Genomic DNA, 209,837 nt, shown 5'->3' on the forward strand with positions numbered 1-209,837 from the left:
TGAGATTATTAAATAAGCTAAATTTGATATTATATAGAATAAGAAAAGCAAAATACGGACTCAGATCGGGGAAAAAACAAGGTTTTGATTAATCAACCCGTTTCGCAATTTTTGCATTCGAGGTAAGTTCGTATGTAATAAGCTTTGTTATAATATTGTTTTTAATGCTTTGATATTGCATAAATTGTAAATACGACCTTATGGACCTATTCGACGAAGATTCAGCATTGGAAATCCCGGTTGAACCTTAGGAATAGATTATGATACAAATGATATGTCATTAGGGTTTATTATTTGTTTTGGGTGCTGGTCAGTACGTCCTACCGGTGGCTGAATTATCTAACATGTGTTGCGGATTCTTGTCAGCTTGTGTGAGCAGCACCATGTAGCTACGTCATGACTGTCAGCTTGTGTGAGCAGACCCGTTGATAGCTCGAGAGTGAGCATTATTGAGATATGATATTGAGATAGCTTCGGCTATATATATATTGACACTTAGGGTGTGAGATTCCCGAGTATCCTGTATTATTCCAAATGGTTCAAACAGGTATATCGAAGATACGATATAGTGAGAAATTGATAAGTAATAGTATAGGTATGTACTGAAACTATGTGAGCATCGAATTTATGGAAGTTATAAATTCATGGATATATTTGTGATTGAATACAAGTTAACTATTTGTTTTGAATGTTTTGTAGGATATTATGTTTATATTATTTGATTGTAAATAAATGGTAAGTTTGCTTATTAATTCATATGAGCTTACTAAGTTTTACAACTTACTTTGTTTATTTTTTTGTGTTTTATAGTTTTCAAAGCTAGCTCGAATACGAGAATCGTCGGAGACTTCATCACACTATCCTACTGTTACTTTGGTACTTTTGAACTTAAGTATTTTGAGTATATGGCATGGATAGGAGTTTGGTCATTTTGGTATATGTGGTGTTAATGAATTTAGCCATTTGAAATGGCTTGTAAATATTGAGAGTTTGGTTTTGTATATAGCCATGAAAGTTGGCTTAACTTGGTTGGTTTAGTTGTGTATATATTTGTGTATACGACTCTTGTTATGTGCTTGAATATGGATATGTGATGTTAGTTGATATTTGGTAATTAGGGGTACTAAATGGTTGAGAAATGAACTTGGTATGTTATGAGATTAGGCTAAATGACGCAAAGTTGGAAGTGTTCATATTGATGATGTAATACCCCTACCCGTATTCATTGCTTAATAATAGAGTACGAGGCATTACTGGAGTTTACTGAATTATTTTTTTTATATTCAATATAGCCCTTTATAAATATCTAACCTTCCTGCAATATTAAATCGAGACCAATCCACATCAACCAAATCAATTCAACATATTTTCAAGATAAATTCATGCATATTTATAAGATAACGTCATCACATATCTAAAACCAGGTTTGTTAACCATACTAATGGCTAACTTTACATTCATTTCACGTTAACATTTACTTTGTTAGCTTATACATGCCATTGATTTCCAAAATAAAGTTTCTTTATATACCGAAATCCTGAGGTTGACAGTGTGATGTGTCTCCGACCAAATCCGACCTCCGAGTTCTTAACACTACAAAACGGGGAAAAAGGAAACGGGGTAAACACTTCGTGCTTAGTAAGCTCATGTAACAAGAATTATACTTACCTAATATTTTCAATACAATACAATAAACATCCATATATCCATTCAATGCATTATTACCCTAATATGCACAAACTCAACATTCAAGTTAGTACAATAATTTCCATGTACCAATAATATATACCATGATTGATGAGCTCGTCAATATCATAATTTCCATTTCCTTGTTATTTTTTTATACTTATCCCGTTGAATTTATCGGAATTTCGATGGATTTTCAGAGGTACACTTTTAGTATACAATTCCGGGTCCGTCAATTCATATTCATGTGCGTACATTTCCATTTCGAGAGCACACTCCGAACCTCAACCTTGCAAATGGATTACCAGTCGAGCTAAATCCTGCAATATAAACTCATAGAGTATTGTCGGGATTACCACCCAAAGCTAAATCCTGCAATGACAATTACTCTAATGAGCTTGGATCTGAATTACCAGTCCAAGCTAAATTCAGACCCTAATTCGGATTAACCGTCCGGCTAAATCCATTTTACACATATTCTTCGGAGGGCTATATCAGATAGGATCACCCGTCCTGCTAGATCCTTTTACCGTCAATTCCTTTTCGAGATCCATCGAATTTTCCTTTCATTCAACCGGATTTCTTCCCATTTTATCAAATATATCAATGTTTCATAAATTTTCATACAATGAACATTCAAATCATATTCACATCAATAACATACAATCTCAAGCATTTAAGAATATAATTCAAGTTACACGAACTTACCTTGATACTTGTTTGTAAACAATAAAAATCTACTAATCCCGAACTTTTTCCATTCCTCGATCTAGCTTCATATTTGAATCTTCCGAATCTAAATAAATAAATTTAATTATCAATTTAATACATTTCATGTTCATATGCAACATTCTCTATAATTCAACTATTATTTATAATCCATTCAAAGCTATCTACTTGAGTCATAGTCACTAAATTATTTATAACATGAGCTACGGAGCTCCAAATTAAGATCCATTAATTTTTATTGAAACTAGACTCATATATATTTTTACCATAAAATTTTCATAATTTTTGGTTTATCCAATAAGTACAGTTTATTCTTTAAAGTCACCCCTGTTCTGCTGTCGAAAGTTCTGACCCTTCTTCACTAAAAATTAATTATCTCTTCATAAAGAATTCAAATAATGTTCTAGTTTGTTTCTATTAAAAATAGACTCATTAAGAATTCTAGACATATAAATTTAAGCCCATAATTGTTTTTCTTAAATTTTTTATGATTTTTCAAAGTCAGAACAGGGGAACCCAAATTCATTCTGACCTTGTCTCACAAAATTCATTATATCTCAAAATTTACAAATCCATTGCTTATACTATTTCTCTATGAGAAACTAGACTCAATAATATTTAATTCCATATTTTTTTAATCTTCTAATTCTATTTCTACAATTTATGATGATTTTTTAAATTTAGTCTACTACTGCTGTCCAAACTGTTTTTGTTCAAGCTGTTTATTACCATTTTTCCCCTAAGCTTTTAGTAAATGATAATTTCGTCCCTACTCAATTAGCCTCTCAATTGAGCTGATTTTTCTCAATTAACATTTTATTCTATCACCTTAAACTATTTTACAACCTTTAGGAATCAGAATTTCAGCAATAGACTTTAATTCCAAGCATTTTCACAATTAGGTCCTAAAAATCAATTTCTATTGAAATTACCTAATAAAATCATCTCATAAACAAATTAAAGCTTTAATTTAATTCTATTTCATCATAAACTTACAGAACTCAACCATGGTGACTTTCAATTTCATCCATGAAATCAAAAACTAATGAATTTAATAGTAGGACCTAGTTGTAAAAGTCTTAGAAACACAAAAATTACAAGAAAAAGGCAAGGATTAACTCATTTGGTGCAAAAATTATGAAATACCAGCTTATATAACCCTCCTATGGCGTTTTTAGCTGCTGGAATTGAAGAGAAATGAAGAGAAATCTAGATATTTCCTATTTAGTCCTAGTTTTATTTAGTTAATTTTGCAATATTCCAATTTTACCCTTAATTTATCATTTTTTCTGCTGATTTCATACCCTTGCCGTCCAGCCCAAATAAATTTTGGGTCTAATTGCCTTTTAAATCCTTTCTCATTAGACTTTTAAGCTATTTAATCATTCTAGCAACTTTTACACCTATTACAATTTAGTCCTTTTCATTTAATTGACTACCCAAACATTAAAATTTCCTAACAAAATTTTCATACCACATTAATAACATTTCATAAATATTTATAAAATTATTTTTGACTCGGTTTTACGAGATAGAGGTCTCGATACCTTGTTTTTACCCAATTTCTTCAATAATTTCTTTTTCTATCTAATCACTAAATTGGTAAAATTTTTCTATCAATATTTTCATACGATTTTCCTATCATATCAATTTTCAAGCAAAAATATTGAAATAAATTTCTCTTTAAATCAGATCTATGGTTACGAAACCATTGTTCTGATAACCTTGAATTTAGGCCATTACAACTCTCCCCCCTTTAAGGATTTTCGTCCTCGAAAATCTTACCAGTAAAGAGATTTGGGTATTGTTTCCTCATTGCCTCCTCCGGTTCCCATGCCGCTTCCTCAATCCTGTGCTTTTGCCACAATACTTTCACCAAATTTATCTTTTTATTTCTAAGCTCTTTTGTCTCTCGTGCCAATATCTTGACCGGTTCTTCACTGTAAGTCATATCCGGTTGAATCTCTACTTCTGTCAGAGAAATAACATGTGAAGGATCTGATCGATATCATCGTAACATAGATACATGAAAAACATTATGGATTCTATCAAGTTCGCGGTAATGCCAATCGATGGCGATAGGTCCAATTCTTTCTATGATTTCATAAGGCGATAAATCTTGGACTCAGTTTACCCTTTCGACCAAATCGGAGGACTTTCTTCCAAGGAGACACTTTCAAGAATACCTTGTCACCGACTTGAAATTCAATCTCTTTTCGTTTAAGGTCGGCATATGATTTTTGACGATCGGAAGCTGCTTTTAGACTATCTCGAATAACCTTTACTTTTTCTTCTGTTTCCCGGATCAAATCAATCCCATGTATCTTCCTTTCACTAAGCTCTGTCTAATATAACGGTGTTCTACATTTTCTACCATACAAAGCTTCATAATGAGCCATTTTAATACTGGACTGATAACTGTTATTGTAAGCAAATTCAATCAAAGGTAGATACCTCTCACAATTACCTTCAAACTCTAGTATACAACATCGGAGCATATCTTCCAATACTTGAATTACACGCCAGATTGACCATCATCGAGGATGAAATGCAGTGCTGAAATACAACTGAGTACCCAAGGCTTCTTGCAATTTGTCCCAGAAACGAGATGTAAATCGGGGATCTCTATCTGATATAATGGAGACAGGCACTCTATATAGCCTGACAATCTCAGATATGTACAGTTCAGCTAGTTTATCTAAAGAATAATCCATACGTACCAGAATAAAGTGAGCTGACTTTGTTAATCAGTCAACAATCACCCAAATAGCATCTTTTTTCCTCGGAGATAAAGGTAGCCCCGATACAAAATCCATAGTGATTATTTCCCATTTCCATTCCGGTATAGTAATTGGCTGAAGTAACCCCGAAGGTACCTGATGTTCAGCTTTAACTTGCTGACATATTAAACACCTTGATACAAACTCAGAGATATCACGTTTCATTCCCGACCACAAGTACATCTTTTTCAGATCATTATACAATTTATTACTCCCTGGATGTACAGACATAAATCTTCTTTGTGAGCCTCGCGTAGAATTTTACAGATGAGCTCAATTCGAGGTGCGCATACCCTACCTCTGAATAATAAACAACCATCAGAACCAATCTAAAATTCAGAATCATTACCTAACTCACACTGTGCCCGTTTAACTTGTAACTTCTCATCATTCTTCTGAGCTTCACATATTTACTGTAAAAATGTCAGTTTAGCTCTTAATTCTGCTAGGATTGAACCATCATCAGTCAATGATAACTGGGTATTCATAGCTCCTAAAACAAACAGAGATTTTCGGCTCAAAGCATCAGCTACAACATTTGCCTTACCCCGATGGTAATCAATAATCAAATCATAGTCCTTTATCGCCAAGCCACTGCTACTGTCTCAAATTCAAATCTTTCTGTGTCATCAAATATTTCAAGCTTTTATGATCAGTATAAATATGACATTTCTCACCGTACAAGTAATGCCGCCATATCTTCAGCACAAATACAATAGCAACTAATTCAAGATCATGTACTGGGTAATTTCTTTCATGTGGTTTAAGTTGTCTTGAAGCATAAGCTATTACTTTACATTATTGCATCAAAACACAACCTAAACCATTTAATGAGGCATCACTGTAAATAACAAATTCCTTACCCGGATCAGGCTGCAATAATACAGGTGCTTTCGTTAATAGGTCTTTCAATCGGTTGAAACTTTGTTGACATTCATCAGTCCACTCGAACTTTACATCTTTCTGCAATAATCGAGTCATTGGAGAAGCTATCATAGAGAATCCCTGTACAAATCTCCGATAATAACCAGCTAAACCCAAGAAACTTCTAACTTCAGATGTATTCTTCGGTGGATTCCAATTGACAATAGGCGATATTTTACTTGGATTTACCACGATACCTTGGCAGATACAATGTGTCCAAGAAAACCCACTTTTCAAGCCAAAATTCACATTCTTGAATTTAGCATATAATCGCTTCTCTCGTAGAATTTGCAACACAATTCTCAAATGTTCTGCATGTTCTTCTTCATCCCGAGAATAAACCAAAATATCATCAATGAATACTACTACAAATCTGTCTAAGTACGATCTGAATATCCGGTTCATCAAATCCATGAATACTACAGGTGCATTAGTTAGCCCAAACGGCATAACTAGAAACTCATAATGCCCGTACCTGGTTCTAAAGGCTGTTTTTGGCACATCTGACTCCTTTACCCGTAACTGAAAATAACCTGATCGAAGATCAATCTTTGAAAACACAGTAGCACCTTTCAGCTGATCAAATAAATCATCAATTCGGGGTAATGGGTGTTTATTCTTTATGGTTACTTTATTAAGCTGCTGGTAGTCGATACACAATCTCAAAGACCCATCTTTCTTTTTCACAAACAGAACCGGAGCACCCCAAGGTGAATGACTCGGTCGGACAAAACCCCTGTGAACAAGTTCTTACAACTGTGTCTTTAACTCTTTTAATTCTGTAGGAGCCATATGATATGGAGCTATGGAGATCGGAGTAGTTCTCGGAATCAAATCTATAGAAAATTTCACTTCTTTTTCTGGTGGCAATCCTGGTAATTCCTCTGGAAACACATCAGAAAATTCACATACCACTGGAACTACCTGTATTTTTTACTCAGATACTTTGGTGTCAAGTACATAAGCCAAGTAAGCATCATACCTTTTTTTGACATACCTTTGTGCTGCCATTACTGAAATCACATCAGATGTGACAACCCTAATTAGACCCTAGTCTGAATGTGGTTTCGGGACCACAAAATCGAGTCACAGAAATTTATTTTAATTTTAATTGCATATATTTATGTGTAATAGTGTATGTATGAAAAATTAAATGTTTTAAATTAGTCTTAGGAATGTAAATTTTTCTTGAAAGGACTTAGTTGAGAAATTGAGAAAAGATGATAGGTAATTTGTAAGGATCCAATAACAATAAGGTGAGAAAGCTTAGGTTTGCATGTCAATTTACCCTTAATGCATGTAGTGGCCGGCCATGAAATGATGTTACTCCACTAATTCTAATTAAATACATTTTAATATGGTAAATGATAAAATAAAATTAATTAAAAAAAAAGAAAGGTAAGAGAGTGTTCATCTTCTCCTTGCAAAAGCTGAAACTAAAGTGAGGGAGGAAAGAAAATTTTTGAAGGCATTCGGCTAACTTAGGGGTTGATTAAGGTAAGATTTCATGCTATTTTCATTAAATTTTATGAGAATTTAGTTCATAGTTAAGTTCATATTCCAACCCATATGTTGATTTTCTTTATTTAGTGACAAAATATACATACGGTTACTATGGTTAGATGTTAAGAGATAGTGTTGAGGCTTAGGATGGATATATTAGAAGGTGGAGAATGAACCAGCTAATGGACATATGTGTTTTTGAATAATAGCATGAATAGATGAGGAGTTTTGTTAGTTAGAAATATTTGGTCAATTTGATATGTGGTAAAAAAATTAAGTGTTAAATGAAATGAAAATGATATTATATTGGAGTATGTATATTCGGCCATATGAGTAAATACATAGATGATGTTAAATTTGATTATGTATAATTGGCCATATAGGGTACACATTTGTGATATTATCTTTAATTATCTATAATTGATCAAATGGGTGATATTGGCTTATACGGTTGAATTTGATTCATGAATATGTACATTGAAGTGAAATATATCATAGGCTATGTTATTTTGGAAGTAAAAATGCAATCGGCCTTGAGACACTTTATAAGTATTAGTTAAGGTTTTAATGTTTTGAACAATAATGGTTGTAAGATGAAGTAAAAATCAGTAAAATATATATGTGAGTAATTAGCAAGGGTGGTTGTCGTGTATATATTATATATATATGTGTGTTTATATATGAGTGTAATTAAAGTATTGATTGGATTATTGTTAATAAAGTGATATTAGGTGGTTGGTAGCCGAATAGCATAAAAGCATAAGGTGGAATGATAAAAATTTTACCGTGAGTTTCTTGTGTTATGTAATCATTAATATTATTGGAGATAAATAACTAGCAAGGTAATTAAACTAGTTAATGTATTTTGATTAAGCTCAAGAACTTAAAGGAGGAGAATCAAGCAAGGGCAAGTCGAAGGACATCGAGCAGTTGATTAGGGTCGTTTTATTCGAAACAAGGTAAGTCTATAAGAAATTAAGGTTGTTTATTTTATACATAATTGGTATATGCATATCATGAAAGAATTACCCTCATAAAAAAAAAATTCTTTGATTGAAAAGGGTAATGGCCGATTCTATTTAGTTAATTAGATCAATCATTTTGTAATAACGAAATGAGTTGGCACTAAGTGTGCAGAAATTATATGGCACTAAGTGTGTGAAAATCATATGGCACTAAGTGTGCGGAAATTGTATGGCACTAAGTGTGCGAAAGTTGTATGGCACTAAGTGTGCGGAAATTCTATGGCACTATGTGTGCGAATATATATGGCATTGGTCTGTAGAGTTAAACTGTCGTTTCGCATGTGAATTTCTAAAGAACCATGTGTGAGAGTTAATATGGCATGATGGGTATAAGAATTTCTTATTCGAGCACTTCTTGTGTGAAGTTGATTATATAATACTTAGATTTAATGGTGATAGTTGACTAGTAGTGAATTGATAATTTAGGCATTATGTGAACCTTTTGATTTCTATTTTTTTTTAGTTAGTTAACTATTACATTTCATTGCTTACGACTTACTGAGTTGAATACTCATATTGTGTGTTTGCTTGTCTCCTATTTAGATGCTCTGACCCATTTTGCGTGCTTTGGACCATCGTCGAAGTCATCACACCAACTTGTAACATTTTGGTACCCTCTTCTTAGTATCTAAGTGAACATTGTGGCATGTATAGGCTAAAATGTATTTTGTATGAATTTTGATATGTATACTTCCAGCCATGCGAATATGGCTTAAATATTAAGTTTGAATTTGGTTATGTTTAATCATGGTATTATTCATATTGGTTATAATGTTTAATACTAAAAATGCATGATATAAAAATATATATATATAAGCTTGAGCGTTGAGAATGTTAGAAATATCAAATTTATGTTTGGAGTGGTTCGATTATGATACATTTATATAAGTGAACAATTGTAATTTGACTATTGTATTTGATCTTAGTATTTTAATTTGAGATAGCGTAATGAGTCATCCGGTTATGTTGGAACATAACATCAAATCTTTTAATACTGATTGTTATATGTCGTAAACTTATGTGATGGTTTAAAGTACCTAATGAAATGACTATGATAGAAGTAGATGCATGAAAATTTATGAAAAGTATTTGGTTCGGTAACATCTCGTAACTCATTCCAGCGATGGAAACAGGTTAGGGGTGTTACATTTTATTGGTATCAGAGCTACGGTTTAGTCGGTTCTAGGACTACCTAGTGCGCATGAGTCTAGATATACATGCCATAATGCTATTAAATGATAGTGTGATAACTTCTGACGGTTGAAATTATGGTTTTGATTAGTAAATGGAATCTCCTCCGGAAAGAGCATTAGCGGATGATGTGGAGAGTGTAGCTCCTACTCCCACGCAAGGGACAACACCTCTTGAACCTCAACCTTCTGCGAGTAATCAAAATGATGGGGCTAAGCAAGCCTTCTTTACCATGATGAATGAGTGGGTTTCACAATATGCTCGAATAAACCCGGTTGCTCAACCATTTCCAAATTTAAATAATCCTCCTCCGGTACCTATAATACCAGCAGCTACTGATCCTTTGAGGTTGAGTAAACCTCTTGTTGATTTGATAAGGAAGCGCGGGGCCGAGGAATTTCGAGCCACAGCTACTGATGACGCTGAAAGGGCTGAGTTTTGGCTTGATAATACTATCCGTGTTTTCGATGAGCTGTCTTGCACACCTAATGAGTGTCTAAAATGTGTAATATCCTTATTACGAGATTCAGCCTACTATTGGTGGAGAACCCTGATTTCGATTGTTCCAAAGGAACGAGTTACTTGGGACTTCTTTCAGACAGAGTTTCGTAAGAAGTATATTAGTCAACGATTCATCGATCAAAAACGCAAAGAATTTCTGGAGCTTAAACAAGGCCGTTTGACGGTATCCGAATATGAACGTGAGTTTGTAAGACTCAGTTGTTATGCCCGGGAGTGTGTAGCTGATGAAATTACCATGTGTAAAAGATTTGAAGAGGGGTTGAATGAAGATTAAAAACTGCTGGTGGGTATTCTAGAAATAAAGGAATTCGTAACACTGGTCGAACGAGCTTGCAAGGCTGAAGAGCTTGGAAAGGAGAAAAAGAAAGCTGAATATGAAGCTAGGGACTTTCGTAAAAGATCGACAAGTAAAAATTCTTTTTCGGCTGTAAAGAAGTTTAGAGATGATACTAACAGATCAAGGACGACAGCAGGAATTTTTATTAAGGAACGACCATCAACGGACTCTCGAGCTACTTCGGTTGCTAGTGTGGGCAACAATCGGCAAGAAAAACCCGAATGTCCACAGTGTGGAAGACGACATGTAGGTGAATGTTGGGGTAAGTCTATTAACAGAGCCTGCTATAGATGCGGTTCGCGCGATCATATCGTTCGGGATTACACGGAACCTGATGAGAAAAATAAAGTACAAGGTGCGAGATCGAGTGGTACAATGATTAGAGGTAGACCACCGAGAAATACTGGAGGTAGGGGTGGTAGTCAGAGAGGGACCTTCGATACGGCTGTTCAATCAGAGACTCGTGCTCCTGCCAGAGCTTATGCCATTCGTGCACGGGAGGAGGTATCTTCCCCTAATGTTATCACTGGTACATTCACTCTCTATGATACTAGTGTACTTACTTTAATTGATCCTGGTTCAACTCATTCTTACGTATGTGAAACATTAGCGTTCAGCAAGACTCTACCTATTGAGTCTACTGAATTTGTGATAATAGTGTCAAACCCTTTGGGTCGGTATGTGTTAGTTGATAAAGTATGTAAGAGATGCTCATTGACAATTAAAGATTTCTGTTTCCCGGTGGATTTGATGCTATTACCCTTCAACGAATTCGATAGTATTCTCGGAATGGACTGGTTAACCGAACATGATGCTCTGGTAAATTGTAAGCGAAAGACCATAGACTTGCGATGTTCGAGTGGTGAAATAATTCGAATTGAGTCTAGTGATCTGAAGGGGTTACCAGCAGTGATATCTTCTGTGTTAGCTCAGAAATATGTGAGAAAGGGTTATGAAGCTTATCTTGCATATGTACTAAATAGCAAAGTATCGGAACGAAAGTTTGAGACTGTGCCTGTAGTTTGTGACTATCCAGAAGTGTTTTCTAAAGAATTATCGGGATTACCACCTGTTAGAGAAGTAGAGTTCGGCATAGAATTGGTTCCAGGTACGACACCTATTTCGATCGCTCCTTATCGTATGGCACCAACCGAGTTAAAGGAATTGAAAGCTCAATTACAAGAATTGACTGACAGAGGTTTTGCGCGACCTAGCTTTTCACCCTGGGGTGCTCCAGTACTGTTCGTGAAAAAGAAAGACGGAACTATGCGAATGTGTATTGATTATCGTCAGCTCAACAAAATAATGATAAAGAATAAATATCCGTTGGCACGGATAGATGACTTATTTGACCAGTTGAAAGGAGCTTCGGTGTTTTCAAAGATTGATTTAAGATCTGTTTATTATCAGTTACGAGTTAGAGATTCTGACGTTCCTAAGACCGCTTTTAGAACGAGATACGGACACTATGAGTTTTTAGTGATGCCTGGGCTCACTAATACCCCGGCGGTTTTCATGGATTTGATGAATCGGATATTTAGACAGTATTTAGATCGATTTCTAGTGGTGTTCATAGATGATATTCTGATTTATTCTCACAATGAGTCCGAGCACGCCGAACACTTGAGGTTAGTACTTCAGATTTTGCGAGATAATCAGTTGTATGCAAAATTCAGTAAATGTGAATTCTGGTTAAAGGAAGTCAGCTTTCTAGGGCATGTTGTATCCGCTTCGGGCATTAGAGTTGATCCGAACAAAATTTCAGCCATTCTTGATTGGAAACCTCCGAGGAATGTTTCTGAAGTTAGGAGCTTTTTGGGACTTGCCGGTTACTACAGACGGTTTGTAAAGGGTTTCTTGATGATAGCCACACCGATGACGAAACTACTTCAAAAAGATGTTAAGTTTGAATGGTCAGAAAAATGTCAGAAAAGTTTCGACCGATTGAAAACCTGTTTAACTGAAGCTCCAGTACTAGTACAGCCAGAATCCGGTAAAGAGTTTATTATTTATAGTGATGCATCCTTACTTGGGCTGGGTTGTGTGTTAATGCAAGAAGGTCGAGTTGTGGCTTACGCGTCGAGGCAATTAAAGCCGCATGAGAAAAACTATCCGACCCATGATCTTGAATTAGCGGCCATTGTATTCGCTCTGAAAATATGGCGGCACTACTTGTTTGGAGAGAGGTGTCATGTTTATTCGGACCACAAAAGCCTCAAATATTTGATGACTCAAAGAGATTTGAATCTGCGACAAAGACGTTGGCTTGAGTCGTTGAAAGATTATGAGCTTGTCATTGATTATCACCCGGGAAAGGCTAACGTGGTTACCGACGCTTTAAGTTGTAAATCGCTGTTTGCTTTGAGAGTGATGAATGTTCACTTGTCCGTTTCATCCGATAATGTGTTGGTAGCAGAATTAAAGGCCAAACCATTATTGATTCATCAAATACTTGAATCCCAGAAAGTCGACGATGAATTGGTTGCTAAACGAGCTGAATGTGTTTCAAATGTGGAATCAAAGTTTCAGATTGACGACAATGATTGCTTGACGTTCAAGAGTCGATTATGTGTTCCAAGAAATTCGGAACTTATTTTGACGATATTGAGCGAGGCTCATACTAGTCGAATGTCAGTCCACCCGGGTAGTACAAAAATGTACAACGATCTGAAATGTCAATTTTAGTGGCCTGGTATGAAACGAGACATTTCTGACTTTGTTTCAAAGTGTCTGATATGTCAACAAGTGAAAGCGGAACATCAAGTGCCTTCGGGATTACTTCAGCCTATCATGATACCCAAATGGAAATGGGATCGAGTCACGATGGATTTTGTATCTGGTTTACCATTGACGCAGAGTAAGAAAGACTCAATCTGGGTTATTGTTGATAGATTGACGAAATCTGCTCATTTTATCCCTGTCTGTACGGATTTCTCGCTCGATAAATTGGCAGAATTATGTCTCCCAAATTGTTCGATTACATGGAGTACCTATTTCTACTGTGTCGGATAGAGACCCGATATTCACATCGCGATTTTGGAAGAAATTGCAAGAAGCATTAGGTACCAAGTTGCATTTTAGCACCACTTTTCATCCCCAGACCGATGGTCAATCTGAGCGGATAATTCAGATACTTGAGGATATGTTGAGATGTTGTATTCTAGAGTTTTGTGGTTCATGGGAAAGATATTTGCCTTTGATTGAATTCGCTTACAACAATAGTTTTCAATCAAGCATTAAGATGGCACCTTACGAGGCTTTGTACGCTCGTAAATGCCGTACACCGTTGTTTTGGACCGAACTTAGTGAAAGTAAAATCTTCGGGGTTGATTTGATTAAAGATGCTGAACAGAAAGTAAAAGTGATCCGTGAAAGTCTGAAAGCAGCTTCAGATCGTCAGAAGTCGTATGCGGATTTAAAAAGAAAAGACATCGAATATCAGGTTGGAGACAAAGTGTTTCTTAAAGTATCACCTTGGAAAAAAATACTCAGATTTGGCCGTAAGGGCAAATTGAGTCCGAGATTCATCGGGCCGTATGAAATATCTGAACGAATTGGGTCGGTCGCATATAGTTTGATTTTACCCCCTGAACTTGAAAAGATTCACAACGTTTTTCATGTGTCAATGCTTCGACGTTATAGATCCGACCCATCACACGTAATTAATCCATCAGAGGTCGAAATTCAATCTGATTTGAGTTACGAAGAAGAACCAGTTCTTATTTTGGCCGTGAAGCAAAAGAACTACGAAATAAGAAAATCTCATTAGTGAAGGTACTGTGGCTTAAACATGGGGTCGAAGAAGCTACTTGGGAACTCGAAGATACTATGAAGGATCGATATCCTAACTTATTCGCTAGTAAGATTTTCGGGGACGAAAATTCCTTATGTGCGGGAGAGTTGTGACAACCCTAATTATACCCTAGTCGGAATGTGGTTTCGGGACCACAAAACCGAGTCACAGAAATTTATTTTAATTTTAATTGCATATATTTATGTGTGATAGTGTATGTATGAAAAATTAAATGTTTTAAATTAGTCTTAGGAATGTAAATTTTTCTTGAAAGGACTTAGTTGAGAAATTGAGAAAAGATGATAGGTAATTTGTAAGGATCCAATAACAATAAGGTGAGAAAGCTTGGGTTTGCATGTCAATTTACCCTTAATGCATGTAGCGGCCGACCATGAAATGATGTTACTCCACTAAGTCTAATTAAATACATTTTAATATGGTAAATGATAAAATAAAATTAATTAAAAAAAAAAAAGGTAAGAGAGTGTTCATCTTCTCCTTGCAAAAGCCGAAACTAAAGTGAGGGAGGAAAGAAAATTTTTGAAGGCATTCGGCCAACTTAGGGGTTGATTAAGGTAAGATTTCATGCTATTTTCATTAAATTTTATGAGAATTTAGTTCATAGTTAAGTTTCGTTTTATTCGAAACAAGGTAAGTCTATAAGCAATTAAGTTTGTTTATTTTATACATAATTAGTATATGCATATCATGAAAGAATTACCCTCATATAAAAAAAAATTCTTTGATTGAAAAGGGTAATGGCCGATTCTATTTAGTTAATTAAATCAATCATTTTGTAATAACGAAATGAGTTGGCACTAAGTGTGCGGAAATTATATGGCACTAAGTGTGCGGAAATTATATGGCACTAAGTGTACGGAAATTGTATGGCACTAAGTGTGCGGAAATTCTATGGCACTATGTGTGCGAATATATATGGCATTGGTGTGTAGAGTTAAACTGTCGTTTCGCATGTGGATTTCTAAAGAACCATGTGTGAGAGTTAATATGGCATGATGGGTATAAGAATTTCTTATTCGAGCACTTCTTGTGTGAAGTTGATTATATAATACTTAGATTTAATGGTGATAGTTGACTAGTAGTGAATTGATAATTTAGACATTATGTGAACCTTTTGATTTCTATTTTTTTTTAGTTAGTTAACTATTACATTTCATTGCTTACGACTTACTGAGTTGAATACTCATATTGTGTGTTTGCTTGTCTCCTATTTAGATGCTCTGACCCATTTTGCATGCTTTGGACCATCGTCGAAGTCATCACACCAACTTGCAACATTTTGGTACCCTCTTCTTAGTTGTCTAAGTGAACATTATGGCATGTATAGGCTAAAATGTATTTTGTTTGAATTTTGATATGTATACTTCCAGCCATGCGAATATGGCTTAAATATTAAGTTTGAATTTGGTTATGTTTAATCATGGTATTATTCATTTTGGTTATAATGTTTAATACTAAAAATACATGATATAAATATATATATATAAGCTTGAGAGCTGAGAATGTTAGAAATATCGAATTTATGTTTGGAGTGGTTCGATTATGATACATTTATATAAGTGAACAATTGTAATTTGACTATTGTACTTGATCTTAGTATTTTAATTTGAGATAGCGTAATGAGTCATCTGGTTATGTTGGAACGTAACATCAAACCTTTTAATACGATTGTTATATGTCGTAAACTTATGTGATGGTTTAAAGTACCTAATGAAATGACTATGATAGAAGTACATACATGAAAATTTATGAAAAAGTATTTGGTTTGGTAACATCTCGTAACTCATTCCAGCGATGGAAATAGGTTAGGGGTGTTACATCAGATAACCCCTCTGTCTGATCAGATTTAACCCGGAGCAACTCACCATTCTGACATTTTAGCACAATATATTTTTGTCTACAATTTACTACCGCATCATCTTTGGGTTAACCAATCCATGCCCAATATCACGTCAAATTATCAAATGGCAAGAACATCAAATCACCGAGAAACAATAACCTCTTACCATTATTGGACAATTTTACAAATTTTATCCACCAACACAGATCGCCCGGGGGTTCGAGACTTTAACCAAAAATTCATGAGGTTCAACAGATAAATTTTAATAATTGCAAGTTTAACACATATATATGAATGCGTAGAACCAGGATCAATCAATGCGAGAATATCAAGTATCAAGTAAAGAAAATGTACCAAGAATAACATCGGGTCTTGAGGCATCTTCTCCGCACGAATGGCATATGTCCTAGCAGTGCTCGTGCCTCGTGCCTACCCGCAGATCTTTTGTAGCTTTTGATCGCCATCGACATTACCGGATGGTCGAGGTGGTCTACCTCTCGAAACTGGATTACTCAGCTTCGATATCTGTTCAGCTTCTTTTTCACCCCTTTCTGGACAATCTCTGAGGAAATGGTCAAAAGAACCACATCGGTAACAAGCCCCGCTCTTTAATCGACATTCACCAAAATGAGCTTTATTACAGTACTGGCATCTCGGTTTAGGAGTGCCAACACTGCCAACATTGGTCAGTGATGGAGTAGAAGGCCTTGGATTAGTGCGTTGAGAACCTCGCTCTTTGCCCGAATACCCAATGGCTGAAGTAGAACGATCCTGATACTTCTTCAATTTCTTTGAAGCAGAAAACTGAGATTTTCCCATCGATCTTTTACTAAAAATTCGAGCTTCCTTCTCAACCTGTTTCTTTTCTTTGCTCAATTCTTCTACTTTATAAGCTCTCTCTGCCAATGTAGCAAACTCTCGAATTTCAAGAATTCCGATCAGTAGTTTAATGTCTTCATTTAACCCTTCTTCGAATCGTTTGCACATTTCAGCTTCTGACTGTACCCATTCTCGAGCATATTTACTCAATCGAACAAATTCTCTTTCGTATTCAGATACGGATCTGTTACCCTGTTTCAACTCAAGAAATTCTTTTCTTTTCTGATCGAGAAAACTCTGGCTGATATATTTTTTTCTGAACTCGGTCTAAAAGAATTCCCATGTAATTTCTTCTTTCGGAATAACTGAAGCTTTAGTATTCCACCAATGGTACGCTGTGTCTTTTAGCAGTGAGACGGCACATTTCAGACATTCTTCTGGTGTACAAGATAATTCCTCTAGAACCCGAGTAGTGTTTTCTAACCAGAATTCAGCCTGTTCGGAATCATCATCAACTGCTGCTCGAAATTCTTCGACCCTATATTTTCGAATTTTATCTACTGGAGCTTTCCCTTTTCTGACAGATTCAGTACCTGCACCCTGTGGGATCTCGGGAACCGGTGAAGGAGTAGGAGGGGGAGCTTGAACTTGCTGCACTACAGGGTCAGTTCTTAAATATTGATTAAACCATTCATTCATCATTTGAAAGAAGGCTGTTTTTGCCTCCTCCCCTCGACCCTCTGTCGCGAGTCTTCTACTGCTAGTTTCTTCTCTTTGTATTGAAGCCGGAGCATGACTCCCAGCTTCCTCAGATTGAGCTCGGTTGGATGACGTTACTATAAGAAAAACACATTTTAAATGGTCAGGAGATATCACACTATCAATAATAATTTAAATGGCATGTATAGCTAATCCCGTATTTGCTACATCGGTCCTAGAACCGGCTAAACCGTAGCTCTGATACCAATAAATGTAATACCCCTACCCGTATTCAGGGTACGAGGCATTACCGGAGTTTACGAATTAATTTTTTTTTTATATTCAATATAGCCCCTTTATAAATATCTAACATTCCCTGGAATATTAAATCGAGACCAATCCACATCAACCAAATCAATTCAACATATTTTCAAGATAAATTCATACATATTTATAAGATAACGTCATCACATATCTAAAACCAGGTTTGCTAACCATACTAATGGCTAACTTTACATTCATTTCACGTTAACATTTACTTTGTTAGCTTATACATGCCATTGATTTCCAAAATAAAGTTTCTTTATATACCGAAATCTTGAGGTTGACAGTGTGATGTGTCTCCGACCAAATCCGACCTCCGAGCTCTTAACACTACAAAACAGGGAAAAACGAAACGGGGTAAGCACTTCGTGCTTAGTAAGCTCATGTAACAAGAATTATACTTACCTAATATTTTCAATACAATACAATAAACATCCATATATCCATTCAATGCATTATTACCCTGATATGCACAAACTCAACATTCAAGTTAGTACAATAATTTCCATGTACCAATAATATATACCATGATTGATGAGCTCGTCAATATCATAATTTCCATTTCCTTGTTATTTTTTATACTTATCCCGTTGAATTTATCGAATTTCGATGGATTTTCAGAGGTACACTTTTAGTATACAATTCGGTCCGTCAATTCATATTCATGTGCGACATTTCCATTTCAGAGAGCACACTCATGAACCTCAACCTTGCAAATGGATTACCACCCAAAGCTAAATCCTCGCAATATAAACTCATAGAGTATTGTCGGGATTACCACCAGCTAAATCCCTACAACGACAATTACTCTAATGAGCTTGGATCTGAATTACTGTCAAAGCTAAATTCAGACCCTAATTCAGATTACCGTCCGGCTAAATCCATTTTACACATATTTTTCGGAGGGCTATATCAGATAGGATCACCCGTCCGGCTAGATCCTTTTACCGTCAATTCCTTTTCGAGATCCATCGAATTTTCCTTTCATTCAACCGGATTTCTTCCCATTTTATCAAATATATCAATGTTTCATAAATTTTCATACAATGAACATTCAAATCATATTCACATCAATAACATACAATCTCAAGCATTTAAGAATATAATTCAAGTTACACGAACTTACCTTGATACTTGTTTGTAAACAATAAAAATCTACTAATCCCGAACTTTTTCCTTTCCTCCATCTAGCTTCGTATTTGAATCTTCCGGATCTAAATAAATAAATTTAATTATCAATTTAATACGTTTCATGTTCATATGCAACATTCTCTATAATTCAACTATTATTTATAGTTCAATCAAAGCTGTCTACTTGAGTCATAGTCACTAAATTATTTATAACTTGAGCTACGGAACTCAAAATTAAGATCCGTTAATTTTCCCTGAAACTAGACTCATATATCTTTTTACCATAAAATTTTAAGAATTTTTTGTTTATCCAATAAGTACAGTTTATTCTTTAAATTCACCCCTATTCTGCTGTTGACAGTTCTGACCCTTCTTCACTAAAAATTGATTATCTCTTCATACAGAATTCAAATAATGTTATCGTTTGTTTATATTAAAAATAGACTCATTAAGGATTCTATACATATAAATTTGATCCCATAATTGTTTTTATTAAATTTTTTATGATTTTTAAAAGTCAGAACAGGGGAACCCAAATTCATTCTGACCTTGTCTCACAAAATTCATTATATCTCAAAATTTACAAATTCATTGCTTATACTATTTCTTCTATAAGAAATTAGACTAAATAAGCTTTAATTCCATATTTTTTTCATCTTCTAATTCGATTTATACAATTTATGATGATTTTTCAAAGTTAGTCTACTGCTGCTGTCCAAACTGTTTTTGTGCAAGCTGTTTATTACCATTTTTCCCCTAAGCTTTTAATAAATGATAATTTCGTCCCTACTCAATTAGCCTCTAAATTGAGATGATTTTTCAGAATTAAAATTTTACTCTATCACCTTAAACTAGTTTAAAACCTTTAGGAATCATAATTTCAGCAATAGACTTTAATTCCAAGCATTTTCACAATTAGGTCCTAAAAATCAATTTCTATTGAAATTACCTAATAAAATCATCTCATAAACAAATTAAAGCTTTAATTTAATTCTATTTCATCATAAAATTATAGCACTCAACCATGGTAACTTTCAATTTCATCCATGAAATCAAAAACTAATGAATTTAATAGTAAGACCTAGTTGTAAAAGTCTTAGAAACACAAAAATTACAAGAAAAAGGCAAGGATTAACTGACTTGGTGAATAAATTATGAAATACCAGCTTAGAGAACCCTCCTATGGCGTTTTTAGCTGCTGGAATTGAAGAGAAATGAAGAGAAATCTAGATATTTCCTATTTAGTCCTAGTTTTATTTAGTTAATTTTGTAATATTCCAATTTTACCCTTAATTTATCAATTTTTCTCCTGATTTCATACCCTTTCCGTCCAGCCCAAATAACTTTTGGGTCTAATTTCCTTTTAAATCCTTTCTCATTAGACTTTTAAGCTATTTAATCATTCTAGCAACTTTTACACCTATTACAATTTAGTCCTTTTCATTTAATTGACTACCCAAACATTAAAATTTCCTAACAAAATTTTAATACCACATTAATAACATTTCATAAATATTTATAAAATTATTTTTGACTTGGTTTTACGAGATAGAGGTCTCGATACCTTGTTTTTACCCAATTTCTTCAATAATTTCTTTTTCTATCTAATCACTAAATTGGTAAAAATTTTCTATCAATATTTTCATACGATTTTCCTATCATATCAATTTTCAAGCAAAAATGTTGAAATAAATTTCTCTTTAAATCGGATCTATGGTTACGAAACCATTGTTCCGATAACCTTGAATTTAGGCCATTACAGATGATTTGAGATTAGAAATTTTGGTATGAAATTGAATGATATATTGTTGTATTGGTGTGTTTTGAATTGATTGGTATTGAAATGGTTTGAATTATGTTTGATTGAGGTTATTAAAATGCCTATTTTTATGCTATGAATTGTGCCATTTGGTTTGATATAGTACATGCAAATTGGGTGGCAAAATGGCTTGGTAAATAGCCTATTTTTGTCCACATAGGCAGAGACACGGGCATGTGTCCCCTAGTGTTGAGATTAAAATCAAGTCAGTATGCTCCACACGGCCCATCACATAGGAGTGTGTCATGGCCTTGTGGCATAAGTCAGTATACCCTACAGGTTTGGCATGGTCTAGCACACGGCCTGGTACACGGCTGTGTGTGGCCATTTCTAAGGCACACGGGTTAGCCACACGGACATGTGTTTAGGCCGTGTGACCTAAGTCAGAAAGTTACACGAGGTCAGGCACGGGCCGGGACACGGCCATGTGCTTCCATTTCGAATGTCCACATAGCCTGTAACACAGGCGTGTCTTTGGCAATGTGAGACACACGGCCGGGCCACACGGGCTTGTGTCTGTAATGCCTCTAACCCAATCCATCACCGGAATAGAGTTACGGAGCATTACCAGAGTTACCGATTTATTTATCAGATATTTTATTTCATCTAACGTTTATATTTGGAACCAATTAAAATCAAACATATTGTCCCTTAAACGTACTTATTTTTCTCAACATGTTTTACTTGAATTTATTACTCGTCTCGATATACTTAATTTCCTTGTATCAACGTATCAAAGATAATCACATATTTACATGTCATGATAAATATCATTCTCTTGTCATTTCTTCATAAACATAAATCAGATAATTCATTATATTGATATTTCATGCATTTAAAAATACTATTCAAGTTACACTAACTTAATTCGTTGCTTGTTCATGTTTATAATTGCATTAATCCGATATCTTTTTCTTTTCCACGTTCAAGTCTCGTATTCGAGTCATCTGGATTTTTATAAATAAATTTGATCGTCGTTTTCATTTATTTCATGTTCTAATACATTCAATTAATGCACTAAATAAAATTATCATTTTACCCCTAAACTTTTAATTAATAACGATTTCATCCTTAGGCTCAAAAAAATAAAATTCTTGCAATTTAATCGTTATTTCTAGCCGTTATTCTCATACAAATTGATAATGAACCATGAATTCTAAAAACTATCAGAATTTTCCATAATTTCAACACTTTTCAATTTAATCCTTAAAATATGTTTTTCCCCGATCTTGAACTAAGTTAATAATTTCATTCAATTTTGCAATTTTAAATAATAAAATAATCTATTTCATGCAAATTGGTCATTTCTAACATTTTTACAAAATTTTCAATAAAGTTTTACTTTTATTCAATTTAGTCCCTGAGCCTAAAATATGCAAATTAGCCATGCTAGTTGAATATTCATACATATTTTCCTCCTCCTCCTCTCCATTCCACATCCTATATTTATATAACATGCTATAGGTAACATTATCAATAATTTCACTATTTACTTATATGTATATTCAAAACTGTCCATTTGCGTTATAGTCACTAAATTATTTATATCTTGAGCTGCAGAACTTGAAATTAAGATCCACTAATTTTATATGAAACTAGACTTACGTATCTTCTTACCATAAAATTTTCAGAATTTTTGGTTTAGCCAATAATACAGTTTATTCTTTAAAGTCACCATTATCCTGCTGTCTAACAGTTCCGACCCTTCTTTACTAAAATTAATTATCTCATTGTACAGGATTCAGATGATGTTATCATTTGAAAATAGACTCATTCATGATTTTAAACATATAACTTTAAGAACCTAATTATTTTTCTCAGTTTTTTTATGATTTTCCAAAGTCAGAATAGGGGAACCCGAAATTATTCTGACCTTGTCTCACTAAATTTATTATATCTCACAATTCACAATTCCATTGCTTACACTGTTTCTTCTATAAGAAGCTAGACTCAATAAGATTTAATTCCATATTTTTTTAATCTTCTAATTTGATTTCCAAAATTTATGGTGATTTTTCAAAGTTAGCCTACTGCTATTGTTCAAAACTGTTTTTGTGCAAGATGTTTATTTACCATGTTTATAACACCCTTATTTTCTTTCTCTACACTATTTCTCATTACTTTCTCTTATTTTTTCTTCATTAACATATCAAGAACATAAGACCATATATAAGAAAACTCTACATTAACATCAATTCCATGCTTTTTCAATAATATTAATCTTAAAAATGTATTGAAATCTTGATGTTCTTACATTGTTCCATTGATTTCAATCTTTAACTTTATTTTCTCTCTCCTTCAGCTTCCTTTTCTTGAATCCAACTTGATATTCTAACTTCCTATAGTCTTCTTAACATTTTTATCTCTTGGTAGCTATGAAAATTCTTTTGATTTTTGGGTGAAAATGGTGAATTTTTGGTAGAAGGACCAAATTATAAAGAAAGTAAAACTTTATTTCTTTCTCTCTTCCTCTCACATTAGTGCATGGGAAAGATGATGGATGGTGTGTGTGTGTGTTTTTTTTTCCATACACACACACACACACACACACATATATATATACTAAATAAAATAATAAAATAATAAAATATCTTATTAAAATATTAAATAAATAATAATTATCTAACTAAATAATTATAAAATATCACCAACATCATCATTACTTTTTAGATTTCTCTCTCTTCCAATTGACCATTTTGCCCTTCGTGATCTTTTAAAATTCCATTCTTGAGTCATCACTTAATTTGGTAAAATTACAGTTTAGTCCCTCATAATTCTTCACCTATTCAATTTGGTCCTAATTCATCAATTTTCCTTGGCTTCTAGATCATTCCACCCTTAAAATATTTGCACTTTTAGTCCCACAAATTTTTTATATTTACACTTTAATCCCTTAAATTTTGAGTATTTACTCTTAGTCTATAAAACTTTTCTCACTTTTACAATTTAGTCCTTTCTTGAATCAATATGTCATAATATACTTCCCAGTGACATAACTCAATTATCCTCTTCATATCACTTTATTTCCTTATTTTACTATATTAAGGATAATATCTTACTGTAGAAATTTTCAGGGTGTTACAGTGTCCCTTGTATTTTGGAAAATTTTCTAAGTGTTTCAAAAATTTCTTGAACTATCGGTTTAGTCCTGAACCACTTCTAAAGCATGTTTAGGGCCTCGAAGGCTCGTATTAGGGACAAGGTGATTGAGTTTGAATGATGATTGCATGAAATTTGAAAATGTATGTAAAATGAATGTTTAATTGTTTTATAAGTCCAGTAATGCTCCGTAACCCTATTCCGGAATTGAATACGGGTGAGGGGTGTTGCATGAGGTGTCACATGTCTTCTCTCTTTTCAGTTTAGAGATATATTTTGTGGGTAATTTTGTTGTTTTCAAACATTATGATGGATAGATGACAATGTTTGTCATCATTCAAACTTCACGAGTCACCAACAATTTCTCTTGGAAAGTGGGTTGTTCTTCGTCGGTTTCTTAATCTATTTCTATTTTGAGAGTATTTTATATTAAGAAATGATTTTACGAGTCAATTTGAAGGCATATTGTCTTAATTTTTATATGTTTTTTATTTGTTTTCATTATTTTAATAAGTCTTCATTTTTAGAGTTTTTGCCTACTCTTGTGTCACGAGCCGCAGATCAAAGCCTGTGATCATTGAGCACAAAATGTCCCATAAAGGTCAACTTATGTAATGGAGCTCATTTGACCTACATGAACTGGCCCGATTCGTGAAACCCATGGAAAAACTCATCTACTTGGATCCTGGTTAATTTTAAACGCTCCACTAAATTATATTTATCAAGATAATTATTGTAAAATCCTAAAGGATAAACATGTATAGAATTTGAATCCCTTAGGACTCTATTAATGTAGATGTGAACTAATCTCAACCATTAATGTAAGTACCGTTGGATTTGGAGAGCTCAACTATAAATAGAAATCTCCCCTTTCAACCATTAATATATTGAGAGCATTTTAGAGAATTTTTATGAGAATTCTTAGTTTGTGAGAATTAGGTTGATTTGGGCACTTTTGAAGCAAAGGAATTGCCTAAGGCCACGCGATTTGCTAGAGGAAACGATTAGCCCCGTGACATTTGCAGCATGTTTTTTAGTCTTGCTTTTGCAAGTGATTTTAGGGATGGTTTTGTCGTCGTCCTCTCCAATTTGGTGGATGCTCGGTTCTTTTTTCAAAATTTGCCTGCCGCTTTGGACTATCTTAGGTTGATTTCCTTATTGTATTAAATGCTTGCAATCAATATAAATATGTCGTACTTAAGTTGTGACGGAACCAATTATTAACGCATCATAATGTTTATTTGATGTTGAGACTGAAACATTTATTATGTTAATGGATTTTATCTTTCACCGCCTACTATGAGTGTTTATTTTTTTCCTTGAATTATATAATCCTCTTCATAATATGAATTAATGAATTTCTTAATAAAAAATTGAAGTACTTTTTTATTTATTTTTCCGGTGTAGACTTGGCATAATTATACTAATATTGGCATAAATTTTAATTATGAATATCAATATAAATTGTTTTTAATATTATTTTAAATAGTAATATTCATTTTCAAAACAATCCATTAATTCATCATAATCTTGAGTTGGTGCTTTGGAAATGCTATCGCCCATGCTTCCATCATAAAGTTGGAAGGAAACAGACACTTGATATTTGTTGTGCACTATAATTCCTAATTATAATATTGGACGATTTAAATATATTTTTATTTTATTTCAATGTTTACATATTTTATAACAAAACATAAATTATTAAATATAATTGGACCAGCTCGAGTACAGAAATGTTAAGGCAAACCCTAATGATGTAGAGTTGACTTGAAATTATAATATGACCTTTGAATTAGTGTGGGCATGAAAACGTGATTATTATCCAACATGGACATAATAAATAGATAATTTTATTTTTATAAAACAGAGTTTAATTTATATTTTATATAAATTAAATATGTATCCTTCTCTTTCTATTATAATTTATTTGTTGAGAAAAAGTATTGTTAGCCAATATTTAATTTAACAGAAGTATCTAATTTTCGTAGAATTTAGTCTGCTGATGATTATTAATTTTCAGAAGAAAATTGTAAAAAAAGTCATTCCATGTTATTTCCATCATACATGTATAAATATATTGTCTTAAAATATATTGGACATATATCTCATCATATTATATGTATAAAACATGTAACACAAGTAAAATGCTTGATGAGGCGTCAATGCTTCTTAATTATGTGCAAAGGCTCTTGTAAAATAATATACATATATATATATAATTTAAAGAGAGAAAATATTTTTTTTTAATTTTAGAAAAATGTGATGGTCATTGTCATGAAAATGCAATCCACCACTAATCTTTTTATTTCATATAATTGAACTCAATGTTTGATATATTATGTCTTGGTGGAAAGTCCACCTACAATATGATAAAATTGGTCCAATTACAATCCTAACTAGCAGTAGCACGTCAGAATATTTTTATATGCTAATTTAAGAAATTGGAATAACAAGATAACCATATGCTTTGTTCCATCTCCTTTCTTTTTTTCTTTTTCTTTTTTTTTCTCTTTAAATTCTTGTATCATATGTCATAATTATATTATAAGCATTATATATTTATTTAAATTTCAATAGACTGATAGTTGATATCATATAATTTTAACTAAACATGCTTCGTACTATAATAATAACATCAACCTTAATGACATTACCTACGCCGGGAAGGATAGATAGAACCAGAAACCGTCCTAGTGAAAGCATTTCAGCAGTGGTAGGAATAATGATTGTTATGTTATTTGACATTTAATCCTGTAATAAGGAAGTGTATATATATATATATATATATATTGGTGAAATAACGAAGTATTTTTGCACCATCGTCGATGGCGAAATGAATAAACAAAGGTATTAGTATCAATGTAAAGTTTTTATTTATATATACACCAAATACAATCAATGATGGGTGTTAGTCATTACTGAGAGTGGAAGAAGAAATTCCCAGAGAAGAGGCGAAGGTGACAGTGGAATCCCCACTAAGGTATCTCTTAAGGCGATCGAGATCGTCAGCGGCATCAAGCATGGTAGGCCTATTAGATGGAGTTTCCTGGGTGCATAAAATACCCAACTCTATAAGTTCTTCAATGGCCACTTCCCACATTCGTTTCACTTCAGCTGACTGATCCCTTGAATCACTCACCAAACATGAATCAACCACTTTTTCTAGCCTTCCATGGTAGTGATTTTTCACCCATTTTTGCAGGTTTAAACCCCCAACGAACATGTCGTCGGTGGGTCGTTTTCGTGTCACCATCTCAAGAACTACAACTCCAAAGCTGTACACATCTCCCCTGAAGGATGTATTTGATCCAAATCCGTACTCTGCATTCACACACAATTATTTTTAATCATAGGAGCATTGGAGCAAGCAATATTGATGACCCTATTAAGAATCCTTAAATACTAACCTGGTGCAATGTAACCTACGGATCCGGTTAAAATATTTGCAGTGGAAGTTCCCATGTTGTCTATAGCCCCACCACCACTATTTCCAGCTGTGGTAACTAGCCTTGCAATCCCAAAGTCGGAAACCAGTGCAGTCATATCATCATTTAGGAGAACGTTGCTGGGCTTTAGATCACAGTGTATGACTCTGACAGGGGAATGGTGATGCAGATAGGCCATCCCTTCAGCAATGTCACTGCAAATGCTAACTCTTTGAGTTAGAGTCAAATCCGAAAAGCCTGACTCAGAATGCGGATAGAGACGGCTGTCTAAGCTTCCATTTGCCATGTAAGGAAGAACCAAAGCCTTAAAATCTGGTAAACTGCAGGCTGTTATGATTCGAATGAGATTTCGGTGCCGAATCCTCTTCAGAACTTGGCATTCTCTGTTGAAGCTTTTTATGGAATTTCCAGACTGCAAATGTAACACTTTCACGGCAATGCTTGTGTCATCCGGAAGAACTCCTTTGTAAACACGCCCATAGCTACCTGTACCAATTAGTTTATGTTCATCAAATCCCCCAGTGGCATCTGATAACTCTTTGTATGTCAGCCTGGGGAAATTTTGTGTTATTTTCGGTGCTGCAGATTTTCTTCTTGATCCTTCAATTTTCCTGGAGGAAACCATCAGTTTAATGTGCCGGATTCCAATCATACAGCATACTGTGGATAACAGCACTGAAACAACTATGACTATGACAAAGATAACCAGGAACATCCGCGATCGAAACCAGTGTTTCTTATGAGGGCAAATTGGCCTACTCGAAGCAACTCCGCACAAACTCGGATTGCCCAAGAATGACATATTTGTGAATGAACTAAAGATCCCACCAGAGGGAATCATTCCATTGAAGTCATTAAAAGAAAGATTGAGAAATGTGAGGTTGATTTTGCTCAGGCTCATTGGTATCTTTCCAGATATATTGTTTCTTGAAACATCAAATACCTGGAGGCTCCTCAGATCACCTAGTGAATCCGGAAGCTGCCCTTGAAGATTGTTATGTGAGAAATTTATCATAGTCAGCGCGATACAGCTTAATATTTGAGGGAAGATGTTCCCACTGAGGTTGTTTGATGAAAGATCCATTTCTAAAACATTTTCTAGCTTGCTGAGTTCGATCGGTAACAGTCCTTGGAGATGATTGTGTGACAAATTTATGGATATTCGGATTTCACGTAGCTCAGCTATCTCTGGAGGGATTCTTCCTGTCAATTGATTATAGGATAGATCAAGCATGTTGAGATTTCTGCAGTTTAGTAGTTTTGGTGGTATTGACCCTGAAAGGAGGTTGTTATTGAGAAACAAAGAACGAAGTTGTCCCAAATCTCCCAAGCTGGGTGGAATCTCACCGGAGAATTTGTTGCTTGATAGATCAATCAGACCGAGATGATTGAGCTTGCTTAATGTTGCAGGAATTCTGCTACTGAAAAAGTTGTGGGACAAAAAAAGCTGTTCCAGCATTGACAATAGACTAATCTCCTCCGGGATTGTTCCATTTAGAAGATTGGACGTCAAGCTCAGCATTGTAATATTTGTGAGGTTCCCGATTTCTCGAGGAATGGGTCCAGAGATGTGGTTGTCTTGCAAGTCTAGCAAGCGTAGAGTAGGATGAGCAATGGAGGTTGGTAATCTTCCTCCAAGTTGCATGCCAACCAATCCAACCTCACTCAAATTGCTGCAGTTTCTCAATGCAGCAAAGAATGGATAGAGGTTGGTGTTGTTGTCGTGACTGGTCATGTTGTTATATGATAAATATAGATTTCCAAGATAAGGCCACTTCCGTACCAACTCTGAAGGCAGTTCACCTGAAAGAAGATTGTATCCCACATCGAGACTATACAGTGAAGTATTGGCTAGGGAGGCAGGAAGTTCGCCTGTAAATTGATTGTTGTATAAATTGAGGGACCATAAATCTGGACAATCTCCAATTTGGTCAGGAATTTGACCTGTGAAGTTGTTGACAGAGGCATCTATGACCATTAATTTAGTGCAGTTGGAGAAAAAGGAAGGCGGCAGGCTACCTGTCAAGTAGTTTTCCATAACAATAAACATGGTTAGGCGACGGAGGGAGGAGAGTTCTGGGGGGATGGTGCCATAGAAATGGTTTTCATTAAGCTTTAGGTGTCGAAGGCCGGTGAGGTTTGAAAGGAAAGGTGAAATTTTCCCCCCAAGTCCGTAGCCAGACAGGTTGATTTCCTGCACACGGTGATGTTGCTTGTTACATGTGATGCCACTGAAGTTGCAGACAGAAACAACATCTATCCAGTTGGTAAGTGCGGATTTAGGATCAAATATCGATTTCTTGAATGCCAGAAGTGCAGCCTTGTCCTGAAGCAAAGAATGATGATGATTAGATGAAACCAAATGCTGGAGGAGAAGAAAAAAAATTAATCTAATGTATGCCATTAGGGAGGGATATATTGGCAAGTTGATAAAAAAACTCGCCTTCTCCGACTACTACTACCTACATAATTAACAATCATTAAATTCAACTGAGGCAGTGAGTGAGAGTGACAAGTGGTATAAGTAAATTGTTTCCTTAATCCATTTAGCTACATAAGTGAAAGTGGAAATGGATTTTTTTGTCAGGGGGAGAATGATGTATAAAGCGACTAATATGCAGTGTTTTTCGTCAATCCCATTATAACCATTAAAGATTGTTTGCTGCTATTCTATCCAAGGGGATGGATAGCCATTCAAAGAGCAGGCTTTGTGAATTTAGACTAGTACAGTAGGGCATCAACCGGATTTAAATCTAAGCTAATGGAGCACCTCGTCATATAAGCACAAACCAATCCACCCGTTCATCCATATTTATTTATTATTTTCTTTACTAATGTCACAGTCAATGTTTTTGTGTGGTTTTGAGATGATATTTTAAGTTAATAAGATTTTTCTAATATATATTTATATTCCATATTTACGTACTAAATATGAAATTATAACATTTTCATCCTACTTTGAATTCAAGTAATAGGTTTTGTGGTAGAAGGAAAAAGAGTTTGACATTTTTTATTAGTGGTTAAAAGTGCATATTACTATTGTTAAATCCTTTCTTTGAGAAGACAAAAAAGCTTTATTCAGGATCAAAATCATTGGATTATGCAACCAATTTTCTGCTCCCTTAACAATGAAATAACTACCGTCCTTTTTATACTGATGCGAGTTGTTTATATGTATAGTAATTTAAGTTTTTTTCAAGCATCCTATCCATTTGATCTAAAACTGTGAAAAATATACATAAATTATAATTAGTGATAGAAGTCAAGTCAGATGGATCCGTACTTGTAAAATGGGGTCTAAACTCTAAAGTCCAACCTATACGTGTTAAGGCAGACAGAAGCCGTATGATGGCTTGAATTAGACCTCTTTATTGTAACATCTATGACACCACCGTGTCTCTATCTCAAGATTGGCACATTTATGCTTAGGAACATTGCTTGGATTAGAAATATTTTTATCAGTAGTGTTCGACACATATTTACCATCAGTAGGTTCTGGTATCAAGACTTGTTTAAATAACTTCACAAAACATTCTTCTTACTTGCTCTGGATTTAATATCGGAATCTTCCAGGGTGTTGAATAAAAACTTCGGCATCGAAGCTATCCTGGGAAGATTGAGAAGAAGATCCCCTATTGAGTCCTTCCTTGACATGGGGTGCGAGAGCTTGGACCCAGCAACATCATCCATCGGCACTAAGCTGCTGCCATATTCTGTGGCTGAATCCTTCTGCAGAAGACAGTAAAGAGAATTGACTCTAGACATTAGGGACTTTTCATCTGATGCTGTTGTATGCTGTGAATCATTGAGCAAGTATTGCGTGATCTCCTCCAAGATATTTTGGCTCTCAACTGAAGCTGTCATCTGTTCAGTTATGCAGTTCCCAATATGATCCACTAGATCGGTCATCGACATGGATGCATCAAGTTCCGGAAAATTAATCCTATCCCATTCCTTCGCCCTGCTACCTCTAATTTCTTCAATAACATTGGCCCCCCTTACTGTAAACAAATACAAGGGTACGTGCTTTGTTAAATAGCGGCAGGCAATAACACCATTATAAAAGCATGCAAACAAAGTACTGGAAATTCTTCCGAATTTTACAATTACTACCAACAGATTCAAGCACCAAATGTCAATACCAGGGGAGTTAGATTTCACCTATCATATGAACAATTAATATATGAATTGGCAGTTGCAGAGCAGAAACGAACGCACTCCATTTGTAATAATCAGTTCATAATGCTCGCTTGACCACAGGAGAAGCAAAACAAAATTAATTACCGCTTACAGAAAAAAAAAAATGCTCCGAATAAGCGGATACCAAAACAATGATTATGTTACTCCGACTCTTCATTTTCCTAAAAGTACTTGTGTCTATACATATCCAAATGTAGATATACAGGGGCACGACTGTTTAAATACATTGAACAGCTTGAAAAAAATACAACTACTGCCAAAAATGGATTAACATAGATGATAACCATTGTTCCCTATCAAACACTCTATTATTTACAGCCAAAAACAATATAGATATTCTTTCAAATTTATACTAGAACGATGTTAATTTTACCTGAGCTAGGTGATGGGGTTCCCTGGCAAAAATTGTCAGATGCTCTAATACCGAAATCTTGCTCGTTAAAACAGGAAGGAGATTGAACAGTTGATGGCGATGATTGATCCTGCAATCTGAAGATAGTAGGCACCTCCTCGCTTTTTAACTCAATGCTATGGCCAGCATCATCCAAACCATCAAAACCAGATATCCTGGACTCAAAATGTGGTGACTCTAACAAAATTTCTGGCTGTTTACTTAGGAAGTTGAGACGCGGATCACAGTGAATAAGTTTCTCAAAATGCTTCCCTAAAAGACCCGGTGGACATTGTAGGAAATGTTGCCTGCAACATATAACGAATGCACCACCCTTACATGACATTCAATGTGCATACAAAACAACATTTAACAATTGGGTCAATGCTCATATGATCAAGGTCAACTAAGACAGTGGCACTCAATTCAGTTAAGTCACCAAGACAACATTAAAAGTGAATTCACTTCAATGACCTGCTACAATTATAAACTAAAAGCTGACATTTAAAAAAAAAAAAAAAAAGCTGGCTAGTTGAACCAGGATTCGGTTCGACTTTTGATGTCTGTCCAGTCCAATATATATATCATTAAACTAGGGAGTTTAAAGAACCGGCAAAAAACCGCTTTCAAAGTTTCTTATTGATGTATTTATTGTATGTGATGAAATTTGATCATTTAATGACTCGAATTTATACCCATTTAGTCAAAAATATATATATTAAATATTTACAATATTTAATACTTATTTAAATTCTTTCTTTAACTGATTGTTAAAAGGTCAACAGCAGTACCTGTGTACGCTTGCTTGCCCACCGGTAAAGTCTGAGGTTGCTTGCCACAGAGTATGCTTCCTAGGTTGTGGATTTGTCTCCTTAAAGAAAAGTGGCTGTCTTGCCAACTGTAGCAAACAAAATTTGCATCTAAAATAAATATTACATCAAAATATTCACAGTGATCAGAAGACAAGATTTAAGTAGAGCTGACAATGCAGCACACCATGGCATGATAAATCATTAACGCATCAGAAGTTATATGAGCACGAATTGCCAGGAAGTATAATTTGAAGCAGCTTATTCCTATATTACCAAGTATGTAGAGAGAAGAGCTTATGGCATAAGTTTGATTATTACCACTACATCTAAGGTCCCTGGAACATCGTCAGGATAATTTGCCTTGATAGCTACAATATCTGACCATTGAATTTCAATTTTGTTCTTGAGACCACCATCAAGCACTTCCCATACAAGCTTGTGCTTAGCAAAGTAACATTTTGCCACCAAATCCCCTTCGTATCTCGACTTATACTGCAATCCGAAAATGCCTCAATCAATTCAAACTCTCGACAGGGAAAAAAAAAAAACTATCATCCAAGTGATGAAACTTACCTCCCAAGAACCGATTCGCAAAATGGCAGCAGGGAAGTTTGAGGCTTTGAGCTTATCCCGTACCCCAGAAACTGAAACTCCTTTACTATCTTTCTTGTTATGAGCTGTTAACTTATCGCCATTTTGCTGTGAAAGTTTCATTTGAATCAGGTCCAGAAAAGATGGACTCTTTTTCAGACGCAAGCCAAGTGGACTTGGCTCATCCAGTGGATTATACAATGATGGTGAGATTGGAAATTTCCCACTTTCAACGTTACCTTCCTGCTCAGATTAAAAAATCCAAAAACATATATTTAGCAAACAAATTGAACAAAATCAGATTCAAGCGACAAATTTCCAAAAACTAAAGAACCTTTAGTATTTTTAGCCGAAACCCAGAATAGAAACAAACCCATAAATGAAATACCAACAAAGGAACCATAAAAAAAAAAATATATTTTTTAAATTATACCTGTAAACAAGGGTCGAGTTTTGATCTTTTTTTGTGAAGAGAGGCCAACTCTTCTTCTAGAGATTCTTCAACTTCCAATTTCACGGATACCCTTTTCCCCGAACTCATCAATTGCACCATCTGATCAGTTTTTTTTTTTTTTTTTTGTGCTTTGCTCTTTCAATAGTCTGAAACTCTCTGAAGAGTCTGAAGCACAAGAAAAACGAAAGGATCTTTTCTTTTAACAGCAGTGGCTGGCAGGTTGATCATGGCGGCCTTTGTTTTTACTTACTGCACGTGCCAAGTAGAATCGCCGACGTGTCGTTTTGATTACAGCGCTGGACGGTGGACTTCCTAATGACGGATATGTCCTTGTTATATATTATTATATCCGTATCAGTTTGTGATCGCATTAAATTTCAATTATTAGTATCTAAATTTAATTTAAAAATTATTTAAATTTAGCAAGCCAAAATAAAAAACTAAAAGTAAGGTAAAGCTAGCAAGCAATTTTGGTATCTGAGCTAATTAACTACGATAATATAATTTAGTCAAATTAGATATTTGATTATGTGAATCTGCGGGTTTTAATATTATTCTCATATGTAAACTATCAGGGATAACCATAAATATTTGACTCTGCAGTTTCCATTACTATGATGCATGAGGGTTGGTTTTGTCATTTTGAAATTATACGGTGACGTCAGCTGTTTTGGAATTATTCGGCTGAGTCACGTGTCGGCACGAGCAGTTGTTTTAGATTTGGATAGTGTGGGGCCCAGAGTTTCGGGAACGTTCCTGAGTGGGACTTATTTGTTTTGTCGCCTTCTGAATCAAAGAGCGACACGTGGAAATCTGGAGGCGTGTGGAGACACGTCGGACAGTGAGATGGGATTCCCCGTAAGCTTTTTTGTGGATAACGTTTGCAATTTGGATTTTTCTTTTCCTGTTTTTTTTCTTTCTTTCAAGTAAAGATAAAGATGGATTTGTCATCTTTGACTTGACTCAATATCTTTCCACTGTATAAATAAGAATAATATATAAAACATATATCGATTTTGCCAACTAATATTTCAAATTTACTTTTGTTGAATAAAATATAATTTTAAGGCAATTTTCAAGATAAAGCTTTTTTTTATATTTATAGAAATGAGTTAACTTTTGATTATTTATTGAAATAGGCTAAATTTTTTCAAGGCACGCCCATCGCCAGCACTATGTCGGTGACATGTAAACAAAACGCGTCCTTAAGAATTTAATTAACCTAAAGTTAGGGATTTTAGTTTGAATGTACTGATTATATTTCCTTAGACTTATTCTTTTAGTATAAATAGCTATGTAAATTTTTTGTTTTATAATTTAAGAAAAATAATTTCTATTCTCAACATAGAATCTAAATCTATCATACATTATTTATTTAAACTTTTATTTTCTAATGAATATTTTGACATAATAGATTCTAATATTTAACCAACAAATAATGTTATTTAGTACAATCTTCGAATTCATATGTTATAAAAAAAAATGAGAACATCCGACCCGCTCACTCAATCACATAACGTGAATGCAGCAACTTCATCAAACTTACAGCAACACAAGCAAAACAGATGATAAGAAACTATGCTTGCATGGAAGGGATGATTCACCCAATGCTAAGACTTCGATTGCATGTAGTATCAAAGTTGCTATTGCTAAAAAGCATTATTTTGTGTTTGTAAATTTAATCATAAGCAGCATGGCTATTTGTCCAAACCATATAATAGCAACCTTCATTCCAACAAACTTTTGGCTACTGGAAATATGGGAGCTATATCAACGGGAACCTGAGAAATAGATGGAAGCAAACAGAATATGAACAAAAATGCTCAAAATAGGCACTTTGATCCAATCTTTCTACCATAATTGTTTATCAGAGGATACATTGGCAAGTTACTTATATTTCTACCGAAAAACAAATCATATCATGACATCATCGACCTTCAAAGTTTCTTACTTGTTCGGCAAATGAGTTATTTTACTTTATTTTATTTCAATTGCCTATATGAACCTACAGATATACTGGCACCTAAGGCAAATTTTGATATATGAGACATTATAAGCCTAAAGCTATTTTGCTCGGACTCGGAGGTGTCTAGCACATACCTCTATATATCCATGTCCTAAATATGTATCAGAGAAAATAAAGAGTTGAATGCATAGCTATGCCAATTACATATTTTGGTTTACATTTCAAAAGCTAAGCCCTCTTCAGGGTATGATGTGGGCATGTAGATTCTCTAGTCATGCTGCTTCCTATTTATAAATCTAGTGTGACAATTGGGGAAGCAAGCAGGTCATTGTAAGTATTACTGTTTTATACATAAATATTCTTTATTTTTAACACCGGTTGCTGCCAGATTGGTATATCTCGAGGTTTCTCCTTCATGTTCTTTTCATTTTCCATCTCTTATACACTTGGGTTTATGACTTTATACCACTAGGATGTAAGCTCAGTAGCAATTTCAGTCAAGCACATGTGCATCTTAGAGCAAATCTATCCTACGTCTTGAAGTATTCGACACTCGTGTCTGAGCACATCCAAACATAGGTACGAGAATATGATCACACTAGTGTCTTGAACAAAATTGATCATACCCGTGTTGGGCACATCTAACATTGACATTCAAATCCGAGAATCTATCCGTTTTTATCCCAAAAATACGATATATATTAAATTTTGAAATAAATTAGTAGGCAAACCAAGTGCAAGTATTTTATCAATAAAAGTATACTTGAATGTGGCAGGAGGACTTACATGAATGGATTCCAACTTTTGCAATGCAACTTTCAATGGCTTTGTCATGGTGCAGTATTTCTGCAGAAGCAAACTAGCACCTTCTTTGTCACCCTTAGCTTGTATGGTAAGTATAGTCCTACTCAAACTTTCAACTGCTTCCTCAACCTTCCAAAAGAAAGCACTATTTTAGGCGGAAATGTTTTAACTAAAAATATTTATGTATGAGAAAATCTGAAGGCGCTGTACCTTGTCAAAGTTGACAGAAAATGTCTCATTGGGATGGAAAACAAAGGCTTCCTTTTCCAATAACCAGTTAAATTGTAATGCTTGACCTTTTCTGAAATTATTCAGTAAATCAAGAATGGTCAGTAACAATAATTAAAAATATTATGCCAGTGAACAGTTAATGGTTCGCTTACCCATGAGCTTCCTCTAAGCCAAACCGAACTGAGCGAAAGCATCCTGCAAGGAATGAAACATACATGGACTTTTCCAGACTAGTCGGAAGTAAATGCTGCTCAAAGATGTCAAAACAAACAGAAAGAGCCTTAGTTTTTCATAGTTCTTTTTAATATCATTTGTCATAAATGCAAAAAGTGTTGACATAAACAGGCAACTAATGCACAACTTTTTAACTAATTCAACATGCAATATAGATTACTTAAACCGTTATCTCTTCCAGGTTCCTTTATGATAGTACAAGGTTCAAGGTAGAAGTTGATTCCAAATGTCCCTTACTGGGCATTTGAGACTAAAGCTTGATTGAGAACAAACGTTCCAAATAGATAATGAATAGCACTATATTACTAAAAATTGGATGCAAAAGATTAGTCAGTGGTGGGACTAGCAAGGTATTACATTTGAAAACCAGCGATCTGCACAAACTCCTTTCTATCCAAACTCTTGCCCTCTTCAAGATTTTCTCATTAGAGGTATTACTTGAAAGCCATTCATTTCAAGGAAATAATATTAAAGAGTTTCAGAGAAAGGAAACTATACTCAACAGCCATCAGACAGAATATACTCACCAAAAAGATCACATCTAATCGAATTTATGATAATTTTTTTAAAGTTCTGTTCTTACACAAACTAGACACATGCTGATGGGATGTTGAAGTTCAAAAATGTCGCAGTGGCTGAAAAATTAAAAAAGAATAGCCAGCCAACTACTTTATCGTCAGTTGGTAGAGTGATGAACACTTAGTCTCTTAATCCTAGTGAACCGGGTTCAATCCAGGCAATCTTAAGTACCAATAAACAAAATAATGAAAAAAAATCCATAAGTAACCCTCAGAGCGATGTATAAACATTCTTTCAACTTTGCATGTCAATTTTTGGAAGGGGCAGGAAAGCAGTTATCCAATTGGATACTTAGATTTGATACATTGCAGCAATTAAATCATTATGCAGGTGTAAAGAAATTGAACCAAAAACCTTACTTTCGAAAAGTATTTTTGGGCTGACATGGGATACAAATTTTCATATTCCAATGAATGGTCACACTCAAAAAAAAATGTCAAGCCAGTCTTACTCAAAGCAACTATTTCAATACGAAAGAACTTTTTGGCTGACTTCCAAGAAACCTCAAAACACTCCTTAAATGACTGCACAAATTTCTAAACTCCACAATCTATGGCCTCTACTCTCAAGCTTAGCATCTCACCTTGAGTTGACTTAAAACACTCTTTCTAGAATGGGGTTAGAATCTAGGTAGAATATTTTTCTTGATGTCATTTTTGGTTGTGGTTGTGGTTGTGGTTGGAAGTTGTAAGCAGTCTATTCTTAAAAGTAGCAGCAGAACTTTGAGAAGTTGAAAATACTAGTAAAATGCAGAAAAGGAACTAATGTTGCTATCCCAAAGATAAAGCATTTGAAAAAAATAAATAAATAATTGCGAACTGCATCAGCTAACATGTATGGGTCTTCTAATCTTGATAGTCACAAGTAATTATATCATATAAAGGAAAATAATAAAACTTGGCTTTTTTACCAACCTTTTTTATTAGAAAGTTCAGTGCCCAAAGACCCACTATGTCTGCTTTTGCTTCTTCCAAAGCCGAGTGTAAATCTTGAAGCTCCTGTAAGAAACAGTAAAAGAAAAACCATGGGATACCATAAATAATTAGAATAAATCACTTCTTTTAAGGAAAATAGTAACTTCAGGAAACACCATCCAACTTCAAAGAACAATGTCAATATACAGATTAATGCAGATAGGAGGTGCTCTTCCATCGTAAATATTCAATGCCTGTATGTTGTGATTATATTACTTCCTTTATCTTTCTTTTACCCCTTTGTCTGAAATCACACAAACCTCTACCTTCTGTTCTATTTAAGCAACTGTTTCTCGCTCAAAAATATCACATGAAGATGCCCAAGGTAAGTAGACATTATTCATGTTTGGAAAAACAAAACTTCAGTCATAAACAAAGCTTATTTCTTTTCTAACCATTTTCATCACAATGGCATGTAGAATAAATGGATAAACCAGCATGAGTGAGCTGGACAGTTGATATTTAATTATAATTGGACAGATATGATTAAATACTAGATTTTTTTTCTTCTCCTCTAGACAAACACATTCTAAAAACAGCTAAATAAAACAGAAATAAAAAGGAAACATTATAACTGACCAATCTAACAGTAGACTTTCGGCCATCAGGAAGGGTTATGGTATGAGGCCCAATCCCATGGCAGCACTCATGGCAGATTGTGTGAGTGAAGAAAGACTCAAAATCTACAAGTTCGTGTTGTTCCTTTGCAATACATGCATCAGCTATGGGATTAAGAATCTGTTTGAACCTTATTAGGATGGAAATATCAAACAATGATTTAGAGTTATGGTAAATATAAGCCACAACGTATTGGTAAATTGGACCAACTTCAACAATGATTGAAGAAAGTTTCGCACTTTGCTTCAGAAACATTCTTAAGTATAACCATTGCTGTTCCTCGATCTTTAACTATACGCTCATCATTTGGTAGATTGAAAGCAATAGTCTGAGGGCCCTTCACATCCTGATATAAATACAAATATGTTAAAACGCATATCTATAAATTATTACATACATAAGAATGGAAACTCTAGAAAAATTTGAAACTAATTAAGAACAAAAATTACAAACATGTGGTTTTCCATACTGTACATTCCAATCTATGGAATGAAAAAATAATTTAAATACAATAGCAACTCTGCAGCCATAATTACTTGATAACACTAGCAGGCAACAGCCACAATTCCTTTTCTACTTTGTCCAAAAAAGTGAATTCAAGGAGCAAGAGTAGCTTGTTGAGTTTCATTCTTTCCATCCCCATTCCTAGAATCCACTATTGATAAAAGTGGTTAGACATACACACACAAGTATGTCTAACCACATTTGATATTTCATTCAATCTCTTATTGTATTTGCGTCTAAGCATTTATCATGTACATTGAGTAAATATACAAAAGGAAAATTCAAGATTAAAGGGGATGGGGAAGGATTAGCATCTAAACCATGAACACACTGAAGAAAATATTCATACATTTTGCAGCCCTCAAAACTTCAGTTACAAAATGCAAGCATACAAACATTTGCATGCATCTGTGTAAACATATGCATCACTGCCGACAAACCAATCTGATTATCATGAAAGACTTTTCTCAATGAACCCAAAACTTACCCCTGCATTAAAAAGAAGCTGGACAACACGAATTGGAGCAGCAGTGATATCTTTTGATTTATATGTATCGTCCATAGGAAGGTTTTGTTCCAAAACCTAAAATATTAAATATTTTGTTAGAAACAAGCAAGCGACCAGAAGAAATGTCTGAGAAAATTGGATATGAATGAATTACCTGCAAGTTATCACCAAACAATTTAAGTTGAGCAGTTGCTTTTTCATCCCGAACTCCAATAAATGCTTCGAACGTAGCCTATGCAAATCCGTGCATCTAATTAGCTATACTAGCATCCAAAGAGATTCATATATTGCAACAATAAAATTACAACAGGTTACAAACTGATTTCATCCTTTATTACGTGAACATGGACATAAGCATGGATGCATGCAAGAGTACGTGAAAGCAATCAGACACTAAATCAATCATTAGTTGATAGAGTGAGTCAAATAAATAAATCTAAATAAAGGACAGAAAAAGGAAGGACAATTGAAGGGAATAAAATTAAAAACGCAAAAGAAAAAGCAACAAAGCATATAATAAAATAAGTCAAACAAAAAGCAGCACAAGTGCATAGTAGACATTTGCATAGAAGTGGAATGGTACAAGTTTGTGGAGCACAAGCACAGGACTACAAGAAAGTTGTCCTTGGGTTTTCAATCAGGGGAAAGCATCAACATAAAGACCTCTTAGTGCAGACGGGTTCCAAGGTCCTTTGTGGATTATGCATCATGATTGACAGAATCTCTCATTTTTATTTTCTTTGACAGTCATTATTCAAGAGCAGTTTGGAAGATTACACTGACTAATGCAGTATTCAGGTAGTATTGTTAGTTGGAACGAAGAGAAAAGTTTAAAAATAGCAAGATATATATGGGAGGTTCCTGGAAGATCCATGATTAAAGTTTCTCTGCTGTTACACTTATCAGGTTTTTGGCGGAAATAATTAGCAGAATCTATAAAAATAGCAGTCATCCAACCTCAGGGTGCAGTGTTAAAATGGACAACCCAAGAAATGCTACTTTCTTTAAGAAGTGATACATTAGTGTTTGTAATTGTTGTTCGATTCTGTTTTTTCTCTTGTTTTTCAAGTAGGAACCAAGCAAAAAGTCCCTCTGCAATAGGTTGTACAATTTTTAGTTCAAATAAAATAGTTCTATAAAGTAGCAATTTGATACAAACACCAAGAAACTACCCATTTGTCATATCGAAATAAAATAGATTAATCTAAAATTTAAAGTTTAAACACTCTAAGCTTTAGTCATAAAGGGGGTGAATTGGGCCGTGTGTAGAAGTGGGCATCTTTGGTTCTAGTTCCCAGTAGGCGACCCTCTATTAAAGGAGTAGAGGCTCTTCCCTGGCCATTTGTATTATTTTACCGTCTTATAATTCAATGAAGAAAAGGTGAAACTCCATACTTTAAGCTTTTACATTTTCCACTGGTTTTCAATCAGATTTCCCACTCTTCATTTTACTACCAAACTACAGTAGATAGTTTTTGACCTTTGGTAAAACTTTCAAAGCAAACAGATATGCTAGCAAAACTACTAACAAAAATGCTAATAGATAAATAACATCATGAATTCAGGCTACAATAGGAAACATTGACCTCTTCAATCATGCTTTACTCATCATATTAAGCAATGTTAAAAGCTGCTCACTGTCAACAAGAATTTGTTTTTCTATACAAATTTTAAGGAATCGAAACCCATAATTCTTAATGGAAATGCAGATCATGCTGCGTAGTATTTAATTTGTAATGGTCAATTTATTTATTTTGAGTTTCTTTTAAGAACAAATGGTAGGCTTGGACTATGGAGTTGGTCTCTATAAAATAAATAATGGCCTTTACATTAGGAAGGATTACACTATGCTATGGAGACAAAATTATCTACAAGTCAGATTTACTTCACTTTCTTGTTTCTTTTCTTTTTTCTTTTTTTTTTTCTTTTTTTGTTCTCTAAATCAACTGCAAGCCAGTTTTCCATTAAATTTTTTGGAAGGAAAAGTAACTTTTGCTAGCAAGTGAGAACATATTTAAGAAAACAAAAGGGCTAGCTAAATTGACTTGCAGAAATCTCAATTGAATCCCAGTACTCAGAATTTAGTTTAATTTAAAGAGAAAAAGATAAAAAGAAAGGAGTAACCTTTTCAAAACACAACATAGTACATTCTTCAGTAAGGTATTAAAAGGTGTCTCAATAAGTAAAAACTCAATAAGAAACAAAGCTAGCACATAGAAACTAAAGAGATATGAGTACCTAATCAGACCTCATACATTATGTTGGCATAAATGCATCATAGTATTGTATCAATCATCTGTATCATTTAGAAAGAAAACATACTGAAATAGGTTTCTTCTGATCCAAACTTAAGCAAATAGCAATCGAGTAATTTGCAAGAATGGAAGGTATTACTAAAATTTTACATTTTTAGCACAATTCATTTGCTTTTACACAAATTTGAACCTTTCAAGCACCACTATGTTACCAATGCTATAATATTTGTTACCCAAAGTCTAAATTAGACATTTCAAGTTTGAGAAAAGCATGTTTTCATGCTACCTCTATAAAAGAAAGTGATACATTGTAAATATTTCTAAATATTCACGAGACATTCTTACTTAAGTGATACATTGTAAATATTTCTAAATATTCACGAGGCATTCTTACTTAGATCAAGTTCATTACCGTCTAAATCTAATGCTGAATAAAAAGGACTGAAGTAAAGGAAATAAACATGCATTTGATATGTGAATATATTACCTTGTACCCAAACAATGAATCTTCATAAGTTTCATATGGACCAATGGTGACATCCAACTTAGAATCCTAAAGCGGGAAATTCAAACAGGGAGAGAGTGAAGGCCCAGTGAGTTCATTAGAATAGGAATTGAATTGAATACCAAATTAAGCACATTGACATCAAAACAAGATGTTACTAATATTTTTAAAATCAAAACAGAAAAAGAAATGGTTGAAAAGCAGAGGAAAAAAAAAAGTTGCAGATCTATTATCATGAATATCCTTTTAAATTATACCATAATAAATGTGATCTTACAATTTATTCATAAATAAAAATGAGAAAGTGCATGATAAGGGGAAAGAAAAAGAATCAAAATTTAGCAACAACTAACCAATTCCATCCAGGCTATATCAGAGTCGTAGTAGTCGTTTGAAAGGAAGGCATCAGCCTTGCTATGGAGCAACCTCTTCAAACTATAAAGTTGAACGACTCAAGAGATATTAGTTGATGGTATAAGATTTCAGAGTAGGAATAATAAACAAGACATCAGAAGAAAAAACTGTCATACTCATACCTAGGAGAGCTGACAAGGTCCCCAGCTTTATGCAACAGATCCGAAACTCTTGCCAGGAAAGAATGATACTCTTGGGAGTACAGAATGCTATAAAGATCATAAGTAGACCCTTCTGAAAGATGTGTGCTATCAAAGATATGATTGTCCCAACTTACTTGACTGTGCCTTTTAATGACAGTGAAAAAACTCATTGCATCCTTTTGCTGGTCCAAGCTTAGACCTGTAGTCCATAATTTAAATTCCTAGAACAAAAATGAAACTCGTCAGTCTCTATCCCGTTTTCAAAATAATGCTAAAAGATGGCTAAACTGGAAATTTTATAGTATAGCCACATGTATAATGAAAAACCATTCTTTGCAGCACATGAAGAAATTCCTGTGTTACCATTTTGTCCATGTCAGGAGGGTAGAAGTTTGCACCAGAAGGTTTTAGCATTGGAAATGCTGCTCTGTATTGTACACCTTTCCACCCAGTAATAGGCTTTGTGGCTTCAGGAAGAAGCTTTACTGCTGAATCTGCAGTTGTTAAAAATGCCTCGTTTTCATCAAGGCAGGACCTGTTGATAAAGAATGAATTATTAATGATAAAAAGACATTCCTGCCAAAGAACAAAGCAGAAGGAATTACCATGGACTCTTATTAATCACATAATACATCCATTTCAGGTTGTCCAATTGAGACACATTGGCATGCTCTTTTAACCATTCTCTTAAAACTGGGTTGCTGTGCCAAACCTGATTATTTAAGGTGAAAAAGAACAAAGGAAAATATGAGAATCTGAAGCCATGTCATCACAATTAAGCATTTACATTAAGATTGCAATTAAAATTAAGAATGCGTTTACAACTAAGATTGCAAAATTTTGCACCATATCAATACTTTTCCTTCCAAGCAACAAACGTTTTAGGTGCCTTAAAACAATAAAAATTATGTAAAACTAGAAAAAGCAATTCACAAAACCATAATTTTTGCATATCTAGACTGGGAAACAATATTTCAGAGTGTTAAGATATGTAAATAAAATAACACTGCTGATTATTAGGGATTATAGCAAGATATTAGAAATTTGATTTTATATACTTTCTTATAGAGTAGACTCATACTTGTATATGTGTATTGTATGATGATGAATGATATATATAATTTCATTCTCTCTTTCTCCTTGTGTCTCCTTAATTATTCTTTCAGTATTTCGTTCATGATATTAGATCCTCTTGGCTCAATTTAGGGAGTTCGTGTTTCGTTGTTTTGAACACAAACCATTTGAGTATTTCGTGAGTTAGCTTTTCAAGTTTTTTTGGGTACACTGTCGGCACAGGGAGGAGCACCACCATCTCGACAGTTGCAACCGGAGGATAAGCACGTGAGGCTCCCGCACCGCCTAAAGATTTGCGACCCTACTTTACGCGTCGGTGCACGGTCATCTCACCAACGGCTTCCACCCTTGATGTTGACTCCTTTGTCCAACCCTAGCCCAGTGGTCAGTTGCTTGATCCAGGAGGATTTGTAGGTCAATTTTTTTTATGTTCTTTTTAGGTTTCGCATTGTTTCAATCACTGTTAGTTTTTTGGTTCTGTTTTAAAGCTGTTTTCTTGCAGCTATTTGGCTCGATTTGGGTTCTTTTCTGGCCAATTTTTTTCTCACCACCCCCTTCAACAGAGTTGTAGTCCAATCCCCGGGGAAACTTAAAAATCCAGTGACCAAACTCCCTGCGTGTGGCCTTCACGCGCCACCCATACCGTCCGCATCCTTGCCCATGCGCCGGCACATTCAACTCACCTACGTCAAATTTGATTCTCCGACGACCACCGTTGGTTTTGTTGTTGTTATCTCGCATGGTCACGATCGTGCTTAATGTTTATCAAAGCTAGAGGACTGCAGAGGTATATTACTGGTGATTCGAAAAAACCCGTTGTAAATGATTCCACTTATGATCAGTGGGACTCTGATAACTCTCTTGTTATGTCTTGGCTTATCAACTCTATGCAACCCCGGATTTCCAGAACATACCTGCTACTTGACTCTACAGAAAAAATATGGATGCTTAGATTTTTGAAATTCCCAATAAAGTCACAACACTAAGCTAGGTGAGATCACTGAGATGTCATTTTCTCAGTATTTTTCTAAACTGAGTGGTTTATGGCAAGAGCCCAAGCCCTTCTTTTACAAATGTGTGTACCTAAATGATTTTGAGATGATGCCATTTTAACAGCCACATTTCTTATTAATTGTATGACATCTATTCTTAACAATAACATTCCTTACCATACCCTCTTTCCTTCAAAACTTTTGTTCCTTATTGAGCCCAAAATATTTGGTAGCACTTGCTTTGTTCATGATGTTCATCCATAAGTCATAAAATTGGACCCAAAGTCGCTCAAATGTGTTTCTTAGTTATTGTCAACTTAAAATGGGTTATAAATGGTACTCTTTGGATCTTAAGAGACATCTCGTGTCTATTGATGTTACCTTTTTTGAGCATACACCGTTTTTTCCTATGTCGTCCATTTCTAAATACTTCCTCCGAAGATGATGATTTGTCATTGTATACTATGAATCGTCTAGTCAACTACTCTCAAATAGGTATGCTAGAACACATAACAACTCGACCACCAATCATTCATGTTTAATCAAGTCGGTAAAATCCTCCGGACACATGTCCGCCTCTAGTCTATTAGTCGAAAAATTTGACCCCTAGTCAATCTGATTCTAGTATCGACCTTCCCATTGTCCTATGTAAAGGTAAACGACAGTGTACTTATCCTATCTCCTTTTTTGTCTCTTATGATCAATTATCCCCTATGACTAGCTTTTTCATTCCTTCATTACACTATTTCTATTCCTAAAACTGTAAGGGAGGCCTTAGCTCATCCGGGCTGGTGAGATGCAATGATAGAGATGATTGCTTTAAATGGTAATGGTACTTGGGAATTGGTTAATTTGCCAACTGAAAAGAAGGCTATTGAATGTAAATGTGTTTACAGTCCAAGTTAATCTTAATGGTTTCGTTGCCCAATTAAAAGTCTGTCTTGTTGGTAAAGGATATCCTCAAACCTATAGAGTTGGTTACTCGGATACTTTCTCTCCAGTGGCTAAGATGGCTTATGTTCGTTTGTTCATTTCTATAGCGGCAACATATGGGTGATCCCTGCATCAACTTGATATAAAAAATGCCATTCCGCATAGTGTTCTACAGGAGGATGTCTATATGGAGCACCCATCTGGTTTTGTTGTTCAGGGGGAGAGTGCGAAGTTGTGTCATCTTCAGAAATCTCTATATGATTTGCAACAGAGCCTATGAGCATGGTTTGGACGATTCTGTAAGGTGATCCACTTGGAGGTAGGCATGATTCTCTTAGTAGTTTATGTTGATGATATTGTTATTACTGAAAGTGATGATACAAATATTCTTGCTTTGAAATCATACCTTCATACTCAGTTTCAAATGAAGGATTTGGGACAATTGAAATATTTTCTTGGCATTGAAGTTACTAGGAGTAAGAAGGGTATTTTCTTGTCTCAGAGGAAATATACCCTTGACTTACTTGAAGAAACTAGAAAGTCGGGATGTAAACCATGTAGCACACTCGATGGATTCCAATTTGCAACTTATGAAGGAAGATAGTGATTCGCTTGAGGATCATGAGAGGTATAAGAGACTAGTTGGGAAACTGAATTATCTCTCAATGGCTCATTCTGATATCGCATATTTTGTGAGTGTTGTAAGGCAATTCATATCTTCACCAACAGTTAGACATTGGGTGACACTGGAACAAATCTTATTTTACCTAAAGGGAGCTCTAGGCTGTGGGCTTCTATATTAGAATTGTGGTCACATAGGCATTGAATACTTCACTAATGCAAATTGGGGAGGATCAAGTATCTAATTCCTATGAAAAGCAAGAGTTATGGCACAATCTGTGTGAGAAATTATGTGGTTACAACTTACAACAGTTACTGGATGAACTAGGATTTAAAAAGTCGGCACCAGCAAAATTGTGGTGTGAAAATCAAGCTGCTCTTCATATATCCTCCAATCCAGTATTTCATGAGCGAACCAAGCATATTGAAGTCAACAGTCACTTCATTCGTGAGAAGATCCAACAAAAGCTCATATCAACAGATTATGTCAGAATAAGAGATCAATTAGGAGATATCTTTTCGAAATCTCTTAGTGGACCTCGAATTGATTATATTTGTAACAAGCTAGGCATGATTAACATCTCTGCTCTAGCTTGAGGGGAAATGTTAAGATATGTACATAGAATAATATAGTTGATTATTGTGGATTATGGCATGATATTAGAGATTTGATTTTATTTACTTTCCTTACAGAGTAAACTCATACTTGTATATTTATGAATTGTTACATGATGAATGATATATAGAGTACCACTCTCTCTTTCTCCTTGTGCCTCGTTAATTATTCTTTCACTATTTGGTTCACCTAGAAACAAGGTTACATTAGTAAATTGTGTTAGTTCAGAAAAATTAAGTATTGAATTTTTATTGTAAAAGTTGCTTGCTTTTTTGCTGCAAATTAAATATTGATTAGATTTTTTTTTGGATATGTTATTGAGTATTTTACATAAAGAAAACTAAAAAGTAAAAGTAAAAAGCTAAAAAGGACAGAATGGTTCATATAATTAAATGATAAAATTTTCCTTTATGAGAATGGTTTAATTCATTCAGTAAATTTCTTCATATTTTCAACACTTCTCTCCACTGGAATTCCATTTAAATGGTTTCTGAAATAAGTTATCAAACACATTGAAAACATCAGATCATTGAAACTTTTCACTATCAATGGTTTATTTTGCACACCCTTAGTTTGCATTTTGCAACCAGCTCAAAATCCTATAGTGATAATGAACACATATATTTTGAATTGCATCCTAAATACGTGTATCAAAATATTTCTGCAAGTAACTAGATGATGCCTTTTTATCTAAAATTTATTCAAGGTAGTACCATTAGTGAAAGAAAGATTCTACTATACCAATCTGGAAATATAAGTTGTTATCCTTTGCAATTACTTTCTGGGGTATGATAGACTTATGCCTTCATGTTCCTTATATCATACCAATGTCTCTACTACTTTCCTGTAATATTACCTGACATATTGAATGCTCCTATACCATCACTTGACTCATTGAACTGAAAACAACTTTTCCCAGGAGAAGCAAGAAGTGAATTATATATTTCAAAGACTACTGCATAAGTGTTATGAGTGAACTAATCAAAACCACCTATATTATAATGCAACACTAGCAAAGCTTTGTTATTATGAACCCATCTGTTTGCTAACTAGGACAACAGTCAAAAAATTGACTAATCTTTAACAGCTTTCAACATATATATATATATATAATAAGCAGAAGTTCTATTGCATTTGGAGTGTTGTTCGTGAATATTTTGCACTAGATCATCTACTCAGTGGCACAAAATTTTCCTTTGGTTCATGCAAAAAGAAACCAACTGTTCTATTCTTACTACTGACTTATATAGACATGCTACAATACCAGAGCAGATGTTTGAGCAAATCTGTGTACTTGTGTGTGAGATTTTTTGTCTACTTATATGCATAAATACAACCTGCAGATAAAAGATTTCATCCATAATCATTGCAGCCCTAACCAGTAATATCAGAGCCTCCTTGTCAGCATCACCAAGCCCTGTTAACTGCAATGAGGGAATAGATTTAGTAAATAATTCAACACGTACATCAAGAAGGTCTGACTGTTATATTTAGGAGAGGGAAAAATTACAAACACAATATTTGAATGAAACAATGGAAATTGGCCACAAGGGTGGCTGTAGCATGCAGATAACTTACTCCTTTATAATTATAAGCTTCAATATGTATTCAGCTTTTCACAGGATTACTTTTAAAGCAGAAAAGAAAGCAATGGACCTTTTATAAACTTAAAAGTGATAGAAAGACCATCCACCTGTAAACTAACAAATTAATGAACGTGAAACCAAAAGTGTCCATAGGATACAACACAACGCATTCTGCTCATATCACACAATGTCTACATGCAAATTGACTACATAAAGCTTGAGGATAAAAATATTGAGATGGATTGGAAATATAACAACCAATAAAAGCAGGGTAGCTGGTATTAAAATTGCAGAAAGTTGACAACCTCTGCAGTGAGAGAAACAGGAGCATATCGACGAAGTTGCTTTTGTAGTACTAGACTGCGTGCTTCATTGTTCTCTTTGTACCTTTAGCAAGTATTTGAATTGTTAACCACAACATGAAATGTCAACATGAATATAACATTTAGATGAATTTGACAATTATTTTGTTCAACAACATGGTCGTAGTTACTCAGCTTACCTTTTTGTAATTATATCAAAGAGAAGACCATATTGTTTATTTACATCATAAGGAACATATTTAGGATCTGCTTCAGCTAGGTGACTTCTATATTCCCCAAAAGAAATGTATTTTACATCAGAGACTTCGGTATCCTATCATTAAAAAAAAAAAAAGCTAATAAAAAACATTCACATTTTCAGGTAGTTTTATAGCAGGACAAATCACTTATCAGTATTCATTGTTTACCATTCACCATTCACATTTTCAAAGCATGACTTTCATATATAATTGTAAAGAAAATGTATAATGAATTATTCATTAAGCACCAGGCACCATCAACAGCCTTAAATTCTGAGATTAAAACCAACTTAAAAGGAGGACAATCATGGTAAAGATCGAAGTTTAGAAGGATGAATCTCATCCATAGAATGAAGACCAGAGAGCTATATTGATATACTTCAGAATAGGGATTCTGCAGCAAATCCATGCAAGCCTATTAGGTTCTAAAACAAACCATAAAAATGGATTTTCTAACAAATAAATGCAATCAAACATTATAGACTTTTAGGCTTCTCATTTGTCTTTGTGCAAGATGTTTCTCTTTCAAAAAAAAAAAATAACCCTTAAAAGAGGCACCAAAAGTTAAATTGCACTTACGCTTTGGCAGTCCAATATGTTTTGGAAAGTTTTAGAGAGAGAGTTGTTCAACTTGTTTCCATAAATTCATAACTGACAATGGCATTTTTCTTTCAGTGCTCGCTTTAGTTCAGAAAGGGAACTTCCAATCAAATAAGAGTAAAAAAATTACAACATGAAAACAGACTGAAATACAACCAAGAGTGGAAGGGCTTAAGATCTAGAGTTGAATTCCACTTGTTCATTCAGTACAAGCAATGTTTAAACTTGAGATGATAAAGCATACCTACAACAGATGTTTCACTGTAGTCAACTTTGTCACTACTGTAGAAAGGTTTGGAATATCAAGAAAATTAATCCATACTCCACCAGAAAACCATTAGAAAACAAAATCCATGAAATTTTGAATGATAATTCCGACTGTTATTAACTATTGTTCATCTCAACAATTTTCGGACAATGAAAGTACTTTGATATGGAAAACAAATACAGAATTTTGCATATTATATATAATCAAATAACATTGAATGGGTTGAAATTTTCAACTGAGAATAATTATTAACTTCATTACCTGAAGCGTAAAGGCTTCTCGAGGAATTGGCTCTAGAGTTGTTACTAGGTATACATCGCTGTATTCATTATTGATGAATTTTCCATTGTTTGTGACACTGCAATCAAATGTAAACAGCATATGTTAAGTCAAAATGGAACTAAAAGCATCACAAAACCACTTAAGCATCTCAACAATATTGGGATTCACCAATTAAACAAAAATTCCAAGAAACTAAACATGGAATAATAATAGTAATAATGATAAATTGAAAGTGATGCAGGACCTAGGTGAAATCTTAATGTCTAGATGGTCTTATCATTGCATAAGATTGATGCAGCTTACCTCAGAAAAACAATAAATCAAAGCACTCTTCTCTAAGAAAAAGGAAGACAATACAACTATGAACTTACAATGAAAAATATAACACCATTTTTCAGAGTAAATTTATGCCAAATGCTAATTGTATATTGAAAATATTGAACCCTGGTGAACACAAAACAGACTTGAATTTAGTAAGACAGCATTAACATCAGAAATTAATGCACCAATGGTTCTAGCAAAGCAACAAAACCAGAGAAAATGTTGCCAAAATCACCAAAAAAGCATCATAGTCATCTGATCAGCTGCACCAATTACATTCCAAGAAGAGAGTAAATTACACCAAAACAAAAAGATGATTTTATCAACTAACCACTCTTCAAGAAAAACAAATATCAACTCAAATGCATCCTTTGGGAGGATCACCCCTAGTTCTTCTTGAAGCTCCCTCCTGAACAAGTAAGATATTTAGCAAGCATTGTGTTTTAGCACTAGATCAACCAAAAAGGGATAAATTTCTAACAATAATATGTTCACCAAGTAATAGACGATGGAAAAAATGAGCCAACAAGGTAAAAAGAAAATCAATGCATGCTGATCTCCAAAGAATTTCTTGTGTTGAAAGTTACTACAAAGGAATGGACAATAAGATATTTAAATAAAGAAAGAAAAGAGAAAAAAAAAAAAAGACTCAGATGTCTTCACTCCTCCCTAACAAAAAGGTTTCTTGGCCATCTAGAAACCACTAGGTTTACCATCAGTTAGGAAACTATCAATTAGATATTTAAAAGAAATGTATTAACCAAATCTAGCAAGTATATAAAACAACAGAAAGTAGCAATGATAAACAAGAACATGGGGAGAATATCTGTGCACGGCACACATAGAAAGATTAAAGACCGAGCAGTTTTTCAAACGCCCTATGAAAGAAGCAGCACTGAAGACTTGTGAAATTGGATTCACTTACTGTGCTGTTATTAGTGATGAATCACCAGCAGATATATGGCCAGCGCTGGAGATATCCCACAACCCCGGCCAAGAGTCCTTGCAGTCTGCACGTTTTTGGAGAAGTAATTCTTGTGTACTCTCAGCAAAAATCCAAGCATGGACTGCTTTATGGTAATCCCCATCTCGATGGACATCTCCCCTGCAAAGAGATCACAATAAGTTACATATCAAGAAACTACCATTATAGAGAAATGCCAGTACAGAAATCATAAGCAACCTCTAACACACAATAATACTCAAAATGAAATATTTTATATCAAATGTATGCCTCCCTAGCTCTAGCTTGCAAGTTTTCAATTCCCAGTTCCAATTTCAAGGACCATAAGCAACCTCCCCCCACCAACCACACACACACTTGAAAACTTTCAGTTCTATAATCCAGATTGAGTACCAAAAAAATTAGGGGTTCATTGAAAGGAATTACAAACCAAATCAACAAATTAAGCTATTACTACCATTTTCAAGGAACCAGCTTAACTAATCTCAAAGGTTCTAACAAACCCAATTTACAGAAGCTGCAAATAATAAGTATAGCGTAAATTAAGTTGTCCTATTATTTTCCAATTTGATAACTGCAAAAACATGATTTCTGCTAAGAGTAAGCAACAGAGTATAGAAAATAAATAAAAGACCCGGTTGTAAACTAATCCATTATGTTCAAAGATCAAAAACAGATAATCCAGAAATGGACAAGAATGAAGGGACGTGCCTGGGCTTGGAAACGCCGGTTTTTTTACCGGTTTTAGTGAGAACGTCGAGATACTCTACTTCTTCAATGTAAGGCTCTGCCATTGTTTCTTTCCGATGAATCAGACTTTGTCTTCGTTGACGAATTTGGTAAATTGCGTGCTTCTTTATTTAGTCTAATGGCAGTAGATTCCGTCTTTCTTCTCTTCTTTAACAACAAAAGTAGGGCTTTTTTATCACCAAAAAAAATTATTATTTATGAAAATCATCAAGTCAAAATTTATTTTTCCCTTATCATTAGCCGATGATTGGCTGTTTAAAAAAAAATAATTATTGTTGAGCGCTATCTATATGTATTTTTTCAAATAACGCATAAATATATGTATTTTTTTCAACTCAGGCGACACCGGAGTTGACAGAGCAAGTTCGGGCTAATGACGGCCCGACATATCCAGCCCAGACATCAATTGGATCATCGGTCTGGTTTCATATTCTAAGTCCGATTTGATTAATTTTTGTGTTTTGGTCTCGATTTTGGACTCTCGAACTTAATTTATGATTTCAGTTCTAATTTTTAAATTCAATTACCAATTTGGCTAATTATCTTACTTAAAAATTAATTTTAAAAAGATCATATTAATTTTAATTAATTTAATTTTACTTTATTAAAATTAATTTTTCAAAAATCACTTAGATTTTCTAAATTAATTTTTCAATAAAATTTTTTAATCAAATTCTCTAGTTAAACAATTCTTACAACCGCCCAATTTAATTCTACATCGAATAAATCGACTCAATTAAATTATTATCTTTTGATTTAAATGTAGTCAGATTAAGTTTTTATTGAGTTAGCGAATGGGTCAATCAAACATATACAATTAGGCTCTAGTAATTATAATTATGTCTAGAAGCATTGTTATGATAATTCGCAATTACTTAATCATGAATTTAATCCACAAGTACCATAATTGAAAACTCGTTATTGTATACTTTTTTACGAAAGCAATTCATTCAACTCCTTTTTCCAATTACCTCGTTATGTGTGAATTACCCTCATATGAAATTCTTAATTCCTTTGAATTAAACCCGTTCACTCAATACAATCATATTTTATCTCATTGTCACAATTGTGTATTCTTAATGATTAATATTATCACTGTCAACAAATCACTGTTATAAATTACTTGTTCAAAAATTAGCAACCCGTGGTCATATTTCATATTTATCATTCACACAATTTCAATGAGAAGATAGCGTTAACTCTTTAATTGAGCTATAAATTCTACTGCTGTTAGTAAAGCCATTCCATATATACACAAGTCATTTACCCAACATATCAGCTATTGGCTCAATTATCGTTAAAGCATAAGCCTCCACTTATATCAAAACACATGAGTTTTAGTGACTAATTCAGTATTTAGATAAATCACACCATAAATGTCACAAGTAAATTAATTCACAGACAGATTCAGAATTAATTTATCTTAGGTGCAGTTCATTGTATTATTCTGCCAATAAATACATCTATGTCCTACCTGTGGAGTCAACTGCTCTGATAGCTAAAACTAGCAATCTCCTCAATTGAAATTGTAAACAACATAATAATCCATCTCAGTATTCAAATCAAATGCTCACTTTAATTCTTTATGGGATTACAGACTTGTTTAGATTATCTGCTGAAGTAAGTTGCCTTTCTTGTAATGTAAACATTCTTACAATGTCACTTACCATTAGTTTGAACTTAGAAAATTAATGAGATAATATTTGCTTGTTACAATTTCGCTATACATGCAAAATATAAAAGACAGAAATACAAAAAACATAACAATGAAATATGAAATTTATTTATTAATCATTCAAACACATAGAAAACAATTAAATTTTTACTATAATATGGGTATATTTCCCAACAATCTCTCTTGGGTACGACCCTCGAAATACTTTTATGTTCTGTTGCAACAAATTTAAGTGCAATTTCTACAAGCAAACAAGTCAGGTTGAATTATAGTTTGTTTACAACAAAACACTTAGTAAATATTTCGACAATCATAATTCACCAAAGGATTGCTATTTGGAGAAATTTATTATTAATTTAAACACTTAGTAAATATTTCGAAACCATTTTTTTGCAAACGGGATCGACTTGATTTTGAAAACGAAAATTAAAACGGGAGTCGCCACCGATCCTTATTAGGTGTGATCAGATCACCTTTGTTTTAATAAAACATTTTAGTTTACTAAAACAGTGTTTTGGTCTACGAATTTTAAGAGAACAAGTTCGGGAGTCGGTTACGTGCGAGGAAGGATTAGCTCCCCCAACACGCCCAAGAATTGCTACCGAATTGTAACGCCCCAATTTTCAAGAATTCTGTGAATGTTGGCATAAGTTTAATTATGTTAGTGGGCCTCTAGAAGGCCCAAGCTTAAGATAGAACCCGGCAATTTTAGTTAATTTTTGTTCCATAAGAAAAATGGGGTGAAATTATGAAATAGAACCTATGTGAAAATGTTTGAAAATGCTATAGGCTAAATTGAAGTGGCCAAATAAATAGGAGTGCAAAATAGGAGGATTTGCATGACAAACCTCCCATTTTACATAAAGTGGCCAGCCATCATGTTGTTGTAGACAATATGAGCACTTGATATCCATAATTCATAGTACAATTTGATAATGGGTTAGGTAAATGTTCCATGATAATGGATTAGATAAATATTCCATGATAATGGGTTAGGTAAATGTTCCATGATAATGGTTTAGGTAAATGTTCCATGATGGACATTTCATGTCTTTTGTATTAAAGAATTAAATGGATGAAATATGAAATTTTATTAAAAGAAAAAGGGGTGAAAAGAACAAAGTTTTGTCCATCTTTGTTCATCATAGCCGAAAGTTAGAGAAGAGAAAGGAGAGGAGAAAGCTCTTGAATGTTCGGTCACTTGGGGAAGAAAATTGAAGGTAAGTTCATGGTAGTTTGCTTCTATCTTGATGTTCATGAGTTCTTCTTGATTCTACCTTAACTCTTGAAGCATATTTTGGTTTTTAGTTGTGTTGTGAGCATTTAGTCATGAATTAAAATGAAGGAAATGGTTGTTGTTTCATGTTCTTTTGATGAAAAATGGAAGATAGGTGAAGTTGAGCTAAGCAAATGAGCATGCATGTGCCTTAGATGCTAAAGGGAAAAATCGGTTAACATGTTGTGCTTTAAAATGATGAAATGGAGATTATACTTAAGTAAAATCATATATATGTGATGATTGATTGGTGATATACATGTTTAAATAACATGCATGCAAGGTATGTGTGAAAGAGTGATTTGGTAATAAATCTGCTTGGGACAACAACAGTAATGTGACTTTGGAAAATCACCATAAATTGTGGGAGATGAGTTAGAAGCTGCATAAATTATGTAATTAAAGTTTAATGAGTCTAGTTTCAAATGAAATGAACGAGAACATATTTTGAATTCTGTATAATGAGAAATTTGATTCGTAATGAAGAGTGGTCAGACTAGTCAAATAGTGAAACATGGGAAACTTTAAGAAAAATCTGGTATTGATTGGCTAAACCAAAAATTCTTAAAATTTTATGGATAGAAGATATATGAGTCTATTTTCAGGTAAAATTAATGGCACTTGATTTGGAGTTTCGTAGCTCCAGTTATAAATGATTTAGTGACTGTTGCTCAGGAAGACAACTTGCAGTGAAATTATGATTATGTGGTAAACATCGACAAAATTTGTTAATGAGTTGCTTATTGATTTCTTATAAGCTTACTCGATCCGTAGGTGTGGTTGGCGAATATTGTAAGGGGTTAATCGTAGTTCGTATTTGAATAGTTAGATTAATGTGTTAGTAATCCAATTGTAGGCGTTCGTGTGTGGATCTCACAAGATATCATCGCAAATAGGTGTGTAACTAACACCTCTTTCTTAGTCCGGATCGGAAAAGTCAAAAGCCGAAATGCCGAAAACCGGTATTTTGTAGATTTGCGAGTGTCGATTGCTCGTAAGGTAAATCGATTAATGTTTTTGGTAAGCTGCAAAATTTGGACCGCAAAGTGCATGATTTACGTGCCCTCGATATTTTTGGGCTTAATGGGCTAAAATTTGAATGATGGGCCAACGGGCCCAATTCAGTAAGAACCCTCGGTACGTGATTCTGTTAGTACGTGAAAAGTAGGAATATGCATGAAAAACCCTAAAATAGATAAATTACTGAAATACCTTTAAAAGTGGAAAATTTACAGTTTTACCCCTAGTAGATAAATTACCGAAATACCCTAGGTTAAATTGACCTAAATGCATGTTTGACTATTGTTATTTATCGCATGCCATGTTGTTATTATCTGATGCATGGGATTGGGATATTGACGAGGAAGTAATCTGAAAGTGGCTTGTCCACGTCTTGGAGGCTTTGCCTCAATTTATCGTTAATCGAGCAGTTAAAGGTCAAGAATGTGGAGTGTTGGGTTTGGGTAGGTTGAGCTATTCCCCACATGGAGTGTAGGGCTGGTACGGGTGGAGTGTAGTGGTTGGTGGGTTGAGTAGTCTCCCAAAATGGGCTTGCATATGTTATTGATGTTGCATGTATTTTGAAATGGGCCTATGGGCCATACTATTATCTGAATAAGGGGCTAAGGCCCAGTTTATTGTAATCTGAAAAGGGCTCTTGTCCAGTACCACTGTTACCTGAATGGGCTTAGGCCCAATAGGCTTGAGCTAACTTGGGCTTTGAATGGGTTTTCCTTACACACTGAGTTTCCCCAAACTCACTCCTTTTATTTTCATCTACGCAGGAAATCCCCAACCGTAGTGGGCTTGGAGCTGTGAGGGAATTCGGAGTGGCCACCCGTTCTGAAAGTTTGGTTTTCTTCTAGTGAACTGGACATCCTATTATTTACGTTTGAAGTTTTGGGTTTTTAAATGTAATAAGGCCGCTTAATTATTTTTTATGGTTTTAATATGTATTACTAAGATAGGTATTACTTATTTTAACTGTTGAAATTGGATAGCTTTAGGGCGCGTTTTCAAAAATAACAATTGATTTCAAAATAACACGACAACAAGCAAAGCTTCCGCAATGAAAGTATTTTCCAAAATTAATCACTTTTCCTAAAAATGACATAATCAAATCGGTTTCCTAGAAATATCCATGACGTTAAGGTGTGGCAATGGCGTATGCATGTCAGGATTGGATCCGAAGGAGCTTGGTATTAGCGGTCAGATGGACTCACCACCTCTTTTCCGGTTTCCTACCTGGTGCACATCTTCCATTCACTTTAACCTATAATGAAATTATCTTTTAAAACACTAAGTAGGTTTTTTTGGATCAACAATATAAAATGTTTTGAACGCTTCGATGTGGCATGTCGGATCCGGCCATAACGTCTGGGCCGGGTTTAGGGTGTTACACGAATTGATTAGTTACTGTCTTAATGTCGAAAATCGAAAATCGGGAATGAATTTGAAATACGATCTTTTCTATAAATATCGATTTTAAAATTTTTGAATTAGCTCAAAACAATTTGTTTAAAGATTTCCTTATCTCGAGATATCGGAGTATCACATCCCGTAAGTTAGAACACAATACCATAAATTCCCGAACACAATGTCGTCTTTTAATTTAAATGAGAGTTTCGTGTGTTTTAAAACTCGAAAATGATATTTAGCTATTTAGAAATAACGAGAAAATCGAAACCCAGTAAGTTAGGGCACAATTCCTCGATATCTCAAAATGCATAACATTGCCTTATTTGGAAAATTTTGTTTTTGAATAGTAGCGAATGTAATATTTAAAACAACAAGTGTTATTTATTTAGGTTAAAATAAGGTGATTTATTGGATAAATACATTGGGGTTTAATTCGCGAGGCAAAGATATGAGATACGATGATAAATGAGTATAAACAATAATACATGGATGACGTCACGTAAAAATACAACAATAAGGTGAAAATGCAAGTGAACAATTTATGATACATGCGATGACAATAATGGCTCACATACATTATTCACATACTAACATTAACGATTAATGAACAAAAACATATTTTGCAATCTAAAAATATAAATAGTATAAAGCAAGTCAAATTGAATAAAGTATAAAAACTATATATATTAAAAAAACTAATAGACCAGTTTAAAATAAATAAAATAAAAGATGAAATTCTTTTAAAATCAATAATGTATAAAGCGATTTAAGAAAAGATAATACATATAATTTTTAGAACCAATAATATATGTACATAAAAGCATACTACGGGTAATATAAGAAAGTCCTATAATAAATAATAATTAGAATGTTTTAGAATAAACAAATGGAAATTTGAAAGGTATATGAAAACAATTTAAACTAATGAAATAAATTTTAAATAAATAATGCAAAAGATGATTTTTTTTTAAAAAAAGGTACTCTTAAAGTATAAATATGGTGGTTTATAAATTACTATGAATAATGTTTTCAGCATAAGATAAAATAATATAAAATATACAATAAAAATACAATTTAACACATCATGTGAAATATTTAAAACAAACATGCAAACTAAAAAGGCAAACAGTTTACAAAAGGGAACATAAAATAAATAATATATATATATATACATTCAACATTATTGACATATAACACTTGGAATAAACAAACAAATAAAATAAATTTAAGATAAATAAATAAATGAACAATGTGACAAATCTTATAAGTAACACATGAAATTTTAAACTAAATAAATATAACATCCGAATGGTCAGCAAATAAAATGTATAATAACATGATAAAACAATTTGAAATAAAAGGGTGAGGGCTAAATTAAAATAAAAATGAAATAAAAAACGGGTATAAATTATAAAATAGAAAACTGCCAGGGACTATATTGATATACGCGCGAAGAAACAGGGGTCAATTGGGCAATTACCCCAACCCTTAATGCGCTGCCATTCAATGTTGAGTCCAGGGATCAAATTAGAGATGGAATAAAAATAATCGGGCTAAATTTAAAAGAAAAAAGAACAAATCGGGACTAAATCAAATATCAGAAAAAGGGGGAGGGACCAAGGCGGGAAATTTCCCATTTAAAGAAAAAGGGCGGATCCCCCCGGATACGGGTCGAGTCGCGAACGAGCACACCTAAAACGATGCCGTTTGGGCACTTAGGTCACCCTTCAAAACGCTGCCGTTTCATGCAGCAGATTTAAGCCCGGATTTTTTTAAAAAATTTCATTTTTACAGTCCATTTTGCAGAAAATTCCAAAATCTCTTCTTTTTTTTAGGGTTTTAAAACCCCCCCATTTTCGCCTCTTCCATGGCCAAACATGGATTCCCCGGCGATCCTCCATGCCCATGCCACTAATCGGTGACCGGTACTACACGAGGTGGGCTCCTTTTGGTCCTCCTCCGAACGGAGGTCGAAGACGGAGCCTTCGCGGCCCACCACGACGGAAGAGACGAGGAAAGGCCCCGGGAGGTTCGTCGGAGCACCTCAAACAGTGAATCGGAGGTACCTTTTTTATTATTCGTATTTTTTATTACTGTTTTGTGTGTAAAAAAATAAAAAAGAAATAAAGAATAAAGCAAATCTCAGTGGAAAAGAATGAAAATCGAAACTCAACAATAATCACCTTTTGAAATCGTCTATTCTTTTGATTAATTTTGTTTGGTAAATGTCTGTAACCGTTTACAAAGCATAGATTTCGGCTTTTAAAGCCAATCTATCAACCGTTCACTTCCTTTTTTTTTGTTCTTTTGTTCATTATTTTCTTTTGCATGCTCTCTGTTGTTGCATCTGATTTGATTGCAGGTGTCAAAGGCTGACGGTTGGTTGGTGAGAAGGCGAGGCAGCGCGTGTGGAGGAGGCCGAACGGCGCCTAGGGTTTCCCTCTTCTCCTTTGGCTGAAAAATGTTTAGGATAGTTGGGCTAGTTGGGCTTCAGGGTTTTCTTTTAATTGGGTATTGGGTAATTTGTTATTTGGGCTAGGTGTAATGGACTCTTGGACTTTTATTTTGTTTATTGTATTTTGGGTCTTATTTTGGTTTGTTGGCATGGGCCAAAATTGGCTATAACAACTTTTATGTTTTGTTGCAACAAATTTAAGTGCAATTTCTACAAGCAAACAAGTCAGGTTGAATTATAGTTTGTTTACAACAAAACACTTAGTAAATATTTGGACAATCATAATTAACTAAAGGATTGCTATTTGGAGAAATTTATTATTAATTTAATTATCGAAAATAATTACTAATCTCCTAAAGTCATAAATAGTAATGTAAATTCCAAAGCAAGATCAACAATGATAAACTAATTAAATTAAACTAAAACTAAATCTAGCCTTAGGTTAAGTTATCGACTTCTGCTATTCCTACTTTTGACTATGCGAACTACTTTAGCCTAGATCTATTTGTATTACCTAATAATTAATTAACTTCTAGTTTAGGGTTTCAAATAATTAATTAGTAGTTAACTTAGTTATTACCTCCCGTCATCTAACTAAATAAACTAGTCAGAATAATCTACTTATATTTTGACCTCACAAATTATACCGAGCTAGATTAAAAGGTTCTTGAAAGACTTATCTCCTGGCCTTATCTTACCTATGTTACTTTCTAGAGTCATCAATCTTAAGGTTTTTGTACTCTTAATCTAATTAAACCAATGCAAATTAAACCCTATACTTCAGTTAATTAATTAGGTTGGAACAGTTGAAACATATGAGATATTTATAAAGCATAAACTTATTCTAATATTTACACAAACATTTAATTAATAGAATTAAGAAAAAAGATATAAATAATATAATAGAAAGAGGGATGGAGAATGCCCATAGGTTTATTGATACAATTAAAGGAGTGATTTCGGAACAATCTTTCCTCTCAATAGTCTAACTTTGGAACAGGAACTTCTGATTAAGCGAAAATAAAATAAAATTAAGTAAAAACTCAAAACTGAACAAAATGCCTAAGAAATAATCGGTGTCTAAATTTGGTTATAATTGCCCTTAATATATGCTAAATCCAGAATATTAGTGTGTCTATATAAGGCTGTAAAAACGCGACTGCTTTAATCCAAGTAAACGTCGCATCGTCACAACGTCATCATCATCCACATCACGACGTCGCCCTTGTTTCATCCTTGATTGCTTTTGTCTTTGGTGTCGCAAAATTGGTGTCCTGATGTTGCAACATTGGCAGTAGTTTCGGCTTGAATGAACATTTTAACTCCAGATTTGACCTACATGATCAAGCAAATTTATTTTAGTATCAAAAGTGTAATAAAAACAACTAGAAATCATAAGTTACTACTTTGAGTATAAAAACATAAATACATATTAAAATAACTTGATTTAACTATTAGACAGGCTAAAATTAGTAAAAAAGGAACGTAAATAGCTTAGATTGTGGTAGATCACTAATATGTATACTTGCAGACATCATTTTATTTTTTTTATCTTTTTGTTGCAGTATTTTCAGTACTGACGTTCGCACGACGAGATGTCGATTCAGTTATTAATGTCATTGCCAGGGAGGCTTCGGCATTAGACGTAGTTTTAATTGCTACAGACTAATAGGCTAAGTATGAAATTTTAAAGTTATAGATACAATCTTTTATTTCTGTTATTTTATTTTTATCTTTGTACGCTTACTTAAACCAACTTGCCACGTCAGCAGAGACTATAAAAAATTATTTTTTTGGTGGAGCCATGTAGAATGACGCCACTTGTATAAATACTAGGAAAATACTGAAATTTTTAAAAATATGAGAAGACTTCAAAAAAATCAACCATTTTTTTGGTGGAGCCAATTAATATGGCGCCACCAGTCCCCTGCCATGTCAGTTTCTTTCTCTTTTTTTTTTTACTTTTTTACTTTTTTGACTTTTGTTTTTTTTATGTTTTGTCTTTTTTCTTTATTTTATTCTATTTATTATTATTAACTTTAAAAATTTGAACTATATATTTAAAATATTTTATTAATATATATTTTTAAAATTATAAATATATATTTTGAAATTACTTTTTAAACATTAAATATTAAATATTTTTAATATTATAAAATATTTAAATATTTTAAACTTTCAAATTTGTTATTAGTTTTATAATAATTTAAATATTATTTAATTTGTTTTATAATATTTTAAATTATGATTTTAAAATTATTTTTAAAGATATTCAAACTATTTTTAAATACTATTTAGAAGTTAAAAATAATATTTTATTTTAAAAGTGAAATTTGAATTAATAAAAAATAAAAATATTTTTAAAAATTTATTTTTAAAAAAATGAATTTAATTAAAATATATATATTAAAAATAAAAATAAAATTTAAATTTAAAATTAAAATTAAAATATATATTATAACTCGTCACATCATATTTTTAACAAATAAATATCTTTTAACAAATATTTTTTTATTTTTTATTAATTCAAATTTCACTTTTTTTTACTTTTTATTAACTTTTATCTTTTCTTTAAATTTTTTCTTTTTTAAGTTTTATATTTTTCTTATTTTATTTTGTTTATTTATTTTATTTATTTTTGTTATTAATTTAAAAATTTAAAACGTATATTTGAAATGTTTTATAATATATATTTTTAAAATTTTAAATATTATTTTAAATTATTTTTAAAATTTTGAGTATTATATTTTTAAATTATGTCTTATAAATTTTAAAAATATATTTTTAAACTTATTTTCTGAATTTTAAATTTTAAATATATTTTTAAAATATATTTTAAACAAAATAAAATAATTTCAAAATATATATTTAAATTTAAATATATATATTTGAAATTATTTCTTATAAATTTTAAAATAAATTTTTTGCAAAATTAATTTTTCAAAATATGTATTTAAAATTTTAAAAATATATATTAATAAAATATTTCAAATATATATTAAAAATAATATTTAAAATTTTAAAAGTAATTTCAAAATATATATTTAAAATTTTAAAAATATATATTAATAAAATATTTTAAATATATATTTCAAATTTTTAAAGTTAATAATAATAAATAAATAAAATAAAATAAAAAAGACAAAACATAAAAAAACAAAAGTAAAAAAAGTAAAAAAGTAAGGGAATCTGGTGGCGCCGTATTATTTTGCTCCACCAGAAAAATGGTTAATTTTTTTAATGTCCTCCCATATTTTTAAATATTTCAGTATTTCCCTGGTATTTATACAGATGGCGCCATTCTACATGGCTCCACTAAAAAATTAATTTTTTATGATCCCTACTGACGTGACAAATTAGTGGCGCCATATAATTTGGCTCCACCAACTTTTACTGTAGATTTCAGATTATTTTGGTGTTTAATTAAAATGGTAGGTATTTTGGTACTTAATTAAATTTGATGGATTGTTTTAATAAAAAGGCCATGACTCGAAGCAAGAGCACACTTATCGAGCCACACTCAGAACCAAAGAGAGTAATTAGACGTAGACAACAGTGGATGCAAAATCACCCACCAACTATAGTTGACTCACCACGTGAGAATCCACTCTTTGAAGATCCATTAGAACCGCAACCACCGCCACCAGTACAAATAGTGCCACACATGGCTCGACAGGAAAGTACACTGCGTGATTATGCACTACCCACTCTAGATGTGCGAGGCAGCATCAATAGGCCGACAATCAACGCTAATAATTTTGGAATTAAGTCGGCTATTATCCAAATAATACAGAACAATCTGCAATTTCGAGGAACGATGATAGAAGACCCGAATCAACATTTAAAGCAATTTATTCACATTCCAACTATTTCAAAACCAAAGCATGCAGTTATTTATTTGCATGAATAATGTTGAATTCTAATGCATGTATTCACACATTTATCTACACACTTATTAATAAATCTCCAACAATGAAATCAATATCATCTTCTACTCCATAGACCTTTGCATTGTTAAGGGCCATATTAACTTTCTGAGGATCAATATCAATAGCCAGAACAAAAGGACACCTTCAAAAGTAAAACCATTATTTCGAACGCTCTTGATAGAATAGAAAAGTAGACGCAGGATAACAAATACATAAACTGAATTCAAGGATAAACTTAAAATTGTTCATGAATAATGTACAAGGATTCAAAAGGTAAATTGCAAAGGAAGGTGCCAAAATTATCCTAATGAAAATGCTCTAAAATCTTCAGTAAGTGCTTTAAAAAGTCCCCAATTTGGAGGGTGCCAAAATTTACTTCTAGTGCATCACCATGCTTTCTATCTGCACACTGTATGCCTAGGAAGAACGAATGAAATACATAACAACGTTAATTCATTAGCAATTCCAGTAAGGTTCCTCATAAAATAGACTATAATGAAATTTAGATCGAACTCTCAAATTTACAAACCATCTCCACTATTTCAAAGCAAGTAAAACGTTTATGTCATTTGGTCAAGCTATTCAAAAAATTGTACCCAAACTCACGAAAAAGACAGGTTCAAAAACAAGCACTTTACAAACTATCATCATATGTGTTATACATAGAACAGATCAGGGCTCTGTTTGATTCTTATATGTACCTTTTACTCCTTAATAATCGGTATAAAGCAAAAGAAAATCATAATTGATTGGAAACAAAAAGCGACTAAAATAAAATTCCCAATTCTTAGAATTCAGAAGGAAAAAGAAAATGTATTGTTTGTGAAGACTTGCAGTTTAGCAAATTGGATGGCATTGCCACCGACACCTGAAAAGCAATCAATGACAAGTTCATCGCCACCGCACTTCTCCGCATGCCTCATGGCTATCTCTACGGGAGTAACAGAAAACCAGCCTTCCTCATCCATTTTAATTCCTTCATCGTATTTTGAAAAAAGATGGTATCTTTGAAACCAATAGTTCTCAATTAAAGGAGCAATAACTCCATTTTCTTTCCCTCTCTTCTTCCAATTTTTCTTAACTGGAATTAGAAATAAAATAAAATTAGAAAAGAAATGATGAAAGCTGTTAAAGAATTGAGTTGACCTCGGCACCTCGCCGCATCCGCTTCGCAATAGAATGATCTTCGGCTGGCCCATGAATTTGGATTTTGTGGCTTCTGCTTCATCGGAATTGGAATAATTTGGTTGGGCGGGAAACCAACCTGACATTAGGAATTTCGGAGGAAATTTTGGGTGGGCTTTCTATTGGGTACCAAAGTAGCCCAAATGATGGCATTTGCTTTTATGTTTGTTAAACATCCCAAGGCCCAAGGGGTTAGACTTCTGATTTCTGTTTTCTCATCCATTATCTATTCTAACCACTTTAAATATTTATTTTGTGGTTTTTGATCATGTTTGTTCGAAGAGTTTGTACTTTTTTTCTTTCTTTAAAGTTGGAATACTGCATCCAACAATTAATTATATTTATATATTGATTTTTCATACGTTATTTATGTTCTATATCCATATTCAAACATATGAACTTTCAAATGTTACAACTTTTTTTATATATTTATGTCATACAGCCTTAATATAAAGATAAGGTTGGCCTGCCCAAGCAACAGTGTGGAGCAAAGGAAGCATCACTGCAGTTAATGGATTGTCATTTTCAAAAGAAAAAATTGTGGTGAAAATCTATTTCCAACACTTTGTGGATTTCCAGCTAAGACCATAAATAATTTATGTATGTATGTTGTTTCATAATTTCAACTTTAGGAGTTATTTATTTTCCATGTAAATTATCATGCTTTATATTAAACATGTCCTTTTAGATTTGCTGCCTGCTTGCAACTACATGAGAATGAATTTCCACCCAATACCCACAAATAATCTTAAAAGAAGGATTTGATTTGAAATAACAAAGCGATCCACAATCTAATTTGCACCCCAGATTTTACGGCCAATCAATTTAAATCTACAATTTATTCGTAATAGTATAGCAAATGTATATATTGTTATCCATGAAAATAAAATAAATTTGAGGATTGATATCTCCATTTGCTCCATAAATAATAATTTAAATATCTATTCATTTTGTATATCAAACAATTTGATTGGAGGGCAGTGGACCATGTTGGAAGCCAATTACTTTCGCAAAAAATAGCCCACCTCTTGATCTGTCATAATTTATTATGGCAAATTAGGTACTTTTCACTACTTAATAAGCTTATATTCAAGCATTCTTATGTTATTTGCTTTGATTTTAAAATTTATTTAGGATGTAACTTATATTAAATAATGAGTTTATGATGATGTTTCATGACCAATTAAATCAAAGCCAAAAAACTAGTGGATTGGATAGAATGCCGCAACATTCAGACATGAAAGTTGCGACATTGAAGCTGCTCCAACAATTAAACGAATTTTCAACCAACATCTACAAGGCAAGCATATTGGTCCTAAAGTCGCGACATCCACTCTTCAAAGTCACAACATTCAATACAGTAGCCTAAAGATGAAAGTTGAAGTGCAACAATGTCACAGCATTCACCCCAATCCCAAAAGTTCAAGCAAACTACCTGCAAAGTCGTGATGTCAGACCTAAAATATCGCGACATTGAAGCTTGACAAACCAAAAAACAACAAGGGTGTTTCCGTTTGTACAATCTAAATCAGCTTGTAATCAAGGGTTTGATCAACCTAATTAGGTCAAAATATATTCAAACTATAAATATAACATTAAAACATCATATTAGGGAGCTCTCTTAAATTTTACTTTTATTGTTTTTAGTAGATTTTAGAGACTTAGACTTTATTCATTGTTGCTTCTTAGTTTTCCAGCTAATAGAATTTTAGTTTTGGTTCTTTCTTTTCTGTTATTTATTTTTTGCATATCAATTGTTCCAAATTACCAATCAAAGATGTTTCACTTACAGCCCGGAACCACCCACGGCCAAAGTTGTCCATGAGGAGAAAAAGTATCAATAGATATTGGATAAGGTTAATCTGTTGGAAATTACAGCCACTAGACCAATGATAAATGAATCGACTCGCAGTTATGGTCAATATCCTAAGAATCAATTCGAGGAAGTGAATTCTGTGGGAAATAGTGGTGGAACCCTTATTCTAACACTTTTAATCCTGGATGGAGAAATACCTGAATATATGATGGGATGGAAATCAAGGAGGGGATAACTCTAATCAGATTCGACAAAATCCTTGTATGCAAAGAACTCAAGAGATGGTCGTAGGGGATGACTATATTGTATGTGGTCAGAGATTAGATCGAATTAAAGGGGAGATGCAGTCGATGAAATCTGACATAAGATAGGTGTAGTCTGAATGCACCCAAACACATACCACATTGACTGAGTTAAAGGACCAAATGAGCCAGATGATAAGCATGATGAGTGATATCCAAAGGCAAATTAGTCTCAGTATCACTAGTAACATAGAAAACAACCCTTGTAAGGAAGAGAATGAGCAAGTGAAAACAATTGCACTCCGTTCAGGTAAGGTTTTGAAAAACCTAAATGAACCCAATCCACAAGAGCTGGGTAATGTATATGATACTTTGATGATACGCCTTAATTCAACTAATGGAGAAAGTACTTAACTATGCCAAATACTTGAAGGAAATCATCGCAAGGCATAAAAAAATTAAAAAAGGAGAACAAATTAAAATAGATGCTTCATGTTGTGCGACCATCACTAAAAAAAACCCCCAAAATTGAAATATTCGATCAACTTCATTACGTATTGATTGCATAATCCTCGATTTTGAGGAATATAAGGAAATTCCAATTTTACTGGGTAAGCCATTTTTAACAACCTTTAGGTCTATCACCTTGAAAAGAATGAATTAATTATGAAAATAAATGGTGAGACAAAGGTGTTTAAATGTGATAGTAATCTATAGAATGAGGAATTAGGGAAATATGTAGGGGATAATTGTTGTTTAATAATTTTTATTACCCCTAACAACCTTGAACGAAAGGTGTGTTCTTTAGTATGCGCAAATTGTATGAATCAGTCCAAAGAACGTGACAAGTGGAAGTATTTCGAATGGCATGGTGAAGTATGAACGAATAAAGATAAACAAATATCTACATTTGCTCATAATTCTTCACCAACTCTTAAATAGGATGATAAATAGTCTTCATAAACAAAAACAAAACTTTGTTGCTCGGAAGCTTCCATTTTTTGCCAATATATTATTGTAAACAAAAATCAAGACAAGCATTTACCTCCCCTAATTATACTAAACTATTGCATAATTGACCTAGTGATAGCAATGGCAAGTGTGAATTGGAATTTTTTTACTAATATATTCAAACATTAACGTAGTTATGCTAATTCACATTCAAGATATTACAGTTTTTTAAAAAATCCAAATATTGGGTTCGCTGCCATCTTTAAATAAAGGATTAACAAGAAAACTATGAAGATGAGTGGGTAACAAGAGAATCCATTTCCACAATTTATGTTTAAACACCAACACCCACCACTATTTCCTCATCAATTCAATTCAACCCCTAATCCATACTCTCCCACTTTTCCTGAAAAATGTGATTACCATTTCTCAATATATATATATATATATAAAACCTTAGGCATTTTATGTATAATTTATTTATATTTTCTTTACTAAATTTTAAAATTTTGTTAAATAATCACTAATATCGATTAATTATATTATAATCATTGAATGATTAATTTTATCTATAAAATTTTAATTTCAAATTTCAATTAAATTTTTATTTTATTTTTCTTTTAACTGATATAAATAGATTGAGCCAATTTTAAATATTTCTTTTTAATTTTTATGAATTTTTAAATAATTTATTTGATTTGAACTAGAAATCAATGATTTGATTAGTTTGGACACCAATCAAATTCAAAAACAATGATTTAAACCACAAATAAATAATTAAACTTGTACTTTACTAAAATATATATTAAGGTTCTATTTGGAGAACCAAAATAATTGAATAAAAGTTTATTTACTATAAAAAATTAATATGACAAAAATAATTTCTAAACAAGTAACAAAAATTAAAATTAAATTGTCATTTGTGTTATGTTAGTATAAAAAGAAATTAATAATACGGTTACTAATAAAAATAATAAGAAGAATAAACATTATATGCAATTTTATCTAATTATTCTAGTGCATTTTGTTGGATTATTTCCTTTTGATATTTAACATATACTCCTTATCATCATTTGAATTTGAATTTGCACCATTAAGATTATCAAGAATTCATTATTTTATGTAATTTTCAAAGTATGAATCATATCAATTCCACCTATGATTGAAGTAACGAAATATACAACATGCTAATATAATCCAACATTTTTTTTATGTTATACTAAGGTGATATTACTAACATGTGAAATATCTTTTTAGAACGACAAATGTCTTCTTAACTATATTTTGAAGTCTTGAATGTTTCATATTAAAAAGTTTGCAACATATTTGTAGTGCTTGTGTTTAGCACAATTTTCTCAAATATGGTGCAAGAAAATTTTTTCTATTTGATAACTAACATCGACCTTATAATATTTCGATTCACACTCCAAATAACATATAACCTTTAATTATAAAAACTTATATAAGCTCAATTTAGAGAAAATCTTACATTATATCCCTTTTATAACACATAAATTAAGTAAAAAATATTATAATATATTATAATATATAACTTTATAATTTTTTATTATAAATTATCCAAAACTCTCATAACACTTCTTATAAATAATATAATTTTTATCATAATTTTAAAAAGTAATTTTTTTATAAATAAGCTATGATAAAGAAAAAACTATAACAATTTTTAATAAATCAGTATTTTTTTATAATTTATAGCACGAATACATAAATAAATAATGCCTATATTTATTAGTCACAACTTTTATAAATAAACATATTAAAACACTTTTATATCAAACTTTTTAATCAAAACTTTAGAAATTTTTAGGATTTAAATAATATAATTTTTATTAAATTATTTTTATAATATATTTTTTAGGATTTATAATATAAGAAATTTTTGTCATAACTACTACAGCACTCTTACGTGTTTATACTTATAATATAATTTTTATAACTTGTATAAAAATAATTTCTAAAATGAAATTTGAGTGTAATTACTAATGTAATTACTCTAATTCTTACACTCCTTAAAATTGAAAATTGTAATTGGAATGCTCTAATTACATCCTAATTCGATAGGACCTACTAATTATAATAATTACTCAAATATAGTACCCTTATATAATTACAAACAATTACATCCAAACAATACCTAAATAAACCCTAGCAAATAGCAAAGGCCAACACTACAGGCCCCTTTAACTATTCAAAATAACACTCCATTAATATTTTTATTATATTAAGATACTTGATTATTTAGACAAAATCAAATCTATAAAACCGACCCCGAATAAATCAATTGAAATCTTTCACCAAAACTTGCAGCATTGAAAGAATTACTAACTGACGGCTTAAGGGCAATTCAGTTGTATCAAAGATTGCAATTAACAATGACTGAAACCCCGCCTTTAATTGGTGCTTCACTCCACCAAAATGTAAACAAATAAATAAAACATTGCCAAAGATTTATCTGTTAGTCTAAAAAAACGATATCCCACCAATGCATCACACCTAGATACCCTGTCTGCCACCTTGTATTAAAATAAACCAAGTGACTTATACGCACCCATGTTCATATTATTATAAATATGATAATATATACTATTCGAATTCTAAGTACGAATATTAGATATATATTAAATATCAATATGATAAAAATTTTTCATGTATTTAAAAAATCATTGAAGATTATATCTCTATATTTAAAGATTAGATAAAAATGCATTAAACATTAATACTTCAAAAGTAAAATAAAATATTAAGGCAACATAATATATATACTATATGTCGTGCTTCGATTATACATATATGCAATGATATAATATTAAAAAATATCAAGATAATTAAAATAAACCAACGTATAAAAAAATTATTAAGATATTAGAAAACAAATGAATGGTCAAACTTAACAAGGAGAGAGCGGGGGAGGGAGATGGCGTATTTTAATAGCAAGTGGGCAAACTCAGCTGCAAATAAGTTTAAGAACCGGTTGGTAAAGCTGGTATGGGAGGCCTCATCTTTTATATTTTAACTCTAGATTTTAGACTTGTTGACGCCTTAAATATTTTATTATATTTAAAAAATAAAAGAAACTAGGTTTCAATTTTTTAAAATTTATATAATATGATATTTTTAAACAATTAAAGATGGATAACTACGTTGAAGACAAGGTTTTAAAAGTCAATACAATCAATGAATTGATCTTGTTAGATCTCCTTTGTTCATTTGATTCAATTAATGGAATCAATCGATTTAATTAAAATAATTGAGTATTAAAATATATAATTTTTACTTGTTTTATTTAAATTTTATATGTTATATTATATTTTATTAATTAAATAAAATTTTTATTTTAAAAATAAATATTTAATTTTTATTAAATTAATTTATGAATCATGCATGAATTCTAATTTCGTGGACCTTAGGTGCAATACATCTACATTAAGTATATACAAGGTCCACATGAGAACTTAAAATCATTGGTTACCAACTGTTCTAATGATTTTGGACTCTTACGTGGAACGACTCTAGAACATCTACTTGGATCTTATATATACTTAGTGAAGATATATAACACTAAAAATCCGTCAAATCAAAATTTATAAATTAATAAATTCAACATATATAATTTATCGAGATATAACTCTACTAAAAAATACGTGTTAAATCTCTAATAAACTTGGAATAAATTTTGCCATCTGAATATAAGTTTAGAATAAAAAAAAGAGAGTGACAATAATAAAAATTAAAAGGGGTTTTGATGATTCTTGCTGGTTTTTTTTTTTAACAAATTGACATGATGGGATTTGAATAAACTACAATAAAACGAAGGGTGCCTGTTGAAAGACAGCAATTTTAGCAATTAAAATTTAAAGAGAAGACATGAGCAACTTAGCTATCATGACAAAGCAAGGCCAACACCACTCTCTCAAAAAAGTCTCCTAAAAGTTTATTTATGGGTCGCGTATTTTTAACCAACCTGCTAAATTTAATTTATACAAGTCGAATTTTGAATAAAGCTTTTTCATAAATTTATGCTGATGGGAATTTGTGTTTAATAAGAAAAATATATTTTATTTAAATGTAATAATCTTTAATTTAAATATTAATAAAAAATTAAACTTTTTATTTTTAATATTATTTCAAAATGAAATAAGATTTTGAAATAGACCAAAACTTGATCTTACCTTAGACCCAAAAATAATGGACACAAAGCCACTTCTAATATTTATCAATCCCTAGCATATAGAAATGCCACAGCACAAAAAGCACTAGGATAAAAGAAACAAAATTTTCACCAAATTTACAAACTTGTAAGGTAAAAAAGATAAGAGGAGAACCTGTTTTTGCTTTAGAAAGGAGCTTTTAGGTATATCATATGTAACTCTAATCTTTGCACACATCTGCAATTTTAGATTCGAAAAGATCATACAATACAAAAAAATTAACAAATACTAATATATGTTTGGTCATCAATCAATCTTTTTTTTAAAGAAAAAACATGAATAGAATATAAATATGTGAATACATTAAAATTTATACAGTATGAATTATTAATATATAAACTTATAATTATACGATATAAACAGATGATACAAATATACAGATGTAAAGACTTACCCACACGCTTTGAGCCATTGGTCATCAATCAATCATTATCTTGGAAAAAGTCCACCACCACCACCACCACCAAAATGGCACAATCCAGTGCTAGCCGCCCCAAAAGTAAACGCTTCACTGGGAATTCTTATTTTTCATCATAAACAATAATAACACCCCAACAAAGCCCCTTTGCCTTCTTTTTGTCTTTGTTGTTTCTCTTTTTTCTTGTTAAGACTGACCATTATAACAATATAATATAATTATAATAAACAACTAAAACGTCACTCAGGAAATGCACTCTTTCTCTTTCTGTAGTTGAGGTCAATGCGATGTTTACTGCAAACTTCCATCTTGTACAAGCTTAAGCAAAACCAAATAATGATGTACTTGGGCTACTTTTTCTCTTCCTCACGTCTTCTTCTTGTTCTTCTTCTTACTTGTTTCCTATGATGATTGATGACAAAGAGACCTCTCGTAGTGCTTCAGCTTCAAGACCAACAGCTTTTTCCATGCTTCATTTGCTCCTGAATCTTCTTTTATTACTTTTACAGTCTTTCTTCTTTGCCTCTCCTTCTCAAGCAGCCTGTGATCAAAACGATAGGGTTTTTCTCTTGGCCTTTCATTCCAACATAACAGCACCATCTTCATCTCCCTTGAATTGGACTACCACTACAGACTGTTGCTTTTGGGAAGGAGTAGGTTGTGATGGTCCAGATTCTGGTCGAGTCAGTCGGCTGTGGCTACCCTCTAGAGGCCTTACTGGTCATCTGTCAACATCTCTTTTAAACCTCACACTTTTAACCCATCTTAATTTTTCCCATAATCGGTTCACTGGATTTCTCCCCTCCGGGTTTTTTTCTTCCCTCAATCACCTTCAAGTTCTTGATCTCAGCTACAACAGTCTCTATGGGGAACTGCCTCTGGATTTCATTTCAGATTATAACAACAGCCTCAGCCCTATCCAGACTCTGGATTTATCCAGCAACCACTTCTCAGGGACCATCCGATCCAATTCTGTTCTTCAAGCAGTGAATTTGACTATTTTCAATGTGAGCAACAATACCTTAACAGGCCAGGTTCCGTCCTGGATCTGCATCAATACTTCCCTCACAATCTTGGATTTGTCTTACAACAAACTTGATGGCAAAATTCCCACTGGACTTGACAAGTGTTCCAAGCTGCAGATCTTTCGTGCAGGTTTTAATAATCTGTCCGGGACACTTCCTGCTGATATTTACAGTGTTAGCTCACTCGAGCAACTATCCTTACCGCTCAATCACTTTTCTGGGGGGATCCGAGATGCCATTGTCCAACTCGACAAGCTCACCATCCTTGAGCTTTTTTCCAATGAATTTGAAGGCCCCATCCCGAAAGACATAGGCCAGCTTTCCAAGTTGGAACAGCTGCTGCTTCACATCAACAACTTCACTGGTTATCTGCCACCATCTCTCATGAGCTGCACCAATCTTGTCACTTTGAACTTGCGGGTTAACCATCTAGAAGGAGACCTCTCAGCCTTCAATTTCTCCACCCTGCAACGCCTTAACACTCTTGATCTTGGCAACAATAACTTTACAGGTACCTTGCCTTTAAGTCTTTATTCTTGCAAGTCATTAACTGCTGTAAGATTGGCTAGTAACCAGCTAGAGGGACAGATATCACCGGCCATACTTGCTCTGCGATCTTTATCATTCCTTTCAATTTCTACTAATAAACTAACCAATATTACCGGGGCAATAAGGATTTTGAAGGAAGTCAAGAACCTTACTACACTCATCCTCACTAAGAACTTCATGAATGAAGCAATACCCAATGATGAAAATATAATAGGAGAAGGCTTTCAAAATCTTCAGATTTTGGCCCTAGGAGGTTGCAACTTCACTGGTCAAGTCCCCAAATGGCTAGCTAAGCTGAAGAATCTAGAGGTGCTAGACCTGTCCCAAAATAGAATCAGTGGTTTAATTCCTAGTTGGTTGGGCAGCCTATCAAACCTTTTTTACATAGACTTGTCTGCTAACTTAATATCAGGAGAGTTTCCCAAGGAACTGACAAGCCTGTGGGCACTGGCAACGCAAGAGTCCAATAATCAAGTAGATAGAAGTTACCTGGAGCTCCCAGTGTTTGTTATGCCTAATAATGCCACCAGTCAGCAGCTGTATAACCAACTCTCCAGCCTTCCACCGGCTATTTATCTGAGAAACAACAACCTCAGTGGCAACATCCCTGAGGCGATTGGCCAATTGAGATTTCTTCATGTGTTAGATCTCAGCCAGAATGACTTTTCTGGCAGTATTCCAGAAGAATTATCAAATCTCACAAACTTGGAAAAGTTGGATCTGTCTGGCAATCGGCTTTCTGGCCAAATTCCTGAATCATTAAGAGGTCTGTACTTTTTGTCGTCATTCAGTGTGGCATATAACAATCTTCAGGGACCAATACCATCTGGAGGTCAGTTTGATACTTTTACCAGCTCCAGTTTTGAAGGGAACCCAGGTCTGTGTGGTTCAATTGTGCAGCGCATTTGCCCCAATGCACGGGGGGCTGCTCATTCTCCCACTCTGCCAAACCGCTTAAACACAAAACTTATCATTGGGCTTGTACTTGGAATCTGTTCTGGTACTGGTTTGGTTATTACTGTTCTAGCATTGTGGATACTGTCCAAGAGAAGGATTATTCCAGGAGGAGACACCGACAAGATTGAGCTAGATACACTTTCCTGCAACTCTTATTCTGGAGTTCATCCGCAGACTGACAAGGATGCTAGCCTTGTTATGCTGTTCCCGAACAAAACCAACGAAGTCAAGGATCTCACCATATTTGAACTCTTGAAAGCAACTGACAATTTCAACCAAGAAAACATCATTGGCTGCGGGGGTTTTGGTTTGGTTTACAAAGCAATATTAGCAGATGGGACCAAACTTGCAGTTAAGAAGCTCTCGGGAGATTTCGGCCTGATGGAGAGGGAATTCAAAGCTGAGGTAGAAGTACTATCAACAGCTCAACATGAAAACCTGGTGTCCCTGCAAGGTTATTGTGTACACGAAGGGTTTCGGCTATTAATATATTCCTATATGGAGAATGGAAGTTTAGACTACTGGTTACATGAGAAAGAGAATGGTCCATCCCAGTTAGATTGGCAAACTCGACTGAAGATTGCTAGGGGAGCAAGTAATGGATTGGCTTACATGCATCAGATATGCGAGCCACACATTGTTCACCGAGACATCAAGTCGAGCAATATCCTTCTTGATGAGAAGTTTGAGGCACATGTTGCAGATTTTGGATTGTCACGGCTGATTCTTCCTTATCACACTCATGTTACAACTGAGCTTGTTGGTACTTTGGGTTATATTCCTCCAGAATATGGGCAAGCATGGGTAGCCACTTTGAGAGGGGATGTATACAGTTTTGGGGTTGTCATGCTTGAGCTGCTCACTGGCAAAAGGCCTGTTGATATGTCTAGGCCAAAAACATCAAGAGAGTTGGTGTCCTGGGTGCAGAGATTGAGGAGCGAGGGCAAGCAAGATGAAGTCTTCGATCCACTCCTGAAAGGAAAAGGTTCTGATGAAGAGATGCTGCAGGTGTTGGATGTGGCCTGCCTGTGCATCAACCAGAATCCTTTCAAGAGGCCAACTATCCAGGAAGTTGTTGAGTGGCTCACGGGTGTTGGAACAATCAATAGAAACCAAAATAAAGATTCGTGAAAAGTGCTGTTCATTGCTTTTTACGAAACAGATACGTATACCTGCACAAAATGTCTGAATCAGTTTATGCATACTTTTGCTTTTTTTATTTTTAATTGTGTAAATAAAATTTACCCAATCATAATACTTCAGCTGTACAAAAAGAAGAAATCGCAATTAAGTAGAGACTATAGTTCTAGGGTCGCAACTGTAACCTTTTGTCAGATAGGTAATTAGTCATCTGTATGTTAAAAGAAAGATAGTTTCTTAGCTGCGGCATCTACAAAGCAAACACCATCTGGTTTTTGGCTAGTGAACATAAGCTTTTAAAAGTTTTCATTAAAGTGAATTCATTGTTGTAGTATCACTCAGATATCTACCACACAAATGCAAGCCAGTATTAGACCATCACAGATTTTTTTATGAGAAGTAAAAAAACATCTAGCTAATGGCAGCAGGTTACACTGTATATATTATTTTCACAATAACAAATAAATTAAACTACAAAGACAGCACAAATGTTTCTGTTCTAAGCATAATCCTTGCCACAATACCAAATATCAGAGGATAATTTGTTCATTTGAAATCTTAGTCCTAACTTCAACAGTGAAACAAGTAGTATAAGCAAAATTAGTATGTGCATAGTGATCATCTCTCATAAAATGAAACATAAATCACACTTACAAATGTCTGCTATGTTCTGAGTTCTGACATCTTTTGGAATGATTTGTCCAATGTTTTGAACTCTGTTTCGTAGCTGAAAGAACGTATGAGGAGCCGCTTTTTTTGCATATTTTCTATCTTCCAATCTCAAGCATTTCATCACAATCAATACTCAAAAACAAATTCCGTAAACAGGGTCCTTACTCCTTAGCTATAAGTAATAAGGCTAATATTGAAAACATATATATTTAAGGAAATAAATCATAAACAGCAAATTCAACTGCAGATATGTCAGGCAGTCCATTTAAACCAAACTTAATAATTTGAATAAATTAACAGAATTCGGATGAAAAATGTCACGAGTAGAAAGCAAAAGAACTTCTAGAGTTCCAATTTTAAATTTCCTCTTTAGATGAGTTTTTTTTTTTTTTCTTTTGATATTGATCAGAAAAGATAAACTTAACCTAACAGCATAATCCTACCATGCATTGCTAAAATATCATGTAATTTAACAAGATACATCATTAAATATAACGCAAGAATCACCAGCATTAATAAAGTTGCACCTCTAGAATTTTAATATATATTAAGTGTATGAATACACAAATGAATATTCACATGCATACATTATAATGTCTCAGATCTCTGATTTCATTGAAATTCCACTGTTTCCACCAATCTTACATTGACTTAAGATTAGGTTTTAGACACGGTTATAAGTCATGTAAGAACCGGGCAAAAGTTGAATTGGTCAAAAACCTGTCCAACAGGTAAAAGACCCCGTTTATATATATACTTTTGAAAAACATAAGACCTTTAGCATAATACTAAATACTCTAACGGGATTTTTCATCACATAAACTATCAAAGTTATGTTACTTAACTTCCAGAGAAACAAAGAAATGGGTAATTTTCTTTTTGACAGAAAGCCCATTTCAGTAATAGAAAAATGGAGTTGAAAAATAAGTTTTAAAAACTTCAATGGTATAGGAAATGATCTTTTTCTTTTGTTAATTTATCAAACATGTGGCATGCAAATTGGAAAGTAAAGAAAAAATATTACAAAAAGAAAATGGAACTCCAAAAACACTTCGGAAATTATATAGCGAAACCACCAACACCAAACAATTAGAACTTAGAAACTTCTTCAAACACCATGCAAACCACACCTAAATCGGACAAAACATGTTCAAAGTTCCTTCAAGATTTATGTTGACTTTATTTTTCATAAGAGACCCATGTTTTCTCTTCCTCGATGGATTAATCATTGCTTCAGTAATTCAAATAAATAATCAAAAGTCATCTCCAATTTCAATCAAAACATAACCAAATTTCACACGAAACCAACAAGATAAAAGAGACAATACACAGATATACAAAAACAATTTATATCCATCCAAAAAAAAAAAAACACCAGCAAGATTACCATAACGAAGTTTTTACGAGAAGTATGGAGCAGCTTTCTTGTTTCTTTCTTAAACTTGTCAAATTTCGAACAAGCGAGCAACAGGTTTGTGATGTAAATCACTAAATTGTCACCTGCAATAGAAAAACAAAATGAATGAATGAGCGAACGAACGAACGAACGAATGGGAAAAAAGAATCAGCTTCGGCGTTTTAAGCTACCCTGCTTAGTACGAATCGAAACTCCCATCCCATCTTAAGCGCCAAAATTTTCCATTCGTAGAAAAACAAAATATAAAACCGCGAGTCTGGCTTTGGTGTCCATGGGCCGCTAGCCCCAATATTATTAGTCCTAATAGAAAATTAATTAAAATACGGCCCAAAAAAATACAAGGGTAAACTACAGCACTGGTCATCTAACTATTTGTAAATTTTCTTTTTGGTTCCCAACTATGAAAAGTTACAAAATGATCACCCAAATATTTAATTTTATCTTTTTGGTCACTGGAACAGCTTTCAAAATTTTCATAATAGTAACTTTAACCCTAAAAATTTATAAATTAAGTCAATTTAGTTTCTATTCTAAAAATTTTGACCTTCAACATTTATATATTGTGTAATTTGGTCCTTTTTACAATTTTACTTTTCTTTCTGACATTGAGAGCTAATTTTAAAAGACTGAGAAATGATGAAAATTATTATCTTTGATTTTTGGGTGTTTCCATTTTTTGAATATTTTCAATCAAATTTAACTCACAAATTTTTTTTTTAACTTTTTAAGTGAAAGGGTCACAAAGAAAAATAAAACTGCAAAAAAGACCAAATTATCTAATGTATAAATGTTGAGGGTTAGATTTTTAGAATCAATACTAATTTGAAACTATGTCTAAATGTTGAAAGTTAAAGTGTTATGTCGATTTTTATAGTTGCCACCATTAGTTAGCCAGTAACCAAAAAAGACAAAATTGAATAATTAGGTGACCTATTTGTAAATTTTCATAGCTGGATAACCAATAATAAATTTTATTAATAATTGAGTATCCATTTTGTAACTTTCCATAATTAGATAACCCAAGAAATAATAATAATTGAGTAGCTACTAGTATAATTTGCCCTTGTGTTTTTGGATGTGCATGTCATAATCAAATATCAAATAGAATTGTGGAATACAAAAAATAATATAAGAGAGTGAATGTACATTAATTACTAGGGTAAATTACATCAAAAGTCACTAATTATTAGTATGTTTACGTTTTGGACATTCAACTTAAAATAGTTATAAAATGATTATTGAATTATTTGAAAATTTTTATTAAGTTATTAGATTGCTAAAGTCGTTGTTGTATGACATTCTCCATTCGCACTGACTGCACCAATCAAAAGCTCTCATTTCCTTTCTTTTTTACTGTTTAAATTTTTTCATAAAACAACTTTGAACATCAAATTTATGAACCAAAATTCAAAAAATTTTATTCTTCGATTTCCAACATTGACCGTCAGATCAACTTGGATCTAAGATATGTTTTTCTACTCGTCGATGTATATTGCTCCACTGTACCGATTATCAAATCGTCACTTGAAGCTCACCAGTCAAACTAAAAAAAAATTAATAAAAACTTTTGAATAGTTCAATGATTATTTTATAATTTTTTTAAATTAAATAATTAAAATACAAATTTACTAATAGTTTAGTGACTTTATGTATAATGTATATAGATAAAATAACATAAATTTGGATAGGCATTAATTAAAACAATAAATGGATAATAAAATAAAAACTTAAATCGGAAGGCTAAATTGAGCATGGGCTATTATCAGTCCCAAAAAATTAAATGGCCCAAACAACAACCATCTACAAGCAATTCGAACCATCTCCTTCTTTCCCTTTCAAGTCTTCCAACTTCCAACCCATCAATTTAAAAAAAATATTTATTTATTTCTATTTCTCATTTCTGCTAAAAAACTCAATATATGAAACCCTAGCCAGTGCCATTTTTACGTTAACAAATTCCAATCAAAACAAATCCCTAATCCCCAAATTTTTGTTCTCAAGTCGAATTCGTTTCCCTTTGCTTTTATTGTATGGTTTGGGTTACTACAAACAATCTAAGAGATTTCAGCATCCCTGCCCCAGCAGCAGCAGCAGCAACGAAACCCTAGAAATCTCCCGTTTCATCTCTCCCTTGTCAATGTAAGCCTCTCCATTTTGCAATCTCCTGTTTCTCAATTCCGTTGTTGCCGATGATTGCTCTGCCCACAGTTTCGTTTGCTTTCAGTGTGAACCAGTGCATGAAAATGCAAGTGCTAAATTTCCCCCTTTTCTTATTTTGAATTTGAATTGTTAAGTGGATTTTCGCTTTGTTATCTTTTTAATTAGTGTGTTGGTTTCGATGTGGAATAACTGAACCGATTGAGAGTGCGCTGTGAGGTGAAAGAAAAAGGAAGAACAAAAAATGAGTAGGCTATCGTTTAGGCCACGCCCATTGGACATACACAAAAAGCTACCGATTGTTAAGTCAGTCAAAGACTTTGAAGACGATGACACTCCAACTTCCGCTACTCGCAATTCTCAAATGCTCCGTCTTGCTGCTGTCGAAGTTGAAACCGAGGTACCCTTTTCACTCCCTTGCTTTTCATAGCTCAAAAACTTCACTGTGACTTGGCATTATCCTTTAAGGCTATTTTTGTTGAATCATTTGATTTCATACTTCAAATTCACTTGCAATTTGTAATCTTAAAGTGAAGCAAAATCAGGGGGTTTTAAATTATTACTTATGCGAATGGAATTTGGTTTTAAATTATGACATTTGCATTTGCATATAAACATAGTTTGCTAATAGAAATTAGGGCTTTGCAACAGTTGAGGATATTTTGTTCTAGAACTTCAGTATGACTTTGCACCTTACTTGAAGGCTCTGGCTTTTTTTGGTTGATGCTTTTGCTACTTGATATTTACTTCTTAAAAAGTTGCTAGAAGGCAAAATCAGAAGGTAAAGAACAATTCATGATCAATCTTGAAATGGACAAGAAAGTAATATGTTACTGTAATTGTGAAATAATCGGTTTATATAGTAGAACTATACATTTTTCTATCTAGAAAGTAATAAATATAATCCTTCAAAAGTATTGTTTGCATTTCTTCCAAACATGCAATTTTATTGTTTTGCTTCCGAAAGCAAAAAGCAAGCAGAAAAAGTACCTACCGACCAAATCTCAAGGAATTTAATAAGTTTATAGGTAGATGTACAGTCTCAAGGAATGTGTGCAAAGACGATGAAATTAGATTAATTGGAAGTATAAATTGTATTGCTAAAGAAGGCGTCTATCCCAGAGAATTGGGTACACAACTTGTTTTACTGACTGATTTATTATTTCAACCAACCAAAAGTGTTGGCATAGATGTATGACTTTGGGCAATTTTTAATAACAGCATGCTAATGAGCAGACTTCTTAAGGATGACTTGTGCTATTTGTAATTTCACATGTATCTATGCTTCTAGGTTATTAGTTCTCCTAGAGGCCCTTTGTGATAGTAAAATATTTGTTTATTGAAGTAGATGTAATTTTTTTTAGGTGCCACCACTTGCTACCAAGAAACTGGCTCCTGAAATACCTACACCTCAGTTTGTTGTTGTGGATACTTATGAAAGAGATTATTCTCGCACGTTCTTTCAACCCACATCCTATTTGCGAGCAAGGGGAGGTTTGTGGAACCGGATAGATTCCTTTATTGAGACTTAAAAGCTAATTTGGATGGTTATTTTCTAGTGATAATTCAGTTGGTATTAGCATTCTGAAACTCTGTTCTATTATTTGCAGCCCGGGCTGAGATTGGAGAGTTTGTTGAGTATGATCTAGATAATGAGGATGAAGATTGGCTTCAAGACTACAACAAAGATAAGAAGATTCTTGCACCTGAAAAGTAATTGCTTAAACCTTGATTATACTATTGCATTTTTTCTGTTCAAGTAGACGTGTTTGAGTAATACATTGTTCCTTCAGAAATTCCTTTCTTTTTCTTTTTTCAGTTATTCACCTGATATTTCTATTAAGATTATTTAATTTGTTCTCTTTTCTTTTGCCTTCTTTTCTTTACCCTTGAGTTTGAAGATAGTGGGCAGCATTCTAGACTGTTACAACTGTCTGAATGTGAGCATAAAGAAGCTTATGTAGCTTTTCTTATTTCAATCTATGAACCTCTAAAAAAGTTCTCAGAATTTGTTTTATGCGATTTAAAATTCGTAAGGGATCTTATTTCTGTGGGCTTCTGTGAATTTTTATACTCGGTGTTGTTTTAATTGCATGAATCTAGCTTTTTTAACAGAGATTGCATATTCACTTGCTTGAACCATTTTATGAACAATAAATATCTATCAGCTCCTTAGCATGAATGTGCATTTTGACAGTGTTTGTTTTTTTTGTCACTTTAATCATATATGCCTATACCTGCTTGAAGCAAGCATAATTTCTTTGTAGCCAACAAGAGCCTATTTACTACCTTGTTATATTTTCAAAAATGATATTGCTATTAGATGGAACCCAGACAGAGGACAAGCGTTCTCATGGTCTTTGGCAGATCCACCCTAAATGTTGTCATATTTTATACAAGCTCAAATTAGTTCAAGTGTGTTACTTGCATAACTGCTTAATCACTTCTGCAGTTCTGCTTTATAATGCAGGTTGGAGAGTCTTCTTTTTAAGTTGGAGGTGTTGGATCATAAAGCTCGTGAAAGAGCTGGAGTTATAACACCTACTCTTGTTTCACCAATTCCTGTGTTGTTGACGATGGATGCTGCCATTGAGGTGAATATTGGTTTTGATTATGCGGATGCTCTCCAAGTTGATGTTTTTCTTCTTTCGTTTTTTTAATTTTTTTTTCTTTTTTACATTTCATATCCTTAGGAGTTTCCTTCAACTTAAAATGTTCGTCTAATTATAGGTTCAATGACCTTTATAAATATTACTATTCAATTAGTGTAAAAATAACTAATGTTTCTCTTAATAGAGTTATCTGTCCTCTGATGTAATGATGGTTGATGCCCTAGAGTCTACCGTTATATGTTTATATATTATTTCCAAAACCAGCTGGTTTGAAGCCCTAGAATCTTTTTTTTTTCTTTTAGTTTCTTTTTGTAATTCTGACTTCCCTACTTTCGTTTGTCTTAAAAACTTTGATGCAAGATAAAGAGATATTATTGCACTTAAGATGTTAAACTTTTACTCTATTTCTTACCTCCAAAAACTAAATATTATTTAGTAACATGTTCATTTTTCTTGCCTCTGGATTTGTTATTTTAATCGATAATCTAATTTGTTGAATCATTTGGAGTGAAATGTAACCTTATGCTTAATCTAATTTCCTGGTTTGCTTTAATTGTTAGGCCTTGCAATCTCAATCCATCAAATATGGAGTCTTTCAGGCGGTTTATAATTATTGGAAAGAAAAGGTAAGGAACAAATGTCATATCTAGATGTTTTAAGGACTTGTACGAGATTCAGAATCTTTGTGAATGAAGAAGCCTATTTGGGTTTTCATGGTGTTCAGAAATATCTAAATAACTAATTAAAATTTGGCTTGTGAAGCTAGATTGCTTACTCTGATATCAGTGCAGTGTGACTGTTACATAATTTGAATTGTTATCCTAATATGATAGCTTGCCTTGTACTCCTGGAGTGCTTGTGATGACTTCTTGAATTATTGTTTATGTAATAACAAGAATATTTTTGTGTTTCTGTCTTTTTCTTTTCTTTTTTCAGCGTGAACGGTGGCAGAAGCCTATTTTACGCCGCTTGCAGGTTGGCTTTATCACTTATACCATATGGTGATTGTTCCATGAATACATGCAACATATATTCATTTTTGATGTATATATGAACTTTAGTTTGGTGCAGTTATACACGGGAAACTCTGATTATGGTTCAAATGTATACTTGAAACTTTAATTTTGATTTAATCATACACATTTAAAGAAATAAATACATCAATCTATTTTTATATTGGATAAATATAATTATTTACATACACAATATATAAACATAAAAGGATGTTATATCAATAATTATATTAATAATTTACGAGAACTGAATCAAATCAAAATTTCATGTATGAAATTGCACAAAATCAAAGTCCATGTATACAATTGCATATTAGTCCAAAGTTCATGTATAGTTTTGGGATTTATCCCTAATTTTTATTAACAATAACTTTTTGGGGCAATCTGACCATTTAGAAGTATCCGCAATCATTCCTTGTGCTTTTTAGCATGCCATAGTCTTTGTTTCATTTTAAATTTTATCTGAATTAAGATGTTTCAACCATACAATACAGATTGGTTAATGAAAGTAGCATTTATATTCTTTTCCCTTGTTGTGCAGCCTCCTCCGCCAGTTAATGATAACAACCCCTACAATGTCTTTAGGCCAAGGGAAAAAGCTCACAGACTTCACACAAGAAGGGTTTGTTTTCCACTTTGGTTGTAAACCTTAGATATGGTTTTATTTAAAGTTTTGTACTTTAAATACCTGAAGTTTGTGCCATCTTTTGTTTAGATGCAAAGGAGGGAAAACAATGTGCAGTCGTTTGAAAAGCTTCGCCAGGTGAGAACAATTACTGTCCATTTCTTTTAATTTTTGAACATAATTACTGTCCATTTCAGTGTACATTCATGAGAACACTATGTGAAACAATACTTTCATGGTCAGCAAAGTTATTGTCTTACTTAGCATAGAGCCGGGGGCAAATCCACAGGGCCTGGTGGGACCCCAGCCCTCCCCCCAACAAAGATATTTGCAAATTTTTTGTTCTAATAGTATTGTTATAGAAACTAATGGTAAAATTATGCACTGGCCCCTCCAAATTTTTAATTTTTATAAATATTGTAATTTGATATAGTGAATTCAGTCACACATTTAATTTAAACCTATTCTTGTTATTAGCTTAATTATCCCTGTTACCTTTTCGTTAGTTACTGCTTTAATGGTTTTCATTATATGTTCATAAAAGAGAAAAAGAGAGTTAAATCATTACAATATCTAATATAAACTTTGTATTTTACTTTCTTTTATTGTATGCAATCTTTTTTTTCTTTTGTAATATGAAATAATTCTATATTTATTTTTATTGTTTTAGTTACAAAAGTAATTTTTTAACATTAAAAGTTTAATCCTATTAGAACTTTACATATGCTACAACATTAATTACGATGGTCAAAAGTTGATATTTTATTTGATTATAAGAAATTTAGATATAGTTCACAATATCAATGTCATCTATGATGTTTAAATTTAATATTTTCATACTAATTTATTTTTGAATCAAGACAAGCTTGAATAGCCAAAAAAAAAAAAAAAAAAAAAAGGCTTGTTCAAAACTCTATCCAGCTCAAGACCTTTGAAACTTTTTCTATATTAAAATTTTATATTTATATTTTTAAATATATTTATGAAAGTTAAATGAGAATATTTAATAAGTTTTTGCTAATAGTTAATTTACTTTTGAATCTTTATTTCCATAATATATATGCACCCTTCAAGCCCTTCCACCTCCCGTGTTAACTATACTCCTAGCTTTGCGACTGCTTAGATCTTGCATCATGCAAAAACACAGTTTTATGTATTGCATTTCTTTAAAGGCCATTAGAAAGGATGGAATTTTTTTTAATTTTTGGTTATCCACAAGTTTTTCTACATCAGTAGAAAGTGTTAAACACCTGCAAGTGTTGAACTAAAATCTGTTTTTACTTTTAATTTCTATTCTTGAACATGATGACAAAAGTAAGAGTAATTACGGAAATATGCTCGAGTCAATTCAAGACCGCAATGTGTTGGTTTTTATTTTGACATTGTTTTGGACTGTAAATATGCTACTCTTAACGTTGTTTTGGATTGTAAATATTCTACTGTCTTTTTTATTGTATTCATGCATTTTTTATCATGAATCGTTTTTCAAATTAATTTTTCCTTTTGTACCTGACTTCTCTCAGGTCAGGCGCAACCTAGATCAAGCCAAGACCTTACTTGAGGCTTTGATTAAGGTGCTCATCCTCAGTCAATTTCAGGCATATTGATTGCTAATAAAGTCTTATGAATGCATCTGAAGCAATAATGCCTTGGGTTGTTATTGAATGCAGAGAGAGGAGAAGAAGAGAAATGTTCTGGAATGTGAAGTTAGTCTTCAGAGGATCCAAATGAAGTACAAGGTATACTTACGATTTATTTTATTATTTGCTTCTCTTTTCTCTTATAGTTTCGAGGAATGCGTTTTAATCAACTTTAATCTTTTGTAAGCATTTAAGCAATAACCGATGATAGTTATTATTTATTATTCATGCCTTGATTTTAATTGTCTTTAATCTATTTGAAAGAATTAAAACCAATGGATAGTGAATGGAATATTTAAATTGTTGGGTCTGTTCTGGTAAACATGAAGATTGTCGTCCGAAGCCTCTAATTTGACCTAAATAGAGGGAAAATAAAATTAAAATAGGATGAAATTTGTAATAAATCTGCCTGATGATGTTGAGCCTCTATGAGAATATCCTTAATTATAGGATAGCACAGGTAGTCTCCCCTGTTTTAGGCTCTGTTGGTACTTTTTGAAAGAGAGCGGTTTTTCGAAGAGATTTCCATTGCCATATGCCATTTTTTCTCAATAAAGAGTTCTCCCAGTGGCTAGTCTCTTAACTTGTGATGCCTCCATTGTTTAAAAAAGGATAGGTGGCGTCTTACTGCAATGCATCTGTTCATTGTGTAGGTTTTGATCCTTTTTTAAATAAAATTTAATGTGCTCTAGAAAATGCAATTTAATATAATTGAAAATTGATTTTGGATGGCATTGGATTCTTAATGAATTTTCAGCACGAAACTGAACTCCTCGAAGATATTACGCTTCCTGGATTTCCACCAATATCTAGCAAGTTTGCTTCTAGTGAAGATGAGTTTATGGACTCGGATGACCTTGCAAACAGCCGTCCACGTACACGACCTGCTGCAGTTCAGAATCCACCTCTAACAGATTCTAATGTAGGCATGGCTCCTACTGCAAGCGTTAAGCAAGAGTTCCGGCGGCGACATTTGTTGCATGGATGGCTACATAAACTGGTATGTCTCATCAAATCGACATGCTCTGTTTTTCCTACTCCATCATGCAATTCCCAAACAAAATTTCTCTATTTTGCGTTGTCATATCATAACCATTTAAGTAGACATTCTAGAACAGATGTTTGTAGACTTGGTTTTCTGATTTTCGTGCTGGGCTTGACTATATTTTAGATATGCATTTCGTATAAGCCTTTATTTAACTCGATCATGAGTTACAGTCTCATGTTTCCAAGTGTGGGTTGTCTCTTGGGTTTTCTTTTCGGTATGGTTAATGCAGGATCCTCTTGAGCCAGTTTTGTTGTTCACAAAACCACTAGTTCCGGATAAGCTGGCAGCTGCAAACATTGTACCCCCATCTGATTCTTCAACAAAAAATGGTGCCTCTACACCACCCTATAAATTCCATGGAAGAATGGGGCGTGGGGGCCGAATTGTGTTTGACAGATGGAATCCTCTCATGCATACACCAATCGATTACAGTAACTCATTTTACATTCCGCGGAAGCCGCGGCCTTCAACATATAACTAATTTGGTTAGTTTTTTTTTTTTGCTTGGTTCTTGGCTGCCTTAGCCGGCAGATTCCACTGTAAAGAAAATTCAATAGATATTTTATTTGTTGTATTGATATACAGTGGGACTGAGCAAAGCTGGTTAGGTTGTTGAATGTTCTTTGAGCCCTGCCTTTCGGTGTTTTTCTGCCGGCAGTGGCGATACATCTATGTATCCATTTCTTTTCTTTTTTGCCTCAAGCCCTTATTTTGCATAAATATATGCCAATGTCGTCGTATGTTTTACTGGATCTTCATATATTTGCACATCTTCTATGTCATATTACCCGGACTATTCATTTTTCAATAATACATGTTTGGCACATACATTTGGAGCTATGTATTGCGGGATAACATCTCTTTTCCTTTAAAAGTTCATATATGACACTTGTTTGCCTTATCTCCTATATCACGAGTTGCCTGGTCTCTTCAAGTATCCATATTTGGCTTCATGCCTATATATGTATTTATAAAGTTAAACTAATTTTATTGGCATCTCAATAATATCAAAATAATATTTACTACTAAACTAATTTTATTGGCATCTTAATAATATCAAAATAATATTTACTACTATGAAAGTTTTTTTAAAATGCTAGGTATCATTTTTTTTATCAAAGATACTTTAGGTACCTAAGTCGAAAAAGTATACTTTAGGATTAATTTTGTAGTTAAGTCAAATTGGCAATAATAAAAGATACAAGAAACAGAACTTAAATTTTATTTGTTTTTATTATTTTAAATTAAAAACTCCGTGATAAATTTTAATTATTTTCTGCATTTTGTAAGTGAAGAAAAGAATTGTTAAGTCCATTATGAGATTTGCAACGTTATTAAGGGAATATTTACTACTAGAAAACTTAAAGATCGAAAAAGAGAAGTCCCAAGGCCGAAACAAAATTAAAAAGAAAATCATCGTTTATCGAAGAAATATTTACTTAATATTTATATTTTTCCCAGAGCGTAAAAATTAAAAATTAACAAAAAAAAAAAAAACAGACCCACAAAATCCCCAAATTGAAGCCCTCTATTTGCAAACCCCAATCCCTGGAAATTTAATTCGATTCGCCCCCTTTTCTTCGTCGTCTTCTTCTAGTCTCCGTCTCATACTGTCTCTTGGCAACGTACGCTCGTGTCAATCCCCCTTCGCACGTGTGATTCTTGCAGTGTTTCGCCGACTCCTTTCTCTTGCCTTTTCTATTTCCCGATCGCCGTCGTCGCCCGGTCTTACTATAGGAAGTCTCGAAGCTCCGATCGAAGCTACTTTTGTTTCTGCTTTCATTTTTTCATTTTTTTCTTCAGGTTTGTTTTTAGGGTTTTCATTATCTCCTTCAATTATTTAGGAAAGTAATGTTCTTTTCATTTATTATCTTAGGGTTATTGATTTTCTTAGTGTTAAATTCACTAATTAGGATCCTGTTTTATCTTTGAATTTCAAATTGGGTTTTGTCTTGCTTCATTGATCGTAATTCCCATAATTCCATCCAATTCAGTGAATTCTGGTTTCGATTTGTTAAACAATTAATTTTTTTGCATTTGAGCTTCAATCATTGGATTATGAGTTAATTTATTCAATTTTACTGAAAGATATAAGCAGGGCGCATAATATATAGAGAATGCCGTGACACTGATGTATTTGAAGTGATAATTTAACAAGGGAAACAAAGAAGGAAGCATGAGTGGTGGTGGATGGTTGTATTGTACGGCAAGAGTGTGGAATAAGTTATGCTGTTGTTCCTAGTTGTGATTCTTACTAAAACAAGGCAAAAACGAAGAAGGAATAAGCATAGAAATGAATGTGCAGGCACATATGTCAGGACAGATATCAGGACAGGTACCTAATCAAGGGGGATTGCCCCAGCAAAATGGGAACCCTCTCCAGCCTTCCCAGATGCAGAATTTAGGTGTTGCTGGAGGTGTGGGTGTTTCTGGTGTTGTTGGCACTGGAGGTCCTCATAATACGTTGAATATGGACACGGACCTCATGAGAATACGTGAATTTATGCGAGGAAAGATGTAAGATTTTCTATAAGTAGTATTGTTTACCTTGTTTTATGAAATGTCTGCATCTGCTGATTGATTTAATTTAAACTTTATAGAGTAATTTGGAATAGAAGGTGCATTAGATGCTGACTTAATACTGTCTGAATGCTATTTAGCATGAACTGAAGCTTTTTTGCTTATTTCATTCCATCATTTTCTTTTCTGTATGCATGTGTGTTTGCATGTACAATTGTGCATGTTTGTGATGCTTGTGTGTAGCTAGCTGCTGAGTCTTAGATAATCATCTTCGCTGTCATTGATTCTTATATAATCATTATCGCTAGGTAGTTTCTTCTGTGATCAATCTATATATAGAGATTAGGCAATTCCGTCTTAGAATTGTCTTGTTATTGTATGTATGTATAGAGATCACTATTGATACCTAATGCTACTACTATCAATCTCATGTCTGTCAGCACTGAGATTCTAAAATTGCGGAACCAGCATCCTATTACTGAGGCATCAATGATGAAGTTTCGGGATTTTGCGAGACGGTTGGAAGAAGGTCTATTTAAGATCGCTCGTACAAAGGTTAATTAGTTTAGCTGTATTCTTCCTTTATTTTTCCTCATTTATATTTCTCATTTCTTTATTTTCTTCCATGCTATAGAAGCACATTACTTTGCATTCTTTTGATGAATTTTATGCTACAACCTTCTTTCCTCTTTATTTCTAATGCTTGAAATTGTTTTTCTAGGAGGACTATGCAAATTTGAATACTTTAGAGCAACGTTTACAGATTCTAATAAAGGGTAGCAGAAATGTACACAACCAACGACATCCACAGCTTGTTAATTCGGCATCAGCAGCAGTTGGTACCATGATACCGACCCCGGGTATGTCGCACAGTGGCAATCCTAGCATGGTTGCATCTTCTATAGATACTCCTATGATTGCTGTCAATGCAAGCATAGCTCCTACGACTGTGAATACAGGAAATCTGTTGCCAACTGGTGGCATGAGTAGTGGCTCTTTCAGTAGATCTGAAGGTGAATCTGAACCTTATCTTTTAAAGTTAAATAGTATTTCCTGCTGATGCTAATAGAATGGTACTTTTTGTAGGAAATATATCTAATGGGTATCAACAGTCGCCTGCAAATTTTCCCATTGCTTCCGGTGGGATGTCATCGATTGGTGTCCCGAGAATGACTAGCCAAATGATTCCCACTCCAGGATTCAATAGTAATAACAATAACAGTAGCATTAATAATCAGTCTTACATGAATAATCAACCTCCTAATAATGTTGGTGGGCTTTCAACTGTTGATTCAACTATGGTCTCTCAGCCACAGCAGCAGAAGCAACACATTGGTGGTCAAAACAGTCGTATTTTGCAGACCATTGGTAGCCAAATGGGCAGTGGCATCAGGTCTGGCTTGCAGCAGAAAAATTTTGGGTTTCCTAATGGGTCACTAAGTGGTGCATTAGGGATGATGGGAAATAATATGCAAATTGTTAATGAACTGGGGGCTTCTGGGGGATCTCAGACTGCAACACCTTATACTAATTCATCTAAACCTTTGCAACAACACTTTGATCAACATCAGCGACCCTTAGTGCAAGGTAGCATATTGACTTTGTCTCTCTGCCTCTATATTTCCTAGTAATAATGAATGTGAATATGTAGTTATTATTGGATATGCAAGTTGCCTCATAGAAAACAATTCTTTTTCTCAGGTCATGGATATGGTATGAACAATGCTGATTCTTTTGGTTCTGGAAATGTGTATGGTACTGTAACATCTGTTGGATCAATGGCCAACTCTCAGAATTTCAACCCAGTTAATTTGCAGTCTATGTCCAGAGCAAATTCTTCTTTGAAAAGCAACCAGTCGAAGTTACATGGTGTGCAATCGGCTGCCCATCCGAACCCTCAGTCACTGGATCAGCTTGAAACGATGAATTTCCAAATTCCCATTTCTTCAATAGATAATATCTGTCAGTCTAATCAACAATTTCAGCAGCAGCCCCATCAGTTCCAACAACAGAAGATTTCACAACATCAGCAGAAGCAGCAAAACCTGCAGCATCAGAATTTGCTGAGCAATAGTGATTATAGTCCGTCTCAGCTGATATCTGATATAGGGAGTCAAGTTAAGCATGAATCTGGAGTGGAACACTGTGATGAGATTTTACATCAACAACCTTCTGAAAAATTTCAGCCTGAGTTGCAGAAGAACCATAGTGAAGAGCTCTCTAGTCAGCAGGATATGCATTTGTCTCTGCCACAGAATTCTCAACAAATGACACAGATACTGCATCAACACCAACTGAATTCAGAGTCTCATAATGATTATAAACTTTCAGCTGGATCCCAGCTGGAATCAGCTGTGCGGTGTCAGTGGCACCCTCATTCTCAAGTTCAGGTTCAAATGCCTGGGGATATGTCACATGATCAGAATGTCCAAGAGGATTTCCACCAGAGAATATCTGTGCAGGATGAAGCTCAGCGTAACAATTTATCTGCATATGCATCTACTATTAGTCCAATGGTTGTTCCTAGAAGCTCATTGGATCAATCAAATTCAAGGGTTGCCATCTCTAGATCTGGAAATGGGAGCCATGATCGGCAGTTCAGAAATCAAGTGAGGTGGCTTTTGTTTTTGCGTCATGCTCGTAGGTGTAAAGCCTCCGAGGGCAAGTGTGATGGTAATTGTTTTACTGTCCGAAAGTTGTTGAGTCATATGGATTTGTGTCAATCATCTCAATGCTCATATCCTCGTTGCCATCACTCCAAGATATTGATTCGTCATCACAAGACTTGTACAAATACAGCTTGCCCTGTTTGTGTTTCTGTTAACAATTATGTGCAGTCTCAAAAGGCCCGTGCTTGTCTAAACTCCACTTCTGGTTTGCCACCTTTGAGTAGTAGGTCTACTAGAACATATGATTCTGGAGATATTTCAGCTAAAACGACTTCTACAACTACAGCAATTGATACTTCTGTAGACATACAACCTTCACTAAAACGAATGAAGATAGAGCATTTTTCTCAGTCTGCCATAGCTGAAAGTGAAGGTCCTGCAGTATCAGGTTCTGCTGTTACTGAACCTCATATATCTAAAGATATCAAACACCAAGACTACGAACATGGTGACAGGTGTATGCAAGTTAAACCTGAGCCTATGGAAGTAAAGGCAGAAGTCACATTGAGTTCTGCTAAAGGTAGTCCTGCTGTTATTGAGATGAAGGATGATGGAGATGACATTTGCAAACCAAAGGCTGATGGAAAACCTATTACATGTGATGACTTTTCTGGCCTGCCTAAGCAAGAAAATGTTAAGATTGAGAAGGAGCCTGACTCTGCTGATCAAGAAAATACAACACAGTCTTCTGAAAATGCATCTGGAACTAAGTCTGGGAAACCAAAAATAAAGGGGGTATCACTGACTGAATTGTTCACCCCTGAGCAAGTTAGGGAGCATATTAAAGGTCTCAGACAATGGGTTGGCCAGGTACACTTCATTTGTGGTGTAATGATTTGTTTGAAGCTTTTTTTTTTTTTTTTTGGTTGTAGATCATTGATAAATCATAGGAGGTAATATGTGCTAGCTTTCGAAACCAGAAGCTGGACTTGGTGACGAAAAATGTATTGAGGGTAGTTCTTTTCTTTTTTCAGAGTAAATCAAAGGCTGAAAAGAACCAAGCAATGGAGCACTCAATGAGTGAGAACTCCTGTCAATTATGTGCAGTTGAGAAACTTACTTTTGAACCACCACCTATCTATTGTAGCACTTGTGGTGCTCGCATTAAGCGGAATGCAATGTACTACACAATGGGAGCTGGTGATACACGACATTACTTTTGTATTCCATGTCATAATGAGGCTCGTGGAGATACCATTATTGTTGATGGAACTGCCATTCCAAAAGGAAGGCTTGAGAAGAAGAAGAATGATGAAGAGACTGAAGAATGGGTGTGTAGAATGCTTACATTTTGTGCAATTATCTTCAAATGATCATCCCTAGAAGTTGCATTTTCATTTTTCTGTCTTCATAAAATTGTGCAGTGGGTTCAATGTGACAAATGTGAGGCTTGGCAGCATCAAATTTGTGCTTTATTTAATGGTCGAAGGAATGACGGTGGGCAAGCTGAATATACTTGCCCCAATTGCTATATAACTGAGGTCGAAAGAGGAGAGCGAAAGCCCTTACCTCAGAGTGCTGTCCTTGGGGCCAAAGATTTGCCAAGAACAATCCTTAGTGACCACATAGAGCAGCGATTATTTAGGAGACTGAAACAGGAAAGACAAGAGAGGGCAAGGGTTCAAGGAAAAAGTTATGATGAGGTGATTAATGGATCACGATCTCTTGCTGACGCTTGATTCTATGTTACACATGTTTGTCCTTTTTGACTTTTTTGTTGCTGAAAGATGTTTGATATGTTACAAATTTGTGCACACATACACAAGAAAAACAAAAGTGAGAATGAAAAGTAATATTCAAGTAAGTTTCCTTGTTTCTGGAAATTTATTGAAGTAACAAAAACTGTAGGGATAGCTAAGTTAAAGCCCTTTTGCTTGTGATTTAGCATGTTGCTTGGAGTGAGTTTGTTTATGCTGAGGAGAACATTGAAGAATAGAGTAGTTGTATCTGTCCTAATTTATGTTTGAAGACCGGTAGCTTTGGTTGGTGTTTAATATTTGCTACCCAATTTATCTAGTTATAGGTCATTTAGCTCCAAAGCTCCAAAGCTCCAAAGCTCCAAAGCTTATCATTCATATGACTTAGCATAAACTTCCCATTCCTTTGGCTTTGGCCAATAAACCATTTTCTGTATATGGAATTTCTTCTTGGTATTCTTGGTTTCTTTTTTGTTCTTTTCTCATTGATATTTCCAAAGCTTATCAATCATAGGATGGGGTTTAAATTTCAGATTCCTTTGGCTTATATTATGGAGTTTCTTCTTGGCATTCCTGTTGATTTCTTTTTCATTCTTTTGAAGTCACATGCTAGTCCTCTAGATGGAGTTCTGCTGCTGTAGCTAATAAACTCATTTGTTGCTTCATCGATATTTCCAGGTTCCTGGGGCTGAGGCACTTGTAATTAGAGTTGTTTCATCAGTTGACAAAAAGCTGGAAGTGAAGCCACGGTTTCTTGAAATTTTTCAAGAAGAGAACTACCCACCAGAATTTCCATATAAATCAAAGGTGTGAAGGGTATAGATTAAGCTTAAACACATGTTTTTTTGTCTGTGTGCTTTCTTTTTTTGGGATTGATAAAGTGTAATCCATGCTTGTTTGTTTGGATTGGGACTTAAATTCTAATTATGAAATGCTAATAATTTATGATTTTCTCCTTCAGGTAGTTTTGTTGTTTCAGAAGATAGAAGGGGTAGAAGTATGCTTGTTTGGCATGTATGTTCAAGAATTTGGATCAGAATGTGCATTCCCAAATCAACGCCGTGTTTATCTGTCATACCTAGATTCAGTCAAGTATTTCCGGCCTGAGGTTAAAGCAGTTACTGGAGAGGCCCTCCGTACATTTGTTTACCATGAAATTCTTGTAAGTCTAAGCTTCTCCTGAATTCTATTTAATTGAGATCATTGTCTGTGGTATCGGATTCTAATCCTTTATTTTCCAGATTGGATACCTTGAATACTGCAAGAAGCGTGGTTTTACAAGTTGCTATATATGGGCTTGCCCTCCACTAAAGGGTGAAGATTATATCTTGTATTGTCATCCAGAAATTCAAAAGACACCTAAATCAGATAAATTGCGAGAATGGTAATGCAAATAGTATTCAAGAAATTTCTCTTCTTAATTCCTTAATCTGCATCTGAAGTTATAATTTTATAATGACACGGTCGAATAATCTCCCTAATATGTGTGATGCTGTTTCAGGTATTTATCGATGTTAAGGAAAGCTGCCAAGGAAAAAATTGTAGTTGATCTTACTAATTTATATGATCATTTCTTTGTATACGCCGGTGAATGTAAGGCCAAGGTGACAGCTGCTAGGCTGCCATATTTTGATGGTGATTACTGGCCTGGGGCTGCTGAAGATCTAATCAATCAGCTTCGTCAAGAAGAAGATGGCAGAAAGCTGAACAGAAAAGGAACAACGAAAAAGACCATAACAAAAAGGGCTTTAAAAGCCTCTGGTCAGTCTGATCTCTCTGCTAACGCCTCCAAAGATCTGCTACTGATGCATAAAGTAATTTCGTTTCTTCCTAATCTTTTAGCTCTTGTTTTGCTCCTGTTCAAAGCTACTAGATGTGATAAATTAACATTCTTGCTATCTTGGATTTTTCTTGTAATGATCCAAGGATTTAATTGGTTATTTTATGCTTTTCCTTTTCTCTTTTCTTGATTCACTTCAGCTTGGTGAGACCATTTCCCCGATGAAGGAGGATTTTATCATGGTTCACTTGCAGCATTGTTGCAGTCATTGTTGTATTCTAATGGTATCTGGATCCCGCTGGGTCTGCAACCAGTGCAAAAACTTTCAAATTTGTGATAAGTAAGATTGCTACCCTATTCGCGTTGTTGTATTCCTTTTCCCCTGGTTAGAAGCCTGATTGATGCAATTCCTGTCTTTGATCTTCTCTCCCATTACTATCTTCATCTATTCTTGTTTCATCTGATAGGACTGTGTTCTAACGTCGTCTTCTTTGTACTTTCACAGGTGCTATGAAGTAGAGCAGAAACGTGAAGAAAGAGAGAGACATCCCATTAATCAGAGGGAAAAACATGTATTCTATCCTGTAAGTTTCTCAGAGTACTAGCCATAATTTTACTTCCAGAATTTTGTTTGTTGCTATGCAAACCTGTCTTATCTTTTTCCAACTCGGTTTTTTATTTTGGAAAATTGCAGGTTGAAATTACTGATGTACCTACTGATACAAAGGATAAAGATGAAATTCTTGAGAGTGAATTTTTTGATACTAGGCAGGCATTTTTGAGTCTTTGTCAAGGGAACCATTATCAGTATGATACCCTAAGACGGGCTAAACATTCCTCGATGATGGTCCTGTATCATCTTCACAATCCAACTGCTCCTGCATTTGTGACAACCTGTAACGTATGTCATCTGGACATTGAAACTGGTCAAGGCTGGCGCTGTGAAGTTTGCCCTGATTTCGATGTGTGCAATGCATGTTTCCAAAGGGATGGGGGTATTGATCATCCTCATAAGTTAACAAATCATCCATCCATGGCTGAACGTGATGCACAGAATAAAGAGGCTAGGCAACTACGGGTTCTGCAGGTATTTTTTACTTAAAATTTTTGAACACTGTATTTGTTTTTTGTCTTCGCAATGATTCGTTGGGTGTGGTTAATTGGCTAAATGCCATTTAAACATACAAGCATGCATGTGGTATTTATGGCATACTATATTATATAGTTAAGAGAACAGCAATGGTTTATATCTGACGATAGCTTGTATCAAGACCCCTTTTTATTCTTTCTTGGGGCTTATTGAACCTAAAAGACCTGGTAATGTTTGACTAAACAACTCTCTAATTGGATATTATGAGATTCTATTGGCCCTCTGCACTTGAATATCCAATATGTTAAATGCTAACTCGCATTGAAGTATTTATGTTACCTAAATATATATATATATTATTTTTCCTTCCGATTTGGCAAATAGATTGTTGGAAAAATAAGTGACTGTCTGCGTCCAAATATGGCTGATTCCAGATATGTTATTCTAATATGATTGTTTCTTGGCATTTGCAGCTTAGGAAAATGCTTGACCTTTTGGTGCATGCATCACAATGTCGTTCCGCGCACTGCCAATACCCAAATTGTCGTAAAGTGAAGGGGCTTTTCCGCCATGGTATCCAATGCAAAACACGTGCTTCTGGTGGCTGTGTACTTTGTAAGAAAATGTGGTATCTGCTGCAACTTCATGCACGAGCATGCAAAGAATCCGAATGCCATGTACCTCGTTGCAGGTACACGCACAAGTCTCTAACCTTCTTGAAGAGTCATATGCTATGCTTCTTTCTCTGTTTGTGCTCATGGGTTTAAAGTGAAATCTGATAACATTAAATTTGTTAATTAATACAGAGATCTTAAGGACCATTTGAAGAGGCTTCAGCAACAGTCTGATTCACGGCGAAGGGCTGCTGTGATGGAGATGATGAGACAGAGAGCTGCAGAGGTTGCTGGTAGTTCCGGGTAAAACCAAACTGTAAATATGTTTTGATAAAAGAAAATGCTACTCCCCTGGTTCACTTATTCGAACTAGGTGGCGATGGGGGAAAAACAGGCACATCTAGAAGCTCGGAAGGGGATAGGCATACAATTAAGGATAAAACAGATTGATTAAGGGAGCAATAATTGTTTGAATGACTGAATTCCCTTAAAAGAGAAGCTGGCAGCAAAAGGGAAGTTGTTGGAGAGATGTGGTGTGCCTGCAACAGCTGGTAACAATGGTCCTCCCCTCTCGTGTCGGAGTTGAAGTAGTGATGTGTGTTGGTGATTCTTTAATTTTGTATCTTAGTATATCTGTGGACTGGTACCGGTGGAGGTGGGGTGGCTAGTGTACTATAATTGTTCTAATTTGGTATTTTAATGACTTTTTTATTTTCTTCTAATTACATGGGGATGTGAGGGAGGGAGGGAGTTTTAAAAGTCTTTTCCTTTTTCTATGTTGTTTTCCCCCTTTGTACATTGTTGGTCTTAGAATTGCTTCTTAAATAAGTACCATTTGGTGAACTCCAGCAGCAATTCATATGTCATATATTGATTTTATTTTATTTATGTAATTCTAATGTAAACATTTTTCTTTTACCATTTACTTGTCCTCTGTAGTATCTTTTAAATTTCAAAGTGATGTTTGTTTTGGAAAACGCTGCTGCTGCTGCTGCTGCTGCTGCTTTATGTATGTATGTATAAAGTCCATAACAGATTAACAGAAGATTTTATATTATACAACAGATAGACACAACAATACAAAAAAAGCGTAAGCATGACATAGAATACACAAATTAACATATATGAGCACCATCTGGATCTTGTAATGAAAATATCGAAAGTGAAGCTTAGCTGATCCATTAGGAATAATGGAAATAAAAAATCAATAGCTTGACCCAGACCAGAAACAATTTGCTCCTGTCCAAATTTCCCAGGTGCCATAGATACGTCCTAAATTCAATCACTACCTTTCTACTGTGGATGGATCTACAAAACCAAATCAAAATTCCCACTTGTTACTGCTCGGGATTTTCTACCTCGGCCTCGGCTTCGTCCATACGAAGCCTTTTCGGACTTGATTTCAGTTTACATTCCTCCACATTGGGAGCTTTATACTTTGATGGTAGAGATGTTGGTGACTCGGTTTTGGACTCACAAGGCTCGGTTTCTGATGCAATCCTTGATGGCAGTTCGGAGTTTGGGTTCGGAACTAAGGCATTGCCAGCTTTCTGCTGTTCCTCCAACATCTTCTGCAAATATCTTGCATGTTCTTCTATGCGTAACTGAAGCGACCTTTGTAGCTGTGCATTATTCAAATACATACAGAAATAGAATATCAACTGAATTCAAACCAATCAAATAACAAAGCTACTTAAATCGGACTCAATTGTGTCGTATTGATTGGTACATTCAGCTACGAACATGATAAATACCTCCAGCTGTTCATGCAATTGTTTCTGTACTTCCATCTGCATGCGCAAAGCTTCCGTAATATGCATTCCCCTGCTCACAAATGACGAAAAACCATTAGTTTACGTGTAGATTCTATTTTTTTTTTCTAGATTCAAATAATATTAAAATTAATATCTACTACAAATTTGGAACCGATATTGATTTTAACCGTTGGATATTTACTATCCAAATTTACTTTGTTTTGCAGATAATGAATTTGGATATCTATATATTCTATCCAATGGATAATGTTATCTAAGTCGAATTCAATTTTAGATAATAATATTCAAATTATTGCAGATATAAACATATTTGGATCTCAAAGCAGCTAATGCGGATTTGGATATCTGAAAAAATGCAGATGTTTGACCCGTTATCATGAGTAATCTTATTCAAGAAAAAGAAAAAGAAAAAAATGCAAGAGATACCCTCTTTTCTTTCCATCGCTTTCATTGCTGCTTGAAGCTGGTTTCTTTTCTTCAGAGCTAGAAGAAGTCTTCCTCTCTGAAAAGTTCAAAAAGCCAAAAAACGTGTAAAAGCTTGCGCATTACATTAGAAGAATATGAAAAGCATAAATTCGGATATTCATTAGCCGAATTTGCTTTACTTCTGCAGATAATGAATCAATTACCTTCTTTTTTCTCTGGCATATATTTGGCAAGTCGATATTTCTGTAGAGTTAAAAGATTATATCAATATTACTGCTCAGAACATAGCTTAATTATTCATGTGAGTGTTGCATATGGAGTATCTAAAATGAATAAGTTAAAAAATTTCATAAGGTTTTTTTATTTTTATTTTTATTTTGTATTTGAAGGATTTTTGGGAGGGTATAATCAAGCTAAGCTTAATCTATTGAAAGGTCAAGCTCTATCGAGTTTTATTTTCAAAGCTCAAGCATGATTTGAGATGATGATCTCACGATTGACTTCAAGCTCGATAATTTGTTCTTAAGTTGGAGTTGAAATTTTCACCATTAATTAAAACTAAAAATATATATATTTTAGGAAAGAAAAAAAAAAACTCCATTAAGGCCGCGAGTTAAGTATTAGGACATTCGACTCACTCGATAGCTCGATATTCTCCAGTTCAACTCTACAATAACTGAGCAAAATTTAAATATTGTCTAAGCCAAACCCAAGTATTAGGATACTTGAATTGGCTCCCTCAATAGCTCGCGAGGAAAGAGTTCAATAGATAATGACCAAGTAAAATTCAAATTTTTTCTAAACCGAGGCTGAGAACTTGCGAGCAGTAATGTATAATTTACATCCCTAATCCTTAAAAAACATAAATCTATACTCATACAAATATGTATTTAATAAGAGTTTCGGACACAAATATATGAAAAATCATCTTATAGAATTGCTTAAGTACCTGTAAGTGGCTTTTCACATGGTAGATAGTCAAACCTTCAACATTCATAAGCTTTAATACACCCTTTGGGGTTGCCTCTGCATCATGCATTCATATAATGAGCTTTTTGAATATGGAACATTTATTTTTATATCCTAAAATTTTTAAAATCTTTTAAAAATTAAATGGAAAATATAGATGAATTTGGTTGCAGTTTTTTTTAACTTCTGAACTAAAAACCAACTTGAATTTATATAACTATTACTCTAAATAAAAACCGAAAATCAAACCCAACACTACGTTTGAAATCAGTTTTTGGTTTTCTCGGTTTTTCTGCTTAGCCCTACTATATCCATATCTGAAAAATGAAAAAGTGGGAAAAAGAGCTACTTACTTTCAGGGCCATGAAGCTTGTTGACAGCCTCAACAAAACGCTCATGCAGCTCAGGAGTCCATCTCATTCTTGGCTTTAGAACGGCCGCAGCTGCTCCATACATTGCAGGACCATCAATTGTTGGTGAAACAGAATTAGTGTTTTGGTTGCATTTCAACTCTACAGTTGGCTTTGCTGATGAAGGTGGACATGTTCCATATATTTCCTAAATTGCCAGGCAATCAAGAGAGGATGAAAACATATATATCACTTGGACTCAATTATGTCCCATCAACATACAACATAGGTATTATCAACCTACGTTGCTCCAGGTTTTTTTGGCTCATACATGAATAACGGAATATGACCATATCCAAGTTTAAAACGTACTCATATCCAACACTCACACCTAAGCTCAAGTATCATAGTTATCAACAATTAGATATAACAAAGAACATACTTACATCAAGTCTGGGATTTTCTCCATGGTCAGTGATAGCAATGTCAAGTTCATCAGACAAAAACTGTAACTCTAACTGCTCAGTTGTGATGCCAAAATCATCACTTTCACAATGCATACCATAAAAGCAACCATCAGAGGAAGCATCTGCAGGCAGATTAAGGAAGTCCTTCATGATAATTTCAGAGTGACCCTCATTATATGGATTGTTCAAATCCTCACTAAACACGGCCGGAGATTTTGATGAATCGACGGAGGAAATGAACTGGTGGCATGTGGGAGGGTGTGGAAGAAATGGCAAATTACCGAGCTGCCGTTGTGTTTCGGATGTTGACGATGATGACAAATATAAACTGGTACAGAACACAGAAGAACTTGAAGATGCATTCTTAGCATCAGACCTTGGAGAATTGAAGGGAAAAGAAAGTCGGGATGAACATTCACCGGCCATCGGTGATTGACCTTCGGATTGTATGCTCAGAATCTTATGAGCTGGAAATGCTGCTATAGGATATGGCTCTCCAATTCCCTTGCTAGGCTCACTTTGTGTCATAAGCCCGATGCAAGGACTGCACGCTGTTGTCACCAAAGGTTACATGCTTCAAAATATTTAGAACTTCAAATCTGATTCAGTTCTGTTGATCTGAACTCAACAAAAAACGTAATCCTTCCTTCCCAGAGAAGGACCTGGAAAACACAACAGAAACTAAGCACTCAGCTTAACAGCATTGAATAAACCAAGAAAACAAATATATTTCATCATTAAAATCCGATTAACCAAATGATTGAGACGATAAAAGGAAACTCAGAACTGAACTTTATATGCATACAATGCCTCCCACCAAGATCATATAAGGATCAAATGTCTTGGTCAATTGCTATAGGCTTAACATACAAAAATGAACCTTCTCTTCAATATCATCATCATGATATATGCTTTATCATTCTGTGCAACTATATATCAGAGCAAATTTGTGGATCAGTTGCATCAGAAACAATGAAACAAATATCATATTCTTCAAACTATCAGAATTGGAACAACATGAACTATAAGCAGACAAATATTACATGGATACCATGATTTCTGAACTAAAAACCAAATTATATGGTTCCCTACAGATAAGCAGTGTTGGACTGCCCGGCATTAAGGTAATGCTATTAAATGATGAAACCTCCGTTACATGATACTAGACATATACATTTAGCAGTACTCCATAATTAGAGTTGTGGAAAAGAGAACAGATGCTGAACAAAAGAGATAAACATCAATCATGCATGCGAGCAACTCCGAACCATAAAAGGTTTTTTCAGTAGATAAGCTCAATCATATAAATTCTTCAAGTAGATAAAACAAAACACGAAGAGAACAGTCCGGAAGAGTGTTGGACATTGGAGAATAGGAATCTCATGTCTCCAAGGGATCAACAGGCAAAAGTTTACAGTTAACAACTTGGCATACGAATGATAGCTTTTTGACAACTTCAACATTTGCAATCTATATCAATATATTCACCATAATAACCACAAACCTATAAGCATAATTATTCTAACAAAAAGAGGTATCCTGTGAGTTTCACCTATGTAACTGGAGCTCGGGCACAGGTATGTGTACTTCAAGGATACTTGGAGGTCATATCCCATAACTACGTGTCCATATACTTGGACCGAAAAAGAAGAGTGAGCATCATAAAATTCTATAGCCGTTCTTCAAAAAAACTTTGCTAAGATAGTTGTTTGTATGCTTAAACCCAATCAGGACCATCCACATACAAATAAAAAGCAGTTTGTATCACCATAATTGCAAAAGCAAATTGAAATGCATAATTGACCCTCCACCCAAATACATCTCTCTAAACTTTTGTACTAGTGTGAGAGTGTTGGGTGTAGCATATAAACTCTGAAAACAAAGGAAGCCATTGAAATCCCAATTACCTAAAAAAAAGCCCGCCGAGAATTAAAATCTGACAAAACAAAAGCCAGATTTGTTATTAAGACCCCTATATAATACACATCCATTCTTATCCAGATTTGTATATATGCATATACATATATAAACATACAGCTAAGAAGACCGAAAGCAAGAGATATAAATTAGTTGAATCTTTGCAGACAAATGAATCTGATATTGTCTGGTTCAATTTATGACTAAACAACACAGATCTTAGAAACAAAAAAATAAGAACACATGTAAATAAAAATGTGTATACACAATTACACATACCTAGTTTTTGGCTTCTGCCATGAAAATTCTGATCTGAATGCAAATAGAAAAGACGTAATGAGATGAAAGAGCTACTCTTCTTCTTCTAGATTTGGCTGCGCTCAATCAGCGTTTGTTTTTATAAAGAAAATGAATGATTGATAAACTACATCAGCATCATCATTTTACGCGCCTTTATTAAATACTGATATGCACGTACCAATGAGGTGCAATGTTTTGCTACTTGGTATTCTACTGTGTGCTGGTGCTAACGTCAACATTTCTTTTTTTTTTTTTGCTTTTTTTTCCTTGTTAAGTTTTTTTTTTACCAGTTAAAGGTTAAAAAATATATTATACGGTATTTTTAATTTAATATATTACATGATACTATAATTTCGATTTAATGTAATATTATATATAAAAATTGATATGATAGTGACATGATAATAGTCGGTCCGAAAGTGATTAAACGTTTATTCAATTGATATCATCATTATTATTAATATAAAAAGGTATGAGTTAAATCACTCTCAAACATTTCTATAAAAATAATATTATGAAAAAGGACATTACGGCAGCCAATAAATTTGTTAGTGATGTACATGACAATTAGGAAAAGGAAGTGTGTTAGCCAAAAGTTAGTATTGTATGGATGACCGTGAATTCCCTCTTTCCAAATACCTTTAATTTCAATTCCAATGTTGTTTGATAGTGGATTTTTGGTTAAATACTCATAATTTTATTTTATGTGAGTGACATTGACAAGCAAACACATTAGTGCAAGTTGAAATTTGTATCACCATTTGAATATTAAATGAAGGGGTCCATTAAATCATTAAGGTGAAGAAGCTCGGAGATGATGATGCAATTTGTGTGCAAAAATTTGTTATTATAAAACATGTTTGAAAAACAGGCTCCATATTTGGCCCCTTTTTATCATTTACAGCCTTGTCCCCACGCCATGTTTGATAAAGGTGAAATGGGAAGAGGAAAATGGATACATAGCTCGTCAAGGAGTGGAACGGTTGCCAATGTGTCACAATCTTGGATCTTTTTTGTGGTGTAAGCTTAGTGGGGTCTTCTCTTAATCAGCATCTTTTTGGGTATAACAATTCCTCTTGTTTCCCCTTTTATATTCTTTTTATCTTACTATAATTATGAAGGTGGTCATATAAATTAGGTTTGTCTATTATTAATATAGATACCCAATTAATCCTTTTAGTGTTAAAATGTTTATAAGTATCATATTATAATCATAATCAAGGCTTATTTCAACATTTCCTAAAACTACATCAATTATATCATTTACACTTTTTTTTATTCGGATACTCCCAATTGCTTAATTTTCTATTTATGCTTGTATTTTCATATATTTATATTTTAAAAAAATTATTTTTATCTAATTTTAATTGTTAATATCATTAAAATTATTTTATTACATTTTATTTTATTTTATAATCATGAATATTTTTTGTTTTAAAATATAATATCAACAAATTTAACATAATAATTCTAATGATGTTGAAACCTAAAAATCCTTTGTTTCTTATGTTTTAGGTTTTTTTATTTAATTTCATGCAAAGGATAAACAAAGAAACGTTTAGGATTCAATCTGATTTATTTATGTATTCCTCTTAATAAATTTGATGAAATTCTGCACTTGTAAGATTCCTTTCTGGTATAAAGGCAGCCATTACCTAAAAAGAGAATCTGAAAATTGTATTTCAGCATGAAAAAAAATGGTTAGAAAGTTTCAATATTAGAATAATAATCATACCCTCTAATTTACTGGTATATGTATTTACATATTAATTTTATATGTGATATTTGATGATACAAATAGTAATTATATAATAAAAAATTAAAAGACTAATATAACTTCATTTTTACCTATTATATAATTTGGAACACGTAATTGAGACACTAAATTTAATAGACTCACCAATTATAATAGTTATTCAACCATCACACATGTATAAATACAAATAGTTACATCCCAAATTTGAATTTATAAACAATTGCACTCCAGTCTAATATATTTATCAAGGTAATTGTACCATGAAACATCTTGTACTAGGAATTAGATTACATTTTGTTCCCTCTATTCAAAAAATAGTAAATTAATCACTATATATTAAATCAAAGAATAAACTAGTCATTTCTATTAAAATTTCATCTATTTATATTGTTAAAAACTGATATGCCTAACAAAATAACCAAAACACGTGACGTGCTATATATATATCATGCTGACGTATAATGACCAATTTTTAACAGCATAAATAGATGAAATATTTAACAAAAGAATCAACTTGCTATTTAATATAAAGTAAAAAGACTTAATTGCCCATTTTTTAGTAAAAAAATTAAAATATAACCTAATTCCTAATATAAACACCTCCACAATATTATAAATGTTATATTTAATTACAAGCTTTTTATTGATACTACGACCCCGTACTAGCTAATAACAATAATAAATGGGCTATTTATCGTTTTGGGTATGAATCTTCTACTTTTTGAAGTAGGAAAAGTGTTAAAATAAAAAAGAGGGCGTATAAAAGCCCAAAGACATGATTTGGTTGGATTCTACATAATTATTTAAAACAAAATATAAAAGCAAGAAAGCCTTCGTCTAATACATAATTTCTTCATTGTGGGACTGCTGCTTCTTGTCATCGGCGTCGTCTGTTATGAAAACCTGAGCTTTGCTGTCGCCTTGTTCTACAAAGTAGTCTTTTCGGACATCATCGGCAAGCATGAGACATATCAACCAGAAGAGCGAAGCATTAAGGGACATGAAAGCGGCGCCGCCGAACAAACCGGTCTTGGCAGTGGGACATGTGGTCTTCATGTCTTTATGAATGTTGTTAGTTAAATGAAGGAGCTCTGTGATGGTTACCCATGTTAACATCCCTTCTCCCAACATCGACAGTCCCCTGCAGATTTCCAATTTTTTACATTCATTCTACCCAAACACAAACTGCTCCATTATTTTTAAAGTCGACATAATCTAATCAAGTTTTACTTTTATTTTAAGCTATAAATATCTAGTTTAAAATTTAATTTATTTTTTACTAGAGCTTAGCTATTCAAGCTTAAACTAAAACCTGAATAAATGAGTTTTATCTCGAATTAAGTTGAAATAGGTTGAACAACAAATCAATAATTAGAAACTATCACAATTTCAAAAAAATTATGGTAAATATCAATCTACGAAATCAATGTTAAAGAGTATATAGAGACTCACATGGTGATGAGGAAAAAGACGAAGAAAGGGATGGATCGTAAGAAGACATAATAAGGAACAGATGTGGAATTGTAAGGATAAAACACAGAGTAATATCCGAGCACAACTGAAGTAGTGAGTGATGCAATGGATAAGAAACCAAGAACAACAGTGGGATCCGATGGATAGTTGCAAATTACTCGAAGGGGTGATGTCTGAATTTCTGGATTTCCAAATGCCGGCTGTAACATAGAAATAAATTTAATGGGACCCAACAAGAATATTGAAGAGAAAATGGAAAGGAAGAAGAAGATGAAGGAACCTTTTTGTTCTCAGCAATTACTCCAAATAAGAGAGATAAGACCCCAAAAACTGCAACGGTAGTGGCCATTGTTTTTATGTCTATCGCCATTGTGACCTAGGTGATGAACTCAAAACATAAAACACCATAATCAATATATATAGAAATAGGATGATTAAATGTTATTGTATCAATTCATAGAAATCATCAGTCAGACATCATGGATATCTTCGCCCCCTCCTTGCTTTTTTTTGTTTTTGTTTTTTTTTTTTGTTTTTTGTGGTAACCAAAGCTTGAAATTTCACTACACTTTTGTCCCATACATCACATAAATATACAACTAACGCACCGGAAATTTTGATTTTTAAAAACAATAACCATTGGAAATGACCTATACCCTTGTATTAAATTAAATTAATTCCTATACTATTAAAACTATTTAAATAAGTTTAAATTATTAAACACTATATAAAGAAAATACTGGAACAAGCTATTGGAAATGGATTAATTCGATATATAATCAGAGGCGAAGTCAAAACAAAATTTTAAGGGGTCGAATAAAATTTTAATTTTTTATAGTCTATATCTTTATTATTTTTAAAGGATTAAATCAAATTTTTATAATTTTAGGAGGCCAAAGTATAATTTTACCTTTACTAATTTGAAAATTTTAAAAATTTAAATGCTAAATAAAAATTTTACCCCCGGCCCCTCTAAATCCGCCCGTGTATATAATATAGAGTAAAATTCACAAACTATTAGGAAATTTACATTTTAGTCACTCGACTTTAAAAAAATAAAAAAGGTTACCAAATAATTTGAAAGTTTTTATTTAAGTCATTAGACATTCTAAAATCTTTATTTAAATCAATGACTTTTTTTTTAAAATGTCTGGCTAGCAAGTTCCAAACGATGATTGGTACGATGGATCAGTATCCATCGACAAGTAAAAGAACATACATTAGATCTAAGTCAGCTTGATTGTCAATGTCAGAGGTTAAAAAAGAAAGCTATTTGGATTTGGGTACGTATTTTTTTAATGTTAAAAACTATTTCATAAGAGAAATTGAATTATGAAAGAAAAAGATAAATGTAAACTTTCGATTAGTGCAGACGAACAGAAAAGAAAATATAATAATTTTAACAACTTAATAAATTAAATGAAAATTTTCTCTAAATAAACCTTTTTTAAAATATTCAATTTCAAAACAAACAATTTTATCATTTTAATTAAATCCTATTTTTTTAATTCACCATTGTGCGTTAACCCATTTGTAACTAATGTTTTAAAAACCAAAGAGGGATAGTCGATTTTTGGTCTACCGTCAATCCAACCTCATCAAAAATTATAAATTGATTTTTATCTCAAATTTTGAATTTAATAGTTGTTAAGTGGTTAACTCAAATTCAATTTGTTTTTGTCAGACTTAATATATCTGTTAATTTTTTGCTCGATTGACTGATTTAATCCTGATTCAATAATAATTAAAATATAATTTTAATAAAATGATAAAATTTAAAATTATTATTTAAATCCATTGTTTAAATAAATAATTGCTAGTATTTATTGTTTTACATTTTAAAACTAAATCCACTTTTAAAGTAATTAATTAATTAAAATAAGTAAAACGAAAGAGGATGGGAGATGCTTATATACGAAAACAGAAATAGAAAGATACAGCCTGCATCTGTAGATTAGCTTTAGATTCTTGAAGGCAATCTTTCTTTTTTCTTTTATTTTATTTTGTTTGTTTTACAGAAGATTCATGGCGGCAACGTCAGATCGTACCCCTGGTATTCTATTTCTTTCTCTCTCTCTCTCTCTCTTTGATCTTTTGTTATTTCTGGCTTATTTTTTCTCTGGGTCTTTTGATTCATGGGGTTTCAGTCTCGTTCTTATGTCATGTCAATTGGAATTCGATAGGTCAATTTGTTTTATTTTATCCTATTTATTTACTGTTGCTGAATTTTGGGGATCTTCGATTGATTTACTGTGTTGGTTTGATTTGGTCTAGGTAAAGGAGATGGAATTTGGTCTTATTATTAAGATCTGGGATCTGGGTCTTGTTAATTGAAAGGAATTATTGCAAAATTCTGCTCTTCTTTGTTATATTCATTTTCCCCCTTCGATTTGTAGGCTGTTTCCGAAAATTGGATTAATTTTTGTGATGTATTTGACCTTTTGATACTTTAAGATTCAAAATGGTATTTACTCAAACCAAGAATAGCAGAAACAAGTATTTCTACTGCAGGAATCTGCAGAAAACAAGGGAATAGTGTAGGAGAAGAAAAAGAGTTCTTCAAAAATAAAAGAAGAAAAAAGAAATTTGAGAGAATGAGTTTTTTGTTATTTAATGAATGCTCCTTAATGCTAGCCACTTCCAGCTTTGTGCCGTCTTCTTAGGATCTCTGTGCATGGTTTTCAAAATATCGGTAGGTCTTTAGCCAATCAACTTTACCAGAAATGAACTAACTAATTGACTTATATCAAATACCCCAATGTTGGATTACCAGTCCTTGTCCTCAGGGATTAAACCAAGGTATTCATAAAGGATCTCCATGTTGGATTACCACAACTACTATTTCCCCTTTTCACCATCCTTCTATCAAGTATATCTGTCGTTATAGGTAAATGTGCCTGAGTGGGTTGGCTGCCCCGTTGCCTTCTGAGTTATGTACAGGACACGTGGGATGGACTAATTTAGAGAATAGAGGTAATTGCAGCCTGTATTTCCACTTTACCAACCTTCTCCAACACTTGAAAGGTCTGCAATATCTAGCTGCTTTTACATCAGGCAGCTTCTGTTTAGCTTAAGGTAAATCCGGTCACCAACCTCAAAATCCCTTTCACTTATTTCCTTGTATGCCGTCAATTTCTTTCTAGCTTGAACTCAATGTGGATACTAGATAGAATTTGAGGATCTTGATGGCAGCTTCTGTGGCATACGAACTTTTGTCTAGTGGTGTGCTGAAGGTGTGCTGAAGGTGGTAGGCTATACACTGCCTTTCAAAGGCTAGTGTGGATAGCTGGATGATCCAGTTAGGAGTGGTGGGTGTACTGGTTGGCCTAGTAAAGTTTTGAGGATAAGGCTTTGAGTTACTGAGGGTCAATGATTTAGAATTGGAAGAGTTTTCCGGAGTTGGCAGGCAAGGTGGTATTTGGTTTTAAAGGTGAGTTGTTAGGTCCATTAGAGTACACTACCGAGTTTATATCTGTCTTTTTTTATCTTGTTTCTGTTTTAGGCCTGGAGAAAATGAGATGATATGTACATCATTGTCTTCATAAAAGAGGCTTCATCCAATTTATCTTGTATTTGGTGGCTCGCTAGTTCTTTAGTAGTATTTATGGGCTTTTGGCTTTGTGCTGTATCATTTTGATGTTGTCTTCCTGCAAGAAAATAAATGCTAATCCAAGCATTTTGATTGTAAAGCAACTACTTGTGCTTTAAAATGTATTCATGTTTTCTATTTATAATGTGTGCATAGGTGTGCACGTGTGGATTTGTGCGCACATTTTCATAGCTTCAAGTTTACCTATCCTCGAATTTAGCTTTGGTTGGTCAATAGTTTGTACTGCCTGTGTTTCTAAGACTACTTAGTCACTGAGCATACTGATCATGGATGCAGAAGAGCAACGTGCTGATCCTGAAAGTGTGAAGGAGCAGGTAACTGTGAGTTAACAATATTACTCCTTCCGTTCTATTTGTTTCTGTTTGACCATGTCAAGAACATTATTCTTACTAATGACCTTCACATATTATTCTCTTACGCAGCCACTTTCAACAAAAAATGAGATGTCTGTTTCTCCTAACTCCTCCCATGATACTGCCCCAATAGGTCATCCGAGGGATAGCACTAGTCAATCTGGTTCAACTGGAGATCGTAATGTCTACTCACCTACAATATATGCCCCTCAGGCACAGTCTTTCTACTACAGAGGTTAATATTCTGTCTTCTCGACCTATTCTAAAGCTGGACCAGTCTGGCTGAATCTTTTATGTACTAGTTTCAGTCGAAGATCCCTTTTTTTTTTTTTTGTGCATTCGAGATCCATAAAAGAGCATTCATTTTCTCTTTCAATGCTAAGTTGCTATTATTACAGTAACTCCTGGATATATCAGACTCTGATCCATGTGTTCTAGTTTTTTTTGGGCCAATTTTAGGAAGAAGGGAAATGGTTGTCCAGGATTTGAACCCTGGACCTGATGCCAACTGTAGATTGATATCAATGCAAGTCATTTGCTCCTGGACCAATATATAAAAAAAGAAGTCTTAAGTTTCCATATCAATAAGAACCAAATAACTTTTGTCTAGTTTAATTTCTAATTGGGTTTACTATGTGAAATAGGAAACAAATATTTCAGTTTGTCTTCATCTTCGGCATTTATGTTAGAAAGGTATAGATTTTTTAATTTGAATGCTGAAACTCATTGTAGTTGTAAATGTAGCATTTTAAGATGCTTAACTCTTTTATTAGTTCTTGTTTAAATCCTGTTTATATTAGTAAGAGTTGCATAGTTGATGGTGCATGTTACTTTCAGTAATTTCTGTATTTTGAAAATTGTGGAAAAGAGCAATTTTTTTGATCAAAGAGTAGGAGAAACCTTTGATTTTCAAATGCAATGTGGTTCTCAGTTTGTCATTACTAGATGTTCGAAGTAGAAGTTAACCTGAGACACTTTTTTTCAAATTGAAAAGCAGGGTATGACAATGCCGCTGGTGAATGGGATGAGTATCCACCATATGTAAATGCTGACGGACTAGAACTTGGATCTATGGTCAGGATCTCTCCTTTCATCATGTTAATTTTCTTTCAATGATTAAGCTTTCCGTCTTTTGTTGTGACATCTTTATCTTAATTAGGGTGTCTACAATGACAATCCATCGCTAGTCTTCCACCCTGGATATGGCTACAATCCGCAAATGCCATATGGACCATATTCCCCAGTCACTACACCTTTGCCTTCTGTAGGTGGTGATGCACAGTTGTACTCTCCTCAGCAATTCCCATTCTCAGGGCCACCATATTATCAGCAGTTAGTTCCTCCAAGTATGCCTTATATTAGTTCACCTACTACAGTTTCACAACCAGAGCTAACCACCTTAGTTAGCATTGACCAACAAGGTGATAACATGCTTTTTGGACCAAGGCCCAGTTATAACACTCCATTGGGTTCTTTCGGTAGAGGCAGTTTCCCCGGAAATCCTGGTAACCTAGGATTTAATGATTCACAGCAAGGTTTTGATGGATTAAGGTCTGGAGGACTTTGGTCAGATTGGTCTAAGCCTTCTGACAGACAGAGATCTTTGACTCCCATATCTCCAGCAGTATCTCCCCAGCCATTTGGGCCAATTGGGCAGAATGTTCCAATGGTATCTATATTTTTTAATTGACTTTTGGGGATCTAATTATATATTATTTTTATATATTAACCTACATGCTTGGAAATTGGAAGATGTCTAAATTTATATTTCTTTTAACTTTCTTAGCTTCCATAATAGATGTTTATGATTATCTAATCCCATTTATTATCTTTCATTAGCTGTTAAATTTATTCAAAGAAATAAGATTTGTGGAATGATGCTTGTCATTGTAGTTAGTTAGTGAAGCTAGTATTGGAATTTGATACATTCCACACCCCCCCCCCCCAAAAAAAAAGAAAAAAAGTTACCGTCTTAATTTTGATTCTTTTCCCCAGGCATCTCAGCAGCAAAGGTTATTTTATCAGTTAGGATCCGGTGTGACCTCCTATAACAGAGGCTTCATGCAAAGTGACCTCAACCAAGATCCCCGTTTTGGAAGTGCATCAATTCCTAGTTTGGGTGCAAACAGTAGGGGCTGGCTATCACTTGATAGTAACAGACGGCGTGGAAGGGGCAGTGGTGCCCCCCTATGTGGGTGTAACGGTGCTCTTGATATCCTTAGTGAGCAAAACCGAGGACCAAGGGCCTCAAAACCCAAGAATCAAATCACAGCTGAACATAGTTCTTCCATTGATGATAGTAAAAACAACAAATCTTTATCCAAGATCCATGATGAGTCATACAACAGGCCAGATTTCTCAACTGATTACAAGAATGCTAAGTTCTTTATAATCAAGTCATACAGTGAAGATAATGTTCACAAAAGTATCAAATATGGTGTGTGGGCTAGCACACCTAATGGGAACAAAAAGTTGGATGCTGCATATCGTGAGGCCAAGGAGAACCAAGATCCTTGCCCGGTCTTTCTCTTCTTTTCGGTAAATATATATTAGAATTTAGACATTCTTCTATTTACTTGATTTATGCCAGTTTAATCCATGATTCTCTTGGGTCCTTTGGAGATGCCATGAACAAGATACTAAAGCTTGTTCATATTGAAAGACAATTGTAATTCTTTAGTTTCATTGTTAATTCTTCTAGTACTCCGTGCATGTTCCTTTCCACCCTGTTCATCTCCATTGATTTGTATTGTAAAATTATTGCAGGTAAATGCTAGCGCTCAGTTCTGTGGGGTTGCTGAAATGGTTGGACCTGTTGATTTTGACAAGAGTGTTGATTACTGGCAGCAAGATAAATGGAGCGGGCAGTTCCCTGTTAAATGGCATTTTATCAAAGATGTTCCAAACAGTCAGTTCCGTCACATCATACTGGAAAATAATGATAATAAGCCAGTAACTAACAGTAGAGACACTCAGGAGGTATATTTTTAGATGACCATTTGTTATAAATGACACGGTTCAGTAATTTAAATGTGTTCTGGTTTTCAAATTGTTGAACTGCTTTTTAGTTAGACAGCTAAAATACATAAAGGTTAAGGGCTTGACTGTAATAAAAGTATAGGGGCGTAGCTAGGAGAAAACGATAAAATTAAGGACTTTTTGTTATTCCAGTCTTCTTTTTGAGGAATTAGATGATTTTACCAATTAAAGAGTTCTTACTTATATGACACACTTGTTTTGCTTTTGTTTTGAACATAAATTATGCAGGTGAGACTGGAGCAAGGAATTGAGATGTTGAACATCTTTAAAAGTTTTGAAACTGATACATCAATCCTGGATGATTTTGACTTCTACGAGGACAGGCAGAAAGCAATGCAGGAGCGTAAGGCTAGACAACAAGCTAGTCTCATGTCTGTAGGGGTTGTAGGAGAAACTGAGCATAGAAATGCCGTCTCTTTATCCAACGACTTCATGAAGCAGATGTCAAAGAGCTTTGCTCAAGTTGTGTGCTTGGATGATGGCAATAAAGATGGCACCGCCATTGAGAGAACAAGTTCTGCTTCTGATGGTTCGAAAGTTGCAAGGGTTAAACTTGAAGATGCTATGACGGCAGCCGTCTCTTCTGGTCAGGCAAGTTAAGAAATAAGCATTCTGGGTATTTCAGGCAGCCTTGCTTTACTGTATGTGACACAAACTTCTTTTTTTCCTTTTTATTTTATTTTGTGAGATGTTGGTGAAATTCCTTTGGAGAGCATTGGAAGTCGAACAAGGTCTATTATGGGGCTGATGTGCTTCATATGTAATATTTGCCTGTAGTCATTAGTTTTTGTTTTTTGCTTTTCTTTGTTTCTTTAACAGTAGTCATTAGTTTCTTCATTCCTTGCATTCTACCATTGCTTTCAGGTGAGTATAATAGTGAAGATAATGGGCTGATTTCATGCTTTGTAAAGTTCCCCCATCTTTGCAGGTAGTTTAATAAAAAAGAATACAACAATTGATGTTGTGGAACCTTTGACCCCCTTCATTTTATCTGTGTCCGGGAATATTCTTGTTCCCAACAATGCTGTCTTTAATGTATGTATTTCATCATCATCATCATAACTGTTTTTCCATGAATCCAAAGTATTAATTTTGCTTCTACTCTTCATCCCAATCCAAATGTCTGTTAGAAATATCTTTATTTAAACATGATATGTAATATCTATCTAACAAATGGCAACCTTTTTTTCTAAATTTCCCTTGTGGCAAATATTATATTGACTTAATCCAAGTGATTCTGATGGCCAAAAAGAAGTTCCAATACTTTTTAAAATTTGACAGTTAACAAATCTTAAGGTTTTTATATTCAATATTGGGTGGGGTCGGGTGTGTGATAGAGTTTTAAGAGCTGAAATCATCGTTTTTTTTTTTTCCCGATACATGAGAGTAAGACATTTGATGTTGTTTTTGTCTCTAATAAGATCGTTAATTATCTAGATTTCGTAACACTATAATACCTTCAAAGAATTTACCTGTTAATTTGTCTTCAGACCAAGTAAGTGCGCCCATCACGGTTTTTTCTTTTCTTATAAAAACGAAAGCTATGATATTTCATTTAAGTTTTTGTTTTGGGATGATACCACGTATGCGAATAGAAATGATAAATGTATTGATAATGAAAGTTTTATTGTACCAACATGAATTATATATAAGCTTGGTATCTAAGCATGTGAATCAAAAATAAAGAAAATCAATTTAAAATTAATTATGTCGGATATTATATTCGGATTATCTTAATAAAAAGTAAGATATATTTCTTATTTTTCTTTATCTATAATTTTTTCAATTATTTAAATTTGAATAATATCAAACACCAGTACATACTTTATTTTCTTTAATATTTTTAAAAGGTTTTTGAAGAGAGATTTTTATATCTGTATTCAATTATGTGTTGAATAAGAAGAGTTAGACGATAACAATATGTCATAACTTTCATCAAATAATATTTTTATTTAAAGAGAAAAAATAACAAATAACAAGTCCAAAAAATTGCAGTTTAATTACATTTTTAATTTGCAAATTTCCCAAGAAAAAAACCCTAAGCAGAAAATTAGTTGGATGACTAAAAAAGGAACATATCCCCTTCAGCTAGTTATTTTTTGTGTCTGAAATTCAATCCTAAACCGCCATTGTCAGTCCGTTTCACTCTGTAAACAAAAAAGAATCTCAATGATACAAATGAAAACACAAAATATTAAGCGGTGGATGAAAAATTAAATAAAAAAGGAGACGAAAATCGAAATTCACCTGTGAAATAGAATGCTGGCTATATTTAGGAGAAGCTCCAGGACTACCAGCAAAGCGCAAATTAGCCATTTTCTCATCTGCCATATCTCTGAGTTTAGCAAGCAATGGTAAAATTTCTTTGCTAAGATCTGGTCTGTCTTTACGCCTAAGTTCAGCACACCTAAGTGCCAGCTTTGCTAGTTCCATTGTTTCTTCGGCTGGCCAATCCGGCACCGCAGGGTCCAACATCTCCGTAAAAAGTGTTCCTTGCTCTATCGCTTGCTCCACGTAATGCGCCAGTCCCATCGGTTGCTTCGCAGTTATAAGTTGAAGTAGCAAGATTCCTAGTGAATATATGTCCGATTTCACACCCAGCACTCCTGTTTGTTGATATTCCGGATCGATATAGCAAAATGTACCAGCTGCCGAAGTTACGCGTACTTGTGTCATGTTCTCAGCAACAGCAGGGACTAGTCTAGCTAACCCGACATCACCGATTTTGCTAACGAAGTTATGATCTAGCAAGATGTTGGCAGGCTTGAGGTCGCGATGCACGATGGGCTCGGGCTTTGTCTGATGGAGGAAAAGCAGGCCTATGGCAATATCTGCAGCTATTCGGAATCGGATTGGCCAAGACAACGCCGGCATTTTCCCTTTACGAAATAGGCAATCTTCTAAGCTTCCATTGCTCATGTATTCATAGACTAAAATGCCAAACTCGGGACAGGCACCGAGAAGAAGCACCATGTTCGGATGGCGAATGCAGCTCAATACTTCGATCTGCGCAACGATACTCGAATGTTACAGATTGTATGGGACACAATGTAGGTTGTTCCGGTTCATGTATAACTCAATGCAATCCGAAAACCTACCATACAATCATCAAATAATACATGTCGTTTAAAGTAGTACATACCTCTTGCATAAATTGTAACCTCCCTTGAGCAGCATCTGGACGTAAAACCTTTACCGCAACCGGTGTATGATCAAGGTAACACTTATAAACAGGCCCGTAACCTCCTTCTCCGATCTTCCGAGATGGAGAAAAGTTGTCGGTAGCTTCCTCGATTTCCTCAATCGTATATTTCCGGTATTGGATTTTGCTATCGGATAAAGCTTCCAACATTTTCTTGATTTCCATTGTTTCTCTTAGAGTTTCACCATCTAAAGTGGATGATTTTCGGGTTTCAACATGTTTCTGTGCTGCTTCAGCTGCTTGAATAGCGGCCTTACACTTTGCTCTCTCTGCTTCTACAGCTGACATTGCTGCTTCCTCAGCTTGTCTTGCCTCTACCAATTTTTGTTCTTCTTCGTTCTTGTATTTGTGCAGCTCCATTGCCTAAATTTCAATCTCTCATTAAGTTTTAGGAAAAGAATCATGTAGATCACTTAACTAAAATTGTTAAAATTTAGATTGTATTTTGTTTTCTTTATTTAAAAATTAAGTAAATTAATTCTTGAATATTAAATGAATATTAAAATTTCTATCTATTTCTACTATTAAAATTCAGCGTCAATATTAGATACACTTATGTCATGTGTTATTATTGGGTTATTTTATTAATAACATTAGTTTTAAACTGTACAATTGAATGAAATTTTATTAAATAAATATTAATTTACTTTTTAAACTAAATTATAAGAATTAATTAATTTATTTTAAATAGAAAAGATAAAATATTATTTGAATCATAATTTAAAAGTCTACATGATATTTTTATCCTGATTTCTAAACTATGCTGCTCGTGTTCAGATGTATCGTATGATCGGTGCAAGCTATTCCTATATCCATGTTTCCAACATGGGTGTCGGAGCGGTTGTAAATAATGAGTGACATTCATCATTTACCTGTTGTTTTGCTGTCAAGGCTTCTCTACAAGCAGTACTGTATAATTCCATTGTTTGCTTCAGTTCTTGTCTCAATCTCCTCATTTCAGCTTCAACTTCATCCTGCTTTTTTTTTTTTTTAAAGATAACCGAGAAATAATCATCTTCATCAAATACACAATTAAGTAGGATTGTTTTTTGGAGGGGTTGAATTTAAATTATAAATTTTTGAATTTATTTCTGTATTAATATAAAATTTTACAATTTTCAAATGATTAAACTATAAATATTTGTTTTTTCGAGAGAGCATAACTAAATTTTGTGTTTTAAATTTTAAGAGGGACTGAATTAATTTAAAATTTTATAAATACTTGGCAATTATTGATTTTTGGGCTAGCATCGCCCTGGACGAACGTGTGAGGAAGGTAGTGGTTACGAATCATTTGAAAAATGTATAGAGAATAAATTTTAAAGCAAATGGGGAGTGATTTGAAAGTACCAGATTCTGAGATGAACAAGATGATCTTCCACTTTCAAATGACACAGAGGAGAAATTTTGTGGAGGTATATTACTTTCGGACCACCTGGCTCCTGAACGCAACGATCCCATGCTATAATCTGTACTGATTGACAAGCGTGAATTTTTGGTGGAATCGATGAAGGAATCGAACATCAAGGAAGAGTTCCGATCGGTGCTGGGTCTATCGGAGCTAACGAAGGAGATATCGGTATCCGATTCCGGATAATCAGCAAAGGCTTTCAACAAGCTCGGCCTTGTTGTACTTGGCAACGGTGGTGACCTGCATTTGTGAATCATGGTTACTTGATGAACCCATATTTATCATAATGAATGCCCAAGGCTTATTACCTGGAACCGCTTTCAAATGAGGAACGAGGCTTGAGCATAGCCTTATTATCAGCAGCTGCATATTCAAAGATTCTAATATTTAGTGACTCCCCAATGATTTAAAAGTAGTTTTGGAGGAAACCAACCTGCTTTTACAGCAGCATTAATTAGGTTAGGATCAGAAAAATTATTATTTAGTTTCCTGATTTGATCAATAAGTGGAGAAGAAAATGGAGCTGATCGAGAGGCGTTTCGTAATGATGAGACCTTCCCTTTGGATATTGTATAGACAGTGCAGAAATCGGGTGCGGCTTTGGTTACACAGCTGGGAATATCGGCTCTGAATTTCCTGTGAATCGAAAATCCAACTTGCTTAAAACCATCCATAGCCATAGGTACATACTAAGTCCATGCAAGTGTGGGAATACCTCATAAATCCACTTCTAGAAGCGGCACCAAGAACTAATTTCTCGATAGCAGCATGGGATACATATTCTGTCAATGCTTTTACAACATCTGTATCTTCGAGTATGATATCAAGGCACTGTATCTGCAGTTGTCAACCCAAAACAATCCAATTCAGAAACACCATTTCATATAATAAAAAACAACTTAAAACTTACATCCTTTCGAGTACAAAAGCAATGGAAACTCAGGAACAATTCCTTGGTTTGCCTATCCATCGTATATTTAGTTGGAGCAAGTGAGCTTGTTTCATCTGCACCAATCAAATATTTTCTCATCATGCAATAATAACATCCCATCTCCAGACCAGATCAACATTTTTAATACCTCAAAACATAAATTGTCCAACACAAAGAAAACACGACATACATGTTGGTTTAGTAACATGAATAAGAACAACAGCTTGGCCTCTGTAAAGAAGGTGTTCCACAGCCCATCTAAGAGCATTTTGGCTGCCTTTGTCCTTATCAATGGCCACAGCAACCAATCCATTCCCTGCTCCTCTCTTTTGTCCTCCCTTTGGATTCCACATTTTCTATCTTCTTCTTTATTTATTTATTTATTTTTTGTCTACTTTTAAAGAATTAATTAACAAAGAAAAAAAAAAACTAGCCAGATCATGAAAGAGAAAAAAATTATATCAAATATTGAAATTATTGTTATTTAGAACTAATTTTCAAAGCTCCAAAACCTCCTCAAATTCCTATTTTAATTGCTTTTTTCTTATTTTAATTAGTTTTTTTTTCTATTTTGGTTGTTAAATTAAAGCCTCAAAAATTATATGTGTTTTGACCGAAAATTGTGTGCTTACGAAACATGTTTTAAATTAACAAAGCTGCCACAAAATTGTCTCCCTTTTTCTCTCTATATCAATGGGACAAAATTTTGTTGTATATAATATAGCAAAAAACAAAACCAAAAAAAAATGCCTTAATTTTTTAAGAAAAGAAATTCCATCATTTGTAGTAAATGGAGTCAAGGATTAAACATGATATATTCACTGGTAATTTTGGACATGGTACACAAATACGAAATCAACCTTATGTATTGCATGAAAATAGTGCATTAAGAATTTGAAAACCATAAAACACCACGTGTTTAATCTACATATTATATTCATGTTCAAATTTTAACACCTTTATAATTTTATTTTGATTTCAATTTTGCGCATAGTTGTATTTTAATTTGATTTTTTTTACTTTTTAAATATTGAAATTTTAGTTGTCAACATAATATAATTGTTAAATTTATTAAGTTATGTTATTTTTCAAATCTTATATGGTAAATATATTATCACATATGTGATATAATATCTATTTGTTATTTTCACATTTTACTATCATAGAAAAAAAGTAGTAAATGAAGTTAACAGGTTTATTGGTGTCAAGATTGAAATTTCAAATTTTAAAAAATATAAATACTAAGAATGATCAAATAGGAGGACATGGACTGAATTTATAATTTTGTGCATAATACAAGACTAATAACATAATTTAAACGAATAGATTTAACTACTACTGTTAGATTTCAAAAAGCATAAATATTAAAATTAGCAAAATTCTAACTTGCATGTAATTTATGGACTATTAACAAAATTTTATGTATATATTTATACACGACATCAACAGAGATGGAGAAAGAGGAGAGGGGTAGTTTGGAAAAAGGTGGGTTCACCCATTCCAAGGCCAAGAGCTAGAATAGAAAAGGGACTTGAGCAGAGGTGATTGAGAGCTTAGTGTATTGGGATTTTTTAAAGTGGAGAGGAGTCCGTTTACCATGTTAATCATTGAAGTATTATAGGTATATCCAATTATGTCACTTATTGAGCCTTGGGAGGTCTAATGGGAGGTTCAGTTGAGTCTAAATTATGGTAGAGATATAAGAATATACTAATTTCAAATTTTAGTATTTACTTGGAAAGAATTAAATGTATTGATATAATAGTATTTAGAGTAAATTGGGTTGGGTCATCCAACTATGGTCAATATTTTTTATCACTCAACTACAAAAAAAAGTTTTAAATTGGTTACAACTTATTGGGTTTCTTTTATTTTTGTCCTTTTCCATTATGTGCTTTTAAGTATGTGATAAATTGATGATGTGATAATTTTAAAATTAATATAATAATATATTTAGCTCTCAACAATTGTACATTTTATCAAATTGGTCATAATTATAAAGAAATTAACCCTTAACATTTACAAATTATCTCAATTTGGACCTAATTCTAATAAAATTGTAAAAATATTTTTTAAATCATACAAAATAAATAAAAATATAAAAATATATAACAAAAATTGCAAAAAACCCCAGTAATTTTACAAAATTTACATGGGTGAATTTGGTGGTGAGAGTTTTAGCCTTCAAAGATTCAAAAGCAAGGAAATTTCATTAAGGTGTGATACATTTAGGTTAACTTGTTGTAAGTGTTTGAAGATAGTGAATATTTATCATTGAGTTAGGCTTCATAGTCTTAGGAAAATCGAACTACGTAAACAACCTTTATGTCCATTATTTTTTGTTCTGTGCTTCGCAGTGCTTGAAGAAGTATCCAACTTCCCTAGTCACTTTTGTCACTACTTAATTTATTAATTAGCAACTGATTTAGGTTAACATATAGTATTATTATATTTCATATTTGCTCAAGTTTAACTTAACCTAAATATAAATATTAATTTTTCTTAAATTTACCTATATTTATTAATAACTAATCCAAAACTGTTTTAGACTCACCAATATTCTTTTATATACAAAAAAAGTTTTTATTTATAGTTTAATTTTTATTAAAATTTTAACATGCACAACTTAACATATTTTCTTTAAATATTTAGAATTGTAAATTATTTTAAAATTAATTTTATGTGGTATATATATTAAATAAATCCACTCAAATTTATATTATAATATATTTTTTAATTTTCACATTATAATATTTTTAAATTAATTATTATATAATATTTATATTCAAATCCGCTAAAATTTTAAAAATTTGAAATAAGTTCAAAATTACTTTGAAATGTAGAATGCATAAACCACATTGTTTATTAGCCCTACTAAGCTTCTCATGAATTTACAAGAATTTACAAGAATTTGATGCACATAACTAGCTAGCACATGTTTCCAGTTTTGCATTTACATTATATCATTTCCCATCCTACACAACAATTACAACACAAAAAAATCCTTAAAATATTCATATATTCAATTTAGTCCATAAAAACTAACCATTCATCTTTCACATTTTTCGCTGCATATACTTGCATTCACTTCACATATAGTAGAACAGAACTCATCATCATCATCATCATCTTCATCTTCATCTTCATCTTCATCTTCATCATCACCCAATTGTTCAATCTCTTGCACCACTTGTTTCAACTCAGGTCTTTTATTCAAATCCTCTTCACAACACTTTAACCCAATCTTTAAAAAACTCATCATTTCATCCCTTTTATCACCCTTTATTCCCAATAACCCATCATCAAACACTGATTCACTGCTCATTTTCTCTTTCACCCAACTGCCTAAATTTGTTTTACTATCATACTTTGGCTGCACATAGTTCTCTGGGAACTTACCCGTTAACAGCTCTAAAATCAATATCCCTAAACACCACACGTCGGTTTTCTTGCTAACACGACCTTTTAGAGCATATTCTGGTGATTTGTAAGCAGCCATGAACATATGAACTTGTTCTTGGTTGATCAATGGTGTTAACCCATAATCACACATCAATGGCTTAAATGTGTGGTCTAAAAGTACGTTGGATGATTTTAAATTGCCATGGGGTAGTATTAAGGTGGGTAACTCCTTGTATAGATGACTTAAACCCCTAGCTATACCTTTTATGATCTTCAATCGAGTTTGCCAACTAAGACCTGGTTTATCTTCACAAGGGTTGCCTGGAAGAAATCAATGAATATCAGTTAGCAAGTACGTGAAAAAATTAGGTTAAATTTTGGTTTTGGTCCCTTTACTTTCCAGGTCCTTCTATTATAACGATTGGATCAAACTATTCTATGTACTATAAAATTTGACCTTATTTGATTTTTTTTAACAATCAGGGGCTAAACTGATGCATCTAATAATAGAGGGACCTTACAGTTACTTTGCCAATAATTGACATAATTTAGTAACATTTTAAGCAGATATAGTTAACTATACATTATAAAATAAACAGATGTCAAATTAAAATATAGGATCAAAATCCCAAAGCTAAAACAAGAAATTGAGCAACATTATATCTTTTAATAAAAGAGGTATAGGAAAAGAAAGATTACCATGAAGGTGAGTAGCCAAGCTACCATTATCGGTGTATTCAGAAACCAACAATTTCTCCTCTTTCATATAATGATAAGCCATAAGAGGCAACAAGTTTTTATGATTCAACTTCCCCAACCTCGTCATATGTTCATAAAACTCGTCTTTCCCTTCATTATTCATTTGTTTATACCTTTTCACCACTGCAACAACAATCCCGTCATCTTTCTCCATTTCAACCTTATACGATGCCCCCAAATTCCCACTCCCAAGTACCTCAGCCGATGCCTTTAACAAGTCTTGTAGATCGAACCTTTGGGTACCTTCTCTTAAGAACATCAATGTCGATCCATGGTCGAAACCTGCTGCTTTCACCATGCTCCCACTTTTAGATACCCTTTTTGCCTCATTCACCACGTTTGCTTTTTGAGACTCTGTATGGGTCCTCCAAGTCAGGGATAGAATGAGTGTTGCTATGATGAGTAATAGTAATGCTGTGGATAACACAATCAATGCTATTTTCGCTGAAGATAGTGTTTTTTCTTTTGACGAAAGAGGAGGTCTAGGTGGAGAGGAAGCGCATGCTTGTAATGGTTTCCCACATAAATTCTTGTTGCCTGCAAAATGAAAGGGACTAAATTTTAGAAGTTTGAAAGAATATAAGGATTGAGAATATATTTGATGTTCAAGAACTTCACATTTTTCTAAAAGCAATTATTGCAAACTTTGTGAAAGCAAAATTGGGTTTTGAAATTTGTCTGTTCTCTTCCGAGAAAATATATATATTTATAATGTGTAAAATTAATAATTACCTGAGAACATGGTTGCACTCATTCGGCTTAAGCTTTTAGGGATAGGACCTTCCAATTTATTATTAGCCAAGCACACCACCTTCAATTCTTGCTTAAAATCCGGTATATGACCCTCAAATTGATTCCCTTCTAGTCTCAATATCACAAGGTTAGGTAACACTGTTAAGGAGGATGGAATTTTACCCGAAAAAGCATTATTAGCCAAAAACACTTTTTTTAACGATCTCATCCCTTCGAATGCATCATCAGGAATCTCACCATGAAAACGATTATTCGATAAATACAATGCCTTCAATGCTTCCAGTTTCCGTATATTAACCATTATGCCTTCGAAATTATTGTTCATGAGGCTTATAATACGTAAAGTAGGCAACTTGTCAAGAATTTGAATATTCACCGATCCTCGTAAATTCATATTTTCCAGTTGTAAACCCCATATTTTATTCTTAACGCAAATCACACCAATCCAATTAGCCATGCTTCCTTTACATGGACTAGTGGAAGCATTCCAATTCCTAAGAGATGAAGGATTTGCTAATGAGTCCTTGAATTTCAAAAGATTTTCAGTATCACCCATATCACCTAATGAGACAATGACCAATGACCATAAAGAGAGAATTGTAATGCGAGTCCCCAGTATTGTCATCTTCATCATCTCAAAGGTGAAAGGACTAAGTAAAAATTATTACTCTATATAATAAATCAACAATATTGAATTTTTAGATTAATGCATGAACTCTTTATCTTAGGGTTGGTTATGTAAGTTGGAGTGAAAAATGACAATAATAGAAGTTAGTGAGGAACTATTTCTATTTGTTAAAGTTGAACTAAAACTATATGCATATGGGTTAGGAGAAATATAAGGACAACCTTTGATTGTTCACTCTACGTTAGGGAGGTTTAACCTATTAAAGAATAAAAAGCTAAAGCAAAATCCTTATACTTAATATACATGAATTTACGATTTATGAAAAAAAAGGTTGGGAGTTAATAACTATCCATCCCAATGATTTTTATATGTCATATAAGTTGTGTATCTAGGCCCGCCCCTAAAATATAAATTTCTCTATTTAGGTCCTTTTAAAATTTTAAATTAGTAAAAGTAAAATTATACTTTAAAACTTTTAAAAATAATAAAATTTTGATTTAATTCTTTAAAATTATAAAGATATATAAATTTTAAAATTTAAAATTTAATTTTGACCCTAAAAATTTTTCTAGATTTACACGTAACATATCATTATACTAATCTTATGGTGTGTCTATTTATTCTCCCCTTCTTAATTTTTATAATTTTCATTGCGAATAATTCTTAAGAAAAGACAATTACTTTTTAAAATTTACTTTCTTATTTTTATTTTACAATATAATATTATTTTGAAAATAAAATACATTTTCACTAGTAAATGCGATAAATTCTAGATCATTAATTAAAAATATTAAGTCAATATATTTAACCTTTTTCTAAACTTTTATTAGCTTAATCAAATGAAAAAATAATAGCAAAGAAAATAAAATATAATACATGAGTGAGATTTCAAAAAGAAAATACAACATTATATTATATTGGAAGATTAAAATAAGTGTAATATTTTCCTAGCATCCAAGCAAATCAGCTGCCTCATTTCTATGTGCTTTTTAAAAAGAAAAAATAAATTTGTAATTGAAAGAGTGGGTGTTTTGTCCTTGTAAATTGTAATCACACTTGAATATTTTTAAATCCAGTATATTATTTTTGACATGTTTTGTGTGGAAAATGGGAACTCCCCAACCAGAACGACAATGGACCCACCCGCACCGGAACCAACTCCTTGATACACCATTGTTCAAGAGTCTGAATCTCTAATACCCCACACTCAAAGCAGGAAAACGACGTTACTTGCACCTCAGAGGCACCACATACTTAAATACTGACATGTGGCTAGTAAATTCAACAAAAGTTAAGAGGTGATTTGATAAAAAAATATAAATTTAAGGACTACAAATGATAAAAAAATTAAATAAAGGAATAAAATAAAAAATTTCGTAAAATTGGAGGGTAAAAATACCATTATTCCAGAAAAACTACTAATTGCCAAATAGTATTCAAAAACGGCTTATGTGTACGAAATTTATTGGCAGTGCTGACACCACATTATAAAACAAATTGCTTAAGGGGAAAAAAAACTTTAAACCCAAATTACACACCAAAACAATAAAAAAGAAATATTCCCTCGTGAAAAGTCTACAATTGTCTCTCTTTCTACAAAATTTCTGCAAAATTCCGTGGTTACAGAGAGATGGAGAGCTTCAAAGCTTTAACGCATTCTTGTTTGTAAATGGCGGTTACTTGGTTTCGCGGCGGCAATTGAAATCGGTATGTGTATTTTTTTTTTGGTTAATTTCTTATAGATCTAATTGGTGTATTTGAGGATCAATTCATGCAATGATCTGAATCTGAGGTTTTGGCTTTGGATCTTATGTTCTTATGGTTATTAGGAGCTTACTTCATTTTCATCGTTTTGTTGATGGAGTTGTCGGGAACAAGAACTGTTTGGAACCTGAGAAATTTGAAAATTTAGTGGTTGCTTTGTTCGGACTATCGTTTTTTCCCATTGATTACATTTTTTCTAGTGTAATTGTAGTCCGGAGGTCCACAATGGGATGAAAACAGAAAATACCATTATTCATGTGCGCTTCCTTTTGTATTTATTAATTAGCTTTCACTATATCAAAGCACTTGGTTATTCTTTAATTGAAATAAGAACTCTGTTTCCATTTAGCTGCCAGAAAGTGGCTTATTCACTAAGGAGATATTATTTTACTTCATCTAAGTTCTGGGAGTTTGTGCTTGGTTCGAATTTAACTAACTCTCTATGTTGATAATTTATGTCTGTTTTCATATTTTATTAATTTTAAGTTTAAATGATAAATGTTTCGTTTGACCTTTAGCAGGAAAATCAGCTGGTATCCGAACTTCCTTTACCTAAAATAATTTTACAGAAACTAGAATTCCGGAGGTAAAGCAAGAGTAGAATCTATTGAACCTAAAAGTGCAGCAGTTTTTTAATAGGTTTATTATACTGTAACATCTCAGGTGAAATTGTAGTCTTTGGCTGGAGAAATTAGAGCATTCGAATTCATCAACCAAGTTCAGGGGGAGTTTGCCCCAAACCTGGAAATACAACTCTTTACCTGTTGCCTTGAGTGTGAACTTGCCAGCACCATGATGATTGTAGATGACGTTGAGAATGGCAGTTTGGGGCCTTACCAGGATAGACCAAGGACTTTCCCCAACATGCGTAGCAAGCCTTATACTCCTTTGGTAAGAATCTTGTTGTCTTAGTGTGTAATTTGTTTGTTGTAAATGAGTATGAACTTTGAGTTTTTAGCTGTGTCTTCTTTTTTCTTTCTCATTTTCCTTTCTGTCATTTTAGTAATTCCTTTGATCCATTATATGATGTGACCTATGCCTAGTTTAACTATTTTAGAAAAGAGGAATTAGCTTAGCATGAATTGATGATCTTAATTGTTTGGAATAATTGAATATTGCCATATATTAAGAGTATTTTAGCTATATGCCTTGTCATTACCTAGCTGTGGTGTTCTGGAATTTTACATGATAGACAAGCCTCCATTCTTAAAGTTTTTGGGGCTTAGACTAAAATTAGAAAAGAAGTTTAGCATGGGCTACACAGACACTGCTAAACTGATGTGAATGGCTGTTTGACTGGTACTGGCAGAGTCAAGCAAATAGGTTAATGAAATGTGCATCTTAATATTTTAGTCAGAAAAATAAACTTTGATGCAGACCCTGTAGGCAGGATTGATGGAGAATTCTGTTCACTGCTTCTGTTTTTTTTTTTTTTTTTTAAAATCTGGATGGGCATATTTTAATCTGTCTCTTCCCCATTCTGGGACACACTTTGTACTACTGTAATTGACTAGTTCCTTTGTGCAGATTTTTCGAATTCTCATGGGAATAAATGTTCGTATTCTTGTTATACTTCTCCTTTTGGGCTTTGGATATGTCTTTTACATTGGAGCAAGTACTTCTCCAATCATTGTTTTTGTCTTCTCAGTTTGCATCATCAGCTTCCTTTTGTCTATATATCTTACAAAGTGGGTCCTTTCCAAGGATGAAGGGCCTCCAGAGATGGCTCAGGTAAAGCTCTCTCAAGATTAAAAAAAAAAAGAAAAGAATTCACTCATAATTTATCAAATCCTTCTCTAGCTTTTTTTAAATAATTTGTTCACAATATTTTCTCTTTCGTCAATGGTTCTTCAAAAGAGTGTAGTTTTCTTTCATCAGTCATAATCTTCTTGTTAACCCTTGAAATGCAACTGAGAAATTATTAATTTTTAGCAACCTCCTCACACCATTGTACTGAGCGTATCATTTTTACTTTCTAGATATCAGAGGCTATACGTGATGGAGCAGAAGGTTTCTTCAGGACACAGTATGGTACTATCTCCAAGATGGCATTTTTGCTAGCTCTGGTGATTCTTGGCATATATTTGTTTCGCAGTACAACTCCTCAACAAGAATCCTCAGGCATAGGAAGGTGATTATATGTATGAAGATTATGTAAAAACACATTCTATTTCTTTCTTTATCCTTGTGACAAATTTATTTATTCTTTTACTTGCTGATGCAGGGTAACATCTGCATATATCACTGTTGCTGCATTTCTTCTGGGGGCTCTATGTTCAGGTGTTGCTGGCTATGTTGGGATGTGGGTATCAGTTCGTGCAAATGTCCGTGTCTCCAGTGCAGCAAGACGGTCTGCAAGGGAGGCCTTGCAGGTTGTATCATCTTAAATTTCACTTATTTTGATTACTTACAGACTTGAATACTAACTGCAAACATCACATGCAGGTAGCTGTCCGTGCTGGTGGTTTTTCTGCCTTGGTGGTGGTTGGTATGGCTGTGATTGGTATAGCTATCCTTTATGCAACATTTTATGTTTGGTTGGGAGTGGATTCACCTGGTTCGATGAAGGTTACAGATTGTATGTAATTAATTTCCTCGTTCGCTAACTTATGTATAATTGCATTTTATGCAAATGGATCTCCCTATTACGTGGTTCCTACCTTTTCCATCAATCAATGGATACTGAAATCATGTTGAATGTTTGACTTCTCTTGGCCAAATGTTGATAAATTGTATGAGCATGAATCTGTTGGTTTTTTCTTTTTAAGTGGATAGTAATTATTTCTTTTGGCTATCTAAGGTACGTTACTGCTTTGTAAGTTCATTAAGAGTGGGCATAGGATTAGGTAACTAAGCATTGGGTTTTAGACTTAAGTTATTATTCTTGTGCATCTCAGGCTAGCAGGATCATTATTTCAGAACAACTCTACCGGTGATTCCTTGATTGATTTTGTTTATTTTCTTTCAGTGCCTCTCCTTCTTGTGGGATACGGTTTTGGAGCTTCATTTGTTGCCCTGTTTGCTCAGTTGGGTGGTGGGATATATACAAAAGCAGCTGATGTTGGGGCAGATCTTGTTGGAAAAGTAGAACAGGGAATACCTGAAGATGATCCTAGAAATCCGGCAGTAATTGCAGATTTGGTACTTAAAATTTTCACACTTAATGTTTAAGATATAGCTAACCATTGGAGTCTGAAGTAACATCGTTTTATTCTCTCATATTATATATTGTTATAGTCTGAGCTTGAAAATGAGCATGTGAAGCTAGTTTATGTTTCATGTAATTTCCTTTTTTTATTGCTGAAATGTTTTGTTCATTTATGCTCTGGACTGAAGGTTTATGGTTGTTATAGGAGTTGACCATAGTGGTATTCATTGAATGGAAGACTTTAAAGCAGCTCTTTTAAAAGGAACTTTGAGTTTGTTCAATATTTAATTGTGATAGCAAAAATGCATGTTATAGCGGAATATATTTATACTGGACCTTGCATGTGATTTTAAAGCATTTCTGATATTCAAATGCACGAATTTGAGAGAAAAAGCTGAAAACTTTTCTTTCATGTTTGTTTCAAAGTCTATATTGCCTTACCATAAAAGTACAATAGTTTCAGAGAAAAATAATCCATATGTAAAATATGTTATTATTCATCAAATGAAGTTCAAAGTTGGAAGTGGACTGAACATTTGTAGTACATAAGAGTATTGGAAAAATTAGAAATTTACTGCAACAATGCTTATGCTTTATCTTTATTTTTACGTTTAGTTGTCAAACATTCTATCAGCGATTCTGTTTGAAACTTGAATCTTCCTTTTTGCACTGAAGGTTGGAGACAATGTTGGCGATTGCGCTGCTCGAGGTGCAGATCTTTTTGAAAGCATTGCAGCAGAGATAATTAGTGCAATGATTCTTGGTGGAACAATGGCTCAGCGTTGTAAAATTGAAGGCAAGTACAAGCCCCCACTAATTTTGATGTAGTTGTAACATATTTATACTGTTGCTTGTTGTGAAATTTCCTATTTTATAACTATGACAGCTGCAGAGAATAGAATTTTAATCTTTTTATTCTTTTTAATAGTTTATAATGAATTGAGATGAGAGTTTAAGCCAATTGGAATCTGCACTTTGATGAGATAGTGAAGTTTTCTTGTGTCCTGTTGTATCTTTTTAGCTAACATGGTGAAGAGAAATAAACTAAAATATGCCTCTAACTGATCAGGTGTTACATTTCTTCATTTCAACATTTTCCAATAGCTTTTGTTTTCAAACCAACCTTTTCAAAAAGCAGGTATACAGAAGTATGCATCCTTATGGTGTTAGAACTAAGTTTGTTGCTTTTAATAGCATGCTCTTGGTTGTAGTTACACCAAGGGTTCACCTGCATAAATCTATAACTAAGACAGCATGAAACAGTCTCCTTCTCTGTTGGAAGTTCAATTCTTTTTTATTTATTTTTTTCATTACATACCGCTTTGGCTTTGGTGTATTCTTTATGTTGAGTGGGCTCTCTATTTCTTTTGCTGTGGTCTCATCTTTGATACTTATGCAGACCCATCTGGCTTCATTCTGTTTCCTCTTGTTGTGCACTCATTTGACCTGGTGATATCATCAATTGGAATACTTTCAATTAGGAGTACTCGTGACTCCAGTGTGAAAGCTCCAATAGAGGATCCAATGGCAATCCTTCAGAAAGGATACTCTGTTACAATAGTTTTGGCTGTACTGACATTTGGTGGGGTAATATATCATCTACTCCTGCAACTCAATGCTGAAATTATTGAAATCTAGTCATTTTTATAACTTTGTTTTGATTGAAATCTCATTCAAGACTTGTTCTTTTTTCGAAATTATTGCAGTCTACTCGGTGGTTGCTTTATACTGAACAAGCACCTTCTGCATGGTTGAACTTTGCCTTGTGTGGGCTGGTTGGAATTATTACAGCTTATGTTTTTGTCTGGATAACCAAATATTACACTGACTACAAGCATGAGCCTGTACGCACATTAGCTCTTTCTAGCTCCACGGGGCATGGGACTAACATTATTGCTGGAGTCAGTCTGGGCCTGGAGTCGACAGCTCTTCCTGTTCTTGTGATAAGTGTATCTATTATTTCTGCTTTTTGGCTGGGTCACACCTCAGGACTGGTGGATGAAACAGGAAGTCCAAATGGTGGGTTGTTTGGCACAGCTGTAGCAACAATGGGAATGCTCAGCACTGCTGCTTATATCTTAACGATGGATATGTTTGGCCCAATAGCTGATAATGCTGGTGGAATTGTAGAGATGAGCCAGCAGGTTCGATATATTGGTTCTCCATATTTTCCTGTTACAAATCTATATATTGCTATTTCTTCTTTTCAGATGATTTAAGTTGGCTGTTGAATGTTGATGTCTTGTACAGCCAGAGAGTGTGCGAGAGATTACAGATGTTCTTGATGCTGTTGGGAACACGACAAAAGCTACCACCAAAGGTTTTGCCATTGGATCTGCAGCACTTGCTTCTTTTCTTCTGTTTAGTGCATATATGGATGAGGTTGCATCTTTTGCTAATGAATCTTTTAAACAGGTCTGTGTTGCTATATTTCTCCTTTATGAAGATTCTCTTTGGTTTATCACTTTTGCCACTTCTATTTTACTTCTGAAAAAGGAGGAAGCAATCTTTCTGAAAAAAAGGAAAATGCATGGTTTTACTTATGGGCATAATAATTGTGTTTAAATTGGATTTTCTGAGAAACCAAAAGAATAACAGTGAAAAGATGTAGCAAAAGTGGCATCCACGGAGTTGGATGTTTGTTATTCTGCAAAGTCTTTCATTCTTTTCCTAATATTTGCAGTTTTTGATCAACTTGTAGGTGGATATTGCAATTCCTGAGGTTTTTGTTGGTGGATTGTTGGGATCCATGCTTATATTCTTGTTTAGTGCATGGGCCTGTTCTGCAGTTGGTCGAACGGCTCAGGAGGTTGTTAAGGAAGTAAGAAGACAATTTATTGAGAGGCCTGGGATCATGGTGGGTTAAGTTTCTGATTTTTTTTTCTTTGGTCTACTTTAACCTTTAGCTTTCTCAAATTATATGTTAAATGCAATGGAGAAAAATTATAAAGTATTTCTTGTTGTATGGAAGAATCACGAGAAAAATGAACGGAGAGCAAATATGCAATTGAGGTCTTCCTTCCAGAACTCAATTTTTGAAGGTTTTCACCTCGTCAAAAATTTCAAAATTAGGAGGGATGTGAAGAGAGATGAAAATTTGTGTTATCGTTTTTCTTGTCATTAAGCTCCAACACAAACAAATTAAAGAGATATCGGAACTTTGCTATAAATTAATGCTTTGCATACTGTTATTTCTCTCATTTTTTTCTTTTTATGTGAAATTATTTACTTTTATTCTGACATTCTGGCTGCAGGACTACAAGGAGAAACCAGATTATGGTCGCTGTGTTGCTATTGTAGCATCGGCATCTTTGAGGGAGATGATAAAGCCTGGTGCATTGGCTATCATATCACCAATAGTAGTTGGTTCGTAACTGCTCTTTGCTGATTAGTATTTACTTTTGCAAATCATGGGTTGGTTTGCTTATTTCTCGTTTTAAACGATCATTTTTTTTTTTCTCATAGGTTTTCTACTTCCTTTCCTAGTGTTCCTTCTTTGTACTTTTGCTTCAATATTTAGATGTAGACCTGTCCAAGGACAGAGCTATCCACTTAGCTCAGTCAGACTGATCTATCTGATTAGGGCATTGAACAAGGTTTTTCAAAGGCTTAAGTCACAATTTAGCCTCTAAATTATACCCATTTTCCCACTTTGGTACTTAAACAATCATTTTTATCCTAGTTTACCTCCCAAAAAGATTTGCCAATAAGAATGTGACATGTGGCACATTCTTTTAGGAACTGTTATAGTTTCAGAAAAATGAAAAAAAAAAAAATAAGGGCCGCACATCTGGCAATGAATAGGTCTACTTATCAGTGTGAAGTAGTAGTGATAGTGGTAGCAGCATTCCATCTCAATCCTAGTCCTTTGATTGTTTATGGTATGGTTGTAACTGAATCTAATTTTTTATAAAAAGTTCCATGAATCGCTGAAATATTTCTTTTTACTACCATGCATTCCAGTTCTGGATTTCTTGTCTGAATCGCACATTCTGTTAGCACTGTTGTCACTAGAACCACGTCAAGAATGTAGAAGTTTACCCAAAAAAGAATTAAGGAGATTAGATGATCAAACTTTATTCTTGGATTTTCTTTTGACTTTAGTTTACTTTGGTGATCGAAGCATTCATTTTGGTGCTCCTTTATTGATTAATTTTGTTCTTAATAAAAAATCCTTTCAACTTGCGTAATTTGTATGTAACCATTTGCAGGTTTTTTGTTCCGTGTTTTGGGACACTATACTGGACATCCTCTACTTGGAGCAAAAGTTGTAGCTGCTATGTTGATGTTTGCAACAGTTTCTGGCATTTTAATGGCTCTCTTTCTTAACACTGCCGGAGGTGCATGGGATAATGCGAAGAAGTTTATTGAGACAGGAGCTCTTGGTGGAAAAGGCAGTGATTCTCATAAAGCAGCTATTACCGGAGATACGTAAGTTCTCTTTTCCTTTATATTTTCTTCGTTTTCATAATGGTTGGGGGTGCTAGGAGATAGGAGCAATAAGTTTATAGGGGATCCATTGAGAAACTTGACCATTGCCAGGGCCTTGTCCGGGGATGGTCGAGATTGTGTGAGTCTTAGGTTTGATGTTAACCTAACTGCGCTAAGGAGATCCCGGGATCTCTGTGCAACCTAACTGTCACCTAAAACTGTCGTTCTGCATGAACTTGCTCTATTTGTGTTCAAGTGGCTTTAATCTGGAAAAAGTAAAGCCTTCTGATGTAGTGCCTTGCCTGCTGTGTATATGTAATGATATATGATATATGAGATATATGAACATGGATTGCAGCGTTGGAGATCCATTCAAAGACACGGCTGGACCATCACTTCACGTGCTAATTAAAATGCTAGCTACAATAACGCTTGTTATGGCACCAGTGTTTCTATGAAAAGGGTATGTCTATTATCCTATGTTGTGTTGTGTTGAGTAGAATCAGACGGCACCCATTAATCCATTATTTACCTTTTGAGTTCTTAGGTATTTTGCGCACACACATAGGAAGAGAGAAAAAGAGATTAGGTATTTTGATGTAATATCAATGGCATGGGTGTTGAATCTGATTAATAGCCTCAGTAAATGTTGTTCTTTTTAATTTGCTTAATCTGAAATAAGAGAGGTTAACAGAGTGCAAACCATTTTGGTTTTTCTAGTTTAGTGTACTTTTCACCCAACTTTTTTATTGTAATAAATCGATAATATGGTAGTTTTGCCTTTTTTTTTTTAATTTGTTGGTGTGACATTTTAAAAATGAAATAATTTTAAATATGTTGTAATGAATTTGAACTTAACAAAATAATTTTTAACAGTGTTAATAATGTTAAACAGTTAGATTTGAATTATGAAATCTGAACAATGAAGGATTAAATTTAAATTTGTGAGAATTACAGACACTTATGGTATATTTTAACCTAGTTTGTTTTTACTTCAAGTAATCGCAATAAATATATAATGTAAAACGGCTCTGAGAGAGTGCATTGTTTTGAGCTAAGTTCCAAAGCAACACAGGGTCGACACACCCTCCTGCTCTCTGGTTGGAACCAAGTCATCAACATAAGCAGCAATTAGGCATATTGTTTAGACCATTTCATCACAGCCAACTATCTAATAATCTATTCATAACTTACAAAGATGGAGCTCAGCTACCATTTCCTGCAATTTTATTATTATCTTTCCAATGTAATTTGATATAATTATATGAATTGCTGTTATCAATTATCATCATATTCTACTTTAACTGACATTTTACCAATAACCTTCCATTTCACGTGAAGCCGAACTCCAAAATCTGTAATCATGTATTCTAGAATTCAGTCCTTAATAAGTATGTTAGAAATCATGAGTAATATTTCATTTTGTCTTTTTATTTAAAATAGATAAATTATTTTTAAGTATTATATTAAAATTGATCTTATTTGTTAAAAATTTTGTCTATTTGTACTGCTAAAATTAATGTGATTGATGGAATAATCGACAATGATACGTGGCATATCACTTGTATCTTATGTTGACCTATAAGAATTGATTTTTAACAATAAAATGAGTAAAACTTCTAATAGGATCTGTTTGCTTTTTAATATAATATAAAAGGGTTAATTTGTTAATTTTAAGTAAATAGGTAAAATGTAATTCAACCCGTAATACAAGGACTTACATACAAATTTTACCTTAGATTTTCCTATTTATAGCTCATTTAGTGATTTCTTTTCCCTTAATTCAATTTAAAATGTATTAAATATATTGAAAACAAACATTCTTATTTCAAAAATTAAATCATCTTTAATGTGTGCACCAACCAAACAATCTCCTGCTTTTATCAAATTTACACACAAAAAAATTCAGTTTTCTAAGTTATTATTTTTGTCAAAAATAGTAATATAATAAAATAGTAATTTATTATCATTTCATATGTTTTTAATATTTTTTGTATTATTTTGTTATAGTGATAATAAATTAAATTCTTTTATAAATGTATTTAAAATCGATACAAATATGGTAGAAACCTCTATATTAAGAGTCATATTACATTTTGATTCCTTTGCTTAAAAATAAATAAATTAATTCTTGTATATTAAGTTGAAAAATAAATTGATCGTTTCTATAAAATTTATATCTATTTCTAATTTTATAACTAATATTGATGAAATAATCAGATAATTATAGGCCACGTTTCTATAAATGAAAAATAAAATGAAATTATAATGTATAGTAAATAATTTAGGAAGTAAAATGCAATACAACTGCTGGACAGTACTAGTAACTTATAAATCCCAAAAAGAAAAAAGCTAATTGGGCTGTAATTGGGGTGAGAATCCAAATTTTCGAACTCTTATGTAACTGAAATGCATGTATGCCCCTCTTCCCCACTACCACCCAAAAATAAAATAAATACAAAAAGAGAGTGAGACAGTATGCAACTCGATTTCGCCCTAAAATTTCCCCCCAAAATTCTCCCAATCTTTCTTGTTTTCTTGGCAATAATTCTCAGCCCCAGTGATGAAAACAGGATTTCACATCAACTTTAACTGTAAGTCTTCGTTTGATTCACTCTGTTTCTTTTCTATTCTTGCTTCTTTTTTTCCCTTTTTTTAGTCTACTTTTTAATGGCTTTTCCTCAATTTGTTCCTACTCAATTGTCAAAAGAAGCATTTTTGTCTATGCGGATTTAATTTTGATTTGCATGTGGTCTTATATCGACTTTGATTGTCAATTGGTTTTACCCACTTTTGTTTTGTTGTTCTTGCATAAGCATTTTGTCCATTAAATGTTCGGTTTCTCGTAACTTAGTGTTGAATTTGGGTTTCTCTATCTTTTTTCAGTTTGTTTTTGCACAAGTTTTAATTTTTATTGTATTTTGCATATTAATTCTGCCTATTGCCTTTTTTAAAATTTGATGTAGCTTGTTATCCAAGCCGATTAAAGTGGAATTGAATTTCGGTTTCTCTCTCTATTATCAATTCATTTTAACGCAAGTTTCTCCTTTTGTATAATAATTTTGCCTGTTATCACATTTGATCTTGTCATGTAATAGTTTTCTCTTTTGTATTCAATACTGGCCTGCTTGTGGTTTTGTATTGAATTTGAAATTCGAGTTTCTCTATCTATCATCAATTGATTTTAGCACAAATTTAGTTTTGCTGTTTTTGGATCTTTATTTTACTTATTATCATTTCTGAATTTGTCACTCCATAGGTTTTTCTCTGTAACCATCTGTTACTCCCATAGACTAAATCTTGAGTTATTTGTAGTCTTATTTTTAACCATCTATTTTGACTGTTAAAAACTGGACCCTGTACATCACCGTGGGCCACATGTGACACATCACAAGTAACTATCTAGTTATTTTGTCAACCACATCAATTTTAATAGTAACTATGGATGAAATTTTTAACAAAAAGGACTGGTTTACTTTTTAATCTAATGTACAGGGACTAATTTGCTCTTTTTTTAGTAAAGGGAGCAAAATGCTATCTAACTCCTACTATAGCGGCCTCCATGTTTCTTTTACCCGCGATTGGGTAATTTTTTTCTTTTAGTTTTTGTATGAATAGTAAGTTAGATTAAATTGTTAGCAAAAACATCCCAATCCAGTTTTGAAATTTCCTTGTTAAAGACAAAATTAAGAACAGGAAATTTCTTTGGAAAGCTCAAAGGCAGGAACTAGGAAGCTGCCTCAAGTCTGAGTCATGACCCTTTGACTATTCTCCATAACATTGAAGATAAGCTTATCACTACACGGATAATTTAAGCAAAATAGAGTCGGAGCAACATAGCACATTAATATATTTGTGTGTGTGAAATTTTCCTCAAACTTCCCATGAAATTACTATTAGAACTTAAACATTAGGAAACATTCAGATTGACAAAACTTTCCTATATAATTTCTCAATAGTGTTTCCTTTGGATGAAATAAGAGCTGCATCAAATATTATATATTGGTTGCTTTCAGAATCAATATTCTGTCAAAAACAAGTAATTTTGTGTTTTTGATATCTAAGTGATCATGATCTTGTTAATATTTGTTCATTTTTAAGCTATTTTTATCAGATTTTGGGTATCATATTTTATGATTTTTTCCCTTCTTATTACAGAAGGAATTCGATTTTAGTTTCAGCCATGTGTTATAGCAAAGCCCCAAAAATGAACAACAGTGATGTAATGAGTGATATTTTACTGAGGCTACCATTGAAGGATTTGGTAGGATGCAAATGTGTCTGCAAATGGTGGAATACTCTCATCTCGGACCCCATTTTCAAGTTGAATTATTCACTGCGAAACCCTCAGTACAATATCTCAGGGTTCTTCCTACAGAAATTCTTGTACCTTGAGCTGCATTCGAAATTGTTGTTCTTTCCTTGTGAAGGACGAGTAGATGCTGCTCCTAAACCATCTCTCTCTTTCATAGAAGACGATAAAGGTGTTCGTATACAACATTCTTGCAATGGGCTTCTCATATGCAGCAGTTTCCGATGTGGAGAAGAAGATCGCAAATACTACATCTGTAAACCTACTACCAAACAGTATTTTCCCCTGCCGGATCTTGAATGCAGAACTGTATTTGGCATTAGCATTGCATATGATCCTAACAGATCACCTCATTACAAGATTGTTTCCATTTGTGATGCGTATTTATCGAAAAATCATCGCCACATAAAGATTTACAGTCCTGTCACAGGCTCATGGAAACCCTCAGGTAAACCATTCACTGTTCCGGACGAAGATATGTTGTTCAACCGAGGAGTCTTCTGGAACGGTTCATTACATTGGATTGGAATGGGAAATTTGGCACTTCGATTCGACCCCGAAACAGAACTTATGTTAACAATGCCAATGCCTCCAACACAACGAAAGCCGGGATATTTTGGAGAATCAGGAGGTCATTTACTTCTAGTTGAAGCCTACGGTCCTCTCACTGCTGGATTCGACATAATGGAGATGAAAGCCGACTATTCTGGTTGGTTTGTCAAGTACCATCTAAATCTTGATCAAGTAGCAAGGCGATGTCAGGCCGTAGAAAGAGCTAACCGGTTATCGATCTTACATATTGTTTATAATCATGTAGAAGATGTAGATGAGTCATTCATAGTGATTCATGTTCCAGGTGAGTTTGTCTCATTTAAACTTAGAGATTACAGTTTCATGGATCTTCAGACAAATAATCATGTGGATTCAGGGCTAGGATTATGGTATTCCTGGGAGGGAGTTTATCCTTATACAAACACTTTCTTTTATCTTTGAACTTTTTGCTTCTAACTTTTTTTTTAATATAATTTACATTTTAATAAATTAGCCATTGCATTTACGTTGTAAAGTTTCAAATCAATCCTACATTCATATCAAGTGAGAAATATTGTTGTGTTTTTTTATATATATGGAAAAATTGTATTTTAGGTCCTTAAAATTATAAAATAATACATGGTAAAATCATAATTTAGTTTCAAAAGGACTTTTAAAGACGATGAAAATGATAATTTAATATAATGATGCAATCACATTTTAATTTTTATTAAAATGACTTCTGAACAAAAGATGTTTTTAATTTGGCATCCATGATTTACAACAAATATTATAATGGTTGGTATTTACTAAATGAATGGTTTTTATGTTGATATATTGAAGGAGAGTGATAGAGTTGTATATCATGGATAATTATTAGAAGAAAATCAAGTTTCTTATTCAAATGTAATTTCCCTCTACAAAATCAAAGGTAAAAGAAGAGATTTTGTTAATTCTTTTAGTACAAAAAAGCCATTGTTTTACATTTCTTTGGTAATTGCATGGAGTTCATCTACACGTCTGAGGTTGATGAGAAGAAGGTGTTAACTCGGCATCTGGTGAACAACAAGAAGCAATCATATCAGCATCCACATTGAATCCAAATTCATGCAAAAACATCGCATCCTTTTTCAGTTCCACCATTTCCAATATCTTCTCAAACACTGACACTTCACAAGGGATCCTTAACACACCTTCTTGTTGAAACCCAAACTCTTCTTCAGCTTTTCTAAGTAAAACCCTAAACGCTTGATGACCCAAATACTCCGTCGGGATCACGAACCGTTTCCGTTCTTCACCCACACTCACGGCTAAGAACCCTTTCGGCGGCGATGACGTCGTCAGCGATGAAACGTCTGTGAATGATAGTGTCCTCTTTAGGAACTTCATGCTCCGGCTTCCACTTCCGGTGCTGCTACTAGTGGTGGTGCAACTACTGTTGGTGGTGATGGCATTGTTATTTGCTAATTTTTTCCATTTCTTGAGGAGTTGTTGAAGCCTAACGATCTCTCGGATCTTGTTGGACTTTTTTGAATCCATTAAAACACCGATGCCAAAAAGAATATACAACTGTTCAACGTAGTTCCAATGAAAGGTGTGAGTTGATATATATACACAAGCAAGCTCCATTAAAGAGAGGAGTTTACCAATAAATTTTATTTCTAAATTAATGCATATAGTAATTAGGTCGGTTAATGCTAGTTACGAGGTTATTACTATATTATATAAAAGAAGAAATAATGTAAATGTACTGTGTAATTATAAATATGAAAATTAAATTTTAGTTGATATCTATGCATAAAACTTTAGTTTTAAATAAATAATTTTTTATTAAATTATATAATATATTAACGTAAAATATATATTAATTCAATAATATTATTAAATTATAATTTTATATTTATCATTTATATAAAAAGCAATTAAGGGATTTTTATTAATAAAACATTTAATATTTAATTATGGTTATTAAAAATTCCAAAGGCATGAAAGTTTTTCATTAGAAAAGAACAGAGAAAAAGTTGATAATTTAGAGTCAAAGGTGCCCAAGTCAACCCATCTCTTCGTTTTGGTCGGTTCAATATTTTATATGTAACTTTTGAGTCTTTCCACGTAATTTATTTTTATTTTATTATTTCTCTTGAGAGAAAATAATCAGAGTAAATGGTTGGTTAATGAGTACCTCTACAACATTCTTTTAAATTAATTTATAGTAATAACATTATGTTAAATTTATTTATTATTTAATATCAAAAGAATTTAAATGAAAAAAAAAAACTAAGCAGTGCAGGTCATTTATTATTACACTGAATAATTGATTTTTATTTATTTTCAATATAACCTCCACATTATTCTGGATAGATCTGTGATTAAATTTTTTTAACTTAGATTTAAATACAGTTGAGTGTAACATTAAAAATATTTTTTATATACTTCATAATTATATAAATTATTAATTTGACTATAAATTATTGATTTGACTAATCTGAATTTATGATCCGTTATTGATAGTAAAATATTAAGATATTAAATTGTATTTTAGTTATTAGATTAAAGAGTAAATCTGTTATTTTAGTTAAAAATTAACATGTTTATTTTTAATAAAAACAAAATAGATTATTAATAAAATGATTAAATATTGCAAGTATTATATATCCTGTATCAGATTCACATGCAAAAGGGTGTTAATTTAATACAAGTGGAATCTGGTGTCAACAGTCCCCAGAAAATAAATCCATTTAATTTGTCTTGGTATGTGTAATAATTAAGCTTATTTATTAGAAGATCTATGGGCAAACTCAAGAAATTCCATGTGTAAATCCCACTCCATTAATTAACCAACTTGACAAACACCCTATTTTTAATTATTTATGTACATCAAATGTACTTTTTTTCTAATTAAAGAAACTTTCTTCAGTTAATCATGATGCTACTTTTTTTAGTTCATCTAGAAAGTACATAATTGAATTACTACCATTAATTTAATCTTTATATTATAAAAATAATTCAGATTATAATATATTTTAAAATGCAAATGAAATATTTTATCTGTAATTCAACTGCGAATGAAAAATAATATAATTATGAATTAGACATTTTATTATTTTTTCCAAAACTCGTAACATAAAAAACAACCATCAATTTATTAAAACATAAGGTATGGGACATTTCAATGATTAAAATTGTATGGAAATTTTTCAAAATTAGAAGAAAGGGTATTTTGTTGATGTAGGTGCAATCCAATTATAAATTATTTTTTTCTTTTCAATTATTGTGGAATCAAATCATTGCAGCTTATGATTTATATTCATAAACTTGAACATTACCTAATCATAAAATATGTAAATTATTATTTTTAGTGGTAAAATTAAAATATTTTATTTTTATTTTTATCATAGAGTAAAGGTGTAGACTTTGGAAGATGTTCCATGGAAAATAGCCAATCTCGGCCTTCCAGAACGGATAAATAAAATAAAATAAGTTCACATGGCAGACAATATTTACGACAAATACAATCACCTAATAATGTACGACATGTGAATTGGGGAGGTCACATGATTATACATCTCAACTTCTATTTCATTTGCTTAAATCATTTCTAGATATTATAAATTATTTTATCATAAATATTATTGTAATCACACCTCCATTTCTTTAACACTCACAACAACAAAAAATGCACGCTTTTTATCATTATACAAGTAGAAATTTAATTTTAATTTATGTGAAAATATTATTTTTTAGTTCCATAATGTTAACCAAAATAGTCTCACATATGTGAAAATTTAATTATAATTATAGAATTACATTAAATCAAAATTTATATATAATATTACACATTAAATCAAAATTAATACATAATTTTAAGATTTATCCCTATTATATAATATATCAAAATATTTTTTTCCAATTTAAGATATCACAGTTTTTTTTCAAATTCATTAAATTTTTATATCAATTATTTTAAATATTTTTAAAATAAATAAATTTTAAAACAATTGCATTTAATATAGTTTTAAAAATTTTAGTCAGTAATAAAAATCCAAATCGAAAATTTTTGCTCACCAAACTTTATTCGGATATCCGAATCTTGCTGTATATAGAACTACATAGGCTCCAAAATTATTAAAAAAAAAATCAGAACGTATTGGAAATAAATTTTAAATATTGGTATGGAAATGATACAATACATAGAGTTGCATGGCGTGGCGATAGGAAGAGTGATTGAGTGGGACATCTGATGATCTGATAGTTTGGTTGATTGATCCGCCAACCCTATGATTGCTGCTTTATAGTAAATTTTGGGGATTCGATACTTTATTTCTATTGTAAAAACAAAACAAATTCTATTATTATTTATGTACGTAATATGTAGAATTTATGATTTAATTTAATTTAATTTATTTTATTTTATTTTTAAATTAAAAAGTTTGACCAGGATCTCAAAGTAATAATTATTTCATTTTTTACTCATTTAATTTGAATGATTTAGGGTGTTGAAAATTTTAAAAACTAAATATAATTTTCGTTTTATTTTAAGTCATATACTTGAGAAAGTAGATAGGCATATAATGAGATTCTCTCTTAAAAGTGTACGCCTCAATAATTTAGATAGATATATAATAAACTCTCATCTTAAAAAGTTCAGCTAAGCAAGTGAAATAAATAAATGAGTGAACTACAAGTTCGGCTAAGCAAGTGAAATAAATAAATGAGTAAACTACATAAGAATAGATATATAATGAACTCTCCAATAAAAGTGTATCTGAATAAGTGAATTTTGCAAGAGTAGATATTAATGAACTCTTTAATTAAAGAATTTGTCTAGTGAATTCTTCTACTAGTGAAATCCAAAAGAGTAGAAATGAAATGAAATGTTGTCTCCAATACCTTCAGTCCATTTCTACTTCTTTTTTTCTGCTTTTGCTTACGTGGCCTTGCTCTTCCCGCATAGATGAACTCATGTCAATTTCATGATTTGCTTTAAAATACTCTATCTTACTTGGCGTATTGTAATGTTATCCATTAAAGCCTTAAAAGGCCACGCACGATAAGGCACTAAGAGCTTGATAGACCCACGCAGGAATAGGATATAACTTTGGGGCCTTAAGAGGCTTCATCGAGAACAATATTAGGCCCTCAAAAGTCCTACACCCGTTGGGGCATTGTAGCCTTTGCTTCATTGAAAATGACACCAGGGCCTTCTGAAGGCTGTTGATGAAGAGATGATCACTTCTAACGCACAGAGACAGGAGCTTTTACCACTACCAATATCATTTGATAGAATGGGTGTAGCCTAGCAGTAAGTGCATTATTTTATGGGTACATATTACATTATGTATTATTTCAATTTTGATGCCACAATAATTATAGTTTAATCTATCATCTTCCTTGGAAAACTAGTTAAAGATAAACCCCTTCAACAGTGCATTTCTTTTAGAATCAACCATTAACTTCCATTAAAACCCTCACAAACAACCCTTTGTAACCCGACCCTTAAACCAGTTTACTCGTAAACAGCAACACTGACCCTCAAATCCAAATAACGTAAGTCCATATCATATCTACTTCCAAATCCAAATAACATAAAAGTCGAACGAGTTGCATCCAAGGGAAAATCAGTAGCAAACTGTGCATCAAAACAAGGGAAAAAGTAACATAGCTTTACACAACACCTAACCTTTAATCAAAACAGGGAAAAGTATGGGTGAAGGATCTCTCTCCAATTTCCCATCACAAAAATGAAGCTTTTTCATCTTCTCTTCACACCAAAACAACTGCTCTTTACTTATCCTTCCCATCCGAAGAACCCTTGATATTATTTTAATGTCAATAAGCCCAAACAACAACGGAACATCCTCGTGCGATATCGGCCACATATTCTTTTTCCATCCTTTCCGTTTCTTACGCAGCTCCTTCAGCTTTGCGCCTTTCTGCAGATAGAAATGGCAAAAAAAAAAAGGGTTGTTGAACATCAATGGTCCCAAGTTAAGGTCGATAAGGACATGCTTTTCCGAATAAGATTGCTTATCTTTTAAGACAAACATGTCCAACTAGTGCCAAGTGTGATGCAAGTAGCAAACAAGAATGCAATAGTAATATAGTAGATGAATGTTACTGCTACATTGCTCAAATTCAAGTGTGACCAGTATCTGAGACGAGTATGCTCAATTTGTTATTAGTACTTCCGCCTTTTGGACGTCTTTGGAGGGTCATATCCCATATCTATGTCCAAACGCACATTGGTACATACCGAGACGTACCCATACTCATATCTGATACCTCCATATCGAGTAACATAGGTAACATAAAAAGTTGAGATAGAAATGTACCTTCTCTAACAATGATTGAACTTGAAGAGGGGTAGCCATTGGGTTCTGGTTTCCGAACAAGTTACGAAAACTACCATGTTTTTTATTGTCCATTTTTAAAAAAAGTCGGAATACCAAGATTGTGGACTCAATAATCTGGATGATATCCGGGGCAAGGACCGAATAATCTGATTCTTCTTCCACCTTTTCCTTCCGATCTGAACCTGAAAAACAAATGGAAACAATCCATCTAAGTACTTCCGGGTTTCGTAAAACTGAAAAACAGATACTAGGCCACAAAAGATTCTTCATTCAAGGACCGATCATTGAAGATTTACCTTGAATGTTTGGAATTTGAAGAAGCTTAGGTAAAATATTTCGAGCTCGGGCATAGATTTCTGACCTGGGACCATCCTGAAAAGGTTCATCTTCGATAAACCTTTGTAATAAGACCTGGAATTGTTGAAGTTGCTGAGCACTGTGGTTGTAACAGATGGGATTCTCAGGTTGGCACAAAACTATCTGACTGAGTTGCGAGTACTGGCAATGAAGTGCCTCCCATGTTAAGCAAAATTGAGCAACATATGCTGTTTCGAGATCCTGAAACGGGTTATTAATAGACTGTTGTAGTTGCTCGGCTTCTTCATCAGGTTCTTCGATCTTCTTCAAGGAAAGGCAACTCAAGGGGGACCGAAGTTTCTTATTTGCAGATTTCGGGGATGGAGTTGAAGGATTTGAGGAGCCTAGAAGACAATAGAAAACCCAAAGACTCAAAAAACAGTGGGAATTTTTGAAAAAAAGAAACACCTCTACAACTGTTAACAACGATGAGAAAAAACAGTTTAAGCACCAGTAATCCAAATATGTAGTACTTGAGCAACTAAGAAAAGAAACAAAACCTCATAAACTAAGAGGCACCAACACAAGAACCATCACTGTCAGCCAAACATTTTCATCATTAATTGCATCTAAAACAGCTATATGATTATTCGGACAGTACAACATCCCATTTTACTAACATCAATAAACCAAGCAGCAATAACATGAACCATTAAAAAGCAAATATGCTTGGTCCTAGGGAAACAGATCGATCTAGCCATGAGCAGGTTGAAGAGAGCTCTAACAGGCTTCAAAGGACTGAACCGGCGTATATGGCAACATAGAGGGATGACATACAGCTAGGGGTGTCTAATTCGGTTCACTAGTTTGAACAATATTTTTCTCTCTAGTAACTTGACTGAGACTCATACCACAAACAAATGACCAATGACATATATGAACCCGGAATCACGGCCCTACTTCCTGCTCAATAGTCAATAATCTGATACTCTTATCTAGTTTGCATCCTTCACAAGCTCATTCGGTTCACTAATTTTAACTCTTTATCGGGAACTTACATCACAAACAGATGATTGATAACATTTACGAAACCCAAATCACGGCCCTACTTTCTACTAAGACCTTATACAATTCAACCTCCTAAAATTGTTCATCATGCTAGTATGCAACACAATGTAAACAAGTAATGCAGCACTAAAAGCATTAAAAGCTCGTATGATTCGCAAATTCGATGTAAAATTCAACAACGCAAGTAACACTTTACCAGCTTCCTTGAGCTGTTGTGCAATAATCTTATCGTAGAACAACATACGCTCGCAATACTTCTCGTAAACAGCATCGAATCCACCCCACCATTGTCGACCTTCGGCTTCGACATCCCTCCATTCACTGGAGCACGTCTCGCCACCAGCCTCCTCTCCGTCATCCTCGGTGTACAACTCTTCTTCTTCCTCCTCAGGAATCAGTACCATAAAACTGTTTTTTCTAAGTTCTTTTAATCTCCTTTTCACTTCATTGGTTATAAAATCATCATCATCATCATCCTCAACTTCAACACCATTGTCAACTTTGGATGATTTCTTCACATCATTGTCACGACCACCATCAGAACCGCCGCCGCCGCCGCCGCCGCCACAACCACCACCACCATCATTGATATTCTCCAAATCCTTTTCAGGGTCAGGCTTATGAGCTTTCCTAAACTTCTTAACTTTCAAGAAATCCATCTCCTAAATAATCTTTTTTTTTCTTTGGATCCAAATTGAGACACAAAATTGTTCTTTAATAGCTAAAAAAATTCAGACCCTTTGAAATATTTCAAGCAAGCATTTGATACACTGAAAATCATGAAGATCTCACCTTGAACACGAAAGATGAACTGAAACAACAGCTTTCAATGTGGTTTATACATAATCAAAAGCTTTAAAACAGTAAAAAAAGCAGTCATTTCCCCTACAAAAAAAAAAAAACAGTCACTTCAGCAGAAAGTGAAACAAAAAAGAAATGCCCTTGAAAGTGCATTTCTTTTAGAATCAAACATTAAACCCCATTAGAAAAAAACCCAATGATCTTTCAAAAATGGGGTTCTTTTTTAACTAAAACCCCAGAAAGAGCATTTACAATAATGATTCACAAGTTTTTTGCTCTTCTATTTTAGCATTTACTCAAAAGAAAGAGAGATTTTCCTTGTGTAACCGACATTGCAGATATAGAAAAAAAAAAAAAAGAGAGAGAGAGAAAAATCCCACAAAGTCACACCCAACACAAAAGATCCTTAAAAAAGAAACCAAAAATCAACTAGAGTTAAGGGTTTTCTTTTTGAAAAAGCTCATTTTCCGTTAATTTTTTTTAAAAATAAAAACAGTAAAAACACTCCACAAGAAGTGCGCAAAGCAGTGGGATTTACTTGATAAAACCAATTTGAATTTGCAAAAAATATTAAAATCCATATAATATGAATTAATAATCTACGATTATAAAAATTGTCAGTTCTTCCGAGGAAAGACAAAAGACTGTACTTAGACCACTGCTGACTGATGAGTCGATAACAGTGATATGTTGGGAACTATGAAAAACTCTATTTAAATAATGGTTAAAGGAAAATACTATAGTAATGAGTGCTTAGAAATAGTAATTAAATATAAACATAAACATTTTTTATAAGGAATAGAGACATTATTTGAAATTTTAAAATATTAAATATTTTAAACTTGATAAAAATTTGTTACATCCATAACGTTTTATATTTTAAAAATTACATTTTGAAGATGAAAAGAGTTTTTTTAAACAGTACTATTTTTCAACAACCTAATCTCGATACACCTTTTTTCTTATTTTATTTATAAATATATAAAAAATGACTATTAAAAAACAGTGAGATTGTGTAAGAAGTATGAATTTAAAAATTAATTTTCCACCTATTAAATAATAAAAACTTTGAATTTGAATTTTGAATTCCCAAAATTTTCATACTTTAAAATCTCACATAAAAAGTCATAGAAATAAAAAAAGTAATTTAGAAAACGTGAAAAAATAAAGAAGAGAGCACGAAACCCAAAGGAAAACACAGTAAGCATGGACAGAGAATATTGTCAGAAATAAGAAAGAAAAGCACTCATCCTCTCTGCATTAAACCAATGTCCCGCCAAATCTACCCTCTCTTTTATTAGTTTTATTATTATTTCTCCTTTTTTATAATCTATTTTTATTATATATATTTTTCGTCCTTTTCCCCTCCATCCGATCCCTCGCATTTAGATCTCTCGGATTTAGATCTGACCATAGCCCCCACAGCTTAAATTTACCCTTTATTCAAAGAAAATACTAAAAGCATAATAATAATTTTTATAATTAAAATTTAAATAAAAACATCTTTTTATTACTAAATTAAAATTCTTGAATCGAAATGCATTTTTTTTGAAGTATAGTAAAATAATTTATATTAAAAGTTATATTATATTCTCTTTTACTTAAAAATAGATAAATTAATTTTATAAATTAAATCTAAGAACAAATTGACCTTTCCTATTAAAAATTTTATCTATTTATATTTCATATTTATTACAAAACTAAATTTTTATCAGAAAATGACTAATTTTTTAACAAAAATTAGTCTATTCTTTAATCTAACATACATAAATTAATTTAACTATTTTAATAAGTAAAACCTTTTACTTAATCACATTTTTCTTCCAATTTAAAATTTTAAAAAATTATAAATAAAAATAGGCATTTTATAAAAATAAAATAAAATTCAACCTCGAAAATCAATGGCCTATATAAGTATGCTAAGAATGTACCCGCATTATGCAATTCAAAATTAAAATAATATATATAACTTGATTTAATTTAATGAGGAAAAATATGATAATGGTTTGATTTTATTAAATATAAAACATTAATTAATAAAACGTAATCAAAATGAACATGACATATATCTTGGCATTAACACCTTATTCGAAACCCAAAACCCTCGATAATATTATATTACGTTGTTCAAGAAAATTTTAAATATGACATGAGAAAAAATTAATTACAAAATAATCACAATACCAACTTGTTAATTCCTACACATGAAAATACACTTTCAAGATATGAATTACGAAGCTTAATTTAACAACGTAAAATAAATAAATAGCTTGAAAAGATGACAAACATTAATTTAAATTATAAAAAATAAAGTTAAACGTTTAAATTGTAATTACATCTTGTTTTCTTGCTAGAGAAAATTTAAGAAAAGCGAACAATTCCACGAGGAAAATCTTCCAATGCAGTTTAAAACAAAATCTTGAATGGATAATTTATCATATCCACTGCTAGTAAAGTTTTTCTCGCTTTACAAACGGAATTAAAAAACTGTCATGTATCTCTTTTGTTAATTTTTTTTCAAATATAATATAAGAACATGTTGAATTTTCAAACTCCGTTTACAAAGTTAAAAAAAAAAAAAACTATACTGACAGTAGATACTAATCCATACATACACAAATATATATATGATGGGTATCACTCACCTAAGCATCGCTGCTGCGACTCGCTTGAGTGATTCACATGCCATAAGCAGGTCGGACTCTGAATGGGCGGCTGAAACAAACAGTCTAATCCCGACAGGAAGGGGGCATTTATCGAGAGCGAGAGTTGATCTTTTTGAAACCACTACAAAAATGGATTCTTGTTTCAAGGCCTGTAAAATGTAAATGTTTCCAATCAGGTATCCATTTCCACTTTTCTATGTTAGCATGACTCGAGAGTGTCAGTCACATTTCGGTATATGTCTGAATTATATGTTGTCTCAAACTTTTTTATTTTTCTTGAAATATCTATAACTGAGACATTTGAATAGGAAAATGGAAATATGACCCTCCATAGATCTTCCAAATGTATGAAAAAAGTTGAACATATTGACGTTGGAAACATACACATATCCGCACTCACAATCGAGTCAGAGTAGCATAGACTTGTATTACTTGGATTCAGATGTGTTAGATACAAGTATGTTCCTGATACAGGTATATTGAATTTTTCCGATGTGCTTAGGTCTTTGGAATGTCATCTACATATCTAGAAATATGTCGGACACGGGTATTTCAAGAAAATGAAGAGTTAAAGCAACAATGATTTTTAAGTTGTATATATATTTAGAAAATCATATCTGCATACTCATGTACGAATATCAAATGTTCAAGAAAAATAAAGATTTCAGAATAATATAACTCGCCACAACTAGTAAGAAGGAAACATGAGAATGGTGTACTTACACGATCAGCAATGTCTTCAAGGAGCTGGAGGTCACTTTTCACCGAACCAGTTGATTTTTCAAGCACAAGGAAAACAATCGGTGATTCTGGATTGCTTGCTATTGAAAGCCCCCGGATATCGGAGAGTCCTGTGTTTTCACAACAAGTTCAGAACCGGAAGTGATTAGATCAATTACACAATAACCACCGAACAAAGGATCGCACTACAGAATACAACAACGTGATTTGTGATCCGATGTTAGCATATTGCAGAGATTAATCAGAAAAAATATCAATTCCTATCACAAGTTCAGAACCGGAAATGGTTTGGTCAATTATACAATAATCATAAAAAAATTGTCTGCATTTTTATCTACTACGAAACAAAGGCTTGCACTAAAAGATACACCAATGTGCTTTGTGACAAGATGTTAGCATGTTACAGAGGTTAATGGCATATCAACTTCTATTTAGAACCAGAAAAGGTTTTGTCAATCATAAACATTGTCTGTACTTTTATCGACTATGGACTACTGACCAATGTAACAGACAAGTTGAAACCAACAAAGGAAATCCTTAAAACCATACAAGAAAGAAAGTGTTAAGCTCAAAACCAACCTTTCCATAAAATGGCAATGTTTTCCTTCAGCTTTGATGTCAGATCAGGATTTTGCTCTAGGATGTCAATAGCAGTAATTGCAGCACTAGCCAAATATGGGGGTAAAGATGCAGAGAAGACGTAGCCAGAACTGCTCAACCGCTGCCACCAATCATAGAATTACCATTAGCATTTTACAAATGTATGAGGAGTCTATCCAGGGTGGTTGGTACCATACAAACATATACAAATAAATATATATATATGAAGAACATTTGAAAAATACTGATATAAAAGATGGTATGCCTAAACACACCAATCTACAAGTACCAATACCAGAACAAAAAAGGTAATCCACTGGTAGTCTTGACTATTTTGAGTCTATCTATTAAAAATAATGTTTATGATGAGTAAAAATAGGTGGAGCTTCCAAGATTCAACAATACTAAAAGGTCATAGACTACATACTTGATGATCAATGACTCGAGCACTTCCAGTGCAGAATCCTCCTTCTGTTGCCAATGCATGTCCCATGGCAGCAGTGACAATGTCTATCTTCTCTATCTGCAGTACATTCAACTGTTAGTGACCAACAAAACCAAAGCAACTATAAAATAGTAAATTAAAAAAATTATAAACACACCGGAACCCCGCAGTATTCAGTCAGACCCCTTCCAGTACGGCCAAGTACACCAAATGAGTTGGTCTCATCCAATAAGACACGGAAGCGATACTTCTCTTTCAACCTGATGATCTTGTCCAAAGGAGCTATTTGACCTGAATTCTACATATTAAACCAATAAAATGTTAGCTATGGTGAGACTACAATTAGAAAAATCAGTAAGAACCAACCCATACAAGGTATCATCAACTTTGAACCATTGGACCTCACAGTTTTTTACTCAAAAGGACTCTCCTACATTTTTTCCAAGTCTCCTCATATGTACCACTATTTTACAAACACGCAGCAGGGTAAAACAAATAGTAAACAATTAACAAATTTCCGTTAAGAATGATTCCCTAAGAAGCCAAAGAATGATATTTGCTTTTTGGCAAGTCAGTAATTCTAAGCAATTTCGTTAAGAAAAAATATATATTCTCTCCACATCACTACTGATTTTTTATAGCAATCACTCATCCTATTCTGTTCTGATTTTGATGTATTAACAAAAGATGAGCATGTTTAGATGAGAATGTCATAACAGATCGTAATTATGCAAGGAAGAATAGTTCGAAATGAATGTACAAAGTCCACTGCATTGACATGCAATGCCACAAGCATGTCGATTTTACAAACTTGCACCAAACAAGTTCTTGTCAGACAAATTTATAAATAGTCTATTGCTCCGCATTCTTTTCGACAACTTTCTTAGTCAACCTAACAAGAAACCTAGTAATGCTTATGGCTTAACTGCCACTCACCACCTTCATACATAGCTTTTTGAAGGCGGCTGCAAAGGCTCTACTTGACAAATCGTGGAGAATTTGCTCCATTTTTGCAATGTCAAAGACAGTGAACAAGAAACTTATGACTCATGAGAAGTAATTCAAGGCAACAACTGTATTTATTAGCCGAATCCTACAAACACGGGTATTTATGTACAACATGGGCGCACTAAGGATACAATTGTTTAAGCTTGCGAGAACTTGACATAACATACCTGATACACAGATTCAACCACAATGTAGCGCCGTAATTTCTTAGCCCGCTTGTTCTGTGCTGTAATTTTCTCAAGAGTTTTTTCTAGAGATTCCATATCATTGTGCTTGAAATAAACAATGGTGCTTCTGGAAAGGTAGAGGCCATTTTGTATTCCCCAATGGACTCCCTCATCCCTGGATAACCAAAAAAAAAATGTAACTAATAAATAAGATACAAATCTACGCCTTAAATTTTCTAAAATTGTAATATTAAAAGAAGAGGTACAGATTTATGCTAAGGAAGGTGCAATAAAACAAGACAACTCAAAAAGAAATTTGGGCCCCTAAATACCCTTTAAAATTCAGCTGCTCTATTCTGACAAAATGCACAGGACAATAAACCCAATCTTCATATGGTTTCCTCCAAGCATACAAGAATGCATTCTCTACGGTAAATAATTTTATGAATTTGCTTAACAATTCTAAACCATACATCACATTAATTAGTTTAGTTTTTAATGAAGGTGGGGCCTCATGTATCAGGAGGCCCATTGCAGAATATATTACAATCTGGCCTGTGAAAAACATCTACTAGTAAGATGATCTAACTATTAATTAGGTAAAAGAAAAAGCCCCAGAGGATACAAAAAGCAGGGGGTATCTAATTTCCATTCTTGGGAATTCGAAGTGCATCATGCAATCAATTAACATGCAAACTTTGAGAGAGAGCATAAAAAAAGTAAGGAGAACAAAAAACTGAAAGAGTGAAAACCAAAAATTTCACAAGTTATCCATACCAGAGCTTACAATGTCAAATCCAGGAAAATAGCCATATATGTATCCATTTAAGGCAATGACATTTTTCACTTACACAACAATTATGTCACCCTTTTTACAAAAACATGGGATTGCACTGAACAAGGTGGAAAGCCCATAAGAATAGAGGATAGAATCATGTGTTCCCAAAAACTTTGCTATTCTGGCCTCACAATCAAGATGGACATCTGAATAAGAAAAGGTTGTCACAATCTGAATCTTGTTCTTACAGAAGATTTAGAAAGAGAGTCCAAGAACCACCATTCAAAACTGTATAGGTATCGATGCTTACCAATGGTGCCATAGAATCCACGAGGACCACAAGAACCAACACCATATTTCTCCAATGCAGAAGTACATGATTCCTGGTAAACACATTTTATTTCATGGCCAAAAAAAAAAAAAAATCTTGAGAACTAGTCATTATAACTTTCCCAAATTTTTGAAAACATATGCTTCTCCTTTGCGAAACTATCTTTTAATATTACTTAACAGCCTACATAAACACCTTTTTGATAAGGTAAATGGAAGAAAAGTGTATGTTTCAAGGAAAACTTAGAAAGGATTATAATCATGCTATCTTGGTATATGGTTTATTTATTTATTTATTCTCTCTTCCTGTCGACCAAATGGTAGAATAAATTAATAATAGCAATGAAATTCTTACAAGTAATTTATCATGCCCTACAAATCCAAGATAATTAGCAGAAGCAAAGTTCACAACTTCTTTCCCATCGATTATAGTATGGGGCCCTGCAGCACTGCATAGAGATGAACTAATAAGCTATGCCACTTCAGAAAAGAATCTGCCTTAAGTATTTAAACTACTATAACAAATCATGAGTATTTACTAAAATTTTATAAAATCTATTGTAAAAGCATACATTGGTAAATATAACCTAAAGAATAACTAATAATTATGATTCCAAATGAAAAGGAAATTGGAGAAGAGAGTATAAAAGGCTGAAAAAAAAGGAAATGTCACACATTTGTTTGGAAGAAAAAATAAAATAAATATATTTGGTTGAAATGTGTATCTCCCAAATCTTCAAAGCAGAGCTAAGCATATTAAGTCGAACCATATATTTTTTTCAAGAGTCCAATAAAATTCATGTAAAACTGACAGTTATACTCACCTTTCCAACACTGGGGGTTCACCCAGCATCTCTTGCGTGATAGGAGGAATAAGGGATTCTGGGACCCATTCATCACAGAGCTCATCTATTTCCTACAAACAATGGGGAGACCATTCAGAATGTTAGGCTGATTCAACATCATCTACATAAAATGAATAATAAGTAAAAAGTAAAACACTACAAGGATGAAGAAAGCATATCAATAGTAGAACAGCACAAAGTTAACATCTGACACAAATGCACCATATCTAACTTTAACATAAAAGTAAAATACATATCAATTGTTAAAACTTAAAACACAAAAAGGACTTGATCCAACATAAGTCATCAAATACTTAAGAAGAAAGTTTTAAGCTCAAAGTGTATATGGCTACCCTTGTGACAATCCCTTGATGATGTGTGTATTCAAACTTGAAACTATTTATTTAAAAATATATAATTCGTGGAAGACTAAAAAGACAATTTGAACAAGTAAAAAGAATTAAACATTGCAATGTATATATATACATGTTAAAGTAGGGGTTTTATCGAGCCAAGCACAACTCGAAATTCAAGGAGGGGAGTTTGGTTTAAAATTGATTTAGTTTTACTTCTAAAGCTCAAGCTTGTTTCAAGATAAAAATCAAACTGCTCAAACTCACTTAAGTAGGCTTGATTAAGCTTGTTTATCTAGTAAAAAAAATAAGTGTGATTCCCATGCTTCAAACTCAATTATATATGCTCAAGCTTGAGATAAAATAGAGGTTTGTCAATGCCAATTAAAATAGAAAATTTTTATTAGGCTCATCAGTTATTTGAGTCAAGCATTAGGATACTCGAATTCAATTAGCTCGATAACACAAGCTTGAGCTTTTCTCAAAAATGTCCAAGTCAAATTTGAGTAGTTTACAAACCATACCGAGCAGCTTGCAAGTACAAGTGTCTCATTTAGATCCCTATGTTAAAGTAGTAAAGAATAGTTTGTTACTGTTGAACCTTCGAGATATAGCCCTTAATCAAATGTGGTCGAGAAAGGATTTTGGTTAGAAAAGGTGCCTAACAGTTCTCACAGGCATATTGGCCCAAATCCTAGGTCCAAAATACTTAATAGAAATATAGCAGTCATAAATTCCGAGAATTATGACCAGAGCCTACATAAACTTGAAGCAATATCTATCCAAGGAAACATTAATTAGAAGTAGAATTGCAGCAAAACCTTCTTTGTCAATGGCCGCTTAGGAGGCTTGTAACTTTTCTGGGAAAGCAGAAAGAGAATGACCACCAAAAGAAGAACTTCCACAAATAAATGCCCTGTAATATAAAAAAACAAATAAATAAAAGATAATGTATACATGTCAAGTACGAATGAGAGAAAAGATCTATGTTGCTCCGACTTTTTTTTTTTTTTTTTGACGCAACCATGTCCGACATGTATCTAGACATGGGTATTGGGAAATGATTCTCAAGGATCCTCCAAATGCATAGAACTCTAGGAACAATTAACATTCTGGTGTCAGACATTCATCTGTTCTAATACCCACACCGGAATCCGACATAGAAAAGTATAGCATGATGTAAACAGGAGTTAAAAGAGTGTACCGCCTATGTGAACTCCAAACACCACAGCTCGTGCAGAAGGGGCATCCAAAGCAAAAGTGATCCAATTTAAAGTGGCATTAACTAAGTTTAATGCAGCTAATTCCATTGTTGTTGATAAGTCCACTACAGAAATAGAAAGGATTAGATGATGAACTTTATTTTCTTCTAAAGCAAAGAGAAATCCAACATTCATTCATTTATTTGAAACGAATAAATGACTAAAATACAACAATTACTTACAACATAATTTGAAAGAAGTACCTAAGCTAACCAGAATGAACGAAAAAAAAAGACCAAATAGTTTACTAATATAAATCAACAACATTAATCACACAGAAACAGAAAATGATGCAAAATATTGAAGGATTAATCAACAATACAGCAAACTTATATATTAAATGTTGAGATACAGAAGAAAAGACAGAAGAATTTTAAAGTTTCAAAGGATTGATCTGCTAATCAGCTTAAAAGTCGAAAAATAAAAATAAAAGAACCTTAGGAGATCACTAAGATTTGATTGAGCAGTTCAATAGTAGAGAATTGGGCATAATTTTGATGTGGAAATTCAACTCAAAATCATTTAAAAAAAAAAAAGAATCCGAAAGAAGTGAGAAGCAAAGTACCTGATGCGAGCTCCGGCAGTCCTCTTGATTCAGTTTATAATATTTTATTTCTAATTTATTGGTATTTATATTGGTTTGAGAATTTGGCTGGCTTTGAAACGACGACGAAGAAGAAGCCGACGATTACGACCACGAGGAGGAGATTTAGAATTTTATGAGGCACATGACAATACGAACGATATTGCAAGAAAGAAAGGTAGGACACGGCAATGCCAATCCACGGTCCCATGACTTTTCTCTTTATAATTGAAACCGGACCGGCCAGTTGGACCTAAATATATAAAATTTAATAAAAATTATGTAGCTCAAGAAGTCGGAATCCTAACTTTGGCGTAAGGTCAATGTCAGATCAATTTGTTTACTTTGTATCATTTCCATCTCGAAAACCTAATGCAGGCCAAAATCCAGTCACGCTTGTTGCCGGTCCGTTGCTGGTGCCTTTGTCGACTGTTTTACAACTTCCGAGTTGGATGGCTACTAGAATTTTGGACGCTTTCGGTGAGATTAGAGCACCTTTGGAAATAAATAACAACACTCCAGGTAAACTTCTACTTAACAATGATTCAAGCAAAAAGAAATAGAGCTGTCTAGTGCATGAAATAAAAGGCCTAGAAGTGGAAAATTAAAAGAGGGAAGGCCTACAGGCTACAAGTTTATTTTACTATTGTTTTTTATTTTCATTTTAATGATTTCCGTTATTCAAAAAAATTTTATTTTTATGTATTTATGATTTTTATTTTTTATCCATTTTATGTATTTATGTGTATAAATTTTTTATGTGTTTTCATATATTTTAAAATTTTAAATTTATAATTTTATATACATTTCAGAATTTTCTAGTTTATTTAAAAGATTTTTAAACTTTTTATCATTTTTATATAGAATTACGGTCAATTTTATAAAAAGTATAAAAGTTAAAAGATTAAATTTCTTATTACACCATTTAAAATTATAAGGTCACCGCCGTTAGGCGTTAAGTCAATTAACAGCCGAGTGCACAAATAAATATGTATTAGTGATTATCGATTAGTTTACCTTAAAAGTATTTACCAAATTGTTTTAAATATTTAATTCATTATAACATTTGGGCTTTTTATATTTTTTAAGCGTAGGATGTGTTTTGGGCTATACCCAACAAAATTAAATGGATGAGCCGTTAATATTTATTTCTTATAAATTTCATAAAAAATATTAATGTGAACAGTGAAACGATCTAATCTTCGATTTAATTAGTTTGATTAATTCAATCATCGGTATTTTTATTAATGGGTAAATTGCACCAAAAGTCATTAAATTATTAATAAATTTATGTTTTAGTCACTTAATTTTAAAAATTAATAAAATAGATATTAAATTATACCAAAATTTTTATTTAAGTCACTTGATTATTAAAATTGTTATCTTATGGCGTTCTTTGTTTGCACTTCTTTCTACAGTTTAATTTTTTTTCACGAAATAGATTTAAACTTCACAAATCTACAAATCAAAATTCAAACAACTTTCTTCTCCAGTCTCTGACACTGACCATCAAATCAACTTAGATATAAGGTATATTATTCTATTCAACGATGTATCAATTGTCAAATCTTCTCTTAGAGCTCGTTAGCTAAACTTTAAAAAAGAACTTAACATCTAAGTGACTTAAATAAAAACTTTCAAATAGTTTAGTTATCAATTCGTAACTTATTGAAGTTGAGTAACAATTTAATAACTTTAGAAATAGTTTACCCATAACTATTATTAAGTTTAGATTTTAGTCACTTAACTTTAATAAATTTATTTGTAAATATCCTGTGCTAAAATTTTAGAATCAATATTAAAATAAATAATGTATAAATGTTTAAAGTTAAAAATACTACTATGAATAAAAATAATAATTAGATTTACGCAATATTAATTTATGAACTAATTAAAAATATCGATTAAATTCATTAAATTCGTATTCCAATTTATCAATTCGATATTGGTTCTGAATTGTTTCTCAAATAAGTTTTCACGGTTACAAAAATACAACTAAATTTAGAAAATATCACAAAAATCCTCTACGGTTATTTAGTACCTTCTTCAAGAGAGCTTCACGACCAGGAAATCGATTGAAACTCTCCACCGTCTGATCTTTACCAGACCCTTGATCCCTCTCCAACCTAACACTACCACCGGCGCAGTCACCGCCAGAACCATCCCAACTCTTCTTATTCCGTGTATTCTCTCTTTCTTTCTTCAGCCTCATCCTTTGCCTCCTCTCCATCCTTTTATTCCCTAAAATCCCATCTTCACATCTCACTTTCTCCCCTTCTTTACCTTCCCTAATTCCTCCATTGTCGTTTCCCCCATTTTTACCCCCAATTCTCGGTAACCTTCCGCCATTACTAGTCCCAAGAAGCTCGAACTTAACTTTACTCCAACCATCTTTATCTTCATTATCCCAACCAAATCTTTCACTAATATCCAACAACAAGGACACCGAACTCTCATCGTTAGCCGTAATCCCTTTCGCATTGTTTCCACTCAAAATATTCTCAGCAAATTCCCACTCGATTCTATCCTTATAAACTGGGTCTTCGAGCACTTGATCAGCTAACTTCGCCCACCGTTCATAATTTCCGGCACGGAGGTTCTTCGAAACCCATCGGAGATAATTGGAAGGGAGAGTTCCGAGCATCTTACCTTTGTGTTTGCCGAAATCTATGATTATATCCGTTGCCGGAATTGTTTTCGCCGTTGGAATTGGAACCGAAGCTGGTGATGAGATTTTTTTGGGTTTGAATGAAGAGGAAAGTTTAAAACTAAGAGATATTGGGGTAGAAGATGGAGGATTGAAAAGTAGGAAAACCATTTTTGGATTAAGATTTTAAAGAATTGAAGCAATTGCAGTAAAGATTTAAGTGTTTGATGAACGTAAGGATTTATAGTAAGGCGAGAATAGCAGATCCGTATCCGGCCCAGTAAGCTCCATTTATTTGGATCGGAAATTCACCAAGGACCTAACTTGCAAATTATTCCAATATTACTATACAAATCTAAAAATTATGTAAAAAACCTAATTTTAGAAAAACCGTTAAATTACATTTTATCCTATTCACTTTAAAATTTTGATAAATTAATCATTGTACATTAGATTAAAAAGCTAATTGATCTTATTGATAAAAGTCCCATCCATTTCTAGTGTTAAAATTTTATCCGTGTACGTTAACATGAGGTACACCTAGCACGCCACTTGTTTTGTCAGTTATGCTAGTTTTTAATAATAGAAATGGATAATTTTTTAATAGAATGATTGATTTGTTATTTAATCTAATATATAATAATTAATTTACCCATTTTTAGTAAATGAGGTAAAATACAACCTAATTTTTAGTATAGGAAGCTCTATGATATTTTTACTAAAAAATTCAACTGTGGATAAGATATATGAACACAAAAAGAATTCAAATCTAGAAATGTTAAAATGATTTTTAATGTTTTAAAATCAAACAAAAAATAGTTTTAAATGAGAATTACTTGTAATTACTTTACTTCTATAATTAATTGTTATAGTTGATTTGGGAAATAATGTTTTTCTTATATTGTTTTATGTATTAATTTGTGTAAGTTGTAATAAATTATTAAAAAAAATGTGGCATTGTTAGTTAAAACTTCATGTAACGTGGAAGAGGTTATAAGTTTGATTCTGTCTAAATCCAAATTTGAACTACTTCGGAAGTAGTGGATTAAGGTTCGAGTATTAAAACCTGTTATATGGTAATCTAATTTGATATAACTCATTAGTTGTATTGTTAATTAAACAATAATTAATTATAAATTATTTTTTTTTAAAGATTGTAACTAGTTGAAGTTTAATTCTTTTTATTTCAGTTTTATACATAAATGATAATTAATTTATTATACCTATATCTCGTGAATCCACCTCATAGCTTATAAGTCTCGATAGGGTGCCTTGCGAGCTAAAAACATTTGTGAGCATATGTGGGGACCACGCTCTTGATAGGAACAAAATATTTATCATTTGTACATTATATTTATTTATTGTCTTAATATCACAACCCATATTTATAAAGAAAGGACATTAATAAGGTTTTTAGAAGATCTAAATTAAATTTTAATTTTTATTATAGTAAAAATAAAATTTTATTATTTTAATAACTTATATCTTTATATTTTTAAATAATTAAAATAAATTTTATCACTTTAAGAGGTCAAAGTGTAATTTACCTTTACTAACTTAAAATTTTAAAAATTTTAAATATTAAAACAGAAAATTTTTCATTTTATCGAGCTAGAGCCACTTCTACTTCTCTTAACTACGCCCATGTACATTAGAAGATGGATTAAGTTTCAAACAATACAAAACTAATAAGAGAACATTACATAATATCTCGTCAATCACTTTTTTAAAATTCTTCGAAGAAGGAAATGGGATTTCTTTTTTATTTCACTCTACACTAATATCCTTAAATATCATTCTCCCTCTTCTCGTGCTCTTACTCGTTAAGAATTCAAATTCACTAATTTTTATGACTCTCCACCTATAATATAAATCATCGCAATCCTAACCTCGTATCAATATGTCACAAATAGATTAATTTATGGAATTAATGTCAAAATATAAAAGTATCTAAAAAAAATATTGTGTTGATTTTTGAAGGGATGACATGACAAATTAGATTTAGTTTAGCAATTCATAATTGCCGGATAACATATATTTTGTAGGTTGTAAAAAATTATATAATCAAATAATATATACCATATTGCGTGATATAAAATATACGATAAGATATATAAAAGCTTTTGACACGGATCCTGTCATTGAATCATCTTCTAATTTCTTTTTCGTCACCCTTGACAAAAGTTTTGACACGTCACAACTAATTATTTGGATTTTTAAAATTGTTTGAAAAATTAAAGTAAAATTTGAATTTCTTTTCATATTTTTCAAAAATAGATATTAAAATTACATATAATTTCATATTTTATATTTTTATATTTTTAAAATGCTATATTTTATATTAAATTCCCAGAAAAACAAAAACAAAAATGCCATGTGGAATGACTTAATCGGTTAGTGTCACATCTTTACCAAGATTTCACGGAATTTTTAAAAGATAATAAGGTCATATTGGAAATTTCAATAAATTACAGGGACTATTCACGAAGTTATCCCCAATAAATAAATCTCATTATCCTGTTCGGCTTCTCCTCATGTCTCTCTCTATTTATCGCCTTTCTTCTCTCTGAGTAGTTTCTTTGCTTCACTGAATTGTTCTCTTGATTCAAACACTAGGGTTTGATCGATAATTTTATTCATATTTTCCTTTACTTCAATTGCAATTATTCAGATCTTCAAAATCCGAGTTATTTTCTTTCATTTAATCTGAAATTGATTGGATTTTCCTTTTAATTTTGAAATTTAATCTAAGAAAGAAGGGGAAAAAATGCCGGCAGTTTACGGATCCAGATTGACAACTTTCGAGGATTCAGAGAAAGAGAGCGAATACGGTTATGTTCGTAAGGTGAACTCTCTTTCATTATATCATTCTTCTTATATTTTCTAACCTCAAGTCGATTTTTTTTAAACTTTGGATTGAGATTAGCTGGATGTGTTTCGTATCTTTTTATTTGATGATCCGTGTTTCTTACTGTAATTATTTTTATTTAGTTGATTTCAGGCTCTTTTTTTTGTGTTTTATAATTTCTTGATCTGTTTTTTGGTTGGAGTGAACTGATTGAGTGTTTAAATTTTTTTAAAGAAATCTTGATCTGTTTTTTTCTTTTGTTGTTATAAACTATAGTGATTTGAAATGTTTGATATATTTTATGGGGATTTTTTTTCGTTTTGAAAATGCTTGATCAGTGACTTCTCGATTGATCTGTATGTTAATTTACTTGATTATTCATAGGCTTAATTTTGTGTTCTTATTTATATCCATATTGGTAGTTAGCCTAATGATTTCTATCAGGCTTTGCTTTTATTTTTCCCTTTATTATTTTTTTGTCGTTATTTCATGCTTTCAATGCATTGTAGTCTATTATTTTTTGTAATACTGAAAATTGGCTACTTTTTTGGGTTTCAATGACTGTTTGATTATTGCCAAACTATAGTTGATTTTGTTAGGCTTGTGATAGTTTATGCTGTAATATATTTCGATTGAATTGCTTCCACTGCCCATTTCAGCTGAAATCATGCATTTGATTCAGATGCTAAGCCTGGTTCAGGATCAAATTTCTGTCACAATTTATCACTATGGGCTTGATTGAAGAAACTTGTTATTGTGAATTCCATCAGTATAGATAATGAGAAGGCTACTTTCTTTTTTATTTCTATTTTTCATGTGGGTATACAAGTAATATTGTATTTAAAGGAAGTGCTAGACATTAATATTTTGACTTTCTTTTTAAGTTCATCTATCAACTTGAAGTGCTTTTTTCTGAGTGAACACAACCTACTGAATTAGCTAGGATTAATGCATTCTCTTCTTACTTCCTTTTTCTTGTTTCTCCACTTTAACTATCACACAGGTGTCTGGACCAGTCGTCGTTGCTGATGGAATGGCTGGTGCTGCTATGTATGAATTAGTCCGTGTTGGACATGATAATCTAATTGGTGAAATTATTCGGTTGGAAGGAGACTCTGCTACAATCCAAGGTGTTTTATTAATACTAACATTACTACATTAGCCCTTTCAGTTAAAGCTTTCCTTTTGTTTATGTTCTTTGCTTTTTTGGAAAGAAAGTTTGTAAAAAGAGACTAATTACCTGTGGCTACAGTGAGGGTCCTTAGCGGAAATGAGTTCTGAAACTTTAACTATGTTCTTGTTTCAGTTTATGAAGAAACAGCTGGCCTGATGGTTAATGATCCAGTTCTGCGGACACACAAGGTCCATTATTGTTTCTTCATTTTAAGTTTTAAAGCTGCACTAGTTGCACTTCAGTTTCTTGATGGTGAGTTGATTATATTTTTGAGCTTATATCATATGTTATTTGTGCAGCCCCTGTCTGTTGAGTTGGGACCAGGAATATTGGGAAACATTTTTGATGGCATTCAGGTTCAATCATACTTTGCATGCAGTTTAAATTCCTCCACCTCTGTAGCTCTTTCTCGTCTATTTTGTTGTGAAAATCACCTTATCATTTACCTGCTGTGTTGTTAAGTAGTATTATTGAGTCCATGTTAATTGATATCTGCCCATCTTTTTATGGTTGTTAAATCAACATAGAGGCCTTTGAAAACTATTGCCAAAAGATCGGGTGATGTATATATCCCTAGAGGAGTTTCTGTCCCGGCTCTTGACAAAGATGCTCTTTGGGACTTTCAGCCTAAAAAAATCGGTATGTAGCTATTAAGATGCAACTTAATTAGATGTTGGCTTCTAAGACTGGTGTTCAATTTAATTTTTACTTCCTGCAGGTGAGGGAGACCTTCTAACTGGTGGAGACTTGTATGCTGTAAGTTTGATGCCTCATGCTCTCATTTATAATACTAGTTCCTTAAGCAAGCAGAAGCGACAGGCAATACCTTACGTATATTAACAGGGTGAGGGTTTTAAAGAAAACGATTGGAAGGGAGGGAGAGTGCATAATTGCAATTTGCTTTGATTTTATTCTACAGAAGTCAGCACACAGACAAGTTTTGTTTGAGGGCTAGGGAGCCAAAAACTTGAATAATTTAAAATAGTAATAAAACCTATATATTTCAACGCATTGCATCTCTTAAGGCAAAAACGTACAGCCAGTTGCTATGGAGAAATAGGATGGTACTTGGATCACTTCTTTTTCTTTTTGAAAATTAATACTTTAACTTCAATGCAGACCGTCTTTGAAAACAGTTTGATGCAACATCATGTTGCCCTGCCTCCTGATGCAATGGGAAAGATAACTTACATTGCTCCTCCTGGTCAATATTCTTTGAAGGTTTGGCTGTTTAACTCTTTTATCATGACATCTATATCCTTTAATGTGGGACAAAACTTTCTTTTTGCTATAACTGACCCTTTTACTTCATTGTAGGATACTGTGCTGGAACTTGAGTTTCAAGGTGTCAAAAAGCAATTCACCATGCTTCAGGTTTTGATTATTTTTCATTTTTTTAGTCATTGCGTTTTCCATGCTTATATGTGACACTAGGTGGGTTAGGTTCGTTTGAGTTTGTTCAGTACTTTTTAGTCAAATTGTTGTGTGGGGATGGGTCACATATCAATGTTGGTCATCCCTTGTACTAAAATTTGGATTTGGCCAAGATGATTTTTGTTAATTGGCTTTGGACCATTGTCTTTTATTAGTTAATTTACGTTTGGTATTCGGTCAATATTTTTCCTTCTGTAAGACCCTTTTTTGTTAATAATTGCATTTTTTTTTATATGAACTATGCTACACCTGTTTGCAGACATGGCCTGTACGTACACCTAGACCTGTTGCGACAAAACTTGCTGCAGATACCCCTCTGCTTACTGGCCAGGTAGCCTTGTTGTGAGTTGTTTTAATTAACTCTTCTTTCAAAGGAAAATGGTATTGACTTTGTGTGTGGTCAGCGTGTTCTTGATGCTCTATTCCCCTCGGTTCTTGGTGGAACTTGTGCTATTCCTGGTGCTTTTGGCTGTGGCAAAACTGTGATTAGTCAAGCTCTTTCTAAGGTTAAGTTTTTATACAGTTCTATTGAACTTAAAACTTTTTTCGATAACTCAATTATAGATATTCATTATGTTTATTTTTCTGACCATGTGCAGTACTCGAATTCTGATGCTGTTCTCTATGTTGGTTGTGGGGAGCGTGGAAATGAAATGGCTGAGGTGTTCTTTTATCTTTTATTTTGGAAATTTATCATCCTTGAAATTTTAGTTCTCTGATTCTATGTTTATTTATTTCAGGTTCTTATGGATTTCCCTCAATTGACAATGACATTGCCTGATGGTCGTGAAGAATCTGTCATGAAGCGCACAACACTTGTGGCTAACACTTCTAACATGCCTGTGGCAGCTCGTGAAGCCTCGATTTACACGGGTAAAACTTTGAATTGCTACCCATAAATTAGACAGTGTACTGTTGCATGAAGTGTAACCTCTGGGAGTAAGAGTGTCCAATTGTTTTTTTTTTTTTTTTGGCTAATTTCTTTGATTATATGACAAATTTGGGGATCTGTTTGTGTTTACCTTTGTTGCCTCCTTTTGTATTCTGAAAAGGACATGGGCTGCCAGTAACATTCTTTCTTTTAATCGATATGCAGGGATCACTATAGCTGAATACTTCAGAGATATGGGCTACAATGTTAGTATGATGGCAGACTCAACATCTCGATGGGCCGAAGCATTGCGTGAAATTTCTGGACGGCTGGTAAAATTCTTTGCCAAAACTTTTTTAGTGAAACAACCTGTCTTCCCTTTGTCTTATCATTTTCCAATGCTTCATATAGTTTAGGCTTATCGACATGGTGCATGGAGAATGCTTCAGTTTAGTCTCCGTTCATAACAGTTCATGTGGCTAATGATAAATTAATGATGTCTCTGTGTAATTGGGGGTAGAACTACTATTTCTTTTCTTTTTTTTCCCAGTTGTCTTGGTCCTCCAGCTTAATAATACTGTCAAAAATATGATTTGATGGAAAAGTGGCTTTGTTTTGTTCATAAATGAAAATGAATGAAATTTTTATTTGTTTTTAATTCTTGCATACCTCCAGTATTCACCCTTTTGTCTTCACAGCTTTCTTTCTATTAAGCTCATATTGGCATCTGATTTAATTTCTCTTGCAGGCAGAAATGCCTGCTGATAGTGGATATCCCGCTTATCTGGCTGCTAGATTAGCCTCATTTTATGAACGTGCTGGTAAAGTTAAATGCCTTGGTGGGCCAGAACGTACAGGTAGTGTGACAATTGTTGGTGCTGTTTCTCCTCCTGGAGGAGATTTCTCTGACCCTGTGACATCTGCGACCCTCAGTATTGTCCAGGTATAAATCAAGATTTTATGCATTCCCTCATTTATGTTAGTACTGTGTATGACTGTTATACTTATATATGGAAAAATGATCTCCATATTCCTTGCTGGTTTGGATTTTAGGTTTTCTGGGGTCTTGACAAGAAACTTGCTCAGAGGAAGCATTTCCCTTCTGTCAACTGGCTTATTTCATACTCAAAGTACTCGGGGGTATGTTCATGATCTGATCCCCTTTAGTTTGTAATTATCACATGATATGATTTGCCATTCTTTCCTTGAGCTGGCCTTTTCCTAAGTGGTACAACTTTTCCATATTGATTGATTGTTTCTTGTGTTCTCAGGCACTGGAATCTTTCTATGACAAATTTGATCCCGACTTTATTAGCATTAGGACTAAGGCCCGAGAAGTGCTTCAGAGGGAAGATGATTTGAATGAAATTGTCCAGGTATGTTCTCTTATCATGCTATGTTTGTTGATGAATTAGAATCTAGCTATTTATTACTGTTTAATGGCATAAGAACTTCTGAGCAGAATTTTATAGGTCAATTTTGACCAAGCATTGAATCTATTAGACACACATAATGTTGCTTTCATCCTCTTGTCCCTTCATTTGCTTTCATTTACATGTTCTGATTGTAATGTCATTGTTGTTTATGTTAGATCTGTCTAAAGGCTGGGATACTTGTTTGACCTGGTAGGCCCGGCCCGTACTGGGCAAATTCAGGCTAGTCCAACCCACATTACTACTTAATAATAATAATAAATAATTTAAATTTAGGATATTATTATAAAATATTTTTTATCTGAATAGTGAAATGGGCCAGCCCTGGCTTGGTTGTGGAACTTGGAAAACAATCAGCCTGCTGCCTCGCCCTTGGACACCTTTAGTTATGTAATCTGCTAGTGCAAACTTTTAGGACTTTTTTTCTCCTCTTACTCCAGCACTCACTGGATTTTGTATTGTTACAGCTTGTAGGAAAGGATGCTCTAGCTGAAACGGATAAGATAACACTAGAAACTGCTAAACTTTTAAGGGAAGATTATCTTGCTCAGAATGCTTTTACTCCGTAAGCTCCTGCCTTCACTATTCGACACCAGAAAATTATCGTTGTAGCTATTGTTGTTTCAATGTCTTTGTCTTGATATGGAATCAATTTATGTGTGTGTTTCTTGGTTTTGCTGTGACAGATATGACAAGTTCTGTCCATTCTACAAGTCTGTTTGGATGATGCGCAATATTGTTCATTTCAATGCTTTGGCCAACCAGGTAATGCTCTCTGTCGCTGCATCAACTGCTTATCAGTACTACCATGTTTTCCAATAATTTCTAATATGGCCAGTTTTTAGAAAAAGCATCTAGGCTGCATCTGTAGACTGTAATATATACTTAGAAATTGCACAACAGAAATTAGTATTTTAAATTCTAAAATGTCTATGCAGCTGAAGATGCGAAATTTATGTTAAGAAAGTAGAACAGCATGTTGTAGAATTATATATAATAATTAAAGTTGTTAATCAAGTGCAGGCAGTGGAGAAAGCTGCCGGGATGGACGGTCAGAAGATAACATACAGTCTTATCAAGCATCGTCTAGGAGATCTCTTTTATCGTTTAGTGTAAGTTGGAGGATTTTCCTTTCTAGTATGCTGTGGTTTTGGCCCAAAAGAAGGGACGCTAATGGTGCATAATTTGTCTATTACACAGGTCCCAAAAATTTGAAGACCCAGCGGAAGGAGAAGAAGCCCTGGTGGCAAAATTCAAAAAGCTTAACGAGGATCTTACGGCTGGTTTCCGTGCATTGGAGGATGAAACTAGGTGAACAAAAGGTTAAAGATTAGACTTTCTCCCTACCTATCCTAGTCCAGGTTTCTCTCTCTTGTGTCTTGCTAGATGCATGTCGTGCCGGCGTTGTAGCTTTTTGTTGGCATGAACTCTAGAGTGGTATTAGCTGCGAATTTGTTATTTATTACTTTCTGGCCTTTCCCTTTTTGACAGCATGAAACTGGATCCTTATTTTTATTATATATATATGTGCGTGTATGCAAATAAGATGTGTATTTTCCCTTTCAAGTTTTGGGTGGGAAAAAAACATAATAAGCTTTGTGTATTGAATATCAGGTATTTATTTATGCCTTTTTTTAAAATAGTGTTTCATTTAGTTCTTCATTTTCTCCTCTCCGGATTTCGAAAATTGAATTTGGATGATATCTGCCCCACATACACAATTTCCCTTTTTCGCAACTTGTATGTATATATATCTTTTAACAAAGGTTTTTGAAATCTTACATTTCTTAATAAATAACTAAAATTTTGAAGCAAAGCTAAGGGTCGGAGAGTCTTAAAAAGATTTTTGTTCTCTTTTAAGTCTAAAACCTTTACAAAAACTAAAAAGTTTTGGACATTTTTTCGAGTTTTCATATGCAAATTTAATTTTAAACCTTTGGGGTTCCCTCAAAAAAATGGTCCGAGATTTCATTCGATTTCAAAATATTAAATTTTAAATAAATCAAATAAAATGACGAAATCAATTGGAATATGAGTAAAAGAATTAAACTGTGATTGCTATAAATTTGTGAGCTAAAAACTAGATTATAAGTTCTGGTTAAAACCTCAAGTTTCATTATTTTTTTATTTTATATTAAAATATCTTAAAAGATAATAAAAAATCATAATAATATAACCTACTTCGAAACTGAATTGATAGCTACTCATTTAAAAGTTTAAATAATAAATTCTAAAACGGACTGAAAATAAGAATGCCAAAATTTATTTTACCATTATCACTAGTACTTGGAATATATCCTAGGATTTCAATACAAGCAGCATTTGCCAAGCAAAGCTTTTAATCCTCTACACTCAAAAAAAGACCAAAAGGAGTTTCGTTGGCAATTTGTAAAGGAGATGATGTTACAAAGCACATTGCAAACAAAATGCAGGCGGTGCACTGGATTCCCCAAACATCCATCTCTCAGTAAATTCCAGGAATGATCTTATAGGGAGCCTTGTTGCAGTATAGTTTCCAGTACTTACCATATCTGAAATAAAGAACAATCTCTAGTTACAACCTTCATTCAACTTCTAAGATGAATGATCTCATTAGTAAAACTTGAATGTTTTCTCGTTAAAACAATATTAAACATCCAAAACCTAAAGCCACTCAAAAGATAGTAGTCTGGGTAAAACACAGAAGTTTAAATTACTTACTTGGACCGGCACCGGTCATCATCCCTTTTGGCTCGGTCGAATAAGAGGATGGTAAGAAACACGACATAGAAGTATGGCAGAAACTAATGAAGTAACCAAAAGCAATAAAAAAATCAGATACAGTTACAAGTAGCACCGAGTAGTATACTTATAACAATTACGAACAAGCTTACATGGTTGAATAAAGCCGGAACAGTCCAAAAGAATGCAGCTAATATTTCTGGCACGTAATGGAAATGACGAGCCAAACCCCACCTGCAAAATCCATGATACAAAATGTGTTATGTTCGATGTGAGGTCCAAGCCACAGCTCAAACAAATTCTCCGGTAATACAATTAAGTGAACATCATCATTTCCTATAAAGGCCACCCGATTCGAGTTAAAGCTTGTACATGCTGATTTAGCCAACAAATATTTTCACAAAAGAAGGGATACTGAAAATTCATGGTAGAAAGAACTCACCATCCCGATGTTAAAAGAAGGCTGGTTTTGGTTTCCCCGGATGTTGTTGTGTAGGTGGCTTCAATCTGTAGAAAAGACCAGACGAGTTCAGACGGTGATTTCGAATACCAATGTCTGAATTTACGAACATGAAAATGGAGATGAAAACTGGCATGAGATACGAACCTTTGATGGAGCTTTTCCCCAAATTTTGCATTTGCCATTTGTTCTGCGAAATTCTTGTCTTTGCCTATCACAATCATAGTTGATATATATGCAAAGAATGCCAGCGACAAGAATATATAGTGCAAGCTACAACATAGAAAGCAAATTGTTAGAAGAGTTCATTTTTTATCCACCTACAGTGTAATTCTTTTAACTTCAGCAGAGTAAAAAATTACCAGTCTCACTTCCTATGAACAAGATTTTTAGAAGAGTTGATTTAATTCTATAGGTCCTTTCCATGATACAAGATTTTGTTTGCATGAATGAAAACAAGTATATTTACCTCAACAACCAACACTATTAATCTCCGTAAAAGCTGTACTTGACAAATACCAGCTTGGAAGCTGAATGCTGAAATCTAAATCTGCTATGTTCTTGCCCCCATCCCACCCCCCCCCCCAACAAAAAAAAAAAAAATTGTTTTTCCATGTATTTAAAGGGTTTTTAGATAATTGCATCTCCATATTCATGTCCGGATATGCATTGAACATGGATAAGAGAAGGAACAGTTGGAGTAACACAACAAAAAATGTTTTATTTCAAACAATTGCAATTCAAAATTATTGGGGTCATTAATCTCCAAACCAAGCAAGTAACATGGTCGACAAACATATAATGATAAGAACATGGCTGGCAATATATTGTCTATAATTTTCAGAGAAACGTTAACATACCTGCATTCCAAGGTTTACCGGATGGTTGACAAGGTACATCCCTGGTGAAGTATACACGGATGGAACCCAAACCAAGCAACCCCAGCAAATATAGAATCCAGCTGCCAAAACCCAGATATGAATTAAGATGGGATAGAGTTTGAAACAATATTTCAGTTATCAAAACATTAAACATCTGCAGAACACTAGAAATTCCTATGGCTGAGAATTTATAGCAAAAATTAAAACAGGCATATCTATTACAGCTTATAGAAGGTTTAATTACAAGAAACACCAAAGCCATAAACTACAATAGAATAATGAAGCATATATACATATTTCATATGCATATACATATTAGCTTTTCATACACACTTTTATAGTCTATGTTACTTGGACTCGAATTGGATACGTATGTGTTCCCACATGAGAATGTTCAATTTTTCTATATTTTTCCATGTATTTGGAGGATCCTTGAAGGTTATATCCCCATTCCTCCTCCAAATATATATCAGACATGAGTACTTCAAGAAAACTGAATAGTCAAAGCAATATAGTATATAGGAAAAGTTCATGGCCTTATTAGGGTACAATAGAATATCATGGCCCTTTTCCTAGAACTTTAGAATAGTTCGAGAGCTTATTTAATGTTTAGCCAATAAATGGGCAATATATGAGACTTCTAGACAGAAAAGTAGGAGTGTAAACCTCGATCGTGTGCAATGTCCATTGTGTTCCAGTAACCAGCTTCCCACCAAAAGAACTTTGTAACATACACAAGCATCAATGTCGTATTCACAAGCATTGAATCTGAAACTTTCCCATTGAGTTCATACTAGTAAAGAAAAAAAGTGATGTTAAAGGTGGCATCAAAAAGATTATTTTCTTAACGATAGAAGACTCAATTTAGTTTATTACAATTCAGAGCAAAATAAAACTAGTTTATTATAAACAAATAAACCAGCACTGCAAAAATTAACCAGCAAGAGTTACCTGCTTTATGCAATAGGTGACAGCGAGAACAGCCCAAGACATCATCCCGAATCTGCAATTTGTAAAGACTTTGATGTCGAAGTTTTTTCCAATTCGTGGATACAGCTCCATGCCCTGCAACAAAAAAAGAGCACAACACTCTTACGCTCACCACATGCATCATGGAAAAGCTTTCTCGAAGTTACATTGCATAATTCTTCCTAAGAACTCGTCTTTCAAGAATCTGCAGCTGCTCGTACATTACCTACTCAGTCTCTCTTTCTTCATTTTAGGTAAAAGCCAGTAGAGTACTCTACACTTCGGGTTTGTTTTTGAGAAGTTTTCATTTTTTTCACAATCTTATACTTCTATGATGCATATACAAGCATATAATTTGCATGTCTATATATGTGGCCCACACCAACAAACTTTCATTGTATAATCAACTAAAAATACAAATCTGCATTATCCAAGGCAATGTCTCAGAGTTTCATATTCGACACGATCCATACCTTTCAAGCTTGGCAAGGAACATTAAAACACCAGCTAATGTAAATATCAAAAGTTCAGAGATTCTTACCCAGTAGAAATCAATTATCAAGTTCCCCGATGACCCAGAATCTGTAGAAGAAGGTGCCACATGACCCTGCAAACATAAAGTGCAGTGGTGGAGTTAACATAATGGAAGTGTTAACTAGTGAACAAACTTACCTCGACCTAAACTTATTTCCTCACTTTAATGTATAAGAAAACACAAAAGATCAAGCTTCCAAAGATGAGTGCTGAATATATTTCTCCCAAATGATCGTAAACAACCGTGGGGTTGAAAATCTCAAACCTGGAAACAAAAATCGTAGAGAGATTGATGTTGCTTGAAAGTTAAGTCGAGACCAGAAAACAGGAATAAGAAAACTCATGTTCACTGAAAAAGAAGAAGGATCAAAGGAATGCTAGTATCATGCATTTAATTTCCGAGGAACGAATAGGAACTTTGCACCAGAAGACTACGAGTGTAAACAGCATTTCAGTATGACGAAAATCAATCACAGGGTTATTTCTGAATAAGACTAGAAGTCTGAAATTTTGGCTCAATGAGTAGGTGCATGCATCCCACTGCTAAAAGAGCACAGTTCAAATCCACCCTTACCAAATTAAAAAAGTACGAAGGTGGAATTAAAAACCGGAAACACTATTTCCAAACTGATACAGGGCCCTTATTTACATTCCGAGTTTTCCTTTCTGCACTTTCAATGACCAGTATATATAGACTTCATATATTTGTTTAATCAAAGAAAAGAAATTCTGAAATTGCATCTGATATGCTAAAAAGTAAAGTCCTTACCACCAAAGACTAATATAGGTAACCAATGTCACAAAGTACGCTGCCATACCATTCGCCTGCAAAATCAATAAAACAAAGCTGATGATTTATGCAATAAAGTAGCTATAAATATTATGATTTAAGAATTCATAATTCCATTTAAAAGATATAAAAAGGGTAAAAAAACATCAAGTAACTCAAACCTAAACTACTTGGACTAGAGGAGGCTACTCATATTCATATACCCATATCCATGTCGGTCAGACATGAGAATTTCAAGAAAAACGAAGAGTAGGAGTAACATAGACTCATACCTTGTAAACAGGTCGGTTACCAGTGGGAGATACCGGACCCTCAACCCTCTTTCCAGGGAGAAGCAATTGAAGTGCTGCTTCAAATGCTCCATAAACAAAAATAATTTTCCAAGCAATTGCAGTGGGTCTTGGCCATATATCTATAAAACCTTGCAATCCATGCTGCTTGAGATAATTCCGAGTTTGAACAACGGATCCATCAGCATGTACCATCGTATACCATCTGCATGTAGGAAGGAAACAATTTTAATACGAACTCGGCAATCAAATTATAGGAAATTTTGCAAAATCAAGGAAGAACTCGGTTAAGCAGCTACAGAAGGATATTACGCTATATTACTCAGACTTGAGTGTGAGTGTTGGATAAGGCATGTGCAATTTTTAATGTAAAACTTTAAAAGATTTGAATATACTCGTGCAGGTCTCATGCCCAATCTGACAATCATGCCTTAATTCGAGTAGAATACAACTATGGTCCACTCAAAGCTAAATGTTCCATTGTACTTTCAAAAATCAGAGCATCCTTTTTCTGATAACATTAAAATGGTCCACAGAATTAGATTTGTCAAATAAAACAAAAACATTACTAAATTCCAACTCTTAACCTCAAAAACTACTGTTTCTTAGGTGCATATATTCATGAAAAAGTAAAATTATTACAGTGCCAGCAATCACTCCAAAGAGGAAATTTTTAACGTTCAGTCAGTAACCACAAAGGTAAAACATGATAGAGTCACCTACCACATTACTCGAACTCTAGCCTTCATGTCAAATTCAAATACGAATCCAACACAAATATGTTTGATTTTTTAAATGTTTTTCATGTAGTTGGAAGATCCTAGAAAGGTCATATCCTCGTAGTCATATCCAGATATGCATTAGTTATATTGCTCTAACTTCCAATTTTTCTTGAAGTACCCATGTCTAATACTCATACCCAACACACGGGTACGAGGATATGACTTCCAAGTATTTCAAAACACATAGAAATACATAGAAAAAGATCATGCCCAGTGTAAGACAGATACTCGTATCCGACACTCACACCCGAGTCCAAGTAACATTGAAAATTTCAACAAACAAGAAAGAGTTGCATTAGCTGACCTATATGCACATGCAAAGCTCTGAATTCAGATCTATAAAACTATATATTTTCCTCTTTCTGACCCATAAAAACAAATTACTCATTTCCTCTCACGTCATGTTTTACAAACCCAAATACCTTCACGTGCCAACAACCCCATGAAAAAACTATTCCTGAACTCCAGCTATTAAAATAAAATTAGAACTTTTTTAAAAAAAATTTATATTCAAATTTCTTTTGCATCTCTCATGAACTAAACAAAGATTCAAACATTAAGCATTTTTTCCTTCATTTTCCCGGTACCCAAACAGAAAAAAAAAAGAGTGGACTTTTATCGCAAAACAATAGACAAACATAAGAAATCTATTAAATCTATTAATTTGACAACTGACGTAATATTCAATCCGTAATACCAACAACTGTCAACAACAATTTACAAAAAAAGAAAATCAATAAGATCTAAAAACTTGTTAACATTTTATCTTCATTATTATAATAGAAATTTCGATTTCACACATTAGATTAGAGAAAAAAAACACTTCAAAAAATGAAGTATTGAGTTAACTTACAGTAGGATAACAAAAGGTGGGCAAAGTGAGAGCAAGGATAACATGGAGAAATAAGTGAGTGCTGGTGAATGAACGGTCTTTGTTTCTGGAGCTGCTGCCATTTTTTGATCGCTTCTTAGTCTTTGCTCTCTTCGTTTTGGTCTTTGCTTTACTTCGATACTGATAATGAATCTCCCTTTATGAGTCCATTAGATGTATATAAAAATAAAATATCACTCATCACTGTCTTCCATGTGAAATGATGCTTTTAATTTGACTATTTAGTCCTGTCCTCTACCACCAAATATATTTGACTATTAACTCTACATACATTTTACTTTTTTTAATCATTAAAATGCATAAATTATTTTATAATTTTCATGAATGATATTAAAAAGAAAACAATGATTATTCTAAATAAAATAAAATTAATGAATTATATAAAAAACTTTTAAATTTTAAACCAATATAAATAGGAAAAAAACATAATTTTTAATGATAATTAAGAAAATTGGTATTTTAAAAATAATATTGAACGGATGAAAAAATCTAAACATTTTTGCTAAAAATAGAAAAGTAATAAAAGAAATTTTATTTTACGATTTTACCCACTTTTGGCTTTAATGTTTCAAAATAATTTGAGCTACTTCTGATTATAAATATCAATGAGTGGATTTTCATTTTTATTCAATCCCACAATCTTATCTAATTTGATAACATTGATTATAATGTTGGAAAATCATACAAGTGATTAAAATCACATTATTATAGCTTTATGAGTGATATAAATATATTAAAAAAACAAATGTTATGCTTTTTATTACTTTATTATATTATTTTAATTTTTTTCACTCGAAATTAGCTTTAATGTTTACTTTAGTATATGAGTTTCTCAATTTGATGTTTGAATTTTCTTTTATATTATTTAAGTACTTAAAATTAACTTTAAATGTTGAAATAAAATTACTCCAATCAAATGTATTTTCAAACCTTAAAATACATTATTTAAAAGACCAATTACAAATATGTATAATATCAACATTAAATAGCTCATATATCAGTCCCGTAATAATTTTTTATTTTTCATTTTATTTTTACAAATTAGAACTTCATTTTAAATAGTTCATAAAAAGTTTAAGGTGCTTTTATAAATATCTTTTAAAAATAAATTTTCAAGTAACCAACCAATAGACAATAACTTTTATATGGCATTTTTAGAAAAATATTTTTATATAGAGTTTTTAGAAAATGTTTATTTTAAATCATTAAAAATTATAATTAATTATAAATTAAATGAAAATGAAATTTCAATTTTTTACTCCGAACCCTACTTGTTAATCTGATATGTATCCAAATAAGTTGATAAAAGAGCAAGTGAAGTATATTTCAACCCTTGTTAATTTTTTGAAAGGAAAATCCGAAACAATCTTGTGAATGAAATAAATAGATGAGAACATATTTTCCGTGGTTAACAAAACTACAAGAATTTAATTCAATGGGAACTTAGGCAAATACATAATATAATTATCTAACCATGCTATTATCATAAATCATCTCTTCTATGGAGTACAACTTCAAAATCTCCTCCCACCGCATCATTACAAGGATTTGATCGCATCCCATAATTAAGTGAAAGGGTAGAAATTCGAAAAGAGCAAGCTGCCGAGAAGGATATAAGCAAAACAATATACCCATATCATATATCCCCATTTCTTATGAGATGTCATTATCAACGAAGCAAACCAATATAGAGACGGACTGGCTGACAAGAAACGTGTTGCCACCTGTCAATCACCTAATTTTTTTAGATGTTAAATACGAAGCTACCTTTCGCTATACTTACTAAATACTGACTTGCTAAAATGTGATGCAAAAATGTAAAGCAAGAATAGAAACGAGGAACGAAAAAGTTCAACGTTTTCATACTTCTTATTCTTTCTATGAGCCATGCAAATCGATAATGTTATAGGGGAAGAAACTAACCTGGACATGCATCACAAAAAATGCTGTAGCTGCCATGAAGCCAACCTGTAGGATAAATGGGAGAACGAAAGCAGATGTATATCCTAGCTTCTCTAATGATCCATGAACCGTTCTGCCCTCGGCAAGATCCTCTCCTTGGCTTATTTTCTTCCTCGATTTAAGATTATGATTTTCTGTCACAACGATAATAATTGCTTTAACAGGTTGTCGAACTGTTCCCACAATTTTTTTTTCATATAACATTTTGTAAGAGAGAGATTTCAGCACACAAGCAGAAACAAACACAAACACAATATAGTACTAAAACCACCAATCCAACAGCCATGCAGAGAAATATGCGGCGGCATTCATAATTCACCAGCCATTTGTTTTCGAAAGTAATACCTTGCTTCCTAGAAGAATATTTCTCTGAAAATTGGGTGTCGTTTGATCTTTGTGGTTTCTGAGAAGAAAAAATTACTGCCATGGAACTTTTCTCCTCAACTGAAGCTTGAAAACCCAATGATCGAACTATTTCAGGTCTTGACTTCACATAATAGAAGATTGAACAAACTACCAAAGACAGTATTGGAGATGCCAATAGAAAGTTTGGCAGTTGTTTAAATCTGAAGTATCTCAAGAATCCCACTCCCCTAGAATATAAGTAAAACACAAAAGCATGCATCTGAGAAACCGATCACAACAAAATCTAATCGGTATAAAATTTGAAAGCTAAAAAGTAGATTCCAATACATTAATGATTTCCTGTAAGCAGGATTATTTAAACTAGCACCTAGAGAACTTGATAATTACTAACATACCATGTATGAATAAAATGCAATAAATGGTATACAATGACCAGCAAAAGAACATACCAATAATGACTTTGAATGTAATTGTATAGCAAAGGTATTCTTGCTTTACACCAAGGCCTCATTTCATCGGAAGAACGTCCTAGACACATATTGTAGTAGCCATATGCTTGAAAAGAAATAAAGGGAACAAAAATGCAGATACAACGCAGTGCTCCACTTATAAGAATCCACAATGCCAACTAGCACGGAAATAGAAAGTTGTTTATGAAACCATACATTTGTTTAAAAAGTTTGTTCACTGTACTCTTAAAGTGAAACTTTTAAACTCTACAACTGAAATATGCCATGTCTATTATTTTTAATTTATTTTTAATATGCCTTAAAAAGGGAATGTAACAACTCTCTAACTGCCTTGGTGGAATAAAAAAACTCCAGCAGCGGTGCATAATAGAATATTCCTTCTCACAAATCAATGTTTGATGCAAAATCACATACCATAATAGAAAGCTAAAAAATGGTATTATATTAATTCGCTCAATATTAATAAATGATTAACTAACTAACTAACAAACAAACTAACAAACTAACTAATATATCCACTTTGGCATAAGCAAAATGATCCCACACCCATTGAAGACAATTAAGGAAACAAGATAGACATGCACAAAAGATACCTGCAAATGCCCTTGTGGGAACATGTGTAAATGGAAAATACATGAAGACCAAAAAAACATGAATCAAAACAAAAAAATGCCCTCATGTTTACTGAACTAACTTATTATATGATATCAAAAAAACATGTACTGCAATGTAAAACATAAAGCCAATAATAGTTATTGGTTGGCTGAAAAAAATAAAAATACGTATTGGAAAAAAAAAATTTCCATTTCATTTCTTTAAGGACTAAACGGTGCAAACTAAAACTGGCAACTAGGCATGAATACAATTGAAGATTAAATGTTTGTGCTTCCTTTCAAGAATGTCCCAAAATTGTCTACTTTCTTTTAAAACATAAAAAAAAAAAAACTGTTACTTCCTCTATATCCTATTAAAATTTCTGGATTGATCTTTTACTTTTATCAATTGAAACCTTAACACTAAGGCAAAATTCACTTCGTAATCTGCATACAAGGTCCAATTGCACATTGAATTTAAGATTAAGAAAATTTATATAATTACTAAGAAATGAGGCAGCTGTGATAGAAGATCAGCTTTACAATTAAAAAAAAGAGGAAGAAGCAAACAAATTAAAGGAAGAGTTATAGAGCATAAAAAATAGACAGTTGCAAGCTGAATATGAAATTTAGTTACCTAACTATCTCATTGACAGCATGATATTAGACTAAGGTTTTGAGTTTAATTCCATTAACTATACCCCATTTCCACTAATGTCTTCACCTAGGAATGGGATTTATGTACAATGCTTCCGCAGCCCATTAAACATCAATTGAAGATAAAACCATTAATAAGCAGTCAAATAACTGAAATCTAGCCCTTTCAGCATTGCCTTAAGGATGAAGCCTTGTGGGAAAATAAACACAACCTGCAAATAGAGCATTATAACCTGAGAAAATGAGAAACTTACAAAAGCACGCTTTTTCAGATAAAAAGCATCATAAGCCTGATGCATTGCCTGAAACCCAAAATAACCAGCATTGAGCACTCCATTAGATCTTGCAAAACCAGAAAGAGCAAGCCAAAGCACCGCAATATTATTTGCACGAGATAGTAAATAGTAGCATCCACCAACTGAAAACAAGGCATACAAGCTCTCAGAATATCTGCAATCACAAGAAAACACAAAAAAGATAATCCACAATCTACTTCACCCTCTGAAAATCAACATAAGAAGAAAGAAATGAGAACACTACATTGATGAGTAGAATATGGACGCCGGATTAAAGCAAAACAAAACGGAAGCCTGCAATGCAGCATTGGGGTCCTTCAAAATAATTACTGAAAGCCTGTTAGAGCAAAAGCATGAGGAGAATAGTCATAAGTTAAATAAAATATCATGATTCTCCATAAATCTAGAATGCAGAGCAACATCACAGGAACTTTAAAAAAAAGTAACAGCAAGACAATTATATCTTGTTCCATAAAATAGGGCTTAATGCGACAATGGAAATTGTTAAAATGTACCAACTTTAAGATAAAACAAATAATAAAAAAGTTAGCATTAAACATCACAAAATTAAATCATAATTGCATAAGATGCCCATATTCAGGCCAATCTCACTACCAAGAAGATAAGACCGTCTCAAAATATGACTCGAGACATTGTGACTTGTCCAATTAAGATTGATTTTATATAGTATCCCATATGCCAAAACCTCAACTTTAAATGTAGAAAATCCATCTTGATAACATAATAAACAGGCAATCATTACAAAATTTTCAAATTTTCATTCCAAATGGAAGGAGAGATGTGGAACTCCTCTTAAGAATATATGAATTCATAAAACTGAAATCAGATATTAAATTCACATATTTAATTTTTTTTATGAGAAAAATGCCAGCTCCACCCCTTCAAATTCATGAATAACAAGGGAAGTACTAAGTAATCAAAGCAACACTACTTGAGATGGCTTCTCTTTATATGTTAGTTGAAACCTCAGAAGTTTGCTAGTATTTACGGCTGATCTTAGTGCTTGATATGGTCAAGGACTGCTCCCATTGAAGAATAATAGATTTACATTAAGAAAGAAGGCAGAGATTTGGTTGAAAGAAAATTTTGGCACTTTATAACAGCGGCATCATCTACGACAGATATTCCTTTCCTAAAATATGCTATCTTAATTAGTCCAACTTTACCAATGCCAATTTCCGATCATCTTTCAGGAAAACAATACAACACCTGCATTTATACTAAACTAGTTATTGCTATCACACAAGAGTCAAAAACTAGTTATCACCTACATGTCACATGTACACTTCAATTTGCTTGTTTAGAACACTGAAAACTTTCAAAGAATAAACCTTCCCTATTCTTATATCAATTTAAAAACTATAAGAGACGGTATAAATGGACACGCCCAAAATAAAAAAGGCCAATCATAAGGGATTATTATGATATATGATACTACTAAACCTAATACTTAGTAGCACGACTGAGCATTTGGTTCAATGGCGGGTGCACCTAATCCTTGAACTAATAAGCAAAAACATTTAGTACTTCCCAACACAAACCAATTAATAAAAATAATATCAAAAACATTTCTGGGATCGAGTAGCTGGAAATGAAAATTCACCTGTAAAGGTAAATGGCCGTGAAAATAAACGCCACATTGCAAACAACATAACCAGACAGCGCCAACACTGCCCTATAACCGATAATCGGAACCAATGGCGCGAAAACTGCAATGTTACAGCACAAATTTTAACCAAAAAAAATCCCAAACAAATACACCTCCAATTCTTCAAATAACGGACCTGTTTGTGAGAAGACAAAAATACAAGCAGGCAATAAGGGCAGAAACGCGTAGAACTGCTCGTATTCATACCCGCACTGAGCGATCCGGACGAAATAAACGCTGTCCCAAACGACACCATTCTCGATGGCAGAACCGAGAGAAGGGAGAAGAGGTGGAGGAAGAGGGGGAGAAGGATTACGGAGGCAATTTGGGTTGAGAGGCGCGGAGGTGTCGTAAGGGGCGAGAAGGGTGCGCCATAAGATAGAAAGGATTAAAAGAACAAATCTAGAGAAAATGGCGGCTTTCAGCACTTTGGATTGGTGGGAACTGTTGAGAAGCTCCAATGGCGATTTTGAATATCCTGTTGGCATTTTTGACCTTTACAAGGATTTCTGTATATAGTGAAGGAAACGAGAGAGGAGATTTGAAGAATTAGAGATTTGTTTAAAGTTTGCGCGAATATAATCTTACTAAACTTCCGTGCGGTGGGTCTTGCGCTGCCGTGTTTTGCTTCCTCGGTTCTCCTCAAGCGAAGTCCCCTTCCATGTTTCTTGGCCGCTGCACTTAGTTTCTCCAGTTGGCAACGTCGGCGGCGCTTCGGATCTGTTTCTTGGCATCCGAGTGTTTATTGAGGGCAGCTTCTTTGCTCGTTTTGTCTTTCTTTCTCCTGTATGTGGGAGCTGCCGGTTTTATGCTTTAACTGGAAACCCGTTTTTCTCTAAAAAAAAAAAAAGGAATCTAAAATTAAGGTAAAAATACCTTTTTATTACCTCTCGATTTTGATGTTTAGCAAAGGCAATTAACCCATATTTTTCATCAATTATAATAATAAATTTAATTCCAGTACACCCTTCGAACTAATGGACATATCTTAATTATATATAGGTAAAAGTATTACCAAGGTTTATATATAAAGAATCAGATTATATATATATATTTTTTACTAGAAAATAATAAATTAACTATTATATATTAGATTAAATAATAAACTAATAATTTTATTAAAACTTTGGTCCATTTCCATTATTTAAAATTGGTATCATTAATAAAATAATTAGATAGTTTTTAATAATAGAAAACTATAAATGAATATATTTTTTATAATGAAAGGAGTAAATCAAATGCTTTTAGATAAAATAAGTTTTACATGTGATGCACCGAATTTATCTCGCAATAATAATTTCCTAACAAGAAAGTTAGAGAACTCAAAAGAAAGTAAATTTGATATGTAGTTACCTTTTGGCCTTAATAATACGTCGTATGAGTGTCATTTAATAAATATCTACAGAATTTTCTAATGTTATTTCAATTGAATTAAAGCAGCCACTCTCAACAATAATCTTACTATAGTTCATTAATCGAGTCACTTCTAAACCAATTAAAATAGCCCATAGCTCGAACTTTAAACCGAAGCCCCTTCTAACATATTTCCTAAAGCATTCTACCTTGCATACAATCTAATCAGGCCTACTTGAAATATGTTGAAAAATAAATTCATTCCTATTTTTTCGTAGCATCTAGCACAAGACAAAAAAGAGTCCCGCGTGAGCATCATCTCCACAAAAATCGTCATTCAAGTTGGTAATTATCCAATTCAAAATATCTAAATTAAAGGAGTGAGACAAATAATTCGGGTTATTACCTTTTCCCATACTTTAATTGCAATAGAACAATCATGCAAAGTATGAATAATTGTTTCTTGATTGTCCCCACACATGGTGCAGTTCCTTGTAGGAGACAAATTTCTTTTATTCCTTTCAAAGTTTGTTAAGAGCTTACGGTATATAACTATCTAGAGAAAATGTTTGATTCTTGATGGTAGATTAGTCTTTTAAATTCCCCTCCAAATCTTATTCCCTGTTTGATTATCTATCCATATTAAATTATTATACGCCGTTTTAATAGAGAATTTTTCAGCTCTATGAGGTTGTCAAAGATAATTGGCTGAGAGAAATGGATAAATTTTTAATAGAATGATTAGTTTACTTTTTAATTTAATATACATAAATTAATTTACTTATTTTTTAAGTAAAGAGTATAAAATGTAATTCAACTCTTAATATAAGGACTTATATAATACATTTACAAATGTATATTACATATGTATGTATATTGGTCATATATCTAAACATGTGAAAAATAACATAAATACATCATTCAACAAAAAGAGAACACACTACAAAACTAATTGGTTTTTAAGCACAAGTAAGCATTAAAAAAGAAAAAAATAATCTTTCTTGTATTCGCAACAAATGTGTTGTTTACATACAATTTTACGTAATTTATTTTTTCCACAATTTTTAATTAAAACTTTAATATTGGGCCGGTCCAAATTCAACCTTAAGAGTTAAGACATATAAAATTTATAGAACCGAATCGCGACTCTACCGGCCCATATGTCTCTAAGCTCTATAAGTAGAGGCAGAGCCTGTAACTTTTAATACGTATCTTTGTTCCCTTTTCCCTTTCCCCATTATCCATTCACCGCTTAATGGCTCGTTCACTTTGCCAAACCGTAATCAAGCTACGACCCTTCACCAAACCTTGCACATCTTCCTCTCGTCTCGTTTCGTTGCGAACCCAATCGAGCCAACCCAATCATTTCGATCAGTCCGATGCTTCTTCCGAGTCTTCCTCCGATCCGCTCCTGCGAAAACTCGAAGACGCCATCCATCGGATCATTGTTCGCCGTTCGGCGCCCGATTGGCTCCCTTTCCTACCCGGATCCTCTTATTGGGTCCCGCCTCCCACGTCGCAATCATACGGCCTTGCTCAGATTGTTGAGAAATTGGCTAATCCTTTGACCCCGGAGGAGTCCTTGTCCACCACCACCGTACGAGGTTGGCCTTCTTCCGAGTATTTCATCAAAGGTAATTTCAGTTATCTAATTCTTAGCAATATGAATCCACCTTCTGCCTTTCAATTTTACGGTGGATTTGTATTTTTTTTAAATTTGGGGGAAAAGTTTGCCCTAACATTCAAATTGAATTTCGAGGATCCAATGCTATCAATTGCCCTGTAATTTTAACCTGTTTCCACTTTTCAATTTGATGGTGAACTTGATTATTTTTAAATTTGGGCAAACCCGCAAACTTTTACCCTAATATTCAATTTGATTTCCCAAGGACCTGCCGTTATGCTTATACTATTAAAAAATTTAATAATATAAATACGGTTCCTCTTTGTTGACCAATTCAACCTAGAACGTGGCGTTTTTTTTATTGAGTTATTCGGGTTTGTTCATTCTGACTAGAATATAATTGTTTATTATATAGGTTTATTTAGTTACCGGCATTGGGTATCTTTGAATAAGAGATTTCGCCATTGTTTTAGGCATATTACGGCGGCTGAAAATTAGTGATTGATAACTTGCGATTCATAGGTAAGAACCAGCTTTCTTTTCTTGAGAGAAAATACTATGTGATTGAGAAATTTTTTCTCAATGATGCCTAACTTCACCAGAAGTACGTAAGAAAATATTACTTTCGAACCTTTTGTATCCATTTTTTGACATATTTCAGATATGGGTGCTAAGATAAGACCAGAGACCAGAGAAAGGATCCTCCAAATACATTAAAAAATTTAGGAAAAAGTTGAGTATGCATCTGATACTTACACTTGAGTCTAAATAGCATAGCTTCTTAATTGTCCATTCAGCATTGCTGTGTGCTTTTCTGCATTTATATTACTAGAAAGTTTGAACCGTTAGTTAGCTTTTTCTATGTCTGTTTAGTTGGTGTTCGTTTTTACAACAGTTATGATATTCATAGTAATGGACAAAGGTTTTAGGATTTAAGTTATATGGCTGTCGTGCATGTATCCCTCGTTAGAAAGGGATGAAGAAGACAAAGGTTTCTTCCCTGAATGAATTGCTAAATACTTATGTGCCGAATTTAACATTACAAGAGGACCCCGAGTTTGAGTAACATAGCTTCCGAACTTTCCATTATGCATTGCTGTGTACTTCTTTATTTTTTCTTAAAAAATTGTGGGTGCTATCAATAGAAAACTTGAAGGGTCATTGCTGTTCCAATGTTCATTATATGTAAGGATGGACAAATCTTGAATGGTCATTGTCTGAGAATGAGATTATTCCGGGAACCTGTATAAGATCAATATTCTTTTTTTTAAATGCTCATCTGCATAATATAATTTTCTTTACAATGTTACAGGTGGATCCCCCCATCCGGTGGAGGTAGAGATGAAATCGAATGCTTCATCTAAATCCGAGGAAGAAGGATGAAACCATTCTCATTGCACTAATAAGAGCATCTGGGTGAGTTATAATTTGCATCTCGCATTAATCAACATGAGTATCGTTAATTTTTTCTCTTCTGGTTTTTCTATATACTTGGGTGTCCGGAAATATCCCTGATAATGGTACTTAAGAAAAATGAATAATAGGAATAACATAGTTTTGCGTCTATACAATTTGATGAAGTTTATTGATGGTTAAAATGTCATAAGTCCTTGTTATTTTCATAAATTTAGAATTTAGTCTTTTTACTTTTCAGATTTTAAAATTTAGGTTCAACTGTTAATGTTGATCATAATATTATTTTTTTAGTTGCATGAGTATTTATATATATTTCACAAGATCTCACCAGCAAATTTAATTAAAATTTTTTAATAGGGTTAATAATTGGACTTGGAATTTGGAATCTGAAATATCAAGGGAGGGGAACTAAATTCTAAATTTATGAAAGAGTAGAGGGGACTTATGGCATATTTTAACCTTTATTGATTTATCAATTTTAAAGTCGAATTGGGGGACTTTGCAGGCTCAATAAGAAGTAGATTTGTTGACGAGGAGAGCTTTTTCAGTCAAGATTGGAGGAGCTGTACAGATGCAATATAAAAATGGAACTGAAATAAAAACCTTCTTTTTTCCTTTTCATTTTAACAGCTAAAATATGATATGTATTTTATGATGTATTATTAAAGAGATGATTAGATGTTATAAGTTTAGATTATTTGAGCATCGTCACTCCATGTTAAGCCTGTGCTTTGGCATTATATTCCAGCTTTTTCTACGTGTAAATATTTTAAAAAAAAAATGGTGTGAATATGGATTGTATTTGTAAGATTCTCCATTTCACTTTCTTCAATTGCTATGTCCAAATGTCTAGAAGAAAACATGTAAAAGTATTTTTATAGTAAAAAGGAAACAGATGTGTTTGGACTTTGCATGTTGAATTCATCATGTTTAGACTCTGTGGGTGGTTTAGTATTTTTATTCGATTCAAATAAATTATTCCAATTTGTATTTCTACTAATTAGGTGATTTGGTTAATGAGTTCATCAAAAGCATTAACGCTTATTTCTTCTCATATTAAACTCAAAACTTTAACCATTCTCTCTTCTAATGGAAATGTTATTTAGGATATATTTAACTTAACAACATTAAACTAGCAATCGACGATTGAAGTTCTAACGATTAATATTGATTCACAAATATGTTACATTTAAAAACAGAATTAAGAGTTTTTCATTGGTTGAGACAGACTGTGCGAATAAAAAGGCTTTATAATCTTTTGGGTGCAGTTTATCCATTTTTATACCATAATTAATTAAGGATGAAGTAACATTTAGTCTATGAGTTTTTGCAATTTTTCTTATTTTGGTCTCCGAATTTTTTTATTTATATTAATTGCTGAACTTAACAATTTTTTTTCAATTTTGTTAGTACCAAAATTGATAAAGAAAAACTTTTGAGTTTAAAGATTAATATCGACAAAAAAATTTAAGGATTAAGTTGAGAAAATTTTCTAAGTTCAAAGATTAAATATTATTTTATTCCATTAAATAAAACATTAAGGTAGAAGACTTTTTAGCCCTCTAAATTTTTAATGCTGAGTAATTAAGAATTATCAAAATGGTATCGCTTTAATAAATTGGTTATAATATTAATATATTTTATTAATTTAGTTTTAATTTAATAAATTTAATTTACAATATTTATATAAAATATATAAATATTGAAGGTTGAATATTTCTTATATGCATCAAAATTATGTAAAATCTCGAATAATTAATGAATAATATTAAGTTAATGCTGTAAAATATATTCGATTAACTTTTTACTTGAATTCTACATATTCTACAAATCTGACTCAATTCAAACGAGCCCAGTTACATATACACGTATTTATCAGATCTAAAAAATCAAATTGAATTCAAGAAAAATTGAACTCGTATATATTTTTGTCAATCCTAATTTAACGTCGGTGTAAGAAAGGGATTGGATTCTGCAATTTGCAGCGACTTAGCAAAAAAGGAAAAAAGAAAAAAAAAAGGATGCGATGGTGAGGCTAACAGGGAAGCAGCAGCATACACCGGGAACAATAAGATTTCTGTTGATATGCATTGGTATCGGTCTTTTATTGATCGGTCTCATTGCCGATATTTTCTGGGCTTCATCTTCTCGTTTCAAGCTTTCATCTCTTTCGATTTCTCATTCATCTGATTTTCCCGCTACATTTCCGTTAATGTTCACTGAGCCTCTTAATTCGTCGGCAAACCAAAAACCCAAGGTGAAAAACACTCTTTTTGTTGTTTCGGTGGTGGAAATGCAGATTCGATTCGATTTTAAACTGTTTTTTTGGTGTTTTTTCCAGGAGAAGAATGTTAAAGAAAAGAGTAAAGATGGTAGAGTTTTATCGGCTACTTTTGCTGATTTGCCTGCTCCTCAACTTAAATGGGAAAAGATGGCGCCTGCTCCTGTTCCTCGTTTAGATGGTGCTGCTATTCAGATTAAGAATCTTCTTTTTGTATTTGCTGGCTATGGTACCATTGATCATGTTAGTAACATATGATTACACTTTCTAGTTTGTTATTATTATTTTGGAGTGCAAATTACTTGATCTACTGAATTTAGAGCTTAGCTTAGCTTAGTTAGTTTATATAATCGTTCTTAAGAGGTGACATGTAGCGGATTTGGGTTCAAATATCAGTACATGCAATCCATTTCCCTACATCTAGGCTGTAGGTAAACCTAACAATTCATGTATCCTATCGCTTTTGTGCATTTTGCTGTGTCATAATCGTATCTTTGTGTATTTTGTCGTGCTTGGATTGTTAGTAAGACACAAACCACCCTTTCTAAATTCTCCAGTACTATATACTGATGTAATAAGCCTAGAAATTGTTATTATGGTTTACTGGATTCGGAGGTTAGCGCTGTTAGTTCATGTAGTCATTCTTAAGTGGTATATATAGGTCTGGGTTTGAATCTCTCTACATGCAACCTCATCTCCAGGCTGTACGGAGACCTGACAATTCATGTATTTTGCTGTGTCATCATTGTGCCTTCATGTATTTTGTTGTGTTACTCTTGATCGTGTCTTCATATAGTTTGTTGTGCATTACCCTTGATTGTATCTTCCTTAATCAATGGATATGGAACCATTGATTATGTTAGTTACATACTACTACCCTTTCTATGTTCCTCAGTATCATATGCTAATGTATTAGCCTTCCCTTTCTTGTTATTTCTTTTTACTTTTGAGACATGAAACTAATAAGCATTGCGATTGTTACTACTTTTGGAGTGCAAAAAACATGATTTACTTAATTTGTAGCTTAGTTAAGTTAGATCAATGGAGGCATTCTTAAGAGAGTTGTATATGGTAGGTTTGGGGTTGAATCTGAAAATATAAAATCCCTTTCCCTATGATCAGGCTATAACTGGACTTGATATGTCATGTTCATGTGTTTTGTAGTGTCATAATTGTGTGTTTATGTATGCATCGTAATCATGTTTAAGGTATTGTATATTTTATATAAATTTTGATACGTTAATAACTCATAATGTATAAATATTAAGACATTTTTGCATCTATGTCATGTTTATGTTATTTATATTGCTCCAACTCTTCATTTTGCTTGAAGTGTCTGTGTCTGGCACCGATATCGGACTCATTTTTGGAAATGGGTATAGAGCTATGACCCTCCAAATACATGGAAAAATTTAGAAAATTTAAACGTAGTAAAATTGTCACAAGCTATGTTCCTTGGCCTTGGATGTGACTGTCGGAACATATCCTGTGACGATTTTACCAAGTTCTTTGATTTCATTCATATTTGCAGTCCTATTGTGATAGTGTTTCCTTGGAGGAACTAATCTGCATTTTCAAGTTCTTATATGGTGATTTTTAAGCACGTATTTATGTTAAATAGAGTTATAGTTCTCACTCATTTCTGTTTTACTTCCTTAGGTGCATTCACATGTTGATATATACAATTTTACGGATAATACATGGGGAGGAAGATTTGATATGCCAAAAGAAATGGCACACTCACATTTAGGCATGGTGACGGATGGGCGATACATTTACATAGTCACTGGACAATACGGTCCTCAATGCAGAGGGCCTACAGCTCACACATTTATTCTTGATACTGAAACAAAGAAATGGAGTGACATGCCCCCTTTGCCTGTCCCTAGGTATGTGAATATCTCGAATCATGCTGGAGATGTGTAGTAATACTCTTGGAAGAAACAAGATGGCCTTGCCCCTGAGAAACTGTGGTTGTTTACTTTCAATGTGTTTAATTTATGTCTTGTTTGTAATGCTTTGTGAATTAACTTTTTCTTTGCTTTCGCTTCTGTTGAGTGGGTCCTGAACTTCTCTAGGTGAATATTTGAGTACCAAATAACAAAAGAGATAACGTGTTGCCATTTTCTTTCTGCTTCTTCAATGATCAATTCTTTAGAACAATAAATAGCATTTTTACCGTTAATTTACTAATTCAATCTTTAGAGTTTGTAGTTCAACTTCATTGCTATTTAGCAGTAGATTCTAACAAATAGCTTTGATCTAGTTTATGGCTGTTTCTATATGGTTTCCAATTGTTTCTTCATTGAATTAGCTCCATTGATGGGCTCATGATTAAACTTTGATCATTATGGGCTGGTACCAAGTTTGAGTCTAGACAGGTGGGCCTAATTTTAACAGCTAGAACAGTAACATTGAAATTTGCTTACTCTTTGATGAGATTATATGAACAAATGCCTGAACCTGTCTTTTTGTTTTTAAGAAAAAATTCCTCTTCTTGTTTATGTTGGTTTGTTAACCCAATTTTCTCATTGACGATTCAAACATTATACATCTACTAAACTTAATTCTAGAAAATCTTTTTAGAAACCCAGTCTTTTTCTAACAGTTGATCTGTTGACTCTTCTATGAACTGGAAAAATATTGGTTCTGGGTAATTTCCAGATTTAGCTAGTTTCTCAGTTTAATGGGAAAACGCTCGAGAATGACAGGCCTCATATTTTCAGGTATGCACCAGCCACTCAACTTTGGAGAGGTAGACTTCATGTGATGGGTGGAAGCAAGGAGAATAGGCATACACCCGGATTAGAGCACTGGAGTCTCGCTGTAAAGGATGGGAAAGCGTTAGAAACGGAATGGAGGAATGAAATACCCATTCCACGGGGTGGACCTCATAGGTTTGTCTACACGTTTTCTTTCAATATTGCTTTTCCCCGTCAACAAGTTGACAAATTATGCTTTTGGTGCTGTTTGGGCTTTTGATACATGTTCTTATTACGACGTGATTGTACATTTCAATTATGACTCCATTGCATCTTTTGTTGATTATTTATAGTTTTATACGTTTTTGTATAGTAAAAGCCTGAAAGGATGCGTGTATGCATGCTTAGTTTTTGCGGTTAATCATATCATACATAAAGCTAATGGAGACAATTTTTTATTTAATGACGCCATTACTGCAATTATGCAAATTTTGGCTTAAACTTCAGTTGCTAATGTCCAGGTTACTCGTAATCTAGTGTGGCTATGTGTCACACATTGGTATACTTAAATGTTTTTAAGTTTGTGGAGGGTCATTCGCATACACTCTTGTGCGGATATGTTTTGGAAACAACTATCAGACATGAATACTCCAAGAAAAACGAAGAGTAAGAGCAACGTAAACTGATAGGTTGCTCATATGTTTATTTCTTCATATCTTTAAGCAATTGTACCAATTGAATGAACATAGAACGCTTACCCAATAATGGAAAAGGAAGAGAATGTAAATTCTGTTGGCTTGATTGAAACATTGAAATAGTTGGAACTTTGGAAGTATTGTCCTTGATCATGAAAGACTGATTTAGTTGTATCGTAAGAGCATCTCTTTGTTTTTAATGGCCAAGAGAACTGCAACTTGATTTCAGTTGTGCATTCCTTATATAATCTCACATAAACTTCATCTTTCAAATGTCATTGATGTAGGGCCTGTGTTGTGTTTAAAGATCATCTTTATGTTATTGGCGGTCAAGAGGGTGATTTTATGGCCAAACCTGGATCGCCTATTTTTAAATGCTCTCGAAGGATGGAGGTAAAAGGGCTATTTATGTTTTTCTTTACTGTTCTTTTCATGTGACTTTAATATGGTAGTACATCAATTTATCTAGGTTTGTTTACTTAAAGCATTCTATATCATCTTATCGATGATAGATTGGCTTAAGATCTAAATTAACCAAATTGGAATGGTTTCTAGGTAACTGAAAGCCTTATTAAATTAGTGAACTTAATGTTATTAATGAATGTGTTCTGGTTCTGTTGACAAAATGTTTATTTTTTAAAAGAATTTTGTTCCATTTTACTAAACATGTAAAAATAATGTCTTTAAGAATTTTGTATATGAACATTCTATCCTCTGCAGAATATATAGTTCCTTTATGCATTATGAAGTTCTTTGTTACTTTGAACTTGGGACGCATCTCTGCCTTTTTACGATAGTTTTGATGTTCTCTTGGAGGTCATTAAGATATTAACGGATGGGTGAATGTACGTGAGAGGTCCTTCTATTATAGGGGCCTGATCAAATTAGTCCTTCTACTATTAAATAGATCAGTTTAGTCCCTATACTATTAAAAAGAATCAAATAAGGCCAAATTGGAATAGAGTTAACATTTATTGTTTAACAGAGTTAATATTTTTAAAGTTTTTATGGTTCCGTAAATGAAATTTTTTGTTTGGAATTGAACTGCAATTAATAATAATTTCCAAGATAGTTTTTATACAATAAAAGTTAACTTTGTTACAAGTTGGACTTATTTGATCCTTTTTAATAGTATAGGGAATTGATCCATTTAATAATAGAGGGACTAATTTGATCCAGTCCCTATAATACACCTCCCAGATACTTTAACCTTAATGGATGATTTAAACATTTAATTGTTCTCATTACCAGGTGCATTGAGTTTTCCACTGGTTGTTTAACCTATCTTTTACTAATAAATTTAGTATCAATTGTATCTTTTCTATTAATATGAATCGAGCCATATATTCAACTTATTTTTCTAATTTTTCTTCAGGTGGTATATAGTGACGTATACATGCTGGATGACGAAATGAAGTGGAAAACGTTACCTCCGATGCCAAAACCAGATTCACATATCGAATTTGCTTGGGCTATTGTTAACAATTCTCTGGTTATTGCTGGAGGCACAACCGAGAAACACCCTATAACAAAAAAGATGATTCTGGTTGGAGAAGTGTTTCAGTTTAATCTAGATACACTGGTATCATCTTCTTATCTTTTGTATGGCTTTATAATAGAAAATTTTCGTATTTTTGCATGTACTTACATACTCACAAGCTTTACATATTTTGCTTCGTGTTGTCTTGTTCATGCACGGTAGTGTTTAGGTATATGCATGTGCATAAGTGTGCAAGTGAGCATGTCTGTGTAATCATGCATGAAAGACCCCAATTTCTGTTCACATGCTGCCGTGTTATTGGATTTTTCTTGTTCATTTTCGAGTGTACTAAACTTCCAAACCTAGTAGTTTTCGGCTTTGACCATCCATTAATGCATGCAAGACTTGAGGAACCTTTTTCTGTTGTTCTTGCATTTGTACGGCTACCTCAATGATGCAGTGTTGGCTCACATGACTGACTATGTTACATTTTGTGTATACTGCTTCAAAATTTGAAACATGATAATAATCTACATGTTGTTCCATTTATGTTAACTCGATTTTGGGACGAATGTCATGCATGGATACATGTTCAGACACGGGTATATTTATTATGTATTTAGAGAATGTTTGGAGGATTATACGAACATGAATGTTTGGAGGATTATACGAACATACTCATGTCTGGTATGGACTTTAAAAATTTGAAGAGTCGAAGCAACGTAGGTTTGCACTAGAAGATCGAGAATCGAGTACTTTTGCGACATTTTAACCTCCAGTTGCCATTGAAGCAGCAACAGATGATTTTAAATATTGTATCGTTTGTTATTTACCTAAGCCATTAAAGCTCTAATATTTGTAATTCTGCTTTTACAGGAGTGGTCTGTGATCGGAAAACTTCCTTACCGAGTGAAGACCACACTTGTCGGATTCTGGCAAGAATATTTGTATTTCACGTCCGGGCAACGAGACAGAGGTCCGGATGATCCGGCACCGAGGAAAGTGATCGGAGAAATGTGGAGAACGAAGTTAAAACTGAACCCGTAATCTTCGGTTACGATACTCGGCTTCCTATCTGATCGATATTCATCTCGAATCGAAATCAAATATCTGTTAAACCTTCTTATGGAAACATTGTTTTATTAATTAGGTTTTTTAGGCAACATTCATCTCTTTTTGGTATAGTTATTACCACTGGAAGACTGTAATAGATAGGCAATTATTTAATATTTGTAATTTTAATTACTTAAAAAGAAAATTAAATTGTTCTTTTTCACGCTTCTTTTAAACTTTTACGAATTTATATATTAACTTTGGTTCAATGTACAATTTGATACATAAATTTTGATTTGATACAATTATACATATGAAAATTAAATTGTAGTTCATGAAATTCTGATTTTCATTCAATTTTATATATTTAAAAAATGAATACATACATTTATTTTCATATTAGATTAATATGATTGTGCATGCATTATAGCAATGATGATTCGATAATATTAGTAATTTTGAATATTGAATCAAATTAAAATGATATAATTTTAATATTTATTATTTTTACTAAATATAGGATTTAATTATTCATCAATGAGGGGTCTGTTTATGTTGAAATTAATGTCACGTGATACATTCAATATTTAATTATTTATGTAAATGGTGGAGAGAGTATTAAATAATATAACAAGGATCATTTCATTCATTATTAAATGATTTTATATTGTATGCCCGTTAAATAAAAACAAATTTAAAAAAATAACAATTTATAAAACACTTAAATTATGTCACTACATTTCTATATTTTAACCATTCATGTTTAAAATTTTTGAATATGATATATTTTTTGAGTAGAAAAATACTTTATAAAAAATTACATCAACCAACTCATATCAAGTTAAATTAGAACCATTACAATCAGCAGACAACAACTCTTTTATCGAAATTAGTGAAGTTTCAAATAATTAATATTTATCGAATATGATATTTTAAACATGTAAAAATTTAAAACTTTTAAATTTATTTAAACCAATCACACATTTAAAATATTTATATATTAAACATGCAAAAAAATTAAAAACATTAAATTTATTTATACCAATCACACATTTTAAATATTTATATATTAAACATGCAAAAAAAATTAAAAACTTATTGAATTTATTCATACCAATCACACATTTTAAATATTTATATATTAAACATACAAAAATTTAAAACTTATTAAATTTATTCAAACTAAGCACACATTTTAAATATTTGTATATACATACATACTCTTTCAAATTTGTACAGATATACATAGAGACCTTTGTTTCATGTTTAAAGTTTAATGATGACAAAATATTTTAAAAATAAGAAATATTACTTTTTAATTATGAAATAAAATCTATAAAAATAATTTAAACCCAAAAATCTGAAAAATGCCAAGAGTCCATGAGTCATGGTATTCAAAGATCAAATTATGAAAATTTCATATCTATCCAAACCTTACCAAGTTTGAGAATAAAGAAATAATAATTATGGGGTAAATAAATGAAAAGTTTTAGAAGTTATGGGGCAAAGTGAAAATAAGGCAAAAGGAACAAATCAAATCAAGGCATGTGTGTGCTTTGGAGTTGGATAAGTAAGTCACGCAGAAAATGTTAAAGTAATGGGTAAATCCGTCATTTTGATATTTGACCCTCATTTTATGCTCTAAATATAATATTAATTATCTTTTCAAATTAATAATTATTAAAAAAATTATTTATCGAATTAAAATTTGATTCCAACTCATTAATAATTTAACAAATGAAGTTCAATTCGAAGTTAAGCAAAAATCACTTTTAGCAAAATCATGCCACCCGCATGTGGACACTTTTAATCATTATCTTAAAATTATTATACAATTAAATATCAATATATTTTAGTTAAAATAATTTTCATATTTTCTTTAAAATAAAACAAGCTTAAAAGAGAAGAAAAAAAAAGGAACGAACTTTAAAAAAAAAAAAAAAAACAGTAAGCAGCTAGAAACTAAAACAGAGAGACAGAGATTTTTTTTGGGGGGTTAATATATCTTTTTAGTATTTGTTAATGTTTTTTTTTAACTTTGTTTTTCCTCGTATAATGTCTGTAAATCTCTTGATTTCCTCAACTACTTCAGTTATATTTTCATCACCTTCTTCAATTTCAGGTATTTTCTCTTCTTCTTTTTTTTTCCTTTCTATATCTTCCATTTTTCTTCTTTATTTTTTCCCGTCAGATCTTTGATCTTTGCTGTTTTGTTTCAAAATGAAGATCTGGGTATCTTTCGTTTTGTGATTTAGCGTTTGATTTCCCTTTATTTTGCCTCTGGGTATTGTTTTTTTTAGCCATTTTTATTGTATTTGAATTTGTTTTGAGGAAAAAATGTAGTTTTTGAGTGACTGTTTAAGCTTGAAAACATCTACTTGTTTATGTAGATCTTTTCTTCTTCTTTTTGTACTTTAGTTTTAGTAAAATAAAAATAGGAATTTACTGGTTTCTATTTGGTTATTTGGTGACAAATTAGCCATTTTTAATATCTAGTTTCACTGTTTTAAGTTTGAAAGTATCTACTTGTTTGTATAGATCTTTTTTTTTTTCCTTTTTAATCTATTTTTAGTAAAATAAAATGGGAGTTTACTTGGTTTTTTTACCCCCTTCTGATTTAGGCTTCTCAGTTTGTTTCTTTGGTGACAAAATAGCCTTTTTTGAAAAGGAATAAAAAAAGCTTGAAAATGTTGAAATCAACATTAGTTGAGCCTTTGTTTCAATTTGTGATCTGGGTTTTGCTTAGTTCTTTCATTTTGGGTGATTTATTGGAAATTTCCATTTTTTTGATCTCTTTAGAATCTGAGTTGTTTAACTTAGCTTGGTTCAATATAATTTTAGATCTTTACTTCTATTGTAAATGCTTTTGTGCATAGTGATACGAGACTATGTTGCTCCGACTCTTCATTTTCTTTTTAAGTGCATATGTTCCTCACTCATTTTCGTATTGGATATTTATCTGTATTAAACACTCACAAGTCTAAGTAATATAGATAGTAAATAGATTCAAGCATTTGTAGATAGTTTATTTACGAGAATATAAGAGCAAAGCAATCTCGAGGGAAGTAGTTAGGTTCATTGGTTTTGGTTACAAGGCGACAATCACAACCAAAGGTTAAGGCTAATGGAGTCTTTCTTTTGCATCAAGAAAGATAAAGGAAAGATCTCCTAGTGAAACCGTGCCATTTTTTAATACCTTAGGCTTAGGACAGGATAGTAAGGGAGTCCCTCAATAGCGCTCCTATCCCATGGCAGGATGTGTTCTATTCTCGCCCATGCAAGCACAACAAAGTTCTTGAGCTAAGTTGTAGGACATCATAGAACTTTATAAAATATTAAGCAGCGCAAGTTACGGTTCAAGTACTTTTAGTTCGTTTTTAGGGATCGTTTTGGGAGATTGTGACTGTTAGTATGGATGTGCACTGTGTTATAAGTACAATTACTGCAAGCTGAGATTCTTAAGGAGATCTTTTAATCAGAACACTCTGGATGGACTAGTTTTGATCAAATAAAAGTAGAGGGACTAATCCGCACAAAATGATAAGTACAGGGACTATTCTCAGGATTTTACCTTTTTTTCATTTTCTTTGTCCTGTCACTGCGTTTTCTTCTTTAGAATTCACGGTTACCGCATTGTTGTCAACCATTTATGTTGCATCAATTTTCATAGATTCGACTGAACTTCCACGATTTAACTATTGAATCCACTTATGCTTTAGCTCAAAATGGAAATTGGTGACGATATACATGTGTATTTGATTAGAACAGTATTTATCATATAGAAGAGCAATCCAAATACGTGCCTTTACTGCTGCTGTATATGTGTTTCTGTAAGTACCTGATTGGTTGCTAAAAGTACCATGGAGGCTCCAGTAATGGGAGTCAGATTGCATTTTGCTTCCACTACTTAGAAAATAGGCATATTAGTCCCTATACGTTAAATCAAAGAGCAAACTGGTCCTTCTATTAAAAATTTCATTCATTTCTACTGTTAAAAACCGGTCCCTATATGTTAGCATGATGTACACTTGGCATGCCACGTATCACTATTTGGTTATTCCATCAGCCATGTCAATTTACAAATGGATGGAATTTTTAGCAGAAAGGATCAATATGCTCTTTGAACTAAAATATACGGACTAATTTGCTCATTTTTTTTGAGGGAGGCAAAATTCAATTTGACTCCTATTACAAGAGCCTTCATGGTACTTTTACTGTGAGTAGTTAGGTCCATATTGTTTGATTCTTGATTCTCTATTGCACCGACCTATGTCTCTGTGATTATTAGAATTAAACTATTCATTCAATATTTAAGGTGCCTTTTTTCTATGTCAGGAGGACTCTAAGTTTTTTATCAACGGACTATTGGAAGCCTTTCTTGTGTGATATCTTCTGTATTTGTACGTCGGAAGCTCGATGGGTTCGAGATTCCCATCTCATCAGCTCAGCAATGGTCTTTATGTATCAGGTAGGCCAGAGCAGCCCAAGGAAAGAACTCCGACAATGAGCTCAGTAGCAATGCCGTATACTGGTGGTGATATCAAAAAGTCGGGAGAGTTGGGGAAAATGTTCGATATCCCTGTTGATGGCTCTAAGTCTCGGAAATCCGGACCTATAAGTAGTGCCCCTTCGAGGACTGGATCTTTCGGAGGTGCTGCTTCACACTCTGGACCAATCATGCCTACTACTGCAGCACCTCGAGCAGGCTATACCACCTCTGGTCCTGGACCTACAGGATGCATGTCTGGTTCAACTTCATTAAAGAAGTCAAATTCTGGACCATTGAATCGACATGGGGATCCGGTAAAGAGAACATCCGGCCCTCAGTCTGGTGGACTAACATCGAGTGGACGCCAAAACTCCGGTCCTATTCCAGTCCTTCCTGCTACTGGTCTCATTACATCCGGGCCTATCTCTTCGGGCCCACTAAATTCATCCGGGGCTCCTAGAAAAGTATCTGGTCCTTTGGATACAATGGGATCAATGAAGGTACATGGTTCTGCTGTGAACATTCTTAACCATGACGATGATGAGTTTTCTTTTAAGAGGAACTTCCCGAAACCGATATTGTGGTCATTGATACTGCTTTTTGTGATGGGTTTCATTGCTGGGGGCTTTATTCTCGGAGCTGTTCACAATGTCATTCTCCTCATCGTTGTTGTGGTCCTTTTCGGTACTGTTGCTGCATTATTTGCTTGGAATTCGTGTTGGGGAAGAAGAGCTATTATGGGGTTCATTGCTCGTTATCCCGATGCTGAGCTCCGAAATGCAAAGAACGGACAATTGGTGAAGATCTCCGGGGTATGTGATTTAATGTTTGTGTATTAGTAATAGCGGTTACATGGGTTAATCTTTTTATATGTGGTTCGAATATGTCAACTAAATAATTACCATGAGACAGAGCCTGTTCGATCAAAATCCTGATTCATGGAAAAATTGTAGAACTTGAATGAGTAAAGCTTTTCTAAATATTTGGTGTTTCTTGAAGGTTGTAACATGCGGAAATGTGCCACTCGAATCATCCTTCCAGAAAGTTCCTAGATGTGTTTATACATCTACTAATTTATACGAGTACCGCGGATGGGATTCTAAAGCAGCCAATCCTAAACATCGCCGATTTACGTGGGGGCTTCGATTGTCCGAAGTAAGTTGTTGGAGTATTCAGTTACTGATTTGATAAATGTTATGCGCCTTGAATTGACACAAGCGGTGATGTGATAAAAACATAAGGGCATATTTAAGAAAAGCAAAATGGTTTGGCCGACTCTTTTAACCTTTTCGTGTCTTATCTCTTTGACAGAGGCGTGCGGTTGACTTCTACATCTCCGATTTCCAGTCGGGTTTGAGAGCATTGGTAAAAACAGGCTACGGAGCAAGGGTGACTCCATATGTGGATGATTCTGTTGTCATTGATGTTGACCCAGCCAGTGAAACATTACCTCCAGATTTCATTAGGTGGCTCGGAGAAAGGAACCTTTCGAGTGATGACCGTGTAATGCGGATAAAAGAAGGGTAAGTATCCGGATTATCTTATAAGTTGGTATAAAAAAAACTCGGAGAAACTATTTTGACTTTGGAATTTACAAATTCCGGTATTTGTAGGTATATCAAAGAAGGAAGCACGGTTAGTGTAATGGGAGTTGTTCAAAGAAACGACAACGTGCTCATGATCATCCCTCCGTCCGAGCCAATAACAACAGGATGTCAATGTGCAAAGTGTATCTTCCCGGCCGGTCTCGAGGGTATTATAGTGAGATGTGAAGATACATCAAAGACCGATGTTATCCCGGTTTAGTAGTGTATGCTCGTTGTGGACTTTCTCAGGTAACATAGTTAAAATGATTATTCTTTCTTTATTTCTATGGCAATGGTGGCGGTGTTGGTGGGCGGAAAAATGGCACTTATGAGAGGCGATAATGCGATGACTTAGGAGTTTCGGGGTAGGTGATTGTCTTTGTTGTTGTCATTTTAACTCGTTGTATAGCTCTTTGGTTTCTATGTTGTTTTTCGATTTTTTGTTTTTCTTTTAGTCCCCGTGTTTGACGTGTATTTGAACATGGCCATTGGGATATAACCTTTCAAGGACTTTTCGAATACATAAAAGAAAATACCCATGTCGAATACATATTTGTATTTGATACTCACACCCGAATCCGAGTAAAATAGGGCTCGGAGGCTTTTGTCATGGGGGTTGGCTTGATGTTATTAGGGAGTTTATGCGTGTTGAGTAGTAGATTGCAATTATGTAAAATAGAAACGAAAAAAAAAATTAATCTATGTTTTGCATTGTTTTATTCATATGATTCTCTCTTTCTTTTTTCTAGTATTTTTTTTATTTTTTTCCAAGAATAATTTAATTTTTTATATAATGTTCATTTTTTATCCATAATCTTTTTAAATTTTTAAATTGGAAAAAAATTAGTTTAAGCATACTTGAATTTATGTTCTCTTAATTGCCGCAATTGCTGCAATAGTAACATATCGATCGAACTAAAACTTAATCAATTAATTTGTAGTGTTATGAGATAAAAAGAGTTTTTTCTGAGCAAAAATGAGATTTTTTAATATACAGATCAAAAGCATAATTTTTTTCTTGATACGATAATTAAAGTTAAATATTAATTTAGTTTCAAACTCGTAAACCTATTCACACAAAATTGTGGTCTATACAAGTGATCAGATTCATTTTGGGATAAGTTTGAATTTATATTTTTAACTTCAAATTAACTCATATTTATAAATAATAAAAACACAAATAACTTTACTTTAACATTTTTATTTCTTATAATTAAATTAAAATAAAAAATATATTAGTCTTAAACAATAAAACAAGCTTTTAATTAGTTCAAGTTTGACACTTGGAATTTTTTAAAAATTTCAAGCCGATTTAATCTATGAACAACTTTAATCAACACATGCAATTTTAAAATTACCGTTCATCCATGTCCATGAAACGCATACATATATATATACATGCACACATGGTACGTACATACCTACATACATACACAAGCCTCTAATCTCTTTTTTTTTTTTTTTTTTTTTATTATTCCTTCATAACTGAAGTACCAACTCCACCAGAAATAGCTCACCATCAAACCTAAGCCCAGCCGGTTCAGCAGGCTGAAGCAATCCGTCGACCATTCCGCCGAACACGTACAAATATCGACCCGAATCATCGACACAAGCTCGATGAAATGATCGACACCCAGGTTTATAACCTTCGGGTTTAAGTCTTCTCCACTTGTTTGTTAACATTCTTTTCGAATTCAATCTTGTAGGATGCATTTTTTCTAATGATATGTGACTAATATCTAAGACCCAGAAATCATCTTTCCTATGCCTCAATGAATCTTCTCCTCCATGAATTAGTAACCGTCCCCCGATTATCGACGTAGCCGAATGTCCAACTCGTGGGAGAGAAACTCCGGCCGGTATGTTTTGCAACTCGTAAAAGATTTGAACCCATTTTGAGTAACCTTCGGTCACATGTAACACCCATATATCATTCAAAACTTCGTATCCCAATCCTCTTCCACCGAACAGAATCGTTTGCGTTTCGCTGATACATGTCAATGAATGTCCTGAACGAGCAGGAGGTGATGGATGGCTAACGATTTTATGCCATGTTCCGTAACATCGATTTTCAGACAGTTCTATAATCCATGTATCATCTAACCTGACACCATTTAAACCAATCCCTCCGTGGATAACCATCTTCCTAGAGCTTATACAACATGCAGCATGGGCTCCTCGTGGTGGTGGAGACGTCGAACCGACATCGAGTAGCTGCCATGATAGCGAGATGCCGAGGTTTTCGTGGAGTGAAACTTGTCCTAACCATGTATCACTGTGTCGGTCGCCTCTCTCGTTGATTCCTCCGAACAAAACAAGATAATTTTCAATAACAACACATGTATGGCCAAATCTTCCACTTGGGGTACCTGTTTGAATCTTCTGCCATTTTAGCATGTTTTGAGAATTGTTGCCGATGTAAACTGCCCATGTATCGTCAAGATCGCGTCCTAAAGGCAGCAAAAGTTCAAAAAGTTCAGATATCTGTGAGTTACTCAAATTCAAACGTGAGTATCAGACATCGAGATATATTGTCACATACATATATTTCCATGTATTTAGAGGATTATATCCAATAAAAGTATCATAGAGGCTCCTATACTAAGAATTAAATTACATTTTACTCTCTCGACTCAAAAAATGGGTAAAATAATTTTTTTTACATTAAATCAAAGTGCAAATTAATCATTTTTATTAAAAATTTCATCTATTTGTATTGTTAAAAACTAGCATGGTTAACCGATGCCTAATTACATTGATTTTTCACTAAAATACTCATGCTCTATATTTATGTTTCATGCATATTCTACCATGAGGCCCTGTACTAAAAGTTAAATTGCATTTTACCCTTTTAACTCAAAAAAATAAAGAAATTAATCATTGTATATTAAATTAAAGAGCAAATTGATTCTTTTCATTAAAATTGACTTAATGACAAATTTGGCTACTAATGTTTACATGTTTTGTCAAAATGACCCTAATTATATTTTTAAACTTTTTTGGCCATCAACCTTTTTTTTTTCAAATTACTTTTTTAACAAATTTGATGAAAGTACCGTTAAAAAGTTAACAACCTTAATTATGTTTACTTTCTTTAAATTAAGAGTTTTTTTAATTTCATGTATGATTTATTTATTTTATTATTTTTCACATGTAATTATTTTATTGAATTATCTAAGTAATAAATTATATCTCATTAAAATATTTTACATCATCCTCGTTAATTTTTTAATGGTACTTTCATCAAATCATTAAAAAACAGTTAAAAGAAAAACAAAAGTTTATAGCCAAAAATGGCTAAAAAATACAATTAGGGCCATTTTAATAAAACATGTAAACGTTAGTGGCCATTTTTGTCATTAAGCCTTAAAATTTTCATCCATTTCAACTAATAAAAACATATGTATATCACAGAATAACTTGACAATTACACATGATGTGCCACATGTATCTCATTCTCGTGTGCAGGGACCATTATTTAATAGTAGAAACAAATGAAAATTTTAATGGAAAGACAAATTTACTCTTTAATTTAACATATAGGAACTAATTTGCCCATTTTTTTTTAGTAGAGGGGGAAAATACGGTCTGAGCACAAGGGCCTCTGTGATACTTTTACCAACATATTCGGACAAGGAAACAAATATAACTCTCAAATATACAAAAAAAAACTTCTAAAAGAAATTGAACATACTTGTATTGAATATATACTCATATCCGACATTCACCTTAAAGTTTTAGACCTAACAATGCTAGTAGGGACAAAGCTAGAAAATCGCTTTAGAAGCAAAAGATGAATCATAGATTTTAGAGGGTTAAAATGTAATTTTAACATTATGTTAACTTTTAATTTCATAAATTTTAAAGAAATTAAAACACATAATTACCATTTTTGAGAAACCAAAGCCACGGCTTGCACCATAGAATGCTAGACATGACATGATTATACAACACCACAAAAATGAGTAAAACGTGATAGGAAACATGACACAACACAAAAAAAGTAACATGAATGCAATATAACTATATAAGTACACCTATAACTATATAACACAATTCATTAACTTATCCAAAGTTCTATAAATATAAAATACCTTAAGCACAATACGAGAAGATACACAAATACAAAAAGAATACATATATAAACCAAGTAAATCCAATCGACTGTTAACTTATCAAAAGTTGTAAAACATAGAATACCTTAAGCGCAATTACAACACGAGAAGATGCACAAATACGAAAAAGAATACATGATAAGTTCTATAAATATAAATACGAGAAGATACACAAACACAAAAAGAATACACATATAACCAAACAAATCCAATCCACTGTTAACTTATCATTAGTTCTATATAAATATAAAATACTTTTAAGCACGATTATAATACGAGAAGATTAAAAGAATACATGTATAACCAAAATAAATCCAGTCTACTGGTAGTGGTTTCACTAAATTCAAGACTATAAGAGAAAAGCCATTCTAGGAAACATGCACCAAAAAGAAAGCAAAATCATATATTAAGCTTTTGAGCCAACTACGCATAGTAAATTATATTTATATTATTCGGTTTTATTTTTGGGATAAATATCAAAATTATATATGAATTTTTATTTAATGTTCAATGTCATGAAGTTTGATTTTGGCGATTTTATAAATGAAATTTTAATTTGATTCAATTTTAGAAATCACTAACAACATTATCGAATTAATACCATTTTACGTTAATATATTATATAAAAACAATTGTATTAATTAGACATGAAAATAATTATATAAATTTATTTATTTAAATATATACAAATAAATCAAAATCAAAATTCTTACATCAAATTATACATTTAACCAAAATTCATATATAAAATTAATATTTATCCTTTATACATAGAAAAATAAACACACAATGATATTTCAACATAAAACATTATGGATTTTAGAATCTTTATTTCCACCAAAGTTTCATTTGTCTTTTATATAAATTTTTTATAAAAATATTTATTACATAATTTAGATTTTCCTCTGCATCCTGACTATTCAATAATCTAATATATATATATAAAACCTTGAATATTATAAAGTAGAATTATTACTTTTTTCTTGAAGTGTTTGAATTCAATATCTGTATTTTTCATATCATGAATATGATTCTCTAAATATCCTACTAAAGTCGAGCATATGATGCTACTGGTACTGATTTTACTAAATTCAAAAGAAACAATAACAGCTATGCCATTCCATGAAACATGCATCAAAATCAAAGATTAAAAAATAAAAGATATACTTCGATTTTTCATTTTACTTTGGAATATTTTAGCTCATCCATGGGGTATAAGTTTTCAAAATTCTTAATAAAAAAAAAAGGAAATTAAAGTGACTGACCTCCTTCATAGCCGCCACCGAACAAAACCAAGCAACCGGAGACAAAATTGAGAGAGTGAGAAGCTCGAGGAACTGGCAAAACCAAATCGGGATCTGGCTCAGCGAGTTTGTAACAACAAACCGAGTCAACTCGAGAGACTTGTTTGTAAAGCCTAATCCAGGGAATCAATCGACGTTGTTCATCGTCATGAAAAGAAGATTTAAGAGCATCAACAGCAGTGTTTCCCCAATCTCTCCTGCAAACTGATTCCCATAGAATATCAGAAGTAGCCAAATACCTGAACTTCTTACAAGTCATGGCGAAAGATAGGATTGAATCCATGGGAAGTAAAAGTAAGATTGTAAAGAGATGGTCAGTAGCTAAGCTAGCAATGGAGGAATATCCATTGATGAAGCTGGTGGTGGTGCTGGTTTCCGCCATGGAAGAAAAAAAACAAGGATTTGCGGTTTTTGTAATGATTGCTTGGAATTTTATGGCTATGATTAGTGGGGGGAGTGTGGAGAGAGGAGAAAGTAGCAGAGTGGAAAGCTCAATAATGGGCCTGCTTTGTTTTTCTTCCAATTTGACTATTATACTCTTTATGATATATATACACATATATGTGTAAGACAAATGCAAACACTGAATAAGTTAATATGTATCAATCTAATATACTTTATATAACAAAAATTAATCATTTGTTTGCCTTTTGAAATTTTGAGATCAAAAATTTTATTGGGTTTTCTTTTAGATTCTCTAAATTTATTTAAATAATTTTTAAAAATAGTTTTGTGATATTTTATGATTTTTTTTAAAATTAAGTGACTAGAATATAAATTTATTAATAATTTAATGATTTTATGTAATTTATTTATATATGAATTGTCAATATAGGTTATATAAAAATTATACAAAATCAATAACTGAGTTTATTTTAAGTTATAAAATATAAAATTGTTTGAAATGAATTAAATTAATGGAGATACTTATTCAAAGAAAGATATTAAATTAATTTATTTAGGAATTGGTATAAAACTCAATTAAATTAAAATTTTAATTTGTAATTTTATAATTTTATAATTTTTTTAGTCGAATGAATTAAACTGATTCAACAAGAGGGATCCACCACTGGTCGAATTCCCAAAACTTCGATTAGATGGTGAAAATGTTTAAGCGGGAAATGGTAAATAGGGTTTGGTATTAGCAGCAGCAAGGGCCAAGGAAAGAGAGAGGTGGGGCCTTGGATGTGTTTGTCCGTTTGCCTTTTTTTTTTTTGTCTTATTTCATAATTTCTTTCGAAAATTTTAAATACATTTTTGAATTTTTAAATAATTTATTAATATTAAAAATTTCATCATATGTAGGGTAAATAAAATTGATTCGATTCAAAAAATTCGATAAAAATTTAAATATTAAATTAAATAATTTGAGTTATTTGAGTTAATCAAGTTATTCGGATCAACTCGAATAAAAAATTAAATTTTTTTTATTTAACTCGAATATGAATTATACAATTCAAGTTATAAAAAAATCTGAATAAGCAAACACAAAACTACGTCGTTTTGATGAATATTTAGTTTTTTAAAAGTTAAAATTCAAAATAATTAAGTTAAAAGGCAAAACTATGTCGTTTTGATAAATGTTTAGCCATTAAATTAAAAGGTAAAATTATTATTTTTTCATGTAGTTAAATAATCTTATACTTCATCTACTAGTTAAATAATCAGTCCATTTAAACGCAACATTAAGTATAAATATTCGTTAGCTCGACTTGATTTGACTTGAAATTTTTTGAT

At 33.1% G+C, this 209,837-nt stretch overlaps 25 protein-coding genes and 2 long non-coding RNA genes across 54 annotated transcripts; 11 read left to right on the forward strand and 16 right to left on the reverse strand.

Moving 5' to 3' along the window:
- Positions 1-26,986: 26,986 nt before the first annotated feature.
- Positions 26,987-30,967, reverse strand: LOC108489085 (putative leucine-rich repeat receptor-like serine/threonine-protein kinase At2g24130). Its single transcript, XM_017793360.2, has 2 exons — positions 27,650-30,967; positions 26,987-27,563 (listed from the first exon to the last, which is right to left on the reverse strand). Exons 1-2 carry the CDS (start codon positions 30,090-30,092, stop codon positions 27,151-27,153), a joined length of 2,856 nt encoding a protein of 951 aa, XP_017648849.1. The 5' UTR covers positions 30,093-30,967; the 3' UTR covers positions 26,987-27,150.
- A 139-nt stretch (positions 30,968-31,106) lies between these two features.
- LOC108489087 (uncharacterized) lies at positions 31,107-34,690 on the reverse strand. The gene is made up of 6 exons (XM_017793362.2): positions 34,116-34,690; positions 33,665-33,925; positions 33,410-33,583; positions 33,071-33,177; positions 32,262-32,587; positions 31,107-31,689 (listed from the first exon to the last, which is right to left on the reverse strand). Exons 1-6 carry the CDS (start codon positions 34,233-34,235, stop codon positions 31,211-31,213), a joined length of 1,467 nt encoding a protein of 488 aa, XP_017648851.1. The 5' UTR covers positions 34,236-34,690; the 3' UTR covers positions 31,107-31,210.
- An 846-nt stretch (positions 34,691-35,536) lies between these two features.
- On the reverse strand, positions 35,537-53,881 carry LOC108489086 (nudix hydrolase 3). Of its 2 annotated transcripts, XM_017793361.2 has the most exons (21): positions 53,402-53,875; positions 52,652-52,831; positions 52,058-52,135; positions 51,385-51,481; positions 50,196-50,329; positions 49,999-50,080; positions 49,445-49,531; positions 44,477-44,583; positions 44,235-44,406; positions 43,851-44,092; positions 43,668-43,749; positions 43,297-43,362; positions 40,709-40,786; positions 40,534-40,629; positions 39,782-39,888; positions 39,504-39,672; positions 38,865-38,948; positions 37,290-37,384; positions 37,117-37,207; positions 36,889-37,035; positions 35,537-35,917 (listed from the first exon to the last, which is right to left on the reverse strand). In XM_017793361.2, exons 1-21 carry the CDS (start codon positions 53,482-53,484, stop codon positions 35,864-35,866), a joined length of 2,331 nt encoding a protein of 776 aa, XP_017648850.1. In that variant the 5' UTR covers positions 53,485-53,875; the 3' UTR covers positions 35,537-35,863. The 2 variants fall into 2 exon arrangements, with proteins under 2 accessions (XP_017648850.1, XP_052876435.1); XM_053020475.1 differs by lacking the exon at positions 52,058-52,135 and having other exon boundaries at positions 53,402-53,881.
- Positions 53,882-60,605: 6,724 nt separating this feature from the next.
- On the forward strand, positions 60,606-61,325 carry LOC128281380 (uncharacterized). Its single transcript, XR_008271587.1, has 2 exons — positions 60,606-60,871; positions 61,172-61,325. It is a non-coding gene; the product is annotated as an uncharacterized LOC128281380 (long non-coding RNA).
- A 3,883-nt stretch (positions 61,326-65,208) lies between these two features.
- Positions 65,209-66,464, reverse strand: LOC108488059 (uncharacterized). Its single transcript, XM_053019903.1, has 2 exons — positions 66,028-66,464; positions 65,209-65,335 (listed from the first exon to the last, which is right to left on the reverse strand). Exons 1-2 carry the CDS (start codon positions 66,462-66,464, stop codon positions 65,209-65,211), a joined length of 564 nt encoding a protein of 187 aa, XP_052875863.1.
- A 7,473-nt stretch (positions 66,465-73,937) lies between these two features.
- On the forward strand, positions 73,938-78,019 carry LOC108487152 (tyrosine-sulfated glycopeptide receptor 1). Its single transcript, XM_017791415.2, has one exon. The coding sequence runs from the start codon at positions 74,439-74,441 to the stop codon at positions 77,694-77,696; it is 3,258 nt and encodes a 1,085-aa protein (XP_017646904.1). The 5' UTR covers positions 73,938-74,438; the 3' UTR covers positions 77,697-78,019.
- Positions 78,020-79,627: 1,608 nt separating this feature from the next.
- Positions 79,628-80,081, reverse strand: LOC128282249 (uncharacterized). The gene is made up of 2 exons (XR_008272460.1): positions 79,965-80,081; positions 79,628-79,877 (listed from the first exon to the last, which is right to left on the reverse strand). It is a non-coding gene; the product is annotated as an uncharacterized LOC128282249 (long non-coding RNA).
- Positions 80,082-81,617: 1,536 nt separating this feature from the next.
- LOC108489591 (uncharacterized) lies at positions 81,618-89,591 on the forward strand. 2 transcript variants are annotated; one of them, XM_053020039.1, is made up of 13 exons: positions 81,618-82,351; positions 83,316-83,445; positions 83,562-83,664; positions 84,422-84,545; positions 85,124-85,189; positions 85,500-85,538; positions 86,118-86,198; positions 86,292-86,339; positions 87,725-87,775; positions 87,872-87,940; positions 88,599-88,841; positions 89,119-89,374; positions 89,475-89,591. In XM_053020039.1, the coding sequence occupies exons 1-12, from the start codon at positions 82,196-82,198 to the stop codon at positions 89,368-89,370; spliced, it is 1,362 nt and encodes a 453-aa protein (XP_052875999.1). In that variant the 5' UTR covers positions 81,618-82,195; the 3' UTR covers positions 89,371-89,374; positions 89,475-89,591. The 2 variants fall into 2 exon arrangements, with proteins under 2 accessions (XP_052875999.1, XP_017649732.1); XM_017794243.2 differs by having other exon boundaries at positions 81,622-81,933; positions 82,120-82,351; positions 89,119-89,591.
- Positions 89,592-90,100: 509 nt separating this feature from the next.
- LOC108489088 (histone acetyltransferase HAC1-like) lies at positions 90,101-100,102 on the forward strand. 4 transcript variants are annotated; one of them, XM_053020038.1, is made up of 17 exons: positions 90,101-90,692; positions 91,195-91,406; positions 91,850-91,964; positions 92,131-92,422; positions 92,496-92,996; positions 93,111-94,888; positions 95,053-95,349; positions 95,443-95,721; positions 96,454-96,582; positions 96,737-96,937; positions 97,017-97,159; positions 97,277-97,589; positions 97,756-97,895; positions 98,061-98,139; positions 98,250-98,642; positions 99,119-99,336; positions 99,452-100,102. In XM_053020038.1, exons 2-17 carry the CDS (start codon positions 91,201-91,203, stop codon positions 99,564-99,566), a joined length of 5,199 nt encoding a protein of 1,732 aa, XP_052875998.1. In that variant the 5' UTR covers positions 90,101-90,692; positions 91,195-91,200; the 3' UTR covers positions 99,567-100,102. The 4 variants fall into 4 exon arrangements, with proteins under 4 accessions (XP_052875998.1, XP_052875997.1, XP_017648854.1 ...); XM_053020037.1 differs by having other exon boundaries at positions 90,103-90,692; positions 91,048-91,406; XM_017793365.2 differs by having other exon boundaries at positions 90,104-90,692; positions 90,988-91,406.
- A 193-nt stretch (positions 100,103-100,295) lies between these two features.
- On the reverse strand, positions 100,296-105,606 carry LOC108489089 (myb family transcription factor PHL6-like). Of its 2 annotated transcripts, XM_053020040.1 has the most exons (9): positions 105,443-105,606; positions 105,154-105,182; positions 103,226-103,908; positions 102,783-102,987; positions 102,410-102,486; positions 101,664-101,703; positions 101,461-101,536; positions 101,014-101,083; positions 100,296-100,881 (listed from the first exon to the last, which is right to left on the reverse strand). In XM_053020040.1, exons 3-9 carry the CDS (start codon positions 103,772-103,774, stop codon positions 100,597-100,599), a joined length of 1,302 nt encoding a protein of 433 aa, XP_052876000.1. In that variant the 5' UTR covers positions 103,775-103,908; positions 105,154-105,182; positions 105,443-105,606; the 3' UTR covers positions 100,296-100,596. The 2 variants fall into 2 exon arrangements, with proteins under 2 accessions (XP_052876000.1, XP_017648855.1); XM_017793366.2 differs by lacking the exon at positions 105,154-105,182 and having other exon boundaries at positions 105,443-105,604.
- Positions 105,607-108,056: 2,450 nt separating this feature from the next.
- Positions 108,057-109,240, reverse strand: LOC108488820 (uncharacterized). The gene is made up of 3 exons (XM_017793105.2): positions 108,973-109,240; positions 108,672-108,892; positions 108,057-108,360 (listed from the first exon to the last, which is right to left on the reverse strand). Exons 1-3 carry the CDS (start codon positions 109,060-109,062, stop codon positions 108,057-108,059), a joined length of 615 nt encoding a protein of 204 aa, XP_017648594.1. The 5' UTR covers positions 109,063-109,240.
- Positions 109,241-110,511: 1,271 nt separating this feature from the next.
- Positions 110,512-116,663, forward strand: LOC108489325 (YTH domain-containing protein ECT2-like). 6 transcript variants are annotated; one of them, XM_053019882.1, is made up of 9 exons: positions 110,518-110,745; positions 112,579-112,622; positions 112,725-112,890; positions 113,650-113,729; positions 113,815-114,324; positions 114,651-115,193; positions 115,422-115,634; positions 115,923-116,285; positions 116,559-116,663. In XM_053019882.1, exons 1-9 carry the CDS (start codon positions 110,718-110,720, stop codon positions 116,586-116,588), a joined length of 1,977 nt encoding a protein of 658 aa, XP_052875842.1. In that variant the 5' UTR covers positions 110,518-110,717; the 3' UTR covers positions 116,589-116,663. The 6 variants fall into 6 exon arrangements, with proteins under 6 accessions (XP_052875846.1, XP_052875847.1, XP_052875842.1 ...); XM_053019883.1 differs by having other exon boundaries at positions 110,519-110,745; positions 113,653-113,729; XM_053019884.1 differs by having other exon boundaries at positions 110,519-110,745; positions 112,579-112,616.
- A 961-nt stretch (positions 116,664-117,624) lies between these two features.
- Positions 117,625-121,750, reverse strand: LOC108488854 (U-box domain-containing protein 52-like). Its single transcript, XM_053020543.1, has 9 exons — positions 121,429-121,750; positions 121,218-121,312; positions 121,023-121,144; positions 120,693-120,943; positions 120,247-120,542; positions 119,769-119,870; positions 118,837-119,259; positions 117,942-118,700; positions 117,625-117,841 (listed from the first exon to the last, which is right to left on the reverse strand). Exons 1-9 carry the CDS (start codon positions 121,589-121,591, stop codon positions 117,827-117,829), a joined length of 2,226 nt encoding a protein of 741 aa, XP_052876503.1. The 5' UTR covers positions 121,592-121,750; the 3' UTR covers positions 117,625-117,826.
- Positions 121,751-124,185: 2,435 nt separating this feature from the next.
- Positions 124,186-126,817, reverse strand: LOC108488061 (pollen receptor-like kinase 4). Its single transcript, XM_017792375.2, has 3 exons — positions 126,132-126,817; positions 125,340-125,936; positions 124,186-124,961 (listed from the first exon to the last, which is right to left on the reverse strand). The coding sequence occupies exons 1-3, from the start codon at positions 126,784-126,786 to the stop codon at positions 124,288-124,290; spliced, it is 1,926 nt and encodes a 641-aa protein (XP_017647864.2). The 5' UTR covers positions 126,787-126,817; the 3' UTR covers positions 124,186-124,287.
- A 1,410-nt stretch (positions 126,818-128,227) lies between these two features.
- LOC108489322 (pyrophosphate-energized membrane proton pump 3) lies at positions 128,228-136,917 on the forward strand. 6 transcript variants are annotated; one of them, XM_053019899.1, is made up of 17 exons: positions 128,228-128,487; positions 129,063-129,130; positions 129,208-129,435; positions 130,072-130,275; positions 130,524-130,675; positions 130,769-130,916; positions 130,990-131,122; positions 131,513-131,685; positions 132,368-132,488; positions 133,092-133,279; positions 133,399-133,836; positions 133,943-134,107; positions 134,394-134,549; positions 134,947-135,058; positions 135,904-136,123; positions 136,482-136,586; positions 136,671-136,917. In XM_053019899.1, the coding sequence occupies exons 3-16, from the start codon at positions 129,337-129,339 to the stop codon at positions 136,579-136,581; spliced, it is 2,409 nt and encodes an 802-aa protein (XP_052875859.1). In that variant the 5' UTR covers positions 128,228-128,487; positions 129,063-129,130; positions 129,208-129,336; the 3' UTR covers positions 136,582-136,586; positions 136,671-136,917. The 6 variants fall into 6 exon arrangements, with proteins under 6 accessions (XP_052875859.1, XP_017649266.1, XP_017649264.1 ...); XM_017793777.2 differs by having other exon boundaries at positions 129,066-129,130; XM_017793774.2 differs by having other exon boundaries at positions 128,230-128,487; positions 136,482-136,917.
- Positions 136,918-138,489: 1,572 nt separating this feature from the next.
- On the forward strand, positions 138,490-141,476 carry LOC108487450 (F-box protein At5g07610-like). The gene is made up of 2 exons (XM_017791797.2): positions 138,490-138,717; positions 140,282-141,476. Exon 2 carries the CDS (start codon positions 140,307-140,309, stop codon positions 141,426-141,428), a length of 1,122 nt encoding a protein of 373 aa, XP_017647286.1. The 5' UTR covers positions 138,490-138,717; positions 140,282-140,306; the 3' UTR covers positions 141,429-141,476.
- A 363-nt stretch (positions 141,477-141,839) lies between these two features.
- LOC108488788 (protein SMALL AUXIN UP-REGULATED RNA 12-like) lies at positions 141,840-142,549 on the reverse strand. The gene has a single exon (XM_017793071.2). It carries the CDS (start codon positions 142,503-142,505, stop codon positions 141,975-141,977), a length of 531 nt encoding a protein of 176 aa, XP_017648560.1. The 5' UTR covers positions 142,506-142,549; the 3' UTR covers positions 141,840-141,974.
- A 3,954-nt stretch (positions 142,550-146,503) lies between these two features.
- On the reverse strand, positions 146,504-150,224 carry LOC108489624 (uncharacterized). Of its 7 annotated transcripts, none has more exons than XM_053019985.1 (6): positions 150,136-150,224; positions 149,477-149,569; positions 148,881-149,365; positions 147,616-148,020; positions 147,299-147,501; positions 146,504-146,899 (listed from the first exon to the last, which is right to left on the reverse strand). In XM_053019985.1, exons 3-6 carry the CDS (start codon positions 149,341-149,343, stop codon positions 146,642-146,644), a joined length of 1,329 nt encoding a protein of 442 aa, XP_052875945.1. In that variant the 5' UTR covers positions 149,344-149,365; positions 149,477-149,569; positions 150,136-150,224; the 3' UTR covers positions 146,504-146,641. The 7 variants fall into 7 exon arrangements, with proteins under 7 accessions (XP_052875945.1, XP_052875944.1, XP_052875946.1 ...); XM_053019984.1 differs by lacking the exon at positions 150,136-150,224 and adding an exon at positions 149,738-149,945; XM_053019986.1 differs by lacking the exon at positions 150,136-150,224 and adding an exon at positions 149,866-149,900.
- A 1,540-nt stretch (positions 150,225-151,764) lies between these two features.
- On the reverse strand, positions 151,765-159,851 carry LOC108486981 (long chain base biosynthesis protein 1). Its single transcript, XM_017791154.2, has 13 exons — positions 159,246-159,851; positions 158,623-158,745; positions 158,240-158,334; positions 157,045-157,136; positions 156,576-156,669; positions 156,201-156,273; positions 155,964-156,096; positions 155,113-155,287; positions 154,095-154,235; positions 153,920-154,015; positions 153,472-153,613; positions 152,875-153,002; positions 151,765-152,300 (listed from the first exon to the last, which is right to left on the reverse strand). The coding sequence occupies exons 2-13, from the start codon at positions 158,726-158,728 to the stop codon at positions 152,127-152,129; spliced, it is 1,449 nt and encodes a 482-aa protein (XP_017646643.1). The 5' UTR covers positions 158,729-158,745; positions 159,246-159,851; the 3' UTR covers positions 151,765-152,126.
- Positions 159,852-161,142: 1,291 nt separating this feature from the next.
- LOC108488488 (uncharacterized) lies at positions 161,143-162,172 on the reverse strand. The gene has a single exon (XM_017792763.2). It carries the CDS (start codon positions 162,079-162,081, stop codon positions 161,275-161,277), a length of 807 nt encoding a protein of 268 aa, XP_017648252.1. The 5' UTR covers positions 162,082-162,172; the 3' UTR covers positions 161,143-161,274.
- Positions 162,173-164,385: 2,213 nt separating this feature from the next.
- Positions 164,386-171,310, forward strand: LOC108489074 (V-type proton ATPase catalytic subunit A). Its single transcript, XM_017793343.2, has 20 exons — positions 164,386-164,755; positions 165,762-165,888; positions 166,065-166,120; positions 166,232-166,288; positions 166,460-166,571; positions 166,651-166,688; positions 167,052-167,153; positions 167,250-167,306; positions 167,626-167,697; positions 167,771-167,872; positions 167,966-168,028; positions 168,107-168,239; positions 168,463-168,569; positions 168,986-169,180; positions 169,291-169,377; positions 169,509-169,613; positions 170,138-170,235; positions 170,357-170,435; positions 170,694-170,782; positions 170,871-171,310. The coding sequence occupies exons 1-20, from the start codon at positions 164,678-164,680 to the stop codon at positions 170,983-170,985; spliced, it is 1,872 nt and encodes a 623-aa protein (XP_017648832.1). The 5' UTR covers positions 164,386-164,677; the 3' UTR covers positions 170,986-171,310.
- A 601-nt stretch (positions 171,311-171,911) lies between these two features.
- LOC108489075 (7-dehydrocholesterol reductase) lies at positions 171,912-178,211 on the reverse strand. The gene is made up of 13 exons (XM_017793345.2): positions 177,951-178,211; positions 176,298-176,520; positions 176,005-176,060; positions 175,398-175,500; positions 175,243-175,308; positions 174,684-174,797; positions 174,399-174,525; positions 173,712-173,812; positions 172,999-173,124; positions 172,834-172,898; positions 172,544-172,625; positions 172,371-172,453; positions 171,912-172,201 (listed from the first exon to the last, which is right to left on the reverse strand). The coding sequence occupies exons 1-13, from the start codon at positions 178,049-178,051 to the stop codon at positions 172,135-172,137; spliced, it is 1,314 nt and encodes a 437-aa protein (XP_017648834.1). The 5' UTR covers positions 178,052-178,211; the 3' UTR covers positions 171,912-172,134.
- Positions 178,212-179,345: 1,134 nt separating this feature from the next.
- Positions 179,346-184,965, reverse strand: LOC108489718 (uncharacterized). 3 transcript variants are annotated; one of them, XM_017794428.2, is made up of 8 exons: positions 184,139-184,965; positions 183,958-184,063; positions 182,578-182,670; positions 182,292-182,487; positions 180,767-180,945; positions 180,297-180,544; positions 179,913-180,085; positions 179,346-179,724 (listed from the first exon to the last, which is right to left on the reverse strand). In XM_017794428.2, exons 1-8 carry the CDS (start codon positions 184,488-184,490, stop codon positions 179,659-179,661), a joined length of 1,413 nt encoding a protein of 470 aa, XP_017649917.1. In that variant the 5' UTR covers positions 184,491-184,965; the 3' UTR covers positions 179,346-179,658. The 3 variants fall into 3 exon arrangements, with proteins under 3 accessions (XP_017649917.1, XP_017649916.1, XP_052876387.1); XM_017794427.2 differs by having other exon boundaries at positions 179,346-179,713; positions 184,139-184,961; XM_053020427.1 differs by having other exon boundaries at positions 179,346-179,713; positions 182,578-182,662; positions 184,139-184,390.
- A 1,568-nt stretch (positions 184,966-186,533) lies between these two features.
- LOC108486975 (uncharacterized) lies at positions 186,534-189,315 on the forward strand. Of its 2 annotated transcripts, none has more exons than XM_053020533.1 (3): positions 186,534-186,989; positions 187,395-187,501; positions 187,641-188,326. In XM_053020533.1, the coding sequence occupies exons 1-2, from the start codon at positions 186,611-186,613 to the stop codon at positions 187,475-187,477; spliced, it is 462 nt and encodes a 153-aa protein (XP_052876493.1). In that variant the 5' UTR covers positions 186,534-186,610; the 3' UTR covers positions 187,478-187,501; positions 187,641-188,326. The 2 variants fall into 2 exon arrangements, with proteins under 2 accessions (XP_052876493.1, XP_017646632.1); XM_017791143.2 differs by lacking the exon at positions 187,395-187,501 and adding an exon at positions 188,901-189,315 and having other exon boundaries at positions 186,536-186,989; positions 188,292-188,395.
- An 892-nt stretch (positions 189,316-190,207) lies between these two features.
- On the forward strand, positions 190,208-196,882 carry LOC108487011 (kelch repeat-containing protein At3g27220). The gene is made up of 7 exons (XM_017791204.2): positions 190,208-190,652; positions 190,737-190,919; positions 192,336-192,565; positions 193,403-193,573; positions 194,361-194,466; positions 195,449-195,655; positions 196,430-196,882. Exons 1-7 carry the CDS (start codon positions 190,422-190,424, stop codon positions 196,598-196,600), a joined length of 1,299 nt encoding a protein of 432 aa, XP_017646693.1. The 5' UTR covers positions 190,208-190,421; the 3' UTR covers positions 196,601-196,882.
- Positions 196,883-198,314: 1,432 nt separating this feature from the next.
- LOC108489639 (uncharacterized membrane protein At1g16860-like) lies at positions 198,315-203,404 on the forward strand. 3 transcript variants are annotated; one of them, XM_017794315.2, is made up of 5 exons: positions 198,315-198,728; positions 200,942-201,907; positions 202,095-202,250; positions 202,407-202,618; positions 202,709-203,404. In XM_017794315.2, exons 2-5 carry the CDS (start codon positions 201,023-201,025, stop codon positions 202,899-202,901), a joined length of 1,446 nt encoding a protein of 481 aa, XP_017649804.1. In that variant the 5' UTR covers positions 198,315-198,728; positions 200,942-201,022; the 3' UTR covers positions 202,902-203,404. The 3 variants fall into 3 exon arrangements, with proteins under 3 accessions (XP_017649804.1, XP_017649805.1, XP_017649806.1); XM_017794316.2 differs by lacking the exon at positions 198,315-198,728 and adding an exon at positions 198,733-198,890; XM_017794317.2 differs by lacking the exon at positions 198,315-198,728 and adding an exon at positions 198,763-198,838.
- A 536-nt stretch (positions 203,405-203,940) lies between these two features.
- LOC108488062 (F-box/kelch-repeat protein At1g51550) lies at positions 203,941-208,688 on the reverse strand. The gene is made up of 2 exons (XM_017792376.2): positions 208,062-208,688; positions 203,941-205,131 (listed from the first exon to the last, which is right to left on the reverse strand). The coding sequence occupies exons 1-2, from the start codon at positions 208,657-208,659 to the stop codon at positions 204,161-204,163; spliced, it is 1,569 nt and encodes a 522-aa protein (XP_017647865.2). The 5' UTR covers positions 208,660-208,688; the 3' UTR covers positions 203,941-204,160.
- Positions 208,689-209,837: the final 1,149 nt, after the last annotated feature.

This window comes from Gossypium arboreum, chromosome 10, assembly GCF_025698485.1.
Source record: "Gossypium arboreum isolate Shixiya-1 chromosome 10, ASM2569848v2, whole genome shotgun sequence".
In the NCBI taxonomy this organism is placed as follows: Eukaryota; Viridiplantae; Streptophyta; class Magnoliopsida; order Malvales; family Malvaceae; genus Gossypium; species Gossypium arboreum.

What these genes read in the sequence shown, in the direction of transcription:
- LOC108489085 (XM_017793360.2), bottom strand. Translation starts at nt 30,092, where the DNA reads ATGGCATACATTAGATTAATTTTTTTTCTTCTCCTCCAGCATTTGGTT. An exon ending in CGTAGGTTACATTGCACCAG is followed by an intron (nt 27,564 to 27,649) that starts GTTAGTATTTAA and finishes GTGTGAATGCAG; the next exon opens with AGTACGGATTTGGATCAAAT.
- LOC108489087 (XM_017793362.2), bottom strand. Translation starts at nt 34,235, where the DNA reads ATGGTGCAATTGATGAGTTCGGGGAAAAGGGTATCCGTGAAATTGGAA. An exon ending in TGCGAATCGGTTCTTGGGAG is followed by an intron (nt 33,584 to 33,664) that starts GTAAGTTTCATC and finishes TTCGGATTGCAG; the next exon opens with TATAAGTCGAGATACGAAGG. An exon ending in AACCCCATCACCTAGCTCAG is followed by an intron (nt 31,690 to 32,261) that starts GTAAAATTAACA and finishes ATTTGTTTACAG; the next exon opens with TAAGGGGGGCCAATGTTATT.
- LOC108489086 (XM_017793361.2), bottom strand. Translation starts at nt 53,484, where the DNA reads ATGGCAGAGCCTTACATTGAAGAAGTAGAGTATCTCGACGTTCTCACT. An exon ending in ATGAAATCTTTTATCTGCAG is followed by an intron (nt 44,584 to 49,444) that starts GTTGTATTTATG and finishes TTAAATAATCAG; the next exon opens with GTTTGGCACAGCAACCCAGT. An exon ending in GGCTTAGAGGAAGCTCATGG is followed by an intron (nt 37,208 to 37,289) that starts GTAAGCGAACCA and finishes GAATAATTTCAG; the next exon opens with AAAAGGTCAAGCATTACAAT.
- LOC108488059 (XM_053019903.1), bottom strand. Translation starts at nt 66,464, where the DNA reads ATGTCAGGTTGGTTTCCCGCCCAACCAAATTATTCCAATTCCGATGAA. An exon ending in GCCATCCAATTTGCTAAACT is followed by an intron (nt 65,336 to 66,027) that starts GCAAGTCTTCAC and finishes TTACTTTTGAAG; the next exon opens with GTGTCCTTTTGTTCTGGCTA.
- LOC108487152 (XM_017791415.2), top strand. Translation starts at nt 74,439, where the DNA reads ATGATGATTGATGACAAAGAGACCTCTCGTAGTGCTTCAGCTTCAAGA.
- LOC108489591 (XM_053020039.1), top strand. Translation starts at nt 82,196, where the DNA reads ATGAGTAGGCTATCGTTTAGGCCACGCCCATTGGACATACACAAAAAG. An exon ending in CGATGGATGCTGCCATTGAG is followed by an intron (nt 84,546 to 85,123) that starts GTGAATATTGGT and finishes TTTAATTGTTAG; the next exon opens with GCCTTGCAATCTCAATCCAT. An exon ending in CTATTTTACGCCGCTTGCAG is followed by an intron (nt 85,539 to 86,117) that starts GTTGGCTTTATC and finishes CTTGTTGTGCAG; the next exon opens with CCTCCTCCGCCAGTTAATGA.
- LOC108489088 (XM_053020037.1), top strand. Translation starts at nt 91,183, where the DNA reads ATGAATGTGCAGGCACATATGTCAGGACAGATATCAGGACAGGTACCT. An exon ending in TTAAGATCGCTCGTACAAAG is followed by an intron (nt 91,965 to 92,130) that starts GTTAATTAGTTT and finishes TTGTTTTTCTAG; the next exon opens with GAGGACTATGCAAATTTGAA. An exon ending in TCAGCGACCCTTAGTGCAAG is followed by an intron (nt 92,997 to 93,110) that starts GTAGCATATTGA and finishes TCTTTTTCTCAG; the next exon opens with GTCATGGATATGGTATGAAC.
- LOC108489089 (XM_053020040.1), bottom strand. Translation starts at nt 103,774, where the DNA reads ATGACACAAAGTGAGCCTAGCAAGGGAATTGGAGAGCCATATCCTATA. An exon ending in TATGCCAGAGAAAAAAGAAG is followed by an intron (nt 101,537 to 101,663) that starts GTAATTGATTCA and finishes TGAACTTTTCAG; the next exon opens with AGAGGAAGACTTCTTCTAGC. An exon ending in AGCGATGGAAAGAAAAGAGG is followed by an intron (nt 101,084 to 101,460) that starts GTATCTCTTGCA and finishes ATTTGTGAGCAG; the next exon opens with GGGAATGCATATTACGGAAG.
- LOC108488820 (XM_017793105.2), bottom strand. Translation starts at nt 109,062, where the DNA reads ATGGCGATAGACATAAAAACAATGGCCACTACCGTTGCAGTTTTTGGG. An exon ending in TAATTGCTGAGAACAAAAAG is followed by an intron (nt 108,893 to 108,972) that starts GTTCCTTCATCT and finishes TCTATGTTACAG; the next exon opens with CCGGCATTTGGAAATCCAGA. An exon ending in GTCTTTTTCCTCATCACCAT is followed by an intron (nt 108,361 to 108,671) that starts GTGAGTCTCTAT and finishes GGAAATCTGCAG; the next exon opens with GGGACTGTCGATGTTGGGAG.
- LOC108489325 (XM_053019882.1), top strand. Translation starts at nt 110,718, where the DNA reads ATGGCGGCAACGTCAGATCGTACCCCTG. An exon ending in ACAGTCTTTCTACTACAGAG is followed by an intron (nt 112,891 to 113,649) that starts GTTAATATTCTG and finishes CAAATTGAAAAG; the next exon opens with CAGGGTATGACAATGCCGCT. An exon ending in CGGTCTTTCTCTTCTTTTCG is followed by an intron (nt 115,194 to 115,421) that starts GTAAATATATAT and finishes AAATTATTGCAG; the next exon opens with GTAAATGCTAGCGCTCAGTT.
- LOC108488854 (XM_053020543.1), bottom strand. Translation starts at nt 121,591, where the DNA reads ATGTGGAATCCAAAGGGAGGACAAAAGAGAGGAGCAGGGAATGGATTG. An exon ending in TCATTGGGGAGTCACTAAAT is followed by an intron (nt 120,543 to 120,692) that starts ATTAGAATCTTT and finishes AATGCAGGTCAC; the next exon opens with CACCGTTGCCAAGTACAACA. An exon ending in CCTTGACAGCAAAACAACAG is followed by an intron (nt 119,260 to 119,768) that starts GTAAATGATGAA and finishes ATTGAAATTTAG; the next exon opens with GCAATGGAGCTGCACAAATA.
- LOC108488061 (XM_017792375.2), bottom strand. Translation starts at nt 126,786, where the DNA reads ATGATGAAGATGACAATACTGGGGACTCGCATTACAATTCTCTCTTTA. An exon ending in GAGTGCAACCATGTTCTCAG is followed by an intron (nt 125,937 to 126,131) that starts GTAATTATTAAT and finishes TTCATTTTGCAG; the next exon opens with GCAACAAGAATTTATGTGGG. An exon ending in CTTGGCTACTCACCTTCATG is followed by an intron (nt 124,962 to 125,339) that starts GTAATCTTTCTT and finishes GATTTCTTCCAG; the next exon opens with GCAACCCTTGTGAAGATAAA.
- LOC108489322 (XM_053019899.1), top strand. Translation starts at nt 129,337, where the DNA reads ATGATGATTGTAGATGACGTTGAGAATGGCAGTTTGGGGCCTTACCAG. An exon ending in CGGCAGTAATTGCAGATTTG is followed by an intron (nt 131,686 to 132,367) that starts GTACTTAAAATT and finishes TTTGCACTGAAG; the next exon opens with GTTGGAGACAATGTTGGCGA. An exon ending in TCAGCGTTGTAAAATTGAAG is followed by an intron (nt 132,489 to 133,091) that starts GCAAGTACAAGC and finishes ATACTTATGCAG; the next exon opens with ACCCATCTGGCTTCATTCTG.
- LOC108487450 (XM_017791797.2), top strand. Translation starts at nt 140,307, where the DNA reads ATGTGTTATAGCAAAGCCCCAAAAATGAACAACAGTGATGTAATGAGT.
- LOC108488788 (XM_017793071.2), bottom strand. Translation starts at nt 142,505, where the DNA reads ATGGATTCAAAAAAGTCCAACAAGATCCGAGAGATCGTTAGGCTTCAA.
- LOC108489624 (XM_053019985.1), bottom strand. Translation starts at nt 149,343, where the DNA reads ATGGATTTCTTGAAAGTTAAGAAGTTTAGGAAAGCTCATAAGCCTGAC. An exon ending in TCAAATTCCAAACATTCAAG is followed by an intron (nt 147,502 to 147,615) that starts GTAAATCTTCAA and finishes TTTGTTTTTCAG; the next exon opens with GTTCAGATCGGAAGGAAAAG. An exon ending in TTCAATCATTGTTAGAGAAG is followed by an intron (nt 146,900 to 147,298) that starts GTACATTTCTAT and finishes TTCTATCTGCAG; the next exon opens with AAAGGCGCAAAGCTGAAGGA.
- LOC108486981 (XM_017791154.2), bottom strand. Translation starts at nt 158,728, where the DNA reads ATGGAATTAGCTGCATTAAACTTAGTTAATGCCACTTTAAATTGGATC. An exon ending in GTTTGGAGTTCACATAGGCG is followed by an intron (nt 158,335 to 158,622) that starts GTACACTCTTTT and finishes TTTATATTACAG; the next exon opens with GGCATTTATTTGTGGAAGTT. An exon ending in CATTGCCATTTTATGGAAAG is followed by an intron (nt 153,003 to 153,471) that starts GTTGGTTTTGAG and finishes GTGAAAACACAG; the next exon opens with GACTCTCCGATATCCGGGGG.
- LOC108488488 (XM_017792763.2), bottom strand. Translation starts at nt 162,081, where the DNA reads ATGGTTTTCCTACTTTTCAATCCTCCATCTTCTACCCCAATATCTCTT.
- LOC108489074 (XM_017793343.2), top strand. Translation starts at nt 164,678, where the DNA reads ATGCCGGCAGTTTACGGATCCAGATTGACAACTTTCGAGGATTCAGAG. An exon ending in AATACGGTTATGTTCGTAAG is followed by an intron (nt 164,756 to 165,761) that starts GTGAACTCTCTT and finishes ACTATCACACAG; the next exon opens with GTGTCTGGACCAGTCGTCGT. An exon ending in AGCAATTCACCATGCTTCAG is followed by an intron (nt 167,307 to 167,625) that starts GTTTTGATTATT and finishes ACCTGTTTGCAG; the next exon opens with ACATGGCCTGTACGTACACC.
- LOC108489075 (XM_017793345.2), bottom strand. Translation starts at nt 178,051, where the DNA reads ATGGCAGCAGCTCCAGAAACAAAGACCGTTCATTCACCAGCACTCACT. An exon ending in ACCTATATTAGTCTTTGGTG is followed by an intron (nt 175,501 to 176,004) that starts GTAAGGACTTTA and finishes TTTTGTTTCCAG; the next exon opens with GTTTGAGATTTTCAACCCCA. An exon ending in GTGTTTTCTTATACATTAAA is followed by an intron (nt 175,309 to 175,397) that starts GTGAGGAAATAA and finishes TTATGTTTGCAG; the next exon opens with GGTCATGTGGCACCTTCTTC.
- LOC108489718 (XM_017794427.2), bottom strand. Translation starts at nt 184,490, where the DNA reads ATGCCAACAGGATATTCAAAATCGCCATTGGAGCTTCTCAACAGTTCC. An exon ending in TCCATATTCTACTCATCAAT is followed by an intron (nt 182,488 to 182,577) that starts GTAGTGTTCTCA and finishes TTGTGATTGCAG; the next exon opens with ATATTCTGAGAGCTTGTATG. An exon ending in ATCTGAAAAAGCGTGCTTTT is followed by an intron (nt 180,946 to 182,291) that starts GTAAGTTTCTCA and finishes TTTCCGTGCTAG; the next exon opens with TTGGCATTGTGGATTCTTAT.
- LOC108486975 (XM_053020533.1), top strand. Translation starts at nt 186,611, where the DNA reads ATGGCTCGTTCACTTTGCCAAACCGTAATCAAGCTACGACCCTTCACC. An exon ending in TTCCGAGTATTTCATCAAAG is followed by an intron (nt 186,990 to 187,394) that starts GTAATTTCAGTT and finishes TTTATTATATAG; the next exon opens with GTTTATTTAGTTACCGGCAT.
- LOC108487011 (XM_017791204.2), top strand. Translation starts at nt 190,422, where the DNA reads ATGGTGAGGCTAACAGGGAAGCAGCAGCATACACCGGGAACAATAAGA. An exon ending in CGGCAAACCAAAAACCCAAG is followed by an intron (nt 190,653 to 190,736) that starts GTGAAAAACACT and finishes TGTTTTTTCCAG; the next exon opens with GAGAAGAATGTTAAAGAAAA. An exon ending in AGTTTAATCTAGATACACTG is followed by an intron (nt 195,656 to 196,429) that starts GTATCATCTTCT and finishes CTGCTTTTACAG; the next exon opens with GAGTGGTCTGTGATCGGAAA.
- LOC108489639 (XM_017794315.2), top strand. Translation starts at nt 201,023, where the DNA reads ATGGGTTCGAGATTCCCATCTCATCAGCTCAGCAATGGTCTTTATGTA. An exon ending in AATTGGTGAAGATCTCCGGG is followed by an intron (nt 201,908 to 202,094) that starts GTATGTGATTTA and finishes TGTTTCTTGAAG; the next exon opens with GTTGTAACATGCGGAAATGT. An exon ending in GGGGGCTTCGATTGTCCGAA is followed by an intron (nt 202,251 to 202,406) that starts GTAAGTTGTTGG and finishes TCTCTTTGACAG; the next exon opens with AGGCGTGCGGTTGACTTCTA.
- LOC108488062 (XM_017792376.2), bottom strand. Translation starts at nt 208,659, where the DNA reads ATGTGTATATATATCATAAAGAGTATAATAGTCAAATTGGAAGAAAAA. An exon ending in CGGTGGCGGCTATGAAGGAG is followed by an intron (nt 205,132 to 208,061) that starts GTCAGTCACTTT and finishes TGCTGCCTTTAG; the next exon opens with GACGCGATCTTGACGATACA.